The 259,810-nt window shown below is 41.4% G+C and overlaps 11 protein-coding genes and 1 non-coding gene across 17 annotated transcripts; 5 read left to right on the forward strand and 7 right to left on the reverse strand.

The window, feature by feature from the left end:
* Positions 1–11,388: 11,388 nt before the first annotated feature.
* On the reverse strand, positions 11,389–11,886 carry LOC125999533 (small acidic protein-like). The gene has a single exon (XM_049767616.1). The coding sequence runs from the start codon at positions 11,884–11,886 to the stop codon at positions 11,389–11,391; it is 498 nt and encodes a 165-aa protein (XP_049623573.1).
* A 909-nt stretch (positions 11,887–12,795) lies between these two features.
* NEMF (nuclear export mediator factor) lies at positions 12,796–79,349 on the forward strand. Its single transcript, XM_049767022.1, has 33 exons — positions 12,796–12,906; positions 13,693–13,761; positions 13,917–14,019; positions 16,985–17,110; positions 23,220–23,368; positions 26,042–26,109; positions 29,497–29,583; positions 31,718–31,791; positions 32,892–32,962; positions 33,042–33,117; positions 33,574–33,636; positions 34,822–34,899; positions 35,003–35,211; positions 35,813–35,995; positions 36,482–36,545; positions 37,015–37,103; positions 40,085–40,188; positions 40,598–40,660; positions 57,523–57,635; positions 61,174–61,231; positions 62,781–62,839; positions 62,934–63,048; positions 64,525–64,804; positions 67,085–67,127; positions 67,263–67,312; positions 69,896–70,049; positions 73,177–73,254; positions 73,820–74,017; positions 76,406–76,438; positions 77,468–77,568; positions 77,651–77,694; positions 77,781–77,860; positions 78,609–79,349. Exons 1-33 carry the CDS (start codon positions 12,848–12,850, stop codon positions 78,684–78,686), a joined length of 3,219 nt encoding a protein of 1,072 aa, XP_049622979.1. The 5' UTR covers positions 12,796–12,847; the 3' UTR covers positions 78,687–79,349.
* A 1,194-nt stretch (positions 79,350–80,543) lies between these two features.
* KLHDC2 (kelch domain containing 2) lies at positions 80,544–92,574 on the reverse strand. The gene is made up of 13 exons (XM_049767375.1): positions 92,300–92,574; positions 90,351–90,430; positions 88,192–88,309; positions 85,800–85,915; positions 84,877–84,958; positions 84,682–84,765; positions 83,772–83,852; positions 83,638–83,696; positions 83,058–83,167; positions 82,620–82,692; positions 81,351–81,438; positions 81,009–81,061; positions 80,544–80,843 (listed from the first exon to the last, which is right to left on the reverse strand). Exons 1-13 carry the CDS (start codon positions 92,450–92,452, stop codon positions 80,720–80,722), a joined length of 1,221 nt encoding a protein of 406 aa, XP_049623332.1. The 5' UTR covers positions 92,453–92,574; the 3' UTR covers positions 80,544–80,719.
* A 1,771-nt stretch (positions 92,575–94,345) lies between these two features.
* On the reverse strand, positions 94,346–97,193 carry FANCB (FA complementation group B). The gene has a single exon (XM_049767066.1). The coding sequence runs from the start codon at positions 97,127–97,129 to the stop codon at positions 94,565–94,567; it is 2,565 nt and encodes an 854-aa protein (XP_049623023.1). The 5' UTR covers positions 97,130–97,193; the 3' UTR covers positions 94,346–94,564.
* Positions 97,194–102,678: 5,485 nt separating this feature from the next.
* On the reverse strand, positions 102,679–139,233 carry KLHDC1 (kelch domain containing 1). Its single transcript, XM_049767434.1, has 11 exons — positions 139,116–139,233; positions 138,600–138,718; positions 135,306–135,384; positions 129,699–129,782; positions 126,892–126,975; positions 126,393–126,451; positions 122,037–122,149; positions 114,056–114,128; positions 109,621–109,705; positions 106,657–106,709; positions 102,679–102,856 (listed from the first exon to the last, which is right to left on the reverse strand). The coding sequence occupies exons 1-11, from the start codon at positions 139,227–139,229 to the stop codon at positions 102,694–102,696; spliced, it is 1,026 nt and encodes a 341-aa protein (XP_049623391.1). The 5' UTR covers positions 139,230–139,233; the 3' UTR covers positions 102,679–102,693.
* A 22,847-nt stretch (positions 139,234–162,080) lies between these two features.
* Positions 162,081–199,761, forward strand: POLE2 (DNA polymerase epsilon 2, accessory subunit). Of its 4 annotated transcripts, none has more exons than XM_049767344.1 (19): positions 162,081–162,148; positions 166,430–166,530; positions 168,796–168,871; positions 170,151–170,228; positions 170,366–170,459; positions 173,305–173,379; positions 174,450–174,533; positions 175,909–175,965; positions 176,908–176,956; positions 178,629–178,701; positions 181,029–181,201; positions 189,382–189,471; positions 189,625–189,679; positions 190,570–190,629; positions 190,877–190,954; positions 193,610–193,718; positions 195,196–195,372; positions 198,994–199,061; positions 199,743–199,761. In XM_049767344.1, the coding sequence occupies exons 1-19, from the start codon at positions 162,081–162,083 to the stop codon at positions 199,759–199,761; spliced, it is 1,584 nt and encodes a 527-aa protein (XP_049623301.1). The 4 variants fall into 4 exon arrangements, with proteins under 4 accessions (XP_049623301.1, XP_049623308.1, XP_049623312.1 ...); XM_049767351.1 differs by having other exon boundaries at positions 190,573–190,629; XM_049767355.1 differs by lacking the exon at positions 170,151–170,228.
* LOC126002275 (U6 spliceosomal RNA) lies at positions 175,065–175,167 on the reverse strand. Its single transcript, XR_007493030.1, has one exon. It is a non-coding gene; the product is annotated as a U6 spliceosomal RNA (small nuclear RNA).
* Positions 199,762–201,593: 1,832 nt separating the features above from the next.
* Positions 201,594–211,282, forward strand: DNAAF2 (dynein axonemal assembly factor 2). Its single transcript, XM_049767143.1, has 3 exons — positions 201,594–203,321; positions 207,872–208,015; positions 210,620–211,282. Exons 1-3 carry the CDS (start codon positions 201,594–201,596, stop codon positions 211,121–211,123), a joined length of 2,376 nt encoding a protein of 791 aa, XP_049623100.1. The 3' UTR covers positions 211,124–211,282.
* A 2,214-nt stretch (positions 211,283–213,496) lies between these two features.
* Positions 213,497–215,539, reverse strand: MGAT2 (alpha-1,6-mannosyl-glycoprotein 2-beta-N-acetylglucosaminyltransferase). 2 transcript variants are annotated; one of them, XM_049767308.1, is made up of 2 exons: positions 215,397–215,539; positions 213,497–215,360 (listed from the first exon to the last, which is right to left on the reverse strand). In XM_049767308.1, the coding sequence occupies exons 1-2, from the start codon at positions 215,508–215,510 to the stop codon at positions 214,188–214,190; spliced, it is 1,287 nt and encodes a 428-aa protein (XP_049623265.1). In that variant the 5' UTR covers positions 215,511–215,539; the 3' UTR covers positions 213,497–214,187. The 2 variants fall into 2 exon arrangements, with proteins under 2 accessions (XP_049623265.1, XP_049623256.1); XM_049767299.1 differs by having other exon boundaries at positions 213,497–215,539.
* Positions 215,540–216,129: 590 nt separating this feature from the next.
* RPL36AL (ribosomal protein L36a like) lies at positions 216,130–217,321 on the forward strand. The gene is made up of 2 exons (XM_049767639.1): positions 216,130–216,181; positions 216,772–217,321. Exon 2 carries the CDS (start codon positions 216,780–216,782, stop codon positions 217,098–217,100), a length of 321 nt encoding a protein of 106 aa, XP_049623596.1. The 5' UTR covers positions 216,130–216,181; positions 216,772–216,779; the 3' UTR covers positions 217,101–217,321.
* Positions 217,322–218,808: 1,487 nt separating this feature from the next.
* On the reverse strand, positions 218,809–232,907 carry LRR1 (leucine rich repeat protein 1). The gene is made up of 4 exons (XM_049767385.1): positions 232,695–232,907; positions 226,678–226,776; positions 221,683–222,404; positions 218,809–219,049 (listed from the first exon to the last, which is right to left on the reverse strand). The coding sequence occupies exons 1-4, from the start codon at positions 232,905–232,907 to the stop codon at positions 218,809–218,811; spliced, it is 1,275 nt and encodes a 424-aa protein (XP_049623342.1).
* A 4,103-nt stretch (positions 232,908–237,010) lies between these two features.
* RPS29 (ribosomal protein S29) lies at positions 237,011–238,531 on the forward strand. 2 transcript variants are annotated; one of them, XM_049767659.1, is made up of 3 exons: positions 237,011–237,144; positions 237,343–237,442; positions 238,447–238,531. In XM_049767659.1, the coding sequence occupies exons 1-3, from the start codon at positions 237,083–237,085 to the stop codon at positions 238,453–238,455; spliced, it is 171 nt and encodes a 56-aa protein (XP_049623616.1). In that variant the 5' UTR covers positions 237,011–237,082; the 3' UTR covers positions 238,456–238,531. The 2 variants fall into 2 exon arrangements, with proteins under 2 accessions (XP_049623616.1, XP_049623617.1); XM_049767660.1 differs by lacking the exon at positions 238,447–238,531 and having other exon boundaries at positions 237,343–237,448.
* The last annotated feature ends 21,279 nt before the right edge of the window (positions 238,532–259,810 follow it).

Genomic DNA, 259,810 nt, shown 5'->3' on the forward strand with positions numbered 1-259,810 from the left:
GCTCAGGTGACCATTTAGAATACTGAAAACAAACCCAGATTGGCCATGCACAAGGCAAATGCCCTACCACTGTACTATCACTCCAGTCATAGGACCATTGTTAGGGTGTATAAGAGGATTAGAGGAACCCCTGAGGAAATTATGGGCCCACTTGTTTATAAATCATCAGGTACAGATAGCAAAGTGGAATACTTTGTTACTAACTAGTTAATAATTACTTTTAATTATTAACCATGTGACTGATAACATAGTTACAAAGCATTCTTTATCTGCTTTGTCTTTATGTTTAAAAATATAATACTATTCAGCCATCACATCCTAACATCTATACAAAGTAATATTAAAAGTGTCTAAACCGAGGCCGGAGAGATAGTATGGAGGTAATGCGTTTGCCTTTCATGCTGAAGGATAGTGGTTCGAATCCCGGCATCCCATGTGGTCCCCTGTGGCTGCCAGGGGTGATTTCTGAACATAGAGCCAGGAGGAACCCCTGAGCACTGCCAGGTGTGATCCAAAGACCAAAAAACACCCCCCCAAAAAGTGTCTAAACCATACACAAAGCTTAAAAGTTCCCCCTTCAAAATAAAAGTGAAAGCAGGTTGTCATTTGAATCTTAGAAAGTCTCAAAGTTCTTCCACAGCAAGGCTGTTTTTAGCCTCAGGGAAGCTCTAGGATTTTTACAGCAGCCATACTTGGGGCCAGTAGTCCAGCAAGACCAAATAGTTTTTCAGATCTGTCACAGTAGTTAAGTAAGCCCTTTCAGAATCCAAGGTAAATAATACAAACATTTATGTTAATCTAATTGCACATCAAGTAACTTCATTGTATTCCTCTTTGCACTTTTAGTCTTAAAACTAACCTTTGGGGCCTGAGAGATGGCATGGAGTTGGCGTTTGCCTTGCATACAGAAGGATGGTGATTCGAATCCCGGCATCCCATATGGTTCTCCGAGCCTGCCAGGAACAATTTCTGAGCGTAGAGCCAGCAGTAACTCCTGAGTGCTGCCCGGTGTGACCCAAAAAACAAACAAACAAACAAACAAACAAACAAAAACCCCAAACCCTAACTTTTACCCACAATATTTATTAATTGTTAAGTCTTCAAATAACCCAGCCCATAACAGGTGCTACATAATCATTAGACAAGTAAATGAATGATTAAAGAAAGCTATCTTGATCCTTTCTCACCCCAACTAAAACTATATGCAATTTAAAGTATTTTCCCATCAAAAGTCAGCTATTAAAATATATTAACCTCAAAAATAATTTATTAATAGTTCAATAATTTAGTCTTAGAATTAGGACTGAAGGAAAACCAAATAAATTGGCTAATTACTTTTACTGGGTGTAAATTTTTTTTTTTTTGGATTACACCTGGCAGCGCTCAGTGGTTACTCCTGGATCTACTCTCAGAAATTGCTCCTGGCAGGCTCGGAGTACCATATGGGATGCCAGGATTCGAACCACTGTCCTTCATGCAAAGCAAGCACCCTACCTCATGCTATCTCTGTGGCCCCACTGGGTGTGATTTGGGGGGGGGTGTGATTTTAACATGAGTTTATGAAGTCCCCAAACAAAGGAAGTACTCAAGTATTATCTGAGCTATTCTAATGCATTCCAATACTTTCATAGTTAATAAATAAAATGCAACAGAAAGCTCTTGTCACTTTGGTGTGAAGAGATAGAATCAAAAGCTGTGATAAAATCTCTTAAATCTTGGAGCTTAATATATTAACTTTTAGTGTAAGGCGATAATTTGTAAGGACATAAACGTCAGATCAGAATCAATGTAACAAATGGCTAGACTGTACTGGCGTCCACTAAGTTCTATAACATTAAAAAAAAAAAAAACTTCCTTTGAGCTGTCAAATAAATGTCAAAACCAGGTCAAGTCAAAGAAACCAGGCCTCGTTTCACTTAGCGCTGTACTTCATCCATTAGAACGCTGAACAAACTACTTGATGTATGTTAGGATTTTTTTTTTGGGGGGGGGGGTCACACCCGGCAGCTCTCAGGGGTTACTCCTGGCTCCACGCTCAGAAATCGCTCCTGGCAGGCACGGGGGACATATGGGATGCCGGGATTTGAACCAATGACCTTCTGCATGAAAGGCAAATGCCCCACTCCATGCTATCTCTCCAGCCTCATGGTTAGGATTTAATCTTGCATTCAAAACTTTTTGAAGGAAACTAGTTTTTGAATTAGAGTTAAAATAGAATAACCTATTAAAGATCCTTTATGTAAGGTGTGACTGAGATGTAGGTGTTTTAAGTCAAAATGCTTCCTCCTTAAGCCATTTGTTGTTGTTCTTATTTTTTTTTTTTTTTTTATTTTTGCGTTTAGAATTAGCACCAGCTTGCTGGGGCAAATCTCTAGAAGGCAAAAAATGTACTCAAAGGAAAATTCTTCCCGAAGCAGCAAGTGAACCCAGGTGGTCTCACATCTCCCAAGGGATGGGGGATCCTTCCAGCTCCTAGTAATCCTGCACCTCTCTGCCCCATGACCATTCTTCTAACCCCCTTCAGCCCACGGCCAGTTTTTCTCTGTCCCTGATGGCTGACGATGGCTGTGAGGAAAATCAGGATACACTAATGCCAGAATACCAACTTTCATGTCTAAGAATAGGATCTGAGGATCTAAATATGGTGACTGTAATTGATAATAGTGTATTGTATAACTGAAAGTTGCTGAGAGTAGATTCTGTGTTCCCACATACACACAAAGTAAGTGAAGTGAAAAATGTGTACATGAACTTGATGGAGGTAATCCTTTCATAATTAGCCACATCTATACACTGTACCACATTGTACACTTTAGTCTTACAATTTGGTCTTACAATTTTGTGAGTTATGTTTTTATACCTCAATAAAGTTGGAAATAAAAATAGTCACAGGACCCCCCCCCAAAAAAAAGGAAGCACTGAGTTTGTGCATATCAAGACCTAGTATTGGATCTCATTGAACATAATTACTTCATCAACAATATGTATAATGTATAGAATTGTACAGTGGCAATTAGTGTCATTGTAGTTTTATTTAAATAATCACAGATTAGATTGCTTTATTGCCACTAAATGTACAGTTATTAGTGCGATTAAAAAGAAAACAACATAAAAACTGAGCCACAAATATAGGATGGTGAGTAAGTGCAAGTGACTGGTCCAGATTCAATCCCCTGTTCATATATGGTCCCCAGGACTAACCCTCAAGTGCAGAGCCAGAAATAGGCCCTGATGAGCTCACCATGTACAGCCCCAAAATACAAAACAACATAATTCATTTACAACATCATTATAATAAAATGATTTAAAAATAGACCTTGTAGGATTATATAAGACTCAAACTAGAAGAGCAGGCTTATCTTCTAGGAGGTAAAGGCAGTTCTGAACCACTGAGTTGCCGAGACTATCTAGATTTTTTTTCTTTCTTTCTTTCTTTCTTTCTTTCTTTCTTTCTTTCTTTCTTTCTTTCTTTCTTTCTTTCTTTCTTTCTTTCTTTCTTTCTTTCTTTCTTTCTTTCTTTCTTTCTTTCTTTCTTTCTTTCTTTCTTTCTTTCTTTCTTCTTTCTTTCTTTCTTTCTTTCTTTCTTTCTTTCTTTCTTTCTTTCTTCTTTCTTTCTTTCTTTCTTTCTTTCTTTCTTTCTTTCTTTCTTTCTCTCTCTCTCTTTCTCTCTCTTTCTTTCTTCTTTCTTTCTTTCTTTCTTTCTTTCTTTCTTTCTTTCTTTCTTTCTTTCTTTCTTTCTTTCTTTCTTTCTTTCTTTCTTTCTTTCTTTCTTTCTTTCTTTCTTTCTTTCTTTCTTTCTTTCTTTCTTTCTTTCTTTCTTTCTTTGAGTTATGGCTATCCAGGGTTTTATCTCTTTGAACTTCTCTTAGAATAGAGTATGTTGGGCCCAGAGAGATAGCACAGCGGCGTTTGCCTTGCAAGCAGCCGATCCAGGACCAAAGGTGGTTGGTTCGAATCCCGGTGTCCCATATGGTCCCCCGTGCCTGCCAGGAGCTATTTCTGAGCAGACAGTCAGGAGTAACCCCTGAGCACCACCAGGTGTGGCCCAAAAACCAAAAACCAAAAAAAAAAAAAAAAAAAAAAGAATAGAGTATGCTGACTCCCAAATACAATAATATGTGTCCAGTACTAGTGAATGATATATAGTAATATAAATGTGTTCTGAGTGGCTAGGCTAGGGGATGGTTCAGTTCTATATGAGACCTGAACTCTAGTTTCTTTCCTCTTGTTGCTGAGTATAAGGTATTTTTCGCCTTTTTGAAGTTGGGCATTACTGTATGCACTGGCGCCCTCTACCTGAGTAAGAGCAGAAATGAATGACAGTGATTAATTTTGTTTGTTTGGGGGCCACACTCTGTGGTGCTCAGGGATTATTTCTTGCTCTGTGCTCAACAATGACTTCTGGCAGGTTTAGGGGACTGTATGGGATGCCAGGGATCAAACCCAGGTTGGCTGTGTGCAAGGCAAACATCCTACCCCTGTACCATCACTCCAGCCCCCAACTCACTGATTATACTTCAGCCCCCAACTCACTGATTATACTTTAAGTGATAGAGGTGGCACATGTCACTTTCACCTTACACTGTTGGTGAGATCTTGATCACCCTAGGTTATAACACGAGTGGGGAAATGTGGGGGAAATGGAGCTCATATACCCAAATAAAATTTTATTAGTGTGGTAAGAAGAGTGAATAGATTTTGATGAATAATTTTCATTCCATTCCATTTCCTTTTAATCAATGCTCTCCTAAAAGAATTACTTTACAATCCACATAGATTCCCCTTCTGTTTTCCCGTCACCGTTAGTTTTATCCTAGGATTTTGTTTTCAGGGCACATATAAGTGTAATTATAATTTTAAAAATTGGGGTGGAGGTAGGGGGTTGAATAATATCCATATGTGCACAGAGATCACTTCTGGTGGTATCTGGAGAAACAATCGTGGTTCCAGGGATTCAACCAGGTTGAGCCAAATACCATTTCCCTATACAATCTCTTCAACCCCTTTAAATATTTTGTTTTGTTTTACAATGTTTGGCTTTCCTCACAAGTGTCATTTCTTCACCACAGCATCATCTTTATCAATGATGCCTACCATGGATAGGCAAGAAATAAATATTTGGCATGAATTTAACGCCAACAGTAATTAAGGATGACGCAGAAAGTTCTGAAGTAACCAAACATATTGGTGAAAGTAAGAATGCAGGAAGTTAGACGTTTTAAGGAAATTATCAAAAGATGATCAGTTTTGGGGCCGAAGTGATAGCACAGTGTAGGGCGTTTACCTTGCACACGGCCCATCCAAGATAGACCATGGTTTGATCCCCGGCATCCCATATGGTCCCCCAAGCCAGGAGCGATTTCTGAGCACATAACTAGGAGTGACTCCTGGGTGTCACAGGTTGGGGCCCCCCAAAAAACCCCAAAAATTCAGTGTTTGTTTTTTTTTTGTTGTTTTTTTTTTGTTGTTTTGTTTTGTTTTGTTTTGTTTTTTGGTTTTTGGGCCACACACGGCAGTGCTCAGGGGTTACTCCTGGCTGTCTGCTCAGAAATAGCTCCTGGCAGGCATGGGGGACCATATGGGACACCGGGATTCGAATCAACCACCTTTGGTCCTGGATCGGCTGCTTGCAAGGCAAACGCCGCTGTGCTATCTCTCCGGGCCCCAAAAATTCAGTTTCATGTATATATTTGAATTTAAATTTTTGAACATTATTGAGGTGACAACTAGTTATGCACCTAAAACAGAGATCTGGAGTTCTGAAAAGAGCATCAGATTAGAGCTATAGATTTAGAAGCCTTGAGAACTGATCAATTCATTAAAAAAAAAAAAAAAGTCACCAGACATTTAGGAGGGAGCAACAAGGAACAGCAGCATTTATACAGTGGGCAGAGAAGACACCAGCAGAGTCTAAGAGGATCTCTCTGTGCTGCCAACAAGCTGAATGTTTCTTATTCAGGGAGGAGGTCCTGTGATCACTATTGGTTGAGATTGGGGGCACAGAGGAATAATTAACACTAAATAAGATCTGATAAGATCTTAATGTTTTGCATAGAATAGCCAATTAAGAGGGTTAGGGTTGGGAGCCTTGGACTAAATGCAGTAGTTGGACAGGGAGCTAAAAATAGAAGATAGGAAGTGAATATAGTAGGTGAAGTGAATAGTTTAGAAAAGAGGAGACTTGATTTGGAGAGGTCAGGTCAAAGCAGGGTTATTTCAAGGTGAAAGGAAGCTCAGCATTTCTTTACATACATAGAGAGGCGCTGGGTGTAGAAAGGAGAGGAATTCTGACCTAGAGTTTGAGAAATCAAAGAATTCCCCCTTCCTTGAAGATGTAAAGAAAAATTCAGCGAATATTCTCGCTATTGGGTCCCCAGACCTAGTTTTTTTCTCTACCTAGGTCTGGACTTAGAAATGCCGGTGATAAATCAAAACAACAACAAAGGCCAATTCCGAGAGGCCAGTAGTAATAAAGGATCCGGAAATATTTTCACTGATGGACTTAAATTTAAGGAGCGAGGTGGCATGTTCACCACTGCAAGAGAGGAGGTGGAGGGGGGAAGTTTGAACCTGTTTCGAGAAGAAATAGAAACATTATGATGGGAAAAACAGAAAGTCCTCAAGTTGCAAATGTTTTCTTCCTTCCCTTTTATTTGTCCTAACATAAGCTAGTTTCCCATCATCACAACCACCAAAACCAAAAATCCAAAAAACCCAAAACCTCAGGCTGCTAAATCCTAATTCTTGCACCCATTTACCCACATAGACTTTTCACCAATCACAGTCCGCGACTACTATCTCTGGTTCTGAAGACCGAACTGGCCTGGGGCGCTTTTTGCGGATCCCCAAACTTTGCAGCTCTGAGTGAAAACTGCATCATCCTTAAAGTTGCTTGTTGAGCCACCCCAAAAAGGCAGCCTCTAGCAAGGCCGGGGAAGCCAAGCAGTAGCGAGAGAGCAGAGGGCCGAGTTTCCTTCTTTCTTACGAACTTATGAGCGTTAAGGGCCTAAGAACCGATTTCTGCATGCAAGAAGTGTCAGCGCAAAATACCCTGAGAACAGACGGCGACCCCGCCCCCAGGCTGTCACGCGCCCCTGGCTCCCACCCAGAGCGGGGCGGGTCTGAGATCGTCAGTTTCACTAGTCAGTTTCACCCACCCTGGCCCCGCCCCCGATGACGTCAGCGCCGCCGAGACTCTTGTATCTCCCGACGCCGTGGCTCGACCGCCGGGCGTGGTGGCGCGCGCCTGTAGTCCCAGCTACTCGGGAGGCTGAGGCCGGAGGATCGCTTGAGTCCAGGAGTTCTGGGCTGCAGTGCGCTATGCCGATCGGGTGTCCGCACTAAGTTCGGCATCAATATGGTGACCCCCCGGGAGCGGGGGACCACCAGGTTGCCTAAGGAGGGGCGAACCGGCCCAGGTCGGAAACGGAGCAGGTCAAAGCTCCCGTGCTGATCAGTAGTGGGATCGCGCCTGTGAATAGCCACTGCACTCCAGCCTGGGCAACATAGCGAGACCCTGTCTCTTTTGACATTTTAAATTAGGTCTTAAAATTTGGCATTTTAAATAAGGTCTTAAAAACGATTTATTAAGTCGTTGTTCTTAATACTGGGTTTCCCTTCCCCTTGCTTTCATGATCATTTTTTTAAAATTTGTTCTCTTTCTTTCTTATTTTCTCCCCTCCTTCTCCTTAGTCTATTTTTCATCTTTTTTAGGTTGAAAACTCAACGCTGACCTAGAAGATATGAGGGTTTATAACCGTCTCATCGCTGCCCCCTGCTGGAACTTGGTGGAAATGTCACGGCAAAAATGGTGTTATCATCCTGGCTACCAGCAGGGGATGCTCGTTTACTCGTCAACTGTTGGAGAAAACGGCCGCCTTGCCAACCGAGCGGAAAGTGAACTTTCTGACGCCAAATGTTCCATTTTTTTTTTTTTTTCTTTCTCTCGCCGCAGTTCAGCCTGCTTCTTTGTTAGCTCATTTCTTTGCTCCGTCCGGACATTTGCTCCAGATCTGACACAAATGTCATCTTTGTTTTCCTGCCACGATGTTGGCTTTTAAAAATTGCAAACCGGGAAACCCTCTTTCACCGAAATCTTTGCATCCTTTCAGTTTGTAGGCAGGACTGACTTTCCAACGGGGAAGGCATTTCTTCCTTGCAATTTTTTTTTTAAATCTAGAGGGGCCCAGATGACCCGAAGGGAAAAATTCAACGTGACAGAATGCCGCACCATAGCACCTTTGACTGCCAACATTTGCTAGGGGATTCAAAATCCCAGAGACTTTGGGGGTTTATAGGGCCAAGTGGAGCTAAATGTGGAAGCCAAGGGTGATGAGAGCGGTGCTGGGGCATACTGAACAAGTTTTGCAACCTTATTTAAAAGGAATGTGAATAAAATCTGAAAAGGTAGAGCCTTGCAAGTCTTACAAGTTCTTGGTGATCTCTGATAGTAATTCCATTTTTCATTAAAGAATTTAGAGGTTCCCTCTGGAATTCAAACATTTTAGGCTAGTGGAGATCTATCAAATATTACTCTGAACATTGATCAGATAATTTATTAAAAGTGTAAGAGCACTAAACAGATTTTCACTACTTGTGCAATGAAGAATAAAAGGACAATGAAATGACTTTTTCATAAAGTGAATGTATTCATGTTTGGATTTGCTGTTGTGTTGTTGTTGTTTTCTTTTTGTTTTTGAGGATACTTAATTCCATCTAAACAAATGTAACTATTAGTAAGGGTTTTCCTTTAGCGAAACAGGTATTTCCCCTTGGGTGACTGTAGTTCTGCCTTCTACAATTTCATCAAGCGTACTTTAGTTCTTTAGGGAAACTTTTTTTTTCTCTTTCTTTCTTTCTTTCTTTCTTTCTTTCTTTCTTTCTTTCTTTCTTTCTTTCTTTCTTTCTTTCTTTCTTTCTTTCTTTCTTTCTTTCTTTCTTTCTTTCTCTCTCTCTCTTTCTCTCTCTTTCTCTCTCTCTCTCTCTCTCTCTCTCTCTCTCTCTCTCTCTCTCTTTCTTTCTTTTTCGCTTAAAAGACAGCCATGCTGTTTAATGTGGTATGGGGACACTAGCCACATGAAACAACAGATGTAAATTTATTCTAATTTTGAGTTACTTTAGTGCCCATAATATATTAGTTGTATGAGAATGTCTCTATTTGTAGAGGAAGATCTTCCTGTGTAGTTATTTCATAAGAAGTTTCTTCTATTTATATATAAGTACCAAGACTTATAAACAATTCAGCACATTTAAAAAGCAAATCGATGAAAACCTTACTTTTTAATACTGGCCTTTCCCTCTTTTATATACTCTTAATATAAATTAGTCTTTACTACTACTTAAATTAGGAGTTAGTAACCTTACAGACTAGATATTTGAAAACCAGTGGTCAACGGTTTTGTTACAGTCATACATGCTATCTATTATCAAATGACTCATTTTTTTACTCTGTAGGCAACACCTATTAAATATAAAAAGTAAGAAACAAAAAACTTGAATGTCTTACATTGAAAAGGGTTCAGTGTAGACTACATAAACTAGAAATTATCTGTTCTAGCTGCTACATTCCTCACATTCTAACTTTTAAATGACAGGAATAAGTCTTGTAACTCCAACATACAAACACATACTTAAACATGTAGGAGTATAGTTCAATGAGCCAACAGGCTTGATTCAAATCCTGAACATGTTACAAACATTAAGAGTTTGAACGCATTTATTCAAAGATCTAGGCTCATAATGTAACCCATGTTAATATTCTATGTAACTACCCAAAAGCTAACAGCATCAGATGATTCTAATCTCACTCTACCAGCAAGAATAGTAAAATTAGAAAGCAATATCATTTTTTTTATCAGGGTAAAATAAATTTGTTTCAGGTACCTGTGCAAAAGATCTGTTCCTCATTTTAAGTCAACAAGGACAAAGGTATCACAACTATATATGGGAAACTGCTTTCTCTTTATTTAGGCCTTAGTAAGTATAAGGTAATTAACTTTGGTCACATATTACCCTGAAAAAAAAATTCAATTTTAAAGAGATAGGACCAAATAATCAGAAAAATTATTTCTTCTGTTAAAAAAAGACCAATTTTTTTTTTCTCAAAAGTCTAACATACAGGGGCCGGAGAGATAGCAAAGCGGTGTTTGCCTTGCAAACAGCCTACTCAGAGATAGCATGGCTGGTTCGAACCCCGGCGTCCCAAATGATCCCCCGTGCCTGCCAGGAGATATTTCTGAGCAGATAGCCAGGAGGCCAGGAGTAACCCCTGAGCACCACCAGTGTGGCCCAAAAACCAAAAAAAAAAAAAAAAAAAACTCTAACATACAATGTAATCCAAATTATATAGGCTGCTTTGGGAGCATAACATTCCAAAAGTATTAACAGTTGCAACTTCATCCTAGATGTTGTAGAAGTATTTGCTCTTGTTGCTTTGATCCAAAACAGTAGAGTTAAATTAACAAGTATATTTAAATACCTATTTTTCCACAACATTAATTTAGATTGTATTGGCAGCAGAAATATCCACGAATAGTTCTGCTATAACAAGCATAATAAAAGAACATTTTTCAAGAACACATCACAGTATCAGATACTTTTCATAAGACAAAAATATGAAAAAAAAAGATAAAACTGCTGCCATAAAGCAAAATCATTCCCCAAAACTACACTTAAAGGGGTAAAACGTAAGATCAGAGGTTTGATACAAGTATGAAAGAAAATTGAGTATTGCATTTATTTCTTATTTTATACAACTCTTACTCTTTACAAAAATGGTTATAATCATGTCCATAAAAGTGTAACCCATGCTATTTGAAAGCAAAAACTCTTCTAATTATTTAAAAGGGCCTTTTTAAATGTTTTATTTATTTTTAATGTTTTTTTTTAAATTTATTTCTTATAGGGGCCAGAGAGATAGCATGGAGGTAAGGTGTTTGCCTTTCATGCAGAAGGTCATCGGTTCGAATCCCAGCACCCATATGGTCCCCCGAGCCTGCCAGGAGTGATTTCTGAGCATAGAGCCAGGAGTAACCCCTGAGCGCTGCCGAGTGTGACCCGAAAACCAATATATATATATATATATATATATATATATATATATAATTTATTTTATTTTTTAAGGCTTACTTTTTTTTGTTGTTGTTGTTTTTTTTTGTTTTTGGGTCACACCCGGCAGTGCTCAGGGGTTATTCCTGGCTCCAGGCTCAGAAATTGCCCCTGGCAGGCACAGGGGACCATATGGGATGCCGGGATTCGAACCGATGACCTCCTGCATGAAAGGCAAACGCCTTACCTCCATGCTATCTCTCCGGCCCCTTTAAGGCTTACTTTTAATACAAAGACTAAGTGTTTGGAAGTTATGAACCACTGGATTTAACAAACATAATTTTATAGTTGCTTTTCGCATCTTTTTTGCTCAGTACCTTGGATTTTCTCTGCAGATTCTTCTTTCTCTGACTCTGAATCACTTTCAGAGTCATCTGGACTTTCAGGATCAGGTGAATTATCATCCTCCTCCTCCTCCTCCTCATCTCCAGGCACATCACCTTCTCCATCATGGTCTTCTACCTCACTGAAGCCAAGTCCACAATGCCTCCGGTATCCTCCTGATAATTCACTGTCCATACTTGGTTGATATTGAGGCTCCGGGTCTTCATTCATTTTCTTGTCTTTTTTCCCTGTTCTAAAGTGAGATGTTGATTTGTGATCTCCTATAACAAGACAACCAGTATATTCTTCCTTTCCTGCAGCCATGGGTCTCAAAAACATCTGTTTTCTTTCTTTATTACCTATATCTGCGGCCTCCCAATCGCAAGATCCAAGATCTTTGTCTGGGGATGCTGAACTCTTCACCCCGTGCAGATGGGCCTCCCTGGCAGCTGTCATCGTTCCGGGGACCCCAACGGGAAATGTAGAACCCACCAGAGCAATGTCACTCCAGAACGCAACGCCCCTCCGGGTAGGGAAACTTTTCAACTTAATATCTTGAATGTGTTTAAGGATGGATGAATGCATGTCCTTAAATGAGATAGGATGATGAGAGGAGATGTCCTTCAGTGAGATAGTAGATTTTCACTTTAGGTTTTACTTTATTTATAGTTAGATTTTGCTCTTCCCACTTGCGCTGGAGTCACTTAGGGAGATTTTGTGGGACCCACACCCTAGGCATCCACATGCATCCTTCCCTTGTTGATCAGGGTTGCACCTGTGACAGCCAAGCACTGCAGCCGGGACAAGGCCTCAAACCCTTGCACTATGCAATTCCTCTCTCCAAAATGCACTTCCTTTCCATGCATCCAAAACTTGCCTTTTTTTTTTTTTTTTTACTTTCTTGAACTTTCTATTTTTCTCTTCACTAATGTTGAGCAAAACATGTAACTTTCCAGGGGTGTATGGAACCCCTCCCACACACACCCATTGCACCCTCTCAGGTACCTGAGGCTCTCCCCCTGATATTTGAGGGAATACCCAGAACCCCACCGGTAAGAATCACAGAAAAAATAAATGGAAGAACTACTCCCCAGGAGAGCGAGCAGAGCCAGTGAAAAACAGTGACACATTATGGAGGGCTGGTTTGCCTCCAAAGTTAGAAGTCGCGTGCTGCGTACGTTTTCTAAAGAATACGGCTCACAGAGAAAAGTCGATCCATCGACTCTGAAGAACGCCGCGAAATGAATGGAAAATACCGTATTCTTCAGAAAAGCGACGCAGAACCTTTCTTCGACAAATATTGCCTCCTCCGAGCCGCCGTAGAGCGCCTCCGGCCGCGCCTGCGCAGAGGCGTGGCGGCGTCGAGCGGGGCTGGCAGGGAGGCAAACTGCGGTGGCGACCCTCCTCCTGCCCCACCATGAAGACCCGCTTCAGCACCGTCGATCTCCGCGCGGTCCTCGCCGAACTGAACCACAGGTTAATACCCTGGGGGCGTGCTCATCCGAGAAGTGGCGGCGACCGGAGCCGGGCGCCACGGTGGCGGCCAGGCAGGCCTGCCTGAGGTTTCCTTGGGCCTCTCCCGGTGCTGGGGACCGGCGGGGCCTGGGCCTGGGCCTGGGTGGGCGGACGCGTTGACAGCTTTGACTGGGACCCCGGGGTCTCTTTTTCCTCCAGACCTGGTCGCTGGGCTGGCCGGGTCGGGTCCGTTGCAAACATCCAGGAAAATAGCGCAGCACCAGGTGGATGCGGGACTCGAATCCACCCCGCCCCGCCCCACCCTACCCCACCCCGGAGTCGTCCTTTGCTCCCAAGGTTCCTCCGGATGCATCCCCGGACAACGAGAGCCTCGCTGCTGCAACTCAGTTCGACATATGAAGCCCGGATTTATTTTTTTCAGCTCTAGGAGCCCTGTCATAGTTCCCAGGACTTTACCATCCATCAATCAGGGCCCCTCTCCCCACCCCATCCCCCTTTCCAATTTCCAATCAGTCAGTGGATCAGCTATTGCTGTGTTTCCAAAACGATTCTCCCCCCCCCTCCCCCTCTCTCTCCCCCTCTCCTTCTCCCCCCCTCTAGAGGCCTCTGGCTGCCTAATCGATCGCTATGGGCTAGCGTGCTTGACGACCTTCAAGCTGACGTTATTAGCCTGATCCTTCTATTTCTAACCTGTACCCCCCATGCTAGACACCTTTCTGCCTATGGAACCGCCCAGGGTAGGAATAGGTCGTATCATCTATTACATATTCCCTTTCTCTGTTGCAGCTTGCTGGGAATGAGAGTGAACAATGTTTACGATGTGGATAATAAGACATATCTTATTCGTCTTCAAAAGTAAGCAGACATTTCTGGGCGTTATTTTTCATAATTCAACAAGATTATTGTGTGTGTGTTTTATTATAAAGTGTTTTAGACATTTATTTCGCATGGTGGTAGGATTGCTAAATTCCCTAAAGAAAGTTTGAGCTTTTTTGTTTTTCCTTTTACAGACCAGACTTTAAAGCTACACTCTTACTTGAATCTGGCATACGAATTCACACAACTGAATTTGAGTGGCCCAAGAATATGATGCCGTCTAGTTTTGCCATGAAGGTAAATGTTAAGTTACACTTTTTAAGTTTTGAGGCCCTGGGATAAGTCATAATAACTTTAAGCTCTTTAATTCTCCTTCATTGTCATGAATAAAGCAGAGATGAAATATAGATATTGGGATTAATAATAACGCTAGTTAAGACTAATTAACCATGTGTGCTTATTGTCAGGCACCTTTAGGTATTATTTTGTTGTTGTTACTTTAACTCTCACTTTAACCCCATGAGAAAGTATTGTCCACATTATTTTTCCTGGTTTTTTGTTGTTGTTATTGGTGTTTTGGGCTTATACCTGGCGATGCTCAGAACTTACTCCTGGCTTGGTGCTCAGGGGATCATATGGGTATTAAGAATACAACTTTGGGGGCTGGAAAGATAGCATGGAGGTAAAGGTGTTTACCTTGCATGCAAAAGGTTGGTGGTTTGAATCAAGGTGTCCCATATGGTCCCCGAGCCTGCCGGGAGCGATTTCTGGGCGTAGAGCCAGGAGTAACTCCTGAGCGCTGCTGAGTGTGACCCAAAAACCAAAAAAAAAAAAAAAAAAGAATACAACTTTGATCAGCTGCAAAGCAAGATCCTTACCACTGTTCAGTCTCTCCTGCTCCTTCTCTTTGATTTTTTTTTTTTTTTTTTTTGGTTTTTGGGCCACACCCTGTGATGCTCAGGGGTTACTCCTGGCTATGCACTCAGAAGTTGCTCCTGGCTTCTTGGGGGACCATATGGGACGCCGGGGGATCGAACCGCGGTCTGTCCTAGGCTAGCGCAGGCAAGGCAGGCACCTTACCTCCAGCGCCACTGCCCGGCCCCCCTTCTCTTTGATTTTTATTTTACTATTAAGTATAAAATCTTGGGGACCATACAAGGATTATCCACATGCAAGACAAGCTCCCTAACTGCTGTACAATTTTTTTTGTGCATGTGGTTTTTGACCAATATAGCAGTACACAGAGGTCACTTCTCTTTGTGTGCTCAGGAATCACTCCTGCTAGGCTCAGGGAACTATATGGGATACTGGAGATCAAACCTGGTTGGCCATGTACAAGGCAAGTGCCCTACCTCCTGTGCTCTCTCTCTCTCTGACTCTTGTACAATTTTTATGCCCTAGCTTTTATATACAACACACACTGAAAATTTATGTAACCAAAAGAAAGATATAAAATTAGATTTACCTAACTTTAATGATTTTGTTTGTTTGTTTTTTGGGCTACATCTAGCTGTGCTCAGAGTTTACTCCTGGTTCTGTGCTCAGAAATCACTCCTGGCAGGCTCGGGTGACTATATGGGATGCAGGGAGTCGAACCCGGTCTGTTCCAGGTCGGCTGCATGCAAGGCAAATACACTACCACTATGCTATCTCTTCAGTCCCAATGGTTTTTCTTTTTATTGGCTTTGGGCCATATTTGGTGGTACTCACGGAGTGTTGGTGCTATGCGATCTCTGCAAGCTGGCCACCCACTGTAGCCCCTAAAGGCCAATTAGTTTTGCTTCTAAATCGTTTTATAAACTAGAAATCACTTAAGATCTTATCTATATTATCTTTAAAATGTGAATAAGGGACTAGAGAGGTAATATAGTAGGCAGAGGCTTGCCTTGGACATGACTGACCAAGTTTGGTTTTTTTCAATAGTTCACTTTTACTTTATTTTTCAAGTGTTGGTACAACTTATACAAAAGTGTGTTTGAACTCTAGCCTACAACAGACCGGGGTTCCATTCCCCAGTGTCATATATGGTCCCCCAAGCCAGGAGCGATTTCTGAGCACATAGCCAGGAGTAATCCCTGAGCATCACCGGGTGTGGCCTCCCCCCCAAAAAAAACAACAAAAGACACCTAAAGATACTTAAAAATGAGCACACGTTTCTTTTCCTTTTCACTTTTCTTTAGAAATTTTGTTTTGTCATTGTATTATTTTATCTGAGGAGCCCTCTTAGCAATTTACACTCTTTATTTTGGGGGGATTTTGTTTTGGGGCCACACCTGGTATTGCTCAAGGGTTACTCCTAGTTATGCATTCAAATAAAAGAATTACTCCTGGAAGTTCCCCCAGGGGACCAAAAGGGATGCCAGTGATGGAGTTGAACTCAGGAGCTACACCCATCATTGTGCACTGGGTCACTTCCTGGTGGTTGGGGGACTGTAAGGTGTGGAGGACTGAACTCAGACTCCCTGTATGTAGAGCATATGCTCAGTCCTTTGAGCTATCTTTCTAGCCCCTATATGAACACCTATACTCATGTTATATACTCCTTTTTTTTTACCTTTGGTCTTTGAGTCACAATTGGTGATGCGCAGGGGACCATAGAGGATGCTGGGGATCAATCTAATGAAAGGCAAGCTCACTCCCTGCTCTGCCCTTCAAGTTAAATATTTTGTTTTTGCTATGAGAATCTCTATTCCTTACAAGAAGGCCTTTTTTTTTTTGGCTTTTGGTCCATACCCAGCATTGTCAGGGCTTAATCTTGGTTCTGTGTTCAGTACTCACTCCTCAAAGGCTTAGAGAACCATATTGGACACAACCTACTGTACTATCACTCTAGCTTTAATTCTTACATTATTCATGAGTCATCTATAATTTCACAGTTACCAGAGTTGTCTATAGAATACAGTTGTTCTGATTATCATCTGACTACGCAAACTTTTTTTTTTTTTTTTTTTTTTTTTTAGCTTTTTGGGTCACACCCAGTGGTGCTCAGGGGTTACTCCTGGCTGTCTGCTCAGAAATAGCTCCTGGCAGGCACGGGGGACCATATGGGACACCGGGATTCGAACCAACCACCTTTGGTCCTGGATCGGCTGCTTGCAAGGCAAACACCGCTGTGCTATCTCTTCGGGCCCATGACTACGCAAACTTTTATAACTATTCTGTTTGAATATTACTCATTTCTTTTGAATAGAAGAAATTTATAGCAACTGATTAGTATTTCACTTTTACTGTATAAATGCTTTTTTCTTCTGTTTCTTGCTAGTGCCGAAAACATTTGAAGAGTCGGAGATTAGTCAGTGCGAAGCAACTTGGTGTGGACAGAATTGTAGATTTTCAGTTTGGAAGTGATGAAGCTGCTTATCACTTAATTATTGAGCTTTATGATAGGGTAAGTTAAATTTTGGAGTAGGATGAAGAACTTATCTGTATTTGTTATAGTCATTTGGGGGGGGGGGTCACACCTGGTGGCACTTGGGTTACTCCTGGCTCTGCGCTGAGAAATCACTCCTGGCAGGCAAGGGGGACCATATGGGATGCCGGGATTCGAACCACCATCTGTTAGGATCAGCTGCATGCAAGGCAAACGCACTACCGCTGTGCTATCTCTCTGGCTTTGTTATAGTCTTTATTCACATAATGGAACTGTAAAACATGGCTGAGGCACATTATTTTGTTTTAGGGGGTATTGATATACTTGGATAATAGCTTTTTATGCAAGTAAAATGTAATTTTCTAGGATTAATCATCTTTTTGTTTGTAAGTTTGTTTTTGGGCAACACCCACTGGCAAACGGGTTACACCTGGTTCTGTGCTCAGAAATTACTCTTGGCAGGCTCTGGGAATCATAAGGAATGCCAGGAATCGAACTCAAGTCAGCCAAGTGCAAGAAAAATGTCCTACCCACTATGCTATCACTTCAGCCTGGATCAGTCATTATTTTATCTGGATATCAGAATTAAGGCAAAACAGCCATTTAAAATAACGTGACTTCAAAGATGTTCCTTCCCCTGTGGGCATCCAATGTGTTGGAGTCTCCAAGCTTGTTTGTCGGATTTGGTTGTTGAATTGTCATTACCTTTTTGCCATGATTTAGATACTTCAGTTTCTTAGTGCTTCATGCATTGTGTTTTTGTGTTAATACTGTACAGCTATTCATTTAACAGAAAAAAAATAACATGTCTGGGCCTGAAGAAATAGTGGATAGTATACTTGCCTTGCATACAGCTGACCTGGGTTTTGGGGCTACACTTTTATCTGCTCAGGACTTACTCTTGACTCAGTCCTCAGGCATTAGTTTTAGGGGGTTGAGGGACCTTATGGTACTAGGGATTGATCCTAGGTTAGCCACATGCAAGGCAAGTAAGTGCCTTACCTACTACTATCTCTCTGGCTCCTCTTTGTAATATCTTACTGGGGTTTCTTTGCTTCTAGAACATATGAGTTCATATTTTTAATCAAGTTTTTTAAATTTAATTGTTTTTTTCACTTGTCTTCCAGTTCAGCTTTCTTGCTTTCTTGCTTGCTTTCTTTCTTTCTTTCTTTCTTTCTTTCTTTCTTTCTTTCTTTCTTTCTTTCTTTCTTTCTTTCTTTCTTTCTTTCTTTCTTTCTTTCTTTCTTTCTTTCTTTCTTTCTTTCTTTCTTTCTTTCTTTCTTTCTTTCCTTCCTTCCTCCCTCCCTCCCTCCCTCCCTCCCTCCCTCCCTCCCTCCCTCCCTCCCTCCCTCCCTCCCTCCCTCCCTTCCTTCCTTCTCTCCCTCCCTCCTTCCTTCCTTCCTTCCTTCCTTCCTTCCTTCCTTCCTTCCTTCCTTCCTTCCTTCCTTCCTTCCTTCCTTCCTTCCTTCCTTCCTTCCTTCCTTCCTTCCTTCCTTCCTTTCCTTTCCTTTCCTTTCTTTTCCTTTTTTTATAGTTTTTGGGTCACACCTGGCAGTGCTCAGGGGTTACTCCTGGCTCTACGCTCAGAAATCGCTCCTGGCAGGCTTGGGGGACCATATGGGATGTCAGGATTCGAACCACCATCCAGCATGCAAGGCAAATGCCCTTACTTCCATGCTATCTCTCCGGCTCCCAGTTCAGCTTTCTGTTCTTTGAGTTTTGTTTTTTGTTTTGGATTCTACATGTAACTTAAATCTGTTAGTCTTTTATTGATTAAACTCACTTAACATAAGACCCTTAGGTCACATCTATATTATCACAGTCCTCAAGATTCCATTTAAATTTTTTTTTCGTTTTGGTTTTTAGGCCACACCTGGCTCAGGGGTTACTCCTAGCTATGTGTTCAGAAATCACTCCTGTCTTGGGGGACCATATGGGACGTCGGGGGATCAAATCGTGGTCTGTCCTATGTTAGCGTGTAGCAAGGCAAACATCCTACCACTTGTGCCATCACTCCACCCCCCAAGTAGTGTTACTGCATTATGTACAATGTATGTCTTCCATATTCAGTCATTTATTGCTAGACTCAAGTTATTTGCATGACGTGGCTATTAAAATCGAACAAAGTTGCAAGGTACAAACTCAGTATCTAAAACACTTGCTTTATTTTTTTGCTAAAAGTCATCAAAATTAAAATGTTCCACCTGTGGGGCCAGCGAGGTGGCGCTAGAGGTAAGGTGTCTGCCTTGCAAGCGCTAGCCAAGGAAGGACCTCGATTCGATCCCCCGGCATCCCATATGGTTCCCCCAAGCCAGGGGCAATTTCTGAGCGCTTAGCCAGGAGTAACCCCTGAGCATCAAACGGGTGTGTCCCAAAAAACAAACAAAAATGTTTCACCTGAAATTGCACCAAGAAGAATAAAATACCTATGTATAAATTTTGCTAAGGAGGTAAAGATTTCTATACTGAGGGGCCGGGCGGTGGCGCTGGAGGTAAGGTGCCTGCCTTGCATGCGCTAGCCTAGGACGGACCGCGGTTCGATCCCCCGGTGCCCCATGAGCAACTTCTGAGCGCATAGCCAGGAGTAACCCCTGAGCGTCACAGGGTGTGGCCCAAAAACCAAAAAAAAAAAAAAAAAAAAGATTTCTGTACTGAAAAATATAGGACAGTAATAAACTGAAGAAGATACAGAAAAGAAATACTGTTCTCATGAAGAATGAGTTTTGTTAAAATTTCCATATAACCCAGAGAAATCTATGTATTCATTGTAGTCCCTATTAAAATTACAGTGGTATTCTTTACAAAAATACAAAATCTTTTAAAGCTTATATAGTTTGGGGCCAGAGTGATGATAGCATAGCAGTAGGGTGTTTGCCTTGCAAAGGACTGACCTGGGACAGATCCGGTTTCAATCTTGGCATCCCATATGGTCCCCTGAGCCTGCCAGGAGCGATTGCTTAGTACAGAGCCAGGAGTAATCCCTTAGCACTGCTGGGTGTGGCCAAAAAACCAAAATATAATATATATGTTATATATATATATATATATATATATATATATATATATATATAAACCAATATAATATATATTATATAGAGAGATAGCACAGCAGTAAGGTGTTTACAGCCAACCCAGGAGGGATGGTTGTTTGAATCCCAGAATCCCATATGGTCCCCTGAGCCTGCCAGGAGTGTAGAGCCAGGAGTAACCTCTGAGCACTCCCGGGTGTGATCCAAAAAAACCCAAAAACAAACAAAGTTTATATAGATAACAAAGGCAACACAATCTTGAGAAATGACAAAACTAGAGACTTCCTGATTTCAGGCTTTATTACTAATCTGTAGTAGTTATAAAAATGTGCTGTGGGATTGGCCTAACATAGACACACATACAAATAATGAGTCTAGAAATTAATTCAAACCTCATTGGTGAATTAATTATTAAAGACAAGAATATACAATTCTGTCTTCACATAATATGCAAAATGGGAAAGAGTTTTTAAATAAATGGTGATGTTAAACTATATGGCCACATGTAAGAAAGTGAGAGTGGATCACTTTTATATTTTACACAAAGTGTAATTGAAAATGTATTATAAATGGGGCCGGAGCAATAATATAGCATATGGGGCTATTGCCTTGCATGCAGCCGACCCTGGTTTGATCTCCAGTATCATGTAGGTTCGCCCAAGCCCTGTCAGGAGTGATCCTTGAGCATAGAGCCAGAAATAAGCCGTGAGCATTGCTGGTTGTGGGCCACCCCCCCAAAAAAAAATAGAAAAGAATTTACTGTAAGACATGAAGTGGTATAATCCTAGAAGAAAACATGAAGTTAGCTTCTTCACATTGGCCTTACATATATATATATATATACACACACATATATACATACATATTTTTTCCCATGATAAAAAGTCCAATTGAGAGAAAAGAAAAATGTTTGCTATAGAGGCAGCTGGGGGTGTGGTAGGGGTGGAGAGGCAGGGAATAAGGTGGAGGAAAACTGGGGACATTGGTGGTGGGAAAAGTGCACTAGTGAAGGGACAGGTGTTGGACATTGTATGGCTGAAACTCAATCATGAACAAGTTTGAATCTCATAGTATTTCTCAAGTTTGTATCATAGTATTACATTAAATTTTTTATTAAGTATATTTTACTGTATTAATAATATAAATAACAGGTGAACAATAGTAACAACAAAAGTCAAAAGGACAATGAAGACAGACTAAAACTAGGGACTGTTGGAGCTAGATACAGAACAGTGGGCTGGGTACTTGCCTTACATGCAACTAACCTGAGTTTGATTCATGTTACCCTATTTGGTCCCCTGAGTATAGCCAGGAATGATCCCTGGGGGCAGAGCCAGAAATAAACCCTAAACACTGTCCCTCGCCTCCAAGAAAAATTAGGACTGTAACTGGCAAGCTTCACTCAACCAAACAAAGAGTAACTTATTTGATCTTTGTAATGAAATCAATAAAGATAGTAACATCACTTTGCCCAAGTAATTTCACACTTACTAACATGGACTGAAATAACAGTATAATAAAAACAAAAGTTACATACAATGTCTTACTGAAAAGGGAGAGGTATTGAAAAAGTTACATAGCTATTCAACTTGAAAGACTTAATTCTGACAAAAAAACTTTCTCCTTTCACTTCCTACAGATTTTTGTGTCTTATTTATTTATTTATTTATTTATTTATTTATTTATTTATTTATTTGGTTTTTGGGTCACACCCGGCAGCACTCAGGGGTTACTCCTGGCTCTATGCTCAAAAATCGCTCCTGGCAGGCTCAGGGGACCATATGGGATGCTGTGATTCCAACCACTGTCCTTATGTGTGCAAGACAAATGCCCTACCTGTTGTACTATCACTGACTTAGAATTCTATTACTGATTTCTATAGAATACTCAGGCAATTTTTGTTTAGCTCTGTATGTTTTCATTTTATTTCAAAATTGGGATTTTTAGTTTATATATATATATTTAAATTCTCTTTTATTGTTTTGGAGACACACCTGGCTATACTGAGAGGTTATTCCAGTCTTTGAATTCAGGAATTACTCCCAGCAATACTTGGGGGACAATATAGAATGCATGGAATTGAATTTGGGACAGCTACATGCAAAGCAAATGCCCTACCAGCTGTATTTTCACCTGGCCCTTTTCAATTTGGAGAGGGGGGAAATTGGGCCAAACTCAAGGCTTAAGACTTACACAATTGGGGCCGGAGAGATATCATGGAAAAAGCGTTTGCCTTTCATGCAGAAGGTCATCGGTTCGAATCCCGGTATCCCATATGGTCTCCCGAGCCTGCCAGGAGTATTTTCTGAGTATAGAGCCAGGAATAATCCCTGAGCACTGCTGGGTGTGACCCAAAAAACAAACAAACAAACAAACAAACAAACAAACAAAAACTTACACAATTACTTTATCCTCTGAGATCACTCCTGGTTGTGCTCAAGGGACATATGTAGGTAGTGAAGGGATCAACAAGTGCAGACAGGTGCCTTACTTTGGAGCAACTGTTGTACTTTTTTATAAGCCATTGATTTATCTTATTTATTCACCTGTGTTGGAAAAATGAAAGAAAAATTGTTCAGACCTGAGTTAAATGTTTTTTTCTTTTTTGGTTTTGTTTTTTGTTTGTTTGGTTTTTCCACACCTAGTGAAGCTCTGTTCTCAAGAATTATTCCTGGCGGGCTAGGAGGACCGTATGGGGTGCTGGGGATTGAATCTGAGTCAGCTGCCTGAAAAGCAAACACCCTATTGTACTGTACTATTGCTTTGGCTCTTGTTTCTTTGGGTTTTTTTTTTTGTGGGGGGCGTTGTTTTGGGGCCACACCTGTAAACGCTCAGGGGTTACTCCTGGCTCTGCACTGGGAAATTACTCCTGGCAGGCTGGGGACCATGTGGGATGCCAGGGATCGAACCTGGGTCAGCTGCACGCAAGGTAAACTCCCTGTCCATTGTGCTTTCTCTTCAGCCCTTGTTTTTGTTTGTTTGTTTGTTTTTAATAACTTCATTTCTGTCACCTTAATTAGGTTGAGATTACTTTTTCTTCCATTGTAATATTTTGAACAATCTGAAAAAAACATTACTTTTACTTTATTCCATTCCAGGGAAATATTGTTCTTACAGATTATGAGTACCTAATTTTAAATATCCTGAGATTTCGAACTGATGAGTCAGATGATGTTAAATTTGCTGTTCGTGAACGCTATCCAGTTGATCATGCTAGAGCTGCTGAACCTTCATTTACCTTGGAAAGGTAATATATTTTGTTACAAACTCATTTTATAGTACATTAAAGTAGGTCATCTATAAGAATATAAAGGAATTGTCATAAAATATTTTTATTTAAAAAAATAAAATAAAATATTTTTATTTAGATAAATTTTTATTGTAGATAACATAATTAACTGCATAGATAATTAAGCCATAATTTTGGGAATAGCATAAAATGTGATTTTAATTTTGGTATGACTTCAGTTTATGATTTCTTGGTTAAGTGAGGGGATTTTTTTTATTATTCTGTGAGAAGACAGATCTTGAGCACAGGTAAAATAAGATAGAAATTCTGATTTGGCTAGGAAAAGAGAGTAGGATAGAATAAAGTGCTGTGTAAAACTATTCTTCTATTCTTCTAAATAGAAGACTCTTTTAAATTAGGTCATACCTGGCAGTGGTCACTTCTAGCTCTGCCATTTTTGATTTAGTAGATCTGGTATATGACCTCAGGATGTTGTAAGTCTAACAAGTTCTCTGATGATGTTGATCTAGGGATTGCAGTGGTCCATACCATCTTTTTTCTTTTCTTTACTACTTTTGGGTCACACTTAGAGGTGCTCAGGGCTTACTCCTGGCTTGGTGCTCAGGAATCACTCCTTGTGGTTCTTGGGAGATCATATGGGGTGCCAGGGATAGAACCCAGGAGAGCAAGACAAGTGCCCCACCCAGTGTATTATTTCTTTGGTCTCAGGCCCACATCATCCGTAAAAGTTGTTATTGGGGGGGGGGAGGGAGGGAGGGAGAGAGAGAGAGAGAGAGAGAGAGAGAGAGAGAGAGAGAGAGAGAGAGAGAGAGAGAGAGAGAGAGAGAGAGAGAGAGAGAGAGGAGAGAGAGAGAGGAGGAGAGGAGAGGAGAGGAGAGGAGAGAGAGAGAGAGAGAGGAGGAGAGGAGAGGAGAGAGAGAGAGAGAGGAGGAGAGGAGAGGAGAGAGAGAGAGAGAGGAGGAGAGGAGAGAGAGAGAGAGAGGAGGAGAGGAGAGGAGAGAGAGAGAGAGAGGAGGAGAGGAGAGGAGAGAGAGAGAGAGAGGAGGAGAGGAGAGAGAGAGAGAGAGAGAGTATAAAGTGAATAAGATGTTTGCCTTGCATGCAAAGAACCCAGGTTCGATCTCCGGCACCTTCCATGGTCTACCGAACCTGTCAGTAGTGATCCCTAAGAACTGAGACAGGAGTAAGCCCTTAGCACTTCTCAGTATGGCCACAAACAAAAGAAATAAAGTTTTTTTTTTTTAAAAAAGTGGGGTGCGGAATGATAGCAAATGGGCAGGGTGTTTGCCTTGCACGCGGCTGATCCGGTTTGATCCCTAGAATCCAAAGTGGTCCTCCAAGCACCACTAGGAATGACCTTTGAGTACAGAGCCAGGAGTAATACTTGAGTATCACCATGTTTGACCCCTACGCCCCAAATAAAGAGTTCTAATTTGGCTGGAGTGATTGAATGGAGGAAGGTATTTGCTTTGCACATGGCCGATCCAGGTTCAATCCACAGCATCCCATATGGTCTTCCAAGCATACCAGGAGAGATTCCTGAGCGCAGAGCTAGGTATAACCACTAAGCATTCCCATATGACCCAAAAACCATTATTAATTACTTCACCTGCTATACAACAACATTTAACTGTTCATCAATAAAAACATCTTTTTTTTTTTTTGTTTGTTTGTTTTTGTTTTTTGTCACACCCAGCAGCTCTCAGGGGTTACTCCTAGCTCCATGCTCAGAAATCGCTCCTGGCAGGCTCGGGGACCATATGGGATGCTGGGATTCGAACCAATGACATTCTGCATGAAAGGCAAACGCCTTACCTCTATGCTCTCTCTCCAGCCCCAATAAAAACATCTTTTTGATGCTACTCATTGACACATCAATGATAAACAGTATGACTTGGTTGAAAAAAAAACTTCTGATTTTCCTTGAAAATCTGGTTTCACAGGACCATAGTGATCATAGAACAGGCAGGGCATTGGTCTTCCATGCAGCCATTCTGGATTTGATGCCTGGCACATATAACATATAGTCCCTTAGCCTGCCTAGAGTAATTTCCTTTTTTTTTTTTTTTTAATTTTTATTTTTGTTTATGTTTTTGGGCCACACCCAAAGGCGCTCAGCTGTTACTCCTGGCAGACTTAGGGGACCATATGGGATGCCGGAAATCGAACCTGGATCTGTTTTGTGTTTGCCGAGTGCAAGACAAATGCCCTACCACTTGCTATTACTCTGGCCCCAGCCTGGAGTAATTTCTGATTGCAGAGCCAGGAATAAATCCTGAGCACCAATGGGTGTAGCCCAAAACAAATATGGTGGGAGAATAAAAAATAAAATCTGGTTTTAATTGCCCACTTTACTGTTCAGTAACCTACTAACTTTGGATAAATTCCTTCTAATTCTTTTAGTTTGGAGGGGAGAGCAACATTCTCAGCAATGCTTGAGTAGTAGTAGGATCGAACCATACAAATCATCCTCTCCATTCATCTGAGCCATCTCCCCTATCCCTTAGATAAATTACTTTTATGATCTATTTTTATTAACCTAAAAATTGAATTAGTTCACCTTATATTTCTGAATATTGTGAAGATTAGGCTGCATGTGTAAATACTATAAATATGAAAGTGGTATAGGATTTATTAAATTTAAGATAGAGAACTATCTTTATTTTACAGATTGACTGAAATAATAACCAGTGCACCTAAGGGTGAACTACTGAAGAGAGTTCTTAATCCGTTACTTCGTAAGTATTCCAAAATAGAATAATAAAATATGAAACATGGAGGTTTTCAGAAATACAGTACAAAATATACCTTTTGGTCAGAACTGCTGTCTTCCAGTAAATTCCCAGAATGACCATCAAGGACAGAGAAGCACTAGCTTCTGTTTATTAGTTTGTTCATTTAGCCACATATAAGAGGGGCAGACATACAAAGGTGATATTATAGACATAAAGACAATGCCCGCAGATGTTTCTTTGACAAACTGGAAGGCTCTATACCTAGTCTTACCCTTCGTGTTGTTGTTAATTGCTGTAAACAAAGAAGGACAAGATTCTAGTTGAGAGAATTAGTGTTTGCAGTGAGCAAATTAAATACCTGAAAAGTTGAGATAGCGTGTAACAAATTAAACAGTTGTAAAAGTTGAGAAGGAAAAGAATTGGGTAAAAAGAAGCCAGATTCCCCACAATGGCTCAAATGACTAAAGCTCACACTTAAATGTGGGAGCCCGGGGCCGGGAAGGTGACGCTAGAGGTAAGGTGTCTGCCTTGCAAGCTCTAGCGTAGGATGGACCGGACCGTGGTTCAATCCCCCGGCGTCCCATATGGTTTCCCCAAGCCAGGGGCGATTTCTGAGCGCATAGCCAGGAGTAACCCCTGAGCATCAAATGGGTGTGGCCCAAAAACCAAAAAAAAGAAAGAAATGTGGGAGCCCCAGGATCAAGTGGCTTTTTTCTTTTTTTGGTTTTTGAGCCATACCCAGTTACGCTCAGGGGTTACTCCTAGCTATGTGCTCAGAAATCACTCCTGGCTTGGGGGACCTTAAGGGATGCCAGGTGATCGAACCGCATTCCGTCCTACACTAGCACAGGCAAGGCAGATGCCTTACCGCTTGTGCCACTATTCTGGCTCCAGAAGTGGCTTTTTTCAAAATCTCAAGCCATTGCAAAGTTCCCCAAGCACAGCAGCCTGTAATAGCTCAAGCACTTAGCTAGGATCAATCAACCTTTGAGCACTGGGTGTGGCTCTAAAGCACCCGGAAAATAAAAGAAGCCCTGTATTATGGAGGTGACTGAATGGTAGAATACTTGCCTAATATACCTTAAGTCTTGAATTCTATCTCCCAATTGTCTTCTCAACTGTACAAATTGAGCTATTTCTCTCGCCCCAAGTAAGTGTATTACTTAACTCTAGTGGTCATTGTAGTTAATATTCTAAGACTTTTTTTCAGTGTGACTCTTCAGTTTAATACCCATTTACTTTGTTGCTATTTTTGTTTTTTCATTTTGAGGCCACACCTGGTGGTGCTCAGGGATCATTCCTGGCAATTCTCGGTTGACCATGTGGAATGCCTGGAATCAAACCCAGGTCAAGGCAAGCACCCGACCAGCTGTACTATCACTCTGGCCCCAAATGTTTTTTGTTCTTTTGTCACAACTAACTATGCTCAGGCCTTGGTTCTGACTTTGCACATAGGGGTCACTCCTGTTGGGTTTGGGAGACCATATGGGGTACCAAGGATCAAACCCAAGTTGGTTGTGTACAAGGCAAACAAGTATTGTACTGTACTGTGCCCGCTATACTATTGCACCTGCCCCCGTCTTGTAGTCATTAGTGAATTTCACAGAATCTACCAGGTTTTCCTGATAATCAAGCAATAAACTTTTATTTATCTTATTTTTTATTTTTTGGCCACACCCAAAAATACTCCTGATTCTCTGCTTGAAACACTCTTGGCAGTGCTGAGAGGACTCTGTGGTGCCAGAGATTGAACTCAGGTCTTTATTATGCAAAGCATGCATTCAGCCACTTGAGCTCTCTCCCTGGTCACAGTCAACCATTATAAATTAGAAAAACGGGCTGGAGAGATAGCATGGAGGTAAGGCATTTCCTTTCATGCAGGAGGTCATTTGTTTGAATCCCAGTGTCCCACATGGTCCCCGGTGCCTGCCAGGAACAGTTTCTGAGCCTGGAGCCAGGAATAACCCCTGAGCACTGCTGGGTGTGACCCAAAAACCACAAAATAAATAAATAAATTAGAAAAACATTTCTAAATGAAGGAATCAAGAGGGCGTAACAGCAGGCAGCTCTCCCTGACTTCTAAACAGTAGGGAATAACTCTACCTCCTATGAAGTTAGAATGCATTAAAAAGGGCCCGGAGAGATAGCACAGCGGCGTTTGCCTTGCAAGCAGCCGATCCAGGACCAAAGGTGGTTGGTTCGAATCCCGGTGTCCCATATGGTCCCCCGTGCCTGCCAGGAGCTATTTCTGAGCAGACAGCCAGGAGTAACCCCTGAGCACAGCCGGGTGTGGCCCAAAAACCAAAAAAAAAAAAAAAAAAAAAGAATGCATTAAAAAGTTATCTTTTGGGCTGAAGAGATAGTCTGATTGGCTGAGTGCATGTTTTGCATGTGGGACTGGTCCCTGAGCACAAAACTGGAAATATTGGGACCTCTCCAGAAAAGGTGACTCTAAAGGGCTAGAAAATTGGCTCCGAAGGCAAGAGCTCAAGCTTTGCATGCAGGAAGCCTGAATTTGATCCCTAGTACTGTATGGTTCCCTCAGCATCACTGGGAGTAGCACTCTTGCACTGGGTGTGATTTAAAATATAGAAACAAAAGGTTGTTTTTATAGCTTTACAACTGCTAGTACAGCACATATGTATACATGTATGTATATATTTAGGCTTTCTTGTTATTTCTTTTTTTTTTTTTTTTTTGGTTTTTGGGTCACACCCCGTGGCGCTCAGGGGTTACTCCTGGCTCTATGCTCAGAAATCGCTCCTGGCAGGCACAGGGGACCATATGGGATGCTGGGATTCGAACCACCATCCTTCTGCATGAAAGGCAAATGCCTTACCTCCATGCTATCTCTCTGGCCCCATATTGTTATTTCTTTATGCTATTAAAATACGAAATATTGAGGCTAGAGAGAAAGATTGTTTTAGCTCCACCAGGAGTGATCCCTGAACAGAGCCAGGAGTAAGGCCTGAGCACTACTGGGTGTGGCTCAAAAAGCAAAACAAAACAAAATGATAATAACAGTGTATTGCATTTGCTAATTTTTAGAAACAAAATAATAATGATGGTATACTGCATTTGCTAATTTTAAGTGCTAAACAAATCTTTTATTCCTGGTTTATAATCCATTTGGTTCCATTCTATTGGTGTCAGGGATTAAATCTAAGTCTATGTATTCATTTAAGCATGTGCTTTGCTATTAAGCCACATCCCTAGCCCTATAATTCTTTTATGTGGTGAAAGTCCATTAAATGACTATAAATTTTTGTGTCTTCTGCAAGTTTATTATGTACTCAAGTTTCTGTAAATTGTTATTCCTAATGCTATTTCTAATATTTCCATATGAATTCTGTAGGAAAATACTAAAAATAATATCTTCTGATTTTATAGCCTATGGACCAGCTCTCATTGAACACTGTCTAATAGAAAACGGATTCCCTGGCAATGTCAAAGTGGATGAAAACTTGGAAAGTAAAGGTATGCCTTCATAGTTCAAGTATATCTATTAAATCTCTTTATTTTTCAGACTTCTTCACAAGTTGGGGGCATGAGGAGGAAAGGCACCACGAATGGCATTGCTTGATGAGCATGGGGGCATTGCTTGATCAACCCTGGAGTTTCTGAATTTAAAGCTTGCACTTCAGCCTTTGAGTCATCTCCCAGTCCCACAATTCTATTTTTAAAATTGGGGGAGCATTTAAATCACTCTTAAATTGATTTTAGAGGAACATTTAAATTTGCTAAAACTGCCCCCCTAAAAAGACAATAGGCTGAAGAGGTAGAACAACAGTGAAGTTGACTGCCTTGTACATAGCTAACTGCAGATTTGTTCTTTGGCACAACATACGGTTTTCCAGTCCCCACCAGAAGTGATCCTTGCCGAATATGGCTCAAGAAACAATAGCAACAAAATATTTGATGATATAATTTTTGTTACTATAATTGTTGCTATTATTTTGGAGTTGGAGATTGAGTTCAATAGTGAGCTACATGTCAGGCCCCAATTTATATCCCTTTAATAGTTAAACACCTTCTGAATTAGTCATACCTTTTGAGTATTTTGTTTGCCTATTTAAAGTATAAACGTGAAAATAAGAAAAGGGATCTGGAGCAATAATAGCACAGTGGTTAAAGCACTTGCCTCATCAGTAGCCATCCTTTTTGATTATTGTTACCATGTATTGTCCCCATACTAAGCACAGAGCCAGGAATAAGACTTGAGTACAGGTCAGTGGTGGCCTCAAAGAAAGAAAAGTTATTTCTGCCAAAGGTTTATTGAGTAATAAACTATAAAACATTAAAGCCATGGATTTCTTTCTATATCCTTGGCTTCAAACACTTTATCCCAGGTAATGTGTCATTTAATCTCTTATCTACCTTACTATCTTATGCTTTAAAATATCCTCTTTCCTCTGAATTTTTGAATTTTAAAATTAAGACAGTCACTGGTATAAGATATATTTGTATTTGTTTTACTTAGAACCTAATAGCATTATTTACATTTTTTTAATTCTGTGGATACTATAGTATGGCATTTGATGAATTAGGCTTTTGTAACTCTTTAAGGCAACCTAACCTAATTGCCTAGTTATGTTAATACAAAAATTTAGAGGAAAGACTTGAAGACAATGGAAGGTCTTTTAAAAATGTGATTATGCATTTTTGCTTATTATAAAAAAATTCTTGATTTTTGCATTCTTGGATAATATATAAAAATTCCTTTTATTTGTGTGTGTGTGTGTGTGTTTGAGTCACACCTAGCTGTGCTCAGATCTCACTCTTAAACTCTGCTCAGGAGTTACTTTTGGCAAAGCTATGTGGTGCAGGTGATTGAACCCAGGTAGGCCATGTGCAAGGCAAGCAATCTAATCTCCTGGCACCTGTATATAAAGTTTCTTAACATTTAGAGATAATTTCTGTGCTGGAAAGGCTTATAAATTACTGCAAATTTTATCTATTTAAGTATAATCCTGATCAGAATACTTTTTTTTTTTTTTTTTTTTTGGTTTTGGGCCACACACAGCAGTGCTTATGGTTTTCTTCTGGCTCTTCATTCAGGAAATTACTTTTGTTTCGCAGGAATCATTTGGGATGCTGAGGATCAAACTCAGATCAAGCATGTGCAAGACAAGTGCCTTACCCTACTGTCCTCTTTAGACTCTCTGTGTTTTTGTTTGTTTGTTTTTGTTTGTTTTTTTGTTGTTTTGGGGCCACACCTGGTGTTGCTCAGGGGTTACTCCTGGCTGTCTGCTTAGAAATAGCTCCTGGCAGGCACGGGGGACCATATGGGACACCGGGATTCGAACCAACCACCTTTGGTCCTGGATCGGCTGCTTGCAAGGCAAACACTGCTGTGCTATCTCTCTGGTTGTTTTTGCTTTTAAATAGAATGATAGTCATTTGAAATAGCAGCTTACAAACATACATTCCAGCCCACTGAGCTATGATTCTGGCTCTAATTTTCTTTTTATTTATTTATTTTTATTATTATTTTGTTTGTTTGTTTTTGGCTCTAATTTTCTTAAACATTTATTTAGTAAGCACATTTATTTTCTATATAATTAGTAATTGTTTATTAATATTTGATTGGCTCTTTTTATTCCCCTTTTAGAAATTGAGAAAATACTTGTTTGTCTGCAGAAAGCTGAAGACTATATGAAAATAACATCTAACTTCAATGGAAAGGTAGCACCATATATATCTGTAGACTGTAGCTCTATGAGCTTTTCAGAATGTAAAGGTTTATTAAAGAATCAATATATGTAATTTGGAAAATTGACATCTTTAAATACTTATTTGGATGTGTGTTTGTTTTATTACTGATGTTTTGTATTTTTTGTTTTATACCACCATTATAGAATTAATGTATCAGGGACTGAATGTTTGAAAGAGGAGATGCCTAGATCATCCTTGGCCCCAGAATATAGGGAAAAGAGAGAAGAAAAGAAATCAAGAGGGAGGAGATAGACAGGACGTAAAAGGGGACAAGGGTTAAGGAGATTCTGAGTACATCAGTGGTATAAAGAAGTGGTCAAGCTGCCCCCCTTTTTCAAATGAATTAAAGTGAATCTAAAAATTGTTCTTAGATCTGGGCCTGGAGAGATAGCACAGCAGTGTTTGCCTTGCAAGCAGCCGATCCAGGACCAAAGGTGGTTGGTTCGAATCCCGGTGTCCCATATGGTCCCCCGTGCCTGCCAGGAGCTATTTCTGAGCAGAGAGCCAGGAGTAACCCCTGAGCACCACCGGGTGTGACCCAGAAACAAAAAAACAAAAAACAAAAAAAACACAAAACAAAAATTGTTCTTAGATCTTTTAAAATTGCAGAATGCCAAAAAAAAAAAAACCCCAAAAAATTGCAGAATGCCTAAAAATGGGGAAACAGGGAACATCATATATAAATAATATATTATGTATCATTTATCTAATCACTAATTTTCATTTTATTATTTCCTTTGCTTTTCCATATGAATGAACTAGTATTTTTAATAATACTTTGAGTTTACAAAATGTCATTTTGAGATATGTCACATCATCAGATAGATGCAAGGGTTTGTTACTAGAATAACTTTATAAATTAAGTTTATAAAATTACCAGTCATAGAAAGTAAATCATTCGTAAGTATGGATAGAAATGAGTTGTGATGGGTGGTGTTCTTTACATGACTGAAACCCAAACACAATCATGTATGTAATTAAGGTGTTTAAATAAATTAAAAAAAAATAAATCACTTTATTTAAGTAAAAAAAAAAAAAAAGAAATGAGTTGTAATATTGGATTTTTATAGGGCTATATCATTCAGAAAAGAGAAATAAAACCAAGTCTGGAAGTAGATAAACCAACTGAAGACATACTCACGTAAGCATGGAAGATGCATTGATTTCCTTTGGATATTTATTAATGTTACCGAATATAATATAATAAACATGTTTTACAGGTACGAGGAATTTCATCCTTTTTTGTTTTCTCAACATTCGCAATGTCCATATATAGAATTTGAATCATTTGACAAGGTGAGGTTTCAAATTCTAATTTTTGACCAGTTACTATGATACTAATTGTTAAAGTACTATCAACTTGTTTTGATCGAGAAATGGAAATTTTCTTTGCATCCCAATGACTATAAATCTGGGCTTAAATATAACTAATCAAGACTATTAGAAATGTTTGCTGGCACTTTATTTCCAATCAGAGGCCAAAGATTTTAACTTAATTTGATTCTTGACTATTGAGTTATGTAATAAACAAGTTAGTTTCTTTTGGTGTCATACCCAGCAGTGCTCATGGGTCAATCCTGGTAGATTTAGGGCTCATCAGGGGTGCCAGGGATCAAATCCAGGTTGGCTGCCCACTACCCACTGTACTATTGTTCCAGCTATACACAAGTTATTTGACGATACTCAGATATAATATGTATGTACATTGAACTAAAAACCATAGATTTATTCTTAACTATTGTTTTTTTTAAGGCTGTGGATGAATTTTATTCCAAGATAGAAGGTCAGAAAATAGATTTAAAAGCTTTACAACAGGTATGTAATAAAAACAATAGTTTTATTTTTTGTTTTTGGGCCTCACCCAGCAATGCTTGAGAATTACTCCAGGCTCTGCACTCAAGAGTTACTTCCAGTAGTGCTGGAGGGGACCATATAGAATGCCACGGATTGAATCTGGGTTGGCTGCATACAAGGGAAGAAGTGCTGTGCTTTCTCTGTAGCTCTAACCCCCTTTTTTACTGGGTTTCAAAATACTCAGCATTTTTGTTTTTGTTTTTAATTTCTGGAGCCACACCTGGCAATGCTCATTCAGGGATTACTCCTGGTGGTGCTCAGGAGACTATATGGGATGCTAAGGATTGAACTGGATCAGCTATGTGCCAGGCTTGCACCTTACCTATTGTACTATCACTCCAGCTCTTTGAGGTTTTGTTTTTTTTTGTTAGTGTTGTTTTGGGGCCACATCCAGCAGTGCTTAGAGATTACTCCTGGCTCTGTGCTAAGGAATCACTCCTGCAGGCTATGACATGCTGAGAATCAAAGTTGGGTGAGCTCTGTATAGGAAAAACACCATACATGCTTTACTATTTCTCCAGCCCTTAATCTGTCATGTTATTCTAATAGTTAAAAAATTTTAGTGTTTTTTTTATAGAATTACATTTAGCTTATAAATATTCACTAGTAGAAGGTGCTATTACTAGTGTTAGAAAATTTGCCCCAAATCAGTAAATGTAGATTCTTTACAGAGGAATAACTCAATAGAAGTCAAATAATTACTAGGAGCTGGAGCTTTTGAATTGTTAACTTAAGAAAAAAAAAATAGTCACTTGTAAAATGCTAAAAGTAATATTGAGAAAAATAAAAAGCATTAACAGAATCTGTTTGGGTAGTTAATGTTCTCTAAGAATACACTTCCTCAAACTTTATGATTTAGAAAATGTGTCTTGAATGTGAATTCTTCTTGGCTGCATAGTGTAAGGGCTTTAAAAGTGTAGCCTGTAGTCAAAAAACCCTTCCTATTTAGGGAATGGGAAGTTGGATAGGGGAGGTAGTTTTGAAGCATGAAACATTTTGAGTGTAGGATAGATCAGAGGGAAGTGGACTATATTAGTAGGTAATAATATTTGAGGACACAGAAATGGGAGTAAGATAGTGAGTTTTAGTGAGGGAGAGAAATAGTTGGAAAATTTGTTTTAACAAATCTGTTTTTGTCAACAAAAGGAAAAACAAGCATTGAAGAAATTAGATAATGTCCGAAAGGATCATGAAAACCGATTAGAAGCTCTTCAGCAGGCTCAGGTATTTTATTTATATTTGGCCTTTTCAAAATAATATTAATATTAATATTAGTGACAACATTAACTGGATTATGGTAAATATTTTAATTGAATTATTTCTTAAGGAAATAGACAAACTTAAAGGAGAGCTCATAGAAATGAACCTACAAATAGTGGACAGAGCCATCCAAGTAGTTCGAAGTGCATTAGCCAACCAGATCGATTGGACGGAAATTGGGGTCATTGTGAAAGAGGCCCAAGCTCAGGGAGACCCTGTTGCAAATGCAATCAAAGAATTAAAACTGCAAACCAATCATGTTACAATGCTGCTAAGGTAAGTTTAATTCTTGGTTCAGCAATTAATTCTTTTTTGTAGAGGGATTAGAGTGGTCTATGCTTGGCTGTGCTCAGGAGTCACTCCTGACTGATTCTGCTCTCAAGAAATCACTCTTGGCTGTCCTGGGAGACCATATAAGATGCTGGGAATCAGACCTGGGTCAGCTGAGCTCAAGGCAAATGCTCTACTCATTGTAATATCATTCCAGCCCATAATCTTCCTTTATTTAGCTGTCCTTATGTTTGGAAATTTAGCATTGAAGAAACAAAAATTAATTTGTTAAAATTGTAACTATTTCGGGGGCCAGAGCAGTGGCATAAGCATCTGCCTTGTGTGTGCTAGCCTATAGCCTGTAGCCTGGGTCTAGGATGACCACAGTTCAATCCCCTGGCATCCCATATGGTCCCCTAAGCCAGGAGCGATTTCTGAGCACATCAGGAGTAACCCCTGAGCATCAATGGTGTGGCCCAAAAACCCATAAAAAGAAAAGTTGTAACTATTTCGAGTTCATGAATCAGTTGTACTATCAGTGAGGGGAAAGTTGACAATAAAGTGATGTCATTGACATGAGTGAAATACTATTGAATATTTTTAATAGAAATCCATACTTATTATCAGAGGAGGAAGATGATGATGTTGATGTTGACATCAATGACGAAATCGAACCACCAAAAGGAAAAAAGAAAAAGCAAAAGAATAAACAGCTACAGAAGCCTCAGAAAAATAGGCCGTTACTTGTTGATGTTGATCTCAGTCTATCAGCATATGCCAATGCCAAAAAGTAAGTCTTAAATTTGAGTACAAACTTTATATAAGGTATTATCTGATAAATTAGTTTTGTTATTATAGATATAAAGAGGTTTTGCCTATGTCCACTTTTGGGTGAACATGCTTTTAAAATACCTTGTTTTATATATTATACAACTTTTTTTTATATTATACAACTTTTTTTATATTCAGCATATAATGTAATAGTTGCATAATGCACAAATTGTTTTAATTTCAGAGTCTTAGAAGTAATGGGGGTGGAGGGGAAATTAGAAGTAATGGGCCTTGGAGATAGATAAACGTCTGGGGCACATCCCCACCTTGAGCCTTGGGTTCAGCTCCTGGTATCACATGACCTCCCAAGCATAACCAGGTAGGCTACAGTGTTCTCAAGCACCATAGGCAAGGTTCCCCACCCCCACCCCCAAATCAAAGTAACGTAGTAGAAAATTGAAGAACAAAGGTTTTACTTAATATCGATGTAAATCTGTTTTTCTAGGTATTACGATCACAAGCGATATGCTGCTAAAAAAACACAAAAGACGGTTGAAGCTGCTGAAAAGGTACCTAATCTTTTTTTTTACAGTATTGATTTCCTCTACTTCAATGGCTTTATTGTTGTTTTTTTTTTTTTTGTTTAAATGAAGTTTGGGAGATGGGGGTGAGGGGTGGGGTGTGAGCTGCAGAGTAACAGAGCTAAGCTCATGTGTTGAGTGCAGTTGCATGCAGGAGCCCAGGGAGCGACACCACAGAACCTAGAGTTGTCTCTGAGCACCACAGATTCTTCCTTGTAGGACTCAGGGAACTGTGTGTAGAGCCAGAGATCAAATCATGCAAGGCAAGCACCTTAAACACTTCTATTTCTCAGGTCCCTGGAGATAAAATATTTTATTCTCTCTCATGTATGTATGTTTTGTGTATGTGCACATACACACACACACTCTTTGAAGACATTTGAAAAACTGTTCATTACCCTATTTGATATTTCATTAAATCCTCAACTGCTTTTTTTAAATTTTTTAAAATAAATAGGCATTCAAGTCAGCAGAGAAGAAAACAAAGCAAACCTTAAAAGAAGTCCAAACAGTTACTTCTATTCAAAAAGCAAGAAAAGTGTATTGGTAAGTGTTCTATCTTTTAAAAATACAGATTTTGGGGTCCAGAAATGATAGCACAGTGGCCTTGCACGCAGCCTACCTCGGATCAATCTCTGGCAGCCCATATGGTCTCCTGAGCACCACCAAGAGTAATTCCTGAGTGCAGAGCTAGGAGTAAACCCTGAGCATTGTCAGGTGTCTCTCAAAAAATACAACAAAAAACAATTATGTTTGGGGAAAGAGAATAACCACTCAGTGCTTGGGCCTGGGGGATACGTCAAGTTATTCTCAGCCTAACAGTTCAGTTGTAGGGTCTGGCAGTATGGTTGTGCTTAAACCCAACAGTGCTGGAACTCAGCAGGGCCGTTTTAGCACTGCTGAGAGGTCCCATGTGGTACTAGTGATCAGACTTGGAGCCAGGACTTCCGTAGGTGTCAGGCATGAGCTTGAGCCCTTGAGCTGTCTCCCTAATCTCTACATGTTTTGATTTTAATAAAAATTATCCATGTAAACAAGCACTGTTAAAGCTTTTTTCTTTTTTCTTTTTTTTTCTTTATTTAAGCTCCATGATTACACACATGATTGTAGTTGGGTTTCAGTCATAAAAAAGAACACCCCCCCTTTACCAGTGCACATTCCCACCACTAATACCCCCATCTTCCTCCTTTCCCACCCCCTTGACTGCTTTCGAGACAAGCATTCTACTTCTTTCATTAACTGTTAAAAGCTTTTACATGAGCAAACTAGGTTTGATCCCCACCTAACATACAGTCCCCCAATGCCCAGAGTGATTCCTTTTTTTTTTTTGGTTTTTCGGGCCACATCCGTTTAATGCTCAGGGGTTACTCCTGGCCAAGCGCTCAGAAATTGCCCCTGGCTTGGGGGGGACCATATGGGACACCGGGGGATCGAACCGCCATCCTTCCTTGGCTGGCGCTTGCAAGGCAGACACCTTACCTCTAGCGCCACCTCGCCAGCCCCCCAGAGTGATTCCTAAGCACAGAACCAGGAGTAAATCACGAGGATCTCTGTGTGTGGCCAAAAAGAAAGGGTAAAAAAAAAAAAAAAAAGAGTAGGTTTTGTTTGAACTTTTGTATGTATACAGAAACATAGCATGCTAATCACATGGCTTCTTGTTTGATAGTGGTAATTAAAACTGTAGGGAAACAGTTTTCAAAAAAAAAATGTATGAAGTAACTGGAGAGACAATAGAGAGTTTAAGGTGTTTTCCTTGTGTGTGGTTGACTCAGTTCATCCCGGTATTGTATATCCCATGAGGAGTGTTAGGAATGACCCCTAAACATTAAGCCAAAATTAACACCTGAGAATGATCAAGCCATTCACCTTCCTCAACACAAAATATTAAAAAGTTGAATCTAATCTTAATCTATCATCTTTAGTGAAAAGTTTTTTTTTTGGTTTTTTTTTTTTTTTTTTTGGTTTTTGGGCCACACCCGTTTGACGCTCAGGGGTTACTCCTGGCTATGTGCTCAGAAATCGCCCCTGGCATGGGGGGACCATATGGGACGCCGGGGGATCGAACCACGGTCCTTCCTTGGCTAGCGCTTGCAAGGCAGACACCTTACCTCCAGCGCCACCTACCCGGCCCCGAAAAGTTTTTTTTGTTTGTTTGTTTGTTTTGTTTTGTTTTGTTTTTTGGGTAACAACCAGCCGTGTTCAGTGGTTACTCCTGGCTCCATGCTCAGAAATCGCTCCTGGCAGGCTCAGGGGACCATATGGGATGCCGAGATTCAAACCAATGACCTTCTGCATGAAAGGCAAATGCCTTAGCTCCATGCTATCTCTCTGGCCCCGAAAAGTTTTTTAAATTGTAGATTATATCATAAAGAATATGAGTAAGAATCATTTCTCTATAACCTAACAAAGACAGGAGGAATAATTTTCCTTTGTTGTTGTTTTTGGGCCACACCTGGCAGCACTCAGTTGTTATTCCTGGCTCTATGCTCAGACATTATTACTGTCATGGGGGGGCCATATGGGATGCTGGGATACGAACCACTGTCCTTCCGCATGCAAGGCAAACACCCTACCTCCATGCTATCTCTCCGGCCCCAACTTTCCTTTTTTTTTTTTTTTTTTTTATAACAGAGCTCCCAAAACCTAAGCAGTGCCCCAATGAAAGAAAGCTAAAGCATATGATATTTTTATACATTTGCTTTGTGTATTTCATTACTATAAGTTTCTTGAGGTTAAGAAAGCTCAGAGAGAGAACATATTTTGGGGTTGGGAGAACAGTTTGCATGTCAGGTACCTGGGATTGATTCCTGGCACCTTATCCCCCAGACTACCAGGAAGGATTCCAAAGCAACAGGTTTTGAGAAGCCCATGAGCATTGCTGAATTTAAAACAGTCTTTTAAGATTATCCTAGAGGGAAGCCAGAGAGATAGTACAGGGACAGAATGCTTGCCTTGCTTCAGGTTGACCCAGGTTCAATCCCTGACACCCTTTTAGTTCCCTAAGCACTGCCAGATGTCACTCCAAAACAAGAGGATTATCCTGGGGTACCAGATAGTTTAGGGTTTAAGACATTTGTTTTGGTTTTGGGGCCACACATGGCAATGTTCAAGAATTACTCCTGGTTCTTCACTCAGGAATTACTCCTGGTAGAGTTTGCGGGGCCATTTGGGATACTGGGGAGCAAAACTGAGTCTGCTGAATGCAAGACAAATGTCCTATTCACTGTACTATCCCTCCTATGGCCCCAGGCTTAAGGCACTTGTATTTGTATAGGCTGCCTCCAGTTTGGTCCCCTACCACTTTCAGGTATCTGAGCACCACTGAGTTTGACCTGAAAACAAACAGAATTGTCCTAAACAATTTGCTTTACATGAACTTGATTCCTTGAAAGAAATTAAACGATCAGTTTATCGTAATATCACAGTTAGGACACCTTCTAATTTTGTCCTGTTTGTTGAAACAGAACAAATTTAGGATATTAGATAGGCAAAAACAAATATTAACATTTTTTCTTTTAATTTGCTAGGTTTGAGAAATTTCTGTGGTTCATTAGCTCAGAGAACTATCTAATTATAGGTGGACGAGATCAACAACAGAATGAAATAATTGTGAAAAGATACTTGACACCAGGTAAGCTAGATTAAAATTCTAAAGAATTTTCTCTTAAGAAAATGAATCAGTTTTCACATTATACATAGATTTTTTTTTTTTTTTTTAACCTTATGTTCCTTTGACAGACTTAATTGGTAGAAAGAGTTTGATGTCTGGTTTAGAGTTCCTGGATGAGTATATTCACACTTAAACCTCCTGTTAAGTAAATGTTCAAAGTAGTAATGTGGAATTAATTTATAAGTGTTATTAATCAATCTAGGTGTTATTAACTATAACACTATCGATTCTCTTACATTGACAAAGTAGCTTTTAAGCCTCCAAAGTTATAGCAGCTGAAATTCTTGTAAGCCTGATTTTCAGTACTGAAGTTTATAGTCATTTTTTAAATTTAGAAATAGAACTTAAAAGTATTATTTTTCTTCTTAAGGGGACATTTATGTTCATGCTGATCTTCATGGAGCTACTAGCTGTGTAATTAAGAACCCAACAGGTAATAATATTTTTTCCACTACTCAGGCATATAATTCCTTTCCATTTTTAAAATATCTTAATATAAAGTTATTGGAAGAGATAAAAGATAATTTGATGAATATTGATCAATTCATCAGAAAGGTATGAAAATGACAAAGGTGGATTAAAAGTCTTAGAATGCATGAAAAAGAGTGTGACAGAATTTATAGGAGAAATTTAGTTAATTCAACAATATAATATTCAGCTCAACATTAAAAAATTCAGTATTCAGCTTTTTTTTTTTTTTTTAATGTTTTGGGAATATAATTCCACACATCTTCAAAACATGTTACTCTCACAACCATCACCAAAATCCCAATGTCCTTCCATTACAGTCTATAGGATGCCTTTCGTCCTCCAATCACCTTGTTTCCTCTTTTTTTTTTTTTTTTTTTTGTGGTTTTTGGGTCACACCCGGCAGTGCTCAGGGGTTACTCCTGGCTCCGTGCTCAGAAATTGCTCCTGGCAGGCACGGGGGACCATATGGGACGCTGGGATTCGAACCGATGACCTCTTGCATGAAAGGCAAACGCCTTACCTCCATGCTATCTCTTCAGCCCCTGTTTCCTCTTTTAATCATAATTCTGTAGTCTAAGATAACAGGTTTCTTTTCCTTTTTTCTTTTTTTTTTTCGTTTTGGGGCCACACCCGGTGATGCTCAGGGGTTACTCCTGGCTATGCGCTCAGAAATTGCTCCTGGCTTTAGGGATCATATGGGATGCTGGGGGATCAAATTTTGGTCCATCCTAGGTTAGCGCGTGCAAGGCAAACACCTTACCACTTGTGCCACTGCTCCTGCCTCAGGGTTTCTTTTTCATTTGGGGGCCACACCGGCGGTGCTCAGGGGTTACTCCTGGCTATCTGCTCAGAAATAGCTCCTGGCAGGCACAGGGGACCATATGGGATGCCAGGATTCGAACCAACCACCTTAGGTCCTGGATTGGCTGCTTGCAAGCAAACGCCGCTCTGCTATCTCTCCAGAAAGAGTTTCTTTTTCTTGGTTGTTTTTCTATTCTTGTGCTTTACTTCTCTATATCCCACAGATTAATGTGATGATTTTTATGATACTTATATCTCTCCTCTGACATGCTTCACTTTAACATGCCCCCCTCTGGTTTCATCTGTATTGTTCCAAATGCCAGGGTTTCCTTTTTCTTGGGGCTGAATGTAATGTGTGTGTGTGTGTGTGTGTGTGTGTGTATACACATATATACATACATATGCAATATTTCCTTTATCCATTATCTGTTGTTTGACACTTATAAGGGTATGTATGTATGTATGTATGTATGTATGTATGTATGTATGTATATTTTTGAATTACTGTTTTTTGAATAGATATGTAGGGGTGAATTGATGGATCACGTGGGGGGTGGTTAAGCCAAACCCAGAAGTACTTGGGGTTACTTCTGGTAGTGCTGGGGTGGAAAATGCCAGAGATTGAACCAGTACTTTCATATGCAAAGCTTGTCCTCCAGCCCATTAAACTGGTTCTCTAGCCCCTGGTTTTTTCTTCATCCTTTTTTTTGTTTTGTTTTGTTTTTTGGGCCATACCCATTTGTTGCTCAGGGGTTACTCCTAGCTAAGCGCTCAGAAATCGCCCCTGGCTTGGGGGGACCATATGAGATGCCAGGGGATCTAACTGCGGTCCTTCCTTGGCTAGCACTTGCAAGGCAGACACCTTACCTCTAGTGCCACCTCTCCGGCCCCTCTTCATCCTTTTTTTAATGGACTGAGTTTTCCATACTATTTTCAAAGAAGCTGGGCTAATTTACATTCCCATCGTTAGTATATGAGGGTTCCTTTTCCTCCACATTCCAGCAATTCCAACACTTACATATGACTTTTTAAAAATAACTTTTTTATTGAATCACTGTGATTACAGTTATTCATGATTGAGTTTCAGATGTATTGTGTTTGAGCACTAATCCTTTCACCACTATATATATACCATTCTCAAAAGTGTGAAGAGATATCTTGTTACTTTTATTTGTATTTAAATAATGAGCGACTGGAGCAATAGGACAGCATTAGGACCTTTGCCTTCATGTGGCTGACCTGGGTTCTATCCCTAGCATTTCAAATGATCCCCGAGCCTGCCAGGAGCTATTTCTCAGTGCAGAGCGAGGAGTAACCCCTGAACACCATTGGGTGTGGTCCCCACCAAAATAAAAGGAATGACCTTTATTTTAAATGTGTCTATTACTCATTATTCTCAAATGCACTTAAAATATTTGCCAACATGGGCTATATGATAACCTGTTATAAAAAATCAGTACATTTGAAGTTGGAGTGATAGTATAGATAGTAGCTCATTTGCCAGTGCTATATCTCCTACTCCCCATATAAAGTCCCCTGAGCTGGCCAGGAATAAGCCCTGAGCGCCACTAGATGTGTCATGAAAACTAAATAAACAGTAAATTTGAAACTACTGAAATCTTACAAAGTAAGTTTTCTGACCATTACTAGAAGAAAAAATGGAAGGTTTATATAGCTGTATAGAAATTAAATATCATACTCATGTATAATGATTAAGAGGTATCATGGGGAGGGTTAAAAAACTGTGTAGTGGAGATGGAGAGATAGTAATTGGGTAGGATGTAGGATATTTTACTTGTCTTGCATGCTGCCAACCTGGGTTTGATCATCATACACCATATGGTCCCTGAGCCTGCCTCGAGTGCTTTCGAAGCACCACTGGGTATGGCCCAAAATTGAACAATAAAATTCTATCTAGGAGCCTGAGAGAGAATACAGGGGTTAAAGTGTTTACCTTACACTTTGACAACTGTAAATGGTCCTTCAAATATCACCAGGTGTGTATTCCCAAGTACAGAGGTAAAGCCCTAGGTTTTTCTAGGTTTTCCTTCCCCTATTAAAAAACAAACTACAAATCCTCAAGATTTATGAACTAGAAACAGATATATCAAAACTTAAACAAGAAAGCAAAAAGTAAATGAAGAAAGGAAGAAAATAATAAAAATTAAAGCAGGGGTAGGAACCCTAGAAAAATAGAGAAAATCAGTGACACCAATTTGTTCTTTGTTGTTTTGTTTGTTTAATTTTTGGGGCCACACCCAGCAGTGCTCCGGTTACTCCTGTACTATCTCTCTAGACCTCTACTAATTTGTTAACTTTTTATTTTCTGATGGGGGCACACCCAGCAGTGCTCAGGAGTTATTTCTGGCTCAGTACTCAGGGATCATTCTTGGTGGGCTCAGGTGACCTTATGAAGTACTGGGGATTGAACTCAGGTTGGCTGCATGTTAGGCAAGAGCCCTTCCTGCTATATTGGTACTCCAGCCCTTTTACAAATTTTGTAACTGAAGATTAAACATTCCTTTACGAGTTCTTCCAAAAAATAGAAAAGAGACAATATCCTAAATAATTTTAAAGACTATTACCTTAATAAAAATAAGGAGGGTGGGGCCGGGCGGTGGCGCTAAAGGTAAGGTGCCTGCCTTGCCTGCGCTAGCCTTGGACGGACTGCGGTTCGATCCCCTGGTGTCCCATATGGTCCCCCAAGCCAGGAGTGACTTCTGAGCGCATAGCCAGGAGTAACCCCTGAGCGTCACCAGGTGTGGCCCAAAAACCAAAAAAAAAAAAAAAAAAATAAGGAGGGTTATTTGGGCGGGGGGGCTTGGTAGTCACAAAAATACTGAAATAAAATAGAGGATTTTATAAGGAAACTACAGACCAGTATGACTTACACATAAAATTCTTAACATATGGAGCCTGAGCGATAGTATAGTAAGTAGAGTGCTTGCTTTGTATGCTCCAACCCAGGTTCAATCCCCAGAATTCCATATTATCTCCCAACCCCCCAGGTGTAATTCCTGAGTGCAGAGCCAAGAGAAAACCCCTGAGCAATGCTGGATGTGGCAGAAAACCAAAATATAAAAATCAGACTAGACAGATACTACAATGGTTAAGGCACATGACTTATATACAGCTCATCTTGGTTCATTCCTCAGCACCACACGTCTTGTGAGCATGCCATGTGCAGCCTTAGGTCCCCCTTAAAGCAGGTAGTGTCCCAGGTAACGTCCAGTGGCAGGTCCTGAGCAGTATTGTATATTTGGGTCATGTATTGAATTACTGTCCAATTAGCCAAGAATACCAAGAGGGACCATTCTGGCCTTCCCTACCATTTCTTGAGAGACACTTCCAACAACAACAACAAAAAGCATACTACCTGCTAATGAAATCCAGCAGCATATTCAAGGATTAGAAACATAAAAAAGTGGGTTTTATCTTAGGAATGCAAGGTTGGTTTAATATGTGAAAATTAATCTGTATAATAATGTTTTAATAAAGGACAAACCTACACAGTCACTATACAAAAACTAAATTAATGCAGAAAAATGCCTTTGGCAGCAAGTCACTGTGGGATTACCTACAACCCAGCACTGGGTGTGTAATTGCACCTTTACTTTTGGCTTTTCATCTTTTTCTCTGTCTCTGAATAATCCCATAGTCTTTTTTATAGAATTATTATCTACCTTCAATAAAATTATTTTACTTCACTGGATATAAAAGAAGAAAAGAATAGCTTTGGCAAAAACTAATGCCCATTTGAAATAAAAAACATTCAATAGAAAAGTAGAATGGAACTTTTAGCTTAGTAAAGAACCCTTAAAATAAACCATAACTGGGGGCTGGAGTGGTAGTACAATGGGTAGGGTGCTTGCTTTGCATGTGACCAACCCAAGTTCAATGTCCAGCATCCCATATGGTCTCCTGAGTCTGCTAGGACTGATGTCTGAGTGCAGAGCCAGGAGTAAACCTGAACACCGTCAGATGTGGTCCACAAACAAAAATAAAAGATTGTTTCTTTTGCAAGATAACATGATCTTTATATATTGTATTTTAAGAAGTTTTAATGAAAACTTAATACTTCATAAATAAGTGTAGCAATTCCAAGTTACAAAATCAATGTACTAAAGATAGTAATATTTTTAATTATTATTTTTGGGGGGCTTACTCCTGGCTCTGCACTAAGGGATCACTCCTGACAGAGTTTGGAGAATCATATGAAGTGTCAGGGATAAACCTAAGTCTGCTGGGTACAAGACAAGCCCCCTACCTGCCATACATTGCTCTAGCCCTGCTAGTTGTATTTCTTTTTTTTTTGTTTTGTTTTGTTTTGTTTTTGGGCCATACCCGGCGGTGCTCAGGGGTTACTCCTGGCTGTCTGCTCAGAAATAGCTCCTGGCAGGCACGGGGGACCATATGGGACACCGGGATTCGAACCAACCACCTTTGGTCCTGGATCGGCTGCTTGCAAGGCAAACGCCGCTGTGCTATCTCTCCGGGCCCTAGATGTATTTCTGTCTATTAACAATGAACACTAGAAGAAGGTAATCAATATGAGATGAGGAAGTGGCTCAGGTGAGAAGAGTGTTTGCCAGGCTCTGAGTCTAATTCCCTAGTACCATGTGACTATCTAATATTGCAGGAAGTGCTCCCTTGCCTATGAGCACCAGTGGACGTGGCTCTTACTTTAAAAAATTTTCCTGGATAAAAGAAAATTAATAATGAAAATGTATAGATTTGTCTTTTGTTTCTGAAGCTGTACCCACTGGCAAATTTATTGTATTACTTAGAAATAAATATATCAGGGCCGTCAAGGTGGCGCTAGAGGTAAGGTGTCTGCCTTGCAAGCGCTAGCCAAGGAAGGACTGCGTCCCATATGGTCCCCCAAGCCAGGGGCAATTTCTTTTTTTTTTTTTTTTGGTTTTTGGGCCACACCCGGCAGTGCTCAGGGGTTACTCCTGGCTGTCTGCTCAGAAATAGCTCCTGGCAGGCACGGGGGACCATATGGGACACCAGGATTCGAACCAACCACCTTTGGTCCTGGATGGGCTGCTTGCAAGGCAAGCACGGCTGTGCTATCTCTCCGGGCCCCACCAGGTGCAATTTCTGAGTGCTTAGCCAGGAGTAACCCCTGAGAATCAAACGGGTGTGGCCCGAAAAACCAAAAAAAAAAAAAAAGAAAAGAAAAGAAAAATAAATATATCAAAAGGCATATAACCAAACTAAAAAAATTATTGAAGGATATTAGATTTTTTTATGAAAATCTTCCAAGTTTAAATAGTACTTTGGTGGTAGTATTGCTCTCTGCATTAACCTAGAGATTTGATACAGTCCCTCCAAAAATTCTAGCTGCCTTTTTGTTTTTTGTTTTTTTACAGAATTGGACAGGTTGATCCTAAATATATGGAAATTCAAGGACCCAGATTACCCACATCATTCTTGAACAAAATTGTGGGACTCTTATTTCTGATTTCAAAACATCCTAGTAGGTAATAGTTATTAAGACAGTGTGGTATTGGCATAAGTATGAACAGATAAATTAACAAAGAGAATTTATGATACTTTGTTTAGGGTCACTTGTTTTTTGTTTTGTTTTGTTTTTTTGGTTTTTGGGCCACACCCGGTAATGCTCAGGGGTTACTCCTGGCTATGTGCTCAGAAGAGTCTCCTGGCTTGGGGGACCATATGGGACACCGGGGGATCGAACCGCGGTCCATCCAAGGCTAGCGCAGGCAAGGCAGGCACCTTACCTTTAGCGCCACCGCCCAGCCCCAGGTCACTTGTTTTTTTTTGTTTTTTTTTTTTTTTTTTTTTTTATTTAAACACCTTGATTACATACATGATTGTGTTTGGGTTTCAGTCATAAAAGGAACACCACCCATCACCAGTGCAACATTCCCATCACCCAAGTCCCAAATCACCCTCCTCCCTACCCAACCCCCGCCTGTACCCTAAACAGGCTTTACATTTCCCTCATACATTCTCAATATTAGGACAGTTCAAAATGTAGTTATTTCTCTAACTAAACTCATCACTCTTTGTGGTGAGCTTCCTGAGGTGAGCTGGAACTTCCAGCTCTTTTCTCTTTTGTGTCTGAAAATTATTATTACAAGGGTGTCTTTCATTTTTCTTAAAACCCATAGATGAGTGAGACCATTCTGCGTTTTTCTCTCTCTCTCTGACTTATTTCACTCAGCATAATAGATTCCATGTACATCCATGTATAGGAAAATTTCATGACTTCATCTCTCCTGACAGCTGCATAATATTCCATTGTGTATATGTACCACAGTTTCTTTAGCCATTCATCTGTTGAAGGGCATCTTGGTTGTTTCCAGAGTCTTGCTATGGTAAATAGAGCTGCAATGAATATAGGTGTAAGGAAGGGGTTTTTGTATTGTATTTTTGTGTTCCTAGGGTATATTCCTAGGAGTGGTATAGCTGGATCGTATGGGAGCTCGATTTCCAGTTTTTGGAGGAATCTCCATATCGCTTTCCATAAAGGTTGAACTAGACAGCATTCCCACCAGCAGTGGATAAGAGTTCCTTTCTCTCCACATCCCCGCCAACACTGTTTATTCTCATTCTTTGTGATGTGTGCCATTCTCTGGGGTGTGAGGTGGTATCTCATCATTGTTTTGATTTGCATCTCCCTGATGATTAGTGATGTGGAACATTTTTTCATGTGTCTTTTGGCCATGCGTATTTCTTCTTTGTCAAAGTGTCTGTTCATTTCTTCTCCCCATTTTTTGATGGGGTTAGATGTTTTTTTCTTGTAAAGTTCTGTCAGTGCCTTGTATATTTTGGAGATTAGCCCCTTATCTGATGGGTATTGGGTGAATAGTTTCTCCCACTCAGTGGGTGGCTCTTGTATCCTGGGCACTATTTCCTTTGAGGTGCAGAAGCTTCTCAGCTTAATATATTCCCATCTGTTAATCTCTGCTTTCACTTGCTTGGAGAGTGCAGTTTCCTCCTTGAAGATGCCTGTAATGTCCTGTAGTGTTTTGCCTATGTGCTGTTCTATATATCTTATGGTTTTGGGGCTGATATCGAGGTCTTTAATCCATTTGGATTTTACCTTTGTACATGATGTTAGCTGGGGGTCTAAGTTTAATTTTTTGCAAGTGGCTATCCAATTGTGCCAACACCACTTGTTGAAGAGGCTTTCCCTGCTCCATTTAGGATTTCCTGCTCCTTTATCAAAAATTAGATGGTTGTATCTCTGGGGAACATTTTCTGAGTATTCAAGCCTATTCCACTGATCTGAGGACCTATCCTTATTCCAATACCATGCTGTTTTGATAACTGTTGCTTTGTAGTACAGTTTAAAGTTGGGAAAAGTAATTCCTCCCATATTCTTTTTCCCAATGATTGCTTTAGCTATTCGAGGGTGTTTATTGTTCCAAATGAATTTCAAAAGTGTCTGATCCACTTCTTTGAAGAATGTCATGGGTATCTTTAGAGGGATGGCATTAAATCTGTATAATGCCTTGGGGAGTATTGACATTTTGATGATGTTAATCCTGCCAATCCATGAGCAGGGTATGTGTTTCCATTTCCGTGTGTCCTCTCTTATTTCTTGGAGCAGAGTTTTATAGTTTTCTTTGTATAGGTCCTTCACATATTTAGTCAAGTTGATTCCAAGATATTTGAGTTTGTGTGGTACTATTGTGAATGGGGTTGTTTTCTTAATGTCCATTTCTTCTTTATTACTGTTGGTGTATAGAAAGGCCATTGATTTTTGTGTGTTAATTTTGTAGCCTGCCACCTTGCTATATGAGTCTATTGTTTCTAGAAGCTTTTTGATAGAGTCTTTAGGGTTTTCTAAGTAGAGTATCATGTCATCTGCAAACAGTGAGAGCTTGACTTCTTCCTTTCCTATCTGGATTCCCTTGATATCCTTTTCTTGCCTAATCGCTATAGCAAGTACTTCCAGTGCTATGTTGAATAGGAGTGGTGAGAGAGGACAGCCTTGTCTTGTGCCAGAATTTAGAGGGAAGGCTTTCAGTTTTTCTCCATTGAGGATAATATTTGCCACTGGCTTGTGGTAGATGGCCTTCACTATATTGAGAAAGGTTCCCTCCATTCCCATCTTGCTGAGAGTTTTGATCAAGAATGGGTGTTGGACCTTATCAAATGCTTTCTCTGCATCTATTGATATGATCATGTGGTTTTTATTTTTCTTGTTATTGATGTTGTGTATTATGTTGATAGATTTACGGATGTTAAACCAGCCTTGCATTCCTGGGATGAAACCTACTTGATCGTAGTGGATGATCTTCTTAATGAGGCATTGAATCCTATTTGCCAGGATTTTGTTGAGGATCTTTGCATCTGCATTCATCAGTGATATTGGTCTGTAATTTTCTTTTTTGGTAGCGTCTCTGTCTGGTTTAGGTATCAAGGTGATGTTGGCTTCATAAAAGCTATTTGGAAGTGTTTCTGTTTGTTCAATTTCATGAAAGAGTCTTGCCAAGATTGGCAGTAGTTCCTCTTGGAAAGTTTGATAGAATTCATTAGTGAATCCATCTGGACCTGGGCTTTTGTTTTTCGGCAGACATTTGATTACTGTTTTAATTTCATCAATGGTGATGGGGGTGTTTAGATATGCTACATCCTCTTCCTTCAACCGTGGAAGATTATAAGAGTCCAAGAATTTATCCATTTCTTCCAGGTTCTCATTTTTAGTGGCGTAGAGTTTTTCAAAGTAGTTTCTGATTACCCTTTGAATCTCTGTCATATCAGTAGTGATCTCTCCTTTTTCATTCCTGATACGAGTTATCAAGTTTCTCTCTCTCTCTTTCTTTGTTAGGTTTGCCAGTGGTCTATCAATCTTGTTTATTTTTTCAAAGAACCAACTTCTGCTTTCGTTGATCTTTCGGATTGTTTTTTGAGTTTCCACTTCGTTGATTTCTGCTCTCAGCTTTGTTATTTCCTTCTGTCTTCCTGTTCTTGGGTCCTTTTGTTGAGCATTTTCTAGTTCTATTAGCTGTGTCATTAAGCTACTCAGGTAAGCTCCTTCTTCCTTCCTGATGTGTGCTTGCAAAGCTATAAATTTTCCTCTCAGTACTGCTTTTGCTGTGTCCCATAAGTTCTGAGAGTTTGTGTCTTTATTGTCATTTGTTTCCAGGAACCTTTTTATTTCCTCCTTGATTTCATCTCGGACCCACTGGTTATTGAGCATGAGGCTGTTTAACTTCCAGGTGTTAAAGTGTTTCTTCTGAGTCCCTTTGGAGTTCACAAATAATTTCAGAGCCTTGTGGTCAGCGAAGGTAGTCTGCAAAATTTCTATCCTCTTGATCTTATGGAGGTATGTTTTATGTGCCAGCATGTAGTCTATCCTGGAGAATGTCCCATGTACATTGGAGAAGAATGTGTATCCAGGTTTCTGGGGATGGAGTGTCCTATATATATCCACTAGGCCTCTTTCTTCCATTTCTCTCCTCAGGTCTAGTATATTCTTGTTGGGTTTCAGTCTGGTTGACCTGTCCAGTGTTGACAAAGCCGTGTTTAGGTCCCCCACAATTATTGTGTTGTTGTTGATATTATTTTTCAGATTTGTCAGCAGTTGTATTAAATATTTTGCTGGCCCCTCATTCGGTGCATATATGTTTAGGAGAGTGAATTCTTCCTGCTCTACGTACCCCTTGATTAATATAAAATGTCCGTCTTTGTCCCTTACAACCTTCCTGAGTATAAAGTTTGCATTATCTGATATTAGTATGGCCACTCCAGCTTTTTTATGGGTGTTGTTTGCTTGGATAACTTTTCTCCAGCCTTTTATTTTGAGTCTATGTTTGTTCTGACTATTCAGGTGCGTTTCTTGTAGGCAGCAGAAGGTTGGATTGAGTTTTTTGATCCATTTAGCCACTCTGTGTCTCTTAACTGGTGCATTTAGTCCATTGACGTTGAGAGAAAGAATTGTCCTGGGATTTAACGCCATCTTTATTTCAAAATTTGGTGTGTCTTTTGGGTAGTCTTGTCTTAGATTAGGTCTTTCAGTTTTTCTCTTAAGACTGGTTTTGTGTCTGTGAAGTTTCTGAGCTGTTTTTTGTCTGTGAAACCATGTATTCTTCCATCAAACCGGAAAGTGAGTTTTGCTGGGTATAGTATTCTGGGTGAAGCATTCATTTCATTCAGTCTTGTCACAATATCCCACCACTGCTTTCTGGCATTGAGCGTTTCTGGTGACAGGTCTGCTGTAAATCTCAGGGAAGCTTGCTTGAACATGATTTCCCCTTTTGATCTTGCTGTTTTCAGAATTCTGTCTCTATCTGTGGGATTTGTCATTGTGACTAGGATGTGTCTTGGGGTGGTTTTTCTGGGGTCTCTTTTGGTTGGTACTCTTCGGGCATGCAGGATTTGATCACATATATTCTTTAGCTCTGGAAGTTTCTCTTTAATGATGTTCTTGACCATTGATTCTTCCTGGAAATTTTCTTCCTGGGTCTCTGGGACTCCAATGATTCTTAAGTTGTTTCTGTTGATCTTATCATAGACTTCTATTTTCGTCTGTTCCCATTCTTTGACTAATTTTTCCATTGTCTGCTCATTTGCTTTAAGTTTTTTGTCCAATCTCTCCTGCTGTATGGAATTGTTATGTATCTCATCTTCCACAGCACCAAGTCTATTCTCAGCTTCTGATACCCTGTCCCAGAGCTTATCCATTTTGTCATTCACTTCGTTTACTGAGTTTTTCAGGCCTGTTAGTTGACATGTTATTTCAGTTTGGAGTTTTGTCATTTCTGCCTTCATATTTTCTTGGTTCTTATTAGTGTTCTGTTCAACTCGATCCATGGTTTCTTGGAGTCTGTTGAGCACCTTCCATATTGCTAGTCTAAAGTCCTTATCTGAGAGGTTGATTAGTTGTTCAGTCATTATCTGGTCCTCAGAATTGTCATCTTCATTCTCTATGTCTGATGCTGGCCTGCGCTGTTTCCCCATTGTCACATTTGTATTGTGGGTTTTTCTACGTGTTGTAGTGGTATTCATTGTCTATATGATGTAGGCAGCACACTCCTCTGGCTCCTCCCTTTCTGGATGGGCTGACTTGCCTCTAAGGGAGGGGAGTCCTCCGTGGATGAAGCCTCACACTGGGTCAAATCTTAGGCCCGAGCATGTAACAGAGAAGACAGTCCAGAGAGAAATGTTTGCTTCTGTGATATAGCGCCGTTCTTAGTGTGATTTTTCCTTCTTGTTGCAATGGAGTTCTTTCCTTAGAAAGAGTGCACGGCCGCGTAGCGAAGCGGAGCGGCCGTGCTCCTCTGAGCCTCTTTTTGCCCCACTCGCAAGAGTTTCACGCAAGAGGACAGTAGACAGACATAGACAGGTCACACTCACAGTCTTTCACAGCTGAGCCCCACTGGGCCGGTGTACTTTCGCGGATTTTCCCCCAGGTCACTTGTTTTTAAGAATGGTGCTACTATCATTCAGTAGGATCTTTAAAAAAATAGGTGGTTTATTTTTGGTTGGGGACACACAGCAGTGCTCAGTGCTTACTCCAGGTGGGACTCGGGATATATGTGGTCCTGAGACTTGAACTCAGGTCAACTACATGCCAAGCAGGTACTTTACATATTTTTCTTTCTCTGGCCCTTGGAATAATCTTTTTAATATATAATTCAGGTATAGCTGATATCCACTTTAAGAGAATGAAGTTAAGCAGTTAATTTAAACAATATGTAAAAGTGAATTTCAAATGCTTCCAGAGCTATAAGCTTATAAAAGGTATAATTTTAAACTGTCATAACTTATAATTTGAGATTAGTAAATTATTTCTTTTTTTTTTTTAGTAAATTATTTCTTAAATATGACAGGAGAAGCATAAAGAATAAAAACTACAAAATTGAATTTAAAATTTAAAATCTTAATTCAAAGGACTTACTTACCAAGAAAGTGAAATAAAGTCCAGAGAAATAATATATCAGACCATTTGCCTTGCACACAGCTGATGTGAGTCCCATGCCAGACACCACACATGGTTTTCCAGCACCCCCATTTCAATTTCCTGATCACAGAGCCAAGATTAAGCCCCAAATACAGCTAGATATGTAGCCCAAAAGGAAGGATCAAAAAAAAAGAGAGAGAGAGAAAAGGTTAAAAGAACCCACAGAAAAGAAAATTCAGGAAGATGGTTCAAAGGGTATGTGTGTTTTACATGCTGCAGTCATGAATTGAGTCCTCCAGCACCATACCAGGAGTAGCCCCAAAGTAAAACAATAAAAATTGCAAGTTATCTGATAAAGGTTATTGTTCTCAAAGGACAATAAACTCGTTGAACGGCAAATAAGTCAAATGGGTGGAGAATTCAAATAGATCTTTCCTAGTGGTATAAATATATATGACTAATAAGTAAATGATAAAAGGCCTGGTTCCATTTGTAATTAGGGAAATGGAACTTGACACCACACTGAGATATTACTTCATCTCTACTAGAATGCTGAAATAAAATACGGACATTGACAACTATTGATAAGAACGTACCAAGATCAAAACCTTTTTTTTTTTTTTTTTTTTTGGTTTTTGGGTCACACCCTGCGGCAGCACTCAGAGGTTATTCCTGCCTCTACGCTCAGAAATAGCCCCCGGCATGCTCGGGGGACCATATGGGATGTCAGGATTCGAACCACCGTCCTTCTGCATGCAAGGCAAACGCCTTTCTCCTGTGCTATCTCTCCAGCCCCAATCAAAACCTTTTCATACTGCTAGTAAAAATAGAAAGTGATACAACTGCTGTAGAAAGTAGTCTGGCATGGAACTGGAGAGACTGCATGGAGGGAGGGCATTTGCTTTGCATGCAGAAGGACGTGGTTCGAGTCTCGGCATCCCATATGGTTTCCCGAGCCTACCAGGAGTGGTTTCTGGGCATAGAGCCAGGAGTAGCCCCTTGGCACTGCCGGGTGTGACCCCCCCACAAAAAAAAAAAAACACAGAAAAAGAAAGTATGGCAATTAAACTTACAATGTCTCATATTCCACTCCTAATTACATCTCTGAGATAATGGAAAATATATCTCCACAGAAAGACATTTATCATAGCATTATTTTATAATGCTAAAATGTTAGAAACATCAACTGATAGAAAAAAATTGATGTTATACATCTAATGGAATGTTATTCAGACTTAAAAAGATCTATCTGGGGATCTATAGTTTGAAGGGATCAAGCACATGCTTTGCATGCTTTGTGCCCCAAGTTTTAACCACTTTATATACCTTTTAAGTCATCCCCTCTACTCCAAGCAAATGCCACATATGGCCCAAACATAAAAATAAATAAATAAATAAATAAAAATAAAAACAAGTGTTTTGAAAAAAGAAATATATGCTTTAACATACATAACCCTCGTCATTAGTATGCTTAGTGAAATGGCCAATCTTTGGGGACAGAAATGGTGATTTGGGGGCCAGAGTATGGCCAGAGTATGGCAAGTTGGGTATTTGCCTTGCATGCATCGGACCTAGATTTGATCTCCAGCATCCCATACAGTCCCTTGAGCATAGTCAGGGAAGATTCCTGAATGCAGAATCTGGAGTAACCTTTAATCATTGCCAGATGAGGTCTGAAAACAAATGTTTAAAAAAGACATTGTGGGCCCGGAGAGATAGCACAGTGGTGTTTGCCTTGCAAGCAGCCGATCCAGGACCAAAGGTGGTTGATTCGAATCCCGGTGTCCCATATGGTCCCCCGTGCCTGCCAGGAGCTATTTCTGAGCAGACAGCCAGGAGTAACCCCTGAGCAACGCCGGGTGTGGCCCCAAAAAATAAATAAAAATAAATAAATAAATAATAAAAAAGACATTGTAGGGCCCGGAGAGATAGCACAGTGGCGTTTGCCTTGCAAGCAGCCGATCCAGGACCAAAAGTGGTTGGTTCGAATCCCGGTGTCCCAGATGGTCCCCCGTGCCTGCCAGGAGCTATTTCTGAGCAGACAGCCAGGAGTAACCCCTGAGCACCACCGGGTGTGGCCCAAAAAAAAAAAAAAAAAAAAAAGACATTGTGATTTCTAGGGAGAAATGGGTAAAGACTATAAATTAATAGTGTATTTCTTTTGAGGGACGATAAAAATGTACTGGAATTAGTGGTATGGTTGTATAACTTTTTAAGTATACAGAAGTATACAATTAACTCTATACCTTCTAAAGCAGGGGTCTCAAACTCAATTTACCTGGGGGCCGCAGAAGGCAAAGTCGGGATGAGGCAGGGCCGCATAAGGGATTTTGCTTACTGAATATTCGCAATAAAAAATCGCATTAGTAAGAAAAAAAAATCGCAAAAGAATCACATTAAACATTTGCATACCCTGAACGGAACTGCTTGGGGTATGCGAATGTTTAATGTGATTTTTTTTTCCTTATTAATGCGATTTTTTTTTTGTTTTTTTTTTTTTTTGTTTGTTTGTTTTTGGGCCACACCCGGCAGTGCTCAGGGGTTACTCCTGACTGTCTGCTCAGAAATAGCTCCTGGCCCGGCACGAGGGACCATATGGGACACCAGGATTTGAACCAACCACCTTTGGTCCTGGATCGGCTGTTTGCAAGGCAAACGCCGCTGTGCTATCTCTACGGGCCCACTAATGCGATTTTTATTGCGATTATTCGTTAAGCGAATAATCGCGAATACTGCGATATTTGAAGGCTGGCCGCGGGCCACAAAATGATGTACGGAGGGCCGCAAACGCCCACAGGCTGCGAGTTTGAGGCCCCTGTTCTAAAGTATGAATTGAATACCAATTATGTGAATTATATCTCCACTAAAATATTTGAAATCTAACAGTATAGATATACATCTATATATATGTATATATATGTACATGCTTTTATGGTTTAGGCAGTTTACAGTAATTTTTTTTTTTTTTTGGTTTTTGGGTCACACCCGGCTGCACTCAGGGGTTACTTCTGGCTCTATGCTTAGAAATCATTCCTGGCAAGCTCGGGGGACCATATGGGATGCTGGGCTTCGAACCACCGTCCTTCTGCATGCAAGACAAATGCGTTACCTCCATGCTATCTCTCCAGCCTCAGTTTACAGTAATTTTTAAAAGTCTTAAACTTTCTTTTTGCTTTTAGGGACTATTTCGTCCTGGATCTATGTTTAGGGACTATATGATTCTGAGGAGTAAACATGGCCTCCTGTATGCAAAGCATGTACTCAGCTTTTTGAGCTGTCTCTCTCTCTAACTTTAGAGGGGTTAGGGTAGCTCTTCTGGGTTTTGGTGGGGTCTACACCCAGTGGTGTTCAAGAGTTACTCCTAGCTTTATGCTTAGGGATCACTCCAGGTAAGGTGATTCCCCCTAAGGGGACCATATGGAGCACCAGGAATAAAGCCTGGCTTGGCTACATGCAAGACAAGTGTTTTATTTATCTTATACTCTCATTTAAGCTCCCTAACCCAAATTTTAAATAAATCTTTCTAAATTATCTTTGCTAGAATAAAGTTAGAATTATTTATATGAGAAAGAGATTTCTGTGACTTTTTATTTAGAGACTCCCTAAAAGCTTTCCATGCAGAGGCCAAAGTACAGGAGCATTTGCCTTGCACATAACTGAACCTGGTTTGAATCCTCAGCATTCTATATAGTCTCCTGTGCATCACTAAGTATGACCCCTGAGGAGAGAACCAGAGTAAGCCCTGAGCACCTGCTAGATGTGGGCTCAAAAACCAGTAATGAGTCACCCATGTAAATATAAAATAGTGACTTTTTGCCTTTTTTTTTTTTTTTTTTGTGTGGTTTTTGGGTCACACTCGGCAGTGCTCAGGGGAAACTCCTGGCTCAATGCTCAGAAATTGCTCCTGGCAGGCATGGAGTACCATATGGGACACAGGATTCGAACTGATGACCTTCTGCATGAAAGGCAAACGTCTTACCTCCATGCTATCTCTCCGGCCCCAAAATAGTGACATTTTGTAATACTGAGAGAAAAATATAGTATGTAAATTTAGGATCTAAGAGTCTATCATGTTGTATGTGATTTTTGTTTCTTGCTCTGTAGAAAGCTGTCCTTCAAGTATTGTTGTATTGTTACAGGAGAGCCGATCCCCCCTCGGACTTTAACTGAAGCCGGCACAATGGCACTTTGCTACAGTGTTGCTTGGGATGCACGAGTTATTACTAGTGCTTGGTGGGTGTACCATCATCAGGTAATAAAGAATATGTCCGGTTTTTTTTTTTTATCCCCCTTTTTTCTTTTTTTTTTTTTTTTTTGGTTTTTGGGTCACACCGGCAGCGCTCAGGGTTACTCCTGGATCTACGCTCAGAAATCGCTCCTGGCAGGCTCGGGCGACCTTATGGGATGCTGGGATTTGAACCACCGACCTTCTGCACGCAAGGCAAATGCCTTAACTTCATGCTCTCTCTCCGGCCCCTCCCCCCTTTTTTATTAAATTAATTATAAGCAACTGTATGCCAAATATTGAGGGTATAAAAGTGGACAACGTAGTGACTTTGACAGTGGACTTCGATGGTGGAGAAAAACCTAAATGTAATATCAGGTAACAAAACCTAAAGTTTTTATTAAATACACACATACAACGAAACCTAATTTTATTTCGGACAAACACACACACACTCCCACCCCTCCCTTCCTTTTGATGTTGTGATAGGGTCACCTGTATTTGGTTGTCATCCTTACTCGGGATCACACTTGGTTCTGGTTCTCAGGAATGCAGTGATGCGGGAGCACGTTTGTCATGTGGGGTTACGCCACTCATTTAACTATAAAGCATGCGCCGTTCCATTGAGCCATCATGGGCCCCCTAAATCAAGTCTTAGGAAAAACCTTTTGGAGAAGATTAGAGCAGAGACCTGGATGAAGAATGATCTGTGCAATTCCAGTGATGAATACCATATGGATTAAAAGGTCTTTTCTCCTGTTCATCTTGGTTGGAATTTCTGAACTTTCTTTGGCTGAAATCTTAGCAGATAGGTCCGGTATTTTTTTTTTAAGTCATTATTTTTGCTCTTTCATTGGGTCATACTTCATTCCATATAGAATTTACTATTCTTTGCTATTGATATTGCCACATTTCTGAAAACTGCAATGGACGATGATGTACTTTTACAAGACGCTAAAGCTGTGCAGTAATTTTTTTCCCGACGCCGGCTCGGCCCGGCAGGACCCTCCCCCGACTCGGAGGCGAGAGGCGTGGGCCGAGGTAGGCCCAGGAGCGGGCACCCCTCGGCACACCCTCACTGCGTGGGCTGACCGCGGACCCACGGCCACCAGCGGGCCAGCAGAGGCGGAAGGAGGGGCGGCGGACCCAAGGGGGGACTCGAGCACAAACCGTCCGTCCTAACACCCTCTCGGATCCTTAGGGGCCGCCACCCCCGAAACCCAGGCTAGCGGTACCCATCAGGCTTCCCCAACAGGGGGAAGGAAACACGAAAGTTGGGGGGTCTGCTACACGGGTCACACCACAGGTCCGTGTGTGCCGAGCCCGTGGGGGGGGACCCGCCATTCCTCCGTCACTGCTGCTCGGCTATCGGCCCGCCCACCAGGACGAGGGGCTGGCTTCCCCCCCCCCCCCAACCAAAGGGGAAGGCGCCGACGGGCTCGGGAGGCCTTCTTGAACAAGCCCCGGTCGCCCGAGGGGACCCCGCCGGTACAACCGTACCTACCACTGTTGCCCACGCGCCCGCACGCCGTGGAACTCTGCTGGCCGCGCGGGGTGCCACCAGACGACGGTGGCCCGACACCCTCGTCACCGACGAGCTGACCGGCTTGAACCGTCCTTGGAGGCAACGACCGCCAACGGGTGGGCGTGCATGTATGTGTTAAATAAGAAAAGCCCAGTCCGACGTGGGCAAGCACAGTGCCAGGGAATGAAGGGGAAGCGACATCACCGGCTCGACCTCAGGCACCTGGCAGACGACCTGGAGCGCTCCAGCGGCGCACCACCGAACGGTGCAAGCGCGGCGTTGCCGGACGGCCCCCCTACACCTCTACCGCGGGGCGAGGGGGCCGGCTCGAGAAGACCACCACGCGAGGGCTGTCTGCTGCATCAGAGTTGGAACCCCGGCCTAGGCGAAGAGAGCGAGGTCGGGCCGGATTCCGCACCTCTATGCCCACCCACAACATGCCCGCTGCGGGGAGGAGCTAGGGGCCCGCTGGCAGAAGATCGTCCCATTCGCCGTGAAGGTCCGTCCCTCGTCTGGCGTGGCTTAGGCCCGGCCCAGGAGAGCGCGACACCACCACGTCCATCAGCTTTGTGCCGCGAACTTTAAAGAGCTCAATACCATTATCCTCCTTGGGGTTAATTTCTTTTATATATATATATTTATATTCATTCTATAACCTATGCTATGATACTTTTAGAAATTATTTTCTCCGGAAATGTTTTTGTTACTTTGGGGCCACATCCAGTGTGCTCAGGAGGATTGTATTTTCTATCTCAGTACTTCAGTTCTTACATGAACGGGTATTTTAAGGATAAAAGTTTTATTTTTAATCCCTCATTATTTTAATAAATGTGCCTATAATATAGATACTCTCATTTGGCAGTTTCACAATAAGAAAATTATTTTTGATTCACAAAAGTTTTTTTGGGAAGTGGGGCCATACCCAGCAGTGTCATGGGTTACTCCTAGCTCTGCACTCAGGAATTACTCAGGAATTGACAGTGCATAGAGAACTATGTGGGATGCCGGAGAATGCCCTACCAACTATATTATTGCTTTGGCCCTGATACACACAATTATTTTGTTATCTGTTTTGTTTTGGGGCCACACTTGGTAGTGCTCAGAAGTTACTCCTGGATCTGAGCTCAGAAATCACTCACGGTAGGCTTTGGGATGATATAGGATGGGATTGAACCTGGGTTGGCCACATGCAAGGCAGACTCCCTACCCACTATGTTATCACTCCGATCCAAAATACACACAATTTTTAAATGAAATTTTATATTGCTTGCTTTCTATTTTACCAAGTTAGTTTTTTTTTTTTTTTTTTTTTTTTATAAAACTACATATTTCATTCCTAAAAGGTATCTTGCTCTAAAAAGTTAACTCAGGAGAAATTTAATAGATGTAGTTTTTTTTTTTCCTTTAGTTTTGTTTTGGGGGCCACACCTGGAAATGCTTATGGCTTACTCTGACCTCTGTGCTCAGAGAACCTTATGTGATATCAGGGATCAAACAGTAGTCAACCAAATGCAAAGCAAGCACTTCAACTCCTGTACTATTTTTTCCCCAGTAATTTTATGTTAGCAAATAATATTTTATAATCTTACTAAAGTATCCTTAGTTTTCTCATCTGTCTTATACATGGAGGAAATGTGGACCAGTTGTGGCTAGTATTAGTCCATGGTATCTGAAAACTTAGAGGTACATCCTTCATTATATCTTTGTTATTGCCAAATGTATTTCTATTTGAAGAGATACTTATCACTTTGTGTTTTGTTTGTTTTGAACCATACCTGGTGGTAATCAATTACTTGTTCTGTGCTCAGGCATCACTCCCAGTGGGCTCGGGTTATTATATATGGCACTGTAGACTTAACCCAAGTCAGCTACTTGCAAGTACTTTATCTGCTACATAATCTCACAAACCCATTATTTATTACTTAAATGTTGATAATGTTTGCTAAATTTCAGAACATTAACATTATCTTAAATATGACTTTCTCAACTGAAAATCAAAACTTCCTCAAGACCAGAGTATAATGTATTGTTATTTCTCAGGTTTCTAAAACAGCACCAACAGGAGAATATTTGACAACAGGAAGCTTCATGATAAGAGGTAATGTGGCAAAGAATTACAGAGACAGGTTTGGGATTCTTCTACTAAAGTTCTCAGGCCAGACTTTTTTTTTTTTTTTTTTTTTTTTGGTTTTTGGGCCACACCCGGTGGTGTTCAGGGGTTACTCCTGGCTGTCTGCTCAGAAATAGCTCCTGGCAGGCACAGGGGACCATACGGGACACCGGGATTCGAACCAACCACCTTAGGTCCTGGATCGGCTGCTTGCAAGGCAAACACCGCTGTGCTATCTCTCCGGGCCCATCAGGACAGACTTATGTTTTCATTTATGAAGTCTATTAGGAAGCAAGGAAATTTTTGGCTTGGTGTGGTAAATTTGGTATATGTTATATCACCCATATTTATTTGTATTGATGAGAATATACTTTTGCATAGATTACTTTTATAAGGGGAAAAAATACTACATAGGTCTGGGAGATAGCTCAAATAGTAGAAGGCTTACTTACCATGTGTTTGGTTTATTCCCACATGCTCATGGGAGTCTTTAAGTATCACTGAGCCCCAGAAGCCTTTGTATTGACAGATCTATGCACTGAAACCTTCAGACCTACATTGTCGAACCTTGAATTGGTGTAGCCTATAAAATTTTTTTTTCATAAAAGGGATAGCTCAAAGGGCAGGAATTCATTGCTTGCATGCATGAGGCCCTGGATTCAATCCCCAGATCTACCTGGCTCAACTAGAGTACATCTAATAGTAGTACTTATGCTCCTAAGGCTCCTAAGCATTGGGGTATCTTTCCCCCATATTTTCCTAGGGAAAAAAAAAATCATATCCACTTTTTTTTTTGGTTTTTGTGTCATACCCGGCAGAACTCAGGGGTTACTCCTGGCTCTATGCTCAGAAATCGCTCCTGGCAGGCTCAGAGGACCAAATGGGATGCCAGGATTCAAACCACCGTCCTACTGCATGCAAGGCAAACATCTTACCTCCATGCTATGTCTCCGGCCCCATATCAACTTTTTTCTAAAATAAATTAGATGGGGCCGGAGATATAGCATAGTGGTAGGGCATGTACCTTGTACACGGCTGATGGAGAACAGACCTGTGTTCGATTCCTGGCATCCCATATGGTTCCTCAAGCCTTCTAGGAATGATTTGAGTGCAGAGCCAGGAGTAACCCCCAAAACCAAAAGTAAGTATATAAATAAATTAGGAGCTGACTAACCCCAAAAATAGAATCAGTAGATATATTTCTTTCTTTCTTTCTTTTTGGTTTTTGGGTCACACCTGGCAGTGCTCAGGGGTTACTCCTGGCTGTCTACTCAGAAATAGCTCCTGGCAGGCACTGGGGACCATATGGGACACCAGGATTCGAACCAACCACCTTTGGTCCTGGATCAGCTGCTTGCAAGGCAAACGCCGCTGTGCTATCTCTCCAGGCCCATATTTCTTTCTTAATGACCAAATTCTGTAAATGGGAATTGTCCTTCAGGACTGAGAAAATAATGTGACCATTATGTCAGTCTCTTCGAAGTGTAAAATTGAGAAAATGGATTTTTAAAACCTTTGTGTGTATTATTTTTTGTAGGAAAAAAGAATTTCCTTCCTCCTTCATATCTAATGATGGGGTTCAGCTTCCTTTTTAAGGTATTCTTATGCTTCTTGGTTCACTCTGCTTTTTACTTGTTATTGGTTTACCTATTGATATCTTTCTTTGATCAATGAAACAATCTTTTTATAGGTTGATGAGTCCTGTGTTTGGAGACACCGTGGGGAGAGAAAAGTCAGAGTGCAGGATGAAGACACAGAGACAAATTGCACAGGTGAACTCATATCAGAAGAAATGGAACAATTAGGTAATAAAGTAGCTTGTAATATTTTCTGTTGTCTAGTCTGTCTTCTTTTTCTTTAGTTTTTAGGTCACACCCACTGGTGCTCAGAAGTTACTCTTGACTTTATGCTTAGAAATCACTCCAGGCAGGTTCCGGGACCATATGGGATGCCGGGGATAGAACCGGGATCAGCTGCATGTATGGCAGTGCTCTACCCACTGTGCTATTGCTCTGGCCTCCTAAAATCATAACTTAAAAAAATTATTTTTGGTTTGTTTAGAATTGATATAAAACTTGCTATCACTTTTGCTGAATTTTATCTTTGCTCATATTAAATATACTTTTTCTAGTGGGATTATAAAGTAATTGGATCCATAACTATATTTGAGAATATGTTTGCACAGCAAAACTTCAATATTTTGGGCCAGAGAGATGGGTTGAGTGAATTGTTTGGATGCAGACTTCGGTAAGATCTGACACAGCATGGTTCCCCCAGCACAGCCAGAACTGATGCCTAAGGTCAGAGACAACAAACAGTAAACCAAGCACCACTAGGTGTGGGCCTAAAATAAAACAAATCTCTCAGTATTCAATGCATTGTATGTAAGTTTACTAGAGATAGATTCAAGCATAAAGGAATTTGTATTTACTGTTGGAATCAGAAGTTAGAAGGGACTCAACAAGTAAACTTTCATGACATTTAGTTTGATTTAACAGTATAGTGGCTATAAGTAGAAAGTAATTACTTAGATTGAGTTTACCAACCTATCTAAAGGAACCAGGGAGAGTATATAACTCTAAAAAGTTATTTTTAGGGCCAAGTGATAGTACAGCAGCTAAGGCACTTGCTTGCCTTGCATGTGTTCTTGCCAGGTTCAATTCCCAGAATCCCATATGGTTTCCTGAGCGCTGCCAGATTTGGCCCCCCAAAATAAACCAACCACCCATATTATTCTTTCTTCTAGGATTAATATTGCATTGTTTCATTTATTGTTTTATAGCACATTAACATGATAGTAATTTGTTTGCATTAGGTTATTGATTCTCATTAATATCCTGGTCAGATGGATAGTAACATTTTATTTATAATTATAACTAGACTGTTTACTACTAAGACAGTGCTCATTTTTCAAAAGCATGTGCCATTATTTAATACTTACAGAAAATATATTACCTTTGTTTTCATTTTCATCTGCAACTTACAAGAAAAGAGGAAGAATTTATAGAACTACTTTAAGTATCATCATTTTTGAAAATACCTAACAAAGCCAAGTTATAGTTTTTATTATAGAAATGGTTGCCTATACATTTAGATAGGAGATTTCTTGGAGTTTGTTTCTTCAAACTAATTCTGTCCTTTTTGCCCAAGTGGAAATAATTGTTGGAGGATGATCAGGAATTTTTCTAGGGAAACAAAAGACATTCTTTTTCTGAGGGTTCCAAGGGAATTATCTAGTTCTGTTGTGGTAATATCATTCTGATTTTCAATAATTTCTTTAGATGGAGGTGACAGTAGCAGTGAAGAAGATAAAGAAGAATCACATGAAACTCCTATAGAAGATGAACTTGTGACTCAGGTTGAACAAGAAGATATTACTAATCAGAGTAGCAGAGATGAACTACATGAAGAACTAATTCAGGAAGAAAGCTCTGAAGATGAAGGAGAATCTGATGAGGTGGTAAAAGATCAAGAAACTATTGGTGAAACAAAGGAGGAAAGGGAAGAGACAGTAAATTATCCTGATACTACGATTGACTTGTCTCACCTTCAATCCCAAAGGTAATTTAAAAAAAAATAAAGATAAGTCTGGAGCCAGGGATATAGCCCCAGTGGTGGGGCACTGCCTTTCATACTTTAAGCCTTACCTGGGTTTGAGTCCCAGCACTAGACATCTACTAATTATGGTTTTTATAAAGTAGGAATAAATAAGTTAATCCTTAGAGTGATAATACCTGGATTGACATCAGCACTTTTACACTTCATTATCCTATAGTGTTACCTTTTCATCAGTCAAGGAATAGATCTCAAACCCAGGATTCAAGATTGGGGGTACAGCAATAGTTCAATGGGTAGGGTATTTGCCTTGTACGTGCTGACCCTGGTTCAGTCTCATATGGTCCCCGAAGCCTGCTAGGAATAATTTTTTCTTTTTTCCTTCTTTCCTTTTTCTTTTTGGTGTTTTTTTGTTTGTTTGTTTTGGGTTTTTTGGCCACACCCAACAGTGCTCAGAGGTTACTCCTGGCTGTGCATTAAGAAATTACTCCTGGGCCCAGAGAGATAGCACAGTGTTGTTTGCCTTGCAAGCAGCCGATCCAGGACCAAAGGTGGTTGGTTCGAATCCTGGTGTCCCATATGGTCCCCCGTGCCTGCCAGGAGTAACCCCTGAGCACTGCCGGGTGTGACCCAAAAAAACAAACAAACAAACAAAAGAAATTACTCCTGGCAGCCCCAGGTTGGCCCCATGCAAGTGCTATCGCTAGTGCTCTGGGAATAATTTCTGCACGCAGAGCCAAGAGTGACTCCTAGGGCCGGTGAGGTGGCGCTAGAGGTAAGGTGTTTGCCTTGCAAGCGCTAGCCAGGGAAGGATCTCGGTTCAATCCCCCGGCATCCCATATGGTCCCCCCAAACCAGGGGCAGTTTCTGAGCACTTAGCCAGGAGTAACCCCTGAGCATCAAATGGGTGTGGCCCCCCCCAAAAAAGAAAAAGAATGTTTAAAAAAAAAAAAAGAGTGACTCCTGAGCACTACCAGGTGTGTCCCCATCCCCAAGTAAAGGTAAAACTAGGTCAAAATAGAAACAAGTAACTGATTATAAATGCTAATACTATAAGGTGATTTCATTAAAAAGGAAAAATTTAAACACTATTTTCCTTTTTTTTTAGTTTTTGGACAATACATGTTGGTACTTGGTTAGTTTTTGGACAATACATGTTGGTACTTGGTTACTTTGGCATGGTGTTTGGGTTACCATGCACCCAGGACATGAAAAGCAGACACTGCTCGAGGACTAATTGTTTTTAATCCTTTGTGTGTGTGTGTGTGTGTGTGTGTGTGTGTGTGTGTGTGTGTGTGTTGGGCCACGCCCGGTGATGCAGGGTTACTCCTGGCTATGTGCTCAGAAATAGCTCCTGGCTTGGGGGAACACTTAGGATGCCAGGGATCAAACAGAGGTCTGTCCTGGATCAGCCACGTGCAAAGCAAGCACCCTACCGCTCTGGCCCCTTCTCTTTTCTTTTTTTCTTTTTTTTTTTCAATACCCTGCAGTTCTCAGGGATCACTCCTGGGGGACTCAGGGAAACATATGTGGTGCTGGACATAAAAACCAGGTAGGCACATGCAAGGCAAATGCCCTAAGTATTATTATACTATCTCCCTAGCTCTTTTTATGTCTTACTGATCACCTGTAAGCAGACAGCTTAAAAAGCATAATCACTGGGGCTGGAGTAATAGCACAGTGATAGGGTGTTTGCTTTACATGCAGACCATCTGGGACAGACCTGGGTTCAATCCCTGGCATCCCATATTGTCCCCTGAGCCTGACAGGAGTGATTTCTGAGTGTAGAGCCAGGAGTAACGAATGAGCATTGCCAGATGTGACCCCCAAACCAAAACAAACAAACAAATAAACAAACAAACAAACAAATAAAAGCATAATCAGTGAGTAGTTAAAAATGACTCAAGTGTCATTTGGTCAAAAATGACCAGGACTGAATATTCGTGGTGTCTCTGAATAATTTACTCTATCTAAACCTCAGTTTTTGTCTTGGTGAAAATGGAAAGGTACCCCCCCCAACACACACACCTTTCACAGGTTTTGCAACTAGTAGTGCCCTGTAAATTGTACCTGACTGCTTAAATATAGAAAAGTATGGGAGATGAGAAATGTTATATTTCTTCTAATTTTACCAAGTTGAAAATTTATAGGGTTGCCAGTAATTATGACATGGGAATGTTTTGGGTTTTTGTAATTATTCATTTTTTTTGTAATTATTTTGTAATTTGTAGTTATTCAATTGAATGTAATTATTCAATTCAACCTCATCAACTCCTGTTTTAATAGGACCCTCCAGAAACTGGCTTCAAAAGAGGAGTCATCCAATATGGTAAGTTATTTTCAAAGTTTTATAATAAACATCAAGTCCTCAGTGATAAGGTATTTTTCTACTTTTTAATTTTACTTTTTGAAAAATTAATAACATTATTGTTTGTATTTGCTTTCTTTGTTTCAATTTTAATAGAATAACAGTAAAATACAGAGCAGAAGACATTTGTCAGCCAAAGAAAGAAGGTAAATAAACATATTTGTATTATCTGACTGAAAAGTATACAGTTATTGTTATTGATAAATTCAGTTATTACAGAGAACTGGGCAATTTTAAGATCTCCCTAATCATGGGCCGAGCTGGTAGAGCATTTCCCTGCCATGTGGCCCACCAGAGTTCAATGTCTGGCATTCCATAGAATTCCCAAGCCTGACAGAAACATCACCAGGTATGGACCAAACAAACCAAAAAAAAAAAAGATCTCCCTAACCAAAATAACTAAAGTCAGCATAAATCTTGTTTAGTTTTTAATATTAAATACTAATAGTTTTTTCAATTTTAGGGCTCTAACTTTTGTTTTGTTTGGGTCACACCTGGCATTGCTCCCTCCACTCAGAAATTGCTCCTGGCAGCTTGGGGGACCATATGGGATGCTGGGATTCGAACCACCGTCCTTCTGCTTACAGGCAAATGCCCTACCTCCATACTATCTCTCCAGCCCGGGCCCTAACTATTATAGTGAGTTAGATCTAGTGATTTCAGACAAATCCTAAGTTACACGAGGTAATGATGACAAGTATAAGCAGGAATTCTCAAAATTATTAGGAATGTTTTGTAGCAAGAAAACATGGTTTATTTTTCTAAATAGCAAAACTTGGTAAAGAAAGGTTACAGCTGAGACAGCTACTATAGTTTAAAAAACATTAAGGCTAGTGGTGTACCAGACAGAGACCCTAGATTGGAATGGATAGTCAGCTCTTTTAAGAAATATAATTATACTGGGGCTGGAGAGATAGCATAGAGGTAAGGCCTTGCATGCAGAAGGTTGGTAGTTTGAATCCCGGCATCCCATATGGTCCCCCGAGCCTGCCAGAAGTGATTTCTGAGCGTAGAGCCAGGAGTGACCCCTGAGCGCTGCCAGGTGTGCCCCAAAAACCAAAAAGAAAAATATATATAATTATTTTTTTAGACTTTTTTTTTTTTTTTTTTTTTTTGGTTTTTGGGCCACACCCGGCGGTGCTCAGGGGTTACTCCTGGCTGTCTGCTCAGAAATAGCTCCTGGCAGGCACGGGGGACCATATGGGACACCGGGATTCGAACCAACCACCTTTGGTCCTGGATCTATCTCTCGGGTCCTGTGCTATCTCTCCGGGCCCGAAAAATATATATAATTATTAAGTTATGGAGAATTTTCAGTACTGCACTGCTAATAGTTTAGCTAGCAATACTACAAGGAGATAAAAAGCTGTCGATTCAAGTAGTGTTTAAGTCTGTAAATAGTATTTTAAAGTTAGACAATAGGTTCAGAGTAAAAAATCTGCTGCGTCAGTTATCTTGGAAAATACCATCAATTATCAGTAATATGAAGATAAATATTTGGGCAGAGACTATAAGGTGAATTAAAATGAATGAAGAGGAACAGGGATTTGGATAATATACTTAAGTGATTTAGGGAAATAATGAGTAGAAAGTTCATGTTTTTGAGTTAACAGATAGTAAGATTGGCAAAATTAATTTGCACCAAATGTATAAGACTTAGAATAACAAACTAATTATATTGAACTTTAGCCTATATATAACATGAGGGCTTTTGGAAGATTTTGAGTAACAATGTTAATGTGTAAACAAATTTATGTATGAAGCTAATTATAGGAAAAAAGTGTAGAAGAGGAGTATGGTAGAAGTGATGAGGACATGAACTAGCATATTTACATTGGGCATAATAGTTATACATGAAGGGGCCGGAGAGATAGCATGGAGGTAAGGCGTTTGCCTTTCATGCAGAGGAACAGTGATTCGAATCCCCGGCATCCCATATGGTCCCCCGTGCCTGCTAGGGGCGATTTCTGAGCATAGAGCCAGGTGTAACCCCTGAGCACTGCCGGGTTGACCCAAAAATCAAAAAAAAAAAAAAAAAAAAAAAAAGAAAGAAGTTATACATGAAGGCTAGAGAGATAGTACAGCAGATAGATACACTCAGCTGGCCCAGGTTCGATCTCTGTCATTCAAGCCTGCCAGCAGTGAATACTGAGTTCAAAAACAGGAGTAATTTCTAAATACTGCCACCCTGAATACACCCAAAACAAAAATTACACCTGAAAAATATCACAATACTAGCACTCTCCCTTCCCTCTTTAATCTTTTTTGGAGGGAGGTTTGAGTCTCACCTTGTGGCACTCAGGAATTACTCCCTGACTGTGCACTAAGGAATCACTCGTGGCAAGGTGCTGAATATTAAATCTAGGTTGGTTACATGCAAGGCTAACACCCTACCTACACCTGCACTATCTTTCCAGCCCATCTCAAACTTTTTGATTGAACATTTAAGGTTTGCTGATATCATTCTCATACAAAAACTAGAAGTCCCAATATATTCCCCCCCCCCAAATAAAGGACTGAATGTGTTTTCCTGGGTAATAAGTGACCGTGTTTTGTGTCTGGATGACAGAAAGAAAGATCAAAAGAACATCTTTAGCTATCGTGTATGATGATTTGTACTTCATTGTTAGGTGATTTTTGAGTCAAGCAGAAGCCATGTTTTATATTCTTTCCTTTTCCCTAGAGCAGTGAGAGTTGAAGTTCTACAAATTAATGTTGTTTCTATTTAGAGAAATGAAGAAGAAAAAGCTTCCAAATGATCCTGTGGATTTAGAAGTAACAGAAGGAAAGGACAAAGAAAAAGAAAATGCTCTACATGTTGAAACTCATCAGAACATAAGCAAAAATGTTCCTGCTGTACAGCCAGTGAAGCGAGGTCAAAAGGTAATAAAACTTTGGGGTCACCTGTTAACAGTTCACAAATGAGGTGGTGAGACTCATCTTAAAACTTAAGTAAAACAAGTCACAGGCAAAAAAAAATCATCTGTTACTTTGAAGGTTTAATGAGAAGATAGTGTTCGTGGAACATAGAAATCACTGTTAAAAGTTTCTTCAAAATAATCTAGGTTAGGGCCGGAGAGATGATGTAGCAGGTAGGGTGCTTGCCTTATACATGGCCAATCTGGGTTCATTCCTGGCACCCGAGAAGGTATCCTGAGCAACACCAGAGGTAAGTGTAGAGTCAGGAATAAGCCCTGAGTATCTATGAGTATGATCCCAGAAAAATAAAACCCTACAATCTCTTCAGCAGGAGGAATCTGCAGATTCTCTTTGCAGATCAGTATTTACCAGTTTTTCATGGTCATTATTTTCATTGTCTTTTTTTTCTGGAGTGACCATTTGAAACATTGGATTTTCACGGTTAGAGTGATAGCAGAAGATAGGGCATTTGCCTTACATTTGGCCAACCTGGATTAGATCCCCGGCATTCCATATAGCTCCCCCACCCCAAATCTGCCACTAGTAGTTTCTGAGCATAGAGCCAGGAGTAACTCCTGAGCACTGCCAGGTGTGCCCCCCAAATAATAATAAAATATAAAAGTGGATTTTCCTCTTTTCATGTTTTTTAAACACGAATTCAAATTTAGCATAGCAGTTTTCATATTGAGAAGCTTGAGTTTTACATGTTTGTGATGATGTTCTGTTTTGGGTGGCCACACTGGGTATTCAAAGTTACTATGCAGGTAACTAAACATGAGTTCCTGGAAGCAGACTTGTTTATATTTCCAGTGCTATATCCCCAGCCTTTCAATGTTTTTTAATAAATAACATTTGTAAATTTCAGTGAGGTTTTATCTTAGCCATTTTGTGCTATGATTTTTGTGCTCCATTAAAATAAATTTTTAATTTTTAGAAATGTTTTATTTGGACTCCAGATGAAACTAAACATGACAAATATCTTTGGTTGTGAAGCCCTGATTTTCATAATTTTAAACACCACTAAGCTACTTTGGATATACAACTATAGTAAGCATCAGTGGTTTGGGGCTGGAACAATAGCACAGCAAATACAGCATTTTCATTGGACGTAGCTGACCCAAAAAAACAACAAAAAAAGTGACCCTGATCAAATGCCATCTAGTCCAGCCTTTATGTAAAACAATATGGAGATTCCTTAAAAAACTGAAAATGGAATTCCCTTATGATCCAGCTATACCATTCCTAGGAATATACCCTAATAACAAAACAAAAATGCCTCCGCACACCTACATTCATTGCAGCACTATTTACAATAGCCAGAATCTGGAAACAACCCAGATGCCCAACAAAAGATGAGTGGCTAAAGAAACTGTGGTACACATACCCAATGGAATACTATGCAGCCATCAGAAAACATGAAGTCATGAAATTTTCTTATGTTACATGGATGGACATGGAAACTATTATGCTAAGTGAAATGAGTCAGAAAGAGAGAGACACAATAGTCTCATTCATCTATAGGATTTAAGAAAAATAAAAGACATCATTGTAATAATACCCAGAGACAATAGAGATGAGGGTTGGAAGAACTGGCCCATGATATGAAGCTTACTACAAGAAGTGGTGAAGTACAGTTAGAGAAATAACTACAACTATCATGACAGTGGTAATGAGTGAGAGAAGTAGGGGGTGGGAGAGTAGGGAGAAGGTGGGGAGGGGGCATTGGCAGTGGGAATGTTGCACTGGTGAAGGGGTGTTCTTTTTATGACTGAAACGCAACTGCAAACATTTGTAATCATGGTGCTTAAATAAAGATATTAAAAAAAAAAAGTGATCTGATCACTGACCAGGTCTATCCCCTGGGTGAGGTTCCAAAACCAAACAAGAAAGTTAATGGTGGGGCTGGAGAGATAGCATGGAGGTAAGGCGTTTACCTTTCATGCAGAAGGTCATCAGTTCGAATCGGCTTCCCATATGGTTCCCTGTGCCTGCCAGGAGCAATTTCTGAGCATGGAGCCAGGAGTTTCCCCTGAGCACTACTGGGTGTGACCCAAAACCACAAAAAAAAAAAAAAAAAAAAAAAAAGAGAAAGTTAATGGTTTCAGGGGTCTCAAACTCAATTTACCTGGGGGCTGCAGGAGGCAAAGTCAGGGTGATCCTTGAGTGCAAAGTCAGTAGTAAGCCTTGAACATTGGGGGTGTGTGACCCAAACAACTAAAACAAAACAAAAAAAAAACAAAAAAAAAGATTCCTCTAGGGCAGGGCCACAAAATGTTGTATGGAGGGCCGCAAGTTTGAGACCCCTGGTTTAGATGATAAAATTTTTTTTTTTTTTTTTTGGTATTTGGGCCACACCCGGTGTTGCTCAGGGGTTACTCCTGGCTGTCTGCTCAGAAATAGCTCCTGGCAGGCACGGGGGACCATATGGGACACTGGGATTTGAACCAACCACCTTTGGTCCTGGATCGGCTGCTTGCAAGGCAAACGCCACTGTGCTATCTCTCCGGGCCCTAGATGATAAAATTTAAAGTTGTACTTTACCAACTATCCAGTCTAGCTTTCCATCTTATTCCTCTGGCCCCACCCATATGCGATGTCTTGTTATTACCACTGTCTTGGCACTAAAACTTAACTTAAACTCCCTACAATTTTACTTAAAGTGACGGAAACATTTCTTTTCTCTAAATTACAGAAGTAATATGCATCTAAACATGCATTTTAAAATCTGGGGTCAGAGAAATGGCTCAAAGGCCTGGTCACATGCTTTGCATTCAATACCTCCAAATTTAGACCCCAAGCGTAATCTGGAAACCCAAACCTCAACCTCCAAAATAAAGTATTATTTACTATTTATTTTTACTTTCTCATTATATTTATATTATCTTCCTTTTCTAACATGTGGTAAAGTCTTGATGATGAAAACTATGGTTTATACATCTTTATTGCTTTTATACTGTTTATTATAGTAATTTCATCTTTATTTTAATGGTGCTTACAATATGATTCTGGAAGAATTAAAGCAGCACTTTTTACTAACATGTTGGCATTTCTTAATTGCTGAAATTATTCAATGAAAAACTTGATTCTGCAGAGTAAAATTAAAAAAATGAAGGAAAAATACAAAGATCAAGACGACGAAGACCGAGAACTCATCATGAAATTGCTCGGGGTACGTAATATCTAAAACCACTTTCATCTTTTGTTTTTGGAGGCACATTCAGACCACTGCCTATCCTAGTCTAGACATTTGGTGCCCCCTTTTTTGAGGTGGAGACTCGTAGTACTCAGTGGGCCCAGGGGCCACTCCCAACTGTACTTAGCCAATTGGGCAAGGAGATCCATGTGACCTTTCAAGAATGTAGTACTATTTGGTTCCTGGATATCTACAACAACAATCAGGAGTTCTGTGGTCCTGGGACTCAAACCAGGGTTAGCCACTTACAAGGCAAGTGCCTTAATGCCTGTACAATCTCTGCCCAACATTTGCTACATTACTATCTTTCTTTTAGTTTTTGAGCCACAGACAGCAGTGGTGTTCAGGACTTACTAGTGGTTCTGTTCTCAGAGATCACTTATAGCTTAGGGCCATTTGAACTGCCAGGGATTGAACCCAGGTCAGCTGTTTGCAAGCCAAGCTCCCTATCCACTGTTATCATCTCTCTGTCCCCCATTATTGTTAAAATATTGGCAGTACTGAAAGTGCTGAAAACATTAATTTTCTCTACTAATTCAAGTCTGCAGGTTCAAACAAAGAAGAAAAGGGGAAGAAGGGAAAAAAAGGAAAAACAAAAGGTGAACCATTGAAGAAACAGCCACAGAAACCTAGAGGTGGAACAAAGATTTCAGACTGCATAAAGAAAGAAACTCCATTCCTTGAGGTTATAACTCATGAGGTACAAGATTTGTCTGTGGATGATCCACATGAGGATAAGGTAAGGCCCTAAATAAATAAGCCTATTAATGAAAGGCAGTTAAAACATTAAACATTGAAATTACAATATATAAACAAAAATCATAGCTGATAAAAAGCTCATTATAAGCTTTTTTTAAAAACTCTTTATATCGTTGCTGGAGCAATAATACAGTGGGTAGAGGGCTTGCCTTGCTTAAAACTGACCTGGATTTGATCCCAAGCACCAAATATGGTCCCCGAGTCCACCAGAAGTGATTCCTGAGTGCATAGCCAGGAGTAACCTCTGAATATCAACAGCCCAAAAATCAACAAGAGAAAATTTTATAAAGGCTTTATTGTATTCAAGGGCAGTAAATTTATATAAGAAAAAATGGGATTATTATGAACGAGTAGAAAATATCCTGTATGACAGGGAGATAATATGTGTTGGAGTGCATGCCTTAGGTGTACCAGACCCCAATTCAATCACCAGTACCATATGGCCTCCAGGAATTGTTGGATAGAGCCTTCTGGATAAAACCTGATGTTCTTCAACATGTAGGGTAGGGTTTGAAGAACACCAGATCCTCGGATCTTTGCATTGAACCTCCTGTCTGGTTGTGAGAACCTCTGGAAGCAGCTTCTGAGCACTATTTAAGAGATCTACCACAAGCCCCACATTCCAAATACAGTATTCTTTTCTTCCAAATAGATTTGCTTTTCTTTGCTCTTGAGTCACACCAATGGTATTCAAGAGTCATTTCTGGAGATATTCAGGGATTGGATTGGGGGTTGGCAGTTAAACCCATAAACCAAATATGGCACACGTTTGTTGGGTCCATGCACACATAACACGCATCCCCCCCTCCTGAGATGTGTCCTTTCCTATTTTCATGCTGGGTTGTGTAAAGAATGAGCTCACTCCTGAATGTATTGCTATCTCCTTTTCTTATCCTCTCCCTCCCCTTCGTACCTCCAAATAAAATTTATCTTTACTTAAAAGACCACCTGCAAGGTGGTACACTACCCACCATAATGGCATTTCCTCAGAGTAATTCTGTTCACTTTGGTCTTCAGACTTGGTTGCAGAGGAAGTGCTCAGAACTTACTCCTAGTGGGCTCAGGGGACCATATGGGGTGTCAGGGATCACACCCAGGTCGACTGTATACAAGGCACCTACCTGCCTTACTGTCACTCTGACCTTAGGTCTTCCACATTTTCATGCCTATATCATTCATAACTTACTCTATAAACCCTAGATTCACAATTTGGTTTAGAGGTGTTAGGTTAGGTTTGCTAATGGAGGTAAGTCTTTATAGGGGTAACTGCCAGCAGTACCTAGGGACTCCTTTCAGTACTCTGCCTGGTGGTCTGGACTTGGTAGTTCCTAGCATTGCATGTGCCTAATCCCTCTAAGCAATCTCAATTGCTCCCAGATAACCAACCTTCATCTTAATCATATTATCCTCAAATGATTGAGCAAACTATTTTACTTGATTAGCAGAGGGGAGCAGTTATGGGCTCGTGTTCAAGGGCTGGCTTCTCCCCAGTTGATACTGGGGGGAGAGGGGTGCCACTCCCAGGGAGACTCAGGGGACCGAAATGCTAGGGACCAAATAAGGGTCTCATGTGCAAAGTGTGTTCCAGTCTAAGATAGAAATTGGAGGCTCAAGGGATGATCTGGGGGGCTAGGAATTAAATCCAAGTCAGCTTTATGCAAGGCTAGTAGTGCTTTTCCCACTGTATTATCGTCTCACCTCAAAAAACAAAACAAAACAAAACAAAACACAATACCAGTTCTATTCACCAGAATTCTTTTCCTGGTTTTTTTTTTTTTTTTTTGGGGGGGGGGGAATCATCTAAAATTGTCTATATAACACTCACTGCCATAGCTTTTTTTGTTTTTTTTGGGTCACACCCAGTGACACTCAGAGGTTACTCCTGGCTATGGGCTCAGAAATTGCTCCTGGCTTGGGGGACTATATAGGATGTTGGGGGATCAAACCACAGTCCATCCTAGGGCTCACAAGGCAGAGAAGCCTTACCACTTGTGCCACTGCTCCAGCCTGCCTTAGCTTTTTGATATTGCTCTGAAATACTACACACTAATTCAGTTAGTCTTGGGACACCCTAAAATAACATTATCTTGCGGTCTTTATCCTGTAAGTTAGATGCGGCAATCTTACTATATCAGTGTTTGTCCTATTATAAATGATATGCAATTTTGTATTTAATTTAAATGAAAAATGTCTGGGTGATAGCACAGCAGTTAAAGTGCCTTGCATTCAACCAATCCAGGTTCAATCCCCATCCCATATGGTCCCCCTAGCAACATCAGGAGTAACCCGAGTATCATTGGGTATGGCCTAATAAAAAAAGAAAAGAAAAAAATTAAAATTCATGTTTTTATTTTTATGCTTGGAGCAGGAGGAGCAAGAGCTGGATCAACAGGGTAATGAGGTATGTTAGATTTTCTATAACAACATTCAAACTTATAATTAAAACTCAAAAGCCTAAGGTAAGACTAATATAAACTCAAGTCACATTCTGGATTGAATCTTCACATTGCCATAATTTTAACAACATTCTAAAGTCTTTTTTTTTTTATATCTTTATTTAAAGCACCATGATTACAAACATGATACCTAATAGCACTTTATTCAACCTGCCCTTCAGCTAAGCATACTAGTGTCCCATAAGCAGCAAAATATATATCAAACTCTGGTCTAGCCAAAGTTTCAATCTCATCTATGCAGTGGATTTATTTGTGTATCACTCTGCGCACACGCACGCAGAATTAAGCATGTACTAAAGTAATTTGAAGAAATGTCAAGAGTCAGAGAGGGGGGCCGGGCGGTGGCGCTGGAGGTAAGGTGCCTGCCTTGCCTGCGCTAGCCTAGGACGGACCGCGGTTTGATCCCCCGGCGTCCCATATGGTCCCCCAAGAAGCCAGGAGCAACTTCTGAGCGCATAGCCAGGAGTAACCCCTGAGCGTCACAGGGTGTGGCCCAAAAACCAAAAAAAAAAAAAAAATTTTCTTGGGGCCGGGCGGTGGCGCTGGAGGTAAGGTGCCTGCCTTGCCTGCGCTAGTCTAGGACGGACCGCGGTTCGATCCCCAGGCGTCCCATATGGTCCCCCAAGAAGCCAGGAGCAACTTCTGAGCGCATAGCCAGGAGTAACCCCTGAGCGTCACAGGGTGTGGCCCAAAAAACAAACAAAACAAAAAAAAGAGTCAGAGAGACCACCTCAGGTTGTGATGTGGGTAGCACCAGTGCATTATTTTAATCTAAAGTAGTTTTTCTACAACTGAGTTAATATTCTAGTTTTTTCTTTCTCACATATGCATTTATAAAGCACACTGGAGCAAAAAGATCTACTTATGACCAAAAAAGGATAAAAGTATGTCAGAATCTTGACAGTGCTATTAGTGTTTTCCACTTTTAGATTTGATAAGTCAGTTTTGTAATTGTTTTTGTTTTTCCTTTACAGGAAAATCTGTTTGATTCTTTGACAGGGCAGCCTCATCCTGAAGATGTACTACTATTTGCTATTCCAATTTGTGCTCCTTACACCACTATGACAAACTATAAGTAAGTAAATTATTTTACTCCAAACCATCATGAAATTGCTTGTAATACCCATTTAGTAAGTATATGCAATTTTTTTTTAAAGATACAAAGTGAAACTCACTCCTGGTGTTCAGAAAAAGGGAAAAGGTATTTAAATTCAATTTTTTCAATATGATTCTACATCATTTCTGATTGAATAGAATTAGACTCTTCTGTATTTCATTCATTTACAGCTGCAAAAACAGCCTTGAATAGTTTCATGCATTTCAAAGAAGCAACAGCAAGAGAAAAAGACTTATTCCGCAGCGTAAAGGTAAAATATTTCTCAACTCTGGAGACTGGTGGGACAATTTGAGATCTTATAGCTAGCTGGGAGATAGGGCACAAACAGGGAATGCACCTGATACAAGTTCAATTCCCAGCACCACTCTGATGGCCTAGGTATCCCTACAGAGCTCTGTACCCTAAGACACTGATCCTCTAGCCTGCCTCGCTGAGAGCTGTAAATAGAGCCTAGGACTCTTGTGCACTGCTTAAGAGCAACTCTTCTCCAATAATAAAAATGTTATTTGGTAGAATTGTCTTATTAATAGCAGTATAAAATAAATTTCAGGGCTGACATACATAGCATTGGCAAACAAGGTGCTTGCCTTGGGCTGAGCAAATGTGGTTTGATTCCCAGCACCACTAGACTAGAAATGATCCCTGAACAAACAGGAGTAATCCTGAGCACCACTGGGTGTCACCCAAAAACTAAAAAATCAAAATAAAGTATTTCAGGGGCCAGAGAGATAGCAATGAGGTAGGGTATGCATGCAGAAGGAAGGTGGTTCAAAAGTCCCATATGGTCCCCTGTGCCTGCCAGAGCAATTTCTGAGTGTAGAGCCAGGAGAAACCCCTGTGTGCTGCCAGGTGTGACCCAAAAACCAAAAAAATTAAATTAAAATTAAAAAAAATAAAAGTATTTCAAGTTCAATTTTTTAAATGCCATTTGACAGCAGATAGTTCTTTTCATTTATAAAGAAACATGATTGATTTTATCAGCAATTTTCTTTTTTCAGGATACAGATTTGTCAAGAAACATTCCTGGCAAAGTGAAAGTTTCTGCACCCAATCTTCTGAATGTAAAAAGAAAATAGCTGAAATGAAATCCTAAAATATTTAAAAGCCAATTTTATATATAGCCTTCTGGAAGTTGAGATGAAAACTCCATGTAACAAGACTTCCACACTTGAAAGATGAACTAAATATTGCCTTGCTATCTATTCACCAAAAGGACTTAACTGTTTTTTTCCAGTTTTATATAGGGGAAACACTGCCTAGGATAGAATTTCCTAAGATACTTCTGGACAGTCAAATACTGTAGTTACTCTACACTTTCTTGAAATTTGGGAAATTAATATTATGTACTCATTTCATGTTTTAAAGAAATTGAATAGTGAAGTGGCTTAATTGCTTAGATTTGATTTGGTAGTTTACTGTACATAATGTCTAAAATATAAGCCAATTCCAACTTTTTTTATTTTTGGTATTGATGGGAGTTTGGACGATTAAAGCATTTGTATAATAGGAACCAGAGAGATTGTTTAGGGGTTATAATTAGAGTATTTGGCCTTGTATGCCGCTGATCTCAGTTCTATCCCAAGCACCACATGGTTCCCGGGCACTTGGCAAGTGTGGGGACCCTGGGTGGTTTCTGGTATCCTTACTAAACCAAAATATAGACCTTATGTATTGAAGTGATTTCCTTCTGCCTTTACGTACAGTCTGTCCGAAATAAATTACATCAGATTTAAATAAAATACGGTCTATACATTTGTACTTTCACTATTTATCATAGTTTCTTATGACCACACTGAGTTCTATACTATTTTATCATTTCTAGCTAATAGCACGTTAAAGTATCTTATACCAAAGATAAAAAGTATACTTTTAAAACCTAACCACTTAAGACTAGGACTCCTGACTCAGTTTCTTTTAAGTTACAAAACTTTACATTTTCTTTAAAAATTCTTTAAAACTGTTTCACTCATACAGTGTTCCAACACCCATCCCTTTGCCACCTCCCTACTACAGCAGATCTCTCTCCCACTCTCATCTTCAATCCAGGGTTCAGCAACTTTAAGATATAGCCACTCGTTTCTGAAGGAAAAAAAATACCTGGGAGCTGCAAGACCACCATGACATTTAAAACAAGTATAGCATTGCACACATTATTTCTTATCTTAATGCTATATACAGGATCGTGCAATTACCTGTCGATCTGGAAAAAAAATGAACTTTTTACATAACAACGTAAAACATGTATTTGTTCAAATTAACAGCCAATTAAAATGTTTCAGTGATAACGCTCCCCATCCCCACCCTGCCAGAGCTATGGCAAAGCTTCAAAAAATCCGCATTCGAGCGGCAGGTTGCTGACCCCTGTTCTATACTGTTACTGAAAGAGTATCAAGCATATCACTATCTCCTTTCAGCACGCAGTTCTTCTCCATAGTAACTAACCATTTTCAACTATTACTGTCATATTGGTCTCTTTATTCTAACTACATCCACCTCTCCAACCTCCTCTGTGGCAAACTTCCTACCATGTAACAGTCCTGGCTCTCGCAAACTTTGCTCAGGCAACAGTTGCTGGTCCTTTCAAAACTTTTCAAACACACAGTGGGTAGGGCATTTGTATTGCATGTTGTCGACCTGGGTTTGATCTCCCACATCCCACATGGTCTTCCAAGCCTGCCAGGAGTGGTATCTGAATGCAGAGCCAGGAGTAACCCCTGAGTGCTGCTGCAAGGTGTGGCCCAAAAGCCAAAATATATTTTTTTCTGTGAATAGTTTTTCCTTTTGAAACACTTTTTAAAAATTTTATTATGTTGTATTTTCAACAGTAGGCTACCTAATAATCTACAATTTTTTTTAAAAAAAGGAAATAAACCATTACTTTCTTAGGGTAAACAGCCCAGATATTCATTTTCTTTTGCTTTAACAGAGGACAATTACTGCATTAAATACATTTATTGTAAACTTTAGACACAAAAATATTTTCTCTAGGTCATTCACATGCACATTTAAACTGCAAACTATAACAATGCATATAAATTATACAAATGATGCCACTCTGTTTACAGGATTTCTGTCCATGCAAGGTTATCAGAGGCACTGCTAGGAAACCTTAAGATCCAGAAGTGTTGTTACTACCAAACCTCTGATTAACACTGTGAAGTAAGTGTTTTGGAAGGCAGTTCCACGAGTTGGCTAACATTTCTTTAAAGCAAATGACTGCTTCTAAGCTTAGCCTGAAAGTAAACAAAAAAAGAGAAAAACACTTCACTGTTTAGAAGTACAGAATACTTAGCAACTACAGAAAACAACCCTACCACATTATGTCAATAAAGGCTCATTCTTGCTATAAACGATTTTTCAAGAACACTAATTTAATGCCCAAGAATCAGTTAACTTACCTTAAAAGAGATTTTGGTTGAACTGAAAATATAAGTACTTCATTACTGTGTGCCTGGAAAGCAGGTATGAAGAAAACATTAAAAAGTGATTAAGGTGCTGGAAAGATAGTACAGCAGGTAGGTCGGGTGCTTGCCTTGCATGCAGCCAACCCAGGTTCGATCCCCAGCATCCCATATGGTCTAAGCACTATCAGGAGTAATTCCTGAGTGCAGAGCTAGGGCTCTGCCAGAGCTATCACCAGGCTTGGCCCAGAAGCCAGGAAAAAAAAAGGAAAGGGCAATTACTTCTCAAAGTTTATTAGCACTATTACAATGTCCTCTAATATAGGGTTACATACTTACAGCTCTGTGATGGACAAGAAGATTATTGGCACACCCACCAAAAACAATTACTTCTCCTTCATCACTCGCACAAGCCGTATGCCATAACCTACATTTTAAACAAAACCTTAAAGTCAATAATACCAAAGTATTTTATCAGTTCTTAGTGTAAATTAAGACTAGAGATCTTGGGGCAAAGATAACAGTACAACAGGTAAACTTTGCTTTGCATGACATATCAAATGGTCCTCTGAGCCCTGCCAAGAGTGATCCCTGAGTGCAGTCAGGAATAAGTCCCGGCCATAGTTAGGTATGGTCCAAAAGTGAACAAGCAAAAAAAAAATAAGTTCAAGATCTTGGAGCTATAAAGATACTACAGTGAGTAGGACACTTGCCATTCATGCCACGAGTTTAATCTCAGCACTTAATATGGCCCCCAAGTCTGACGAGTGATCCCTGAGCATAGTTGTTTGTGGGGTACCCCCCAAAGACTAGAAATCTTTAAATTCAAAGCAAAACATTATAATCTTAAGGAAAAATAAAACTGGAAAAAAAATCAATGTCTAATGTAAAATTATTTTCTTTTCCTGAGTTATGCAATGAGAGGTTTTAATAAATCAATCCTTTCTCTAGGTCTTTTGCTAGTAATAAAAATCTTACTGGAGTAAAGGGGAGGCCTGGGCAGCTGACCTCCCCAGTCAACCTGCACGAAAAAAATTTGAGCCTGGGGCCGGAGAAATAGCATGGAAGTAGGGCATTTGCCTTGCATGCAGAAGGACGGTTCAAATCCTGGCATCCCATCCCATAGGGTCCCCCAAGACTGCCTGGAACCATTTCTGAGCATAGAGCCAGAAGTAACCCGAGCGCTGCCGGGTGTGACCCAAAACCAAAAAATAAAACAAACAAAAAATCTGAGCCTGACAGACAATGCTGTAAGAATAATCTTGTACGAAGTGGATTCTAAGTAACATGACTATACTTAGATTAGCAGCTTGAGAACATGTGACATATTTCCTTAGTGGTTTTTGTAATAATTCTTTTGAGATTAACCAAGAAAAAGTAACTACCAGTGTTTTAATAGGCTTTTTTGGATGACTTGACCTTTTAAGCTTTGTTTTAAAGCCACACTGCAGTGAAAGGTCTTTTCTTTCCCTATATAGATACATTAAGATTTTGCAAGTCTTCCTAATTCATTTTTATAATGTAGCCAAACTTCACTTATAATCAGTATGTGTATTGTAATGGACCTTATTAATTCAATGTAAGAATTACCTTTTGAAGGAGTCCTACCTTGGCTTTTCAGTATAGGGATGATTAAACTGTATCCATTCATTTTTACTGATGCAGTAAATCCAGGCATCACCTGATGGAAGCAAAGAAAAACTAGCTAATAAGTATGTATTCTGCTAAAAACAAAGGACACGATTATGTAAGCAAGGAATTGAGTAGGTATTTAATATTATTTTTTCTCTCTCTGTAATTAGTCAAGTATGTCCTGATAGATGTTATCCCACTGAAACTTCAGTGGGGTTTTAAGAATTTAGGTCCTTTTGTCACTGCCCTGAATAGCTGCATGAAAACAAATACCTTAAGAGGGTCAATAGTAAATCATCCAGTCAATTCTATTATATAAGCCTGCTAATACAACTAAAATGGACTTATTTTTCCCCAGTTACCTATGTATTATATATGAATGATATATAATGACTTCTTATATAAAGGACTTACTTAGTGGCTGTTTATCAGTGGTAAATCCTCCAAAAAGGAAGAGATGATCTGAAGAAACTGGTGTTAGGGAATGCCAAGATCGACCAACTGGGCATATGCCTTGTGGAATTCTGAAAATAATAGCTTAAGTTATAAAAATATATGCTTAAAGGCAGCCACTGTTTTTATGCATAGCTATATTGAAGCTTTTAAAATTTATACTTAGACTTAAAATTTTAAAAGACTTCTTGGGATTAAAAATTATGTTTTATAATGAGTTATTTTCTGTCTCTTTTGTCTTGGTAACACATGAGGACTCCTTGGTACCAGAGATCATACCTGGCTTCCCAACATGCAAAACCTGTTCTCCAGATCCTTGCAATCTGCCTTTGTCCATAAGTTACATTCTTTGAATATAAGCATAAATATCATATGTTCAAAACTGAGCATGGGGTGTGTCTGGTACACAAATCATGGGGATTGGAAATCATTTCCATGATCAGGTACATAGTTGTAGCAAATTCAACAAAGTACATGGTAAACTAATACAGAGTAAGAAAAAAATTTTAATTTTCTAAAAATTCTTTAAAGTGATACCTACAATTCGTTCCATTCCCATGTATCCAGGTTAAGATAGTGAAGATCGTTCATTCTAGCATCCTAGAAAAGGATAAATAAGTAGTTGTCATTTTGAATAATTCAAAGGTAAGTGGTTGAAACCGTCTAAAAACTTACTCTGTATCTGCCTCCAAACACAAAACCTCTGTTTCCAACAGTGGCACAAGCATGGGCAGCACGAGGTGAAGGTGCTTTACCCTATTACAAAGACATAAAAAAATGAACTTTTCATAAAGGAAAAAAATACCAGAAAGTCAGCTCTGACATGAGCTATTAATATGCTGAACACTTGAGCTTTTAAGCTGACAAACATAAGACTCAGTCAATACCAGTACTAAAAGCTAACAAGCCAAAGTGGGAATTTTATTTCTGAAGAGTAATATTAAATAATTTATCTTATTTTTATCTTTTAAAATGAAAATGGGCATCTTATATGGCATGTGGATTTGTCTCAGAGGAAAGAGATACACTGAATAACTTAATTCCAATCAATAGCACTTTAAACCTCTTATTTCAGGGCTGGAGAGATAGCATGGAGGTAGAGCGTTTGCCTTTCATGCAGAAGGTCATTGGTTCAAATCCCTGCATCCCATATGGTCCCCCGAGCCTGCCAGAAGCGATTCCTGAGCCTGGAGCTAGGAGTAACCCCTGAGCACTGCCAGGTGTGACCCAAAAACCAAAAAAATAAAACAAACCTCTTATTTCATAGATACTGAGTTAATCTATACATTCATTAGGCTTCTGAGATCTATAATCCTTCCAAAATGAAAGCCTGGCTCTTCTCTCTCTAGGAAACAAGAATAAACATTTTTTTTTAATGGGGGCGTTACGGCCAACACTTATTGGTGTTTAGGGCTTACTCCGGGCAGGCTAAAATGACATATGGGACACCCAGGATTGAACTCGGGTCAGTGGCATGCAAGACAAGTGCCCTACCCACTCTACTGTTGCTCTAGCCCTTGACCTGCCAATTTTATACCTCCTCCTAAATTCCTTAAGCCCTTTCACTATTATTTCAGCAACTCACGGTAGTTATAGGCTGGCTCCAGATAAATGTTTCAGTATCTAAAATATGTACATGATCATTCCATCCTCTTGGATGACTTGAATTCTATAAAAAAATAATAAAAAGTTAAAATGCTTCAAAAATAAATAGTATGATTTATAACAGCAAAATGAACAAAGCACATAACCATAGATAATATAAAATTAGGAAACTTACCCAGAAAGATGTCTCATCAAATTCAAAAGTCCCCAATACTTTTTCTTCAGGCAAATATCCATATCCACCAAAAAATATTAACCTGTTTGACAAAAAAGCAAGGCACTTCAAGGTCAAGCCTGACATGTTAAAGACGTTTACTTTAGAAGGCACACTTGATTATATGATAATACTTCACAGCTAATACAGCAACAATTACCATGTTTTCTCTCTATCTGACACACCTGACCATAAGATACACCAAGCTTTCCCCCCTCCCCTTATGTTACAGTTTTTAGACTAGGAAATCTAGACATCAGGAGACGGTGGCTGAGAACAACCAGTCTGTGAGGCCAAAGTATATTTATAATACGCTGGTCCATGGCTGGTTAAACACATTTACCTGACTTTTTTTTTAATCAGAAAATAAACATTTTTTGAACATTAATATAAAAAATAAAAGTCCCCTGAACTCAGGCTTCAGCTCCAAGCGGCATTTGTTCCATAAGATGCACAGACATTTCCCCCCCATGGGGGTGTGTGTGTGTGCATCTTATGGCATGAAAAATACAGTAAGTTTTAGGTAGTAGATATTTTCACATTAATTTACCTCATTCTAATAAGTTCTGATTATAACGATTTTTGGCAAAGATACATAAATGCAGACATTAAAACTATAAAAATTCAGGGAGGAGGGAAAAACTATAAAAACTCAAAACTTCAAATTTTTTTTTTTTTTTTTTGGTTTTTGGGTCACACCTGGCAGTGCTCAGGGGTTATTCCTGGCTCCAGGCTCAGAAATTGCTCCTGGCAGGCACAGGGGACCATATGGGGCGCCGGGATTCGAACCGATGACCTCCTGCATGAAAGGCAAACGCCTTACCTCCATGCTATCTCTCTGGCCCCAAAACTTCAAATTTTTAATGTTGCTGTTGCTAACTTACTTGTTTTTATATACCCAGACACCAAGTTTATCCTTTGATGAGGGAGGAATTCCCTGGCAATCAACTCTTTCCCACTGTAGTACTCTGTCTGTAGACCTTGTATTCAACATGTAGAACTGGCAGAAGTAAAGGTTTTAAATTAGATTTGGTTATATCAAATCCAACCTTAGCAATTTTAAGAATCATTCAATTCAGTATTATTAAAAATCTGACTGTAGCTGCTACTGTACAAATGATTACAGTTGAATCTAGATAAGCATTTTTGTAAGAATGTAGTTTTCTAAGTCATTGAGCATTCAGTTTCAGTTCAGCTAATTCTTTCCCATCGCCACTCTTGTTTCTGTTTGCTATGAGGACCGAGCTGTACTGAACTAAAACCTCCCACATGCAAAGCTGTCTTTGAGCTGTCTCCCTGGCCCTAGCCACACTGTTCTGACGAATTAATATAAATCAAATGGATGTACATTCGGTATATGCCTTGGATATCATGCACCTGAGTTGCACGGATAGAACTTGTTCTTAGGAATTTCAACTTCAGTTTAATAAACACATTTTAAGTGCCTGTTTAAAACTCTAGGAGCTAAGGATGAATATTAAAAGACTGAGTCTGTTAAGTGTTTCAAAAGGTTCACATTTCAGTACTTAATACCAATATATATCTAGCTTAAAAATATTTAAGCATTCCTGTGAGCAACTGAACCCTAGCCTCTACTATTTCACTGACCATTCCTTTAAAAACATAATTTCTTTGTTTTTTAAAAATATTTTTGGTGGGGCCCAGAGAAATAGCACAGCGGCGTTTGCCATGCAAGCAGCCGATCCAGGACCAAAGGTGGTTGATTCGAATCCCGGTGTCCCATATGGTCCCCCGTGCCTGCCAGGAGCTATTTCTGAGCAGACGGCCAGGAGTAACCCCTGAGCAACACTGGGTGTGGCCCAAAAACCAAAAAAAAAAGAAAAGAAAAAATTTTTTTGTTTTTTTTTGGGGCCGGAGAAGTGGCACTAGAGGTAAGGTGTCTGCCTTGCAAGCGCTAGCCAAGAAAGGACCGCAGTTCGATCCCCCGGCGTCCCATATGGTCCCCCCAAGCCAGGGGCGATTTCTGCGCGCTTAGCCAGGAGTAACCCCTGAGCATCAAATGGGTATGGCCCCCAAAACCAAAAAAAAAAAAAAAAAATTTTTTTTTTGTTTTTGTTTTCAGGGCTTGAGAGATAGCACAGTGGTAGGACGTTTGTTTGCCTTGCACACAGCAGATTCAGGATGAACAGTAGTTCGAATCCTGGTATCCCAAGTGGTCCCCTGTGCCTGCCAGGACTGATTCCTGAGTTCTGCCAGTGTGACCCAAATTACCAAAAAAAAAATATTTTTAGGTTCTGTGGCTATACTTGGCAGTTATTCCTGGCTCTGTGCTCAGGAGTTATTTGTGACAGGGCTCAAGGAGCCACAAGTGCTGCCAAAGATCAAATGCCTTACCTGTAATACTCTCTCACCAGTACCACAACTTAACTGTACATCATTAGAAAGACTGTTCATTGCTCTCCCCCTAAATAACAGACTGCTCAATTACAGCCTACAAACTCATCTCAATCTTTTAGGCACAAAACCGTTTCAAAAAACAAAACGCAAACACAAAAATAAGCAAAAGCCCGATATACGTATATGTGTATACGTATATATATACACATACATGCAATAATATTATATACATATATATAAAATGTAGGATTATATGGGTTAAAATGGAGGCAGAAGAGTCTGGAACCTGCTCCACATTATTCTACTCCCTTACCTTATATTCCCCAAAGCACTTTAACCCTTCGAATTCTTGAGTTTCTAGAAGTGCAGTTTGAAACTACCAGCAGTATGTTCCCATTTATACCAAACCACTTGGCATTTCCAGGAATAAGGCATATGTACTTACACCTCTACATCTTAATGCAGATTTTGCTGCTTCCAATATTATTATTCAACATATCTTGAGGGGAGACCTTTTCTATTCTTCTAATCCTACCAAACACAATGTCAAAGACTATTTGATTCGAAATATTATTGAATTGTTACTATTACTGTGTATAGATATCACATCCTAGTAAAAATGCTTATCTAAATTCTAGAAATTGAGTAAGCTCAAATTCTAGAAATTGAGTAAGGTGGGGTACTACACTATTCCATCTATATAATATGCGCCTTTACTATTTATCTGTCTCTTTTTTTTGTTGTTGGTTTTTTTGTTTGTTTGTTTTTTCTTTTATCTGTCTCTTATTAGCCCGACACTGCTAGCATATAATGAAATTCTTTTACACTAGAATAAGAAGAGATATAACTACCAAATCATAGAAAGCTTTCTGGAAAAGAATGAAATTGCCTTGAACTATGACTCCTAAAAACACTAACCTTATTTGTATTGCCTCTTGAATGGTGCCCCCCAAACAAGTACAGCACCCTGTCTACGCACACCGCACAGCTTCCTGACATGGAAGGAGGGACATCACCTTCCGTGTTGATTTTTTTCCTAAGAAGTAAAAAGAACGTGTAATTTCCCAAAAGGAAGAAATAAGTCTTAATTCTGTCTCCATAATAAAGGGAAGAAATATTATATGGAAATTAAAAGTCTCCTCAAATTCTAAATCTAATTCAAAACATAAGCTCTTCACCCCATCACCCTTTCCATAAAACCAAAGATGTTTTGTCTTTGGAGCTATGCCCAGCTGTCCTCAGTGAACTGTATGGGAAGCAAAGGATCAAATTTGGATCAGCCATGTGTAAGGTAGAGATTTACCAGGTATACTATTGCTCCAGCCTCTGAGAAACACCCTTGATTCATTCCTCAGAATGAAAAAAGCTTCATTCGCCTATTAAATAACCTCGAAGCGTCTATTCCATTAAAAAATTTAGCAAATAGCTTAGATGAAGTTTTTTTTATGCGCAGAACATAATCTAGACTTAGCTCAAAGGACTGAAGTATACTCTATGTATGATGGAATTCCAGGTTTTCTTCCCCAGACAACATCCCCTAATATTCCTAGGCATGACCCCCCCCAAGTCAATTAGATTGATTTTTTTTTTTTTTTTGGTTTTTGGGCCACACCCGGTGACGCTCAGGGGTTACTCCTGGCTATGCGCTCAGAAGTCGCTCCTGGCTTGGGGGACCATATGGGGCGCCGGGGGATCGAACCGCGGTCCGTCTCCTAGGCTAGCGCAGGTAAGGCAGGCACCTTACCTCGAGCGCCACCGCCCGGCCCCCAATTAGATTGATTTTAAACACACAAAATAAATAAAAATTTTCACAAAGCAATACATGGTAAAGACTATAAATCTCTAACCACTTTGCACCTTACCCACTACTGTATTACCTTTCTGACCCCCAATTCTTTCCTTTTAAGCAATGTTATTTTAAAGATATCTGCAAAGGGCCAGAGCATTAGAACAGCAAGTAGGGTGCCTGCCTTGCAGGTGATTAACCTGTGTTCAATCCTGGGCATTCCATATGGTTCCCTGAGCACTACACCAAGAGTAAATTGAGTGCAGAGCCAAAATAAATCTAGCACCACTGGATATAGCCTCAAAACAAGTATCTACCAAAAAAATTTTAATTTTTGGTTTTGGTTATGAGATCACACAAGGCTACACTTAGGGTTTACTCCTACAGGGGTACAGGTGACCATATGTGGTGCTGGGGACCCAGGTGTCAGTCATGTACAAGCTAAGTGCCCAACCTATGTTATCTTTCCAGCTTGAAATGTTAATGTCAGAACTCATTAAAATAGAATGCCACAATTTTATCTGTAACAGATACAATCTACAAGTTTGTTATTGGGGCCAGAACGATAGCAGCTACAGGGTAGGACATTTGCCTTGCACGTGGCCAACCTTGGCCGGACCCAGGTTCAATCCCTGACATCCCAGATGGTGCCCCAAGCCTGCCAGGAGTGATTTCTAAGCCCAGAGCCAGGAGTAACCACTGAGTGCTGCCAAGTATGGCCCAAGAAAAAATAAATAGAAATTGTTTCTTACTCAAATATAAAATTTACTACACCTTAATATATACATAACATGGAACTCTGATTAACTTTACATTCTAATCTAAAGCTTCTATTGCTTTGTTTTAGTATCACCATACAACTTTAATTACGGACCCTGGATGATAGATTTCTTCAAAAGTCGTAGAAGGATCTAGTAATTATTGAACTATATTTGGAGATATTTGTGAAGTATCTAAACTTGACAGTTAAGCTAAACTAGAAGATCATTATTTTAAAAACACATACTTAGCTTTGCATCCTTTTTTTTAAACTTATAAAATATTTAACCACCATGATTATAAGCATGATTGTAGTTGGTTTTCAGTCATAAACAGAATACCTACCCCCCATTCACCAGTGCAACATTCCCACCACCAATGCCCTCTTCCTCCTCCACCCCTGCCTGTATTTGAGACAGGCATTCTTTAACACTGTCATGCTAGTTAGCTTTGCATCCTTAATTAAAATTTTCTGTCCTTTACAGAGTTTTTCTTTGCAACAGAATTCGAATTGTTTAGTACAAATATTTACCATCTTCCAGTCTCCATGTTGTAGATCCATAATTCTTCTCTAGGCAAATAAAAATCATATAATCCTCTGACTTGATTACTCTAGGAAGAACCAAAATGAAAAATTAATATACTATAGAGGCATTACTATGAGATCCAGAGTGAGCGTACAGCAGGAAGGGCACTTGCCTTGCATGAAGCTGGCCTGCGTTCAATCCCCATCATTCATATGGTTCCCTGAGCCCTGCCAGAATGATCCCTGAGCACAGAACCAAAAGTAAGCCTTGAGCACTACTGGGTATGTCTTTCCCAACCCCCCCAAAAAAGAGTAGTACTGAATTTTTTTTCTTTAGTACTATGGAAAGTGAAACAGGTCTTAAGAGTTCTTAAATGCACAATTCTTCCCACCCTAGGTCACATACTCATGGTAGCATTTAATGTAATTTTGTTTTTAACTTTTTGTGGTTTGGCTTTCTGAGGTGTGTTTGTGTGCTTGTTTTTGGCTTTTGAGCTACAAGAGGTTGTGCTTAGAGATCATTCCTGGTAGGGGTTCAGGGGCATCATGGGATGCCTGGGATCAAAGCTGGATCAGTTGCCAGCATACAGCCTTACTCACTGTACTATCTCTGTAGGCGATGAAAACAGAAATTTTAGAGAAGTAATTTGCTCAAGTTTAGTTAGCAAGTAATAGGGAATCAGAATTCAGCTACCTTTCCCTGAACTTGCGACCTCTGATCTATAATTACTAGACCTGAGGCTACCTGCCATCTCCAGCCTTTGCTCTTCCACATCCCCAATGTCAACAAATCACCATCATCAGTTCTCTGAGAATGGTCAGTATTATGAGTCTTATGCATACAGATACAGCCGGCCCTGTAAATACGACATCACTTGCAAAGGGTAAGTCTGGAAACACAACAACAGGCTGAAGAGAGAAAAATGGATTGCAAAGCTAAGATTTACAGCTTTCCAAACAATCTTCCTTAGGTTCAGAGCTCCAGTAAAAGATGAAGGGCCTGCTGCATGGTCTCCACCCTGTGTCAGACCAAAAAGGCTTCAGGTCTTCCAAACTCGTGAGCTACTCTGCCAAGTCTCCCTCTCTTCACACTCCCAAAGTCCATTTCCTAAATGTTTCTGACTTTTCCACAAAGAGAAATATGAATCAAGAGCAGCTCAGACCATGATGACCCAAAAAAAAGGCTTCTCTCCAAGACTATTTCCATGTTAATGAGGTTCGCCACAAATCCTGCCCCTCCCCAACCACCTCTAAACACCTGTGGCTTGGAGGCTGCAAAATGCACAGCAGCAAAATTAGGTCTGTCAAAAATGAAAGTCGTTTTGCACCAGGTTAAAACAACAGAGGCCATCAAACAGCTGTGGGTGGCAATTGGGGCAGCTGGGCCTCTGGGGGAGCCGAGCGAGCCCTTTCCAAGGTGGCCAACTCTGGGCGAGTGACCCAGGACTCCAGAGCTCAGCCGTGTAGAAGGCGTCGCTGCGGGTGCTTGCACCTCATTTTCAACAACGCAGGATGGGGTGGGGGAAACGATTTCTCATTTTGGAGAGGGAGAATAGGTCATCAGAACGTCTAGAGAGGGACCCTTCTAGAATGTGGGGACCTTGGGACGCTCTCGCAGGGAAGGGAGAGGCGAGGGAACGAAAGGATTGGGTCGGCCAACTATAGACACTCGGGACACGTAACTTATGCAGCCCCAGGGGCAAGATTGCTGCAAGGCGCGAGAGGGTTCCCAGGTCCCGGGCGGGGGGCGTTCCCCGGGGGCTTCGGGGACCCGCCGATCCCGGCCACGGCTGCAGCCCAGACACCTGCCCGGGCACCCCGACACCGGCGGATCGAACCCCTGGGGCCTGGTCGAGGCCTGGGGCAGTTGCGGAGCCCCGGAGCAGCCGAGGGTGGCGGCGACCGGCCCCGACCCGAGCCGACCCGCTCCGCCCGCCGGGCGCCGGCCCGCTGACCTTGTAGCCGCCCCAGACGAACATGCGGCGGCCGTCGCCCACCGCGACGTGGCCGCTGCGCTCGGCCGGGCAGGCCACCTCCAGCGCCTCGAAGCCCTCGTCGGCCGGGCCCGGCGGCTCGGCGGCTCGCGGGTCCTCGTGGCCCTCGGCCATCTTGGCGCGGCTCCCCGAGACAAAGGCGACGCACGAGCAGCGCGCCGAGGCCGCCGCCCGGCTCTCCCGAGGCGCCCGCGCGGCGAAGCGGCCGAACGCCTAGTTGAGCGCGGCGAGTCTGCAGCCGGGACCCGCCTCCGCCGCAGCTTCAGCCGCCGCCGCCGCCCGCTGTTTACGCGGCGGGGACCGCCCCTTCCGCTGACGTAGCGCCCCGAACCGGAAACGCGGATCGCGCCCCGCCCCTGCCGCCTCGGCCGAGGGACCCGGAAGCCGGAAGGCGAAGAGGGGGCGGAAGGGGCGGGGCCGCGGCCCGCTGGGGTCTCTGCGCGGCTCCACGCAAAGGGGCTCTTCCTGGGCACTTCGGGCTGCTGGGATGTTCTGGGGGGGCTCCGGCCGGGCGACGGAGGGAGATGGGGGACTCCTGCGGCCGACCTGCAGCGAGGGCGGGTGGGCAGATGACTGACTCGGGGCCTGTGCGTCAGACGCGAGGAGCAGGATTGGGCCACGGTGCTCGCTGGCTGGCGTTGCTGTCCTTCCCTGGAGTGGGTCCGGCAGAGAGGACGTTGCTTTCTCCATGCAGCTTGACAGCTGTGCCGGAAAAGCTAGTTTGACAGCCATCCCCGGTGTGTGTGTGTGTGTGTGTGTGTGTGTGTGTGTGTGTGTGTGTGTGTGTGTGACAGTCATCCCCTTGTGTATGTGTGTGACAACCATCCCCGTGTGTGTCTGTGACAGTCATCCCCTTGTGTGTGTGACAACCATCCGTGTGTGTGTGTGTGATGAGCTTGGCAAGAAGGATTTGCTCACTATCTTCACGTGGGTCCAATATACAGAAGAAATATTTTTCTTGAAGGTGGGGTAGCACTGCGGTGTTGGCAAGGGGTATTGGGAAATAAAAACAGGAGAAGACCCATCTGAAGAGCCTGAAAAACTTCACAAGCAAAATCCCTGACCTAGAGGCCAGACCCTCTGGGAGGAGCAGCTCCATCCAGGAACAAAGATCTTGCTAAGAAAATTAAAGCAGGGCAGAAGAGATAGTACACGACTGGCTTCCATGTAGCTGAACCAGTTAGGTTCCCATATATGGTTCCTAAAACACAGAACCAAGAATGATCCCTGACCATGGCCCAGGCTCCCAAAGACTATCAAAGATCATGGATAGTTCTAGGTTCACCTTCATCGCAAGAGTTTGCTTTGGGGAAATAATATAAACTTGGCAAAGGTAAAAGGTGCACATTGCTTCAAACTGGAAGTAGTCCACGCTTCTGTCTGAGATGTGGTCTTTTCTTTATGGTGCACGCTCTCCATCTATCTGGGAGATTTTTGGCAAGTCTCATATGATTCCGGCATTCCATATAGTTGCCCAAACACCGCCAAGAGTGACCCCTCAGCTCGGAGCCAGGAGTAAGTCCTGAGCACCACAGGTATAGCACAAAAACTAATAAGACAAAATACTGGATCCAGAGAGATCGTCCAGGGGTTAAGGCACAAATCTTATATGTGGCTGATCCCAGTTCAATCTTCAGCACCTAACATGGTCCCCAATCCCTGCCAGCATCACCAGAAGTGATCCCTGAGCATAGTGCCAGGAATAAGTCCCCAAATTTTAAAAACAAAACCAGAACTGCTTTTGTAAGAGATTAAAAAGTATTTTCTTAGGGGCCAGAGTGGTGGCACAAGTGGTAAGGCATCTGCCTTGTCCACACTAGCCTAGGATGGACCTTGGTTCTAACCACTGGCGTCCCATATGGTCACCCAAGCCAGAAGCGATTTCTTTTTTTAAAATTAAATATTTTAATTAGCTATTTGCATAAATATATTTTACATTGTGAGTGAAAAAATTCTTTTTTTCTTCAGATGGACAGCTAATTGGACAATCCTGTACATAACATTAAGATAAGAAACAATGTATGCAGTACTATATTTGTTTTAAATGTCACAATGGTTTTGTGGCTCCCAGGTTTTTTCCCTTTGGAAATGAGTCCAAGTGGCTCTTTATGTCTTAAAGATTGCAAACCCCTGACATAGGCAATAGGCTAGGACACAAAAATGAACAGAATTAAACACCCAGGGAGGACAAACCAAGTTTTAGGAATAATCTGACAATAAGTCTAACTAAAAATGGGTCAGTTTCTGCACAATAAGGTCAGAATCCAACTCCATGTCAGTTAATCTCACAATCATTTCTCTATATAGAGCACCACTCACTTTTGTGCCCCATGCCTCCTCAGTTTGCTGCTTCTTTTCTTCCAGTTCTCTCCGGAGCAGATGGATGTCTTTCTTTGATAAAACCAAGGCACTGTCATTACTTGTTTCTTCTTTACTTGCCTGGCAACTCGGGAACCAGGAGTTCTCATGTCCATTTGTGGCTAAGGCGGAAGACAGGCTACTCAGGGCATTGGACTCCTTCTCCAGACTCCATGCCAACTGATCAAGGAGAGTGTTTTCTCGTCCTGATTTGAGATGTTTGATGAAAGCATCTACAGGGAGCACTGTCATAAGGTGATGCAGGCACTGGAACAGAACTGGGTAGTTTCTGTAATAGATGAATAAAACCCCTTCAAATGGTGTGGTCTGTTCCCACTTGAAGAGTGTCCCATAGACACTTCCTGACCTTTTGCAAAACCAAATTTCTGGGAATTCTCTGAAGCCCTCACACTGCATGTGATGCATAAGCCAGGGCTTGACAGAAGTCAGCACATAGGTAGGTGATGAGACCTGCAGGCAACTTTGGTGAAAGGCTGCAAGGAGTGCAAATATATCTTCCACATGTTCTGGAGGCCCCATCTCTGGGAATGTCACAAGGTACTTGGCTCTCGACAGGTCTTCCAGACTCAAGGAGATTCTGCCGCACTGAACACAACCACCTTCAGAAGTGCTTCCACTTTCTGGGGCTCTGCTGAACTGTAGTAGCACAACACAACAAAAATCCCCAAAGGCTAAAAGGGGAGAAAGCGCTGTCACAGCAGTGATGACACAAGTCATCTTCTCTTTCTCAGGTGCATGTTGGCCCAAAAGGTAGCTTGTTCTCTCTCCCTCACCATCAGCCATCAGCTTAATCCTTTTTGCCTTTGATCCCACATCAGACGGTGCATAGACTGGAACAGGCAATGACTCTCTCCGCAGCTGGATCACCCTGTTCCGACACTTAATGGGCTGGCAGCTGGAGCTCTTGGTTTGCCACATTAATAGTGACAAAGTCACATGGTTTAGGGACAGCAGCGAAGATGTGGTTTTCACTCCGACAACCAAGTTATCGTCTAATATCCGATACCATATCTTCTCTACTATCTCCTCTGAAAGCTGAATTTCACCTGATGGCTTTTCATCAGACATACTGACAGAAGTTTCCTCATTCCCACATAGAGTAACAAGACAGTCCTCCTGATTCCTTGAAGTACAATCATCTTTGCCTTGAACCAGGTTAAGAAAAGTTTCGCAGCATTTTGAAATAAATTTTTCCTTCAGCAAAATATGCTGCTTCCAGTCCTGAATAGAAGCCATCCCAATTTGCACTCTTCTTCTTAGAGGAGGAATCACCAAGCAATGGTTCTTTTCTTTATCATCTTCTAAATCGTCTTCAATATATTCCACAGGATCAGTTGGATAGTTTATATCAACAAAATTGGTGATTTGAAATGAACTCCAACCATCTGAATTCCAAGAGTCTTTAAAAAATAGCAGCACTTGCTCAGTCCCAGTTCCAACAAAGTCATCGATCAGGACTGAGTTAATATTGTCCCACTTAGCAGCAATCTGAAAGTTCTTATTCCATACAGCACAAGCTTTATTAGACTTAAAGGATACAAGGTAAACAAGGTCTTCACCGCCCTCCATCAGTTGAACAGAACATGGGTCTCCAAATGGGAACTGGCAGACACCCTGTGGAATTCCATTTTGAAATGAAATCAGTTGATTCTTTTCCGTCAGGACAATAAGAGATATTCTGAACTGGCCGTTGACAAACTCACTCGAACAGACATGCACGAAAGTTATGGCACTGGTATAACCAGCAGGGATAATGTAAGAATCACTCAACTTGTCCTGACTTTCAAGAGAAAAGAGGCAAAATCTGGTATTCTGGACTGCCAGATCGAATTTGGAAGTCGTTCTGGTAAATACTTCCTCCTCCAAAGAATAGTCCTTTATTCCTAGTAAAGCCAAGCCTACATCTTCGATCTCCCCAGCCCAGTTCAGAGTCGAAAGCTTTATGGGCACAGTAATAACTTGGTCGGCTTTTGAAGAAATATAGTAGAAGGTTTGGACATGTTTCCATAAAAGCACAGGGCCATTGAGAACTCTGAATTCGTGCAACTGGTAGTTGAGTCGAACTCTCAAGCGTTTTTCAAACGTGTCGGTCCAGTGAAGAAATAGTAGAATATATATGAAGGCATCACACTTTTCCGTGCATTGTACCAGAACACACGGGACATTCATTCCAGTTCTGAAATCTGACACACAGTTGCAACACATGATTTGTGCAGGACCATCTCCTTCCTGCAGGCTCACAAAGCTGGTGGCCTTCTGCACAAAGGTCCCCGTTTCTCTGTCAAATGTCATTCTTCGGGCCTGCAACCAGGGCGGCTCTGCGGGTCCTTTACCTGCAGCATGTCCCGGAGACGACCGGAAAACGAGGACATCCCCCTTGTAACACAGAAGCCATTCTTGGTGCGAGGCCATAGTTCCTTTTAGTCTTCCACAACTGCAAGTGCTGACGTGGTTTTGGCTTTGGGATGCAAAGGGATTCCGCGGGGCGCGCTTGAACCTAAAACTCTACCGCCAGGGCCCCGGCTCCCGCCACCGCCAACTCGCCGGCCCTCCGCGCTCCACGCAGCCGCGGCTTCCCACACTCCAAGTCTCCCGCCGCCGCGCTGCATCCTGGAAGTGGGCGCCGCCCAAAGCCGCGGACTCGGAGGAGGCGGGGCCTGGCCCGAGGAGCGATTTCTGAGCGCCACCGGGTGTGGCCCAAAACCAAAACCAAGCAAAAAGTATTTACTTAGTCCAAAAGCGATTTTAATATGCTAATTTCACTTTGTCATTTGTCGCTGTTTATAAGATTTTTGGGCCACAGCCAGCAGTGCAGCAGTGTTAGAACTTACTCCTGACTCTGTGTTCAGGGAACACTCCTGGCAGGGCTCACACACTCAAACAGGGTCTGGGGACACAATTGGGTGAGCGTTTTTGAGCGTTTTTAGCAACTATTCTCTCTCTCTCTCTCTCTCTCTCTCTCTCTCTCTCTCTCTCTCTCTCTCTCTCTCTCTCTCTCTCTCTCTCTCTCTCTCTCTCTCTCTCTCTCTCTCTCTCTCTCTCTCTCTCACACACACACCCCTCTCTCTCTCTCTCTCTCTCTCCCTCACCCCCTCTCCCTCTCCCTCTCTCTCTCCCTCCCTCTCCCTCTCCCTCTCTCTCTCTCTCTCTCTTTCTCTCTCACACACACACCCCTCTCTCTCTCTCTCTCTCTCCCTCACCCCCTCTCCCTCTCCCTCTCTCTCTCCCTCTCCCTCTCCCTCTCCCTCTCTCTCTCTCTCTCTCTCTCTCTCTCTCTCTCTCTCTCTCTCTCTCTCTCACCCCCTCTCCCTCTCTCTCTTTCTCTTTTTCTCTCTTTTTCTCTCTCTCTCCCTCCCTCCCTCCCACACACCCCCATAAGGGATGGGATGGAAGTCTGGAACCTGGTCCTCCTGCAAATTCTCAACCCCTTGAAATCTCTCTGGCCCTGATAATCTTCTTAAACATACAAAGCTGATGATATTAAACTTTACAGTCATGGATTAATTACTTCTCTTTTGGATTTTTGGGGGTGAGGCCCACGTCCAGTAATTCTCAGGGCTTACTCCTGGCTGTGTCTGGGATCATTCCTGGCAGGGCTCAGGAGACCATATGTAGTACTGGGGATGAACCCAGATCATCCATGTACAAGGCAAATGGCCTACAACCTGAACTATCTTACCACCACCACCACCCCTTTTTTGTTTTTGTTTTTGTTTTTGAGCCACACCCGGTGGTGCTCAAGGGTTACTCCTGGCTGTGTGCTCAGAAATAGCTCCTGGCAGGCACGGGGGACCATATGGGACCCGGGATTCGAACCAACCACCTGTGGTTCTGGATCGGCTGCTTGCAAGGCAAACACCGCTGTGCTATCTCTCCGGGCCCCTTTTTTTAAGAGATAAATTACCTGAAAGGTTGACTTTCTAAATCTGTTATTTAGTCTAAAAGTAGTGAAGGAAAAACAACTGAAAGAAAAAACGTATTCAAAAACATCACTTGCACATTATTCTAATGATAGGGTCGTCTTTTTTTTTTTTTTTTTTTGGTTTTTGGGCCACACCCGGTAACGCTCAGGGGTTACTCCTGGCTATGCGCTCAGAAGTTGCTCCTGGCTTGGGGGACCATATGGGACACCGGGGGATAGAACCGCGGTCCGTCCAAGGCTAGCGCAGGTAAGGCAGGCACCTTACCTTTAGCGCCACCACCGGGCCCAAGGGTCGTCTTAACAACACAAGGAAAACAGCATTTGTACATACTTTGTACAATAAATAAAATGAAATACAAGGTATTAGGGTAGCATAAGCTTTACATATTCAAAAGACATTATTTATAAAAACGTATCTCCTTCACGTTGGTCACAATAAAAATTATTTTAAAAATCTAATTCCAAAAAAACGTATCTCCAAAATTTGATACTACAAACCACTTTATTCTTATAAATCACACAATTCTATATCAATATAGAAGTTTTCTCTAAACATTTAAAATTCAATATAACATGCATTGTGAGGATTATACATGCCAAACTTTTTAGTAATTGTTAATTAGTAGTTCAATAAAAGAATATAACTGTGACAATATGAACGATTTTTTTTTTATTTGAGATGGGGCTTAAACCACACCCAGCAGTGCTTGGGGTTACTCCTGACTCTGTGCTCAAAAATCGCTCCTGGTAGGCTCAGGGGTCATATAAGATGCCAGAGATCAAACCCAGCTCAGCTATGTGCAAGGCAAACGCCCTACTGGCTATGCTATTGCTCCAAACCCCTCTGAATGATTTCTTAATTATAGTAAAGAGTCATTTGAAAAATATTTAGGGGCCCGGAGAGATAGCACAGCGGCGTTAGCCTTGCAAGCAGCCGATCTAAAACCAAAGGTGGTTGGCTCGAATCCTGGTGTCCCATATGGTCCCCCGTGCCTGCCAGGAGCTATTTCTGAGCAGACAGCCAGGAGTAACCCCTGAACACCGCCGGGTGAGGCCCAAAAACAAACAAAAAAAATATTTAGTATCTAAAAAATAGTGTTCCAATACTATATAGAGGTATTATTGAAATTTAATATTAAAAGTCCCAATGTTTTGAGCTCTGCAGTACCATGGGGGCCTCGTAGAGGGTATTTATAGAGACAAATAATTGGGTTATCATTCTTATTTGGTATCTAGGGTATATAACGTTATACAACATTATTTATAAAAATACTTATTTCTTTTTTTGTTGTTGTTGTTTTGCCATACCAAGCTACTTCTGCCTTGGTGCAGGACTGGGGAATTACTCAGTTGATTTGGAGACTCACTGGTGCCAAGCATGCACTCCAGTCCTTTAAGCCACCATCTCCCCAGCATTTATGAATAATCTTCAAAACATATAATATCTCTGGGGCCAGACAGATAGCATGGAGGTAAGGCGTTTGCCTTTCATACAGGTCATCGGTTCGAATCCCGGCGTCCCATATGGTCCCCCGTGCCTGCAGGAGCAATTTCTGAGCATGGAGCCAGGAGTAACCCCTGAGCACTGCTGGGTGTGACCCAAAAACCACAAATAATAATAATAATAATAATAATAATAATATCTCAAAAGCTAGTAAGTATACTGCTTCTCAACAGCTTAAAGTCAATGTGCTAAATAAATCTGATTAAACTTTAAAAACATGGTCTTGGGCCCGGAGAGATAGCACAGTGGCGTTTGCCTTGCAAGCAGCCTATTTAGGACCAAAGGTGGTTGGTTCGAATCCCGGTGTCCCATATGGTCCCCTGTGCCTGCCAGGAGCTATTTCTGAGCATTCAGCCAGGAGTAACCCCTGAGCACCGCTGAGTGTGGCCCAAAAACCAAAAAAAAAAAAAAACTTAAAAAAAAAATAAAATAGGGGCCGGGCGGTGGCGCTAAAGGTAAGGTGCCTGCCTTGCCTGCGCTAGCCGAGGATGGACAGCGGTTCGATCCCCCGGTGTCCCATATGGTCCCCCAAGCCAGGAGCAACTTCTGAGCACATAGCCAGGAGTAACCCCTGAGCATTACTGGGTGTGGCCCAAAAATCAAAAAAAAAAAAAATAAAAAATAAAAACATGGTCTTTATAAAACTGGATAGATTTTTATCAAATAAAGGACAAGTGAAGTAATTATTTCCTACTCAAAAAATAAAAATGAAAAAAAAAAAAGAGATACCTAAAAGTGCTAAAAGAGGGGCCAGAGAGATAGCATGGAGGTAAGGCATTTGCCTTTCATGCAGAAGGTCAGTGGTTTGAATCCCGGCATCCCATATGGTCCCGAGCCTGCTAGAAGCAATTTCTGAGCATAGAGCCAGGAGTAACCCCTGAGTGCTGCCAGTATGACCCAAAAACCAAAAAAAATAAAAGTGCCAAAAGAGTAGGGTTTCAATATTTAACATAGTATGTTTGGCTGTTTTATAATTTTGGACCAGTTTATATTAGTTATTTGAGGTGGTGTTATTTAAATGATTTGGTTACTTAAGGAGAAGCTTTAGGTGATTTTTTTGATGACTTGAGGGGAGCTTATTAAAAGTGATATGTTTTATTTATCTTTCATTATACTGGAAGATTTCTAAAATATTTAAAATAATTTCTTTGGGTTTATTTATTTATTTATTGGTTTGGGGCCACACCCGGTGACTTTCAGGGGTTATTCCTGGCTATGCACTCAGAAATCGCTCCTGGCTTGGAGGACCATATGGGACATTGGGGAATCAAACCACAGTCCGTCCTTGGTTAGCGCCTGCGAGGCAGACATCCTACTGCTTGTGCCACTGCTTCAGCCCCTAGAATAATTTCTTATTCTCCACAAATATGTATGAAATCTTTCTGGAAAATATTATACAACAAATTAAAATCTCTTATAATTTTACTTACTGTCAGAAAATGTATTCTTTTGAGTAACTTTTAAGGAAGTTAGTTTATGATAATAGATATAAATAAATCCAACACAAACATCTTATTTGCAGGTTTCCCTTTATATATAATTATTTTACAGCATTTTGTTTCAAGTTTCATCTTCTAAGTAAGGCCTCCAATTTGGGGAGTATATATACAGTCTGCTTAAAATATTTAAACACTTTAGGGAGCTGGAGTGATAATATAGGGGGTAGGGGCTTTGCCTTGCAGGTGGCCAATCTGCCTTGGATCTCCCGGCATCCCCTAGCCCACCAGGAGTGATTCCTGAGTGAGAGTCAGGAGTTACCCCTGAGCATAGCCAGGTGTGGCCTAAGAAAAATAATAAACCACAAAAACTAATTTAAAAATAAATTAAAAATAAAGTATTTACATGTGCATGGAACTAGATAAATGTACTTTGCCCTTTAAGGAGTTACATAAGTCTAATGTCTTTAGATTATATTGTGTGCTGCTAAGAAATAGTTTGTACTACAACTGGGGATTTGAGGGACAAAGTAATTGTATTGTACATGGGTTCAGTTTTGTTTTTCTTAACGTTCTTTGGCTGAAAGTTCAAGGCTGGGATATCATCGATGGGACTACCGAGAATCCTGTTTATGGGTGATTGGGCTTCCACTGTAACTTTACCCTGTCCTCTTTCTTTGCATCTTTGTTGTCATAATTAAAAAAAAATTAAAAAAAAAATAAAGTATTTAAACAAATTATATATATACTGGATATGTAACAACTCAGCAAGTTAATACCTAATTTATTAACATCTTGTTTCAACAGCTTAATATCTAGTAATTATTTATATAATTATTGTTAATTAAATAACTGAATACTATGAATATTATTTAACAACTGTATTTTCAAGTTGTTAAAAAGCTACTATGGGGCCGGCGAGGTGGCGCTAGAGGTAAGGTGTCTGCCTTGCAAGCGCTAGCCAAGGAACGGACCCTGGTTCGATCCCCCGGCGTCCCATATGGTCTCCCCAAGCCAGGGGCAATTTCTGAATGCTTAGCCAGGGGTAACCCCTGAGCATCAAATGGGTGTGCCCCCCCCCCAAAAAAAGCTACTAGAGTCCAGTGATATTTATTTATTTCTTGTTTCTTTCTTTTTCGGCTTTTTGTTCTTCTCTATGATTAGTTGCAGTCCAAAATGTAATTTTTTTCAGTACTTGTTGCAGAAGTTTAGGTGGTAATAAAGATATCTGAGACTCTAAAAGTACAGCATTTCTACCAATGCAGTCAAGGCATGACCTGCAAACAAAAAACAGCAGTATTATTTGTTTTTGACCCTGAAACAATAATATATTTATTGATAAGAAGTCTTAAAAATAAAAACTATGGGGGCTGCAGTGATAGCACAGTGCGTAGGGCATTTCCTTGCACGTGGCTGACTTGGGTTTGATCCCCAGCATCCCATATGGTGCCTCAAGCCTGCCAGAAGTGATTTCTGAGTGCAGAACCAGAAGTGATCCTTGAGCGCCACTGGGTGTGACCCCCAAAAATAAATAAAATAAAAATCATGACATTTTATAGATTTAGGTTCTTCCACTATACTTTTGAAGCATGGCAGAATTTATGCTCTTACCAGAGAATTGCAGTATGTGCACATTTAATTTTTTGTTCTGTTTTGTTTTGTGGTCACATCTGGCCATGTTTAAGACTTATTTCTGACTCTGTGCTCAGAGGTCACTCCTGACAGGTTCGGGACTTTATGGGATGCTATGATTCAAATCCATGTTGGCCATGTGTGAGGAAAGTGCTCTATTAGTTGCACTATTATTCAAGTTCTTAATTCTTTACATTTGAACAGGGGCCTCTCAGGCAGTAGTTGAGGTTCTAGTGGTTATTTTGAACACCCCAGGAGCACAGTGTTGGCACATCTGGTGACTCTAATTGCCATCAGAGTCATGAAGCACTGCTCAAGGGCCACCTGGCATGAGGGGATCAATGTGGCTCTGAGCCCAAAACATATATATATTTATACAACAGAGACTGAATCTGACCAAGATTCAATGGAAACAAAAACACATCATACCACACATAGGTTAAGTAAAAAAGATTCAGAATTAATTAAACATTTATTTGCTTATCTTTTTCTGTAGTGCCAGAGATGGTAGTAAGGGGCCCATAAAAGACAGTGCTCTATGCTGAATCACATCCCTGGCCCAAGGCTCAATTTTAAAACAGATTAGTTTGTAATATATCCTTTTAATTTATGCTTCCAGCCCTATAATCTTTTACTCTGCTCTGAGAACTGCCTCTTTTCCTTAGATGAAGCAGTTTACATCTATTTTTACATGAGATTCTCCCCAATAAATAAGACTTTTTTTTTTTTTTTTGGTTTTTGGGCCACACCCTGTGACGCTCAGGGGTTACTCCTGGCTATGCGCTCAGAAGTTGCTCCTGGCTTCTTGGGGGACCATATGGGACGCCGGGGGATCGAACCACGGTCCGTCCTAGGCTAACTCAGGCAAGGCAGGCACCTTACCTCCAGCGCCACCGCCCGGCCCCAACTTTTTTTTATTAATATCTTTATTTAAACACCTTGATTACAAATATGATTGTAGTTTGGTTTCAGTCATGTAAAGAACACCCCCTTAACCAGTGCAACATTCCCATCACCAATGTCCCGAATATCCCTCCTCCCTGCCCCACTCTCACCTGTACTCTAGACAGGCTTTCTACTTCCCTCATTCATTCACTTTCTTATGATAGTTCTCAATGTAATTATTTCTTTTTGTTTGTTTGTTTTTGGGTCACACTGGCAGCGCTCAGGGGTTACTCCTGGCTCTGTGCTCAGAAATCTCTCCTGGCAGGCTCGGGGGACCATATGGGATGCCAGGACTCAAACCACCATCCTTCTGCATGCAAGGCAAACACCTTGCCTCCATGCTATCTCTCTGGCCCCAATGTAGTTATTTCTCTAACTGCACTCATCACTCTGTGGAGAGCGTCATGTCGTGAGCTGGACCTTCCAGTCCTCCTCTCTAAACCCATAGATGAGTGAGACTATTCTGTGTCTATCTCTCTCCCTCTGACCTATTTCACTCAGCATAATAGATTCCATGTACATCCATGTATAGGAAAATTTCATGATTTCATCTCTCCTGATTGCTGCATAATATTCCATTGTGTATATGTACATTTTTTTTAGCTGTTCATCTGTTGAAGGGCATCTTGGTTATTTCCAGAGTCTGGCTATTGTAAATAGCATTGCAATGAATATAGGTGTGAGGAAGGGATTTTTGTATTGTATTTTTGTGTTTCTATGGTATATTCATCTAAGAGTGGTATAACTGGATTGTATGGAAGCTCAATTTCCAGTTTTTGGAGGAATCTCCATATCTAGGTTGAACTAGATGGCATTCCCACCAGCAATGAATAAGAGTTCCTTTCTCTTCGCATCCCCACTAACACTGCTTGTTCTCATTCTTTGTGATGTGTGCCAATCTCTGTGGTGTGAGGTGGTACCTCATCGTTGTTTTGATTTGCATCACTGATGATTAGTGATGTGGAGCAGTTTTTCATGTGCCTTTTGGCCATTTGTATTTCTTCTTTGACAAAGTGTTGTTCATTTCTTCTCCCCATTTTTGATGGGATTAGATGTTTTTTTCTTGTAAATTTCTGTCAGTGCCTTGTATATTTTGGATTACCCCCTTATCTAATAGGTATTGCGTGAATAGTTTCTCCCACTCAGTGGGTGACTCTTGTATCCTGGGCACTATTTTCTTAGAGGTGCAGAAGCTTCTCAGCTTAATATATTCTCATCTGTTTATCTCTGCTTCTACTTGTTTGGAGAGTGCTGTTTCCTCCTTGAAGATGCCTTTAGTCTTAATGTCATGAAGTGTTTTACCTACGTGTTGTTCTATATACCTTATGGTTTCAGGTCTGATATCAAGGTCTTTAATCCATTTGGATTTTAACTTCGTACATGATGTGAGTTGGAAGTCTGAGACTTAATTTGACCATGAACAACAAAGAACCAAGCAAGGAATACCACAAAAACTCTCCTGAGAGCTCAAGAAATTATATTCCCATGCTGATTACACTAGACCCCTGTATCCTTCCAAATATCCCTTTTTTAACTTGCTACTCTGAACTAGTTTCTCTACGTTTAAAACAAATTGATTTAGAACTATCATAAATACATCTGTTTCAACAGATAAAACTTTCGACCAAAATGCAAGTAATTATTTAAAAAAAAAAGTTTGTTTGGGGGTCGGAGGCATAGGGCACTTGCCTTGCTTGCTGATGCTCTGGTTCCATCTTAGTACCACATCTGGTCACTTGAGCCCATCTGATAAAGGAGCCAGGAGTAAGCCCTGCACACAGCTACATATGGCCCCTGAACCAAAACCAACCAACCAAACAAAAAGATTCCTGAACTTCCACAGCAAGTGAGAAGAGGACTCCTGTCAGTACTGTTCATTCACTGATTCTATACTTCAGTTTAATATTTGGGGAGTAGGAAAGCTAGCCATGAGAAAATACCCTATTTCAATCTTCAAGGAGATTTCAATTTAGTGAATAAACAATTAACAATCTACTATTATAAATATTATGACTTTAATAAATAAAATCCTCATGGTGGAATCAGGTAGGCAGTCAGGTGAAGGGTCCCTCGGCAGTAAGTAAATTTCAGGGAGATGAGAAACCTTAAAGGCAGCAATAAATGACTTAGATATATTCTAAGGGCTGGAGAGATAGTACAATGCTAGTGAACTATTGCACATTACCAACATGGGTTTATTCCCAGTAACACATTTGGTCCCTGAGCCCTGCCAGGAATGATCCTTAAGTGCAGAGCTAGGAATAAACTCTTAGCACTGCCAGCTGTGGCTCTCCTTCCAAAATTCAGCTTGGCCATTTGTAAGTCAAGCACCTTACCTCTGCCCTATGTCCTATCTCTATGGCCCTGAGTCTGTCATTTCTAAGTGAATTACAAGGAGTAACTCCTAAGCACTGCCGGGTGTGGCTAAAAAAAAATCCCAAAAGGAAGATGAACTGATCATACATTAATAATAGCACAGAAATATAAAATATTTCCTTACCTGACCAGTGAATAAGGCTGTGTTTGAAATATCAACAAATCATTACAGTGACCCTAATCAATAATAAAAAAGAGGAAACATTAAGGTTTTTGATAAAAATAACAATATACCCACAATGGAATAATTTTATAAACATTAAATAACCAAAAATTTCTTATTGATCATTAACTTATAAATTAAATAATTTACTCTTAAACTATTGCTTTTAAGGCAGTAAATAACCTTCTAGTTATTCATACACATGCTTAAATATATATGTATATCTACTTATATGTATATTTACATATATGCTATCTACTCAGATTTGGAGAAGTCGTTACCATTAGTTTTATCTAAACTTGGGCCTCATAATCATAAAATAAATTAAGAGACATGCTCTTTGAACAGTGAATTAAAAATAAAAACAGTTGGGTGGGAGAGATAATACAGGGATTGGGGTACATGCCTTGTATGCAGCTGATCCTGATTAAATATCTGGCATCAGCTAGTCTCCCAACCATCACGGGATGCATGCCTTACGGCCCCTAAACACTACCAAAATTCCCTATAAAATTCCACTTCATTTGTAAGTTTCCTACTTCATAGGAAAAGCTCTGGTAATTACTATGCCTGAAGGGAAGCATTGTAGTAGGTACCCTCCAGTGGAATTCTAGCACACTGGAGCACCTCTGATGCATAAGTCCTGCTATGCAAACCAGAGGAGCCACTCAACTGCTGTTGTACCTGTGGTCATCTGTACTGAAATTTCCAAGCATTAAGAGTGAAAGAATGATATGCTTCAAGTGTTAGTAACTTCTTCATTTATCCTTATTTCTATCGTATTTTAAAAGTAGAATGTTATTTGATTGTTATTTTGATACTTAATAGTTGTACTACCTGTATAGTAGTAGTAATAGTAGGATAACTAGAAGTTCATGTAGTAATTTATACTAAGAAGTATATTCTGGGAGCCAGAGAGATAGCATGGAGGTAAGGCATTTGCCTTTCATGAAGAAGGTCATTGGTTCGAATCCCAGCATTCCATATGGGAGCCTGCCAGGAGTGATTTCTGTGTATAGAGCCAGGAGTAACCCCTGGGCACTGCCGGATGTGGCCCCAAAACCAAAATAAATAAATAAAGTAGTATATTCTGTATCATACATACTATATATATATATATATATATTTTTTTTTTTTTTTTGGTTTTTGGGCCACACCCTGTGACGCTCAGGGGTTACTCCTGGCTATGCGCTCAGAAGTTGCTCCTGGCTTCTTGGGGGACCATATGGGACGCTGGGGGATCGAACCGCGGTCCGTCCTAGGCTAGCGCAGGCAAGGCAGGCACCTTACCTCCAGCGCCACCGCCCGGCCCTTCTTTTTTTTTTTTTTTTTGGCTACACCCAGCAATGATCAGAACTTACCTGGCCTCTGTGCTCAGGGATCACTTCTGGTATACCATATGGGGTGTTAGAGGTCAAACCCAAGTCAGCCACATGCAAATCAAGCACCCTACCCACTATACTATTTAAGCCTCTCTATACATTCTTTACTTTAAAAATATTTTTATTATAAAATCATGATTTATTAAGTTGTTGGTAACACAGTCATTTCAGGCATTAAATGTTCAAACACCAATCTCACCACTAGTATGACTTTCCCTGCACTAGTGTCCCCAATTTCCCATCAACCATCCTACAGAATATACTTCTTAGTATAAATTACTAAGTATATATATATATATATATATAATATATATAGTATAAATGAACTACTAGTTATCCCTCTTGCAAGCTCAAACAAATTTACTTCATATTGTTTACTACAATACAAAGGCAAATGAAACTTTCTAAATTGAAATCAACAAGGCTGTGGTTGGTGCTAAATTTTTTGGGGGGCCTTACCCAGCAGCACTCAGGGGTTACACCTGGCTCTGTGCTCAGAAATCACTCCTGGCAGGCACAGGGGACCATAAGGGATGCCAGGATTCGAAACACCATAGGTCCTGGGTTGGCCACTTGCAAGGCAAATGTCCTACTGCTGTGCTATCTCTCTGGCCCTTGTGCAAAAATATTTTTATTTATTTGAAGTAGGGAGGTCATGCCCAAAATGCTTAGAGACTACTCCCAGACCAGAGTTCAGAGAACCAATTGGTGCCAGGGATTGCCCACAGGGCCCAGTATGCATAATGTGTTTCTCAGCCTATAAAAGGACACCCCCTTTTTTTTCTTTGTTTTTTTGGTTTTTGGTTTTTGGGTCACACCCGGCAGCGCTCAGAAGTTACTCCTGGCTCCACGCTCAGAAATCGCTCCTGGCAGGCTTAGGGATATGAGATGCCTGAAATCGAACCACCAACCTTCTGCATGCAAGGCAAACGCCTTACCTCCATCTATCTCTCCGGCCCCAAGGACACTTTTTTTTTTAATTTTAAAAACATAGTCATCTTGGGGCCAGAGAGAGAGCACAGCAGTAGCAAGTAAATAGTTTCTCTGAATTCTGTGAGCTATTCTAGCAACTCAGTAGGATCATTGGGATCCCGATGTACAATTGGTTGGTCAAAAGCATAGTTGACAACCTGAACTAAACCACTAGTATCTGAGGCTGCAATTGGTGAAATAAACCAGCTAACCTATTATTCTGATGGGTGGTAGTATGGGAAGTGAGTTAAATTGTAAGACATCAAGCTAGTGAAGAAAATTGCTTATTGGTGGATAAATTGCTTTACTGTATGCCTAAACTGTTCCCCACTTCTCTGCCACATGCACACTCACAAAGTGAGTCACTAGAATTGGTCACTAGAACCTTTAGATTTATAAACACAAAATATCATTATATGATTCACAAGTTATTCATTCTAAGTATTAAGCCCACCATAAGTAACATTTCTGCCTTATATTTTGTAATGTGAGAACAAAACTAATTTAAGTTATTTAATTTAATTAAAATAAAATTATTCAGAGAAAATCTTTAAATATAAAACTTTCTTACTGTATCCAAGGAAAGTAAATCATCTTTGCTCCCTCCAAACACCATTATTTCATCTTCTTTTCCCAAACAGGCTGTGTGCCATAACCTATGGTTGAAAATTATAAGATGAGGGGCCGGTGAGGTGGCACTAGAGGAAAGGTGTCTGCTTGCAAGTGCTAGCCAAAGAAGGACTGCGGTTTGATCCCCCGGCGTCCCATATGGTCCCCCCAAGCCAGGGGCGATTTCTGAGCACTTAGCCAGGAGTAACCCCTGAGCACCAAATGGGTGTGGCCCCCCCAAAAAAAGAAAATTATAAAATGAAATACTTTCAAAGATAAAACTTTATTGCACACTATAAAATTTATTACAAGAGGTTTGATTAAACTTAAACCTTTGTAATATCTTTAAGAAGTTATATTTTTATTTGCTTTTGGGTTTTGGGCCACACCTGGTGATGCTCTGGAGTTACTCATGGATCTGCACTCAGAAGTCACTCCTGGCACTTTCAGAGAACCATATGGGATGCTAGGGGTCAAATCTGGGTTGGCCACAAACAAGGCAAGTGCCTAACCTACTGTACTCTCTGGCCCTCAAAAGTTATATTTTTAAATATTCCTCTGGAAACATTAGAGGAAATCAATTTTAGAGTTCATTGAACCATCCCACTCCTGTTTTATTTTGTCTGATTTAGGGCCAAATCTAGCTGTGCTCAGGGCTAATGTCTGGTTTTTACCCTCAGGGATTGCTCCTGATGGAGACCAACTATATGGGCTTCTAGGGATAGAACTTGGGTTGGCCACATGCAAGGCAAGCATCTTACTTACTGTACTATCGCTCCAGCCCCAATCCCATTCCTATTAAAGTGAGGCCTATCAACAAATTTCTGCCTCTAATCTCTCCTAGAGCTGATCAATTACACTTTTCCAAATATTTTTAAATTATATACATTTCCTGATCAGGAAACATCTTGGCATTTTCTTAGCATAATATTTGTGATCAAAACTATTTTTATCCCCAAATTGAAGTTCTTGCCTTTTTTCATTTAAAAACCTCCACTCAAACAAGGATTCCTTTGGAAAACACTTATAGCCACCTCTTGGCTTTTTGTTCACACAATTGTTTTGTTTGTTTGGGTGGTTGATTTGGTGGTTTTGGTTTGGGGGCCACACCCAGAGATGCTCAGGGGTTACTCTTGGCTCTGTAATCAGGGGTTACTCCTGTACTCTGTACTCTGTTCCTTCTGGCCAGGCTTGGGGACCATATGGGATGCCAGAAATTGAACCCAGGTCGACTGCGTGCAAGGCAAACACCCTACCTGCTGTGGGATTGGAATGGGGGTGAGGACTGGAGGAGGGATTGGGTAGAACAGTGTTTCTCAACCTTTTCTGATTTTAGCTACTCTCTAACCTCATTTCTTCCTTTCACCTCCATTGTCTTACGGGTTGGCTCCTTGGTCTCATGCCATGGCTCCCCATTTACATGATTTTCTACTGTGGCCCCTTGGAATGTCCTGGGGGCCCATTGGCAGTATTGGTTCCCCTAGAAACATTTAGGTGAAATAACTATATTTTATAATAAACACCCTCACATGTGGGAAGGAATAGCTTAAATTCTTATAGAGAAGGTTGTATGCAGCTTTAGCAAAATTTATGGGAACCAATACAAACTAAGACTATATGAGAACATTATTATCTTTCATAGATGTATCAGAAATTGTCCTTGGCAGTCATCTTTACAATATATAGAACAGACACAGTCTACACATACATAGGTAGTTTCAGCCAACCAGATTTTTTTTAAAGCACTGTGACTTAGATAAGACAGTGTAAATGTACAAAGTTTCCCAACCAAAGGCTTTTTTTGTTTGCTACCAATGGGATATTTTGACAACACAGAGAGATTATTTTGATTATTAGAATTCCAGGGCAGTTGTATGATAGGGCTGGGGAACAGTGCTACTGGCACCTTAGGGAGAAAACTAAAAGTGCTGCTGAGCAGCCAACAATGCACAGGACACACCCTAACAGAAAGAATAATTTGCTTCAAAAATATTAATAGCAACAAGGTTAAAAAAATCCCTGTCATAGAAATAAAAAAGGAGAATTGGGCAGTTTATACTTAAAATATTAAGACTTGGAAAAAATCTGCACAAATTTATCCAATGTTTAATTAAATTTCACTTTCAAAGTATATATACATCATATATATATATATACACACACATGTTCTCCTTACACTAAAATGTATCCCACCTGTTCTTCTCCTCACCTCATACCTGAAGATAGATTTGCCTTGTCTTATCTGCCTTAGAGAAACTCTGGCCTGGACTTCATCATCGAGGAACACTGGAAAGCCTTTCCTGCCTTGATTTTGGTGACATCTAGCTTGCAACCTGATGTTTTTCTACAGACTGAGTTTATGTCCTCTCACAGCTGCTCTAAACTTATCACCTAAATATTCTAATAAAGCATATATTTACATGATACATAAGCTGAATTCAAAGAAATATCTTTACATAGTTCATATATAATTAATATATTATTGATAAGTGTGTTGTTCTAATTACTTAAGGATTGAAATATGATATAGACATATCTAAAAATTAAACATTCTTACTATCACTCATCTATAATTAATTAAAACAATCAAATAACTAGGAAAAAAGGTTTATCTAGTCTAGATCTTTCATTTCACAAATAAAGAAAATTATGTAGTTATTTTTCTTTTTTTTCTTTTTTATGCCAGGGATCAAACCCAAGGCATCAGACAAGCAAAAGTTGCTCAATTTCATTAGGTGACATTCTCAAAGCCAAGACATATAAATAATAGCTGAGCAAGGACTAGAACTCTCACTCACATATATAAACATAAAATTCTTTAAAAATTAAAATACTAAAATTTAAAAAGATCTAAATTGCTAAAATATGTTCAATAAACTTTATATGTTAAAATGTAATAACAAGGGCCCGGAGAGATAGCACAGCGGCGTTTGCCTTGCAAGCAGCTGATCCAGGACCAAAGGTGGTTGGTTCAAATCCCAGTGTCCCATATGGTCCCCCGTGCCTGCCAGGAGCTATTTCTGAGCAGACAGCCAGGAGTAACCCCTGAGCAACTCCGGGTGTGGCCCAAATACAAAAAAAAAAAAAGTAATAGCAAAATTATGATAATTTAAAATGTATTTTTATATTAATAAATATATGCACTGAGATATTCACATATTCTGAGACTATTTATAATTACTTATCAGTTATTAAATAAATGCATAGATCATTAAATTGACTTTTCATGGCATAATCCATAATTTTAAAGTTCTGAAATACATTATATAAATAACAAAATCTCTTGCTAGCTATAATAGTGTTACATGATAATATGTTGAATTTTACTTTGCTACTAACATATTTTTATTATACATCTTAATGAAATTACAAAAATATGTGGCTTTCTTTATAATATAAGCACAGTGTTTTTTATGATTTTCACTCTGCTGTTTTCTTTCTTTTTTTTTTCTTTTTTCTTAAGGGGCTGGGGGCAGGAATAGGGGTGGTTGGGAGGAGGAGACAAAGGAGTTAAAGGCAGGGGAGAGAGGGAGAAGGGTGGAAAGGAGGAGAGTGAAAGGGAGGGAGAGGGAGAGCGTGACTACTGTTTTTTTTTTCTTACAGTCTTTACATTAGTGGATATACATCATACAATAATAAAACTAACAAAAGATAAAAAAGAAAATAATAATCTGGCATACACTTCAAAACATGAAAACAATTTCTTCAATAAAATGTTCTAAATCTCTTTTAAAAATAACTACTAATAAAAATAGCTACTAATAAAGCAAACCTATTCTGATCTACTTAATAAAAATAGGCATACTATGAAACTCTTAATCCTAAATATTTTCAGATTTACTAGACAAGATCTTGGATTTACATAAAAGACATTTTCTTTTTTTTATGATGTTTTTTTTTTTAAACCAACTTTATTACATACATGATTGTGCTTGGGTTTCAGTCATGTAAAGAATACCGCCCATCACCATTGCAACATTCCCATCACCAATGTCCCAAATTTCCCTCCTTCCCACCCAACCCCTGCCTGTACTCTAGACAGGCTTTCTATTTTCCTCGTACATTCTCATTATTAGGATAGTTCAAAACGTAGTTATTTCTCTAACTAAACTCATCCCTGTTTGTGGTGAGCTTCATGAAGTGAGCTGTAACTTCCAGCTTTTTTCTTTTTTGTGCCTTATAAAAGACATTTTCAAATGTGCAAGAATATAGGTAGAAAATGAGTAGCTATTTCCAAATATCAGAAATTAATATAATTACTTAGGTAACATCAAGCTTATCTTTAAAATATTCTTTCTAATGATTTATATTTTAGTAATAAACACTATAAATTCAATAATATATCTAATACTTAAAAGTTTTTAACAATTAAATTGTTTGTTAGCTTCTATACTTACCTGGGTCTTGTTTTAGGTAAGTGAGTAAGCTGTATCCAACCATTTGTCATAACATTGTGAATCCAACCATCACCTGAAATATCAGAAGGTTTCAGAAATTAAGACTAGGTCTTTAAGATAAATTTAAATTTCTTTATAAGACAATATTACATTTATAAAACTACTGTTTATATATGTGTCCTATAATTTTTCAAACATACATAAAAGGGTGAACATGAGAATGAACTCTCACATAAATTAGATCCAACAACTACCAAAAATTTTCATTTGTCTTTGTTATTCTTGTTGTTAATTACTATAAAACAAATCCTAGGCTTTATTATTTTCCTCTCAGAGATTTTAGCAAGCAGTGCTCAAAAGAACTGAGTATTTTCTACAAAACCATAATGCCATTACATAATCAACAAACCTCAAAAACTTTACTGCAGGGGGGAGGCACAGCAGAGTGATAGTACAGCAGGTAGCAAGCTTGCCTTGTAATCCAGACAACCTGGATTCAATCCCTGGCAACCCAAATCATCTCCTAAGTACCACCAGGAGTGAATCCCGACTGCAGAGTCAGGAGTAAACCTTAGTAATGCTGGGTGTGTTCCCAAAACAAAATTAAAAAAAAATTATTGGTATGATATAACCATATGATCAATATGTTTTGGTTATTTTTTGAAGGGTAGGAGTACTGGCAGTGATTGAATGCAGGATACATGCATTCAAGGCATGTGCTTTATCATTAAGCCCACATAGCCATCCATCTATGACCATCTTAAACTGAATATAAAAGGGAGAGAGAGGGGCCGGGCGGTGGCGCTAAAGGTAAGGTGCCTGCCTTGCCTGCGCTGGCCTTGGACGGACCGCGGTTCGATCCCCCAGTGTCCCATATGGTCCCCCAAGCCAGGAGCAACTTCTGAGCACATAGCCAGGAGTAACCCCTGAGCGTTACCGGGTGTGGCCCAAAAACCAAAAAAAAAAAAAAGGGAGAGAGAAACCGACTAAATAATTTCCCATATATATCAATGTCCAAAAAATGGGAAATAGGGATAAATATAATAAAAATCTATGAGGCTAAAAAAAAGGGGGGGGGTGGAGAGATAACATGCATCGACCTTCATGGGTTTGATTCCTGGCATCCCATATAGTCCCCCAAGTCTGCCAGGAGCAATTTCTGAGCACAGAGCCAGGAATAACCTCTGAGCATTGCCAGGTATGGTCCAAAAACCAAAAAAAAAAAAAAAAAAAAAAAAAAAAGAAAAAAAAAAAAGAAAAAAATCTATGAGGCTGAAATACTAAAAAAATAATAAATCCTATTGAAATGAATAGTGTTTGTTACACCCAAATCTTCAGGACAGAGAGAGATAGTTTAGTGGGCAGAGCATTTATTATGCACAGGCTGACTGGGGTTTGATAAACCCAGCAGGAGTGATCCCTTAGCACAGTGCCAAGAGTAAGCCTTGAACATAGCAGGTGTGATCCCCAAATAAATAAATAAATAAATAAATATATTCAAATCCCTTTCAATAAAGTTTTGCTTAATTTTGTCTAACTCTGGTACAGAGTAGTTTTCTCCAAAAACAAAAAATATGACTTTCAATAGAAAAGCCCACACATTGGGGAAATGTAATAATATGCAATCAACATCTCCTACAAGAAATTGATGTCTTCCCAACTACATGTAGAATGTGTTTGTTGGTCAACTCACTAAAAAATGCATAGCTGAGGGGTTGGAGTGGTGGCGCAAGCGGTAAGGCATCTGCCTTGCCTGCGCTAGCCTAGGATGGACCTCGATTGGATCTCCTGGCACCCCATATTGTCCCCCCAAGCCAGGAGTGATTTCTGAGCACATAGCCAGGAGTACTCCTAAGCATCACTGGGTGTGGCCCAAAACAAAACAAAACAAAACATCTCACCTGTTCCCCCGGACCTTCCAAGGTGATTTCTGAATGCAGAGCTAGGAATAATCCCTAAGAACCACCAGGTGTGGACAAAACCCCCACTCCCAAAAATCAATGAACTAAATGTACCAATCAAGAGACACAGAGTTTCAAAATGGATCAGAAAATTGAGTCCAATATGTTGCTGCCTGCAAGAAACACATCTGAATAGTCAGAACAAACACATATTTCTTTTTTTTTTTTTTTTTTTGGTTTTTGGGCCACACCCGTTTGACGCTCAGGGGTTACTCCTGGCCAAGCGCTCAGAAATCGCCCCTGGCTTGGGGGAACCATATGGGACACCGGGGGATCGAACCGAGGTCCGTCCTACGCTAGCGCTTGCAAGGCAGACACCTTACCTCTAGCGCCACCTTCCCGGCCCCACAAACACATATTTCAAAATTAAAGGTTGGAAGCCAATCCTTCAAACAATTCCCTTACAAAGGATGGGGTGGCCATACTAACATCAGATGACAAAGACTTCAGGCTTAAAAAGATTATAAGAGACAAGAGAGTTTCTTTTTTTTTTTTTTTTTGTGGTTTTTGGGTCACACCCGGCAATGCTCAGGGGTTTTTCCTGGCTCTGTGCTCAGAAATTGCTCCTGGCATGCACGGGGGACCATATGGGACGCCGGGATTCGAACCGATGACCTTCTGCATGAAAGGTAAATGCCTTACCTCCATGCTATCTCTCCGGCCCCTGACAAGAGAGTTTCTTAATAATTTCTTAATAGTTTCTTAAGAATTTCTTAATGGGGGCCGGAGAGATAGCATGGAGGTAAGGCATTTGCCTTTCATGCAGGAGGTCATCAGTTCGAATCCCGGCATCCCATATGGTCCCCCGAGTCTGCCAGGAGCAATTTCTGAGCCTGGAGCCAGGAATAACCCCTGAGCACTGCCGGGTGTGACCCAAAAATCACAAAAAAAAAAAAAAAAAAAAGAATTTCTTAATAATCAGGGAATATGTACATCAAGAATAAATCATACTCCAAAATATATATGTACCCAATGAGGGACCAGCAAAATATTTAAAACAACTGCTAATAGACCTGAAGAAAGATATCAATAACAACACAATTGTAGTTAAAGATGTCAACATCACTATTAACTCTTGATAGATCAACCAGGATAAAACTCAGCAAGATATACTGGCTTTGAAGGAAGAAATGGAAGAAAGGGACATAGTGTATAAATATATATACATGTGTATGTATATATATTTGGCTTTTCATCCCTGAAAAGCTGAATACACTCTTCTCCAATGCACATGGAACATTCATCAAGATAGATCAAATGATGGGCCACAAAACATATCTTCATAAAATCAAGAGGATAGGGCCCGGAGAGATAGCACAGCAGCGTTTGCCTTGCAAGCAGCCGATCCAGAACCAAAGGTGGTTGGTTCAAATCCCGGTGTCCCATATGGTCCCCTGTACCTGCTAGGAGCTATTTCTGAGCAGACAGCCAGGAGTAACCCCTGAGCACCGCCGGGTGTGACCCAAAAACCAAAAAAAAAAAAAAAAAAAAAAAAAAATCAAGAGGATAGAAATTGTATCAACTATGTTCTCAGATCATGATGCACTGAATACAGAAGCAAATTACAAATAGAAATGAAGAAATAATGTTATATAACCTGGAAATTAAACAGATCACTACAACCAATGGTTCAGAGAAGAAAACAAAGAGGGATAAAAAGATTCCTGGAAACAAACAGAATGAAGACATAAATTATCAGAATTTGTAAAGCACAGCAAAAGTGGTATTAAGATGAAAGTTTGGAGCTTTGCAAGCATTCACCAGGAAGAAAGAGCCTAAATAACTTAATGGCATAGCTTAAAAATGAAAAATGACTGACAAAGTGAGTCAAAAACAGGCAGGAGGAATGAAATAATAAAACTTAGAGAAGAGGGAGATGGGGGCATTGGTGGTGGGAAGGTTGCACTGGTGAAGTTGGGGTGTTCTTTTTATGACTGAAACCCAACTATAATCATGTATGGAATCATGTATGGAAGCATGGAATCATGCTTAAATAAAGAAAAAAAATAAAAAGAACCTTAGAGCAGAAATTAATGAACTGGAAAACCAAAAAAGAATCCAAAAGATCAATAAAAGCAATAGTTGGTTCTTTGAAAAAAAATAAGCATGACTGATAAACCATTAGCAAAACTCACAAAGAGACAGAACTTTAATAAATGGAATAAAAAATAAAAGGGGGATGTCACAACAGACACTACAGAAATTGAAAGGGTAATCAGATTGAAAAGCTGTATGTCACAAAACAAGAGAACCTGGAAGAAATGAATAAATTCTTGAACTCCTATTATCTCCCAAGTTTGAACCAAGATGATATGGACAAGCTGAACAGACCAGATCTATCATGATTGAAAAAATTGAAATGGTAATCAAAGGCTTTTCAAAAACAAAAGATCAGGCCAAGATAGATTCACTAATAAATTCTTTCAAACCTTTAAGAAGGACCTAACTGCTGATCTTTTTCAGGCTCTTCCAGAAATTGAAGAAAAAGAAACAATCCCAAGGAGTTTCTATGAAGTTATAGCATCACCCCGATACCAAAAGCAGACAGGGACAATACAAACACAAAAAAAGAGAATTATTGGCCGATATCCTTAATGAACACAGACGCAAAGATCCTCCACAAAATACTAGCAAATAGAATCTATCAACTCATTAAGAAGGCCATTATATACTGTGATGCATCTAGAGATGCAAGGATGATTAAACATACACAAGTTCAATCAATATTCAATCAATACCATATCAATAAAAGAAAAAAACGATATGATTATAGCAATACATACAGAGAAAGCATTTGACAAGTTTTAGCATCCATTCATGATTAAACATCTCATCAAGGGGCTGGAGCAATAGCACAGCAGCAGTAGGGCATTTGCCTTACATGTGACTGACCCAGGATGATCCCTGGCATCCCATATGGTCCTCCGAGCCTGCCAGGAGCAATTTCTGAGCACAGAGCCAGGAGTAACCCCTAAGCGCTGCCAGGTGTGGCTCTAAAACAAACAAACAAAACAAACAAACAAAAACCATCTCATCAAGATGAGAATCAAAAGAAGCTTTCTCAATATAGTCAAAGCCATTTACTACAAGCCCATTGCAAACATCATACTCACTGGAAAAAACTAAAAGCCTTTCCTCTCTAAGATCTAGCACAAAACAAGGTTCTCTGCCCTCTCTCACCACTTCTATTTAATGCAGTCCTGAAATTACTTGCCATAGTAATTATGCAAGAAAAAAAATATCAAGGGCATACAGATAGGAAAGAAAGGAGTCAAGCTCTGTTTGCAGGGGCCAAAGCAATAGCACAGTGGTAGGGCCTTTGCATTGCACGTGACTGATCCAGGTTCGATTCCCAGCATCCTATATGGTCTCTAAAGCCTTCCAAGGGCAATTTCTGAGTGCAGAGCCAGGAGTAACTTCTGAGTGCTACTAGGTGTGCCCCCCGAAAAAAATGAAAAGAAAAGAAAAATTGGGCCAGAGTGGTAGCACAGTAGTAGGGTGTTTGCCTTGTATGCAGCTGATACATGATGAACCTGGGTTTGATCTTAGGTGTCTAGCACGATCCCCTGAACCTGCCAAGAGAGACTGCTGAGGACAGAATCAGGAGTAACCCTTGAGCACTTCTGGGTGTGGCTCCCCCCCAAAAAAGCTCTGTTTGCAGATGACATGATACAAAAATTTAGAAAACCTAAAGACTAGCACAAAGTTTCTAGAAAAAAAATTAATTTGTGTAGTAAAGTAGCATTCTAGGGGCCAGAGAGATAGCATGGAGGTAAGGCATTTGCCTTTCATGCAGAAGGTCATCAGTTCGAATCCCGGTGTCCCATATGGTCCCCCGTGCCTCCAGGAGCAATTTCTGAGCATGAAACCAGGAGTAACCCCTGAGCACTGCCGGGTGTGACCCAAAAACCACAACAAAAAAAAAAAAAACCACAAAGTAGCATTCTAAAAAAGTAGTATGCAAAAAGCCTTGAATTTTTTATATGAAAATAATAAAAGAGAAGATATATTTAAAAATCCCAATTGGGGCCGGAGAGATAGATGGATATAAGGCATTTGCCTTACATGCAGAAGAATGGTGGTTCGAATCCTGGCATCCCATATGGTCCCCTGAGCTTGCCAGGAGTGATTTCTGAGCATAGTGCCAGGAGTAACCCCTTAGGGCTGCCAGATGTGACCCAAAAAACAAAAACAAAAAAATCACAATCATAATTATGCCTCAGAAAATCAAGTACCTTGAAGTCAACTTAACTATAGAGATGAAAAATCTATACAAAGAAAACTACAAAACACTACCAGTTGGAGCCATAGCACAGCAGGTAGGACATGTGCCTTGCATGCGGCTGATCTGGGTTTGATCCCTGGCATCCCATATGGTCCCCCAAGTCTGCCAGGAGTGATTTCTAAGAGCAGACCTCGGAGTAACCCCTGAACACAAAGAACAGAAGGTTGTGGCTCAAAAACAGAACAAAACAACCACAAAAAAATACTGCTTCTATAAATGAAATAGGACACAAGGAAATGGAGACATATACCTTGCTCATGAATTGGGATGATTATCATCATTAAAATGCAATACTTCCCAAAGCATTGTAAAGATTTAATGCAACCTCTATAATATCTATGACATTTTTCAAAGAGTTGGATCAAATGCACCTGAAATTCATATGGAACAATAAGCCTCCATAAATAGCTAAAGCAATCCTTGGTAATAAGAAGATGGAAGGCATCGCTTTCCCCAACTTTAAACTATACTAAAAAGCAGTAGTCATTAAAATATCATGGTACTGGTACAAAGACAGATCCTCAGATCAGTAAAACAGACTTGAATATTCTAAGACTGACCCCAGGTCTATGATCAATTAATCTTTGATAAAGGGGCAAGAATTATGAAATGGAGCAAGGAAAGCCTCTTCAATAAGTGGTATTGGGAAAAAATGAACTGAGACCTCAATTTACCATGCATAAAGGAAAATATTGGTAGAACACTCCATGACACTAAACCTAAAGACATCTATAAGGAAGAAACATCACTAGCCAAGCAAATAGAAGCAAAGGAAAACAAATGGGACTACATTAAACTGAGAGATTTATGCACAGTTTATAACAGTGACTAGGATATAAAAACTATCTACAAAATGAGAGAAACTATTCACCCAATGCCCATATGATAAGAGTTTAATATCTAAGATAAACAAGCACTGATAGAACTTAGCAAGAAAAAACCACCTAATTCCAAACAAAAATGTGAAGAAGAAATGAATAGACATGAAAAAATTACTCTTTGTCCACTAATTATCATGGAGAGGCAAATTAAAATTACAGTGAGATATCATCCCACACCACAGAGACTGACACACATCAAAAAGAACAAGAATAACTAGTGTGGGCAGATATGGGGAGAAAGGGACTCTCATTCACTGCTGGTGGGAATGGCAACTGATCCAGCCTTTTTAGAAAACAATATGGATATTCCTTAAAAAAACTAGAAAGTGAGCTCCCATATGAACCAGCAATATCAATCCTAGGGATATATCCTAGGGACTGAAAAATACAATGCAGAAAAGCACTCTAATCCCTATGTTAATTGCAGCACTGTTTACAATATCCAGAATCTAGAAACAACCCAGATGCCCAACAACGGATAAGTGGCTAAAGAAACTGGTACATCTATCCAATGCAATACTATACAGCAGTCAGGAAAAATGAAGTCATAAAATTTGCTTATACATGGATGAATATGTTGTGTATTATGCTGAGTGAAATGAGTCAGAGGGAGATGAATAGACAAAATGATCTCACTAATTTGTAGGATATAAGAGAAAAGATAGTATGCTACTAAATTCAAAGTAATTTTTAAAAGACAATAAATAGATACCAGAGCCTTATAAAATTATACTTCATGTAAATATACAGCTGTAGATTAATTAATTCATACTTCAGAAAATAAATTATGGAAGAGACATTAAGTATCAGATAAAATAAATAAAGCAATGCAGACTAACTTTCAGTTGACTTACTTAAGGGAACATTATCTGCACTTAGTCCACCAAATAGGAAAAGCTTATCATCAGCTAGTGCTGTCAGAGTATGCCATGACCGATGTGTAGGGTTTTCTCCATTAATGGAAATTCTGTGGCAAGGAATAACATTAAAATATAAGAATTATATTAGTGAAAAAAAGCCTTTAGACTTTAACGGGAAAAAATTCATTACTTTAAAAAATGGATTTTCCTAATCTTACCTATAGGAATGATTTTAAAGCATTCTTAAAATTCTTAGATGAACTGAAACAAATTTTACCTTTTAATATGTATTATACCCAGTTATAGAGCATAAAATGAAAATTAAGGGTCTCTCTCCCTTCCTGGAGCAGGATTTTTAGCCGGCACGGTGGGCAGCTGGCAGGCCTCTGCATGTGCCAGCGGCCTGCTAACCCGGCCTAGGGTAGGGGGGCTCGGACCTGGGTCAGCCGACCCCCCTCTCCCCCATTCCTCCGGATCTCCAGGTGGGTTCCTGGAAGGAGATGACGGGGCACCCTGGGTTTTCCCCACGCCCAGGCCGGGCCGGGACACTGGCCTAGGGTGGGGCTTAAATTCCCTGTCCTTCGGGCTGGGGAGGGTCTCTTTCCCTTCCTGGAGCAGGATTTTTAGCCGGCACGGGTGGGCAGCTGGCAGGCCTCCGCATGTGCCAGTGGCCTGCTAATCCGGCCTAGGGTAGGGGGGCTCGAACCTGGGTCAGCCGACCCCCCTCTCCCCCATTCCTCCAGATCTCCAGGTGGGTTCCTGGAAGGAGATGACAGGGCACCCTGGGTTTTCCCCACGCCCAGGCCGGGCCCGGACACTGGCCTAGGGTGGGGCTTAAATCCCCTGTCCTTCGGGCTGGGCTTAGGGGGTGGAGTTTGATCTGGTGGGTGGCAGATAGCTGCTCAGCTATACTCAGGCTGTCACTGGCAATTTCATACAGTCTACATTTTGCAAACCGCTCGGGGGCTAGCGCCCCCGCGCGAACATATGCTTCTCCCAACTGTCAGTACCCCAGATTTACCCTTCTTAACTTCAGTAACACATAGTTCTAATCTCTGACCTAAGACATACAGTAGATCTAACAAATCCCAGAACTATTTAGAAGGACACAAATTGAACACATATTGAACACATATATCTTTTGAATATTTTATAGGTATTTTCTTTAACTGATGTAACTCTCTATATATTCTTCTACCATGATGTTTCTATCCACTTTTCATCTTGTCTTTTCTTTGTAAGCTGTTAAGTAAGGATTGTTGTTGGAACTGTCCCTCAGTTTGATGCCTATGATTGAACTATGTCATGGAAATTGCTGGTCTTGCTCCTATTGCCTCCAGATGCACCAATAATGCTTCATGGCATTGATCCTTGTTTGCATAGACACATTAAAATGGGAAAACACCATACATACAGATAAGTTCTTATCTAATAAATCTCAGTACAATGTACCCTACACCCCGAACATTGATATAATGACCTGGCACAGGCCTCAGAAGAATGGGCATCCTCCATTCATGCCGGAACCAGGCAAGCTATTTACGAAACATCCAAGGTCTTTTATAGCAACAGCTGGAAGCAGTCCTCTACCAGGAAAGACTCTACCAAGGGTCTGACATCAACCTCCTAAAAGAGACTTCCGCTTACACTGAGAAGACTTGACAACAACAATGACCTGCTCTACAGGACATGGTTCTCTCTAGTGCCCCTTAAGTGTGAGGTGAAACGAGAGGATGCTCTGCACCATCCTGACTGCAATATGGGATATGCAGACTCCAGGATCTTTAATACAGAAGCATGATACCAACAACAGAGACTATGTGAGGAATGGAGGTGTATTGCCACTACAGACGATGACTTGAATTGGACAAACTAGTTTGCCTGGAGCCTAGAGTCAGTCCTGTGCCAGGAAACTTCAGTGGTAGGGTCTCCTTGTATTTAGACCATAATTTGTCTTTCCATGTCCCTTATGTTTTGGTGGGCCTATGCAAACAAATGCCACTTTAATACCTTTTTTTACTATGTTCCCTTGACTCCAATCCTTAAGAAAAACAACCCACTAAAACTTTTGAGGTTAACTTAAACTAGTAAGCATGTGCATGGAACTAGAGAAATGTACTTTGCCCTCAATGTTTAAGGAGTTACATAAGTCTAATGTCTTTAGATTATATTGTGTGCTGCTAAGAAATAGTATGTACTACAACTGGGGATTTGAGGGACAAAGTAATTGTATTGTACATGGGTTCAGTTTTGTTTTTCTTAATTTTCTTTGGCTGAAAGTTCAAGGCTGGGATATCATCGATGGGACTACCGAGAATTCTGTTTATGGGTGATTGGGCTTCCACTGTAACTTTACCCTGTCCTCTTTCTTTGCATCTTTGTTGTCATAATTAAAATAAAAAAATGAAAATGAAAATTAAATTAAATTAAAATTAAATTAAAATTAAAATTAAAATTAAAAATTAAAATTAAAATAATTAAAATTAAAATAAAAAATGAAAATAAAATTTAAAAAATGAAAATTAAATTAAATTAAATTAATTAATTTAAAATTAAAATTAATTAAATTTTAATTAAAATAATTAAAATAAAAAATTAAAATTAAAATAAAATAAAATTAAATTAAAATAAAAAATGAAAATTAAAATAATTAAAATAAAAAAATTAAAATTAAAATAAAATTAAATTAAAATAAAATAAAATTAAAATTAAAATTAAAATAAAAAAATGAAAATTAAAAGTCTTGAGAACAGAATCATAGCAATAAAAGTATAGCAGGTAAAGTGCTTGCCTTGATTCCTGAGTGCAGAATTTGGACTCCTGAGAATAAAAGGTTGTGGCACAAAAATGGGGGTGGAAGAGAACCTGGAACAAAGCTGAGTGTGGCCTCAAAATAAAGAGACAACAAAAAGGGAAAAGAAAAGGAAAAAGAAGGGAGGAGATGGATGGGTGTGGGGGATGAAGGGTGGGTGAACTACCAACAAAAGGGGGACTGAAAAAAAGAAGGGAGGAGAGGAGAGGGAAGGGAAAAAGAGGAAAGACAAAAGAAAGGAAGGAAGGGGAGAAGAGGGAAGTGGAAGAAAAAGGGAAAGGAGAGAAAAGGAAAGGAGAAGAGAAAATGCTTTCCCTGGTCAGAGAGATGATAATAAAGTATGGTAATAGCATACTTTTCTTTTTCTTTTGGTTTTTGAGTCACACCCAGCTTTGCTCAGGGGTTACTCCTGGCTCTGCGCTCAGAAATCACCCCTGGCAGGCATGGGGGACCAAGGGATGCCGGGATTCGAACCACCGTCCTTCTGCATGCAAGGCAAACACCCTACCTCCATTCTATCTCTCCACCCCCAGCATACTTTTCTTACACACAGTCAACCCAAGTTCAGTCCCCAGCAGCCCATATGGTCCCCAAACCCCACCGGGAGTTATCCATTAATGCAGAGCCAGAAGTAAGCCATAAGCACAGACAAGTGTGGTCCAAAAGAAAAAAAATAAATGCTTTCTCTATGCCAAAATTTTTTTTTTTGGTTTTTGGTTTTTGGGTCACACCCGGCAGTGCTCAGGGGTTACTCCTGGCTGTCTGCTCAGAAATAGCTCCTGGTAGGCACGGGGGACCATATGGGACACCGGGATTTGAACCAACCACCTTTGGTCCTGGATCGGCTGCTTGCAAGGCAAACGCTACTGTGCTATCTCTCCGGGCCCTCTATGCCAAAATTTAAAGATAAAAATATATATTTTCTTTTTTTTTGGTTTTTGGGCCACACCCGGCAGTGCTCAGGGGTTACTCCTGGCTGTCTGCTCAGAAATAGCCCCTGGCAGGCACGGGGGACCATATGGGACACCGGGATTCGAACCAACCACCTTTGGTCCTGGATCGGCTGCTTGCAAGGCAAATGCCGCTGTGCCATCTCTCCGGGCCCAAAAATCTATATTTTCTTATGACATTTCCCCATGGTTTTATTTTCAATAGCATCATACTTTGGAATTCTAATTCTATCCCATTACATAAAGTGAAATGATAACTACATTTATTCTGTAGATTATGAGCCATAAATAAAAATCTATCTGTCATCACATTACCCTATGTGTTCTTCATTTCTTGTACTAACAAGCATTTGCAAATATGTTATGAAACAAGTACTTTCATAATCTATTTTTAACTATTAATATTTCTGTTTTACACAATTTAATTGAAAAACAGCTATTATTTAAATTAATGTATCATGCTATATATATGACATAAAGGAAAAAATATAGGTTTCAGAGACCCAAATTTAGATTATGTCAAACACATACACACAAACATACAAAGAGAAATGTCTTTAAATTAAAACACTTAAATCTTACACTTACCTTCCAGACCAAGTCCAAGTATCTAAATTTAGGTAATGCAAATCATTCATCCTAGTTTGCTAAAATCAAAGCATACTAAATTATTCAGTGTTTTATTTTTCATGAGTTAAAACTAAATTCAGATTAAAATAGATTATATGTATGTTATAACTTATTATAAAATTATAAGTTATTATACTAAGAAACAATGCTATGTATTCAAAGATTAACAGAGACACAAAATCAAAATCTCAAAGAAGAAAAATAAATTTAAACAGTTTTAAAAAGGAAATCAAACTTTTTTATATTACTGAAATTAAGAATTCCTCTCAATAAGATATTATGTATAATTATTGATGATTACCCCCAAATGAACTACTTTGGGAGTAGAAGTAACCAATGTTGCTGAATGATATTTTAATCTCTAGATTATTGGTATACTGCATAGTTTCAAAAAGTCAGAAGACAAATTTTATCAGAAGCATTGTATATAAAAACAATTTCTATTAAAAACACTAACCAAAACACGTCCTCCAAAGACATAGCCTTTATTTCCAAGCACTGCACAAGTATGTGCTGCTCGTGGCTGCGGTGGAACTCCGCCCTGTAAGCAAAGATCAGTAGTGTGTGTAAAAATTGAAAACAAGTGAAAGGACATCATATTCTATACTCAATATGAGAAATTCCTCTTAACTGTGTCTGTTAATAACCCTACTGCAAAAGATAGTTTGAAATAGTAATAGTTGTAGACAAGTACTGCTCCTCTAGAATTAAATTTATTCACCTTTCAAAAGTAGTTTCTGATGCTAGAGAGATAGTACAAAAGGTAAGGCTTTATGTGGCCAACCATCTTGCATGTGGGTGGTCTTGGTTTGGTCCCAGGTAACTTATATGTTTTCCTGAGCCTGCCAGGAGTGATTCATGAGTATAGAGCCATGAGCGAAACCTGAACACCACCAAATGTGGCCAAAATCTAAAAATACATAAATTAAAAAAAAAAGGTTAAACAAACTTACAAATGTGCCTGTCAAGGAGGCAGAGGGTGGTTTGGGGAAATACTGAGACATTGGTGGAGGAAAATAGACATTGGTGACCAGATATTATATAATTGTATACCTAAAACTCAAATATAAATAGCTTTGTAAATCACAGCATCTCAATAAAAATTAATTTAAAAAAAATCAAACAAATTTTCCCACACAAAAACTTCTTATGCAGAACCAGGAGTAAGCCCTAAACACAGCCAAGTTTGGCCTCCTAACCAATATATTAACTAACCAAGTAAAAGTAAATGTGTCAGATTTTATGTACTTCTATCAATACAAGTTGGCCTGTAAGAATATGGATATTAGTAGTCAATTTTGATTTTGTCTAGTCCAATCTACAGAGCTATGGTGAGTTTATCAATAATAAAACCATACTTCATAGAGATAGGTTTGAAGGATCAGAGCAATAACAGAGCAGGCAGAGTACTTGTCTTGCACACAGCTAACTTGAGTTCAATCCCAGGCATCCCTCAAACACCTCCAGGAGAGATCCCTAAGCACAGAGCTAGAAGAAAGTTCTGAGAACCACTGGTGTGGCTCAAAAACAAACAAAAATACCCAACAGCAACAACAAAACATTGAGATAAGCTTGAGAATCTGGCCTAGTCAATCTTTGCATTGGCATAGGGAGATAAAGTTCTGGAATTTATATAAAGACTGACTATGCCAGTTCTGTATTTCAAAAAAGAATCAGGGTCCTTTTTAAAAAATTATAATCACTGAGAGAATACACAGCACCAGTAGAAGTTTTTTGAGTGTCCAATGTCATATTCTTGTTAGATGAGCAAGTCAGTCTTCCAAAGACACAAATAGTTAATAAAGAAAAGCAGAAAGAAGTCAAGAAAAGAGTGTTGCAAAGTGCCACGATGTGCTGAATAAATCACTCCTTCTTAGAACCTAATCTCCATTGTTCTTTCTTTCAAAAGATACTTTCATTCAAATCATTCTAAAAGATACTTTCTAGTTATGTATGAATTCACTATTAAACAAAACTGTTTTTGTTTTTGGGACAAATTCGCCAGAGATCAGGGGTCACTGCTAGCTCTATGCTCAGAAATTACTCCTGGTATGTTCGAGAGGACCACATGGGATCCTGGGAATAGAATCCAGGTCAGGCGTGTGCAAGACAAATGCCCTACCCACTGTGCTAACTCCAGCACCTAACAAATGTTTTTTAATAAAAATGAAGAGTTTATGGGTAAGCAAAATTAGATAAAAAAAATATTGCAAGTTGGGAAGAAAGTCTGACCAGCACAAACAGTAGAGCAAGATTCAGGAGGGGGGTGGGGGGAAGAAACTTTTATGCTGAATAGACTTAAAATTTTCCAGGGAAAAGCATGCATGTTCACAGGGTAAAATTATATACAGCAGAAAAAAGTACCATGGGCATATATAACTACACATCACATATATAGAAAGTAACAGATTCTCAAATTCAACTAATAAGGATTCTGTTGATCATAATTGTTTCTATAAAATAAAATTTTAAGGGGCCGGGAAGATGGTGCTAGAGGTAAGGTGTCTGCCTTGCAAGCGCTAGCGTAGGACGGACCACGGTTTGATCCCCTGGCGTCCCATATGGTCCCCCCAAGCCAGGGGCGATTTCTGAGTGCTTGGCCAGGAGTAACCCCTGAGCGTCAAACGGGTGTGGCCCAAAAACCAAAATAAATAAATAAATAAATAAAATTTTTAAAAAAGTAGCAGAGTAACATAATCAGGCTTGTGATTTTTGGTGGTCCACACCTGGCTGCACTCAGGAGTTACTCCTGGCTCTGCACTCAAAAATCACTCCTGGCAGGCTTGGGGGACCATATGGGATGTCAGGGATTGAATCCAGGCCAATCCCAGGTCAACCTGGGGTCAGCCCTGGATTGGCCTGGAAGGCTGGAATGCCAGGAATCGAACCCATGAAGGTGTATGCATGTTGGGTGATCTCTTGAACACAGTCCCCACTAAATAATACTATCTGGGCAGTGCTCTGGGAATAACATAAAATTATACTTTTTATTATTCCAAAGGCATTTTGCTGAGCCTTGTCTAAACAAATATTTGTGTTTATTTTTATGATATTGTCAGATATTGCTTGGGACTTCTGGCTCTGGGCTTGATGACTGCCCTCAGCAGATCATATCTTATGGTTCCCAGGATTGAATCTGGGCCTCCTTCACTTAAAACTTTTTTCACATGCTTTAAGGTCACTGTGTTATCTCTCTGGTCCCTAATATATTGTTAAAGTATCAATAAGTATACAAACATAAGGGCAACTTTTAAAAATACTTACTTTAATTTTTGGTTGAAACCATGTCTGTGTCTTTGTGTCAAATACATGAACATCATTATGCCACCCCCAGAATATTTGCTCTTCCTAAAATATAAATTTTTAAAAATATTTAATATATTTATAATTTTCAGATTGCTATAATAAAGATTAAAGAAACAGAGCTGAATGTTATGATATTATAGGCATAAGATTAAAAGCATAGAATGACTCATGAAATGTGGTGGTATGAATCAAAAATTTTTATGAATCAAAATTTTATTGTTGATGACAATCTTCCAATGTTCTCAAAGAATCTCCTTTTGTAAAATGGAAGAGAACAGGGATGAAGCAATACTTTAGCAGGTAAAGCACTTGCTTTGCATATAGCTGACCCAGGTTCGATCCTTGGCATTCCATATGGTCCCCCAAGCACAGCCGAGAGTTATTCCTGAGCAGAGCCAGGAATAACCCCTGACCACTGCCAGGGGTAACCCCCAAAACAAAAGATAAAATTGAAAAGAATAGATATTTATATTTTGAGATACGCAGGTGCTTACGATTCTAAACTTCTGCTATTAGAGAAAATATTTGAGAGGATTAGGGGTGTGTGTGTGTGTGTGTGTGTGTGTGTGTGTGTGTGTGTGTGTGTGTTGGTTTTGTGCCATACCCACAGTGCTCGGTGGTTAGTCCTGGCTCTATGCTCAGAAATCGCTCCTGGCAGGCTCGGGGGACCATATAAGATGTCAGGGATCAAACCAGGGTCAGCCGTGTGCCAGGCAAATGCTCTACCCATTGTGCTATCACTCAAGCCCCTAGATTATTTTTCCCAAAAGTTTGATCACTTCTATTAAACCAAGCAACCAGGTTCTCTTTTGAATCAAACTAGTTCTTATTCTCTTCTTTATTTTCTTTCGTTTGTTGGTGGCAGGGGGTGGGAAGTTGAGCCTTACCCATTGCTGTTCATAGTTCTCCCAGCTCTGTGTGCTCAGAGTTCACAAATGGCAGTGCTGAGAGGACCGTATGTGGAGCCCAGAATCAAACAAGGGTCAGCTGCATGCAAGGGAGACATCTTGAACTCTTGTATTATCCCTTTAGCTTTTATTTCCTGAGACAAAAATGTCTGCAAGATTATGCTTAGCAGTTACTGTGAATTTAGCCTCTCTCGGGTTACTAAAATCCCCTATTACTACTTAATTTACCTCTGCACTAGTGTTTTGTAAATAATGATTTCTTTATTTAGGGGCCAGAGTGATAGCACAATGGGTAGAGCATTTTGCCTTGCATGTGGATGACCCAGATTTGATCCCTGGCATTCCATAAGGTCCCCCAAGTGTAAGATGATGCCCAGCTATCAACCCCAAGCAAAGTGTTCCTCACACTTCCTCCTTCCTAAAATCTCTCTCTTTGATATGTAAAAAGCCCACTGGATAGTACTTCTCTCTCTCTTCTTCCCCTCTCTCTCTCCTTCTCTCTCTCTCTCTCTCTCTCTCTCTCTCTCTCTCTCTCTCTCTCTCTCTCTCTCTCTCTCTCTCTCGATCACTCATTTCTTCACAGTTACCCTGCTTCTTCAGACTCATTCACCTAAGGGGTTAGAAGCAAAGCATGTGGGGTGATCTCACAACTCGTAGATTTTTATTTTATACCCGAGCCTGCCAGGAGTGATTTATGAGTGCAGAGCCAGAGTATCCCCTGAGCACTGCAGGGTGTGGTTCCTCTACTGCCCCAAATAATTACTTATTTATTGAAGTACTGTGGTTACAGAAATGTTCATAGTTGGGTTTCAGTAATAGAATATATGCCCCCCTCACCAGTGTAACTTTACTGCCATCAATGTCCCCCATTTCTCTCCCCACCTTCACCCCTGCTTGTCTCTGGGGGTAAGCATTCTCCTCTCTCTCACTCTCTCCTTCCTATTTGACATTGTGATTTGCACTATTGCTAATGAGGAGGTGCCATGCATATCACTTTACCCTATTTCAGCACCCAGTTCCAACTATCATTGTCATGGTAGTTGTCAGTGCACTCACTGCTCTTTGTTAAGCTTCATATCATGGGCTGTCCTCCCAGCCCTCATCTCTACTGTCTCTTATTTTTAAAAGACATACTGTCTTTTATTTTTCTTATTCCCACAGATGAACTCTGCACATGTAAAAAATATTCATTATTTCTGTCAGTACTTAAAATAGTTTGTACTTAGTTTAGCACTTAAACTAAATTACCTCTATTATCAGAAACTTTAGGACATATTCTTTATCCTAACTGTACTATAAGTAGCAGTGTTTTAAGGATATTTCCTTTTAGAAACATGAAGATGGCCCAAAGAGCTGAAGTATATGCTTTGCATTGGGAGCACTAAATTCAATTCCTAGCACTAAATAAAAATTTGGAGGGTGTTTTGGGCCACATTCAGCTATGCCTAATTAGTGCTTATTCCTGGTTCTGTGCACAAAGAACAAATTTCACAATGCTTAGGGGACCAGAGGTGGTACTGGGGATTTAAGTGTATTGGCAGTAAACGTGGTGAACATCTTACCTACTTGTACTATTTTCTGACCCAGATAATACCTCATTTTTTATTTTATTTTTTGGTTTTGGCCACACTTGTTAGTGCTCAGGGGTCACTCCTTGCTCTACATTCAGATATTGCTCTGGCAGGCTCTGGGGGCCATATGGGATGTTGGGGATTGACTCTGGGTCAGCTATGTGCAAGGGTCAGCTATGTGCAAGGCAAATGCCCTACCTGCTGTGCTATTGCTCTGGCCCCAACATTTCATTTTATAAACTCAGAAACATGGGAACTTAAAAAAAAGACCCATATACAAAAATAAATAAATAAAAGACCCATATTCAAAGAAAGAGCTTCTGATTGCTGGTGGGAATGTCAAATGGTATGGCCTTTTTGGAAAATAGAAATTGAGTTTTTATTTGACCGAACAATACCATTCCTGGGAATATACCCTCAGGGCTCAAACACTAATCCAGAAAAGGCATCAATGAATTCCTATGTTCACTGTGGCACTATTTACAATAGCCAGGATCTAGAAATAACCCAAGTGCCTGAGAACAGAGAAGTAGATAAATAAATTGGCACATCTACTCAAAGGAAAACTGCACAGCTTTTTATGAAAATGAAGTCATGAAATTTGCATGAATAGACATGGAAAGTATCAGCTGAGCAAATCATTTTGCTCAGGAGAGGCACAGACAGAATGACTGTACTCATTTGTAGGCTATAAACAAAACATGTACTGAGAATAATACTCAAATAAGGGCCAGGAGGACTGGTCCATGATAGAAAGATTATCACAAAGTGGGAGGGGGAGTGCAGTTAAAGGCAGAGAAAGGACAGCTATGACAAGGATAGTTTTTTTGTTTTTTTTTTTGGTTTTTTTTTTTGTTTTGTTTTTGAGCCACACCTGGCAGTGCTCAAGGGTTACTCCAGGCTGTCTGCTCAGAAATAGCTCCTGGCAGGCACAGGGGACCATATGTGACACCGGGATTTGTTTTTTTGTTTTGTTTTGTTTTTGGGCCACACCCGGTGTTGCTCAGGGGTTACTCCTGGCTGTCTGCTCAGAAATAGCTCCTGGCAGGCACAGGGAACCATATGGGACACCGGATTCGAACCAACCACCTTTGGTCCTGGATCGGCTGCTTGCAAGGCAAACACCGCTGTGCTATCTCTTCAGGCCCCTACAAGGATAGTTTTAAAGAATCACTCTGGACAAGAACTGGGTTGTATAAAAATATTGAAAACCATGGGTCTAAAAGGTAAAAAAAAAAAAAAAGGAAAGACGAGATGGGGAGAGAAGGGAGAAGGGAATGAGAAAGGGTTGAATATGGGAAGAGAAGGAAAAAGAGAGACAGAGAGAGAGGCAGAGAAGAATATTGTCTAACATGTAGGCAGGGGGTGGGTAAGGGGTGGGAGGGAAGCTGCTGATATTGGGCTGGGAAATGCATACTGGGGATGGGAAGGGTGTTAGAATACTGCACAATTGAAACTCAACTAACAACTTTTGGGGTTATTTTTTGGTATTATTTTGTTTTGTTTTTGGGCCATACCCAACAGTGTGCAGGGGTTATTCCTGGTTCTGTGCTCAGAAATTGCTCCTGGCAGGCTCATGAGACCATATGGGATGGCCGGGCATTGAACCCAGATCTGTCCCAGGTCAGCCGGGAGTAAAGCAAATGCTCTACTGCTGTGTTATCACTCCAGCCCAACAACAACTTTTGAATAATGTATTTTATGGTGATTCAATTAAAAAATAAAAAAACAACAATCAGGACTAGAGATATAGTATTTACCTTGCACACAGCCAACACAGGTTCAATCCCCAGTAAAGGACATATTCCCAACATATGTCCCCTGAGCACAATCAACAGTGATCCTCTGGGTCCTGAACACTGCCAAGAATAGTCCCTGACCACTGACAACAGTGATTCCTCAAGCACAGTCAGGACTAAGCTCTGAGTACCATGAGGTATAGCCCCAAATGTATAAAAACAAAAAATATACATACCCATATCCAAAGGTATATACATTAATTATACACATAAATTTATGCTAATAATATACAATTACAATATCTTAGCATATGGTAAATCTGAAAAAAATTCCAATAAAACTTGGTGGTGTAACTTTTTTGTACAGTTATATATATTTTGGGACAGAGTGATATACAGAGGGTAGGACATTTTCCTTGCATGCTTCTGATCCAGGCTTGATCCCCAGCACTCTCTCCATATGGTTCCCTAAACACTGCCAGAAGTTACTCCTGACTGCAGAGCCAGGACTAAGCCCTAGTCACAGCCAAGTGTTGTTCAAAAAAAAAACAAAATAAATAAAACAAAGAAAAATATTTTGAAGTCAGAGCGATACTACTGGGCATTTGCTTTGCATGTGGCTAACCAAGATTTGATCTCTGTCATCCAAAATGGCTTCCAGAGCCTACCAGGATTAATACCTGAGTGCAGAGCCAGGAGTAAGCTCTGAGTACAGCTGAGTGTGGCCAAAAATAATGGAAGAAGTAGGAAAGACAGCATCAAGACTAGCTTACTAACTCATATACCGAGGTCAGTCTGAGCTATGAATAGGTCTGGTGGAACTTCCTAAAAGGAGGCTTATGTAAGCAACAAACCTGGTGTCAACCTATAATCAAAATTTGTCCAACATGTCATAGAGAGGCTAGAGTGACTGTACAGCAACTAGGGCATGTGCCTTGTATGCAGCCAAGCTAAGTTTGATCCCCGGGATCCTATGTAGTCCCCTGAGCGCTGCCAGGATTAATTACTGAGTGCAGAGCCAGTAGTAAGCTTGAGCATTGTTATATGTGGTCCCAAAACAATCTAAACAAAACAAACTATCTTGACTTAAAGCCTTTACAAATTGTCTAACAGATTAATGAGGCACAAAAACAATTATCCTTCTAGTAATTATAAAAGTAAACACCATTAATGAGAAAAACTTTCTCCAGTGGAACCCAATTCCATAGACAGAAAGCACACTTTTTCAATGTGAATTATAAAACATTAAAATGGAAACTTAGACTCATTGTTTCTAAGACTTTAAAAAGATACTAAATTAGCATTAAAAAAAAGACAAAAGAATAGAAACAGTGATTATTATCTTACCCAAGATGCATCATGCACATCAAAACAGTCTTGGAGTTCATTGTGTTTCCTACACCCATAGCCACCAAAATATATTAATCTGAAAAACAAAAAGGATGCTTTCAATGTCCTACTTCTAGTTTTTCATGAAAAGTTGAACATGATTATTTTTCTCACCATAAAACCTAAACATATCACTCATTCCCTGTTCAGTGTTCTTAGGAGATCATGTGGTTCCTGATATCAAAAGTGGTTCCAGGTGTGGCTCAAAGTACTGCCAGATGTGGCACCACAAAAAACAAAACAGCACATCTTAAACTAGTTGTGAAACTGAAACAAACTAAAACTGTAACAAATATTACCACAGACTAGATTATACTGTCTCAAACTCCATTCTAGCAGTCTGAAAAAGAAAGGTGTGTGCCTTTCTGGAGGTAAATATAGTTTAATCCAACATTCACTGATATTTCTTCTATGAAATATCTATCATATGTACCACAGTTTCTTTAGCCATTCATCTGTTGAAGGGTATCTTGGCTGTTTCCAGAGTCTTGCTATGGTAAATAGTGCTGCAATGAATATAGGTGTAAGGAAGGGATTTTTGTATTGTATTTTTGTGTTCCTAGGGTATATTCCTAGGAGTGGTATAGCTGGGTCGTATGGTGTAGAATCAAATAATTAAAGATGGACCTGGATGGCGATGGATGGTGAAGGATGGAGGTGGATGGAGGCCTTTGTCCTTAGGCCCCGGCCACGTGGCTTCATCCCCCAAGAACTGGCGGGTCTGGGGTTCAGGAAAGCGACGGGTATAGAACTCACTCACAGGCAGGCATCAGGAAGCATCAACTTTATTCATGCCCTATTCACCACATGTGTGTGGCCTATCTCATAACCTTTCAAGCACTCAGCCATTCTTAGCTACCCTGCATCTTAACTCCTTTCAGCCATCTTCCCTTTGGGCTCCATGCTGCCCAAAGACCAGAAGCGAGAGAGCCAGCCAAGAGCCAAAAGGGCAAAGACCCTAATCCCCTGGGTCAAAGGCTTTATATAACCTTCCAAGACCACTCCCTGGAATGGGAGGGGTCTTGCAGGTAAGGTTACACCTAATATCCAGTTCCCAAGACCCCTCCCAGAAAAGGGTGGGTCTCAGGTATGTACACCTAAATCCAAGGTGGAGTTACAGAATGGGAGCTTGATTTCCAGTTTTTGGAGGAAACTCCATATTGCTTTCCATAAAGGTTGAACTAGACGGCATTCCCACCAGCAGTGGATAAGAGTTCCTTTCTCTCCATATCCCCGCCAACACTGCTTGTTCTCATTCTTTGTGATGTGTGCCAATCTCTGGGGTGTGAGGTGGTACCTCATAGTTGTTTTGATTTGCATCTTCCTGACGATTAGTGATGTGGAGCAGTTTTTATGTGTCTTTTGGCCATTTGTATTTCTTCTTTGTCAAAGTGTCTGTCCATTTCTTCTCCCCATTTTTTGATGGGATTAGATGTTTCTTTTTTGTAAATTTCTGTCAGTGCCTTGTATATTTTGGAGATTAGCCCCTTGTCTGATGGGTATTGGGTGAATAGTTTCTCCCACTCAGTGGGGGGCTCTTGTATCCTGGGCACTATTTCTTTTGAGGTGCAGAAGCTTCTCAGTTTAATATATTCCCATCTGTTAATCTCTACTTTCACTTGCTTGCAGAGTGCAGTTTCCTCTTTGAAGATGCCTTTAGTCTCAATGTCCTGGAGTATTTTACCTACGTGTTGTTCTATATGTCTTATGGTTTCGGGTCTGATATCGAGGTCTTTCATCCATTTGGATTTAACCTTCGTACATGATGTTAGCTGGGAGTCTAAGTTCAATTTTTTGCAAGTGGCTAGCCAGTGGTGCCAACACCACTTGTTGAAGAGGCTTTCCCTGTTCCATTTAGGATTTCTTGCTCCTTTATCAAAAATTAGGTGAATGTGGGGCCGGGCGGTGGCGCTAGAGGTAAGGTGCCTGCCTTGCCTGCGCTAGCCTAGGACGGACCGCGGTTCGATCCCCCGGCGTCCCATATGGTCCCCCAAGCCAGGAGCGACTTCTGAGCGCATAGCCAGGAGTAACCCCTGAGCGTCAAATGGGTGTGGCCCAAAAACCAAAAAAAAAAAAAAAAATTAGGTGAATGTATGTCTGGGGAACATTCTCTGAGTATTCAAGCCTATTCCTCTGATCTGAGGGCCTGTCTTTATTCCAATACCATGCTGTCAGGAGAGATGAAGTCATGAAATTTTCTTATACATGGATGTACATGGAATCTATTATGCTGAGTGAAATAAATCAGAGAGAGAGAGAAAGATGCAGAATGGTCTCACTCATCTATGGGTTTTAAGAAAAATGAAAGACATTCTTGCAATAATTACTTTCAGACACAAAAGAGAAAAGAGCTGGAAGTTATAGCTCACCTCATGAAGCTCACCACAAACAGGGATGAGTTTAGTTAGAGAAATAACTACGTTTTGAACTATTCTAATAATGAGAATGTATAAGGGAAATAGAATGCCTGTCTAGAGTACAGGCGGGGGTTGGGTGGCGAGGAGGGAAATTTGGGACACTGGTGATGGGAATGTTGCACTGGTGATGGGTAGTGTTCTTTACATGACTGAAACCCAAGCATAATCATGTATGTAATAAAGTTGTTTAAATAAAAAATTAAAAAAAAGAAATATCTATCATAATGAAAATCTATAGGATACATGAAAAGTGATGCAGGTTGGAGCAATATTACAGTAGGTAGGGTGCTTGCCTTACATACTACTGACCTAAGTTCAATTCTCAGAACCCCATATGAGGGGCTGGAGCGTTAGCACTGTGGTAAGGTGTTTGCTTTGCATACGGGCCAACACAGGACAGACCCAGTTCGAATCCTGGCATCCCATATGGTCCCCCAGCCTGCCAGGAGTGACTTCTGAGCACAGAACCAGGAGTAACCCCAGAGCACCACCAGGTGTAACCCAAAAAACAAAGAACAAAACAAAACAAAAAAGAACCCCATATGATCCCCAAGACCATCACAAGTGATCCCTGAGCACAGATCCAAGAATAAGCTCTGAACAGATATGTGTGGCCAAAAAACCAGAAAACAAACAAAAATAAAAAGTGACCTAGAGGGCAGGAGAGATATAGTACAGTGGTAGGGCATTTGCCTTGCATGTGGCCAACCCAGGATGGACCAGGTTTTGATTCCTGGCATCTCAAATGGTCTCCTGAACCTGCTAGGAGTGATTTCTATGATATGGTTCTTTTTCAGGAGTTATAACTGAATGTAGTTAATGAGATTTTGCATACCTGTCATTGTATACCCAGCAGGAAAGTTTATCACGTGGTGTAGGTGGCTGTCCTTCAAAATTGGTGATTTTTTCCCAAATGTAGGTTTCATCTCTTGTTCGCAAATTAACGAAATAAAGCTTTTAAAAGAGAAGACTTTTAGCAGAGGGTACTTCAAAATTAAATTTGTATCAAAGAAATTTTAAATACAAAAATTATTACTATCTCTTTTTCCTTTTTAAAGGTAAAATATTATAGTTAATGTCATATTGTTTTAGATGTAAAAGTAACATTCAAAACATCCTGAAACAGGTCATTTCCAATTATGCTCTTGATCTGTTTATCTTAATTAATTGTATACTTAAATCTGAAAGAGACACAGAAGAGCAAAACTGTATTTTTACTCTATCTTTAATCCCTTAGTCATAAGCTAAATATTTCTGTATGTCTACTTTTCAAGTATTTGCAAACGTGTGAGATGAAATGATACAGTAAACACTACATTTTGTTCACTCATGAATTGAAAGAAAATATTACGCCATTGCTGTATCCTTTGTCATCATATCCGCCAAAAATGTACAGCTTTCCATGAATGCAAGCACCACAACTTCCTGACATGGAGGTAGGGAGTTCTCCTTCCATTAGATGCATTGTCCTGCAGCAAGAATAACATGAAATCCTGTAATTCCAGAAAGCAAATTAAAACTCCCTTTCACTTCCATGATTATTTTTCAATAAATACTGCTGACAATTACAACTGACATGTAATGGTAGTTAATACTGAAAAAACTTTAAGATTCATGGTAAAGATTTTTCAACCTACTGGGAAAAAATGACAAAAATTATTCTATTGTCACCAGAAACAAGAACTGCTTAGTGGAAAAAACAGCTTTCAGAGATAGCCTTAGTATTGAGAGGAAAGGTAATGTATAAAAAATGGAGAGAGAAATGTATAAAAAGTAAAAGAAAATATATTTAACATGTATTTAAAAAATCAAAGTGATAGGTACAGCAGGTACCTACAGCAGGTAGGGCTTACTGTGCATGTGGCTGACCCACGTTTGATTCTGACATTTCATATGTTCCTCTGACTCCCAAACACCACCAGGAGTAACTTCTGAATGCAGAGCCAGAGTAACCCCTGAGTACCACTCGTTGTGAACCAAAAACAAAAATGAAAAAAAATGGAGAAAGGACAGGAGTAGAGGAATATGTCAAAGACAGTAAAACACTAAAAGGGGGGGACAATAAATGTTGCAGTGTGGTCTAAGTATCATCCTAAATTCCCTTCAGTTTACAAAAAATATTATCATAGATATATCAGATATTCTACAGTTTAAAATTACTTACCACAACCCACTATCTATATCATAGGTCCAAATTTCATCATTAGGCAAATATACTTCATTGTCTTCAATAGACTAAAACAAATACATAAAATTATGTTTATCGAGTACACAATAACAATAAGTTCATTACAATGGAGAAACTGCACTAAAAATGCTATTAAAATGATTAACAGGCTCAAGAATTTTAATATAAAGTAAAACCAATCAAAAGAAAGGGGAATTTTCTAAGAGAAAGTGGAAAAAAGAAGTTTTTAGAATACAAAATAGCAGGCCCGGAGAGATAGCACAGCGGCGTTTGCCTTGCAAGCAGCCGATCCAGGACCAAAGGTGGTTGGTTCGAATCCCGGTGTCCCATATGGTCCCCCGTGCCTGCCAGGAGCTATTTCTGAGCAGACAGCCAGGAGTAACCCCTGAGCACCGCCGGGTGTGGCCCAAAAAACAAACAAACAAAAAAAAAAAAAAAAAAAAAAAGAATACAAAATAGCAGTACATGAACCTCAAGAAAAAGACTCAGGACAAATAAACCTGATAAGGGAATTTTGAGAAAGGGGAAGTAGTCACATTATCACTTTCAGTTAGTATTTTCTTGAGTGCCTACTATATACAAGGCATGATATTAAGTATTCATAAAATATATAATCTGTGGATGACAAAAATTTAACTTGTTAAAATGACAATGCAGATCTTGAAGTAAAAAAAACTTAAGGGATAAAGGATTGGAACAAGCTAGAGATGTGACCAAATGGTACAGCACTTATGTTATATGTGTGGCCATAGGTTTATGGTAATTCCTGGCACACACCCATACATATCAACTGTTAAACCATGGACGTGGCTCAGTGAAAGGGCATTGCTATTGGAATCCCAGCTCTCTGTGTGGATTCTGAGCATCAGTGAGTTTCACTCCCAAAATGATAATAATAGGGCCCGGAGAGATAGCACAGTGGCGTTTGCCTTGCAAGCAGCTGATCCAGGACCAAATGTGGTTGGTTCAAATGTGGTTGGTGTCCCATGTGGTCCCCCGTACCTGCCAGGAGCTATTTCTGAGCAGACAGCCAGGGAGGCCCAAAAACCAAAAAAAAAGATAATAATAACATTTAGTGGTTAAAACAAATTCTTACATAAATTAAATCTGTCAATTTTTCTGAGAATCTATAAAATAATTTTAGGGCTAGAACAATAGAATACATACAACTAGCTAAACCAGCATCCATCCCTGGCGACCCTTTGGTCCCCCAAGCCTGTCTGGAGAGACAGAGCCAGGATCAAGTCCTGAACATAGCACAGCACAAAACAAAACAAAAATAATAATTTAAATAATTACAGTTAGGAAGGGCTTGGGGGCCGCATCTGGCAGTGCTCAGGGGTTGTTATTAGTACTTGAGAGATCATAGGCAGTGCCAGGAATCAAACTAGGGTCAATCGTATGCAAGGCATGGGCCTTAATCCCTGTACCATATTTCTGACCTCTAAATGTAGTGTTAAAATAGCAATTCAAGAATTTTTAAGGAGTTCAGAAAGGTCAAGAATTCAAAACCGGGGCCCAGAGAGATAGCACAGCGGCGTTTGCCTTGCAAGCAGCCGATCCAGGACCAAAGGTGGTTGGTTCGAATCCCGGTGTCCCATATGGCACCCTGAGCCTGCCAGGAGCTATTTCTGAGCAGACAGCCAGGAAGAAGCCCTGAGCAGTGCCAGGTGTGGCCCAAAAACAAAAAAAAAACAAACAAACAAACAAACAAAAAAAAGAATTCAAAACCCAGGGCCTGGCGGTGGCGCTAGAGGTAAGGTGCCTGCCTTGCCTGCGCTAGCCTTGGACGGACTGCGGTTCGATCCCCCGGCGTCCCATATGGTCCCCTAAGCCAGGAGCAACTTCTGAGCGCATAGCCAGGAGTAACCCCTGAGCGTCACAGGGTGTGGCCCAAAAACCAAAAAAAAAAAAAAAAGAATTCCAAACCCAGTGCCATTGCATGAAATAAGGAGAATAGTTTGGTTTTTCCTTTTTTTTGGTTTTTGGGCCACACCCAGCGGTGCTCAGGGGTTACTCCTGGATGTCTGCTCAGAAATAGTTCCTGGCAGGCACGGGGGACCATATGGGACACCGGGATTTGAACCAACCACCTTTGGTCCTGTATCGGCTGCTTGCAAGGCAAACGCCGCTGTGCTATCTCTCCGGGCCCAATATTTTGTTTTTTTTAATCCCCATAAAGGATTAAGGAATATGACATAAGGAAATGACTTTTTTTGGGTTTTTTTTTTTTTTTGCTTGTTTTTTGGGTCACACCCGGCAGCGCTCAGCGGTTACTCCTGGCTCCATGCTCAGAAATCGCTCCTGGCAGTCTCAGGAGACCATATGGGATGCCGGGATTTGAACCAATGACCTTCTGCATGCAAGGCAAACGCTTTACCTCCATGCTATCTCTCTGGTCCCAGGAAATGACTTGCAGTGGTCCTCAAACTATGGCCCGCGGGCCACATATTGTATTTGTATCTGTTTTGTTTCTTCATTGCAAAATAAGATATATGCAGTGTGCATAAGAATTCGTTCATAAGTTTTGTTTTTACTAAAGTCAGACCCTCCAATGGTATGAGGGACAGTGAACTGGCCTCCTGTTTAAAAAGTTTGAGGACCCCTGCAAAGCAATGCAAAGTCAAGAGTTCAAACTCCAGTACCACCTGCAAGTAATTACGTGATCCAGATAGCCAGGCTAGTCGAGGTCCCTTGCAAGAAAGGTCCTGAAAATGGCTGAGAAAGTATCCAGAGCAACAGTGAGCTACTAAACTCAATGTCTGGTATGATGTATGTGCCCAAACAACACTTATCACCTTCTATCTGAAGTCCACTGTAAGAAGCAAAAAAAAAAAAAAAAAGTATAAGGCTATATGTCAATTGATAAAAAAAAAAAAAACGCTATGGATGGGACCAGAGAGAGAGCATGGAAGTAAGGCATTTGCCTTGCATGCAGAAGGTTGGTGGTTCAAATCCCGGCATCTCATATGGTCCTGAGCCTGCCAGTAGCAATTTCTGAGCATAGAGCCAGGAGTAACCCCTGAGCGCTGCCGGGTGTGACTCCAAAACAAACAAAAATAATGCTATGGAGGTTTAGATAATTTTATTGCAATTAACATTTTAAAGTAAGTTAACTATCAGCTTTCCCCCTCCTCCCTACATGTACAAATATACAAAGTGGAAAGGCATTCTACTAATCCTTAGAAAATGTTCAGTAATGTCTGAAGAAGCCCTAGTATATGACCACATAAAGAGGATCAATTACATTATCCTAAATCTTAATAGTGTCTGATTCCAATAGCCTTATGTGGACAACTTTACTATAGGAATATTATAAAAATGGATCCTGTGGCTATTCTACTTAAATTCTTTCAGTGGTTCCCTACTAAGATAGTTATATATCACTTGATATCTTTTCAAACTTCATCTTGCTTTTTACCGTCTTTCAGTTCCTAAACTTAAAATAGGAAACTGTGGTCTTCTGTCTTGGAATGCTGCATCAAGAGATTGCCTGGCTATTTATTCATTGTTCAGTAATCCATATGTTATCTCTCTAATCTTGTGGAATAAAATTAAAATAGTGTTCCAGAGAGACTGTACAGGGGATAAGGAGCTTGCCTTGCATGAGCCAGACCCTGTTCAATCCCTATATTCAACTGCATATGTTCCTTCAAGCTAGAAGAATGCCTGGCACTGATATATGTATGCCCCCCCGAAATAAAAAATTCAGGATCTAGGTCTGTACACATATTTTGCATACAGGAGACCCAGGTTCAATCCCCAGTACTACATAGTCCTGTGAGCACTAGTGGGAAAAATTCTAGAACACAGAGCTTGGGGTAGTCCTTAACTGGTGTGGCTAAAAACAGAAAGGGAGGTGGTTTCCCTATTAAGAGGCCTCATATAGTTCTACACACAGCCCTGAAGTATTTATTACAATAACCAGTTACCACTACCTCTAACTTATATGCTTATATGAGTTAATGATAAAAAAGTTATTTAAAGAATGTAATATAGAATCATGTGACCATATTCTTTACAACTTACTATTGCATCATTCCCAGATTCTATGATCTTTTAGCTATCTTCTATTCAGAAGAATCTGAATCAAAAAAAAAATCACTAAAGAGATTTTTTTCTATATATAACATTTCTTCTTTTTCAGTCTTCCACTCTCTTTTCTTCCACTTATATTTTAACTGTTGATAATGAGGTAGGAGAAATAGGATGTAAAACTGTTATCAGGGGGATAAAAGGACCATCTCATGCAACTGAAGGAAAAAAAGGGTCTTGAGAGCCCAAACCAAGGATCCCTGAGGTTACCAACTTCCTGATACAGACAGGAGTTTGGAAAGCCAGTTACTGAAGCATCTAAGTGAACAGAACTCTGTTCCTGATTTTACTTTTCCCCATAGCAAGCAAAAAATACACATTAATTCACACATCTCTAGATTCAATAAAATGCTGATTATGCATGCAATGTATGAGTCTTTATACACAGGCACAACTTTAGGACTACCTAGATCATACTGTCTGTACTCAATATGCAGTCTTCCCCCTTAGTTGCTCAACAACTTTGAAAAACTCTTGTTCTAAGACAAAGTAGAAATAAGTCTTGCAGAACATGCCTCAGACCCATGCCTTAGGTATGTTATCTTTACAATGCTCTCTTTGTTTTTTTGGGTATATTTCTCATTTATCAACATGCTGTTGTTTTTTTGTTTTTTTTTTTTTTTGGTCACACCCAGCAATGCTCAGGGGTTACTCCTGGCTCTACACTCAGAAATCACTCATGGCAACCTCGGGGGACCATATGTGATGCTGGGATTCGAACCACTGACTTTCTGCATGCAAGGCAAACACCTTACTTCCATGCTATCTCTCCGGCCCCAACATGCTGTTTTTAAATGGTTTCCTACCAGCAGATAAAGATAAAAAAGCATTTAGGCTGGTCTGATGGCAGTGGTTTATCAGAACTTATTAACATTAATATTACAAAAGTTGGTATATAACCTCCCCACTGCTCAATTTGACTGGCTTAAAAAAAAAGAACCTAGCATTTAAAAGTCACTCATGTTTCTGAGACCCAGAGTTCACTTTCATTCCTGTCTAAATGCTGGCAGAGGTTAATTCCCAGGCCAAGCAGATAGGTGTTTAGTGTGTCCATATTAGCCACTTGGAAGGAGCAGGGGGGAAAGGGGGAATAGAGAGTAGTGTTGGACTGGTAGGCAAGGAAACTGCATCGCCAAGAAAGTATTATCCTGGGCCCTCATTTCATTTGTTTGTTTTTGGGTCACAACCAGTGGTGCCCAGGGCTTACTTCTGGCTTTGTGCTCAGAGAACCATAGTCAGTTCAAAGACTGAACCTGGCTTGGCAATGTGGAAGGTGAGAACCTCACTCACTGAATTATCGCTCCCATGACAATACTCCTGTATTTCCATCTTCCCTAAAGTGAGAAGCAATTCACTGAGTGCTTCCCTACTTCTGTGGTGTACCTGAGCCTGACTTCTGGCCACAATGATTCTTGGAATTTAAAAAGTAATAGACTTGATCTAAATCTGTGCGGTCCTTTCTAACACGCCAATCATGGAGATAAAAATATTAGGGGAAAAAGTATTTATATGCAATGACAATGACCTGAAGACTTTGCATCTCTTATCAATCACATCCTTTTATTATTAAACTTAGATGTAAAATGTTCAGATTTGGGGGGTTAGAGAAATAGCACAGCAAGTTTTTTCCTTGTACACAGCCAGCCTGGGTTAGATCCCTGCTATCCAGTATGCTTCCTCTAAGCCTGGCAGGAGTGATTCTTGAGTGCAGAGTCAGGAGTAACCTCTGAGCACTGATGGGTGTGATAAAAAAAAATCTGAATTTTTTTTCAAGCTGGAGAAATAGTACAGAGGTAAAGCACTTGTCATGCAAGCAGCGAGTAGTGTTAGATCCTCAGTACCCCATATTGTTCCTTCAATCTTGTCAGAAATGATCTCTCAACAGAGCTAGGGGTAAACCCTTAGGACCACTGAATGTGATCCAAACTCAAACAAAAACTCAGACATTTAATTTATGGATCCAAAGAAACTCTATATAGTAACCAGATATGAACTCTTAAGGAGTCATTTTATTTTACTTTTTTTTTTTTTTTTAGTTTTTGGGTCACACCTGGCATTTGGGTCATTCCTGGCTCCATGTTCAGAGATCACTCCTGGCAGGCTTGGGGGACCATATGAGATGCCGGGATTCGAACCACGGACCTTCTGCATGCAAGGCAAACGCTTTACGTCCATGCTATCTCTCCGGCTCCTTAAGGAGTCATTTTAAATGAAAATTTTTCCCACTTAACTTTTACAATATTAAGAATCACTGTAGCAGATGAAGCTTGAACCTCTACATTTCAAGTGACTTCAAAAAAGGTCAAAATATTTTATCTGCACAAACCACCAACATATCCAGACTATATCTTCATCAATATAAGTGGTGCAAATACTAGAGGACAAGAAATCGCTCCCTAACCTGGTTATCTGAAGAAGAAAAAAAAAAAAAAAGTTCAGAAATCCAATATAGTTAGATTGGAACCTGCTACTCCTTAAGTCAAATGGTCATTTAACTTGTTCCTATTCAGTGACTCATCTGTCTCATTTTAAAAATAAGGCTATTACTTACAGTGTATGGTATGTTTTATATTGAGATGGGGGATAAAACCCTTCCTAACATTTGCCAGGTATAGTAGGCACTCAAAAGCTAGTTTTCATTCTCCCATCCTCATTCTGCACTAACCAGACGATCAAAACCTCTAGAACCAACCTGAATGTGATGATCACGTAGAACAGACAGTAAGTACTTTATTTCAGAGTGACTCAATCAATGGGTTACATCACACATAATAAGAGAAACAGTCGTGGTTCTACTTTCCCTAGAACTTCCAGACTGCTTTTACTTTTTAGGTTTGTTTGTTTGGTCTTTCATCATCCGTCCACCAAAGGGGTTCTAAGCATATATATTCCTGAACAAATGATTTGTCCAGCTGGAGAACCCACAACTCGATAATCCCATGACCCCAAGTGTTGAAATGTTGTGATTAGGAAGTTTTAAACAAACTATATAATAATAATAATAATAATAATAATAATAATATAATAAGACTATATAAGTCTTATTTTCAACGGGAGGATTGCTTATTACTCACTCATCAGAACAGAAACGTAACTGAAAAGTGCTAGTCTAAGGGTTTCACTGACTTCGCTATCTGGAATCACTAGGAGAGAAGAATAAGAGGGGGCCCCAACCCCAACAGAGAAGCAAGCAAGCGGCGTCCTGTCCTCGGTGCTTTGCAGTCTGCGCGTTGGGTCAAACTCAGGGATCCATCCCACAGCAACGGGTGCGGAGCGGAGCGGAGAGGCCCGCGGCTGGGACTCGGGGCTGGACCAGCGGCAGCATCGGCGGACCGAACCTTAGGCACCGGGTGTCCGTCCGTCCGTTCGCCCGGGGCCCCGGCGCCAGGCCAGGCCAGGCCGGCCCGTCAGGCCGCTCCTGGCCCTTCCCTTACCACGTAGCCCCCCCACACGTAGAGGCAGTTTCCGTCCACCACGGCGCAGTGGCCGCTGCGCTCCTCGGCCACGCCGAACAGCTGCGCGTCCGCCATGGCGCAGCCGCCGGACCGTCCGCTCGCTCGAAGCGCTCTGGCCTCCCGCCCGCGCCGCCCGCACCGACGGAGCGCCGCGAGGGCCCAGATTGTGCGCCGGGCGCCGCCTGCGCTCGACACGAGCACGGGGTTGGTTCCCCGGGGTGGCGGATCGCTGCGCACTCGGGGTGCACGACGGGGTGGGCCGGGCGGTCTGAGCTGTGTCCGATTCGACGGCTGGTAATCGATCACCAGTGGGTATACTGACTTCTATTACTAAAGTATTATGACATATTATTACCAAATTATAAATAGATAAATATAATGTGAATATATTATATATTTATATATAAATATATGTATTTATATAGCTATATATACATATATTTATATATAATACATTGTATATTATTGATATAATATTAATATATTATATATTTATATGTTATATAAATATATATTATGTTGTTATATATTAATAATATAATGGTATATATAATAATATTATATATAATATAAACTTATGATACATGATGTCATAGAACATATATTATGATGATATTATATATGGCTGGATGGATTTTACTTATATGTGTATGTTTATTTACTTATTGTGTATGTATATATTTACTTATATGCATGTATATTTCTAAGCACTATTACCTATATTATTAATATAAATATTACCAAATTATAAATATATAAATATAATATTATCATATATTATATATTGTTATATGATTATAGGTTGTAGATATTATGATTATATATTTTTTGTTTTTTGTTTGGGGTTTTTTTTATTTGGTTTTTGGTTTTTGGGTCACACCCGGCAGCACTCAGGGGTTACTCCTGGCTCTACACTCAGAAATCGCTCCTGGCAGGCTCAGGGGACCATATGGGATGGCGGGATTCGAACCGCAGACCTTCTGCATGTGAGGCAAATGCCTTACCTCCATGCTATCTCTCCGGCCCCATGATTATATTTTGTTATATGTGTACTATTGTTATATGTATAGGCATTAATATATAATGTGTGAAATATAATAATGTATTACATAATATATAATATATGGTCATTATAATATAGTCTAGTATAATGTAATGATGTAAATATTGCCACATTTATGAGTATAAATGAATATATTACCATATTTTATTAATATTTATTGAGGTTTTTGCCCTTTCCAATTGACTCCAGCACAGAAAATTATTCATAAGAATGTTGTGAATATTGGGGCCAGAGAGATAGCATGGAGGTAGGGCATTTACCTTGCATGCAGAAGGATGGTGGTTCGAATCCCGGCATCCCATATGGTCCCCCGAGCCTGCCTGGAGCGGTTTCTGAGCATAGAGCCAGGAGTAATCCCTGAGCGTAGCCAGGTGACCAAAAACAAAACCAAAAAAAAGAATGTTGTGAATATGTAATAGATGTTTATATACATATACATTTTTTTTTGTTTTTGGGCCACACCCGTTTGACGCTCAGGGGTTACTCCTGGCTATGTGCTCAGAAATCGCCCCTGGCTTGGGGGGACCATATGGGACGCCGGGGGATCGAACCGCGGTCCGTTCCTTGGCTAGCGCTTGTAAGGCAGACACCTTACCTCTAGCGCCACCTTCCCGGCCCCTACATATACATTTTTATGTGTACATGTCTATTTTATTGAAAACGCATGCCCACTAGTCAGCCTGGTGGTAAACATCATCTGACACCTGTTACAGGGCATTTTTATTATGGGCTCCACACTTGGGGAATGATCATTACTCCTTGTTCTACACTCAGGAATCACTCCTAGTAGTGCTCCAGGACCACATGGGATGCTGAAGCTCGAACATAGATCAGCCACATGCAGGGCATGTTTAGTTTAACAAAATCAAGAGGAAAATGAAAGTGCTAAATAAAATTTCAGTTTTGTTTTCGTTCTTGGTTTGTTTCTCATTTTGTTTGGGGAAGAATACTCAGCTGTGCTCCTGTCTCTATGCTCAGGGATCACTACTGGTGGGGGGAAGCATGGTCAGGGGAGCCACATAAGATTCGAGAGACCAAACCCATTTCTGCTACATCCAAGGCTAGCAAATGCCTAACCCACTGTATTATCCTCAGGTCCCAAATTTTAGTATTTAATCAAGTTATATTGGAATATAGCCACCCTATTCTTCAAGCATTCACTGATGTCTATACCACAACTGATATTCTGTGTATTTTCTTCTTCTTCTTTTTTTTTTTTTTTATTTTTATTTTTGGAAATAGCCCCTGGCAGGCACGGGGGAACCATATGGGAACCTTAAGGCTGTGGGTCGGCTGCTTGCAAGGCAAACACCGCTGTGCTATCTCTCCGGCCCCATTCTGAATATTTTCAATAAAGACATGTCGTCCATCTGCTGAGAGTATTCTCTAAGAAACAAGTTCCTATAGAGAGTGGACTAAGTCCATTTTTTTTTGGCTGTTTATTTTTTATTTTTTTGGTTTTTCGGACCACACCCGTTTGATGCTCAGGGGTTACTCCTGGCTAAGCGCTCAGAAATTGAGGGCCCGGAGAGATAGCACAGTGGCGTTTGCCTTGCAAGCAGCCCATCCAGGACCAAAGGTGGTTGGTTCGAATCCCGGTGTCCCATATGGTCCCCCGTGCCTGCCAGGAGCTATTTCTGAGCAGACAGCCAGTAGTCACCCCTGAGCACCGCCGGGTGTGGCCCAAAAACCAAAAAAAAAAAAAAAGAAGAAAAAAAAAAAAAAGAAATTGCTCCTGGCTGGGGGGGTGGGGGGGCATATGGGACGCCGGGACTCCGTGGGATCGAACCGTGGTCCTTTCTTGGCTAGCGCTTGCAAGGCACACACCTTACCTCGCTGACCCCGGCTGTTTATTTTTATTTTGATTTTTTTAACATTTTATTTTATTTTATTATTATTATTATTTATTTATTTATTTATTTTTTGGTTTTTGGGCCATACCCGGCCGATGCTCAGGAGTTAATCCTGGCTGTCTGCTCAGAAATAGCTCCTGGCAGGCACAGGGGACCATATGGGACACCGGGATTCAAACCAACCACCTTTGGTCCTGGATCGGCTGCTTGCAAGGCAAACGCCGCTGTGCTATCTCTCCGGGCCCTTTTTTAACATTTTATTGAAACCATTGTGATTTACAAAGTTCTTCATAGTTGGGTATCAGACATACAATGATCAGGGCCAGTGCCATCAGGAGTGGACTAGGTCTTAAACAAATCGTGCTATTGAAGTAAAACGAGGGCCAGTAGTCATCTAATTCTGCCAATGTTTTAGGCCCTTGTCCCGAAACATGAACTGGAGAAGGGATAAGTGTTGGAACACTATAGGACTGAAACTCAATCATGAACAACGTAGTAACTTAATGTAATGGTGATTCAATAAAAAATTCATTACTAAATGCTCTGGGCTGGTACACACAACTAATTTTTGGAGAGCTTTATCACTCAATAAAGAAAGCTTTGAAAAAAATTTATTAGTTGGGGCTGGAGTGGTGGCGCAGCAATAGGGAGTTTGCGTTGCATGCAGCTGACCTAGGACGAACCACGGTTCAATCCCCTGACATCCCATATGGTCCCCCAAGCCAGGAGCGATTTCTGAGCGCATAGCCAGGAGTAAATCCTGAGCATCACCGGGTGTGGCCTCAAAACCAATATATATAAATATTATTACTTAAAAAAATAAAACCAGGAAGAATGTAGGTATCCTTTAATAGCACAAAGAATAAATACATTTTGAAAATTTCAGAGAATAAAGTACAAGAGCAATGAAAAAATATCTTTTTTGGATTTTTGGCCACACCTGGCATGCTCAGAGGTTATTACTGGCTCTGTGTTCAGGAATATCTGCTGGCAGTGCTGAGGGGCAGCATATGGGATGCCAGGGATCAAACCTGGGTCAGGTACGTGCAAGGCAAATACCCTACCCATTGCTACAGCCCATTAATAGATTTATTTCTTGACATGTCTGAATTAATCTCAGGCATATAATATTGGGTTAAAATAAAACGCAGATCTCAGAAGAATACATATGGTGTGATTCTGTTAGATATAAAAACATGCAAAACCAGGAGTTAGAGAGATAGTATAGTAAGTAAGGTAAGCAAGTACAGCCTTGCACATGGCTGACCCAACTTTGATCCCTGCATCTTATATGGTTCCCTGAGTCCTTCAAGAGTGATTCCTGAGTGTAATACCAGGAGTAACCCCTGAGGACTGCCAGGTTGGCCCCAAAACAACCCCCCAAAATAAAAACACAAGGGCAGAGCAATAGCACATTGGGCAAGGCGCTAACTTGCATATGACTGACCCAGGTTCAATCTCAAGTACTTCCTAAAATGCCCTGATTCTGCCATGAATAATTTCTGAGTGCAGAGACAGGATTAAGCACTGGACAGCACCAGGTGTGGCCATCCCTCAAATAAAAATAAAAATAAAAATAAAAAACTATGGTTCAGAGGGGTAGAGGGAGGACAATATTGGTGGTGGAAATGATTCAATGTCACTAAGTACCTAAAATATTACTGTGAAAGATTTGTAATCCACTTTGGTAAAAAATTAAAATTATTAAAAAAAAAAAACAACAATCTGTGATTCGGGGGCCAAATCAATAGTAGAGTGGCTAGGGCATTTTCCTTACAGGTAGCTAACTAGGGTTCAATCCCATATGGTCCCCCAAGCTCATCAGAGGAGATCCCTGAGCACAGGGGCAGGGAAAACTCATGAGCATCATGTGTGTGACACAAAAATAAAAACAAACAAAAGACTGCTGCAGAGAAATATAAGGGTTTTGTTTTTGTGTTTGAGTCACACCAGCAGTGCTCAGGGGTTACTCCTGGCTCTATGCTCAGAAATCGCTCCTGGCAGGCTTGGGGGACCATATGGGATGCCGGGATTTGAAACATCCACCTTCTGCAGGTAAGGCAAACACACTGCCTCCATGCTATCTCTCTGGCCCTGGAATCTGAGTTTTTATGGCAGAGTGCTTTTCAGTATATTTCTTCCTTTGGTCCTTAGCCTCAAGACATCTTGCTTATTAAGATCTGCATTCATTGCATTCAAGACTGCTCCCATGGAATGCTAAAATTGTTTATATTTAATACTGAGAAGAAATTTCTTAATGGTTTAGATAACATCATTACAATATTGTTAATGTTTATGGTTTAGATGTACACAGTTACTGAACCACAGGACCTCTAATGTGCTTAAGATACTCAACCACTGGGCCGGGAGATATAGCACAGCGGTGTTTGCCTTGCAAGCAGCCGATCCAGGACCTAAGGTGGTTGGTTCGAATCCCGGTGTCCCATATGGTCCCCCATGCCTCCTGCCAGGAGCTATTTCTGAGCAGACAGCCAGGAGTAACCCCTGAGCACCGCTGGGTGTGGCCCAAAAACCAAAAAAAAAAAAAGATACTCAACCACTATCATCATTATATTACTTCTAATTGGCCTGGTCTGCCTCTTCATTCTCTTATACTTTAACTTCCACCTCCAGGTTTGGTAATCTCAACTTTGTAATTCAAGGCCTAGGGTGAGTCATCATTCCATACTGTTCCTTCTCCCCCCCACCCCCACACACACTTTCGCCCCCTCTGTACAACACAGATACGAGCATTCAGAATTTGTACATCTTCTGATTTACTTCACTTAAAATGATGCCCCCATTCAAGTTCTGGAACTGCAAAATTTCATCTTTTTTTTTTTTTTTTTTTTTTACAGTGGCATTGTATTCCCTATATGTATGTGCCACAACTTTTGGGGATGGACATACTCAGTGATACTCAGGGGTTACTTCTGGCTCTGCACTTGGGAATCACTCCTAGAGGTGCTTGTAAACCACATGGAATGCCTTAAATTGAACCTAGGCTAGCTACATGCAACACAAGTGTTGTGTATGTAAATATTTTAGGGGATTATTATGTTACTGACTCTACCCTGATTGGTGATTGTGCCCTACCCTAGGGTGTGACCTGGCATTCTGCTCCCACCCTAGGGTGGTACCTGATTCTGCTTCCACCATTGAGTGGTATCTGATCCCACCATTGGATGGTACCTGATTCTGGGGGATAAAAACAAGGGTCTGTGGAAGGCGAGAGGCTTTTGGCTAGAACTGATGCTGAGTCTTTGGACTTCAGTCTTATCCACCGAATAAAGCTAATATTTCCACAAGACTGACTGTCTGCGAGCTGTTTACCCGCCGTTTCACCTCAGAACCGTCGGCTGGACAGGGTGGCAGATGCGTGCTCCGAGCTGGAGGGGAAAGACCTCATCCTCCATCCCGCCATCAGTCAACCTCTTCAGGGGCTGACTTGCAACACACAACACCCTAATCCAACCCTTCAGCCCCATGAACCTCAACTTCTTGTCTTTTTTATTTCGAGCGTATGATTTATTGATCTTTAAAATTCTGCCAGGGTTAGATTTTTTATTCTGTAGTTGCCAATATTTAGTCATTCTCTATATGCTAAGACCAGCATTTGCTCTCACATCTGGAGTTCTTTTTCAGTCTTGCCAGTATCTTTTTAGTTTACAATTTCTTGTCTTATTAGCCATCTGTCATTGGACATTTGGGTTGTTTCTGAATTCTGGCTATTATATTGAACACTGGCTATTATATTGAAATGAATACAAGTGTAAATATCTTTTGAATTAATGTTTTTGTGTTTGAGAGTTGAAGCCAAGAAGTGAAATTGCTGGTCATATGCAAGCTCTATTGTTGGTGTTTTTTTTTTTTTTTTGTTTAGGGGCCACATCTGGCTGTGTTTAGGGCTTTCATCTGATCCTGTGCTCAGGGATCACTCCTGGCTAGACTCAGGACATTTTGTGATGTCAAGGATCAAACCTTAGTCAGCCACATGCAAGGTAGAGTCTTACCCACTGCACTATTCTCTGGCCTTTTTTTATGGTGGGGGGGAAGGGAGGGATTTGGGTCACACCTAGTGATGCTCAGGAATTACTCCTGGATATGCTCCCAGAAATCACTCTGGGCTAGGGGGACCATATGGGATGCCAGGGGATCAAACCACAGTCTGTCCTAAGCTAGTGTGTGCAAGGCAGAGGCCCTACTTCTGTGCTAACACTTTGGCCCCGTTTTTGTATTTTTTTTATTTGTTTGTTTTGAGTCCACATTTACCTGGCAGTGCTCAGGGGTTACTCTTTTTTTTTTTCTTTTGGAGCCACACCCGGTGATGCTTAGGGGTTACTCCTGGCTATATGCTCAGAAATCGCTCCTTGCTTGGAAGACCATATGGGACACCAGGGGATCGAACTGCAGTCTGTCCTAGGTTAGCACATGCAAGGCAAATACCCTACTGCTTGTGCCACGGCTCTAGCCCCTCAGGGGTTACTCTTGGTACTGCTCTCAGGAATCACTCCTGGAGGACTTGGAGGACCATATGGAATACAGGGAATTGAGCCCATTGTCTCTCCAGCCCTTGAACCATGGTTTGGGCTAGGCCTCAACCCTGGACTGCAAAATTCAGACTTGGGTGGGCCAGAATGATAGCACAGCATTAAGGTTTGCCTTGCACATGGCTGACCCAGGACCGACCCAGGCTCAATCCCCAGAATACCATATGGTGCCCTGAGTCTGCCAGGAGTAACCCCTGAGCACTGCTAGGTGTGGCTCAAAAATAAAAACAAAACCAAAAATATTCAGACTTGGAACTAGAGGATAATATGAACCCTGGAACCACTTCAAGTCTACTGAGCACCACCATGAATGCTCTCTGAGCACAGAGTCAGGAATAAACACTGAGCATATTCAGTTATGATTCAAAAAACAACAACACAAACCAGAAAAACAAACAAACAAAACAAACCTCCAAACTTTAAAAATGCATGCTCAGCAGAAATTATTTTATTTACCTCCATTCTAATCCCACCTCACACATACAATTAAAATGTCAGGGGGCTGGAGAGATAGCACAGCGGCATTTGCCTTGCAAGCAACCAACCCAGGATCTAAGGTGGTTGGTTCGAATCCAGGGGTCCCATATGGTCCCCCGTGCCTGCCAGGAACTATTTCTGAGCAGACAGCCAGAAGTAACCCCTGAGCACGGCCTGGTGTAGCTCAAAAACAAAAACAAAAAACAAAACAAAACAAAACAAAAAGGGCCCAGAGAGATAGCACAGCGGCACTTGCCTTGCAAGCAGCCGATCCAGGACCAAAGGTGTTTGGTTCGAATCCCGGTGTCAAAAAAAAAAAAAAAAAGAAAGAAAATGTCAGGCCAGAGAGATGCACAGCAATTGGGCATTTGTCTTGATGAGGCCAAGCTGGGAGGGACCCAGTTCGATTCCCTGCATCCTATAAGGTCCCCCAGCCTGCCAGGGGTGATTTCTGAGTTCAGAGCAGCAGTGACCCCTGAGCCCTCTGGGTGCGGCCCTAAAACCAATCAATCAATTAACCAATCAAAAAATAAAGTTTAAAAATATGTGGCTCAGTGTTTGAACACATGCCTGCTCTTTGAGACCTCGAGTTCAACCTCAAGCAATGAGCAAAAAGATAAAACCAACAGAGTTTCTAATAGCTTAAAGCCACACTCCTAAAATGATCCTCAGTCTCTTGGGAATGCCAAGACTAAAAACTAAAGTCTAAGACTGTCAGCAGAAAGCTAAGAAATAGCTTAATGGGCTGGTGTGCATGCTTTTCATGGGGGGCCCCTAGGTTTGGTTCTGGCCCCACAAGTTTCCAACATGACAGGAGTGGCTCTTGAACACCACTGGGTTTGGATTCATTCCACTCCAAACACACTGTAAAACTTAAATACAATTTATTTGACAATGATTCCTTATAAATTTGGGAGCAGAGCAATTAGAGAAACCAGACACATAATTCCCTTGTTTGAGACTTAGTACATAGTACTAAGGGGTTGGAGATAATAAAATGGTTAACATTTGCATGCAGCCAACTCAAGTTCAATCCCTTCCACATTATATGGAGCCTAAACCTGAAAAATATTCTTGCCTGAGAACTATTCAGCCTTCCCTTCCCTGAAAATCTATTCCATTTTTTTTTAAAGTTTTATTGGTGGGGGGTCACACCCAGGGGCGTTCAGGGGATATTTCTGACTCTGCTCAGAAATTGCTCCTGGCAGACACAGGGGACCATATGGGATGGTGGAATTTGAACCACCTTCTGTCCTGGATCGACTGCGTGCACGGCAAACACCCTACCACTGTGCTATTTCTCCAGCCCTGATCTATTTCATTTTTTTTTTTTTTTTTAGTTTTTGGGCCACACCAGCGTTGCTCAGGGGTTACTCCTGGCTGTCTGCTCAGAAATAGCTCCTGGCAGGCATGGGGGACCATATGGGACACCGGGATTCGAACCAACCACCTTTGGTCCTGGATCGGCTGCTTGCAAGGCAAACGCCGCTGTGCTATCTCTCCGGGCCCGATCTATTTCATTTTTATGAAGTTCAAGATACACAAAATTAGGCTCAGAGAGATAGTACAGGAGTTAAGGTGCTTTCCTCAAATGCAGCTGACCCCAGGTCAGTACCTCATACAGACTTTAAGCACAGAGCCAAAAATAGCTACTGAGCACTATTAGGTGTTCTCCCAGCTCGAAGAAAAACAATTCCGGCAAAATAATTTTAGTTATATAAAGTCTAAGATACACAAAATTAATTTATCATGTTAAAAAGCAGAAAAATGGTTGTTTGGGGGTTAGAAATTTAGGGAAAGAAGTACAAAGAATGTTCTTGGTGATGGAAATGTTCTATATGCTGATGGGGTAGTGGTTTTATGGATTATACATTAAGCTCACTAAAGTACATATTTACATATTTTCAATGTAAATATATATGTTTTTGGGTCATACCCGGCGGCACTCGGGTTACTCCTGGCTCTATGCTCAGAAATTGCTGCTGGCTTGGGGCATCGGGGCATCTAAACGCAGTCCGTCTTAGGCTAGCGCAGGCAATGCAGATGCCTTACTCCTTGCACCACCGCTCTAGTCCCAGTAAAACTATTTTTTGGCTGTGTTGAGGTAGAGTATATGCATCACATATGTGAGGGCTTGATTTTGATCTTCAGACAATTTTTCTTTTTTTGGGCCACTCCCAGCAGTATTCAAGGTCTACTCCTGGAATGGCATGCTATATTGTATTGGATATTGCTCATAGCAATGTTAGGTGGCCATAAAGTACTGGGAATCGAACCTGGGCTCTGTGTTTCTAGCCTTTGAGCTTTCTCACTTAGATTTGAAGCCTGAGATAGGGGCTAGGTGAATTTTGGAGTCGTGATTAAATAGTTATTCATTGAATATTTAAGACTTAATGAGTTAAAACCAGAGAGAAAGATCAAAAGACATGAGCATGTGTTTGTAAGCTGGAATCCCAGATTATATCACAAATCACTGATGGTAGGGGCCATTTAGTGCCAGGCTGCAAGTAGTCCCTCAAAACAAAACAAAATAAAAAGATATAATGAGCTATCCAGGTACAGGAAAAAATTTTAGGTACATAATTTATTTTTGTTTGTTTTTTGGGCCATACATATCTAGCAATGCTCAGGGCTCACTCCTGACTCTACACTCAGGAGTGACTGACTCTGCATTTTGCACTCAGGCACTCCTGGTGGTACTTGGAAGAACTTTTTGTAAGCCAGAGATTGAACTCAGACCAGTTACATGCAAGGCAAGGCCTTATCCATAGTATTATCTCTCTGACTCCAGAAGCTGAAATGTTATGGAGAAATAGGAACAACTCAACTTTTGAGAGAAAGTGATATGTAATTTTATCTCAGATATATATATATATATATATATATATATATATATATATATATATTGATTTTTGGGCCACACCTGGCTGTCTGCTCAGAAATAGCTCCTGGCAGGTACGGGGAACCATATGGGACACCGGCATTTGAACCAACCACCTTAGGTCGCTGTGCTATCTCTCCGGGCCCTATCTCAGATATTTTTGTCTTGGGTCACCCCTCCAATGCTGGGGGCTGAATAGGGGAATTATATAGTGGTAGTTTTTTAAACTTGGCCTCCAGCATGCAAAATATGTTTCACCACCAAGCTCAACTAGATTAAGAAATAACACAGAGGGGCCGGGCGGTGGCGCTAAAGGTAAGGTGCCTGCCTTGCCTGCGCTAGCCTTGGACGGACCGCGGTTCCATCCCCCGGTGTCCCACATGGTCCCCCCAGCCAGGAGTGACTTCTGAGCACATAGCCAGGAGTAACCCCTGAGTATTACCGGGTGTGGCCCAAAAACCAAAAAAAAAAAAAAAAAAAAGAAATAACACAGAAAGTTCAACTAGCACTAACCAGCACAGAAAATCCTCAGATAATGACTTTAGTAACATCATTGTGAAATAGACAATGATTACAATTTCACTTGTATTGTTCTACATTTTGATAATTCCGTTTCTTTGTGTTATACCATACAATATTGTTTGTGTCTTTTAAGGAGACAGGTTGGAGTGATGGTGGGAAGCTGGGGACATTTGGTGGAGTGAAGGTCACACTAGTGGTGAGACTGGTATTGGAACATTTAATGCCTGAAACAACTGTATTATGAACAACTTGGTAAATGATAATTTATAATAAAGAATTAAAAAATCAGGGACAAAACAATTAAAAATAAAAAATAGTCAATGGATTTTGCTGATCCATCGTTCCTTTGGTTCCTTTGTTTGTTTTTGTTTTTGTTTTTGTGCCACACCTGACGGTGCTTAGGGGTTACTCCTGGCTCTATGCTCAGAAATTGCTCCTGGCAGCCTCGGGGGACCAAATGGAATAGAACCCAGCCCATCCTACTATTGTGCTGGTTCCTATCTCTGTATTTTTGTTTTGTTTTGTTTTTTTGGGGGGGGCCACACCCGGCAGTGCTCAGGGGTTACTCCTGGCTGTCTGCTCAGAAATAGCTCCTGGCAGGCACGGGGGACCATATGGAACACCAGGATTCGAACCAACCACCTTTGGTCCTGGATCGGCTGCTTGCAAGGCAAACGGGCCCCCTATCTCTGGTTTCTTATTCTTTTTTAATCTCTAACATCTTAATATGAAAGACAAAGTATAAAAAGGGGGGCCCTGAGTGATGATAACAATGGGTAGGTAATCTATCCCCGGTATTAGATATTAGTTCCCTGAGCCTACCAGGAGTAATTTCTGAGCTCAGAGCCAGGAGTAATCCCTGAGGATCACTGGGTGTGGCCCAAAAGCCAAAAAGCAAATGAAAAAGAGGGTGCTCAGGGTCTCTACTTGAATTTAATAATTTTTCCACAGGGAGGGGAGGGGTGCCCACACCCAGCGGTGCGGTGCTCAGAGTTTACTCTTCACTCTTGGCAATTTAAGGGATTCATGAGAGAGAGAGAGAGAGAGAGAGAGAGAGAGAGAGAGAGAGAGAGAGAGAGAGAGAGAGAGAGAGAGAGAGAGAGAGAGAGAGAGAGAGGAGAGAGAGAGGAGAGAGAGAGAGAGAGAGAGAGAGAGAGAGAGAGAGAGAGAGAGAGAGAGAGAGAGAGAGAGAGAGAGAGAGAGAGAGAGAGAGAGAGAGAGAGAGAGAGAGAGAGAGAGAGAGGAGAGAGAAGCAGGGCATTTGCTTTGCAAATAGCTGACCTGGGATTCCTGCATCCCATAGGGTTCCCTAAGCCTGCCAGGAGCAACTTCTGAGTGCAGAGAAATCCCTGAGCGCTGCTGGGTGTGGCCCCAAAACCAAAAACCAAACCAAACCAAAACAGAACAAAGAAAAAAAAAAGATCATTCTTCAGCTTCCATGTCATTCTTCTTTCATTTCTTAAAATTTTTTCTTTTTTTTTTTTTGGTTTTTGGGCCACACCCGGTAATGCTCAGGGGTTACTCCTGGCTATGCGCTCAGAAGTCGCTCCTGGCTTGGGGGACCATATGGGACGCTGGGGGAATCGAACCGCGGTCCGTCCGAGGCTAGCGCAGGCAAGGCAGGCACCTTACCTTTAGCGCCACCGCCCGGCCCCTTAAAATTTTTTCATACATCATCATGTATCATTATGCCATCTAAATAATAAAATAATTACCACTGATTTACAATGTAACATTCAATCCATTTCAAGATTCCTGAAACACCAGGAGAAAATACATAATATTCTTTATCGAATGTAAGAATAGCCTTGTTGGGGGCCCGGAGAGATAGCACAGCGGCGTTTGCCTTGCAAGCAGCCGATCCAGGACCAAAGGTGGTTGGTTCAAATCCCGGTGTCCCATATGGTCCCCCGTGCCTGCCCGGAGCTATTTCTGAGCAGACAGCCAGGAGTAACCCCTGAGCACCGCTGGGTGTGGCCCAAAAACCAAAAAAAAAAAAAAAAAAAAAAAATAGCCTTGTTGGGCGGGTTCATTCTGTCTCTCTTGATTTTGCTTAATCATCTGAAGACTTCACTAAGGTTGGAAGAAACTACTTCCTAAATTGCTTACACAGACTGGCATAATGGATGACAAGCTGGTGATGGCTGTGGACCTTGTTATCTTTCCCCGGTGCTGCTCTAGGGCAGCCAGTGTCCTCCAGTTAGGTCGAGGACGAGTCAGGCAGAAATCGCAATGTCCTTTATGGACATTGAACATGCGTTGGATCCCTCCTGCCTTTAGCTTGCAAAGTTCTCTGCCATAGCCTCACAATATGACGCTCACCACAAAGAGTGGTGAATTCTGTTAGGGAAATAACTACACTAACAACTAGCTTGGCAATGTTAATGAGTGAGAGAAGTAGAATGCCTGTCTTGAACACAGGCGGGGGTGGGGGAGAATGGAGTGGAGCATTGGTGATGGGAAGGTTGCACTGGTGAAGGGGGTTATTCTTTTTATGACTGAAACCCAACTACAATCATGCTTGTAATCATGGTGGTTAAATAAAGATTATTTTTTATTTTTATTTTTATTTTTTTGTTTTTTTGGGCCACACCCAGCCATGCTCAGGGGTTACTCCTGGCTGTCTGCTCAGAAATAGCTCCTGGCAGGTACGGGGGACCATATGGGACACCGGGATTCGAACCAACCACCTTTGGTCCTGGACCGGCTGCTTGCGAGGCAAACGCCGCTGTGCTATCTCTCCGGGCCCTAAATAAAGATTTTATTAAAAAAAAAATAGAGGAGAGAAAATAAAAGCTCAGAAATTATACAAGATTAATAAGCAATATATTCAGGATTTTGGTCATATACTCTTCAGAGCATGCATTCTCCCTGGGGTAAAAATGAAAGAAATCATACTTGTAATCATGGTGGTTAAATAAAGATTTTATAAAAAAAAAATAGAGGAGAGAAAATAAAAGCTCAGAAATTATACAAAATCATTCAATTAATAAGCAATATATTCAGGATTTTGATCATTTGCTCTTCAGAGCATACATTCTCCATGGGGTAAAAATGGAAAAAAAAAAAAAAAGGATCTTTGAAAGGGACCACCAGGTAGTTAGTTGGCACAAGGGAGGGGCGACCGGGAGGGGCGGGGCCGAAGAAGATCACTCCCCGGAAAAGGCGGGGCACGCTGGTGGGATACACCCCGGAAGGGGCGGGACCCTCACGGTGGCGCCAAAACTCGACCATGGCGCCGGATCGGTTGAGAAGTCGGACTCTCTCGGCTTTCAAGCTGCGTGGCTTTCTGCTCCGGGGGTGAGTCTGTCTGGGCAGCTTGCAGGACGGGAGGTTTGAGTCAGGACCAGACAGCCGCCTAAGCGGCAAGAAGCGCCGCGAAGGTGTTTGATCTTCAAGGAGAGACCTTTATTTAAAATGCAAGGAGAGATGTCAGTCTGCATCTCAGCCTACGCTGCTCTGGATTGGCGTGTCTCTTCTCCCCGGGCAGGACGGGTCCCTCCTGCAGGTAGAAGCAGACGTCTGGTGCGGGTTATGGACACATGGTCTTGGCCCCTTTTTCAGCCCCTGCTCCTCTCAGCCTGAGCACAGTGGGAAAGAAGTCATTTTCGAGTGTGCAGAACCAGGAGTAGCCCCCAACACCTGCTGGCTGTGGCCCCCCAAACAAACAGAAAACAAAGCAAACACAAAAGAAGTCACCTGTGCTATCCATGCTTCAGGGAAATAAAAATGGAAGGAAATGATCATATAAATAACCCGAGGCTGGAAAGCAGCAACAGAGACACTGGATGGGCCTACTGAGATTTGGAGAATCAGATTCTTATATAGCATAATAAGCTTTTTCTGTCCTAGAAATGTACCCGGAATCATCTAATATGTATGATGTTAGAGACTCAACTATCTCTTATTTATCAACCATCAGTGTATTGAAGATTGGCACAGTTTTAGGTCTGAAGGATCATCATCTGTAATAAACTGGATAACAGTATGAAATACTCAACAAAATAACTCACACCATAGAACAGTTAGTGTGATGATATTACAATCTCATTGATGTTAAGCTTGTTATAAGACTAGATGTAATTAGCTAAATTAACCAGATTGTTCATTCTGAGCTTTATTCTTATTTCAATCAGGGATTCCTGTAATTTTAATGTGTTGCTTTTATGACTATATTCAAATGTCAAAGCCTTTTCTAGACTTTTCTTTTTTTTAAATAATAATTTTCTTATTTAAGCACTATGGTTGCAAACATGTTCGTAGTTGGATATCAGCCATAAAATACATACCCCCCATTCACTAGTGCAACTTTCCCATCACAAATGTCCTTCATTTTTCTCCTTCCCCATCCCTGCCTATCTTCAAGACAGGCATTCTATTTCTCTCACTCACTACCATTGTCGTGATACTTGTTAGTGTAGTTATTTCTCTAATTGCACTTACCACTCTGTGGTAAGTTTTATATGGGCTGATCCTTCCAGTCTTCATCTCTATTGTCTCTGGGTATTATTATATTTTTATTTTTTTTAAATTCCACAAATGAGTGAGACTATTCTGTGTGTTTAATCTCTTTCCGTGACTTATTTGATTCAGCGTAATAGTCTCCATATTCATTCATGTAAAGGCAAATTTTGCGACTACATTTTTCTAACAGCTAAATATTATTGCATTGTGTAAATGTACCACAGTTTGTTTAGCCACTCATACGTTGTTGAGTGTCTAGGTTGTTTCCAGATTTTGGCTATTGTAAATAGTGCTGCAATGAACGTAAGTGTGCAGAGGGCTGGGGTGGGTGAGGTGTCTGCCTTGCAAGCACTAGCCAAGGAAGGACCGGAGTTCCATCTCCCGGCATCCCATATAGTCTCCCCAAGCCAGGCGCAATTTCTGAGCGCTTAGCCAGGAGTAACCCCTGAGCATCAAACGGGTGTGTTCCGAAACAAAACAAAACAGAAAGTGTGCAGAGGGCATTATTGTATTGTGTTTTTGTGTTCCTAGGGTATATCCTTAAGAGTGGTACTGCTGGACCATATGGGAGCTCAATGACCAGTTTTGTTTTTGTTTTTTCCAACCCCGGTAACACTTAGGGGTTACTCCTGGCTATGCACTCAGAAATTGCTCCTTGCTTGGGGGACCATATGGGATGCTGGGGGTCAAACCACGGTCCGTCCTAGGCTAGCGCAGCCAAGGCAGACGCCTTACCACGTGCCACTGCTCTGGCCCCAATGTCCAGTTTTTTAAGGAATCTCCATATTGTTTTGCATAAAGGCTGTACTAGATGGCATTACCACCAGCAGGAAATGAGAGTTCCTTTCTCCTCACATGCAATCCAGCAGTGATTGTTCTTGTTCTTTGTGATGTGTGCCAATCTCTGGTGTGAGATGATATCTCATTGTTGTTTTGATTTGCATCTCCCTATTAGTGACCTGGAGCACTTTCTCATGTGCCTTTTGGTCATCTGTATTTCTTCTTTGAGGAAATGTCTGTTCATTTCTTCTCCCCAGTTTTTGATGGGGTTAGATGTTTTTTTCTTTTAAGTTCTGTTAGTGCATTGTATATCTCAGATATTAGCCCTTTATCTTATGAATATTGGGTAAATAATTTCTCCCATTCCATGGTGACCTTTTTACCCTGATTGCTATTTCCTTTGAAGTGCAGAAGCTGCTACCATTCTACCATTTGTTTATCTTTGTTTCCATTTGTTTGGACGGTAGTGTTTCCTCCTTGAAGATGCATTTAGTCTCAATGTCATGGAGTATTTTCCCTACATTTTCTTCTATATACCTTATAGTTTGAGGTCTGATATCAAGGTCTTTAATCCATTTTAATTTGACCTTTGTGCATGGTGTTAGAGATCTGAGTTTGCTTTTTTGCACATTGCTGACCAGTTGTCCCAACATCATTTGTTGGAGAGGCTTTCCTTGCTCCATTTTGCATTTCTTACCCCTTTATGGAAGATTAATTGATTGTATGTCTGGGGGTCATTCCCTGAATACTTAAGTCTATTCCATTGGTCTCAGGGTCTGTCTTTATTCCAGTACTAAGCTGTTTTAATGATTATTGCTTTATGGTACAATTTAAAGTTGTAGAAAATGGCCAGAATGGGCCCGGAGAGATAGCACAGTGGTGTTTGCCTTGCAAGCAGCCGATTCAGGACCAAAGGTGGTTGGTTCGAATCCCGGTGTCCCATATGGTCCCCCGTGCCTGCCAGGAGCTATTTCTGAGCAGACAGCCAGGAGTAACCCCTGAGCACCGCCGGTGTGGCCCAAAAAAAACCAAAAAAAAAAAAAAGAAAATGGCCAGAATGATAGCACAGTGGTACAGTGTTTGTCTTGCACACAGCTGACCCTGGATAGAATTGATTCCTGGTATCCTATATGGTCCCCCAAGCCTGCCAGGAGTGATTTCTGAGTGCAGAGCCATGAGTAACTCCTGAGTGCTGTCAGGTGTGGCCCAAAATCTAAAAAAAAAAAAAGAGAAAAGTTTGGGAAAGTGATGCCTCCCATCTATTTTCCCCCCTAAGGGTTGCTTTAGATATTCTAATTTTTTAGTTTCCAATTAATAAAAAAAGAAATTACTGATACTTTAAGCAAATGCATTATCAAGTCTATATATATACATATGAAAGAATGTTTTGGTCGGGACATTGAGGTAAAGTCCTGTTTCAAATGTCAAATAATAATATTAGGCAGTTTCATGCGCAAGATCTTAAATATATATATATATATATATATTTACTTAGGTATGTGTGTATATATATATATGTGGGGGCCTAACAGTTTCAGAAAGGAGGGGCAATTGCAGCTTGTAAAACTAGTCTAGGGAGGCTGCTTAGAAGGATATGCCTTGAGTATTTAAGAAATATTGTGGGGCCCGGAGAGATAGCACAGCGGCATTTGCCTTGCAAGCAGCCGATCCAGGACCAAAGGTGGTTGGTTCGAATCCCGGTGTCCCATATGGTCCCCCGTGCCTGCCAGGAGCTATTTCTGAGCAGACAGCCAGGAGTAACCCCTGAGCACCGCCGGGTGTGGCCCAAAAACCAAAAAAAAAAAAAAAAAAAAGAAATATTGTGTATGTGAGGAGTAGGGCGGAGTCTTGAATTCAGTGGGTTAGGCGGTTGCATTGCACAAGGCCAACCCAGGTTTCAATCACCCACATCCTATATAGTCCCTGAACATCACCAGGTGTGGCCACAAAACAAAACAACCCCCCCCAAAAGGAAGGTTATGTGGGGAGTTGAGCAATAGTACAGTAGGTAGGGCATTTGCTTTGCACATGGCTAACCCAGCTTTTATTCCCCAGCATCCCATGTGGTAACTTGAACACTGCCAGAAGTAATTCCTGAATGCAGAGTCAGGGGTAACCTCTGAGGACTGCTGGGTGTGATCCCAAACCAGAAAAAAAAAAGAAGGGTATTTTAGGTTAAAGGAAGAATTTATTTAATAAACACAGAAAAGATAAGTACTCCTTATTAAGAAAGAATGACTTGATTTCAAGGCAAGAATTGATGAGTACTTGGCAGTTTGGTATTAAGCCTTTTAGCCTTAATTGCAAATTGTCTCTTTTTGTACCCTCTCTTATCAGTGAAGCTACTAAATACCTTCTAGAAGCTCTCCAGTCTATCAATGAAGTGGAGCTTGAGGATGCATTGGAAAAGATCATTGATGCAGTGGAAAAGCAACCCTGTAAGTAACAAGTTCTGATGTCTCTTAAGTGTTGGTCTATATCTTCCATGAGATACATGGACTGAAGCAGATACTGAGGATTCAGTTACAAGGTATCAATGTATTAGTATATATACCTGGGGCAACATGTCTTCCCAAGGGGTAACTTCTAATTTCCAGAACCGTCTTTTATACTTCTCTCTTACTATCTTTTTTTGCTTTGTTTTGGGCCATACCTGGCAATACTCAGGGGTTACTCCTCCTGGCTCTGTACTCAGGGATCACTTCTGGCAGATCTGGGGGATCAGATGGATTTTTTTTTTTTTTTTTGGTTTTCGGGGCCACACCCATTTGATGCTCAGGGGTTACTCCTGGCTAAGCACTCAGAAATTGCCGTTGGCTTGAGGGGACCATATGGGATCGAACTGCGGTCCTTCCTTGGCTAGCACTTGCAAGGCAGACTCCTTACCTCTAGCGCCACCTCGCTGGCCCCTGATGGATTTTTTTTTAAACTTTATTTATTGATTATTGATTGGTTTTTTGGGCCACATTCAGTGGTACTTAGGGAGCACTCCTGACTGTGCTCAGAAATAGCCCCTGGCAGGCTGGGAATCGAACCGGGCCCCTCCTGGGTCAGCGGCATGCATGGAAGGCAAACACCCCACTGCTGTGCTATCTCTCTGTCTCTGATCAGATGGATTTTAACCAGGGATTTAACCCGGTCTGCCACGTGAGGCAGGCACCCCACCTACTGTAATATTGTTCCTGTCCCATGGAAGTTGCACTTTTTTGTATCACACCCTGTGATGCTCAGGAACTATTCCTAGCTAAATTCCGAGGTGACCCTGCAGAGCATATGTGGTGCTGGGAATGGAATAAGAGATCAGCCAGCACTTCTCTCCTGTACTTCTTGCTGGCCTGCTTGAACAATTTTTTTAGTTACATTGCTCATTAAAGGATGTACTCCTTGTTAGTGTACCCTTTATTAAGTTTACACACAGCAGTCTGTGGTGCACTGGAAAGCAGGCACATGCATTTTGCCTGGAAACATAGCCTGTTGTGAAATCAGATTTCATTTTGTATTGTTATTTATCTCTTCTAGATGTGTTACTGGACAGGTTATTCAGCCTATCAAAAATTCCACATTTGGGGGGCCGGAGAAATAGCACAGCGGTAAGGCATTTGCCTTAGACACAGAAGGACGGTGGTTCGAATCCCAGCACCCCATTTGGTCCCCTGAGCCTGTCAGGAATGATTTCTGAGCATAGAACCAGGAGTAACTCCTGAGCAAAAAAAAAAAAAAAAAAATTCCACATCTGGGAGCCAGAGAAATAGCACAGTGGCACGTAGCTGACCTAGGTGTGATCACCTTTGACCCATCTAGTTCTCTGAATATCACCAGGAATTACCCCGGAGCTCTGTGGGGTGTGCCCCCCACAAAAAGGGAACATTTATCTATTAGAATAATACAGTGACACACTGTGTAGAGTACACATTTATTAGAAGTATAGTATGTGGTAGCTAGTTTGTATTTCCTTTGTGGGCACCTGGGTTGTAAGGCAGGTACTTGATCACTGAGTGTTACATCTGACTCCAGTGGTAGCTATTATCATTACCATGCTTACTGAAACATAATACTTGTGGTTAGAAGTTATACTAATATAGCTTACTAAATCCAAAAGGTTACAGAAGTGTTTGTAAAGCAGATTTGCTATTTATTTAGAAAAGTAAGGCTCTGATATATATTTATATATATATCTATATCTATAACTATGTATATTTTGAGCCACGTCTAATGTTGATATTTTTTCCTCCTATAAAGTATAGGAGAAAAACTATAAACTAGAGGGATATGATTTAATGGTAAAGTACATGCCTTCATGCATGAGACTTGGGTTTACTCCCTGGCACCAAGAAATAAAACAAACAGTAGGGGCTGGAGAGATAGCTCAGCGGTAGGGCATTTGCGTTGCATGTGGCCGACCTGGGAGGGACCCAGATTAACCCCCTGGTATCCCATATGGTCCCCCAGCCTGCCAGGGGCGATTTCTGAGTGCAGAGCCAGGAGTGACCCCTGAGTGCCTCTGGGTGTGGCCCCCAAACCAATCAATCAATAAATTAATAAAGTTTAAAAAAAATAAAACAAACAGTAAACTCAAAAACAAAAGGAAAAGTACTATAATCTCACAGTTAGTGTTTGTAGATTACATCTAGAAAAAAACTTGCTTGTGGAAATTGATTTTTATGTCCCTTTTTAAAAATTGATTAAAAAAATTTTTTTTTCAGTGTCATCAAACATGATTGAACGATCTGTGGTGGAAACAGCAGTCCAGGAATGCAGTCAGTCTGTAGATGAAACAATGTATGTGGATAAAAGAAACTTTCCTGTTACCCTTGAGCTCCCCTTTAGAAGTGCTATTGACTGCTTAGTTTTAAGTTTTTAACTTTTAGTGATTTTGGGATAGAACGCAGGGCCTCAAACATGTGAGACAAGTGCTATACCTTTGAGCCACATCCCTAGCTCCTGACTGCTTTTATTTTTTATATGTATGTATAAATCTTTTGGGTTTTGGCTCACACCCATAAGTGCTTAGGAGTTACTCCTGGGTCTGCTCAGGAATCACTTTTAGTAGGGGTTGGGGGACCATATGTGGTTCTGGGGATTAAAAGGAAAGGTGTTTTTGTTTGTTTGTTTTTAATATGGTATTAAAGCTTATTGGAAAGTATAGGAAAAAGGAAAAGGAACTCCCTATGTGGGGAAGAATTTACTGTAAGATTAAATTTGGAATTTGTTTTGTTTTGTTTTGTTTTTGTTCTAGGGATTAAACTTTTTCCCTCACGCAACTCTGATGTTGTGATTGATTTAAAAACTCTTTTAAAATACCTGATAGTACGTATATAAATTTGCAAGATATTCAGTACCACATATGAACATCTGAATCCCACTAGAAGTGATCCCTGAGCACAGACCCAGGAATAAGCCCTGAGTGTGGCCCTACAACTAACAAATGTACATGGTACAGATGTATGTAGAAGAGTTTTCTTTAAGATGTAAAATGTGATTTGTTTTTGAGGAGGAGACCACATCTGGTGATGCTTATGGCTTACTCCTGCCTCAGTGCTGAGAGCTCACTGCTTGCAGTGGTCAGAACTATTTGGTGCTGGGAATCAAACTTGGGTCTTCCGGATTTAAAACTTGTGCTCTGGCCTTTTAACTGACTCTCCAACCCCTAGGTGTTAGATTACTTTTTTGTTGTTGTTTTGGTGACCGGACCATATTCAATGTGCACAGGTCTTGCTCTATGTTCAGGAATCACTCCTGACAGTGTTCAGGGAACCATGTGCAATGTTGGATATTGAACCCATACCTGATGCTTGCACCTGATGCTTACACCTGATGCTACATGCCTTTCAATTTGAGTGTGTTTTGTGTTTGCTTGAGAATATTGATAGTGCTTTATATATCTTGAGAAAAGCTAGAAAGTTTATCCTGTATTTGGCACTACAAGAATTGTATACATGTTTGGTGAATAACATATATATATATATATATATATATATATATATATAAACATGTAAATGTCATGTTCACTTGAAATAATGTTTTAGTTAATTTAGTCTTTTTGTGGAATGTTTTTCAGAGAACATATTTTCAATATTATAGGAGCATTTGATATTCCACGCTTTGTGTATAATTCAGAAAGAAAAAAATTTCTTCCGTAAGTATAGAACTATTGATTGTAAGCTAATTTTAAATGAATATACAAATGTATTTTAGAGGGTATGTAGTTTCATGTTTTATGTTTGATCTACCAAAATGATAATTATAAATGAACAATTCTTTTTTTTTTCCTAGCCTGTCACTGACCAACCACCCTCCACCAACTTTATTTGGAACAGCAAGAGATAAAGCAGAGCTGTTCTGTGAACGTTATACCATCTTGCACCAGGTAAATTGGGGGTGGTGAGTGGGGAAGGAGATTGTTTCAGCTTAGATTAGACCCAGGGATAAATTAAAAGCTGAAACTTTGTAGTTCAGAGTTTGTCATTTGATTGATTATTGATCTCTATACTTGAGACCATATAAGGAAATGCAAAATTAAAATGGAAACTTTTGGGGGACTGAGAGGTTTGCCTTGCATGTGACTGACTCTGGTTCAGTCTCTGACCTCCCATCCCATATGGTCCCCTTTGCTCACCAGAAGTTATTTCTAAGTGCTGAGCCAGGATCCTGAGCATTGCTAGGTGTAGCCCAAAGATAAATATATGTTAAGAAAAATTAAGACGGGCCGGAGAGATAGCATGGAGGTAGGGTGTTTGCCTTGCATGCAGAAGGACGGTGATTTGAATCCTGGCATCCCATGTGGTCCCCCAAGCCTGCCAGGAGCGATTTTTGAGCATAGAGCCTGTAGTAATCCCTGAGCGTTGCTGGGTGTGATCCAACCCCCCCCCCCCAAAAAAAAATTAAGACAAAGAAGTCTTTCCTTTTGCATTAATGATAATTATAAAAAATTAATAGCTGATGTTTGTTACATGTTTTTGATAAGCCACGGATTGTATTTACTTATTGTTTCTTTTTTGTTTGTTTTTGAAAAGCCAGTTCTTAGCCCATTGAGCTATCCCTCTGATCCACCACAATTTTTCTAAGTGTTTAAGGGCAATAAACTTTCATTCCCAAAATAAAATAAAATTAGATCACACACCCACACATATATATTGCATATAACTGATGATAAATGATATAAAAGAAAAGAGAAACTTAAAGCTTTTAGAAGAAAATAGAATTACACTAAAATAGATAACATATGGCTTATCTAAATGCCCAATGTTGAACATAAAGAAAATTTTGAAGGGGCAAGGGAGATGGCTTAAGGAGTAGAAGTACAAGTTCCAGCGCCCCCCTTCATGATGACACCAGAATCATCACTGTACTGAGACTGTACATGTACCCACCCTAAAAAGAAAGAGTATAGAGATTAAGACTCTTGCCTTGTGTCCTTTTGACCCTAGTTTGATATTTCTGTACTGCATATGGTCCTCTGAGCACCACCATGGGTTACTCTTTTGTGATCCAACCACCTATCCCCACCCCAGGAGAAAAATATGGATATATTTAAAATAGAGAAATAATGAATAATGTCAAAATGTGATAAACCAGAGATTGGGGGAAGAGATTTGCCATCAAGGATCAGGACCCAGAATAGAGAAGAAATTCCTCTATCCAAACTAGAAAAGACAAATTTTCCATTTTCCAAGGTCTTGCTGGTCAGTGGCCACTTGGGCCCATCAATTGTAGCCCAGGGCCTGGAGAGATAGCACAGCGGTGTTTGCCTTGCAAGCAGCCAATCCAGGACCAAAGGTGGTTGGTTTGAATCCCGGTGTCCCATATGGTCCCCCGTGCCTGCCAGGAGCTATTTCTGAGCAGACAGCCAGGAGTAACCCCTGAGCGCCGCCGGGTGTGACCCAAAAACTAAAAAGAAAAAAAAATTGTAGCCCAAGGGCAGATACCTTGGGAGCCAAGTCAGGGGGTGTAGGGAGTGTTCAGGGTGTACTAGCTGTGTGGCAGAGATGGTTGAAGATACTGTGCACAAGGTTCCTTACTATTGCGTCCTCTGGGTGGAAGTCCCAGAAAAGACACAGAAGTCAACCAGGACAGCTTAGGCCTTCACAGGTGAGGACCTGAAGTTTAGGTGGACTGTCCTCTCTAAATCACAGCTGAATTTTGTCCTCTCAGCTCACATGTTTAGCCTAGTCCCTGGCCCTGGACCAGTGGGAGAAGTGTCTAGGGCCTAAGGGAGGCAAGTTTGGACGCAGCCGACAGAGGTTGGGAAAATCAGAAAGGGATGTGATCTGGCCTCTGGGGGAAGTGGGAGGATCCAGAGAGGAAGAATCCTAAAGTTGATGCAGGAGGGGTTTGGGAACCAACTCCAGGGGCCCAGTTGCGATGGCATGAGGGACAGTCTTTGTGGAGGAGGAGCTAGGAACCCCATTTTACCCTTTCTATAGAAGTGTCCTGGTAAGAGGGGTATATGATATAGTTCAGATGAAGTATGTGTGAGAGGTAGGCAGACAGAAGAGAGGAGAGAGAGAGAGAGAGAGAGAGAGAGAGAGAGAGAGAGAGAGAGAGAGAGAGAGAGAGAGAGAGAGAGAGAGAGAGAGAGAGAGAGAGAGAGAGAGAGAGTTAGTTAGTTTCTGATGAATTGGCCTCACATAATTGCTATCCTTCCAGCTTAACTATAAGAGCCTGGAAATGGCTGGAACACAATGTGCATCACTCTCTTGGCCTATTGTCCTTGGCTTGGTAGACTGGGGAGTAAGAGAGGTAGATTCCAGACAAAAAAGAGTTTACGCATCTGTCTGTTCTACCCACCTTAGCCATCAGTGCTCCCTAGTGCTCAGGGAAGTGCCTAGCTTAGGTCAGAACTGACAAAGTCTGTCCTAACCTTGACACAGGTGTTCTGTATCTATCGCCTTTCTCTCACATAAATGAATTCCAAGAGGAGGTGAAGTAGTAAAGCAAAATATTATTTATTGAATATCTCTTACTTAGATATGAGCAGAGGGCCAGAGAGACGGTACAGCAGAGAGGGCTCTTGCACATGCTAATCCAGGTTTGATCCCTAGCATCTGCCAGCAGAGATCCCTGAGCACAGAGCTGTGAATAAGCCCTAAGTAAAGCTGTCAGAACAGGGCTTGAAGAGCAAGCCCTGTAACAGTTTAAAGCCCTTGATAAGGGTATTTTAGTTTTAAATGTATGCATTAATATTTCGTATGTATGGACTTTGTTTTTTATAGCGGACATGCAGACATGAATTGTTTACTCCTCCAGTGATTGGGTCTAACCCTGATGAAAGTGGAAGCAAATTTCAGGTTTGAGCATTATCCTAATTATTTAGAAGGTGGAAGTATACACATTTAATACTTATTGCTGAAATGTAGTTTATTGAATTTTAAATGAAACTGGATCACTGGTTAATATTTAACTGGCTGAGCTATATATGCCCATACTTGTTGGGCATATAATATACATCATGTCCATACCATGTGTCATGGTTCCTATATATTTAAAAATAAATGTATTTATCATTATTCAGAATATGATGTGAAACTTTAGGTATTGGTAAGGGCCAGACTTGATGTGGTGTTTCTTTAGGGTATAATTTTCTAAAGCCATCATAAAGCTTTTCATAAGAACATTATTTTCGGGGCCGGCACGTGGCGCTAGATGTAAGGTGTCTGCCTTGCCAGCGCTAGCCTAGGACGGACTGCGGTTCGATCCCCTGGGTCCCATATGGTCCCCCAAGCCAGGAGCGACTTCTAGGTGCATAACCAGCAGTAACCCCTGAGCGTCATGGGGTGTGCCCCCCCCCAAAAAAAAAAGAACATTATTTTCTTAAGTTTTATTTAATTTTATACTCTGCAAAAGCAACATTTACTCTTTGTTGTTGTGTTTTTGTTTGTTTTTTTTTTTGAGGGGAAATGGTGAAGGGGGAAGGGAGGAAAAAAGGAGAAAAAAAGGGGGGAAAGGGGGAAAAATAAGAAAAAGCGAGACTGAGGTGCAGCCGTGTCTGCTTGTGGGAAAGGGAGGGAGGGAACATTTACTCTTGGATAAAACATTAGTTTCCTATCTTGAAGATAGGAAATAATGTTAGAAGGTCATAAACAAGCCAGAGATTGGAAGAAGATAATTGCTATTGTACAAAAAGAACATACAGGGGCCATAGTGATAGTACAGAGGGTGAGACTCTTATCTTGGATGTGGCAGACCCAGAATTGATCCCTAACATCCCTTATGATTCTTCTCAGAATGCCCTTGAATGCTGTCAAGAGTAAGCCCTGAGCACTGCTGGGTGTGATCCATCCTTGAAAAAAAATTATACTTGTACAGTAGAATATAATTGTACATATTTTCTCTAAGAGTTTATTTTGCTTTGTTGTAGCTTAAAACAATAGAAACTTTATTGGGCAGTACAACAAAAATTGGAGATGTAATTGTTCTTGGAATGATAACCCAGTTGAAGGAGGTAAGTAGAGCTTAATACCATCAGGGTTGGGGAGATAGTACAGAAGTCACTGTGCTTACCTTGTATGTGGTTGACCCTGGTCCAATTCCCATTACTGTATATGGTCCCACTATATGTGGTCAGGAATGATTTTTGGGCACAGAGCCAGGAGTAAGTCCTAAAAACTGCTGGATGTGACCCAAAATAAAATATAAATAAGTAGGGCCCAGAGCAATAGAACAGTGAGTTAAAAAAAAACAAAAACTAAAACATAAAATAAGTAAACTTAATAGCATCAATTTTCAGCCTTTAGATGTTTATTACATAGAGTATTTGGAGAGAAAACATAGAATATATTTTTTTTGAGGGGGGGGGTAGCATATCCAGCAGTGCGCAGGTGTTACTCCAAGTTCTCTGCTCAGGAATCATTCTTGGTGGTGCTCAGGGGAGCATTTGGGATACCAGGGATTGAACCCAGGTAGGTTGCTTGCAAGACAGATACCCTCTCCACTGTGCTATCTATCCAGTTCACTATTCTTTTTTTTTTTTTTTTTAAATATGGAATACTTCAACGAATTTGTGTCATCCTTGTGCAGGGGCCATGCTAATCTCGGTATCGTTCCAATTTTAGTATGTGTGCTGCCAAAGTGAGCACGGTTCACCATTCTTAACTATAATATTGTTGAATATTATTGAATTTATTCATATCTCATTGAGTACTTTAACTACAAGTCACCTTCTCATCTTATTCAGTTTCATAGGACATAGGAAGTTGTGTCTTTCATATAGGGTTAGTTTATATGATATTAAAATAATTTGTGAGTGACCTGTTATTGAATTAAGAATTAATGTTTCTGCAGACCCCATCCTTGTTTTTTAGAGATGCTATTGACTGTTGGGTGAAGCTATCTGGTGAGGTGCTCCTTATGGTAGCCAGTGACTATCCCCTTTGCATCACTTAGTCTGTTTGTATTAGTCATTCCTCAGATACTGACAAAGAATCTGAATCACAAGGAATTAATTGGAGGTACCAAATTAGTAAATGCAAAGAAAAGGGGGCTGGAGCAATACACAGCAGTAGGGCATTTGCCTTGCATGTGGCCAACACAGGATGGACCCCAGTTCTATTCCCGGCATCCCATATGGTCCCCCAAGCCTGCCAGGAGTGATTTCTGAGTTCAGAGTCAGGACTAACCTCTGAGCACTGCTAGGTGTGACCCAAAAAAAAAAAAAAAAAAAAAAAAAGTAAAGAAAGGTCTGGACTAGAAACTGCATATTTTAAAAACATTAAATGAAGTCTATACTTATTCTTTAGCCAAAATTTTCAATGTTTAATTCTGTTATAGCACATAGATTAATACATTTATACATAATATTATATATATATCTTTTTCAGGGAAAATATTTTCTAGAAGATCCAACAGGAACAGTGCAAGTAGATCTCAATAAAGCTATATCCTTTGTTTTAAAAATCTTTTATATGAATTGGGGTAACTGAATATCTATCTCTATTCCCAGATTTACATATTTGGTTTATTTATGTAACAATATTTGTATCAAATTCAGGCACATAATTTAAGAAAAACAGGGCTGGAGAGATTAATCAAGGGTCTGAGTGCATGATTTCCTGGTTTTTTTATTTTTTATTATTTTTTATTTTTTGGGGGGGTCATGCCTGTGGCACTCGAGTTACTCCTGGCTCTACACTCAGAAATTACTCCTGATGGGCTCGGGGGACCATATGGGATGCCAGGGATCAAACCTGGGTCAGCCACATGCAAGGCAAACACATTACCTGCTGTGCTTTGCTCTGGCCCTGGGAAGTCCTTGATTGGTATCTGGCACCCTTGGTCTTCTGAGCACATTGGGAGTGACTCCTGAGCATTGCAAGGTGAGCCCCAAAAGAAGTTACTCAAATAAAGAGACAAAACAATTTTTATTTCCCCTCAGTTGGAGAACCCAGATAGATAGATCACCGAGGAAATTTATTATAATATGCTGAGAATGAGCAATGCTGTCGGTATTAGCAGGCTCTGGGAATCAGACCTGGAGACTTTATTTTTTTGGAGGGGGGCAGGTTCAGAGTGACATCTGGCAGTGCTCATGGAATACTCTTGGCACTTCACTCAGGGATCACTCCTGGCGATCTATATGAAGGTGAGGATGCTATATAGGGTGCCAGGAATCCATGTTGACCATTTGTAAGGCAAATGCTATTCCTATTGCTCTGGTTCCCTGGAGATATTTCGAACTTAAAACTTTCTTTTAAAAAGTTACAGTCCCTGCACAGTTTCAGATGTGAAGTCTTTGTATTATTAAGCAGTACTGTTGGTATCAAAAGTTAAGTTGACTTTCTCACCATAGTATAGAAGCATTTTTTTTAACCTTCATGTACCAGTTTCATAGTGGCTTATACACAGAGTCGTGCTTTGTCTTAGCCGAAGGTAAGCCAGTATCCTTTTTTCTTGTCTAAGTCTTTGTACTCTGAAAACATTTGTAAATTGTTTAAAATATGATTCTACATATAGGATCATCATTATGATTATGAAAGCATAGTTTTGATAATAAAATAACTCTGAGAAGGGATCACTTAAAGCGCTGACATACACACAGACTACATGTGGGAGATCCAGATTCTGTGCCTGGCATGGCAAGGTCCCCTTGAGCATTTGGAGTCAACCTCTAGCAACAGATTGAACTGTGTCCACAATAAGGTCCAAGCACTACCAGGCATGACCCAAAAGCCAAAACAAAAAACTCGAACTGCTGCTCATCATTCTGGGTTTTCTTTGGGAGATAATAAAATATTCTTGGGCTGGAGCGGTGGCACAAGTGATAGGGTGTCTGCCTTGCATGTGCTAGCCTAGGATGGAAAGCAGTTTGATCCCCTGGCGTCCCATATGGTCCCCCAAGCCAGGAGCGATTTCTGAGCGCATAGCCAGGAGTAATCCCTGAGCATCACTTGGTGTGGCCCAAAAACCAAAAAAAAAATTCTGAACCTAGTGCTGATGGCTGTACAACAGGGGTCTCAAACTCGTGGCCTGCGGGCCGTTTGTGGCCCTCTGTACAACATTTTGTGGCCTGTGGCCGGCCTTCAAATATCGCAGTATTCACGATTATTTGGTAAAAATCACATTAGTAAGAAAAAAAATCGCATTAAAAATTCGCATACCCCGAGCAGTTCCATTCCATTAAACAAATTGTTTAATGCAATTTGTTGCTATTTGTTGCTATTTTTTTTCTTACTAATGCGATTTTTATTGCGAATATTCGGTAAGCGAAATCCCTTATGCGGCCCTGCCTCACCCCAACTTTGCCTCCTGCGGCCCCCAGGTAAATTGAGTTTGAGACCCCTGCTGTACAACTTATGAATATGCTGAAACCCAGAGATTGTACACAAGATTGTACACATTTAAAGGGGGAATGATATGGGATTTGATTTATATTTGCAATAAAGTTGGGTAAAAAAAAATAACTAGATTTGAGGGACCAGAGCAATAGCACAGTGGGTAGGGCATTTGCCTTGCATGCATCTGGCCCAGGTTTGATCCCCAGCATTCCATTTGGTCCCCTGAGCCTGCCAGGAGTAACTTCTGAGCATAGAGCCAGGAATAATCCCTGGCACCTCTGGATGTGGTCCAAAAAGCCAACCAGCCAACCTTAACTAAATTTGGGTCTCTGTGATATTAGTGGGCAGGACACTTGCTTTGAACCCCGTGCGGTCCTGAGCTTATCCAGGTGTAATTCCTAAGAGCAAAACCAGGAATAAGTGCTGAACATTGTTTGGTATTGCCCTAAACAAAATGCAGAAAGCAACCCACTAGATTTTACTGAGAGAGTCATATAATAGAGCATATCTTTATCTAAATATTTAATCATTATACTCAAGTAGCATAAAATTAAAAATAAAAAATTGCAGTTGTTAATTGATTTTGAGAAAATTTTAAAAATAGGACTGAGACTGTTTTTAAACCTGAAGTTATTTTGTAGCTCAGATTGGCTCTTTCTGCAGTTAATAGACCACGATGAGATGATAGCCTAGCATAATTGTTTTGTGTTTCATTGTTTTGTCTCTTCAGAATAGGATAAATGAAAGTGATTTGTTCCTTCTTTCAGGTTGGTTTGAAGATCAAGTGTTTCATGTTAATGCATTTGGATTTCCACCCACCGAACCCTCTTGTACTACTAGGTACAAGCATGTTTAAATTAATCTCTGTAAGATCTTTGTAATGCAGTTAGTAATAATTGAGGTATTATTATAAGGGCTCAAACTGTGTGTCAGTATGCAAAGAGAAAGGAGATTTAGAAAGTTGGGCCTTATATATGATTCAAGCTTAATTGTAATAAACTTTATTTTTGGGGGGGGGGCACACCAAGCAGTGTTGTCTGGCTCTGTGCTCTGGTAGTGCATGGGGGGTCTCTGTGTAGTATTGGATTTAATCTAATCTTGACCACAAATAAAGCAAGCACCCTAGCCAGTATTCCATCTCTCTGATCCAACTCTGGGAGTTTTGAAAAGGGTTTGAACCCCAACATTGACACATTATTAGGGCAGCTTAAGGTAACACATCTGAGTATGAATCTTATTTTCTTTTTTGTACAATAAAGAAAATAGAGTCTCCCAGTGGTGCTTTTTTTGTTTTTGTTTTCGTTTTTGTTTTTGGGCCACACCCGGCGTTGCTCAGGGGTTACTCCTGGCTGTCTGCTCAGAAATAACTCCTGGCAGGCACGGGGGACCATATGGGACACCGGGATTCGAACCAACCAAGGTCCTGGATCGGCTGCTTGCAAGGCAAATGCAGCTGTGCTATCTCTCCGGGCCCTGCTTTTTTTTTTTTTTTTTTTTTTTTTTAAGGGATTTAAGATTGTGTCTATCTAAAAAAAAAAATAAAGATTGTATCTATCTGATACATGTATGCATATATTATTTTATTTAGGATAAAAGTTTAAGTATTCCTAATGCAATATATGCAGAAACAGAGCTATGGTGAATAACAAGAATCAACACCAAAAAGATAGAGCAAAACACTAAAATGAGTAATACTATACATTCATTTGTAATGGGGCTTTGTATAATAATGTGCAGTCAGGGTCCAAAATGATAGTACAGTGGGTAAGGTGCTTGTCTTGCATGTAGTCAACAAAGGTTTGATTCCTTCAAGCCCTGCAAGGAGAGATCCCAGAGCACAGTCAAGAGAAAGCCTGAAGCACTGCTGGTATGGCTCAAAAACAAAACAAACATAAAACATAAAAAAGCATATAATCTTTTTTCTTTTTTTTTGGTTTTTTGGACCATACCCGGTGACGCTCAGGGGTTACTCCTGGCTATTCGCTCAGAAATCACTCCTAGCTTGGGGGACCATATGGGATGCTGAGGATCCAACTGAGGTCTGTCTTGGGTCAGCCACATGCAAGGCAAATGCCCTATCTCTGTGCTACCATTCTGGCCCCAAATCATCATTTTTTAATGTCAAGAAATATTATTTTCTTTGACATTCTGCTGATATATTCTTTTTTTTTTTTGGCCACACCCTTTGTCTCCTGCACACAAACATGCTACAGCCTTTAGAGTCATCTCCCTAACCATAAGACAGATTTCTAGACATTGAATTGCTTAGTTAAGTGATTTTTGAGACTTTAACTGGTTATTGATGTACCCATTTTTCTTAATTTCTTGCAGAGGAACATTTTTTTTTTTCCAAGTTTGGGGCCAGAGCAATAGCACAGCAGGTAGGGTTTTTGCCTTGCATGAGGTTGACCAGGGTTTGACCTCAGCATCCCATATGATCCCCTCAGTTTAACAAGAGTGATTTCTGAGTGCAGAGCCAGGAGTAATCCTTGAGCACAGCCTGGTGTGTGGCCCCCCCCAATTTTTATTGGTCCATTTTAAAAGAGGTTGTAGAGATAGTATAGTTGGCAAGGCTTTGTCTTGCTGCAGCTGACCCAGATTTGGTCCCAGATATGGTCCCTCAGGTACCTCCTGGATTGATTACCTAATGGAGAGCCAGGAATAATCCCTGAGCACTGCCAGGTATGGTCTCATAACAACAAAAAGACACAAATATAGCCAACTACTTACTATTTAAATTTTTTTTCTGCTTTTGTTTTGCTTCCGTTCTTATTTTACAACATTTTTTTTTTTTTGGTTTTTGGGTCACACCCAGCAGTGCTCGGGTTACTCCTGGCTCTATGCTCAGAAATCGCTCCTGGCAGGCTCGGTGGACCATATGGGATGTTGGGATTCGAACCACCGTCCTTCTGTGTCTAAGGCAAATGCCTTACCGCTGTGCTATCTCTCTGGTCCCATTATTTTACAACATTTAACTTTTCTTCTTAATGCTTGGAAAAAAATCCTGACTTCATCCTCAGTGGCATTAGTATATTTGTAGGCCCTGAATGTGTTTACTGTGTAAGCTTTACAAATAACATTAGAAATTACCTAACTTTGTAAAATTATTTTAAAGTGTCTTTACTAGCTTAGAGATAATATAAAGATAATGTTTTATTATTACTTAGGGCATACTATGGAAATATAAATTTTTTTGGTGGGCCTTCTAATATATCCGTGAAAAGTTCTGCAAAACTTAAACAACTGGAAGATGAGAATAAAGATGCCATGTTTGTTTTTGTATCTGATGTTTGGTTGGACCAAGCAGAAGTATTGGAAAAATTTCGCATTATGTTTTCTGGTAAGTATCATGGTTTGTAGTCGTTCCCCCCCATCTACCCCTCCTATTTGTATTCTTTTTTTGAAACCTTATTTGGGAATTTTTTGGGAATGAAGAAATAGTGGATCTTCAGTTCCACAGTAAGCCTTCCATAGCCTTCCAAACTAAAATATGTATATATATATGTATGTATGTATATATGTATATAATTTTGTGTGTCTTTTTTGTTTTAAATTGATCCAGGGACCTGAACTGTGATTCATTGGTACAGCACAAATGCTTTCCATTTGTGAGACCTGGGATCCATACCTGGTATTGCAAAACAAAACAAAACAAAACTATAGTACTAAGCTGACTCAGCAGTAAGATAGTTATAAGTTCATTTTAAAGACTTATTTTTCACATTTGAAAAATAACATATATGTATGATCATGATGAGAGTAATTGGTCCTAAGTATAGTATTAGAAAGACTAAGAAGTAAAGAGCTTGGAGTCTGAGACTCTGCTGGGCCCCTTAAGCTCGGCAGACATTTTGGGGCTTCCCCTGGCTTGCTTCAACCTGGGAACTTTGATCTTCTCTGGCATTCATCCCCTGACGAATTGCCTCGGCTGAGGTGAGTGTTTCCGGGCCGAAGTTGCGGATAAAGCTGACTGCTGGGCCCCTTAGGCTCAGCAGACATTTTGGGGCCTACCCCAGCTTGCTTCAACCTGGGAACTTTGATTTTCTCAGGCATTAATCCCCTGAGGGCGTGCCTCGGCTGAGATGTGTCTTTCTGGGCGGGAGTTGTGGATAAGATAAACTCTGCTGGGCCCCTTAAGCTCGGCAGACATTTTGGGGCTTCCCCTGGCTTGCTTCAACCTGTGAACTTTGATCTTCTCTGGCATTCATCCCCTGACGGCTTGCCTCAGCTGAGGTGAGTGTTTCTGGGCCGGAGTTGCAGATAAAGCTGACTCTGCTGGCCCCCTTAAGCCCACCTTTAAGGGGTTGAAGCAGAGGAGCGCGGCCGCAAAGAGGGCCGCGCACTCCACCTAGCCAATGAATACCACCACAACACGTAGAAAAACCCACAGCATTAGCGTGACAATGGGGAAACTACGCAGACCAACTTCAGCCATAGAGAATGAAAATGGAAACTCTGATGACCCAACAATGGCTAACCACCTAAGCAGTCTTTCAGAAATGGAGTTTAGAGAAGAAATATGGAGGATGCTTACAGAACTCAAAGAAAGTATAGATCAGAACACTAATAAAAATCAAGAGAATATGAAGATAGAAATCAGAAAACTCCAAACTGAAATATCAGGTCAAATAACAGTTCTGAAAAACTCAGTAGACGAATTGAAGAACATAATGGATGAGCTTTCCAACAGGTTAAAAGCAGCTGAGGGGGGCCGGGCGGTGGCGCTGGAGGTAAGGTGCCTGCCTTGCCTGCGCTAGCCTAGGATGGACCGCGGTTCGATCCCCCGGCGTCCCATATGGTCCCCCAAGAAGCCAGGAGCAACTTCTGAGCGCATAGCCAGGAGTAACCCCTGAGCGTCACAGGGTGTGGCCCAAAAACCAAAAAAAAAAAAAAAAGCAGCTGAGGATAGAATTAGTGCGCTTGAAGATGCGATGCATAACAACTTTACACAGCAGAAGAGATTGGAAAAAAGCCTTAAATCAAATGATCAGACAATGGAAAAATTACTCAAAGAATATGAACAGATGAAAATAGAAGTCTTTGATAAGCTCAACAGAAACAACTTTAGAATCATTGGGAGTCCCAGAGACCCAAGAAGAAAATCTCCAGGAAGAATCAACAGTCAAGAACATCATCACAGAGAAACTACCAGAGGTAAAGAAAACGTGACCAAATCCTGCATGCCCGAAGAGTACCAACTAAAAAAGACCCCAGGAGAAACACCCCAAGACACATCCTAGTCACAATGATGAATCCCACAGATAGAGATAGAATACAGCAAGCAGCAAGATCAAAAAGGGAAATTACATTCCAGGGAGCATCCTTGAAATTTACAGCAGACCTGTCACCAGAAACACTCAAGACCAGAAGGCAGTGGTGGGATATAGTGACAAAACTCAATGAAATAAATGCTTCGCCAAGAATACTGCACCCAGCAAAACTCACTTTCAGGTTTGAAGGAAGTATACATGGCTTCACAGATAAACAACAGCTCAAAAACTTTACAGACTTAAAGTCAGCCTTAAAAGAAAAACTGAAAGATCTATTCTAAAGACAAGACAGAACAAAAAACACACCAAACTTCTACACAAAGATGGCAGTAAATCCCATGACAATTATTTCTCTCAATGTCAATGGACCAAATGCACCCGTTAAGAGGCACAGAGTGGCGAAATGGATCAAAAAACTGAAGCCAACCTTCTGCTGCCTACAAGAAACACACCTGAATAGTCAGAATAAACATAGACTCAAAATCAAAGGTTGGAGGGAAATCATTCAAGCAAACAACACCCTTAAAAAAGCGGGGGTGGCCAAACTAATATCAGATGACACAAACTTTATACTCAGAAAAGTTGTAAGGGACAAAGATGGATATTATGTACTAATCAAGGGATATGTACAGGAGGAAGAAATCACTCTCCTAAACATATATGCACCCAATGAGGGACCAGCAAAGTATTCAATAGTTGACAAATCTGAAAAAGGATATCAATAATAACACAATAATTGTGGGAGACCTCAACATAGGCTTGTCAACACTTGATAGGTCAACCAAATGGAAACCCAATAAAAATATACTAGACCTGAAAAGAGAAATGGAAGAGGCCTAGTAGATATATATAGGACACTCCATCCTCAGAAACTTGGATACACATTCTTTTCCAGTGTACACGGGTCATTCTCCAGGATAGACCACATGCTGGCACATAAAACATACCTCCATAAAATCAAGCAGATAGAAATTTTGCAGGCTACCTTTGCTGACCACAAGGCTCTGAAGTTAGATGTGAACTACAAAGGGACAAAAAAAATTTAACACCTGGAAATTAAACAGTCTACTACTGAACAACAAGTGGGTCCGAGATGAAATCAAAGAAGAAATCAAAAATTTTCTGGAAACAAACGAAAATGAAATGAAAACACAAACTATCAGAACCTATGGGATACAGCAAAAGCAGTACTGAGAGGAAAATTTATAGCTTTGCAAGCACACATCAGGAAGGAAGAAGGAGCATACATGAATTAGCTTAATGACGCAGCTTATAGAATTAGAAAATGATCAACAGGGGCCGGAGAGATAGCATGGAGGTAAGGCGTTTACCTTTCATGCAGAAGGTCATCAGTTCGAATCCCGGCGTCCCATATGGTCCCCTGTGCATGCCAGGAGCAATTTCTGAGCACGAAGCCAGGAAAAACCCCTGAGCACTGCCGGGTGTGACCCAAAAACCACAAAAAAAAAAAAAAAAAGAAAAAAAAAGAAAATGATCAACAAAAGAAACTAAAAATAGGGCCCGGAGAGAGAGCACAGCGGCGTTTGCCTTGCAATCAGCCGATCCATGACCTAAGGTGGTTGGTTCAAATCTCGGTGTCCCATATGGTCCCCCGTGCCTGCCAGGAGCTATTTCTGAGCAGACCCAGGAGTAACCCCTGAGCACCGCCGGGTGTGGCCCAAACAAACAAACAAAAAAAAAAAGAAACTAAAAATAGGGAGACAGAAGGAAATAACAAAGCTGAGAGCAGAAATCAATGAAATGGAAACCCAAAAAACAATTCGAAAGATCAATGAAACAGAAGTTGGTTCTTGGAAAAAATAAACAAGATTGATAGACCATTGGCAAAACTCACAAAGTAAAAGAGAGAAAGAAACTTGATAACGCGTATTAGAAATGAAAAGGGGGAGATCACTACAGATGATGCAGATTCAAAGGGTATTCAGAGAATACTTTGAGAAATTCTACGCCACGAAATATGAGAACCCAGGAGCCGGTGAGGTGGCGCTAGAGGTAAGGTGTCTGCCTTGCAAGCGCTAGCCAAGGAAGGACCGCGGTTCGATCCCCCGACATCCCATATTGTCCTCCCAAGCCAGGGGCAATTTCTGAGCGCTTAGCCTGGAGTAACCCCTGAGTATCAAATGGGTGTGGCCCAGAAAAACAAAACAAAAAAAATAAATGAGAACCTGGATGAAATGGATAAATTTTTGAACTCATATAACCTTCCACGGTTGAATAAAGAAGATGTAGCATATCTAAACACCCCCATCACTATTGAGGAAATTGAAACCGTAATCAAAAATTTGCCCCAAAACAAAAGCCCAGGCCCTGAATGATTCACAAATGAATTCTTTCAAACCTTTCAAGAGGAACTACTACCAATCCTGGCCAGGCTCTTTTATGAAATCGAAAAAACAGGAACACTTCAAATTGCTTTTATGAAGTCAACATCACCTTAATACCAAAACCAGATAGAGATGCTCCCAAAAAAGAAAATTACAGACCAATATCCCTGATGAACACAGATGCAAAGTCCTCAACAAAATCCTGGCGAACAGGATCCAGTGCCTCATCAAGAAGATCATTCACTTTGATTAAGTAGGTTTCATCCCAGGAATGCAAGGATGGTTTAACATCCGTAAATCTATCAACATAATACACAACATAAACAAGAAAAATAAAAATCACATGGTCATATCAATAGATGTAGAAAAAGCATTTGATAAGGTTCAACACCCATTCTTGATGAAAACTCTCAGCAAGATAGAAATAATAGGTACCTTTCTCAATATAGTTAAAGCCATCTACCACAAGCCGGTGGTAAATATTACCCTCAATGGAGAAAAACTAAAAGCCTTCCCTCTAAATTCTGGTACAAGCCAAGGCTGTCCTCTCTCACCACTCCTATTCAACATAGTACTGGAAGTACTTGCTATAATGATTAGGCAAGAAAAAGATACGAGGGAATCCAGATAAAAAAGGAAGAAGTCAAGCTCTCACTGTTTGCAGATGACATGATACTCTACTTAGAAAACCCTAAAGACTCTACCAAAAAGCTTCTAGAAATAATAGATTCATATAGCAAAGTGGCAGGCTACAAAATTAACACAAAAATCAATGGCCTTTTTATACACTAATAATGATAGGGAAGAAATGGACATTAAGAGAACAATCCCATTCACATTAGTGCCACACAAACGCAAATATCTTTGAGTCAACCTGACTAAAGATGTGAAGGATCTATACAAAGAAAACTAAAATACTGGTCCAAGAAATTAGAGAGGACACGCGGAAATGGAAACACATACCCTGCTCATGGATTAGCAGAATCAACATCATTAAAATGGCAATACTTCCAAAAGCATTGTACAGATTTAATGCGATTCCTCTAAAGATACCCATGACATTCTTCAAAGAAGTGGATCAAACACTTCTGAAATTCATTTGGAACAATAAACAACTTCGAATAGCTAAAGCACTCCTTGGGAAAAGGAATATGGGAGGCATTACTTTCCCCAATTTTAAGCTGTATTACAAAGCAATAGTTTTGTTTTGTTTTTTTTTTAGTTATAAAAACAGCATGGTATTGGAATAAAAACAGACCCTCAGATCAGTGGAATAGGCTTGAGTACTCAGAGAATGTTCCTCAGACATATAACCACCTAGTTTTTGATAAAGGAGCAAGAAATCCTAAATGGAGCAAGGAAAGCCTATTCAAGTGGTGTTGGCACAACTGGTTAGCCACTTGCAAAAAAGTGGACTCAGACCCCTAACTAACACCATGTACAAAGGTAAAGTCTCCAAATGGGTTAAAGACCTTGATATCAGATCTGAAACTATAAGGTATATAGAACAACATGTAGGTGAAACACTCCAGGACATTGAGACTAAAGGCATCTTTAAGGAGGAGACAGCACTCTCCAAACAAGTGGAAACAGAGATAAACAGATGGGACTATATTAAGCTGAGTAGCTTCTGCATCTCTAAAGGAGATAGTGCTCAGAATACAAAGGCCACCCATTGAGTGGGAGAAACTATTCACCCAATACTCATCAGATAAAGGACTAATATCCAAAATTTACAAGGTACTGACAACTATACAAGAAAAAAACAACTAACCCCATCAAAAAATGGGGAGAAGAAATGAACAGACACTTTGAAAAAGAAGAAAGGCAAATGGCCAAAAGGCACATGAAAAGACACCACTAATCGTCAGGGAGATGCAAATCACAACTACTATGAGGTACCTCCTCACATCACTGAGATTGGCACACATCACAAAGGAAAACAAGCAGTGCTGGCGGGGATGTGGAGAGAAAGGAACTCTTTTTCACTGCTGATGGGAATGCCATCTAGTACAACCTTTATGGAAAGTGATATGGAGATTCCTTCACAAACTGGAAATTGAGCTTCCATACGATCCAGCTATACCACTCCTAGAAATATACCCGAGGAACACAAAAATACAATACAAAAATCCCTTCCTTACACCTATATTCATTGCAGCGCTACTTACAATAGCCAGACTCTGGAAACAACCAAGATGCCCTTTAACAGATGAGTGGCTAAAGAAACTGGCACATATACACAATGGAATACTATGCAGCCGTTAGGAGAGATGAAGTCATGAAATTTTCCTATACATGGTGTACATGGAATCTATTATGCTGAGAGGGAGAGAGAAAGACGCAGAATGGTTTCACTCATCTATGGGCTTTAAGAAAAATGAAAGAGATTTTTTTAACAGTATCTCAGAGACAAGAGAGATGAGGGCTGGCAGGTGCAGCTCATGACATGAAGCTCATCACATAAATTGATGAGTGCAGTTGGAGAGATGACTACATTGAAAACTATCGTAGCAATATGAATGAATGAGGGAAGTAGAAAGCCTGTCTCGAGTACAGGTGTGGGGGGTTGGGGAGGAGGGAGATCTGGGAAATTGGTGGTGGGAATGTTGCACTGGTGAAAGGGGATGTTCTTTACATGACTGTAATCATACAACTATAATCATATTTGTAATTACGGTGTTTAAATAAAGATAATTATAAAAAAAAGAGCTTGGAGTCTTACATAAATGGACTTAACAGCCAATACTCTGGGTATGGTACTTACTCTCAGCATATGGGCATTTTGTGAGGATTGAGTCACTGTAGGACCTTGCACATTGTAAGTACTCAATAGTGAGAACTATGATTACTATTTTTTGATGAATAAGTTTTTTTATTAGGGCCAGAGTCAGGGTATAGTGGGTAGTACATTTGTCTTGCACACAGCCAACTCTAGTTCTGTTTCTGGCACCACATATGTTCCTCCGAGTCCCTCCAGGAGTGATCCCTAAGCACAGAGCCAAGATTAAGTGTAAACCAATTTTTAATGGTAGACATATTATTTTAATTCTGATTCTTTTAAATGTACTTTATTAGGAGTCAGAGTGACAGATAGCATAGCAGGAAGGGTGTTATTAAAAGAGCATGTGTCACATAGTTGATTGTAATGCATTAAGTATAAATAAGTGAGATATGTGAGAGCAAAATTATTTTAAAGACTAGAAAGAGAAAAAAATAAGAGGGGAGGAAATAAGTATAGTGACAAGCAAATTTGTGAGAAATATAATGACCTCCAATGAGATTTTAAGTCATTTACAGAGGGTTCTGTGAGTTTTTATTACTAGCAGACCATTCTGTTCATTTGTTTCTGAATATTAAGTGACATCAGCTACACGTTGGCATCTAACCCGGTGTGTCCTTATGAGGATAACAGTATTAAGCAAATGAAATTATCAAGGCTACATGGTCTAGGAATTCAAACCACACTATTGCTTACCCTGTGCCTTTTTGTGGTTGTGGTAACAACTGCCAGTTCTGAGAGTATGAGAAGGCAGGATTTAGGGTGCTCACACTCCAAAAATGTCCTGGTGATATCAGTCCAAATACTAGCATACCTAGAGTTTGGTCACATTGTTATCTCTGCAGAGAGCCATAGAGGAGTGGTAAAATATTAAAATATTTATATATAGTTTTTAGTTTTTTTTGGGGGGGGGCACACCAGGTGACGCTCAGGGGTTATTCCTGGCTATACACTCAGAAATCGCTCCTGGTTTGGGAGACGTATATGGGACACTGGGGGATGGAACCGCGGTCCGTCCTAGGCTAGAGCGCAGATGCCTTACAGCTTGAGCCACTTCACCAGCCCCTAAAATATTTATATTTATTTATTCTTATATAATCTTAGATTTTTTTTTTAATCTTAGGTTATTCACCATCACCACCTACCTGCTTTATACTGTGTGGCAATTTTTCATCTGCACCATATGGAAAAAACCAGGTTCAAGCTTTGAAAGGTATTAAGTATCTATTTAGTGTTCTATATTTATAGAATGTAACGTTAAAAATTTATGTTATGTTTTAACGTTATTGAAATAGGGTTAGATCTAGTCAAATGTTCTTATGTGCTGTATATGCAAATTAAATTTAATATCCCTTTAATATTTTAGATGCTCTAAAAACTCTGGCAGATATAATATGTGAATATCCAAATATTCACCAAAGGTAATGATTTCTACTGCTATTTTTTTTATTTAAATGGCTTATTTTTTAAAACTAAATAGTGAATCCCAGCTTTGTCAGTGATTATTAAGAAATTAAAAAGTTAATTAAACCAGGGTTGCCAGAAGATAAAATTATCTTTATTTCCTGCTGATTGTCATACTGTACTAGAGTTGGCATTTTAAAAATATTAGAAGAGGGCCGGAGAGATAGCATGGAGGTAGGGCATTTGCCTTGCATGCAGAAGGGGTGGTGGTGGTTTGAATCCCAGCATCTCATATGGTTCCCTGAGCCTGCTAGGAGCGATTTCTGAGCATAGAGCTAGGAGTAATCCCTGAGCACTGCCAGATGTGACTCAAAAACATATATACACATATGTATGTATGTATGTATGTATTAGAAAAGTAATAATGCCAATCAAATATATGCACATATTTTGGGGAAGAGCTTTTGGACCGACCTGTCACTTGACAGTGTTCAGGGACTACTTCAAGTTCTGTGCTCGTTAACTTATGGTGGTGTTCAGGAGACCATGTGCCAAACCCAGGCTCCCCACATGCAAGGTATACACTCAAGCTTAGTTTTCTTTGTGACACTCTCACAGTTTGCACTTAGTGAAAGTCACTGACCACATATGATCTTTTGCATATAAATATATTTTAAAGTTAATGTTTAAGATTCAGTCCATCTCATACTAGTTCAAGATCTGTATAGTACAGATAGAAAATATTTTCTTCACAAATACTTTTTGGATAGTGTTTGTGTGAAGATTTGGAACAGTCAGGTCATTAAGGAAATAAATGAAAAGTTAAACTGTATGACTCAATACGTTTATTTTTATACTAGTAATGTTGAACAATTTAAAAAATTAATTACGTTGAATTTTGCTACAGCAGTCGTTTTGTGTTTGTTCCTGGCCCAGAGGACCCTGGATTTGGTTCTATCCTACCAAGGCAAGTTTTTAAAATTTTTGCAGCAGTAAACAAAATGTGGGAGTTTGTTTTGATTTTGGAGCCATATTTGATGCTGCTCAGGATGTCTTCTTATCTCTGTGCTTGGGGGATGTGGTTTTTGTGATCAGACCTAGATCTCCTGTATGCAAATCATGTACTTCAGCCCATTCAACTATCTCCCTAGTTCAGTAAACAAAACTTTATGCAATTTAAGATAGATACTGTATTAAATAATTTATTTTTATAGGCCACCACTTGCTGAAAGTATTACTAATGAATTTAGACAACGAGTACCATTTTCAGTTTTTACTACTAATCCCTGCAGGTAAGTATTCTCTTTATTTAATTTTATTGTTTGTTTCTCTTAATTGGATTCTAAAAATATTTGAACTTGATTGATAATAAAAATGAAATTTTCTTTTAGCTTCTCTGAAATTTTGAAGCATTTTAATTATTTAAGTAATCCCCTAATAATGCATTTAGAAACTGGGATAATCATTTTCTTTTTTTTTTTTTTTTTTTTTTGGTTTTTGGGCCACACCCTGTGACGCTCAGGGGTTACTCCTGGCTATGCGCTCAGAAGTTGCTCCTGGCTTCTTAGGGGACCATATGGGACACCGGGGGATCGAACCGCGGTCCGTCCTAGGCTAGCGCAGGCAAGGCAGGCACCTTACCTCCAGCGCCACTGCCCGGCCCGATAATCATTTTCAAAATAGACATTCTCATACACACATCCTGTAAGAATTCCAGTGAGAGAGTGAAGATCACACATCTAACTACTCTATGTGCCCCTCCCTGTAGTCAGTCTCTTAATACACTAAGAGAAATAATCTTTGTCCTGGGTTCCTCCGTATTTTCTGCAGTGATCTAATCTAGTTCTGGACTTTAAATGCTATCTTTATATTGACAACTCTTACATTTATATATTTTGTTTGTTTGGGGGCTATACTTGGTGATGCTCTCAGGTTTATTCCTGGCTCTGCATTCAGGAATTACTCCTGGCAGTGCACTCAAGCAACTCTATGGGATGTCAAGGACTGAACCTAGGTTGGCCATATGCAGGCAAACACCGTACCTGTTTGCTATCATTTAAGCCCACAAATAACTGCATTAATGACTCAGACCTTTTTTCTAAATTTCAGATTCATGTATCTAATTTTCCACTCATTATATCCTCCTGGATATATCATATACACTGCTTAAAATTAAATGCTTTTGTTTTTGGATTTGGGCCATACCCGGCAGCATTCAGAGATTACTCCTGGCAGGCACAAGGACCACATGGATGCCAGAGATCAAACCTGGGTTGGATGCATACAAGGCAAATACCTTATCCACTGTTCTACCACTCCGGCAGCTTAAAATTAAATCTTTTATTTATTTTTTTTGCGGGGGTTGGGTTTTTGGCCCACACCCAGCGGCGCTCCAGGGTTATTCCTTACTCTGCAGTCAGAAATTGCTCCTGTCAGGCTCAGGGGACCAGATGGGGTGGCAGGGATTGAACCTGGGTCCGTCCTGGATTGGCAGTGTGCAAGGCAAATACCCTACTGTGCTATCACTTCATCCCTCTTAAAATTAAATTTCTGATCTTTCTTCCCATGCCCCTTCCAGAAATCCTCCAACCAGTTCTATAACTTTCCCCAATCTTATTTCACCATATCTTTCTTCTTCTAATCACTCAAGCCAAAAACTACGTGCAGGTTTTCAGAGAATATTTCAATATGTCTATTTTGGTTTTGAGGTCCCGCCCAGTGGTGCTTAGGGCTTACTCCTGACTCTGTACTGAGGAATCAGTCCTAACATTGTTCAGGGGACTGTAGAGGTTTCAAGGATCAAACCTGGTTGCCTGGGTGCAAGGCGAATGCCTTAGTCACTGTACTTTCTGGCTCCTACTTCAAAATCTAAAGGAATGCTTCAAGTTATGTTCAGAATCTGGTCTTTTATTTTTGGGGGGTCATACACCAAGTTCTGCTTAGGGCTTACTCCTGGCTCTGTGCTCAGGGATCACTCTTAGTGAGGCTCAGGGGACCTTTTGAGGGGCTGGAGATTGAACCTGGGTTGGTTGTGTATAAGATAAGCGCCCTATATGGTCTGAGACTCATCTTTAAAGGCAAATCAAGTTCCCCTTAATATTGAAAGATGGTATCCTGTCATTTCATAATCACATATATGCTTGCAATAGGAGTTATTCACCACCAAAGAGAGGTAGGGCATTTGCCTTGCATGCAGAAGGACGGTGGTTTGAATCCCAGCATCCCATATGATCCCCCGAGCCTGCCAGGAGTGATTTCTGAGTGTAGAGCCAGGAGTAACCCCTGAGTGCTGCCGGGTGTGACCCAAAAACCAAAAGCAAAAAAAAGAAGTTATTACACTTTCTGACTTTCTTTCTGCATCTTTTTTTTTTTTTTTGGTTTTTGGGTCACACCTGGCGGTGCTCAGGGGTTACTCCTGGCTGTCTGCTCAGAAATAGCTCCTGGCAGGCACGGGGGACCATATGGAACACCGGGATTTGAACCAACCACCTTAGGTCCTGGATCGGCTGCTTGCAAGGCAAACGCCACTGTGCTATCTCTCCGGGACCTTCTTTCTGCTTCTTTAACTTCTCATTTTTTCTAGCTACTCCAGTGTTCTTTTTGTTCCTCAAATGTGTCAGGACCTCTCCTATATCCGTTTCCTCTATGTGTTTTTCCTCTGCTGGCTCCATTTCTCCTCTGCCTGTCTGCTTAACTTTTTTTTTTTTTTTTGCTTCCCCTTGCTTAACTTTTAACTCCAAATCAGCTCAGAGTATGCTTCTTTAGGACTACCTGTTCTGATCATTCCATTGAATGTTCTAGCCTTTTCCACAAATGATTTAACCTTTCTTTTAAATAATCATTTTTCAATATATAAAAATTTTGCTGAGTAGTAATCTTTTTTATTATAAAGCATTTTATCTTTAAAATTATTTCCTTTATTTCTAATTCAACTGTTTTTATTTCAGAATTCAATATTGTACACAAGAAATTATTATCTTTCGAGAAGACTTAGTAAATAAAATGTGCAGAAACTGTGTTCGTTTTCCTAGCAAAAATTTAGATATTCCTAATCATGTAAGTTACTATTTGTCATTAAAAATTCCTTACATATTACATTGTATTGAATTTCCTAAGTTGCTTGATACTTTTCCCTATTGTTATATTTATAGTTCAAAATAATTTTGAAAAAAAAAACCTGAATGAATTATTTCAGTACTTTTTGTTACTTAAGTTTAACTTCTTACTGAAGACCAGAGAAAGCAAAGAATAAGTTGGAGATTTTTTTGTAGTTTTTTTTTCTTTTTTTGGGTCACACTTGGCAGCGCTCAGGCATTACTCCTAGCTCTATGCTCAGAAATGGCTCCTGGCAGGCTTGGGAGACCATATGGGATGCCAGGATTCGAACCACCATCCTTCTGCATGCAAGTCAAACATCCTACCTCCATTTTATCTCTCTGGCCCTTGTTTGTAGCTTCTTAATTTGCCTTTAAATTTTTATCTTGGGGCTGAAGAGGTACTATAGTGGGTAACACTTGCCTAGCAGGTTTGATCTCATATGGTCATCTTTGCCCCACTTTTACCCCCAGCATCACCAGGATTAATTTCCTGTGTGCAGAGCAAGGAGTAATCTCTGAGCACTGCTGGGTTTTACTTAACTGTTTATATGTCAGTTTATTCAGTATTTCAGATGATTGTGTGTTTATATCAGGAGTATGTGTATTTGTTGCCTCATAGCTTAAAGATTCTGTATTATTTTTAGTAATCCTTGATTACATAGATTTGAGAAGTATGGAATTAGCTTGCACATAGTTTTTTTATAATATTTAACTTTATATTGCTAATTATCTTTTCTGGTTTTATATAATGATGAGATCGTTTTAGATGAACAGAATAAAAGGTTTCATTAGATGTCTAGAAGTGTAATTGTTCCAACATGATTTGGGGGAGTAGCTTTTATCATACCTGCTATTAACTGATCGATTAAAGGTTTTTCCTAAAACATTGGAGAGAGTTCAGGTCAATTTTTTTTTTTTTATTTCTGGGCCACACCCAGTGACACTCAGGGGTTACTCCTGGCTATATGCTCAGAAATCGCTCCTGGCTTGGGGGACCATATGGGATGCCTGGGGATTGAACTGTGGTCCATCCTAGGCTAGCGTGGGCAAGGCTTTACCCCTGTGCCACCGCTCCTGCCCTGAGTTCAGTTCAATTTTTTTTTTTTTTTTTTTTGGTTTTAGGGCCACATCTGTTTGACGCTCAGGTGTTACCCCTGGCTATGCACTCAGAAATCACCCCTGGCTTGGGGGGACCATATGGGACGCCGGGGGGTCGAACCGCGGTCCTACGCTAGCGCTTGCAAGGTAGACACCTTACCTCTAGCGCCACCTTCCCGGCCCTTCAGTTCAATTTTTATCAGTGTTTTCTAGGGCTGTAAAACTCAATGTCTTCCTAATTGTTGCTCAAATTTTCTGTCTTTTTGGTAATTTATATTTAACTATTTACTAGCTATTTTAATGTTTACTAAAGTTATTTTCGTATTCTACTTTTCTAGTTCGTAAAGACCATCTTATCTCAAGGACACCTCACTCCTCTACCTCTTTATGTGTGCCCAGTGTATTGGGCATATGACTATGCTCTGAGAGTGTATCCGGTGCCTGATCTGCTTGTCATTGCAGATAAATATGATCCTTTCACTTTGACCAATACTGAATGTCTCTGCATAAATCCCGTAAGTTAACATCATATACTCATAATATGTTATTAAGAGTGCTAAGTGCTGAAGAGATAGTACAATTAGTAAGTGCTTGCCTTGAATGCTGCTGACCTTGTTGATTTCTGGTACCCCATATGACCACTGAGCACTGCCAGGGATGATTCTTGAGCACTAGGAGCAATCCCTGAGCATTACCCAGTGTGGGCCAAACTCCAAAAAGAAGAAAATTAAGGGCTGGAGCACTAACACTAGCACACTTGGTAGGGTATTTGCTTTGCGGCTGACACGAGAGAGACCTAGATTCAGTCTCTGGAATCCCATATGGTACCCTGAGCCTCCCAGGGTCGATTTCTGAGCACAGAGCCACGAGTAACTCCTGGCTGTCAGGTGTGGCCCAAAAACCCAAAAAAGAAAAAAAAAAGGATCTTTTCTTTTTCACCTTTCTCTGATGTAGTATTTCTCAATCTTGTTGATATATCCTTTGTTGTGGGACAACCTGAAAATGAAAGTATCTCTAGATTTGCCAAACATTCCTTGGAGGGTACTATTGCTTTTGTTTGAGAAATGCATTGAGGATGAAGTAATTTGGTTTGAAATGATTTTTTTTTTTTTGGTTTTGTTTTTTGGGCCACACCCAGCAGCGCACAGGGGTTACTTCTGGCAGACTTGGGACACTAGTATATGGGATGCTGAGGATTGAACCCAGGGCAAGGCAAATGCTCTACTGCTGTGCTATAATTCCGGGCCCTGAAATGATCATTTTGAAGATTCAAGTAACACTTCAATATTCTTTTACAATGAGGCAATTTTCTTATTTAAATTTAACTTTTGGGGCTCTCTCTTGAGAGAGAGCTCAAGATGCTAAGTACGGGGCCCGGAGAGATAGCACAGCAGTGTTTGCCTTGCAAGCAGCCGATCCAGGACCAAAGGTGGTTGGTTCGAATCCCGGTGTCCCATATGGTCCCCCGTGCCTGCCAGGAGCTATTTCTGAGCAGACAGCCAGGAGTAACCCCTGAGCACTGCCGGGTGTGGCCCCAAAACCAAAAAAAAAAAAAAAGATGCTAAGTACTTTTACATTTACATTCAATGTAATGTAATGCTTTGGATGTAGGAGGCCTTGCACATCTATCTCTGGCACAGTTCAGGCACCACATAGGATATTCTGAGCACTGCCAGGAGCAACTCCCTAGAATAAAAAAAAATCGAATGTAATTCTTTGGATGATCTCAGTGCTTTATTTGAAAAAAGCTTTTTTGGGGGAGAGTGGGGATATTCCTGGATCTGTGCTCAGAAATCACTCCTGGCAGTGCTTAGGGGGACCATATGGGATTCTGGGGATCGAACTTGGGTCAGCTGTGTGCAAAGCAAACACTTGACCCTTGTGCTTATCATTCTGGCCCACAAAATAGCTTATTTCTTAAATAATTTTTTTAATCCTGTAAGTGATGAAGCAACCATTTCCTGCACCGTCATTTGTTTATGATTTGTTTTTATGGGTAATTCAAATTTTGTGATGGACACAGTGTTATCCTTTTTTTTTTTCTTTTGGGCCATACCCGTTTGATGCTCAGGGGTTACTCCTGGCTAAGCGCTCAGAAATTGCCCCTGGCTTGGGGGACCATATGGGACGCCGGGGGATCAAACCGAGGTCCTTCCTTGGCTAGTGCTTGCAATGCAGACACCTTACCTCTAGCGCCACCTCACCGGCCCCCTCCCTTCTTGATACTTAGTCCTGGCAGGCTCAGACCATATGAAATGCCAGGATCAAACTCAGGTCAGCAGTGTGCAAATCCCCTATCCACTGTGCTCTTGCTCCAGCCCCAAAGAGAACAAATACATATATTTTTTAGTAATATCTTTATTTAAGCACCTTGATTACAGACATGATTGCAGTTGGGTATCAGTCATATAAAGAACACCCCCCTTCACCAGTGCACCATTCCCACCGCCAATGCTCTCCATTTCCCTCCTTCCCCACAGCCTGTATTTGAGACAGACTTTTTACTTTTCCCACTCATTGACATTGTTATGATAGTTGTCAGTGTAATTTCTCTAATTGCACTCACCACTCTTTGTGGTGAGCTCGAGATCGTGAGTTGGTCCTTCTGGCCCTCATCTGTATTGAAAAGAATAAATTTTATTGTATCTCCAATGAAGACATTACTACAATGGTAGAAGGTTCAGTGAGCTCATTAGCTGTCCATTCTATTAAATTGGTGTCTTCCTCTAGGCAGGGTGACAGCACCAAACAATGAAATTGTCCAGGAATTCAAAGCACTATTGCTGATACTGTGGCTTTTAGGAGCATGTTCTCAGCTGCCAGGCTCCCTGCGAAGAAGGAAGATATAAAAGGGGGAAGGATGCTGCATTTTTCTGAAAAAGACCTGGTTATTTCAGCCTAAATACCTGTGTACTGGAAGTTTGGTCAGATTGGAGTACCTAAAAAGAATCCTGGAGTAGTGAGGTGGGGCCATAAGCAAAGTGGTGATTCTGTGTGATGGATGCAGCAGGTATAACTTTGCCAGGGTGGGGAGTTGGCCTTTCCTCTCCCGAGATTGCCAACTTTCTGCTGCTTGGACAGTGTACCTATGATTTTTTTCATGGCTTGGCTTACCTCTCTTTCAAGAGTGAGACTATGGATCTGGTCCGCTGTGAATATGGCGGCTGCGTTTGTGGGCCCACTCATCCCCCCTTTATTCCTTGTGGCCATACCTAGTGGTGCTCAATGGTTATTCCTTGCTCTGGGCTCTGGGGACATTCCTGGTGGTTTTCCAGGGATCATATGGGATGCAGGATTGAACCCAGGTCAGCCAAATGCAAGGCAAAATGCCCACTTTGCTATCGCACTGATACATTTTCTATAAAGATCACATAGAATTTTCTTCTCATTACTTTATTCATCATATATATCTATATATATCTATATCTATCTATCTATCTATCTATATATATATATATATATATATATATCTTAGTTTTTGGGCCACATCTGGTGGCACTCAAGGGTCACTCTTAGCTCTGTGCTCAGTAATTACTCCTGGCATATTCGGTAGCCAAATGGGATGCCAGGGATCAAACGCAGGTCAGCTGCATGCAAGGCAAACTCCTTACCCACTGTTCTTTTGCTCTGGCCATCATGTTATAAATGTTCGTCCTGAGCAAGATATCTTATTTACATAATAGCAGTTTTTCATTTGATATATTTTTGAGGTCGTTCTCCCCCTCCCCCAATCTGGTGGCACTCAGATTACTCCTGCCTCTTTGCTCCTGGCACTGGCACGTTGGGTGGGCCATATGGGATGACAGGGATTGAACCCAGGTGGACCCACACAAGGCAACCTCCCTACTCACTATGTAGCACTCCAGCTCCCCCAATAGCAATTATTTTTACTGAGCTTGAACGGTTATACAGTGGTTAGGTCACTTAACTGCCTTGAGTGAAGCTGACCCAGTTCTTTTCCCAGCAATCCATTAAGACCATTAAGGTCTCCCAACCCCCATCAAGAGTAATCCTTGAGCCCAGAGCCAGGAATAACCCCTGGCTGCCCTCAAGCAAATCAATATAAAAACATTTAAAAATAACATTTTATAAAACTTTGAGTCTTCATTTACATTCATTTTTTTTCCTCCCTAAAGGGCTCATTTCCAAGAAGTGGATTTTCATTCAAAGTTTTTTATCCTTCTAATAAGACAGTAGAAGATAGGTAAGTGTGCCACAGAAACAGCAGAAGCAGCTTTCCCTGAATAGTGTTATTTTGTTGCAAATAAGATGCCTGTGGATGTTGAGGTTTTATAATGCCTTTGTGGTCAATGGGAGTGTCTAGACAAGACTTCGATGTGGTTATTTTTTGTTTTACAAATTTATATGTATTTAGGGAAACTTTTTCTGAGTGGGCCTTACCACCTATGTCAGTTCCCACTAATAATGTGATTTTTTTTTTTTTTTGGTTTGTTTGGGGCTAGATCTGATGATGCTCAGGGGTCACTTGTGAAAGGGCTCAGGAACTCTGCCATGCCAGGGATTAAATGCAGAGCCTTCTGTGTTTGCTGCCCGCCCAGTTCAATCCTGGAACTATATGGTCCCCTGAGTACCACCAACAGTGACCCCCAACACAGAGCTAGTAATCTCCAAGCTCCCCTCAAATCCTCCCAAAATAAACCATGAGCAATTAAAGCATACACCCTCCATGCTTAAATATGGATTATATCAACTCCATAAAGATACTAAGTTGCTTTTGGAGACCAGAATGTGACTGGCCTATTTTTCAGTGTCCCCTTTTAATTTTGGAAAAATGTGCATGTACTCATCTATTTTTAAAATTAAAACTATTAAACACATAACAGATTTCTAAAATATTTACTTATATGAGTATTTTCTTTTACAGTAAACTTCAAGGTTTTTGAATTAGTAAGGATCATCTGAAGAAACAAATTTCACCTATTTTTCATTTGTTTTATGTAATTATGTATATTAAATTATAATAAAATTATGGTAAACTTTTTTAAAGTTTATATTTTTATTAACATTTGGTATTATATCATGATGGTATACATATAAAGTTTCATGGGAAAATATAGCTGCATGTTCTCTTTTCTTTTACTTTGAAGTAGCATGATTTGCTGTTGACTATGTATGTAATCACTTAACCCAATTAACTACCTTTGGTAATGGCACTAAAATGAAACCTAAAAAGAATATGAATGAGGGGCCATGACTATAGCACAGTGGCTAGGGCATCTTGCCTTGCACATGAATGATCTAGGTTTGGTCCCCAGCATCTTATATGATCCCAAGCCTGCCAGGAGCAATTTCTGAGTGTAGAACCAGGAGTTACCCTAGCGAAGCCAGGCGTGATCCAAAAACAAAAGAATATGAATGAAAATTGTTAGAGGTACAGAGTTCAAAATAGGGGTAATCTTAACTATAAAGAGCCTGGACAATAGGCACTAAATGTGTACTGTGCTAAGGCTTATTATTCAGAGGGAAATTAACTGTCCTTTATGAAAACAGGCACAGGATAGTTAAATGATGTTACACATCTGGTTAATCAGAGTTCAGCTGACTTATTGGACTGAGGTGTGTATCACTTTCACTTTCTGGATAGAAATTCTCAACATTCCTAAAATTACACCTAGAGGGCCGGGCGGTGGCGCTAAAGGTAAGGTGCCTGCCTTACCTGCGCTAGCCTAGGACGGACCGCGGTTCGATCCCCCGGCGTCCCATATGGTCCCCCAAGCCAGGAGCGACTTCTGAGCGCATAGCCAGGAGTAACCCCTGAGCGTCACCGGGTGTGGCCCAAAAACCAAAAAAAAAAAAAAAAAAAAAAAATTACACCTAGAACTGAGCTGATTGATGGATTAAATGGGTCACGGCAGAGTAAAAAATTTTGCTATATTATTTCATGAGACATATTTCAGCCATGTATTTGGTGAGTTATCCTGCTTTCAGATATATGGCCTCAAACCAAAAACAAAACAAGAACCTTCTTTTTCTTTTGGTTTCTGGGCCACACCTGGCAATGCTCAGGAGTTACTCCTGGCTCTGCGCTCAGAAATCGCTCCTGGCAGGCTCGAGGGACCATATGGGATGCGGGGGGAATAGAACCCAGGTCTTTCCTGGGTCTGCTACGTGCAAGGCAAAGGCCCTACTCCTGTGCTATCACTCAGGTTGCAAGAAACGTTTTTTTAACTTCACAAAAGTGAAAAACAAAACAAACCCTGGTTGTAATTAGCTGAGAGAGAGAGAGAGAGAGAGAGAGAGAGAGAGAGAGAGAGAGAGAGAGAGAGAGAGAGAGAACAGGCGCCAAACCTGGTTGTAATTATCTAATTACGAGGGTGTGTGTGTGTGTGTGTGTGTGTGTGTGTGTGTGTGTGTGTGTGTGTGTGTGTGTGTGTGGGGTGTGTGTGTGTGTGTGTGTAAGAGAGAGAGCAGGCCCCAAGTGTGGAGGGCAGGCCCACCTTCTGTTCTGCAAAAACCGCTGCAGGAGAGTGGAGAGGAAGGCCAGGTATAGAGCTAAGTAGGCCCATGGTCCCCCAAATTCCCACAACTCCCCGGTCCAGCCCCGCCTCCCAGCAGGCCTAGGGGTCACCATGGCAACCAGGGCCGCTCGGAGGCGGTTTACTGGGAGTCCATCTTCTTCACCCTCCTCTGCTCGGCCAAGCGCAGGTCCCCCAACTGACCTCCTTCGTTCGGCCGGGGAGTGGGGTGAAGGCGGGCAGCAAGTAGGCCAGGCAGCATGGCCAGGAGAGCCTCCGCTTCCCCGTCCCCTTCCCCGCTGGACGACCTGGACCTGAGCGGCGAGGAGGTGCGGCGCCTCACGTCGGCCTTCCGGGACCCCGAGTTCAGGCGCCTGTTCTCCGAGTACAGCCGGGAGCTCACGGACCCGGAGAACCGGCGGCGCTACGAGGCGGAGATCGCGGCCCTGGAGCGCGAGCGCGGGGTGCAGGTGCGATTCGTGCACCCGCAGCCGGGCCACGCGCTGCGCACCAGCCTGGACGGGGCGCGGCGCTGCTTCGTCAACGTGTGCAGCAACGCGCTGGTGGGCGAGCCCCGCGGCCGGCCGGGCTCGGGGGGCAGCCGGTGGTCCCTGCCCTACAGCCTGGCCCCGGGCCGCGAGTACGCGGGGGGCGGCGGCGCGCGCTACACCGTCTACGACGTGGTCTTCCACCCCGACGCGCTCGAGCTGGCCCGGCGGCACGACGGCTTCCTCCGGATGCTGGACGCCACGGCGCTGGACGCGGTGGAGCGGCAGTTCCAGGTCCGGCTGGACCGCAGGAACGTCAAGACCCTGAAGGGCACCAAGTACAAGGGCACCCCGGAGGCGGCCGTGCTGCGCTCGCCCCTGCCCGGCGGCGCCCCGGCCCGGCCCGAGGAGGAGCCCGGGAGTCCGCTCCTGCAGTTCCCATACCCCTATCCCGAGATCGCCGCCCGGAGCTCCGCGGAGGCGGCGGCTCCGGAGCCCCGTGCACACTTCTCCGGGTCGGCCCCGGCGCCCACCGAGCCCCGCTACGAGGTGGTGCAGCGTCACCACGTGGACCTCCAGGACTACCGCTGCTCCCGGGATTCGGCCCCGAGCCCCGTGCCCCAGGAGCTGGTGGTGACCATCGAGCTGCCGCTGCTTCGCTCGGCCGAGCAGGCGGCCCTGGAAGTGACGGGCAAGCTGCTGAGCCTCGACTCGAGGAGACCCGACTACCGGCTGCGGCTCAAGCTCCCCTACCCGGTGGACGACAGCCGCGGTCGAGCGCAGTTCAATAAAGCCCGGCGGCAGCTCATCATCACCCTACCGGTGGCGGCGGAAGCCGCGCGACTGGTATCCACTTTGGAGCCGGAAAAAGAACCCGCCGGAAGTGACGGAGCGGAGGCAGGAAATGACGTAACAGACAACGCGCCCGCCGGTAACGAAGAGATGCGCGAGGCCGGAAGTCTCGCGAGAGGAGACTCGAGTCCCGCCGCCGCCGCCTTGGAGACCGACGAAGCGTTCGTTTCCCCTTCGGGGAGTCCGGTAGCGGCAGCGCCGCCCGAAGCTGGGGTTTTCCGGTGCTTTTCATCCGGGGAGCCTACCGGAGGCATGTGCGGAGGTCTGGCTTCGGAGGCGCGCGCGGCCCCGTTGGATGGAGCCATGGGCGGCCCCGGGGCTGGCAGTGGGGAGGAGGCTTTGTGCCCGCCTCTGCACTGTGCTCAGGATGCGGAGACCCTGACCCTGCTCGTGCGCGTGCCCCGCATCCGGCCGCAGAGTCTCCAGGGCAACCTGAGCCCGCTCTGCTACCGGGTCCGCTTCTCCACGGAAGACGCCTCCGCGCCCTACGCCTTCTCGCTGCAGTTTGCCCCGGAGAACCGGTTGAGCCCCCGGGAGCCCGTCGTGGACGTCTCTCCGAACAACGCGGTGATCGGATTAGCCAAGTCTCCGGGGAGCTACGGGCTCTGGAGAGAGTGGTACTGCGGTGTAGACGACGATTCTCTGCAGGTAACTTAGGAGTTCTGTTCCAAATCTTACTATTCCGAATGAAGATTCCAGTCGTTAAACAGGCACCGCCGCCTCCGTTTGTTTCCAACAAAGCACTCTCTCCGCTGTAATTTATTTCCTAAGGACTTGAAGTTGATACCCCAGACCGAAGTAGTTGCATAGATTGAGCGAAATGAAAATAAAAAGACTCGAACTTACCACCTCCAGTGCATGAGTTTTAAGTCTTCCGAATTGACCCGAGTTTTGAGTCCTTTAGTTTTTTGTTTTTTGTTTTTAATTTTTTGGTTTTGAGGCCATACCTGGCATCACTCCTGACTCTGTACTCAGGTACCATTTCTGGCAGGCTCAAGAGATCATATGGGAAATCAGGGATCCAACCGGGCCGGCCGCATCCAAAGCTCGTGCTGTATTACCTACTGCTCCTGCTACTCCATGGGTTCCTGGATATTCAGACCGTTGAAACCCGGTTGTCTTCTTTCTTTTATACCATAATCTCTTCATTTTTAAGAATTTTTTTTTTTTTAGGGACCACACGAGGTAGTTGTCATGGGTATTCCTGACTCTGCGTTCAAAAATTACTCCTGGTGGTGCAAAAAGGCCGGGAACCTACTGGTATGCCAAGGGTTGAAATCCTAAGGTCCTAAGGTGGCCATGTGCTAGGCAAGTGCACTACCCACTGTACTTTTGCACGGCCCCTGGAAGTAACTTTTTAAACACAAATGAACAATAGATAATTTTGTTGGTTTTGGAGCCACACCTGTCGATGCTCTCTAGGGTTATTTTCCAGGATTATTCCTAGTGCTCAGAGGATCATCATAATGCCGAGGATCGAACCCCGTTTGGTAGTGCAAGACAAGAGCCCTACCAGCAGTACTCTCTCAGGCCCAACAATATTCATTCCAGTTTTCCCCCCAAGGGTTGAATTCTTTTTTTTTTTTTTTTTTTTGGTTTTTGGATCACACTACCTGGCAGCGCTCAGAAATCGCTCCTGGCAGGCTCGGGGGACCATATGGGATGCCGGGATTCGGAACACCGTCCTTCTGCGTGCAAAGCAAATGCCTTATCTCCATGCTATCAGCTCCAAGGGTTGAATTCTTAGAAATAGTTACAGGGCCCGGAGAGATAGCACAGCGGTGTTTGCTCTGCAAGCAGCCGATCCAGGACCAAAGGTGGTTGGTTCGAATCCCGGTGTCCCATATGGTCCCCCGTGCCTTCCAGGAGTTATTTCTGAGCAGACAGCCAGGAGTAACCCCTGAGCACCGCCGGGTGTGGCCCCCCCTCCCAAAAAAGAAATATCAGTTACAGGGGGCCAGAATGGTGGCGCAGCCATAGGGTATTTGCCTTACATGCAGCTGACCTAGGACAGATCACGCAGTTCAATCTTGTCCCATATGGTCCCTCAAGCCAGGAGCGATTTCTGAGCGCATAGCCAGGAGTAACCCCTCAGGGTCACTGGTATAGCCCCCCAAAAATGGGAGAGGCGAGGGGGAGAGGGAGAGGGAGGGGAAGGCTATAGTCATCACAGTTTTAGAATTAATGCTTATGTATAAGCAACTAGAAATATATTCATTTTATCAGCCTTGAAAATGTATTGAGAACTTTTCTAGGGTTTAAGATCACTGAATTTCAATATCTTTTTTTTTGGGGGGGGGGCCCACACCCGGCATTGCTCAGGGGTTTACTCCTGGCTGTCTGCTCAGAAATAGCTCCTGGCAGGCACGGGGGACCATATGGGACACCGGGATTCGAACCAACCACCTTTGGTCCTGGACCCGCTGCTTGCAAGACAAACACCGCTGTGCTATCTCTCCGGGCCCGAATTTCAATATCTTCTATAGTGAAATCAGTTATTAGAATTAGAAGATAGGGGCCGGGCGGTGGCGCTCGAGGTAAGGTGCCTGCCTTACCTGCGCTAGCCTAGGAGACGGACCGCGGTTAGATCCCCCGGCGCCCCATATGGTCCCCCAAGCCAGGAGCGACTTCTGAGCGCATAGCCAGGAGTAACCCCTGAGCGTCACCGGGTGTGGCCCAAAAACCAAAAAAAAAAGGGGCCGGGCGGTGGCGCTGGAGGTAAGGTGCCTGTGCTAGCCTAGGACGGACCACGGTTCGATCCCCCGGCGTCCCATATGGTCCCCCAAGAAGCCAGGAGCAACTTCTGAGCGCATAGCCAGGAGTAACCCCTGAGCATCACAGGGTGTGGCCCAAAAACCAAAAAAAAAAAAAAAAAAAAGAATTAGAAGATAGGTTTACCCCATCCTTTGTATTTTTCCTAGTGCTGACTAAAGACTAAACTACAGAAACCCGGGAGTAGCCTCTAGCACCTTTGGCCTCCCAGATATCCTAAAATAATATCAAAATGGTGAAGCCAATATTTGTCAGAATATGAAATAGGACACTGACTCTTTTTTTTTTTTTTTTGGTTTTTGGGCCACACCCGGTGACGCTCAGGGGTTACTCCTGGCTATGCGCTCAGAAGTCGCTCCTGGCGAGGGGGACCATATGGGACACCGGGGGATCGAACCGCGGTCCATCCAAGGCTAGCGCAGGCAAGGCAGGCACCTTACCTCTAGCGCCACCGCCCGGCCCCAGGACACTGACTCTTTACATGTTTAAATACTGCTTTAAGGGGTTGCAAAAAATAGTACAACAGGTAGGATGCTTGTCAACTAGGGTTGAATCGCCAATACCCTATATTATTTTCCAAACACTACTCAAAGTATCCCTGAACTCAGAGCCAGGAATAAGACCTGAGCACTGCCTAGTGTGACCCAAAAAATTTAGAATTAAAAAAAGGAACATCAGGGCCTGGAGAGATAGCACAGCGGCATTTGCCTTGCAAGCAGCTGGTCCAGGACCAAAGGTGGTTGGTTCGAATCCTGGTGTCCCATATGGTCCCTCATGCTTGCCAGGAGCTACTTCTGAGCAGACAGCCAGGAGTAACCCTTGAGCACCACCGGGTGTGGCCCAAAAGACCAAAAAAAAAAAAAAAAAGGAACATCAGAGGCCAGGACAATAGGACAGTGGGTAGTGTCCTTGCCTTGTACTTAACCGAAAGAAGTTCAATCCCAAAAAAAAAAAAAAAAAAAAAAAAAAGAAGTTCAATCCCTGGCATTTCTATATGGTCCCCTGAGCACTGCTAGGAGTAATTCCTTATTACAGAATCAGGAATGAGATCTGCGCATCACCAGGTACGACCTCCTCAAAAACAAAAACAAAACAAAACAATATCAATAGCACCGTATAATCAAGAATCAGGTTTGGTGGTTTTTGTTTTGTTTTTGAGGGGGTGTAACATTTGTTGCCACATGAAATGGCATTCAGGCTTTACTCCTGGCTTTCTGTTAAGGGATCACAAGTGGCATATATATAGGATTCCCAAGATTGATCTCATGGTCAAACCCAGGACTGCTACATGCAAGGCAACTTGACCTTCCTACAAATTATTTTTTCTAGAAAACACTAGATTCAAATCTGACTCTGAGTTTGTTTTCCTACTTAAGAACTGTGTGGTTGAAAATAAATTTACCGGGCCTGGAGAGATAGCACAGCACAGCGGCATTTGCCTTGCAAGCAGCCGATCCAGGACCCAAGGTGGTTGGTTCGAATCCCGGTGTCCCATATGGTCCCCCATGCCTGTCAGGAGCTATTTCTGAGCAGACAGCCAGGAGTAGCCCCTGAGCACCGCCAGATATGGCCCAAAAACCAAAATAAATAAATAAATAAATAAATAAATAAATAAATAAATAAATAAATTTACCCTATATGCATGTAAAAATTATTTGCCATCTTAAAACCTGGCCATGAAAGAAATGATTCTTAAATCTTTTTGGGGTGGAAAAATTCCTTTAAGAAAATAACCTTTGGCTGTTCTATTTATGACTGAAACCCAACTACAATCATGCTTGTAATTATGGTGCTTAAAGATTTTATTTAAAAAACAAAAAACGGGGCTGGAGAGATAGCATGGAGGTAAGGCGCTTGCCTTTCATGCAGAAGGTCATCGGTTCGAATCCCAGCGTCCCATATGGTCCCCCGTGCCTGCCAGGAGCAATTTCTGAGCATGGAGCCAGGAATAACCCCCTGAGCACTGCTGGGTGTGACCCAAAAACCGCAAAAAAAAAAAAACAAAAAACAAAAAACAAAACCAAACAAATCAGTCCAGCAAAGTAGCTAGCTTCAAAGTCAATACATAAAAGTCAGTTTTATTCTTTTTTTTTTTTTTTTTTTTAAGGTCGATCGTTTTATATATACTTATACACAACCTTTGAGGGTACAGTCTGGAGATGTGTATGTTTTATTCTTATATAAAAAAATGATTCCATTAGAAAAATAACTTTTTGGCTGGAAAGATTGTACGGTAGGTGTAAACTCCTTAGCATACAACCAGGAACTCCTGAGTGAAGCTGAAGTCCCATCCCTCCTAAGAAATATAAATAAAATAGTATTTTAAAAAGTATAGTCATGAACTACCTGAAAAATTGTATGCTTTTAGATGCAACTGTGTTAGGAATGTTTTATAAGGCAAAATATTTTTTCCTTTTTTATTTTAGGAAAGGCTGTTTATTAATGAAGACAATGTTGATGTGTTTCTTGAAGAAGTCACGAGCACTCCATCTAAACAGACCAAACTTCTAACCCCACCATTAATTGAAGTTCTTCAGATTACTGATAGCAAAATTCAAATTCATGCAGAGGTAAGGATTCAGATGAGTTTTCAGATTAATGATTTTTTAGGACATGATTAAAGCTCATCAAATAGCTAAAATCTTTGTACCAAAGTTTTGCAGATTAACATTGTAATTATCTCTACTGTCTAGTTAGAAAGGAACATTTGGGAAATGAGACAATGAAACAAATGAGGTCTTTTTGTTTTTTTTTTTTTTTTTGTGGTTTTTGGGTTACACCCGGCAGTACTCAGGGGTTATTCCTAGCTCCAGGCTCAGAAATTCCTCCTGGCAGCACATATGGGACACCGGGATTAGAACAGATGACCTCCTGCATGAAAGGCAAACACCCTACCTCCATGCTATCTCTCCACCCCAAACAAATGAGGTTTTTTTTTTTTGTTTTTTTTTGTTTTTTGTTTTGTTTTGGCCACACCCGTTAGATGCTCAGGGGTTACTCCTGGCTATGTGCTCAGAAATTGCCCCTGGCTTGGGGGGACCATATGGGACACCGGGGGATCGAACCGTGGTTCTTTCCTTGGCTAGCGCTTGCAAGGCAGACACCTTACCTCTAGCGCCACCTCGCCGGCCCCCTTTTTTTTTTTTTTTTGTTTTTGTTTTTTTGGGCCACACCCGGTAACGCTCAGGGGTTACTCCTGGCTATGCGCTCAGAAGTTGCTCCTGGCTTGGGGGACCATATGGGATGCCGGGGGATCGAACTGTGGTCCATCCAAGGCTAGCGCAGGCAAGGCAGGCACCTTACCTCTTGCGCCACCGCCCGGCCCCACAAATGAGGTTTTTAAACCTTAGAAAGCATATCATCCAAAGTACCGTATTTTCCGGCATATAAGACGACTTTTGAAACAAAAAAAGTCAACCAAAAATCGGGGTCGTCTTATATGCCGAGTATATCCCGAAAAATGTTTCAATATGCGACTAAACGAAAATTGTCTGAATATGGCCACAAAACGAATTTTCCAACTCGATCCTGCACCAATCACCACAAGGCTGCTCGGACAGCCTCTCTAACTCAGCCAATCCAAGCAGGCTTTTTATGCATGCAAATTAGACAATGTTCTGGATCCGAATCTACACTGTAAAAAGCCTGCTCAGATTGGCCAGAGTCAGAGAGGAAGTCTATTACAGTATAACCTTTGAAACTTGGCTTGTTGTGATTGGCTTACTTTGGTACATACAGTTGCAGCACAGGAACGTTCTGTCTGATACAGTGAATGTAGGCCTAAACTTATGTTTTAACTGCAATATTAGTGGGTCGTTTTATACGCCGAAAAATACGGTATATGTTCTTTCTAGATGAACCCTGTTTATCTATTTTAATTATTTTGGGCTTGGGGCCATACCTAGCAGTGCTTTTATGCTTACTCATGGCTGTTTTCAGATCATACTCTGGGAAGTCCTCTGGAGACTATGCAGTGCCATAGATCAGATGGGGGGGTAGTCACATGCAAGGCAATCACCATAATACCTTTATTTCTTTCTCCTATCTTAATTTTGTACACAAAATTCAGCATTGTGCATAAAAATTTAGTAATAGCACAATTTTATTTTGATATTACATATTGATATATAATATTTTGATTGGAGTGGGGTAGTGGCTCTGAGAGTCACAGAAATTAAAAAATTCCCATGAGGTGGCGCTAGAGGTAAGATGTCTTGCAAGCGCTAGCCAAGGAAAGGACCGGGTTGGTTCTATCCCCTTGCATCCCATATGGTCCCCCCAAGCCAGGGGCAATTTCTGAGGACTTAGCCAGGAGTAACCCCTGAGCATCAAAGGGGTATGGCCTGAAAAAAACAAAAACAAAAAAATTCCCATGATTGGGGCTAAAGCGGTATCACAGCAGGTAGGGTGTTTGCCTTGCATGTTGCTGACCAGGTTTGATCCACAGTATCCTATATGGTTCCCTGGCCTGCCAGGATGATTTCTGAGCGCAGAACCAGGAGTAAACCCTGAGCACCACTGGATGTGACCCAAAACCAAAATAAAACAATATTCCCATTAAAAAGATTTAATTTTTGTAGGCCATATGCAGAGTTTGGATTATTTTATAATGAGTCATCTGGAAGGGTTTCATCAGAATTTCTAGGTTTGTATACTTTGCATTGTTAAAACAGCATTTGTTGGGCAATTTTTGAAAACAGAAGCTTGGAAGCAGTCTGTAGGTCTGCAAAGGTATCCCTCATATCTGAGAAACAAACGTTATGAGGAAATGGCTATAAAGGCTAAAGTTGGGCCGGAGCAATAGCCTTGTATGCGGTCATCCTTTGATGGACCCCATTTTGATTCCTGGCATCCCATCTGGTTCCCCAAGCCTGCCAGCAATTCCTGAGCACAGTGCCAGAATTAACCCCTGAGCACAGCCAGGTGTGACAAACCCCCCCATCCCCCATTAAATTAAAAAAAAAAAAAGGCTAAAGTTTAGCTTTGCATACTGGAGCACAAGAGTGCTTGGCTAGAGTGATCCCTGGAGCCCCAATGGGGAGTAGCTCCCAGCATTGTTGGCTGTGGCCTCAAAATAAAAGAATACCAAACCTCCAATAACCCACCTTAGTTCCATGAGTCCTTCCATTTGCTTTTATATTTATATCAAAGAATTGTTATTTCTCTTGATACAGTTCCAAGAAAATAGTAACTCTGATCTGCTTCATGAAAAAGAAGAAAGAGTCAGTGAAGGAAGTCATCTGACAGAAAAAGAAAATATAACTTCTACTACCTCAAAAAGTGATTCTGATTCATCCTCTGCTGTTAAAGCACCAGAAACAGAAGATTGTAGTTCAGTTGTATGCTTGCAACAAGAGTCTACTAATGGTTCTCAAATACCCTCAGGAAAGTCTCAGCAGCCTCAATCAGAAATGAAGCCTGAATATATACAAGAAGTATGTACTATTTGCTCAGAGGAGGATAAAGATAGTTTGAAAGAAACAGAAGTAACCGAAGAGAAAAACTTAGATGGAGATCAACCACCTTCAACACCCAATAAAACTAGAGTTCTCAATGTAGCTGGTTCTGAAACCATTAAAGAAACCAATCTTCAGGACGGTAGTGTGCAAATTATTAAGGATCATGTGACTAATTGCGCATTCAGTTTTCAGAATTCTCTGCTATATGACTTGGATTAATTCTATATGTGTCTAGAAGGCAAATGCTAAGAACACGACATTTTTGGGACTTAAAACAGATTATTTCTGCTAAAGATTCTTTAATTGAGGTGTGCAAGAAAGTATAAAATTTTAACATTTGGAGGCTGCAGAGACTACAGCTGCTAAGGCTCTTGCCTTGTGTACCTGCTCAGGTTGTGTGACCCTGCTCAGGTTGCATTTGTGATTCCCCCAAGCACTGCAGGAGTGTGATCCCTGAGCATCATGGGATGTGACCCAAAAGCTAAGAAAGTAAATTTGTACTATTTTAAAAGGGAAATATTTTATTTTTCTTTTTGGATTTAGGAAGAACAAAGTTTTCTTGGTCATAAAGATAATTTTTATATAGATGTAATAAAATATTAATTTAATAAAATCTAATACACATGGCTTTGCTCCTTTATTTTAGAATATTCCCTAAATAAGTGCACCACAACAAATACTTAAGAATGCAGTTCATGGGCTAGAGTGATAGCACAGTGGTAGTGTTGCCTTGCATGCAACACTGGTTTGGTAAACACTGGTTTGGATCCCCAGCATCTTATATGGTCCCTTTGAGTGGAGCCAGGAGTAATCCCTGAATACTGCTGGGTATGGCCCCAAAACAGCAACAACAAAATGCAGTTAACTAGGAAGGCAAATGTGTGTTAAGTGCAGTAGTAGAATTTCAGAATATTTAGAAACTAGGATGTTAAAACAGATTAAGAGAAAAGAACTTTACTAGCTAGCAGCCAATAATCAAAAAGCATTGAATGAAATAGCATTTTTGCTTCAGCTCTATTTCATTCTTGTTACATAAAACAGTGTGATACAGGTTAAATTATTCTAGAATGACTGAAAATATAGTAAAAAATTTGGAAGTTATATTTCAGTATTACATTTTTGTTTTATAGAAAACCTGTATGAGGGGCCCGAGTGGTGGCTCAGGGCTTAAGGCTTGTCTGCCTTGAACGTGCTAGCCTAGGACGGACTTTGGTTCGATCCCCAGCGTCCCATATGGTCCTTCAAGCCAGGAGCGATTTCTGAGCACTTAGCCAGGAGTAACCCCTGATATGAATTTAAGATCAGAATAAAGAAGTCTATGATTCTGAACACATAAGAAAATTGATGTTTTACACAAACACAACAAAAAGCATGTTTTGTAAACACCTTTTTATGACACCTAAGAGCAGCAGATAGTTTTTGTGATTGACTAAATTATTGATTTGGTAGACAGATTTCTCAAAACTTTTGGGGGAGGAGCAACTCCAGAGAACAGATGGAAACAGTCCAAGCACCCAAACTACAACAGAAAGTTTTAGGGTAGGCTAAAAGATAATGGAAAGGAGAATCTCTGCTGATGTAGTTGCTGAGCCCAAGGCCATCAGCAGATTTAAACCATTATCTTATTTCGGGAAATCATGTAAATTATTTAGTCCTTTGAACTAGGAAAGCTGGTACAAAGTCTTGCAACTCATTGATTTTCAACCTTGATAAAATTTGAAGCCAGATAAGAGCTGAGGGTAGCACTTTAAGCAGGAGAATTTTGTCTCACCTTGAGAATATTTTTTTTAACCGGGCTTAATACAGTAAATATTAACTTTGAAACAAATCTTAGACTGACAAGGACTTACCTACCCAGAAATTAGTCTTGGAGTTTTGGTTGAAGCAATTTACACAGAGCTAAGGGAAACAACTATTAAATGTGAAAAAAGGAAACTTAGGTCTGCTTTCTATTATTTATTGTGTCCTTTAAAAGTTGATTTCATGGGAGTAGTTCAGCAGGTAGAGTGCTTTCCTGGCTAACCCAGGTTTGATCTCCAGCAACCCCTGTGGTCCCCTGAATCCTACAGGAGTTACCGCTGAGCATAGTCAGGAGTAAGCCCTCAGCACCGCAAGGTATGGCCCAAAAGAACAAAAATGTAGGGATTTCAGTGGGGTCGGAGCAACAGCAGTGTGCAGGGCACTTGCTTTGTGGCAGATGCAGTTAGATCCTTGCACAATTTTTGATCCTCCTACTATAGCCAAGAGTAAAGCCTGAGCACAGCCGGGTGTGGCCCAAAAACCAAACAAAGTATGATTTCAGTTAAACTACAGCAGACACCACAGTGTGTTTCGCTTGGCATGACTGAACTTTGTGTCATTTGAAAACAATTTAGATGATTTCAATTTAGAACAGCTTTTTAAAAAGTTATCTTTGTAATTAATCTTGGTTGATCTGGAAGAGTTGGGTTCCTTTTATTTCCTGTACTGTTTAAGATAACTGTACAGATAAATTGCATCTGTAATGCTAACTTTGAAACTTCTAGAATGCTTATTTTAATTCAAATTTGGTGTAAAGAGTAAACAACTTATTCTGCAAACCGATAAGGAACCTTTTAATGCAAAAATGAGTATTTTATTTTGGCAGCACTAAAGGAAAATAAAAATGAAACCACTACATTGAGGTGAAAACTTGAAACTTTCTTAACAATCAAATACATTCCAAAAGAAAATGTGTTTATGAAGGTTCCAAAGCACAGGCAAATCTTAACAATAATACAGGAAACCTTAATACTGAAAATGGCTGTTTTGCAGGGGTGTTGAGCAAATATAAAGTCTGAATTATAAATCCAGTAAAGCAATCCCTGTAAGTTTGTCAATAGTAAAGTTGGGCTTATTTCATTAATACTCTAGCAATTTCATTGTAATACTTTTTGCTGCTATGACAATTTTAAATAAATTTTGCTGTACTTAAAATGTTTTGAAAGTGGAAAAGAGTATAAAGTTCCAGATAAAAAGATCAATATATGTGATTTAAATAAAATTCCCTTTTCTCCAATCCAATTAATAATTATCTTTAGCAGATAGATTATTTAAAATCCAATTCCTAGATGAAGACTTGTGTATTAAATCTTAGCCATAACTGGAAAATATTACTATATCTGAATCACTTTTACAATAATTCTTTTTTGGAAAAAAAAAAAGATTAAAGCAGAAGACAGCCCCTAAACCCTTCTTTCAACTGTATATTCTGTTCGGATAAATATCAAAACATGATGGTCTCTTTTGATTTTGTGATTCTTTTTCACTGCAATCGTCTATAACTTTTACAGAGTTCTTGGTCCCTAATATCTCCCCAACCTCCATTTTTCCTAGCTGCTACGGGGGCTACCATACCAAACTTCTTCCTTATACTTAGAGTTTCTGGAAACAAGTATTGTTTATTATTGTTTAAGAGTAACTCAATTTGGGCACCCTTCGTGGATGGTCTACAGGTTTTCTTGTGATGCAGACCGCAGTCTCCAGCATGAAAAATCCTAGGAACCTGAGGAACCAGCACTTCCCAGACTTTTGGAAGACAAGAGACTGTCAAATATTGAAGGGTCCAATCCCAGTTATAGTCATCGTAAGTACAGAAAGCGTTTGTGCACTGGATCAGCTTCTGATAGGCGTCTCGGGTCAAGGCGAGACCCATATTGTGCTCCGTGGACTTCCAAGTTTTCACGTCCACCTTATCTGCTAGGCCGGCGAAATTCGCCACGGACGCGTAGGACCCCAAGGACAGCACGTCGCACTCGGGGCACTCCCTCTGCTTCAAGGCCCACATCTTCTTCAAGACCTGGTAGAAGTCGGGGGCCACGTAGTGGTCCTCCTCCAGGAAGAGCATGAGGCCGTCGAAGTCCTGGAGCACTTTGACCCGCTCCCACACGAAATGCAGCTTCCACCACCAGTGGTGCTTCACCTGCGAGAACTGGGCCTCGCGGTAGTGGCCGAAGGAGTCGGGGTACTCGGCGTTGATGCAGCCCAGCTTGAGGGCCGCTCGCTTGTCCAGGTCCCGGGGGCAATCTCGGGGGTCGCTGCCCGGGAACTCGTGGGGGTACAGCTGCGTGCTGAAGGGGAAGAACACCTGCAGCACGGGGCAGAAGTCCACGCCGGCCACCAGCTGGTTGATGTCGGCCGACCAGAAGTCGTGGCTGAAGACCACCAGGACGTCGGCGATGCCGCGGGCGCGGCGCAGGGAGGCGAGCAGCAGCCGCAGGTGCTCGGGCCGGTTGTGCACCTGGACCACCAGCACCAGGTCGCGCGGGGGCCAGGCGGCGGCGCGCTCCACGTTGCGCAGCGGCTGGTCGAAGTTGAGCTGGTACACCAGGGCGCGGTACTGCAGCGTGCGGTTGTCGGCGGCCGGGTGCTGCGGGGCGGCCGACTCGTTGGCCGGGCGCCGGGGGCCGAGGGCGACGGACGCGGCGGGAGGATGCTCGGCCGCCCGGGCGCCCGGCGGCGGCGGCGGCGGCGGGGCCAGCAGCTCGCTCTTCCTCTGCCGCCCATTGCTGCTCCAGAGCACCAAGCCGCAGGCGGCCAGCGCGAGCGTCAGCACCAGGACCTTCCGCTTGTAGATGCGGAACCGCATGGTCTCCGGGGCCGGCGGCGGCCGAGGTCCGCGGGAGGAGGGCGGAGAGCGAGGAGCCGAGGGAGGGACGGACGGACGGACGGACGGACGGCGGTCGGCCTCGGCCTGGCGCTGGAGCAAGGCTAACTCATCCCGGGGCCGCGGGGCGGAACCTGCGGGCGCGGAGGCGCTCAACGGCCGACGACCGCCCGGCGCCCGCGCATCCTAGGCCGGCCGAGGCAGCGCCCCGCCGCTAGGAGCCAAGGCAGCCCGGCGGCGCCCCGGTCCTCTCCATTCAGCGCGGATCCCGGAAGCACGGGCCTCACCGCCTGCCACGCAGCCCCGGGCTCGGCGTCCTCCGCGCGCTCATCCTGCCTCGGGCCGGGACGCCGCCACGCACGGAGCCGCCGCCTCCTCCTCTTCACGCCGCTCGGCAACCGGCCGCTCTGACACTCACTCTGCGACTGGCCCGCGGAGCGCCGCGGCCCCCCAGCCCACACCCCTCCGGCCCGCCCCCTCGCGCCGCTCATTGGCCGCTCTGGGCCGCGGCCAGAGACGCCCGGCCGCAGCTGGCGGCGTCTGATTGGCCGGCGGGCCTGTCACTCAGGCGTCGCGGCGACTTCCGGCCCTTTTCGCCGCTTCCGGTAAGCTGCGCTCCGAGGGGAGTGGAGCTGGGAGACCCCGGTTTCCAGGTAAAGGAAGATCGGGCTGGTGGCGTTTCCCCCGAGGAGGCCTCCTAGGCTCTGAAGCCGGGCTTAAGGGATCAGAAACGGCGGGCTCGGGAGTCGTGGCTCGCAGTTTCTTGGTAGACGGCGAACTCTGGCCTTTTGGGAAGGGGGGCTGGGGAATGGCGCCCCCCCACTTCTCGGGGCCGGCTGGCACCTGAATTAGGGACACGTCAGCCGTCGGCGGGGGTGGTTCTGTGACAGAAGCGAAAGAGCGGGACCGGGAGGCAAAGGGGCGCTCTGGCCCCCGCTGACCCGCGGAAACTAGGGCAACGCCGCGGCGGTAAACAGCCTCGGGGTAGTGACCGGAAGGGGCGTGGCGCGCCGGCCTCGCTTCAGGCGGCTTTTAGGCTTCTTCGGAGGGGTCAAAGGTTGCCCGACCGGTGAGCAAGGGGAGGGTCCTCGAGGGCCTCGCGCGCAGTCCTGGGGAAACGGTTAGCAGTGGCCGGTTAGCAGCGGCCGAGTCTGTCTGTCGTGGAAAGCACGTTGACTTTCCTGGGTGTTGAACGCCAATCGCCCAAGTAGAAACTTGTTTGACCGGAGTTTTCTTCCCGCAGCCGCCACGATGGTGAACGTTCCCAAGACCCGGCGAACCTTCTGCAAGAAGTGCGGGAAGCACCAGCCCCACAAGGTCACCCAGTACAAGAAGGGCAAGGAGTCCCTGTACGCCCAGGGCAAGCGGCGCTACGACCGCAAGCAGAGCGGCTACGGGGGCCAGACCAAGCCCATCTTCCGCAAGAAGGCCAAGACCACCAAGAAGATCGTGCTGAGGCTCGAGTGCGTGGACTCCAGCTGCCGCTCCAAGAGGATGCTGGCCATTAAGAGGTGCAAGCATTTCGAACTGGGAGGAGACAAGAAGAGGAAGGGCCAAGTCATCCAGTTCTAAGTCTCCGTTCTGTTCCTTGGTTGTTTGTTGTTGGTTTTATTTATTTATTTTTGTGTTCTTGTTGTCCGGGACCAAAGCTAGGAACTCACATTTCAAGACATGACCTCTTACATTCCTGAGCCTTGTTCCTGGAACTCGTTTGTTTTGGAGTGGAAAAGGTGGAAACTTTTATAGAGCTGTCATACCTCTATCAAAATAAATGCACTGATTTCTTATTCAAATCTTTTGTTGTTTTAGGTGTAGACTCCAACACTTACTAGGTTTTGAAATTGAGGAAATAGCACTAATTTTTTAAATTTTAGGGCCATACTCGGCAATATTAAGAATTAACTCATAGGGCCCAGAGCCGTGGCACTAGAGGTAAGGCGTCTGCCTTGCAAGCGCTAGCCTAGGACGGACCTTGGTTTGATCTCCCGACCGAGATCTGACCCCCCAGCCGTCCCATATGGTCCTCCCAAGCCAGGGGTGATTTCTGAGCACATAGCCAGGAGTAACCCCTGAGTGTCAAATGGTTGTGCCCCCCTCCAAAAAAAAAAACTCCAAAAAAGAACTAACTCATAGCTCTGAGCTCAGGATCACTCCTAAAGTTTTGGGAACATGTTGGGTGTCAGAGATCAAACTCAGATTGACTGCAGACAAGGCAAGCACCATATGTTCTGTACTCTAGCCTTATCATTTAGAACATAACTCTGGAGTAAACAATTATGACTAAAATCAGTGGAAGATAGAAACTCAAGTTAGCCTTATAACTACCTATATGAAGTGAAAACAATTTGATGATCAAAATAAAAAGGATATAGGTTATGATAAGGGTCAAAAAAATCTAGTTTTTGGGTTGGCTTAAGACGGGAGTGACTCAGATGAGTAAGAACACATGTCAAGGGTTACAGTGTAGAGTGACAGTCAAGTGAACTTAAGATATGCTAGAGAACCTTACTGTAATCAGGTTTTCACCTTTTGGGGGATAACTAGGAATGAAACCCAGGAATGATTCTTGAGCAGTCAGGAGTTTGTGCCTAGGCATTGCAGGGTATGGCTTAAAAATAAAATCTGATAAGTGATTTGGATCAATATTTGATTAACGTTTAAAGATATCGTATGGGGCCAGAGAACAATGAACCTTGCCTTGAACAAGGGAGACCTGGGTTGATTTAACACCATCTATGGTTCCCTGAGCCCTGCCAGAGACTGATCACTGAGCACAGAGCCAGGAGTAAGCCCTGAGCACTTCTGAGTGTGACCTGTTCCACTCCCCTATAAATTAAATTAAATCACCACAGTTCATTTTGAAAACCCCAGAATGAAATAAACACAACATCAATAAAATACCAAAGTTATCCTAACAACAAATTAACTAGATTTTAATATAATTTAGGTCTTACAGTGAAATGATTAAAAACGTTAGTATATAGGGGCCGGAGAGATAGCATGGAGGTAAGGCGTTTGCCTCTCATGCAGGAGGTCATCGGTTCGAATCCCGGCGTCCCATATATGGTCCTCCCGTGCCTGCCAGGAGCAATTTCTGAGCCTGGAGCCAGGAATAACCCCTGAGCACTGCCGGGTGTGACCCAAAAACCACAAAAAAAAAAAAAAAAAAAAAAAAAAACGTTAGTATACATTCTTCCTTTTCTCCAACTTGACATTGTTGAAACATTATTCTCAAAGTGGCTTTTATAAATAAATGAGTTTCTTCATATGTTGTCAGCTATCATTTCAACATATCAGAAGAATTTACGTAACAGGTAAGAGAACAGAAGTAAGAGCTAACAGGTGCTTGAGTACCATCCACATTATCCAATAAGACCACAGTGTGAGCAATGGAATGGAGATTCATGGTGGTAATTCCTTGAATAAAAGAGTTTAAACATAATCTTCCACAATCACAAGTTTTTGCAGCATCCAAATCATGGCAAAGATGGAAAGGTATGACATGAGGGTCATATGGTATCCTATTAAAAAAAAGTTCGAAAAAAAGTTTTACTAGATTCAGAATTTTATTAGATGAATTATTTGGCAATGAATAACCAGGAAAAAAGAAAACAGCTTTCATTTGGCAGGTTGGCAACATGGGACTGTATTTAGGGTTTACTCTCATCTCTGTGCTCAGGGATTATTCTTGGTAAATTCAATAGGCTATAGAGGTGCCAGGGATCAAATCAGGTTGGCTGTGAGCAAGAAAACTGCTTTACTAGCAATATTTTCAACTCCTACAGTACCTTTTTTTTAATTAAAGACTAAATGATTAAAGCCAGATCAGCAGGCAGAGGCAATTGCCTTGTGCACTGCTGAGTCGAATCATTAGGTTGTAATTCCTGAGTACTGAGTCAGGAGTAACCTCTGAGCATTTCTGGGTGTGATCCCCCCCAAAACCCCACAAACCATGGTTGAGTATATTACCTTCCAGTTGGGATGAATGGGTATAATATACTAAAAAAATACCAAAAAAACCCCACAACATATATTGGACCCTAAAAGGATCTGTATCCCTCCAGCTATGGAACAGAATGTGTCATTTTCCTCTACATAATTATGTTTTATGGCCAGTATAATTTAAATGTAAACCTATCATACAGTTCTAAAAGTAATGGGAGAATTACTGACTTCAACCTGTGAGTAAACATTAAATCCATATATTCTCCTAGATAGCAGCTGTTTGGAATGTTTAAAGCTATGCCAGATTAATATTTGTCTTGCATCAATTTTGTTTTTGTTTTGGGCCATACTTAGCAATGCTCAAGGATTACTCCTCTTGGTGGCTGATGAACCATATGGGATGCCATATGCCATAGGATTGAACCAGAATTGAAAAGCAAGCGCCCTATTTGTATTTTCTTGTCTGGGCAAGGTGTACTGATTTCATCTTGCTTAAATGATTCAGAATTTCTGCTTTAACACTTCAATGGTACTCATGCAATCAGGTTTTGGTTTCTGGGTCATACCTGGCAGTGGTCAGGACTTACTCCAGTTTTACTCAGAAACCACTACTAGTAGGGCTTGTGTATCTATATGGAATGCTGGGGATAAAACATGGATTGGCCCTGTTGGCTAAACTCTTCCCAGTCCACTCAATGCAAATAGAATCAAGTCAAATCTTTGACCCCAGTGGTGGGCAACCTTTTTTTTTTTTCAACTGAGCCAAATCTCACCAAAACCACGATTGAAATATATTTTGAGAGCCACACAGGGCATGCACTGACAGAGGCTAGGAGCAGAGGCCTGATTCCTGGAGCGGCCTCCCAGCACACAGAAGAGCCGCATTAAAAAGTGTAAAGAGCCACATGTGGCTTGCGAGCCGCTGCTTGCCGACCACTTACCCAATTCCTCCCTGAACACAAACATGTTCTCTATAGAACATCAGTGTTTTCTCTAGTTCATAAACTCATACACTCTCCAACTCTGGATATCATTGTCTTAAAACAGATCCTCAGTTCTATATCCTTATTATTTAAAGTATTGTTTCAAGGACTAGTAGAGCCTCAGGCTCACCTGGAAGCTTCTTCAAACTGCAGATTCTCCACCCTGAGCTTCAAATAAATACAACTGGCTAACAAGACTCCAAGCTGATTTGAATGAAAATTATTAAAGTTTGAGAAGCCCTACTGTAAAGCTATAATAGAACAGTATAATAGAATCAGCTGGGCAATTTAAAAGGAGGATTGTGAGACCAGAGATAGAGCTCAATAGGCAAAGCATAAGTTTTGCTTGCATGAGGCCTGGGCTCAAACCTCAGCAAACACCACATAGGGTCTGGGGGTTGCACCTAAGCAGTGCCAAATATGATCCCAAAAGAAAAATACTGTGAAGGGGCTGGAGTAGGGAGTTTGCCTTGCATGTGGTCAACCTGGGATGTACCTGGGTTCTATCCCCAGCATCCCATATAGTCCCTCAAGCCGGCCAGGAACAACTTCTGAGTGCAGAGCCAGGAATAACCCCTGAGTGCTGCTGAGTGTGGCTCCCAAACAAGCAAAATACCCACAATGGTTTCAATAACATTAAATTAAGAAAAATAAAAAAATATCAGGGGCCGGGCGGTGGCGCTAGAGGTAAGGTGCCTGCCTTGCCTGCGCTAACCTTGGATGGACCGTGGTTCCATCCCCCAGCGTCCCATATGGTCCCCCAAGCCAGGAGCAACTTCTGAGCGCATAGCCAGGAGTAACCTCTGAGCGTTACCGGGTGTGGCCCAAAAACCAAAAAAAAAAAAAAAATATCATGGGACCAGGGACAGAGCTTAGCAGTAGAGCTTATATGTATAATTTCTAGGATTCAACTCCCCCAGCATAGCAAAACAAAACATTAAAAATTAAAATTAAAATACGGAGGGCAAGACAATATAAGTACTCTTCAGCAGAACGGGTTCAATCTCCAGGATTCCATATTGTCTCCCAAATCTTGTGAGGAGAGAGAGATATCCTCAGTGCAGAGCCTGGAGTAAGCTCTGAGAACTGCTGGGTGTAGCCCCAAAACCAAAAACAAACAAAAATTAAGTATCTTATACTGGTCCTACTTCCAGCCACTCTGATTTACTAATGATAATGGTGCAAGGATATTACCTAGAGTACTAAATTTTACGGCACAGTCTTACCTATTAGATAACATGGTCCGAGCAGAAGATTCCAATAAAGTTAATGGCACCTGCAGCTTTATAACTGGAAGGACATCTGGATGCTCAAAAGTATTTCCGAAAAGATCGAGGTAATCAAGAGATAAATTTTTAAATTCACTAGGCAAAAAAGGAAGGTTATTTCGAGCTGCTGACAAAAAACGAAGATTTTTCAGCTGTCCTATTTTAAATGGAAGTCTTATTAATTTATTATCATCAAGTTTTAAATCTGTTAGTTCTCGGAGTTGGCAAAACTGCAGAGGGAGTGCCTTGATTTTGTTTTTGCTGAGATCCAAACTCTTAAGTGACTTCCGGAGGGTCGATTCACATAAGGCAACACTGAATGAGTCCAAGTGATTGTCACTTAGGTTAAGTTCTTGAAGATAAATGAGGTCTCCAATTCTGTCTGGAAGTTTTTTTATATGATTATGACTCAAGTCTAATTTTCTAAGGTTCTTTAGATACAGAATACGCGTATCAAATTGGACAAGGCCACAATAAGAAGCCTGAAGATGTTCCAAAGTATATGGAAAATTCTTGCCTAGAGGATAGTCCTTTTTGGATGTGATAACCATTTTAGTTTTAAATTTTTCAAATTCTGAAGTCTTCACTGATGTTTGAGTTGAAAGTAGTGCATCAACAGCACAACCTTTATGAGCCAGTCTCAAAGCTGAAAGGAAACCTTTTAAACTGCTGGAATTGGCCTGAATGAAAAAATTACATTGTACATTTAAATTCTGCTTTAGAAAATGTAAGTATGACAAGAATACACCAAAAGCCTATAAAATAATATATACAATTAATATAATTTACTGAAAAAGGTTGCAAAAATAAACTGTTCATTATTTGATTTGATTAAATCAACTTACAGAGGGGCCAGAAAAACTGTACAAGGGTAAAGGCAGTTGCCTTGACAGCCTATCCTAGTTTGATCCCCAGCACCAGTACAAAAGTCCTGCCAGGAGTGAACCTTGAACACATCAGTATATATATGTCCCCCAAACCAAAAAATAATTAACTACATTTCAACATAGACATAAAAATCTATGAGAGAGGGAGGTTGCACAAAAGTCTGGAACTACTGAGTAAGGCCCAAACCATCAATCAAACCAAATGAAGAATACTTTAGAAGTTTCCCAAAATTTGGGCTGGAGCAATAGCACAGCAGTAGAGGGTTTTTGCCTTGCATGCGACTGACCCAGGATGAACCTGGATTCAACCCCTGGCAACCCATATGGTCCCTGAGCTTGCCAGGAGTGGTTTCTGAGCACAGAGCAGGAGTAACCCACCCCCTCAAAAAAAACCCCAAAATTTACATGTGCTCTGTCCTCTGAGTGTGTGTGTGCTTTGTCCTTTAAATACTTTTCAGCCAATGAAATATATCTTTTAGTGGAGCCAGAGTGATAATACAGTGGGTAGGGCACTTAACTTGAATACAGGCATCCAGATTCAATTCCTGGCACCACTGAACACCAAGAGGATTGATTCTTGAGCTCAGAGTCAGAAGTCAGCCCTGAGCACCAACCAGATATAACCCAAAAACAAAACAAAACAAAAAATGGAGGAAGGAATGAGAACATTGATAAATCACTGTAGAATACTGAACATGTGAATTACATGTCAAGACCTAAGATTTATTTTGGCAGCAGTATATACAAGTCAAAAAGTACATGAAAAGGGCCGGAGAGATAGCATTGTGGTAAGGCGTTTGCCTTTCATGCATAAGGACGGTGGTTTGAATCCCGGCATCCCATATGGTCCCCAAGCCTGCCAGGAGCGATTTCTGAGCATAGAGCCAGGAGTAACCCCTCTGAGTGCTGCCGGGTGTGACCCAAAAACCAAAAACCAAAAAAAAAAAAAAAAAGTACATGAAAAAATGCTCCACATTATAAACCAAGAAGATGCAACTCAAAACAATAATAAGATACTATCTTACACCACATTGAGTGGCACACATCCAAAAGACTAAGAACAACTAGTGCTGAACAACAACTCGTGAAATTCATTCACTGCCTTTTTGGAAAACAATATGGACATATTCCAGAAAACTACAAATTGAGCTCTCATATGACCAGCAATATTCCTCCTAAGAACAGACTCTGGAGACTCAAAAACTGTGCAGAAAAGTACCAGCAATAATCACAGCACTGTTCACATAAGCCAGAATCTAGAAACAACCTGTGTACCCAAGAACATAAAAATGGCTAAAGAAACTGGTACATCTAATGGAATACTATGAAGCTGTTAGAAAAAAAATATCATGATGGGGCTGGAGAGATAGCAGAGCGGCATTTGCCTTGCAAGCTGCCGATCCAGGACCTAAGGTGGTTGGTTCGAATCCTGGCATCCCATATGGTCCCCCATACCTGCCAGGAGCTATTTCTGAGCAGACAGCCAGGAGTAACCCCTAAGCACCGCAGGGTGTGGCCCAAAAACCAAAAAAAAAATAAAAACAAAAACAAAACCTCTTCCCTCTCCTCTCTCTCCTTCCCTCCCCCTCCCATTACTTCTCCTTTCCTCTCCCCTCTCTCCTCTCCCATCCTCTCTCCTCTCCTCTCCCCTCTCCCCCCAAAAAAATAAAAAAGAAAAAATATCATGAAATTTGCATATGCATGGATGAATAGAGTATTATGCTTAGTGCAACGAGTCACGAGTCAGGGGGAGAAGAACAGAAATACAATGATCAGGGCCAAAGAAATAGCACAGCAGTAGGGCATTTGCCTTGCATGTGGCTGACCTGGGAGAGACCCAGTTCGATTCCCGGGATCCCATATGGTCCTCCAAGGGCGATTTCTGGGTGCAGAGCCAGGAGTAACCTCTGAGCACTGCTGTGTATGCCCCAAAAACCAATCAATCAATTAAAAAAATAAAATGATCACACTTGTTTATGGAATTTAAAAAAGAGATAGTATAGTAATATTATCCAAAGACAATAGAGATGAGGGCCAGGAAAACTGGTCCATGGTAGAAGCTTGCCACAAAGAATGGGGATAGTGTCTGCACTACAAGGGCAGAGAAGGGACCACTAAGACAATGATAGTTGAAAATATTCACTCTGGACAAGAACTAGGTGCTGAAAGGAGGTAAAGTAATATGAATGATATCCTTTCAGTAACAAAATTGTAAACCAATGCCTAAAAGAAAAAACCAGGAGTGACAGAGAGAGGGAGAGAGGGAAGAAGAGAGGGAGAAAGAGGGGGGCAAAATGTCTGCCACAGATGCATGTGAGGGGGCATGGGGAAGGGCTGGAGGAAAACTGGGGACACTGATGGCAGGAATTGATGAAAAACTTTGTAACTGTATATCTCATGGTGATTCAACTAAAACATTATAAAAAATAATAAAAGCAAGCAAACAAGGGCCAGAGAGATAGCACAGAGGTAGGGCGTTTGCCTGGCATGCAGAAGGATGGTGTTTTGAATCCCGGCATCCCATATGGTCCCCTGAGCCTGCAAGGAGCAATTTCTGAGCGTAGAGCCAGGAGTAACTAGCCGGGTGTGACCCAAAAACCAAAAGAAAAAGAAAAAAAAAAAAAAAAAAAACAAGTAAAACAAAAACAAAAGCAAGCAAACCAAAATATTGGAAAAAAAAAAAAGAAGAAAAAAAGAAGAGTTGGTTGGAATAAGTATGAAGATAGAAAAAAGGATGCCAGAAATAAGGATAAGTGCTTGGAATATAGCTTTGTGATAGAGTACTTGTCATATGTGTGAGGTCCCAGTTTCAATCTCCAGCACCACAAAATAAAAATAAATAGGGGCCAGAAAGATAGTGCAGCAGGGAAGGAGTTTGCCTTGCATGTAGTCAACTGGAGTTCAATCCCAAGCATTCCATATGGTGCCCCAACCACCTCCAGAAGTGATTCCTGAGTGCAGTCAGGAGTAACATTGCCTTACCTGCTGAAATATCTCTCCAGCCCCTTAAAGTGCTATTAAGTTGTTTTGTTGTTATTGTTTTAGGGTCACCAGGTGATTAAGCTTACTCCTAGCTTTGCAATTGGAAGTGATGGGGAACAATAGTGAATCTGGGTCAGTCATGTGCAAGGCATGACCTTTATCATCTCTATGGCCCCTAAATAAACTTTTTGTTTTGGGGCCACACCTATTGGTGCTCAGGAGTCACTCCTGGCTCTGCATTGAAAGATCTTTCCTTGTGGTGCAAAAGGGGATCATATGGAGTTCTGGGATTGAACCTGGATTAGCTGTGTGCCAGGCAAATGCCCTACCTGTTGTATTACAGCTCCTGTCCCCATAAAAAACTTTATAAACTTTTTAAAGTTAGAAAAACACCTTGCCAGCTTCAAACACAACTGTATGCATTCATTTCCTCTAATTATGTGAGACAGTGTTGTAAATCAGTGTCTCAAATTTGAGGTAAAAATGAACAGAAACTGGGGGCCAGCGAGGTGGCGCTAGAGGTAGGTGTCTGCCTTGCAAGCGCTAGCTAAGGAAGGACCTCGGTTCGATCCCCTGGCATCCCATATGGTCCCCCCAAGCCAGGGGCAATTTCTGAGCGCTTAGCCAGGAGTAAACCCTGAGCTTCAAACAGGTGTGGCCCCCCCAAAAAACAAACAAACAAAAAAAAGAACAGAAACTATAGGTAAATAACCTAGCTATTCTAGTTTAGTTTTGGGGCCATATTTTGTGGTGCGCAGGGGACCTAATTCTGTGACTGAGCGTCGTCTTTGGAAGTGCTCAGGAGACTTGTAGTGATTGAATTCAGGATTTCTAGGGCCAGAGATAGTATAGCAGATAGAGCAGTGCTTGCCTTACAAGCAATTGACTTGGGTTTCATCCATTGGAGTCTTCTAGGAGTGATCCCTGAGTGCAGAGCCAGGACAAAGTCCTGAGCAGATGGGTGTTGCACCACCCCCGCAAAAATAAAAACAAAACGCCTAAAGAATTCAGGTCTTTTGTATGAGCTCCAGCACTCTGATCTATCACTCTGGTCCACTAACCTTTAATTCATGTAAAAACATACCTTACTTAGACAGATATCCACAGAAGGCTCCTGTAACCGGACAGTGGCTTTTCCTTCATCCACAAATTTAGTGAAGAATTGCTCAATGTTCTCCTTTAGCTGCTTAAACCATTGGGAAACCAGGGGGAAAAAGACAAAAGCAGGTCATATTACTCAATAATATTTATTGTATCTACAGTATGTGCCAGGCTATGGTTTGGCTTTTTGCTTTCAAACTGGTGTTTTGTGGTTTTATTTATATATATATTTATTTATTTATTTTTGGGTTTTAGGCCATACCTGGCGGAGCTCAGGGATTACTCCTGGCTCTGGGCTCAGAAGTCACTCTTGGCAGGCTCGGGACCACAGCTCAAGTCTCTCCCAGGTCAGCAGCTTGCAAGGCAAACAACCTACTGCTGTGCTATCTCTCAGGCCCCTGTTTATGGTTTTAAATGGTAAAATTAAAAGATTCATCTTGGGGGCTGGAGTGATAGCACAAAGGTAGGGCGTTTGCCTTGCTCACAGAAGACCTAGGACAGACCTGGTTAGATCCCTGACGTCCCATATGGTTCCCCTGGCCAGGAGTGATTTCTGAGTGTATAGCCAGGAGTAATCCCTGAGTGTCACCAGGTGTGGCCCCCCCAAAAAAATTATTTTGAAGAGTTTGGTAGTTACAATCTTTATCTACCTTGTTTTATGGGTTATGTTATCTGGTAACATTACTCTGAAAACAGAATCACCTCTATCTCTTATTCCCTTCAGGGAAAAATGTTCATCTTTCCTCCCATTACAACTATATGGCAGTAATAAATGTTGCCAATAGCAGTGGCTTACTTTCTTAACTCCAGCCCCTTATCTGGAGCAGACAGGTCTCCTGCAAATTAAATAAACTCAATGAAAGCTAGGATCCTACCTCATTTTGTTTATCACTGCAAACTAAGTTTCCCAGGGATTTAACAGTGATTCATATATAATAGGTGTTCAAAAATTTTTAATGAAAGGGTCACAGAGAAATAGAACAGTGGGAAGTAGGGAGTGTTTGCATTGCAAGCAGATGACCTTGGGTTTGATCCTCAGTATCCCAATTAGCCCCAGAGACTGCCAGGTATGATTCCTAAGTACAGACAATAGAAAGCAAGGAATACTTCTGGGTGTGGCCCTCACCAAAACAAACAAAAGGTGAAAAGCTTCCTTTAACATCAGGGCAAAGAATAAAATTTGGTAAAAGAATGAGATGGGGGGCCGGGCGGTGGCGCTGGAGGTAAGGTGCCTGCCTTGCCTGCGCTAGCCTAGGATGGACTGCGGTTCGATCCCCCGGCGTCCCATATGGTCCCCCAAGAAGCCAGGAGCAACCTCTGAGTGCATAACCAGGAGTAACCCCTGAGCGTCACAGGGTGTGGCCCAAAAAAAAAAAAAAAAAAGAATGAGATGGGGGGCTGGCGAGGTGGCGCTAGAGGTAAGGTGTTTGCCTTGCAAGCACTAGCCAAGGAAGGACTGTGGTTAGATCCCCTGGCGTCCCATATGGTCCCCCCAAGCCAGGGGCAATTTCTGAGCAGATGTGGCCCAAGAATGAGATGGGAGGGGGCTGTGGCGCTAGAGGTAAGGTGCCTGTCTTGCCTGCGCTAGCCTAGGACTGACCGAGGTTCGCGGTTCGATCCCCCGGCGTCCCATATGGTCCCCCAAGCCAGGAGCGACTTCTGAGTGCATAGCCAGGAGTAACCCCTGAGCGTCACTGGGTGTGGCCCAAAAACCAAAAAAAAAAAAAAAAAAAAAAAAAAGAATGAGATAGGAGAAAGACAAGAAAGACAATGTAGATATAGGAAGATCCTTTAAGAGGACAGGCAGGGGGCCCGGAGAGATAGCACAGCGGCGTTTGCCTTGCAAGCAGCCGATCCAGGACCTAAGGTGGTTGGTTCAAATCCCGGTGTCCCATATGGTCCCCCGTGCCTGCCAGGAGCTATTTCTGAGCAGACAGCCAGGAGTAACCCCTGAGCAACGCCGGGTGTGGCCCCCAAAAAACCAAAAAAAAGAGGACAGGCAGGGGAGCCAGTGGGTAGGGTGTTGGCTTTGCACATGGCAGACATGGATTCAATCCGTGGCACTCCCCAGAGCCTGCCAGGAATGATCCCTGAGCACAGAGGGAGAAGTAAGCTCTTTGCATTGCTGGGTATGGTCCCAAACAAAACAAAATGTGAGAGAGAGAAGGGGTGGGGGGGGAGAGAAAGGTGGGGGGAGAGTGAGAATGAGAGAGAGAGAGAGAGAGAGAGAGAGAGAGAGAGAGAGAGAGAGAGAGAGAGAGAGAGAGAGAGAACAGGAGGATATGACAATCTGAAAGATTTCCAGAAGTAGAGTTGAAATGATTCACTTACACACTGAATGAGGGAAAACAAAAGTTTTAAGCTTTATTGATAGGGAAAAATACTATTCAATGAGTTGCAAAATACTATTAAAAAAAGCAGAGTGGGGGCCGGCGAGGTGGCGCTAGAGGTAAGGTGTCTGCCTTGCAAGCGCTAGCCAAGGAAAGGACCACGATTCGATCCCCCGGCGTCCCATATGGTCCCCCCAAGCCAGGGGCAATTTCTGAGCGCGTAGCCAGGAGTAACCCCTGAGCATCTAAGGGATGTGGCCCGAAAAAAAAAAAAAAAAGCAGAGTGAAGGGTGGTAAGGAAAATAAATCTTAAGAAATTCTGAATTTGAAATGTTGCAACAGTTAGGACTTCAAGGAGGTAGTAGATTTAAGTTGGAGGGTAAGAGAGAAGAGTAAGGGTACAAATTTGGAAGTCAGAATCAGATGGATAGATGAAGTCAAGAGACAAAAGAAGTTGAGGATATATAAGTGGGTCTAGAGGTAATTCAATACAGTACTAGTAGCTATTTATCCTACAAATGTTTATTGAGCAACTGTCTGTCCCAAGCCCTGAGTATAAACTCCTTTACAAGCCCCCTCGATAAAAACTTATCCCACTCTCCCACTTGTTTGGCCTTTTGGGTCACACTCAAAAGTGACAGGGTATTATAAGATGCAAAGGACAGAACTCAGGCCATCTACATGTACTTTTGCTTTTTTATTTATTTATTTTTTGTTTTGGATCACACCCGGCAGTGCTCAGGGTTTACTCCCAGCTCTACACTCAGAAATTGCTCCTGGCAGGCTGGGGGGACCATATGGAATGCTGGGATTCGAACCACAGTCCTTCTGTATCTAAGACAAATGCCCTACCACTGTGCTCTCTCCAGCCCTACTTTTGCTATCTTTTGGTCTCTCATTTCTGTTTGTGTTGTTCATTTGAAGGCCACACCAAGTGGACACTCAGTCACTCCCAGCACTATTTAAGAGATCAAGGAGTGCCAGAGATTGAGCCCAATGCTCCTATAACTTTTTATCCAGCCTCCATTTCCTTCTTTCATACAGTATTTGCTTCTACTTAATTATAGTATCCATTAAAGCTTACTTTATAAGTAGTAATTTATGTTTCTCCCTTCCTAGTCTTAGTGATCAAGTTTATCTCCCACAGTATCGAGCAGTATACTTGTACACAATAAATCTTAAGTGACTCACAATAAAACGTTCATTCTGACCAGCAAACCACTAATTATGCAGTAGAAGTTTTAAGAGATGATCATCACAGACTTTTAAAATACCTTAATGTTAGGCCAGATAGCTCAATTGGCTAGAGTACATGCATTGCTTGCAGAATCTTTGATTGCTAAGACAGAAAAAAGGTATATGCTAGGCAGACAAAATAGAGTAGAGAGAACCTTAAAATCACTGGAACCCCTTCTCTCATCACTTACAACATCCTGTTAGCAATTCTATAAAGCTCAGTTAGATTCCAAGGGGCCACCTGCTCCTGCTAGCCTTTCCTTGCACTTTGAGGGCTTTTGTACTCACAAGTTTCTTTTCTTTTCTTTTTTTTTTTTTTTTTGGTTTTCGGGCCACACCCGTTAGATGCTCAGGGGTTACTCCTGGCTATGAGCTCAGAAATTGCCCCTGGCTTGGGGGGACACTATGGGACGCCGGGGATCGAACCATGGTCCTTTCCTTGGCTAGCGCTTGCAAGGCAGACACCTTACCTCTAGCGCCACCTCGCCGGCCCCCACAAGTTTCTTTTTCCCCCCACTTAGAATAAAAATGCCCCTGCTTGCTTACTCGGTCTGGAGATCCAATTTTTTGTTTGTTTTGGGTCATCCTGGCAGTGCTCAGCAGTTACTCCTAGCTCTCTGCTTAGAAATCGCTCCTGGCAAGCTTGGGGGGCCATATGGGATGCTGGGATTCGAACCACCATCCTTCTACATCTAAGGCAAACGCCCTATTGCTGTGCTATCTTTCCAGCCCATGGGGATCCAATTTTTCACATGCAGGCATAAAAACCTGGAAAAGCAAGTTAATAGTGGCAATGCAAAGGTCCTTCACATCAGAAGAAGTGACTCCTGATATGAAGGGCAGAGAGAAGTCCTTGAGCATGTAAGTATGTGGTCCCCAAAGCAAAAAGAATACTTGAAAAAGATCTTACTGAGGTGGACATGCAAGTAAAGGTTGGGGAAGACAAAAGGAGAAAAAGGGAGTCACAATTCTAGTTTAGGGGTTTGATTCTCTCCTTTCAAGTTGAAAAATTATAAGAACTGAGTTCATGGGCCGGAGTGTTAGCACAGCGGTAGGGTGTTGGCCTTGCATGCAACTGACCTGGGACAGATCCAGATTCAATTCCCAGCATCCCATATGGTCCCCTGAGCCTACTAGAAGGGATTCTGAGCTCAGAGTCAGGAGTAACCTCTGAGCACCTCTGGGTGTGGCGCAAAAACAAAAACAAAAGAACTGAGTTCATGAATGAGGGGAATTTTCACCTGTTACACCCAACTGTGGTAGCTCTAAGTATAACAGTAGTAACCCCCTTTCTCAAAAAGTATTTACTATGAAGCACATCGTCATAAAGCAAAGAATCTAAAAAATCATTCTAAATATCCAGCCTTGATCAAGGGTGGGGTTATGAGATGCTCCAATTCATTTTTTTTTTTTTTGGTTTTTGGGCCACATCCGGTGACACTCAGGGGTTACTCCTGGCTATGTGCTAAGATCGCTCCTGGCTTGGAGGGACCATGTGGGATGCTGGGGGATCGAACTGCAGTCCGTCTCAGGTCAGCCGTGTGCAAGACAAACACCCTACCACTGTGCCACTGCTCCAGCCTCGAGATGTTCCAATTTAATGCAAGGATAATTACCTGTCATAATGCCTTATATGCAAGGGATACTTAGGAATGAAACCTGAGTTCATTAGTGAAGGGATAGGGTCCATAAAATTGAATGTGAAAACATTATATGCCTGAAATCCTACTGTAAACAGCTTTGTGAATCTTGATGGCTAAGAAAAATTTAAACAAAAATAGTATATGTTGGGCCCGGAGAGATAGCACAGCGGTGTTTGCCTTGCAAGCAGCCGATCCAGGACCAAAGGAGGTTGGTTCGAATCCCGGTGTCCCATATGGTCCCCCGTGCCTGCCAGGAGCTGTTTCTGAGCAGACAGCCAGGAGTAACCCCTGAGCAACGCCGGGTGTGGCCCCAAAAACAAAAAACAAAAAAAAAACAAAAAAAAATAGTATATGTTAAAAATTTTTGCCTTAACTGACTAGATAGAAGATATATTTCTCTTGTCCTCTTTCTTTGCATCTTTTGTTCTCATAATTCAAAATTAAAAAAATTTAAAAAGAAGATATATTTCTATAGTATTTATTTTTGATATTATAAGAGATTGATTTCTTAATTTTTATCTTATAGTTTGCATATAGAAATGCAACAGGTGAGGGGCCAGAGCAGTGGTGCAGTCTGTATGGCGTTTGCCTTGCACGCTGCTTACCCAGGACGGACCTGGGTTCGATCCCCGGCGTCCCATAGGGTCCCCCAAGCCAGGAGCAATTTCTGAGTGCATAGCCAGGAGTGACCCCTCAAACTCCCAAACAATAACAATAAGCCCCCCTAGCCTGCTCCCAAGCCTGCCAGACGTCCCGATCTCGGCTCAGCTCAGGGCTCTCTGCTCACTCACCTTATAGCGGGTGCCGCGCTTGTCCTTCAAGGTGGCGACGCACAGGTAGGCGGAGTGCGGGTCGCCCCGCTCAGCACCGACCCTGGACAGCGGTGGACTCCGGTGCAACGGCGGACACAAAGTCAGCACCGCTCGGGTGCCCTTACCCCGGCCCTTGAGCCCCAAGGCGGGCAAATGCCGACTAACCACCTCGACTTCGCAGTGCAGCTTCATCGTGCATTGCAACCGGCCACCGAGGCAGCCCTGACGACGTGAAATCGCTTCTAGAGCGCTGGCGACCCGACCTAGCCCAGGCTGCGAAACTTCATTCTTCCCGCCTTGCCGGGCTGCCGCCGCCGCCGCCGCCGCCGGGTCCTCGCGCCCGAGCTGTCCATAGATGTGCCTGACGTCTCGACGAGCAACAGCTCAGATACCGCTGCACATAGGCTCTCCGAGTCCTCCGGAAGTGTTTTTTACCTGTTAGGGAAAGTCTTGGCAGTGGATACGGAGCTGAGGATGTGAATAACTAACTTTCGAGACCCCGGCTGTACCTCCCGAAACAGGCACTCGACAGGGCACCACGATCCTTTCCGGGAGCGAGTGTGTGCGGCGGTGAGAGTTTGGGGGCGGAGTCTTCGTTCCCGGAAATCTACCGTATTTGCAATATATGTGGCGCCTTAAATTTTCTCGGAAAAGCTGGTGGTTCCTCTGTTAAAGGGGAAAAGTATATAGTTACGATTTGCCCAGTGCCAGCATTTTCTTACGGCCTCTTGTTTGATGGTTTTATTTATTTGCGGTTGGGGACGAGGGGATGAGTTACCTTCTATTCAAAGCAATACCTGCCCACTTATCTAAAGCTGAATGTGACAAATATTTGATTAGGCAGTTAGTTCATGCTGTACAAATTCTCACTTTGCGGACTGCTGGTGGTTTGCCCTAGGTAGTGACTGGCTTAACTGCACCTGAGATTTGAAAAGCTGCCTTGTCCCTAACTTGTTGCTCTGACTCGTTGCATTTATTAATGGGCCCTCACTCTTGAGTGCTGGTCTTGTCTCTAATGTTATGCCCTGTGCTCTTTCTCGCTTGTAAAATGGTGCCCAGAAAAAATGACCTTCAGTTCAATGGCGAGAGTAGAGTGAACGTTCCTATAAATGAGCTTCCCCTGTTAGAGATACTGAACCTGAAATGTTACCTAGTGATTTCCTTCTGGGCTCCAAAATATTTGGAGTCCTTTCGCTCCTAAATATTGAAATGAATTCAGAAAATAATAACACACATTCATGTATTCATTAAATATTTGAGTTCCCCTACTATGGACCAGAAATTTCCTATGGATTGCCTAAATTAAGGGCTTTTTTAGAATTAGAAATTGGGGACACTTGGTTGCAGAAAATATACAATGGTGAAGGGTGTATATTTATGACTGAAAGTCATGAAATAACTGCGATTGTGAAAAAAAAAAAACTATAATATGAACAACCTTGTAGCCATGGTGTTTAATAAAGCAACTTAAAAAATAAAGTGAAATAAAGGTAACAAAAATGGCACATTTTTTCCTATTTGTATTTTGCATGTGAGCAAGAAACATACCATTCTATTTATTTATTTGGGTTTTGGGCCACACCCCTGTGACGCTCAGAGATTACTCCTGGCTATGCGCTCAGTAATTGCTCCTCGGCATTAGGGGGCCATATGGGATGCCGACGGATCGAAATGTGGTTCCGTCCTTGGTTAGCACATGCAAGGCAAACGCTGTGCCACCGCTCCGGCCCTTTTAATTAATTAATTGATTAATTATTAATTTGGTTTTGGGGCCAACCCTGTGAAGCTCAGGGGTTCCTCCTGGCTATACACTCAGAACAATCAGTGAAAACACTATTCTGCGTTTAGTAAACTAATCAATGGATAGAAATAAACTAGAATTTTTAGTCTAGAATTTGCAAAAAACTATAGTTATTGCCTTTTAAAAAATAGCTCATATAGATAAGGTCACATGGCCTAAGTCAGTAAGTATTCTAAGAGTATGTTCGATATGCTAGGGGTATTTTGAAGCTGGACAAAAAAACAAAACAAAACAAAACCAAAAAACTTAAATGAAAAACCTTGGACTATAAGTAGGAACACACACAAATCAAGAACACAAGAAAAGGAGGGGCTCAAATCTTTATTTAACTTTTATTCACCTGTTGTGATTTATCACGTGGAATCAGTAAATGTTTAAACAAATGAAAGTTACTAGTTACCACCTGATTTTAGAGTGGTATGGTGATTTCTACTGCTAAAAATAATACCTTCCTAATTACAATTTTCCAAAAATAACCAAACCAAAAAAAAAAAAACTAGTCGTAACTACTGTGTAAAAACTATTCAAGTAAGAGAGTCACAAATTATTCACAACTATTCGAGTAAGACAGTTTATTGCTTTTTTTTTTTTTTTTTTTGGACCACACCCGGCGGTGCTCAGGGGTTATTCCTGGCTGTCTGCTCAGAAATAGCTCCTGGTAGGCACAGGGGATCATATGGGACACCGGGCTTCGAACCAACCACCTTTGGTCCTGGATTGGCTGCTTGCAAGGCGAACGCCACTGTGCTATCTCTCCGGGCCCCAAGTAAGACAGTTTAATATTGGGCTGAAAGTAAACTGAACGATCATCTTTTGGATGTAGTTTATTTTCAATGGCTCAAGTACTTGGATTTGATCTTCATGTTGGGTAGAGGTGACCTTTTTTGTTCTCGTTCTCGCTTATAAAAATAAAATAAAACTTAGATTCACTTATTTCAATTCTCTTTCATACAACGACTTTCAATAACTTTTAGTACAAGTCAAACTGCATTTCAGACTGATTGGTTATGGAAAATACACAAAGTTTTTTTTTTTTTACACGTTTACTTCTCCTAGTTTTTCTTATATAAGAACTGTGTGGTGGGCACAAGTGCAGCCCAGATCTTCTATCTAGAGACTTTCATAGAGAGCCAGTGAATTTCTAGGAAAAAATGGTGGCCTCTTTTCAGAGGTCCTTGATGAAATGGTATAATAAGGTGATCTTGTTTAAGTTTCCCCAAAGTGACAATGCAGCTGATTGATGGGGCTAAGGTTGTTAAGTAACACTCCTTCAATACCTGCTCACCAGTAATAAGACATTTGGACCACAGGCCAATTCAAGACCATGACAAACATCTCTGAGAGCAGGAATGAGGCTCACCCAACAGAACCAGAGCATTTTTCCATTTTGAAATGGTATATGTTTATTTCTAGGAGTGTGTCAATTAAAGAAAAAAATAATTGAAAACAGTATTTAACAAACACAGAGCCCCCTATCGTTGGAGCCTAGCTATGAAAGTAGATTTTAAGTTATTTAATAAAACATATCCAGTAGGTGTCAGTCATGAGTCTAGGAAAAAATGCTTTTATTTTTCCCTTCTAAGACTAAATCTTAGTTAATGTAAGAAGGTTAAAGACGACCAAGATCAGGTATTGAAAGGACAGTAAGCAGGTAGGGCACTTGCTTGCACGCAGCGACCCGTGCCCTATGCATATGGCCCTCCGCAGCCACTGCCTAGACGTGCTGATGTTGGGTGCAGAGACAGGTATTAGCTCTGAGCATAAAAAAAAAAAATGAGGAAAAGATAGGATTAGGATGTTACTTATCTTTTGGGGGCTGTTTATTTGATTTATTTCCTTTAGGGGTCAAAAGAAAGAGAGCAAATTAAAAAAATGAGAATGAGAAACATGGGGAAGGGAAACCCAGTATTAAAAAGCTGGTCACATGTCATTCATTCATTTGAATCTGAAATGGCATCACTAAAATGAATACCTAATTAATAACAATCATAAATTAAGACCCTAATATTAGTGATTGAAAAAATGTCAAAGAGACAGGGTCTCGCTATGTTGCCCAGGCTGGAGTGAGTGGCTATTCACAGGCGCGATCCCACTACTGATCAGCACGGGAGCTTTGACCTGCTCCGTTTCCGACCTGGGCCGGTTCGCCCCTCCTTAGGCAACCCTGGTGGTCCCCCGCTCCCGGGGGGGTCACCATATTGATGCCGAACTTAGTGCGGACACCCGATCGGCATAGCGCACTGCAGCCCAGAACTCCTGGACTCAAGCGATCCTCCGGCCTCAGCCTCCCGAGTAGCTGGGACTACAGGCGCGCGCCACCACGCCCGGCGAGAAACCGGCCGCGCTGTAGGACTCTTAAGGCAACCTGGCCGTGACGTCACCGGCCCCGCCCCCCGAAGGCTGAGCTCCTAGTCCGCCCCGCCCCACGGAGTAATAGCACTGCGCATGCGTAGTTAGTCTGTCCCTCACTGCATTCTGGGTAAAAAAATTCCCCTGCCCGGAAATCTAAAGAGCGCATGCGCAGGCCTGCTCGTTCCTTTTGCCTTGTTGCCGCCGAGAAAGCAAGATGGGTCACCAGCAGCTCTATTGGAGCCACCCGAGAAAGTTCGGACAGGGTTCGCGCTCTTGGTGAGTAGCAGAGCGAGGTGTTTCGGGGTGAGGATTCCCGGACTGAAATGCAGCTGGGTGGCTTCTCTTGTCCTAGATTCTTCTGGGCGAGGCGCCTGGCGTGTGTCGGCGCCGGCAGGCCTCCGCCATTACAGTCATGGAGGCGGCGGGAGGGCGAATGGCGGGCGGCGTGCAGTGACGCTGTCTTTGCTCTTGCAGCCGCGTCTGCTCGAACCGGCACGGCCTGATCCGCAAATACGGCCTCAACATGTGCCGCCAGTGTTTCCGCCAGTATGCAAAGGACATCGGCTTCATCAAGGTATGATTTCTCTGTGTGTATGTGTTAGTTCTAGGAACTGCTGCGGGACGGGACGGTTCGGGGAACGGGCAGCAAGGGGGAGAAGTTTGGGATCTGATCGTTCCTTTTTTGGCCACGTTTAGCTGCCTCGTGTTTCTGTTGGGTAAATTGACCCGCAGTTAAAAAACTGCACTTTGAGAAGTTCATGGATATTTTCCCTCCAACGCCTTGTATGTAACCACTATCCAGCTCAACATGTTTGATGGTGTTTGTTACACATTGGGATATGAACTTGATTTGGTCCAGATATGCCATTTAACTAATACACATATTCACACAATGACTGTCACACTCTTGATACTCTCACTTTCTGATGGCTGGAGAGATAGTACAGCGATTAGGTCTCTTCCATGCATGTGGCCCATCCAGTTCAGTCCTGCAGGTTCTTTGGTTTTCTGAATCCCTCCAGGATTGATCTGAGTACACAGACTCAGAATTAAGACCTGAGCATCACTGGGTATGGTTCAAAATCCCTCCAGAAAGGTGAAAGTGGATTCTGTGTTGAGTGAGCCTCAGTTACTGACTTTTTAGTTCGTAATTTATATTGGATATTTAGTAGAATTCATTTAAAAATAGTTATGTGACATTTTACAGTGGGTATAACACGTGCGTGAATGCAATCGTTTGGGAGTCACATGCCCAGTGTGGGGAAGACAAAGTTTGCCCACCTGGGACTGGTAGATAGGGACGGTTATCAGGATGCCTGCTTTAGTCCTCCTGAACTTATTGTGAAGCTCCTTATATTAAGTTTTAAGGGGAAGTTTCTGTCTGGGGAGTGCTAAGTCACATTTTCATTCTAAAATATATGGTTGTTTTTGGGACAGGTTGTAATAGGCTGTAGATGCCTTTGGATGGGTCAAATGGTCAGATTTAGCCTCAGTTTCTTCATGAATCAATTACGTGAGAACAGGGATTTTTTTTTAAGGCACTTTGAATTAATTTCTGTTTTCTCTACTTTTCTCTAGTTGGACTAAAGTGGACTTCTGGAAGTGGTCATCAAAGACATCTACGTGACATCAGAAGATGCTGGCCCTTTGTACATAAATAAAATGACTTCAATTATAAATGTATTCTTGTTTTTTGCAGGGGAGGGTCACACCTGGTGGCGCTTGGGTTACTCCTGGCTTCTGTGTTCATAAATCACTCCTGCCAGGCTCTGGAACTATGTGGGATGCTAGCAGTCCAACCCCCCTCTGTCCTGAGTTGGCAAGGCAAACACCCTACTGCTGTGCTATCTATGGCCCCCTATCATGGTGTTCTTATGTACAGTGTAGTAGGTGTTTATCTTGAAAATAATGTACAATTTTTGGTTGTTAGGAAAAGTGTTGTAGGATTCCAGAGTAGAAGGACGAGACCTCACAACTGGGATGAAGTTTAACACTTTAATCCATCTGCCAACAAGATTCCCCATCTTGGCCAGCCAGAGCCATTCCCCTACCCCCAAGGAGATAAGCCCCACCCAAGGTCACTTTGAAAGAAGTACCCTCCCAGTGTATAAAACAACTTTTGAAACAAAAGTCAACCAAAAATCGGGGTCGTCTTATACGCTGAGTATATCCCGAAAAATTTTCAATATGCCACTAAATGAAAATTGTCTGAATATGGCCACAAAACGAATTTTTCAACTCGCTCCTGCACCAATCACTGCAAGGCTGCTCTGACCACCTCTCTCAGCCAATCCAAGCAGGCTTTTTTATGCATGCAAATTAGACAATGTTTTGGACCCGAATCTACACTGTAAAAAGCCTGCTCAGATTGGCCAGAGTCAGAGAGGAAGTCTATTACACTATTAACTTTTGAACCTTTGCTTGTGATTGGCTCATTGTGGTACATACAGTTGCAGCACAGGAACGTTCTGTCTAATACAGCAAATATAGGCCTAAACCTATGTTTTAACTGCAAAATTAGGGGGTTGTCTTATACGCCCAAAAATATGGTATCTTAGCATATAGATTGAGCCAGATTTCTGAGCAATTCACATCTGTGATAGCAAGAGGAAAACTTGGATAGTTTGGCAGGAGGGGGCAAGGAGTTAGTTGTCCCCTAGATAACATTTACAGTTGTGAATATTTTCCTTTACCTGTAAAGGAAATAATTGCTCTAGAAGTACTGAAACTGAGGGAAAGTGAGGATTGGGGTTATATAAAACAATGGTCTTGAAAGCTATGACTTAGATGATAGAGAAGATAATGTGGATCGATTATTAGGCAGAGGCCACTGCATAAGTATTGAGATTTTTTCAGAACCTTTAACATCAAAATGGTAGGGAGAACAATGAAAATGAGGATTAGGTAATTTTAGACAAACACATTTTGGAACAATCAGGCAAGGTAGATTAGTGGTAGGGACTAGGAGCCATACCACTTTGGAGGGGCAACATCTGCACAGGAATTGTAAAAAGGTCTTGAGGGCAAAGGCCTCCAGGTTACATTTATGTATATCAAATCTGCCTTTATAAGTGATCCGAGAGGACACCTGTCAGCTGAAATATTTGCTACTGAGCACTGATACAGCTTTACTTAATTAGGGCAAACTGCAGAAATCAAAATTTTTTTTTTTTTTTTTGGTTTTTGGGCCACACCCGTTTGATGCTCAGGGGTTACTCCTGGCTATGAGCTCAGAAATCGCCCCTGGCTTGGGGAGACCATATGGGACGCCGGGGGGATCGAACCGCGGTCTGTCCTACGCTAGCGCTTGTAAGGCAGACACCTTACCTCTAGCGCCACCTTCCCGGCCCCTCGAATGCATTTTTTTGTTTTGTTTTTTTTGAGTCACACCCGACAGTGCTCAGGGGTTACTCTTGGCTCTAGGCTCAGAAATCACCCTTGGCAGGCACGGGACCTTATGGGAGGCTGGGATTCGAACCACTGTCCTGCATGACAGGCAAACACCTTACCTCTATGGTATCTCTCTGGCCTCAGAAATCGTTCTTTTTTAAAAAGTGTAACAAGGGGCTGAATAGACAATACGTTGGATGTTTGCCTTGCACATAGGTATATAGCTGACTCAGGTTCAATTCATTACATTTCATATGGCCCCCATACCTTGGGTGTATAATAGGAAAAGGACTCTCAAATGCTTCTTGACTATCTGAAGGTCAAAAAACCCCAGGAATTTATATTGGGTATTCCCAAGTATAGGAACAGGAACCATTGAGAAATTTAGGTTACCTGTATACTTACTAATTTTTTTTTTTGTTTTTGTTTTTGGGTCACACCTAGCAGCAGCAGTGCTCAGGGGTTACTCCTGGCTCTATGCTCAGAAATCGCTCCTGGGGGCTGGCGAGGTGGCACTAGAGGTAAGGTGTCTGCCTTGCAAGCGCTAGCCAAGGAAAGATCATGACTGTGGTTCGATCCCCCTGTGTCCCATATGGTTCCCCCAAGCCAGGGGCAATTTCTGAGCGTTTAGCCAGGAGTAACCACTGAGCATCAAATGGGTGTGGTCCGAAAAACAAACAAACAAACAAAAAACACACAAAAAAAAAACAAACTCCTGTCAGGTTCAGGGGACCATGTAGGATGCTGGAATTCCAACCACCGTCCTTCTGCGTCTAAGGCAAACGCCTTACCCCTGTGCTATCTCTCCGGCCCTACCTGTGTACTTTTAAAAGGTTGACTATATCACGCTTCACAGACAATTGAGCATTCTAAGTCTTAGAATTTTGTTTAAAATGATTCTTAGGGCTGAAAAGAGCACAGCGGTAGGGTGTTTGCCTTGCATGCTGCCAACCTATTTTCCACCTTGGACATCCCATACTCCAGCCTGCCAGGAGTGCTGCAGGATGTGTACTAAACCACCACCCAAATTAGAAGATTAGTATTGAGGATATATAGATAACAAGATGAGTTGGAGGGCCGGAGCGGTGGTGCAGGGTGTAAGGCCTGTCTACCTTGGCATGCTAGCCTAGAACGGACCGTTGTTCGATCCCCCTGGCATTCCATATGGTCCCCCAAGTCAGGAGTGATTTCTGAGCACATAGCCGGAGTAACCCCTGAGTGTCACTGGGTGTCGCCGAAAAACAAAAACAAAAAAACAAGATTAGTTGGGTGTAGCAGTGAAGATAATCCTAAGGAAAAACGTTATTCAGTGATAGAACTAAGCACGGGATGGAGCAATAACACAATTGGGAGGGTGTGCGTGTGTTCTTAGCGGCTGACCCTATGTTCCATCTTCTGCATCCCTTTGGGTACTTCAAGCTTACTAGGAGCTATTTCTGAGTGCAGAGTCAGGAGGAACTCCAGAGCGCTGCCAGGTGTGGTCCTCCCCCCTACCACCCACCGACCCACACAACAAGACAGGGAAAGCATTTTGGGCCAGGGCAATAGCGGTAGGGAGTTTGCCTTGCATGCAGCTGACCCGGTACAGACCTGGATTCAATATCTTGCATCCCATATGGTCCCCCGAGCCTGCCAGGAGCAACCCCTGAGTGCCACAGGATGTGGCCCAAAAACCAAGAGGGAAAACAAAACAAAACAAAACCAAAAAAATTTAACAGCACAGTGTACCATATTGTTGTACATGACCAACAAGTATATCTAATTTTATTTATTTATTTATTTATTTATTATTATTTATTTTATTTATTTATTTATTATTTGTTACACCCAGTGGTGCTTAGGGGTTACTCCTGGCTCTGTGCTCGGAAATTATCCTGGCAAGTTCAGGGGACCTTATGGGATACGAGGGATCAAACCCAGGTCAGCTTTTTGCAATGCAAAGTTTGGCCTACTGCTGTGCTATTGCTCTGGTCCCCAAATATACCTTATTACCATACAAATATAGTACTAAAAGTGAAGTTTATTTAGTGCGTCTTCCCTAGAAATTATTTTTTTCCCCTAGAAATTCTTAAAAAGTAAAATGTTCCAAAGGTAAATGTCACAGCAAAATTATGAGTACTTTGTATTTCTCTGATATGATTATTTTCCAAATTTACAGAAATCTCAACTTTTCCTTTCATCAGGCAAATTCCCTGTTGCTTCAGGAAAGATGTGGCAGGTAAAAAACAACAATGACCAGAGACTGAAAAAGTTTGCATCTACAGTGAATGAGAATTCATTTATACTATTTGTTATTTTCTGTTTTGTACCTTTTATCCCCTTTCTGAGTTCTTTCATAATTTGATGATTTTCCTAAATTCTGTGCTTGGATTTTCTTTTTATATTTTGTAAATCTGCTACTGTAGGTTTTTACTTTGTGGTTACCAGGAGGCTTACAAATGTTCATTTGTAAAATACAAAATAAAATACAAAATTTTTAATTTGGGTGTCAGTTTGAAACCAGGCAAATGCTCTATAATTTAGTTATATCCCTGAGCCCCCTACTTAAGAGGTTTATCTTTTAAATCAGGGCAGGCAGAGTAGAGCAAGGAGAAGGAAAGAAACTTAGTGGAGGATGAGAAACATAAATGTGAAAGGATGGGGGCCAGGGACCAAGTGGTCTCAGGTGCAATGGTGGAGATAAAAAATAAACAGAGGGCCCAGAGAGATAGCACAGCAGCATTTGCCTTGCAAGCAGCCGATCCAGGACCAAAGGTGGTTGGTTCGAATCCTGGTGTCCCATATGGTCCCCCATGCCTGCCAGGAGCTATTTCTGAACAGACAGCCAGGAGTAAGCCCTGAGCACTGCCGGGTGTGGCCCCAAAACAAAAACAAACAAACAAACAAACAAAAAACAGAACTAAATACCCAAGCCAAAGGCAACAACAGTGGAATCAAGAGACCCAAACTCTTTAACAATTCAAACTTAAAATGGGCCTATTGGTGCCGGAGCCATGGCGCAAGTGGTAAGGCATTTGCCTTGCACCCACTGAGCTAGGACAGACTGCGGTTCCATCCCCCGGCATCCCATGTGGCCCCCCAAGCCAGGAACGATTTCTGAGCACATAGCCAGGAGTAACCCCTGAGCATCACACAATGTGGCCCCCCAAAAACAAAACAAAGAGATAATGTGATAATGTAGGGGGGCCAGAGAGATTGCACAGCGGTAGGGCATTTGCCTTGCTTGCGACAATCCAGGACAAATGGTAATTTGAATCCTGGCATCCCATATAGTCCCATGCCTGCCAGGAGCGATTCTGAACACAGAACCAGTAGTAACCTTTGAGGCTGCCAGGTGTGACCCCAAACCAAAAACAAACAAACAAACAAAATAAAGGCTTCAAAGCACTTAAAAAATAAATAAAATTAGCCTAGTATACTGATGATTGGGATGCACTCTGGAAACATTGGTGGAGGGAGGTGGACACTGGTGATGGGATTGGCCCTGATTCATAGTATGTCTAAAACCCAATTATGAAGGACTTTGCAAATCACAATAATTTCAATTTCAATAAAATAAAATGAAAAAATCGGGGTGGGGGTGTGGTTCCTGAGAGAGCACAGTTTTAAAGTGCTTTGTTTGCAAGTGGCCCACCTTGGTAATATCTGGAACCACTGCCAGGGGTTAATCCTGAGTACAAACAAAAAAAAAAAAAAAAAAAGGAAAAAGAAAAAAATTCTTTTTTAACTACCACATGGTCCTAAAGCACCTCTGGATGTAGTTCTTGAGTAACCAGGAACAATTTCCCACACTTTGAATGTGCTCTTCAACCAACACCAATAAAAGCAGTTGGAGGGAAATTTACATATTTTTGGGAAATAACTATTTGTAAAAGTGTTTCCCCTCCCAGGCTATGAAGGAAGTATGGAAGATACTGGATAATTTTTTTATAAAAGACATAGCTAAATAATTCTTGTTTACCATAATTTCCTGGCCAGTATCCCATAATTTATACTTCCATCCTCTCTTCCTAGACTCCTCCCCAAAATAATGACTTTTTTTTTTGTGTTGTCCAAGATGATTCATAAACTCTCAAGATGTGGTTGCTTCCTTGAACTACATATTTCTGTGAACTCTTATACATGTGTTCACAAATAATTTTCTCTTGTGAATACTTTTATTGGTATGTTTTTGGGCCATACCCCATGACACTCAGGGATTACTCCCTGTCTTTGTGCTCCGAAATTGCTCCTGGCTCCGGGACATTATGGGGCGCCAGGGATCTAACCAAGGTCTAACTGGGTCAGCTGCATGCAAGGCAAACACCCTACTGCTGTGCTATCGCTCTGGTCCCTGAATACATTATTTTTTTTAAATCAGTGATTACAGTCCCAGTAACTAAAGCTAGGACAATAGAGGAAGAGTTTTTTTCCTCTCGTCTCAAAAGCCAGCAGTTCTATCTCTCTGGGATTGCTTCCTCACTATGACAAATGTTCAGGGTGAAAGGCCTCCCTGCAGTATAAAATTTATGAGTTCCTATCCCTATTAGATAAGAACTTGTTTCTATATGTAAGATTTTCCCATTTTAATGTGCCTATGTAAAATGCCACAAGATACTATTGGTGCATATGGAGGGAAAATAACAAGCTAAACCATCTCTATAACCTGGTTTTAACATGAAGTCAGAACTCAAAGAGAAACTTACCTACTAGAATTTCCTACTAAACGGATCCAAAGAAAGGTATGGGGGAAAATTAGCTTTACATAAGGAAATAGACAATAAGAATTATATCATTAAAGAAATACATCTAAAGAAATATGTGAAGAAGATATACATATTTCCTTTAAGTCTTTTGAAATAGTCTGGGGGTGGGGAGGGAATAAAATCTGGAGCACAGCTTCAGCCTGCAACACAGTCTTGTGGAGTCTGAAAAATAGTTCCCAGCAGTCACATATCAGAAAATGTCCTCGAGCTGGGATTTTCTCAAAAACCAAAGCTGGTAGTGAGCAAAAGTCCACAGAGAAGGAAGGTGGCAGAAAAGGGATCACCAAGAGCAAATCAGCAGCAGTGGCCATGGCACGTAAAGATGGGTTTTGGGGACTGGAGCAATAGCACAGTGGGTAAGGTGTTTGCCTTTCAAGTGGTGGACCTGGTTTGATCCCCAGAATCCTGGAGCCTGCCAGAAGTAATTTCTGAGCACAGAGCCAGGAGTAATCCTTTCTCGGTATGGCCCAACAAACAAACAAAAATAAATAAAAAATGGAATGATATTATATTGGAAATTCTAGGGTGGGGAAGAGAATAAGAAAGGGACAGAGATACACTCTTGAGAAAATGCAGGCTTCTTCAAAGATGGAAGGAGCCCTGGTAACAACCCAGCATGAAAGATGGAAAGTTCATATCTTTTAAGATATAATTAAATGTGAGCTATAGACTATACTAATAAAGATGATGATATTATCATTTTGGGGAGCCACAGCTGGCAGTGTTACAGGCTTACTCCTGACTTCTCAGGGTCATTTCGTGGTGCTCGGGAGACCATATGGGACGCAGGGGGATTGACTCAGGTTGGTTGTGTGCAAGACAAGTTATATATATATTGCAATATTGGAAAGTTAGGGCTCAGGGCTTACTCCTGCCTCGTTTTGGGTCACCATATGGAATGCTAGGGGTCAAACCCAGATCTGCTGTGTGTAAGGCAAGTGCCCTATTCACTGTACTGTCACCTCTCTTCTCCCGATTCCAGTTTCTTGACAACAAACAAATGATGCTATTATATTGACGTTTTAGCAAGCAGAAATGTCAACTGATCAGGGATCTCACAGTCACAATATTGTAGAATATTTCTAACAAAGGACCGAAACGATTTCTTGAGAAGAATGTTGTTTATGTTACTGCTGTGTGTGTAGTGTGTGTGTGTGTGTGTGTGTGTGAGAGAGAGAGAGAGAGAGAGAGAGAGAGAGAGAGAGAGAGAGAGAGAGAGAGAGAGAGAGAGAGAAACATTTTCTTTGCCAGCAGACTATCTGGGTTCATTCCCAGTCACAGCACAGATTATGGTCCCCTAGTACCTTACACACCTGGGTGTGGTCAAAAAGTAAAACAGAAACAAACAAGCAAAATGTTTGTCCCCCCCTACTTATTTTACTATTCATTTTTGTTTGTTTGTTTGAGATACATTTGGTAGTTCTGGAAGCTGCTCTGTGCAGGGAATTCTGTGCTGGGCATCTGGTAAACTGGGCAGCACTCTGCCCTCTGAGCTCTCAAAGTGAAAGTATTTTAAACCTGAACAATGAATGCTTAACCCTAAAGTGCTTCTAAATATTCCCATAAACAGTAATATAGGCTTAAGAAGCTAGATGGCAGAGTGATCTCACAGTTAGGAGGTTTTTGACGCTGTCGCAGACAAGCAAGGTCTTGTCTTCATCGGGGGAGGGTTGCTTACCTGTCTGAATGATAGAAAAGAAGTCTCTGGGGATTTAAGAGTATTATTCTTTTTCCAGTTTCACTGACATATAATTGACATATAACATTGAGTAAGTTTAAGATATGTAACACGGATTTGATACAATTCATGTTGTTTCATTACCACTGTACCATTAATTAACACCTTAACAAACTCATCCTGATAGATTCGTCATTTATTTCTGTGATGAGAGCACTTAACTTCTATTCTGTGAATAACATTCAACTATATGAAACAATATTATTATCTATAATACCAAGTAATACACACATTTCCCACACAAACTTGCTAATCTTTTAGCTGGATTATTATTTGATTATTAGCTTCTCATTTCTGTCCTTCCAACTCCTGGTTCTCCCTGCTTTCTTTATCCCTCCCTCCCTCCCTCCCTCCCTCCCTTCCCCCCTCCCTTCCCCCCTCCCTCCCTCCCTCCCTCCCTCCCTCCCTCCCTCCCTCCCTCCCTCCCTCCCTCCCTCCCTCCCTCCTTCCTTCCTTCCTTCCTTCCTTCCTTCCTTCCTTCCTTCCTTCCTTCCTTCCTTCCTTCCTTCCTTCCTTCCTTCCTTCCTTCCTTCCTTCCTTCCCTTTTTCCTTGTTTGTGGGCCACACCTGGCAGCTTAATCCTGGCTCTCTGCTCTCTACCCACTATACTATCGCTCTGGACCCTCTCTATCTTTTTTTTTTGTTTGTTTTTGTTTTTGGGCCATACCCATTTGATGCTCAGGGGCTACTCTTAGCTAAGCGTTCAGAAATTGCCCCTGGCTTGGGGGGACCATATGGGACGCCGGGGGATCGAACCGAAGTCCTTCCTTGGCTAGCGCTTGCAAGGCAGACCTTACCTCTAGCGCCACCTCACCGACCCCTCTATCCTCTATTTTTAAGAGGAATGATTTTTTGTGGTGGTTCTGTCGGTGATACCTTTGGCAATGTGCCATGGTTCTAGGGAGAAAACCCAGAGTCTGATACATGCAAATCAAGCACTCTATTGCTGGTCTCTTGGTCTCTAAGAGAAATAATTGTTACTTTTATTCTTTGTGTCATATCAGGCAGTACCCAAGAATCACCCTTGGAATCATGCTAAGTACCATGTGGTGCGGGGGGGTCAGACCTGGGATTCCTGCATGTACAGCATTGTCTCTAGCCCTCTGATCCATCTCCTTGCCTAGGAATAAATTTTGTTTCATTGATTTTTATTTTATTATTTTATTTATTTATTTTTTAAATTACTAATCTTTCACAGTAATATTTATGGTACATAGTATAAATCAGGGCCATTACCACCACCAGTGTTGTCCTTCCTCCACCCCTGTTATCAATATGCATTCCATATCTCCTTCATTTGTCCCCCAGACTGCTGGTGTAACTGCTTCCCTCTGTATATTGCTTGTTGTAGACTGGGTATCGATTCTGTTGTCATTGACTTTGGGTTTGGTGTTTGAGTCTGATCATTTTTTGTTTCATTAATTTTTTAAAAATTAATTTTTTTAGTTTTTCTTGGGGGCGGGCTACATCTGTTCTCAGGACTGCCTTTTGGCTCTATGCTTGGGGCTTACTCCTGACCATGTTCAAGGAAGCATATGTGGTGCACAAGAGATAGAACAAGGGTCAGCTTGGTTCAACCTAGCCTGCTATCTCTCAAGCACCTGGGACATTTTTTTGGTTTGTTTTTGGGCCACACCTGATGGCGCTCAGGGGTTACTGCTGGTTCTACACTCAGAAATCATTCCTCGGGGCCGGGCGGTGGCGCAAGAGGTAAGGTGCCTGCCTTGCCTGCGCTAGCCTTGGACGGACCACAGTTCGATCCCCCGGCGTCCCATATGGTCCCCCAAGCCAGGAGCAACTTCTGAGCTCATAGCCAGGAGTAACCCCTGAGCGTTACCGGGTGTGACCCAAAAACCAAAAAAAAAAAAAAAAAAGAAATCATTCCGCCAGGCTCTGGGGACTATATTGGATGCCAGGGATCAAACCCAGGAAGGCCCTGTGGAAGGCAAACATCCTACCCACTGTGCTACCACTTTGGCCCCTACCTGGGACAAATTTTAAAGTGAGCAAATATCAGGAAAACCTTTTCAATGTAGAGATTTGCTCATCATTTACCCAGTACATCAGGATTCTTTTTGTTTGTTTGTTTGTTTGTTTGGGTCACACTCGGCAGTGCTCCGGGGTTACTCCTGACTCTACGCTCAGAAATCCCTCCTGACAGGCTCGGGGAACCATATGGGATGCCGGGATTCGAACCACCGTCCTTCTGCATGCAAGGCAAATGCCTTACTTCTATGCTATCTCTTGACCCCACATCAGGATTCTTTAAAAGACTGATGGGATATATTTATAAGCTTTGACGTGGCAGCATCCTGGGTGTCTCCCAAATCCTTCAGAAAATCATTACTTATGCTTCTATATATTTTATCTTTCTTCCTCATGGCTCTCAACAGTGAAGTGTGCATCAACTCCTTTAAATTGTGGTTCTAAGAAATGTAAATGACTTGAAAAGGACCTTGGGAGAGAATAAGAGGGTCTTGTTTGAGGACTTTGAATCACACCAAGATTAAATTCACATGCTTCTTTTTTGTTTTGTTTTGTTTTGTTTTTGGATCAGGCGTTGCCCCAGGATTACTCCTAGTTCTGCGCTCAGAAATCGCTCCTGGCAGGGTTGGGGGACCACATGGGATGCCGTGGATTGAACCCGGGTCCGTCCCGATTAAGCAGTGTGCAAGGCAAACACCCTACTCCTGTGCTATCGCTCCAGCTCAATTCACACTCTTGATCTTGGCTAGTGTGGTTTTTTTAGTCCTTTCCTTCCTTCCTTTGTTCCTTCTTTTGTTCCTTGGGTCAGTCAGTTAGATCCTTTCTGTTGTCCACAACGAGGGGTGCTTGGAGGCCACACCCTACTTCGTGCCTAGGGTCCTTGGCTGGTGGTTCTTGGGGGGCCATATGTCTTACCGGGATTCTAACTGCTGTCTGTAGTTGCATGCAGGGTAAGTGTGTTAACCTCTCTGCTGATTCTTTTTTTTTTTTTTTTTTTTTTTTGGTTTTTGGGCCACACCCGGCGGTGCTCAGGGGTTACTCCTGGCTGTCTGCTCAGAAATAGCTCCTGGCAGGCACGGGGACCATATGGGACACCGGGATTTGAACCAACCACCTTAGGTCCTGGTCGGCTGCTTGCAAGGCAAACACCGCTGTGCTATCTCTCCGGGCCCCTCTCTGCTGATTCTTAAGTCCCATAACATTGATTTTCTTGTTAGTAAAATGGTAATCATACAATAGAGTTGCTATAGTTGTGGTTCTTATGGGGACTGACATACATCCTAGTTTATGGCAGATAGTTTGTGCATAATATTTACTATTACCACTGTCTTATTTATAGAGCTGTTCCCATAAATATACACATTTCTTTACATCTTCACAGTAAGGTGTTATCATTTCCATTTATCTACAGTGGACACTGAGCCAGGGTGGGTTATTTATTTTAAGTGGGGAGTCTGGAAATGACCGAGATCTCATATTCACAACTCTTCTCAGTCACTATTCTGATTTCTATAAATAAAAATAACTGCAAATCATAAACCTTGAAGTCTTTTAGAAATGCAGGCAAATTTAAACATTGCTAGAGTAAGAGCATCTCAAGATTACTGAGTCTGGATGCAGTCAGTTTGGTTAAGTAGCATCATAAATATCCAGGGAGCTTGGGAATTGTTGTGTGAGGGCACACACCAAGTTCACATGTGTAATGTGCCATCCTCAGAGAGTGTTTAGGAGTGGACAAGCCAAAGTCAGTTCAGTGTTCTTGGTCCTGGAGCTTGGTGAGTTTGCTGGAGGCAGACGTCATCATCTTTGGCCCCTATAATGTAGAATTGATATAATATTGCCCAAGTGTTTGTGGATCCCTATGCATTAATACTTTAGGAAGAAATTATTCATCTAGCAACTGTGCTGGAAGGAGATAAAAATGACTAAGGTTGTCGACTTCTGTCTTCACCCTGGAGCTCATCAAAAGAATTCTTAGAGGCTGGAGAGAAGGCTCAACGGACTGGAGCACAGGCACGGTTCAATCCCTAGGGCCATATAGTCTCCAAAGTACTAGAAGGAGCACGTCCAGGAGCAACCCTCAAGTACTAAACTGAAAGTAATACTTGAGTACTATGGGTCTGGCCTTAAAACAAAACAAAAATACATACAGATTCAGTTTGGATTCTCTATAAAAATTAATGTGACCCTCTCCCAATATCTACTCCTGGCTCTGTGCTCAGGAATCAACTCCTAGTGACCATATGGGAGACCAGTTTTGGGTATTGAATTCAGGTCAACTGCATGCAAGGTAAATTCGTTAATCCCAGTACTCCAGTGCCTGAATGTGTTTATTAATTTTTCACAGTGTCAGGGATTGATAATCACACATGGCAAAAGTTTTGCTAAGCAGCTTCTCCTCTCTTTACGTGTGTGTGTGTGTGTGTGTGTGTGTGTGTGTGATAAGATAGATCTTAATGTTTATAACTCACTACCACAGTTTGTTTTTTTTTTTTAATTTTTGGGTCATACCTGGCAGCACTCAGGGGTTACTCCTGGCTCTTTGCTCAGAAGTCACTCCTGGCAGGCTCGGGGACCATATGTGATGCCAGGGACGAACCTGGGTTGGCAGCATGCCAGGCAAACACCCTACCTGCTGTGCTATCACTTTGGTTCCCCTCTGATCTTTCTGCTTTCCTTCCAACCCAGATAAATCCCAGAAAGGATGACCTCATCATGCTTCCTAAGTGGATGGTCTATCTAGTCAAGTGTAGAACAGCATTCACATTTGAAGTCTCAATCTCTAATTACAGAAGAATCAAAGAAGAGTTACAGAGAAGAGCAGACTAGCAGGAGAGATAGTTTTGAGTCACCTCAATAATTCATTAAGCAGATCACAGTATTGGCTTCCTTCTAGCTACGCTTTATTTGCTGTATTTGGTTTGTTTATTTTTGTTTTATTCCTTTGGATCAGCCCAATAGTACCCAGGGCATTTTGTTTCTGGCTGTGTGCTTAGGAGTCCTACAGTGTTGGTGGGACCATCAGCAGTGTTGGGAACCAAAATGGATCAGCTAGTTACAAGATAAGAGTTTTTCCTTTGTACTATCTCTCCAGCCCTATCTTAACAAAACCAGCTTAGAGGGGAAGGCATTGTTTTCCCTCTGGTTTATAAGGGCTGTTGTAAATCCAAACCTACCTCTTGTCTTGCCTTGGTACAGATTCTGTGGTGGGACTTATCTCTTTCCCACTGTTCCCCCCCCCCTATTTTTATTTTTTATTTTTGGGTCATACGTGGCAGTGCTCAGGGGTTACTCCTGGCTCTATGCTCAGAAATCGCTCCTGGCAGGCTCAGGGGACCATATGGGATGCCGGGATTTGAACCACTGTCCTTCTGCATGCAAGGCAAGCGCCTTACCTCCATGCTATCTCTCTGGCCCCTCCACTATCCCCTTTTTGATGTCTAAGGGCCACCCTTTGACACAGTTTTACACTAATCTCACCCAACTTTTTTCTGAGCCTAATGACCGGGATTCCCAGGTGTACATTTGGCGATTTCCCGCTAGTTGACCTTACCTTAATTAGAATCTAATGACTCTTATCTAATGATTTCTCACTCTAAACTCTTCTCTCCACTTCTCCACACATAACCCTTTATTGCTCACTTTATTTCAATTTTTGATAATTTTGCTGATAAAGCCATATTGGACCTGTATTATATTCATTAAAAGGACTATCTCTGAAAGTACAAAGAAAGCCTCAAGGCTAGATTTGGGCTTGCTCTTGCAACCATAGACATTGTTTTAAATTTAACATCCAGATTACTGAGTCTGGATGTAGTTGGTTTGGTTAAGTAGCATAATAAATCCTAGTGGCAGCAAATAAAGCCCACTCGGGCTAAAGGACACCACACACAGAAAGATAATGAATAGTTAGCATTTTAGAATAGCACAGTTTTTTCTCTATAGACAGGGATACTAGTGTTCTAATGAGAAAGGCAAATATAATATATAGTATGTGAAGGTAGTAACAATGAATTTGCAAAAGTCACGCTGAGCCCATTGAAATGGGCAGGAAGGAAAAGTTTTAGGGAGGGCAGGAGTCTAGTATAACTTGGAAGAAACCAGATGAACAGAAATAATAGGTTATTAGTTAACATCTATTGACCGTTTCTCTGTAGCTGGTGAATTTTTTGTGTCTCATCATACGCATTGATGCTCAGAGGCTTTTCAGGGCTCACTGCTTGTGGGGACCATATGTGTTGCCAGAGATTTAAACTGGTGTATGTTGCATGCACCTCTCTGTACCTCCTGGCACGATTTTTTGGGTGGGTGGGTGGGTGGGAGGGTGGGTTGGAGGTTGTCAAGGCCTACTCTTGATTCTGTTCTGAACAATCATTCATTCTTGGTGATGTTCAGGGGACTATATATGGTGCCAGGAATTGAACCATGATGGCTCTATGCATGGAAAATGCCCTACTATCTCTTCAACCTGCCATACATGATTTTAAGTTCCTTCCACACTCAGTATTTGTCTATGTGTCTGCATGAAGTTCTGGGGGGTTAGGCCATGTGCGTAAGGTGACCTAAGTGGTTCTATCTCCTGGGGAAAAGGAATGTGGAACAGACTGAGAGATAAGATATCCTAACATTGAGCACACAGGGGATTTTTGTGTTTTAGGAAACTGAAGTGTTGTTTAGAATTGGAGTGTCTCTGGTCCGCGGGTAGTCCTGGATTGCACTGGCCCAGATAATTCTGAGCGGATATTGAGGGCTACAGCACAGTGGAGAATGAGCCCCTGCTCAGCGGGTAGCTCGGCTCTGGAAAATGAAAAGGGAATGACTTCAGGCGTCGTCTACAGGGCAGGGCTGAAACATTTGGGGGAGAAATCTCCCAGGTGAAAGGCAGCAGAGTGGGAATGAAAGAAAACTGGAAGCAGCCTCAGAGTAGGCAAACATAATAATAGAAACCACAGGCGAGGCAAGGAGGTTAGCTGGTGCATTGAGAACACAGCGATGTTGTTATTGCTCTCACTGAAGAGACAGCAAGATTGGAGAGAAGCGTTTCTAACTGATAAAAATGGTCTGAAATGATTGAGGAGTAGACAGTTGCAGAGGGGCACTCTTTTCTTTTTTAAACTTGACTGCTCAAAGGAATTGCATTTGTGTTTGTACACTGCTTTACAATTTGCTGTGTGTATGTTTTAAATCTAGGTTCTATTTTGGCATCACTGCTGCGCAATGACAACAGAAGAAATCAGTTTCAGAGGGAAAGGATTGAATGCAGAGAGCCCAGATCAGAACTGAAATCTCAGCCCTGATACTTCGGTTCTTTTTATAAGGCCAGGAGTTCACATGGGGTCAGTCTAAAGTAGCAAAACGCTGAGAAAGGAGTCATAGAACAGCCTTGGAAAAGTTTTAGAGAGTCTATAAATGTGTAATGACTTAGGAAAACTCTTGAAAACCTGCCAGGTATGATTGCATTTACAGCATCATCTTATTAATTTATATTCAGGTAATCAGAGAAAGCAATTCTGAATACAGAATCTGACTGATCTGATACTCTGTGTTCTAGCAGCAGCAGCAGCAGAGTAAAGCATTCATTCTTGGGAAAACTTTTGTTGGAAAAAATAAATCTTTGCTCTTCTTTCTCAAGAAAGAGACTTTAAAAAAGTGATATAGGATACAATAGTGCCAAGGATACAAAAGCCACCCACAGAATGGGAGAAACTATTTCACCCAATACCCATCAGATAAGGGGCTAACATAGAAAATATACAAGGTACAGACAGAGCTTAACAAGAAAAAAAATCTAACCCCATCAAAAATGGGGAGAAGAAATGAACAGACACTTCCTCAAAGAAGAAATACAAATGGCTAAAAAGCATATGAAAAAAATGCTTTACATCACTGATCATCAGGGAGATGCAAATCAAAACAATGATGAGGTACCATCTCACACCACAAAGTCTGTCACACATTACAAAGAACAAGAACAATCATTACTGGAGGGATGTGGAGAGAAAGGAACTCTTATTCACTGCTGGTGGGATTGCGATCTAGTTCAGCCTTTATGGAAAACAATATGGAGATTTTTCAAGAAATGGGAAATTGAGCTCCCATATGATCCAGCTATACCACTCCTAGGGATATACCTTAAGAACACAAAAATACAATTCAAAAATCCTTTCCTCACACCTATGTTCATTGCAGTGCTATTTACAATAGAAGGGTTCTGGAAACTACCAAGATGCGCTTCAACAGATAAATAAGAAAATGTGGTACATATATACAATGGAATATTATGCAGCCATCAGGAGATATGAAGTCATGAAATTTTCCTATACATGGTATACATGGAATTTATTATGTTGAGTGAAATAGGTCAGAGAGAGAGAGAGAATAGTCTCACTCATCTATGGGTTTTAAAAAAAATTAAGGACATTATTGTAATAATACCCAGAGACAATAGAGATAAGGGCTGGAAGGACTAACTCACAAGTTCAACACAGAGTGGTGAGTGCAGTTAGGGAAATAACTACATTAACAACTATCATGACAATCTTAATGAGTGAGAGAAGTAGAATGCCTGTCTCGAATACTGGCAGGGGTTGGGAAGGAGTGGGGGGGCATTGGTGGTGGGAATGTTGCACTGGTGAAGGGGTTGTTCTGTTTATGATGAAAACTCAACTACAATCATGCTTGTAATCGTGGCACTTAAAAAAGATTTTATATTTTAAAAAAGTGACATTTTAAAATTGAATGAAAGAACTGTGATTTACCAAGTGATTGGTAGTTGTTTTATGTACACGGTGTTTCAATACCAATTCCACCACTAGAATTCCCATGCTCCAACCTGCCTCTCTCCAACATTGTTCCAGGTACATTACAAAGGTTGGTGGTTGCAGCTTAGATCTCGTGTTTCAGTCTGTGCTTTGGATATATAGTTATACCACTCTGATTTCACTCTCTTCTTAAATAACAGCATTATGTATTTGTTATAAGAGATTATGTTTCTACTCTTCTCTGACATAACAGTTCAGTGAGCTGGGGATCAAGTGTGCTGTGGTTTATGTGGTTTATTTCTGCCTTTTCTACATAATGTTTGCATGGTAAAAATGGGCATCTGTGCATGCCTTGATGTGATACACACAAGTAACTTGACTTCCAGCCCAGTCCACCTTGCTCACAGTCTTGCTGATTCATTCTCAGAAACTTATCATTTCTCTAGTTCTCTGCTAATGTCAGCCTGGAAGCCTGACATAGTAGCTAATGCTTTTTAGTAGTCAATCTGGAACACAGGTGCTAGAGGAAAATAGAAACCCTTTTTCTAAAATGAGAAATTTATTCCACATGCTCAAATCTTTTTTTTTTCCTCTTAGCTTTTTAGATTTTGAAATTTCTACTGATACACTCCTTTTTTTGGGGGGGGGGGGAGTGGAAGGCATACCTTGTCATGCAGCACTAGGGCTCCTGCATGCAAAGCTGTGTTTTAACCCCTTCAGTCATCTCCCCAGCCTCTCAAATTTTCCCTTTTTTGTGAAGTAGGGGTGGGATCACCTAAGATGTACTAGTTGGCTTGGAGACTCCTCTGATTCAATGCAAGGGTCCAATGAGGGGTGGTAGTACTGGGGGTGGCTGAGGCTGTGCCCTGTGATTCTCGGAGGACCATGTGAACCCAAACTTTGTTCAGTTACATGCAAGGTTAGCATCTTTACCTGGACGTTGTCTGTCCTCAGTGTTACTCATGTGCTTAGAGATTCTTTCTTTCTTTCTTTCTTTCTTTCTTTCTTTCTTTCTTTCTTTCTTTTCTTTCTTTTTCTTTCTTTCTTTCTTCTTTTTCTTTCTTTCTTTCTTTTCTTTCTTTTCTTTCTTTCTTTCTTTCTTTCTTTCTTTCTCTTTCTTTTTTTCTTTCATTCTTCTTTCTTTCTTTCTTTCTTTCTTTCTTTTTCTCTTTCTTTCTTTCTTTCTTTCTTTCTTTCTTCTTTCTTTCTTTCTTTCTTTCTTCTTTCTTTCTTTCTTTCTTTCTTTCTTTCTTTCTTTCTTTCTTTCTTTCTTTCTTTCTTTCTTTCTTTCTTTCTTTATTTCTTTCTTTTCTCTTTCTTTCTTTCTTCTTTTTCCTCTTTCTCTTTCTTTCTCTTTCTTTCTTTCTTTCTTCTTTCTTTCTTTCTTCTTTCTTTCTTTCTTTCTTTCTTTCTTCTTTCTTTCTTTCATTCTTCTTTCTTCTTTCTCTTTCTTTTCTTTCTTTCTTTCTTTCTTTTTCTTTCTTTCTTCTTCTTTCTTCTTTCTTTTCTTTCTTTCTTTCTTTCTTTTCTTTCTTTCTTTCTTTTTTTTTCTCTTCTTTCTTTCTTTTTCTTCTCCCTTCCTTCCTTCCTTCCTTCCTTCCTTCCTTCCTTCCTTCCTTCCTTCCTTCCTTCCTTCCTTCCTTCCTTCCTTCCTTCCTTCCTTCCTTCCTTCCTTTCCTTTCTTTTCTTTCTTTCTTTCTTTCTTCTTTCTTTCTTTCTTTCTTTCTTTCTTTCTTTTTTCTTTCTTTCTTTCTTTCTTTCTTTCTTTCTTTCTTTCTTTCTTTCTTTCTTTCTTTCTTTCTTTCTTTCTTTCTTTCTTTCTTTCTTTCTTTTTTTTTGGTTTTTGGGTCACAAACGGCAGCGCTCAGGGATTACACTCAGAAATCTCTCCTGGTAGGCTTGGGGGACCATATGGGATGCCGGGATTTGAACCACCGACCTGCATGAAAGGCAACGCCTTACCTCCATGCTCTCTCTGGCCCCATTAGAGATTATTTCTTAGCTGTGTTTATTGTCGTCTACTACTACTACTACTACTACTACTACTACTACTACTACTACTACTACTACTACATATTTTACCTAAAACAAAGTTTATCCCTGGTTTCTTTGTATCTTTTTGTTTACAACTTGGTTTCACCCAAAACAAAGATTTCTTACTTGTAAACTTGGGTGGGTTTACTACCGCACCCCCCAAAATGGCAGTTCTGGCAAGTAGCGAGCTCCATACTAGGTAGAAGACTGTCAGACTACACGTGTTTCAATCTCAGCCGGGTCTGGATTATTTCTTGTGTGACCCTGATTCAGACCCGTTCACCCTGGGCTTGGAGATACGGTGCATGGGGTAATTTTACAACTACCACCACCATTACCACCATTACCACCACCACCACGACTACTACCACTACTACTACCACTACTATCACCACCAGCACTATCACCACCACTACTACCACTACCCCACTACCACCACCACTATCACTACTATCATCATTACTATCACCATCACCATCACCACTACTACCTCTACCATTATCACCACTACTACCACCACCAACACCACCACTACTACCTCCATTACTACTACCACCACCACCACTACCACTACTCCTGTCACTACTACCACTATCATTATCACTACTACTACTACTACTACTACTACTACTACTACTACTACTACTACTACTACATCCATGGGTGACACTGTTCATTTTTGTCACTATTTTGAATGCTAGTATTTCTTTTAGGTTCTTAGATTTTCTTTTCTTTTTCTTTTTGGTTTTTGGGTCACACCCAGCAGCACTCAGGGGCTACTCCTGGCTCTGAAATCACCCCTGTCAGGCTTGGGGGTCCATATGGGACGCCAGGATTCGAACCAATGACCTTCTGCATGAAAGGCAAACGCCTTACCTCCATGTTATCTCTCCCACCACATGTGTTCTCTTAAGGTGACTGACTGACTACCTTCTATAAGAGCTCTTAACATATTAACTCTAGTTTTTGATTTTCAATCTCATGATTCCAACAGTGTTGCCCTATCTATGTTTAACTCCTCAGTTAAATTAGTTAAACTTTTAAGTTTTGGCCCTCCAATTTGCCTGGCAATTTGTTCAGTTCCAAGTGGCTCATGATATACTGGATAAGAGGCACTGGGTAAATGAGCCTGAGTGATGTGGTAAACTATTGGGGGAGAAAAGTGGTTGCTAAGTTCCATTATCTGGTATCACTGTTTTAGGAGCTTGTATCCCTGAGCTATGACTATCACCAGTGGTTCTCAGACCTCCCTTTCCAGATCAGAGTGGCTAGAGGAGACTAGAGTTAGGTATTGTCTTTCTGCTGGCTCAGTTAGACTTTGATAAGTTGCCATTAAGTGAGGCTCTGGTAAAATAGTTCCTCTTGAGGGCAGGCCTTGTGATGAATAACAGGATGCACAGGTGTATATCAAAAGGGTTGTTTTTTCTTTTTCTCCCTTTCTTGCAGAAAACACTAGAGGCATCATCCCTAGCACCTGTAAGGGTGAGCCCCAAGGGATAATGCATAAGTGGAAAGTTGGAGCACCAGGTGAATTTAGTCAGTCATTTTAAATCTTGCCTATGGAACAACAGTCAAACAAAATAGATAGTGGGATGACTGGAGGTAATAGAAGGTAGCAAATAAAAGAAGGCCTTCAGCCCTTCTTGTGTTCTCTCTGTCCCTCTAGTTCCTGCTTGCTTTTCTTGCTCTCTGTATATGCCAGGGATGACTGCAGGATCATGTAAGGATTGCATACCCAGTCAAGAGACTAGATAAAGCAGGCCTCTTAGGCCCAGACTAGGACACAATACTGGCAGGGCTCAGATGCCCAGGAAAGCTCAGAATCAGGCAAGGATTTGATGCTCAGAAAAGCTCAAATTTAGGTATCCCTTGATTGCCCAGGCTGTGATTAGTTACTGAGTATTGGAGTCCCACCCATTCATGCACATGGCTGTGACCAGAGACTAGGAAAGCTGGGTTTGGAGAGTAGGAACTGCTCGGGTACAATTGAGATAGGCCCAGTAACAGGTAGAGAGCACAGGGACCTTGCCCACAAGGAGGCCGGAGACTTATGGACAGCTAGGATGAGATGTCAGAGGACCTTTGGGAAAGATTCAGGGTCATGCTTTTAGACTGGAAAGTGTAATAAAAATGACATGGGAATGAAAACTGGTCTTCATATACTCGAGGTGAACAGGTCATGTAGAATGGGACTGAGGAGTCATACACAGAACAGGACAGCGCTAGGGACAGGTCAAGTGACTGATGTTGTATATAGGTAAAGGAGAGGGAAGAGACCCGGACTCATT

Source organism: Suncus etruscus, chromosome 2 (assembly GCF_024139225.1).
Source record: "Suncus etruscus isolate mSunEtr1 chromosome 2, mSunEtr1.pri.cur, whole genome shotgun sequence".
In the NCBI taxonomy this organism is placed as follows: Eukaryota; Metazoa; Chordata; class Mammalia; order Eulipotyphla; family Soricidae; genus Suncus; species Suncus etruscus.

What these genes read in the sequence shown, in the direction of transcription:
- KLHDC2 (XM_049767375.1), bottom strand. Translation starts at nt 92,452, where the DNA reads ATGGCCGAGGGCCACGAGGACCCGCGAGCCGCCGAGCCGCCGGGCCCG. An exon ending in AACATGGAGACTGGAAGATG is followed by an intron (nt 88,310 to 90,350) that starts GTAAATATTTGT and finishes TTTACTTCTTAG; the next exon opens with GAAAAAAATCAACACGGAAG. An exon ending in CACTGATAAACAGCCACTAA is followed by an intron (nt 82,693 to 83,057) that starts GTAAGTCCTTTA and finishes TGCTTCCATCAG; the next exon opens with GTGATGCCTGGATTTACTGC.
- LRR1 (XM_049767385.1), bottom strand. Translation starts at nt 232,907, where the DNA reads ATGAAGCTGCACTGCGAAGTCGAGGTGGTTAGTCGGCATTTGCCCGCC. An exon ending in AGCGCGGCACCCGCTATAAG is followed by an intron (nt 226,777 to 232,694) that starts GTGAGTGAGCAG and finishes TGGTTTAAGCAG; the next exon opens with CTAAAGGAGAACATTGAGCA. An exon ending in TGGATATCTGTCTAAGTAAG is followed by an intron (nt 222,405 to 226,677) that starts GTATGTTTTTAC and finishes TTTTTCATTCAG; the next exon opens with GCCAATTCCAGCAGTTTAAA.
- FANCB (XM_049767066.1), bottom strand. Translation starts at nt 97,129, where the DNA reads ATGGCCTCGCACCAAGAATGGCTTCTGTGTTACAAGGGGGATGTCCTC.
- MGAT2 (XM_049767299.1), bottom strand. Translation starts at nt 215,510, where the DNA reads ATGCGGTTCCGCATCTACAAGCGGAAGGTCCTGGTGCTGACGCTCGCG.
- LOC125999533 (XM_049767616.1), bottom strand. Translation starts at nt 11,886, where the DNA reads ATGACAGCTGCCAGGGAGGCCCATCTGCACGGGGTGAAGAGTTCAGCA.
- NEMF (XM_049767022.1), top strand. Translation starts at nt 12,848, where the DNA reads ATGAAGACCCGCTTCAGCACCGTCGATCTCCGCGCGGTCCTCGCCGAA. An exon ending in GCATATGCCAATGCCAAAAA is followed by an intron (nt 35,996 to 36,481) that starts GTAAGTCTTAAA and finishes CTGTTTTTCTAG; the next exon opens with GTATTACGATCACAAGCGAT. An exon ending in TGGATCAACAGGGTAATGAG is followed by an intron (nt 76,439 to 77,467) that starts GTATGTTAGATT and finishes TTTCCTTTACAG; the next exon opens with GAAAATCTGTTTGATTCTTT.
- POLE2 (XM_049767344.1), top strand. Translation starts at nt 162,081, where the DNA reads ATGGCGCCGGATCGGTTGAGAAGTCGGACTCTCTCGGCTTTCAAGCTG. An exon ending in AAAGTGGAAGCAAATTTCAG is followed by an intron (nt 173,380 to 174,449) that starts GTTTGAGCATTA and finishes GCTTTGTTGTAG; the next exon opens with CTTAAAACAATAGAAACTTT. An exon ending in CCAGGTTCAAGCTTTGAAAG is followed by an intron (nt 189,472 to 189,624) that starts GTATTAAGTATC and finishes TTAATATTTTAG; the next exon opens with ATGCTCTAAAAACTCTGGCA.
- DNAAF2 (XM_049767143.1), top strand. Translation starts at nt 201,594, where the DNA reads ATGGCCAGGAGAGCCTCCGCTTCCCCGTCCCCTTCCCCGCTGGACGAC. An exon ending in TAGACGACGATTCTCTGCAG is followed by an intron (nt 203,322 to 207,871) that starts GTAACTTAGGAG and finishes TTTTTATTTTAG; the next exon opens with GAAAGGCTGTTTATTAATGA. An exon ending in AAATTCAAATTCATGCAGAG is followed by an intron (nt 208,016 to 210,619) that starts GTAAGGATTCAG and finishes CTCTTGATACAG; the next exon opens with TTCCAAGAAAATAGTAACTC.
- RPS29 (XM_049767659.1), top strand. Translation starts at nt 237,083, where the DNA reads ATGGGTCACCAGCAGCTCTATTGGAGCCACCCGAGAAAGTTCGGACAG. An exon ending in GGACAGGGTTCGCGCTCTTG is followed by an intron (nt 237,145 to 237,342) that starts GTGAGTAGCAGA and finishes TTGCTCTTGCAG; the next exon opens with CCGCGTCTGCTCGAACCGGC.
- KLHDC1 (XM_049767434.1), bottom strand. Translation starts at nt 139,229, where the DNA reads ATGCATCTAATGGAAGGAGAACTCCCTACCTCCATGTCAGGAAGTTGT. An exon ending in GGTTTCAACCAAAAATTAAA is followed by an intron (nt 126,976 to 129,698) that starts GTAAGTATTTTT and finishes CTTTGCTTACAG; the next exon opens with GGCGGAGTTCCACCGCAGCC. An exon ending in ATTTACTTTCCTTGGATACA is followed by an intron (nt 106,710 to 109,620) that starts GTAAGAAAGTTT and finishes ATTATTGATTAG; the next exon opens with GGTCACTGTAATGATTTGTT.
- RPL36AL (XM_049767639.1), top strand. Translation starts at nt 216,780, where the DNA reads ATGGTGAACGTTCCCAAGACCCGGCGAACCTTCTGCAAGAAGTGCGGG.